The sequence below is a fragment of the Podarcis bocagei genome (genome assembly GCF_964188305.1).
Source record: "Podarcis bocagei genome assembly, chromosome: 12".
Classification (NCBI taxonomy): domain Eukaryota; kingdom Metazoa; phylum Chordata; class Lepidosauria; order Squamata; family Lacertidae; genus Podarcis; species Podarcis bocagei.
In genome coordinates, this window is record NC_138137.1 from 52,823,393 (window position 1) to 53,109,467 (window position 286,075).

Here is a 286,075-nt window from a genome sequence, read left to right on the forward strand (position 1 = left end):
TTACTTACTGTCGGGGAACTGCCATCAGTGCCGGAGGGAGAGAGCAAAAGCCAGAGGGATTCCAGAGAGCGCCCAGGGATTGGGAGAGGCAGCCCATCTTCTGGGGAAGAGAATCAGCGTAGCACCAGTGGAGAAGGGGGACAGATGGGGGAAGCGGCGAGGCGGTCCCATGACTCCTTGCCTGGGACCAGCGGGGAGAGTAGGGGCCCTCCGTTGCCCACGCCCTCCTTGCGCAGAAGGCTTCCACGCAGGGAGAGTAGGAGGAGACTGGGCGTCAAAGAGCTTCTTTGCTGGAAGAAGTTTAAGAAACGCCCACTGACGGATTCTGCCAGTGATTGAGTCAGCCACGGGTGAGTGGCTGTCCGGACAGAAAAGGTTCACTTAGGCAACCCAGCCAGGTGTTTGCACCCAGCCGGGGAGATAAGCACCGGCTTATGCACGAGCAACCCCTAGAACCATTACACTTACTAATGGTGATCTTTTCTATGTTTTTAGCAGTTTGTATTTTATCTGTGTTGCTTTAATCTGTGTATGGACACTGTGCCCGAAAAACTGCTTTTTCAGGTCCACAATCTCACCATGACCCCCCCCCCAAGTGCTTTTTTTCTGGGTCCGCAATCTCATGTGGGTCATGCGATTTGCGGAGGATTTCGATCCCAGAAGATGGTGTCCCATATTTGGGCCATATCCCTTCGGAGGGTATGAGATCACCAGTCTTGACATACTCAGAGGCACCTTGCCCATGCCCGTCTTAAAGCCTATATTAGTTCGAGGGACCCTTGAAATGAGGGTCCAGAAATGAGACACAGACCCTCCATGGCCTGGGCTAAAGGTAAAGGTAAAGGTACCCCTGACCATAAGGTCCAGTCGCAGACTACTCTGGGGTTGCAGCGCTCATCTCGCTCTATAGGCTGAGGGAGCTGGAGTTTGTCCGCAGACAGCTTCTGGGTCATGTGGCCAGCATGACTGAGCCACTTCTGGTGAAACCAGAGCAGGACACGGAAACACTGTTTACCTTCCCGCCGGAGCAGTACCTATTTATCTACTTGCACTTTGACATGCTTTCGAACTGCTAGGTGGGCAGGAGCAGGGACCGAGCAATGAGAGCTCACCCCGTCGCAGGGATTTGAACCGCCAACCTTGTGATCAGCAAGCTCTAGGCTCTGTGGTTTACACCACAGCGCCACCAGCGTCCCAATGGCCTGGGCTGGACGGGGGCAAAAAACAAACAAACAAACAAACAAACAAAATCACTGCAGGCCAAGACCTTGGGCTTAACTGGGCTTTAGACTGGGCTAATGGTCTGAAATTAGTTTCTGATCTCACGAGGTGCGTTTGACGTGGTGCCGTCATTGTCATGACACGACACCTCAGAGCATGACACAGCAAAGCGTCCCTAGTCCCCAATGTGCTTCTTCCCTTACCGAATTACGATTTACCGAGGGTGGAGGCGGCAGTGGGGGCTTCACGGACTGAGTCAGCCCTCTTGGCACCGCGAATTTTGTAGGACGTGCTGAGGCTCCTTCTACTGCTCCCATACTGGCGTACAAGAAATCGTGATTGACTCAGCCTGATGGAATAGCAGCGCCTGCCCCCTAAAAATAGACCAGCCTTTTCACCCTCCCAACATAGCTCAGGATTCCAAGATATAATCAGCTGTGAGGGGCCGGCTGGAGACACTCAGAGCCAGGATCGGAGCGTGGAGCAGGTCTCTCCTCCCTAGGATATTCCAACAGCCGGGCCTTTCCAAGACGCCAAACCAGGACTTGCCATTGCAGATTGCTAGGAACTCTCAGTAAGTCATTTCTTGAGATATTGCAAAGGGAAGGGGAAGTTAACGGAAGCTAAATCTGTGGATTTAGGTGGGAGTTAGGGATTGTCAAATATCTCGTTGAGCGAAGCCAGATTAAAGTACCTGGTTTTTCTACGTTGAGCCAAAACTTCTGCCGGATGGTGGTCATTGTTATTTTTCTGTAGTCAGGCATGTGTTCCTTTGGCCTGGTGAACAGTCATATCCAGATTGTGGCCTGACGCTTTTGGAAGCTGGTCTGTCTTTTGATGTGGGCATAACTGGTCCCAGATGCGAAGGGTGGACCTAGATTCAGGTCTCGGGCAAATCCACTGAAAAATGGATAAAGAGAGTATTTCCACAAACGTCCCACCCCACCCTCCAGACACACATTTTGACTCTTCCTGAGATCTTGGAGGGGTTTCTGCCATTCAGAGCCTGAATCTACAGGTCTTTCTGACATACACCTTTCCCGCCTGCCTCCATTGTGTTTTATCTCATATTGTGGTTTTAGGGTGTTATTTTAATTGTCATTGTTGTGATTTAATTACCTGGGTAATGGTGGCGTGGAATTTTAGAGTTGGGAATGGGGGATCTTGGAAGGCGCCTAGTCGAAACCTCTTGTGTGATGGAGTGATCAGACCGAAGAACTATAGACTGGGAAGGGACCACAAGGGTCATCTAGTCCAACCCCTACAATCAGCTAGAGAATCCAAAGGGCAGCTCTGTATACCCTAGACCAGGATTCCCAAGATTTAGGTCTCCAGCTGTTGTTGGACTACAACTCCCATCATCCCTAGCTAGCACGGCCAGTGGTCAGGGATGATGGGAACTGTAGTTCAAAAACAGCTGGAGACCCAGGTTTGAGGAACCCTGCCTTAGACCACTCTTCCCCAACCAGAGAGTCTCCAGAGACTATAACTCCCATCAGTCTCAGCTGAAACAGCTACACATGGAGACTCCCTGCAAATATTTGGTCTAGTCTAGAGAGTGGATAAGGGACACGGGTGGCACTGTGGGTTAAACCACAGAGCCTAGGGCTTGTCGATCGGAAGGTCGGCTGTTCGAATCCCCACGACGGGGTGAGCTCCCATTGCTCGGTCCCTGCTCCTGCCAACCTAGCACAGTGGTACCTCGCAAGACGAATGCCTCGCAAGACAAAAAACTCGCTAGACGAAAGGGTTTTTTGTTTTTTGAGCTGCTTCGCAAGACGATTTTCCCTATGGGCTTGCTTCGCAAGGCGGAAACGTCTTGCAAGTTTGTTTCCTTTTTCTTAACACTGTTAATACAGTTGCGACTTGACTTCGAGGAGCAACTCATAGAACGCGGTGTGGTAGCCTTTTTTGAGGTTTTTTAAGACTTTGGTGATTTTTGAAGCTTTTCCAAAACTTTCCCGACACCGTGCTTCGCAAGACGAAAAAAATCGCAAGACGACAAAACTTGCGGAACGAATTAATTTCGTCTTGCGAGGCACCACTGCAGTTCGAAAGCACAGCAAAGTGCAAGTAGATAAATAGGTACCAATCCAGCGGGAAGGTAAACGGCATTTTCGCGCACTGCTCTGGTTCATCAGAAGCAGATTAGTCATGCTGGCCACATGACCTGGAAGCTGTACGCCGGCTCCCGCGGCCAATAAAGCGAGCTGAGCACCGCAACCCCAGAGTCGTCCGCGACTGGACCTAATGGTCAGGGGTCCCTTTACCTTTAGAGAGTGGATGGTTTTGCATCAAATGGGTGGAAACCTGATCTGGCAGTTGGGTGATTTCAGGTGCTGATCATCATGACTTCAAAGCACCGCCCAGGGCTTGGAAAGACCCTGTATGGTGCTTTGAAGTGCCATGGTTCAGCCATCTTGAAGGCATCACCTTGAAGGCGCTTCAAGCCTGCATGTTGCAGGGATTGGCCTTGCAATCAAGTTTTGGGGGAAACGGCTTCATGGGTCAAAGTAGAACTCAACCCGGGCCAAACTGAACTATCTACAGACAAGAGAGGAAGGTGTGGAGAGACTTTCTACTCTTGGGGCATCGCACAGTCTTTTCGTTGCTGGCTTCAGAAATATATTACATAGCAAGATGAAAGAGTTGGTGCCCAGCGACATGGGGGTGCTTATTATGGAACGGACCCCCTATTCCCCTCATATAATCACAATTCCCAGAGCTCCCTGAGAAGAGAGACTGACAGACCCTCCAAGTGTCCCTATGTTCCAGGGACTGTCGCAGATTTACAGAAGCTGTCCTGGTTTCTGATATGATCCCGCCATGTCCCGCTTTTCCTTAAGACGTCCCTATTTTCATCAGATAACAGTTGGTGGGGATGTCTCTATATTCATGGGAGGAATGTTGGAGGGTATGGACTGAGTGTTAAACCACTCTGATAATTTCAGTTCTGTGAGGGGAATAGGGGCTTCGTAAGAACTTTCAGCACCCTTGGCAAACTACACCTCCCAGAATTCTGGGGGGGGGGGGGGCATGGCTTTTTAAAGCAATAGGGTAGTGCTTTAAATGCATGGTGCGGCCTGCGTAAAACAAAAGTGAAGAACGAAAGGGAAATGGATCCGCAGTTGCTTTTCACGTTTGTTTTGATTCCTCCTTGCCCCCTGCAGCTACCAATTCATTTCAGCATCCAAAACAAATCTGGGTGCATTACAATTCATTTTCCATTCATTTTTAGTTAAAAAAATGCACAGCCTTAAAATACCACCCTCTGCCTGTCTGGGCAACTACACTCCGTTCAGCGCCAGCAATGCGACGATAATTCCAAACAATACCACCGGCTCACGCATTGTATTTCTGAAAGCTCTTTAACATTCCAAAGGATCCCTCCTGCAACCCCCTGGCCTTTTGCACAGGAATGAAACTGGGCTTCTCTCACCAGCTGCCCGCTGGAAGGCAAACCTCCTCTCGCCCCCACATCCCAAAATGCCACCGGCAGTTGTCACTCGCCTTTGCATTTTTGAACCAGGAATAGCAGCTCAGCATTCTTTCAAGCATGGTTATCTCCCCTGCCTGCCTGACCACCCCCCTCCACCCCCAATCCTGGTTTCTCTCTCTCCGGCCAAATGTAACAAGCACAATGACTTTTGCCTCAAACAAGGGGCCATTTGCAAGGAATGTGTGCGAAAGAGGGTGGGGGGGGGGCGAGAGACTGCCCCTTCCGAGGTGTCAAAACTCGGGGGTTCAGCAGAAGGAACGTGTTAATTCTGCACCATCAGCTATTCAGTGGACAATCGTATTTGCCTGCTCAAAAGTAAGCCCCACAGAGCTCAGTGAGGGATAGGACTGCAGCCTAAATGGGCTTGTATGTGTCACGGAATTACGGTGCAAGCCCAGAGGGTAGGACTCGAACCCATGGCTTCAAGAAAGGAGATTCCAACTAAACATCAGGAAGAACTTTGTGACAGTAAGAGCTGTTTGTCAGCAGAACTGTTTCCCTCGGGAGGTTGTAGACCAGGCATAGGCAAACTCAGCCCTCCAGATGTTTTGGGACTACAACTCCCATCATTCCAGACCACTGGTCCTCCTGTTAGCTAGGGATGATGGGAGCTGTAGTCTGAAAACATCTGGAGGGCCGAGTTTGCCTGTGCCTGTTGTAGACTCTCCTTCCTTGGAGGTTTTTGAGCAGATGTTGAATGGCCACCTGTCACGTATGATCTCGCTGAGATTCCTGCATTGCAGGGGGTTAGACTATAGGACCTTTGGCGTCCCTTCCAACTCTACAATTCTGTGATTCTACTATTCCAAAGACCATGCGGTTGAGGTGAGGGCGGGGCATGATTTCCAGCAGCTGTGCTAGATCTTTGAAGCTGCCCCTTCCGTTTCCATCCAGTGTGAGAGCCAGCGTGGTGTAGTGGTTAAGAGCGGTGGACTCGTAATCTGGGGAACCAGGTTCGCGTCTCCGCTCCTCCACATGCAGCTGCTGGGTGACCTTGGGCCAGTCACACTTCTCTGAAGTCTCTCAGCCCCACTCACCTCACAGAGTGTTTGTTGTGGGGGAGGAAGGGAAAGGAGAATGTTAGCCGTTTTGAGACTCCTGGACCAGAAAAAGCCTTGCAGAGAGAGAGAGAGAGAGAGAGAGAGAGAGAGAGAGAGAGAGAGAGAGAGAGAGAACTAGAGAGCTGGGATGGTGTTGCTCCATCAGGAATGCAGACAGGATCAGGGTCCTGGCAGCAGGACAATGGCCTGCCAGCACAAAGACGAAAAGGGGGCGGAGCAGGGCGGTGCCAGGGGGCTGAGCGTTACCCATTGCCTGAATGGGGCTTGCAGGCTTGCATATATAGCTGGACCCATCACCCTCCGGTTAAAAGGATGCTTTGGCTCCCACCCCCCACCCCTGGGGCTATTATTGCTGCTTATCCATCTATGAGAATCCCCCGAGGCCGGGGGCACGAGCGGCGCCGGCGCTTAGCAAGCCTTTTGTCAAGGCCCGAATTATCTTGCAGCGGAGCAAAAGGGAGGGATTAGGGGAGAGGCCACGCGAGTGAATTCCTTAACTTCCAGCCACAGATACGCGGGCCGTTGGAAGGCAGGGCTGGGATGTTTGACGTCCTTCGTCCAGGCCAAGATACCTCTCCATAGAAGCTCAGGCAGGGCAAAGACATATGGAGTGCAAGTGGAAGGAAAAGATGGCGGGCTGTTCTAGCATTCTGGCAAATTTATTCAGTCTTAACAAATAGGTTTTTGGGTGTGAGGAATTCAGATCTGCTTTTATTTTGCGACTGGGCAACACTGGGAAAATCCCCTTGGAATGGCACTCCATCAAAAGGTCATGAATTCATGGAGATGGGGAGAAAATGGCACTCAGGGCCTTTTTGCAACGAGAAAGGTCTCTGGGATCATCACTGCTGCCCCACAGAACCAGAGGGTTGCAGGGGACCGTGAGGGTCACCTGGTCCAACTCCCTGCCATTGCAGGAAACTTTTACCCAACAGGGGTCTTGAACCCACAACCCTGAGAATAAGAGTCTCATACTCTACCGGCCAAGCTATCCGAGCTGATGTGGCAGTGAGAATGTTGGTTTTTTATTCTTCTTTTAAAAAGGAACTTACAAGGAACTTAATTTTATTATTTATACCCTGACCATCTGGCTGGGTTTCCCCAGCCACTCTGGGCGGTTTCCAACCAAATATTAAAAACAATACAGCGTCAGACATTAAAAACTTCCCTAAACAGGGCCGCCTTCAGTTGTCTTTTAAAAGTAAAATAGTTGTTTATTGCCTTGACATCTGATGGGAGGGCCTTCCACAGGGCAGGCGCCACTACCGAGAAGGCCCTCTGCCTGGTTACCTGTAACCTCACTTCTTGCAGCGAGGGAACCACCAGAAGCCCCTCGGAGCTGGACCTCAGTGTCCGGCTTCTCCTTGCTTCCTCCCATTGGCTTTTCCCTTGCAAGGACGGTTTAGGATTCCTAAGATTCCATGACATTCAGTGAAGAGTGTCACACACAAATCACATCAATGAGAGCTTGGGGTATATCGCAGGCGAACTTTTCTACTATGGCATGACTGCATGGTGGGTTTGAATGCAATAGCAGGGGCGGACTTTGGTAATCCTTCATAATATGGCGCCCCGTGCGAGGCCATATTTTTGCGCCCCAAAATTGATCTTCTCAATTACAGTAGTACCTCTGGTTAAGAACGTAATTCGTTCCGGAGGTCCATTCTTAACCTGAAACTGTTCTTAACCTGAAGCACCACTTTAGGTAATGGGGCCTCCAGCTGCCGCTGCCCCGCTGCTGCGCGATTTCTGTTCTCATCCTGAACCAAAGTTCTTAACCCGAGGTCCTATTTCTGGGTTAGCGGAGTCTGTAACCTGAAGCGTATGTAACCTGAGGTACCACTGCATGGGGCTTCTAAATTTGCACCCCCTCGGCTCAGCACCCAGCGCAGGGGAACTGCCCATACCACCCTAAATCTGGCGCTGACAACAGAAGCTAGTCTTAAAATCGACTCTTATCATGGTTGTTGGTCTGTACAGGCCCTTCTCATTAGAGATGGGGGCTATGTGGCAAGAAAGAAAGAAAAAAGTCTGTTTTTTCCCTAGTACCTGCTTTGCCTCACTCCCAGTATCTCCAGTACTGTGCAGGATGGAAAGCAGGGAGTGGGGGCAGGAAGGCTTAGCCTTAGGCTGGAGACAGACAAACAGACAGACAGACAGACAGGCTGAAGCAGGGGAGTGGCTGTGAGGGGGCATGGTTCTCTTCTACTCAGAAGTAAACCTAGGATGCTGGGGAATGTAGAGGCCACCAGCACAAGGTGAGGCAAAGTATTTGCAAGCTGAAGAAGTAGTATTCTTAAATGACGCTTGAGATAATCATCATCATCATCATCATCATCATCATCATCATCATCATCATCATTTATTATTTGTACCCCGCCCATCTGGCTGGATTTCCCCAGCCACTCTGGGCGGCTTCCAACAAAGATGAAAAATACTCTAATACATCAAACATTAAAAACTTCCCTGAACAGGGCTGCCTTCAGAAGTCTTCTGAATGTCAGGTAGTTGTTTTTCTCTTTGACATCTGATGGGAGGGCGTTCCACAGGGCGGGCGCCACTACCGAGAAGGCCCTCTGCCTGGTGCCCTGTAACTTGGCCTCTCGCAGTGAGGGAACCGCCAGAAGGCCCTCGGAGCTGGACCTCAGTGTCCGGGCTGAACGATGGAGGTGGAGACACTCCTTCAGGTATACTGGACCGAGGCCGTTTAGGGCTTTAAAGGTCAGCACCAACACTTCGAATTGTGCTCGGAAACGTACTGGGAGCTAATGTAGGTCTTTCAAGACCGGTGTTATATGGTCTCGGCGGCCGCTCCCAGTCACCAGTCTAGCTGCCACATTCTGGATTAGTTGTAGTTTCCGGGTCACCTTCAAAGGTAGCCCCACATAGAGCGCATTGCAGTAGTCCAAGCGGGAGATAATCAGAGCATCCCTCCCAACTCGACAATTCCATGGTTCCACGACTTTGGAGGACTGGAAATGGCCAGCAGGCAGCAAAGGGGGAAAGGAGGCAGGAAGGGGCAAGTATTAGTGGTGTGGTCCAAGGAGATACGGTGTGAAAGCTGGGAATCCCAATATAACCCCAAAACTGAAGTATGCCAGACTTCCTCATTGTGGGGTGGCACGCTGTTAAGGCAGCAATGCTGATGAAAATAATCAAGCCTTGGCGCGATCAGTGCATGGATCACTCTTCTCCCAAGGAAGAAAAGCAGGCTGCGATGAAACACAGCTCACGCCAGGCTAGACTGGGTGCTGTGCCTCTCTGCTCCTGCAGAGAGAGAAATCCTGCTGGCATTTGGGGCAGCCACAGCAGGGCTTATGCCGCGACACACAATAGGGTTTTTTCGCTTAGCAGGCCTCTTTGTCCGGGGCAGATGGATTCAGCAGCAAAGCTGACGACACGCTCTTGGCCACCTCCGGCGGAGAGGCTGGGCGCTGAGCTTGCAGCTTTGCCTTTTTTTTAATAGGCGGTTGCGTCCGTCGGCAAGCCAGGGGTGGATGGTGGCACTCAGCCGGTCTGGAGAAGGAAGCCATCGATGCTAACAGGTGGGTGGCATCGCTGGGCGACACGCTCGCCGTGGTTTTAGCGTAGCGGCAAAATGGGGCAGGGCAGGAAGTGGGAGAGGACAAGGAGTTGTCTATTTGACTATAGATTCTGGGTCTTGGAGCAAATCTGGGTATTGCATGAGCATTTTTAGTACAGTGGTACCTCGGGTTAAGTACTTAATTCGTTCCAGAGGTCCGGTCTTAACCTGAAGCACCACTTTAGCTAATGGGGCCTCCAGCTGCCGCTGTGCCGCCAGAGCACGGTTTCTGTTCTCATCCTGAAGCAAAGTTCTTAACCTGAGGTAATATTTCTGGGTTAGTGGAGGCTGTAACCTGAAGCGCATGTAACCTGAAACATATGTAACCCGAGGTACCACTGTAATGATGGCTACAGTGGAGAGAAAAACGAGTCAAGTGTTAAACAGCTTCTGTCGACCTCATGGCCTCCAGATCTTTTGGACTACCTGCTGATGATGGGAGTTGTAGTCCACAACATCTGGAAGGCAACCAGTTCAGCAGAGATTGATGTAGCGGATGCCACAGGTTGAGTTTTTTTGACTACTCGAGAGTTTGAGCTATTTGTAGCAAGGAAGGAAAAAGGCAACCCGGCCAAAGTAGCCGATTTCACCCACAGAGAGGTTGCCAGCTTTCAACTGTTGGGTGTGAGGCTGTGCTCATACCGTACATCTTAACATTTAGACATTAACTATGTTTTTTGGCACCAGTGATAAGCTTTCCTCCAGATGCAATAGCAGTTACAGGGTGTGTGTGTGTGTGTGTGTGTGTGTGTGTGTGTGTGCGCGTGAGAGAGAGAGAGAGAGAGAGAGAGAGAGAGAGAGAGATTGGAACAGAGGTGGAAGCAAAGGGTTAAAGCCCTCCCCCAACCATGATCCCAATTTGGATCAGTGCTGCTCCCATACGGCTGCTATTTACAAAACACCAGGCAGCCACTTGCATGATTATCGCCAAGTCATATCATGGGCGTAGCCAGGATTTATTTGGGGGGGCAGGGTTTATGTTGGGGGGGCAGAACCGAGTTGTCTGCGACACAACTGGTCAGTAAGTTAAGTATTTTCATTTATTTACTTGATTTGGGGAAGGGGCAGCTTCCCCCCTCCTTGCCCCCTGGCAACGCCTATGGGTTATATAGGATGTCGTGAGTTGGGAGGGTGGGCGTGGCTTGAGAGAAATGGCCTTGCAGACCAAATTGGAAACACTACTGGGTCAAATTAGGTCTGCGGGGCTAGAGTTACCCTGCTCCTCTTTTGAAGAAAGGGAAAGTCTGCCTGTTTTTCATTTTCCGCCAGAAGTGTATGGAGTTTGCAGGCCTGGTCACCCCTTCTGACTGCCGCTGTACTGAAGACATGCATCTGGTCTGATCTAGCTGGTTCCTCTTATGTTCTTATATGCGATCAAAATATTATTATTTCTTCTTCAAAAAGACCCATCGTTGGCATTTCCAGGCTGAGAACCAGCCATACCGGTGGCCACCATGCTTTGCTTTGCTTTCTCACAGAGGAACTGGAGACTCCTGAACATACCTGTCAACGTTTCCCTCTTTTTAAGGGAAAGTCCCTTATTCCGAATAGGATTCCTCGCAAGAAAAGGGAAACGTTGACAGCTATGCTCCTGAACGCTTTCTAAATTACCTTCTGTTGCGTTTCATCCACCTCACTCTCCTATGATCTGTGGCTTCCTGACTCTGTTCTATAGTCATAACTCTCGGTTCTCGCTGCTGACAATCTCTCCCTGCTCTCAAGTTGCAGGCTTACCCAAAAAGTTTGCTCTCACCTGCTTGGTTTTACACTTCAGTAGACCCATACCTCACAAGCGTCCTGGGAAAAAACAGAACACCCTGCTTTCTCCTGGAAGAGCACTGGTCACTGTGATTTTGCACTGTGGTTTTGCACTGAGATCTCACCTTGAAAAAGCACTTACCGTATTTTTCGCTCTATAAGACGCACCAGACCACAAGACACACCTAGTTTTTGGAGGAGGAAAACAAGAAAAAAAATATTCTGAATCTCAGAAGCCAGAACAGCAAGAGGGATCGCTGCGCAGTGAAAGCAGCAATCCCTCTTGCTGTTCTGGCTTCTGGGATAACTGCGCAGCCTGCATTCGCTCCATAAGACGCACACACAATTCCCCTTACTTTTTAGGAGAGAAAAAGTGAGTCTTATAGAGCAAAAAATACCGTATTTTGGAGCCGCAATCTTGTGCAGCACTCCAAAATGTGCACTTTTCGGTGAGAGCAAGCCCCCCCCCATGTGTGTCTTTTGGGCTCTGTGATCTCGTGCAGGTCACATGACTTGCAGGGAGCACAGACAGGAAGTTCCACGTCGCTGTTTCGGGACTCTGTATGTTGGTGGGTATGGGGACCTTGCCTTGTCCAGGACAGAGCTTGATTCTGCTACAACTTCCCATTATCCCTCCCAAGAAACACATTTCTCCACTTGGAACTCAGGGCTGGGGGAATTTCAGGGACGCACCCAGAACATCTGAAACAATGTTTGATTCTGAGTCTGGATTGACTACTAATTTGGATGCCACATATCGCAGAGGAGCATTAATTCAGTTGCCAAGCCACAGCAGAAATTGGTTGCTTGCTACTAATAATGTGTCCACACCTGGACACTCAAGTTTAAGGACAGACCACATGATAAACACGAGTCTGCATTGTGATGCAGCAGCAAAAATGCCGAATGCAATTCTAGGCTGCCTCAACAGAAGCATAGCATCCTGTGGTATTGTTGCGTTCTGCTTTGGTCGGACTGTTATGTGCTGAAGTTCTCACCCTGGGCCAGCAAGGGGATACTGTAGATAGTTTTCACTCAGGTCCACATATGCAAATAAGGGATATGAACTCCTGAACAGTTCAGTGATTGGATAGTTACAGAAAGTCTTACAGTTGTGTTGTAGTTGAGCTCTATATAAGCAGGCTGGCTGAACCCTAAAGCTCAGTTCTGTTATGGCCTGTGAATAAACAAGAGCTGTTTGAAGAATTGCTGTGTCGCCTGATATCTTCACCCATGACTTAACACAGACTTTGGCGGGGATGCTGTACATACTTCTGGGCACTGCGGTTTAGAAAGGATATCCTTGAATCAAAGACCTGAAGAGCTGGAAGGGACCGCAAGGATCATCTAGTCCAGCCCCCTGCAGTGCAGGAATCTTTCAGCCACCATAGGGCATTGAACCCGTGCCCTGAGATTAAGACCAGAGGAGGGTGGGAAAGACGAAGAGGGGAGATTGAAGCAGTTGGGAATCTTTAGCATGGGGAAGAGATAAAATGCAGTTTGAAAGGATACATCCAAAACTAATGCCAATTTTCAACGTGGTTTTTAAAAGACGGATGAGGGGATGAGAAGGTGCTTGCGAATGAACATATGTGAATCTGACGCAGGGCGGAAATAGACTGATACGTCCTACATAAGCGTGGCCTTGGGATGTGAAGTGGAGGTTATAAAAATAGACCCTCTCAAAGAAGCATGTTTCTCAGTAAAAGATGCGAACTCTGTATTGTGGGCACCTGCACAGCGAGAGTCAAATGCCTAGACTGGCTGGGGCCGCCATGCCTGGCCGGCCTGTTGCATCAGTTGTGTGCATGATAGATGTGTCACGCACTGGAATAATAAGTGCAAGGCATCCCCGTGGTTCAGCATGGCATTTTCAGCTGTTTGAGATGTTTAAATGTCAAGGCCCATCATAAATTGGTCTCTGGAGCAGCCTCTCACCCGACGCTGTACTCTGGGGGAAGGGCACCTTGCATGAAGAAAGCCGCAGGTTCAAAGCCCAGTGTTAAGTTGTGGGTGAACATATCAGACGACACAGCGATTCTTCAAACAGCTCTTGTTTATTCACAGGCCAGAACAGAACTGAACGGAAGGGTTCAGCCAGCCTGCTTATATAGAGCTCCACTACAACGCAACTGTAATCACTTTCTGTAACTATCCAATCACTGAACGTCACTTTCAATCCCTTATTTGCATATGTGGACCTGAGTGAAAACTATCTACAGTATCCCCCTGCTAGCCCAGGGTGAGAACTTCAGTACATAACACCCAGCACCTCCAGGTAGGGCTGGGAGAAATCCTGCCTAAAACCCTGGATAGCCACTGCCAGTCAGTGCAGACAATACTAAGTCAGATGGACCAATGATCTGACTCAGTTTAAGGCAGATCCCTATGTTCCTGGTGCAAGAGGGCCCACAGGTGTATTCTTCACAACTTCTCTTCAAAACACACAAAAATGGGCACTGGGCATGTGCTGGTCCCCCCTTTCCAAGTATTTCAAAAGTGGTGAAGAATACACCATTCCTGACCAGTCCTGCATGTGTATAGTCTGCCCTATTCAAATATCCACTTTTATTGATTTGGAGCTTGAGTTTGCGTCTCTTCCTCTTCCCTCCGCCTCCTCTTTTCCTTTTGTGTTGTGTGTTTTGCCATCTACCCTGCACGGAGCTGCTATCCCAGTGCCTTTAACAAACCACAGTTCCCAGGATTCTTTGGGGGGGAGCCATGTGCATTAAATGTGCTTTAAATGTATGGGGTGAATGTCACCAAGGCACGTGACTCAGGCTGCTGTCTGTAACTCCTTTTCTCAGAAATGTTGCTTTATAAGAGCTGATAAGCCAACAGTGGGCTGAGAAGTATCAAGCGCAATGAAAGCAAGGGGAGTTGAGCATTGCAGTAGATTAACCTACACAGAAAACCTTTCACCTTTAAATTGCATCTCAGTTTGGCAACCCCAGAGGACAGGGAGCTAGAGGCATCAAAATGGCGCACAGTTGCACTCATAAAATTGGGTTTTAAGTGACTTGCTCTAAAACAGATCCTATGAAGCCTTTTTTTAAAAAAGTGACAATGATAATATCAGGCAACATACCTGAGATTTTATGAGTACCAAAGTTCATCTCAGAAAAGGTGTTTTGAGAAGAAATCTGCCCTTTAGTCTCACTGTTATAGATCTGCAACAAATAACAGCATTGTGATTATTTGTGAAAGGTATCACAGTGTCCCCCACCCCTTTCTGTTTTCTTTGGGGATTTGGGACTGGGTTTAGCAATCCCTAATTGCTGGAAGCCTCTCTCCCGTCTTTGGAATGCCATATCCATCAGAGTTGGGGAGATGGTCAGAGAGACTGCTTGAAGCAACTTTGAATTTAGGCAGAGCGGAGCTGGGCGTTTAGCTGAGCAGGAAGCAATGGGGCTGTGAGGGGTCCAAAATAGGAGATCAACAGTGAAATCTTATATCTGTCTAGGGAAAAAAATAAGCCCTGTTGAGTTCAACAAGACTTCTTTGCAAGGGCTCACCCTCACTGTTCCTTTGCTCTCGGGGTTAACAACCGCAACGCTTGTTTTTAGTACCGTGCGCAGGTGGAGCTGTGGGTTAAACCACAGAGCCTAGGACTTGCCGATCAGAAGGTCGGAGGTTCGAATCCCCGTGACGGGGTGAGCTCCCTTTGTTCGGTACCAGCTTCTGCCAACCTAGCAGTTCAAAAGTACGTCAAAGTGCAAGTAGATAAATAGGTACCACTCTGGTGGGAAGGTAAACGACGTTTCCGTGCTTCTCTGGTTTGCCAGAAGCGGCTTAGTCCTGCTGGCCACATGACCTGGAGGCTGTACGCCGGCTCCCTCGGCCAATAAAGCGAGATGAGTGCCGCAACCCCAGGGTCAGCAACGACTGGACCTAATGGTCAGGGGTCCCTTTACCTTTACCTTTAGGCCAGATTTAGCGGTGTGGCCATCAGTTGCTAACCAGGATCATACATTATCTGGACCCTGAAGCAGTAAGCTTCCTAGCAGGAGGGTAAGGCTTCATTCCACAAATGGGCAAATGCTGGGATAGCTCAGCTGGTAAAACACAAGCCTCTTAATCTCAGGTTCGCAAGTTCGAGCCCCTCGTTGGGCAAAAGATTCCTGCAATTCAGGGGGTTGGACTAGATGACCCTCTGGGTCCCATCCGACACTACAGTTCTGTGATTCTGTGAAGTAGCATTTCTACTGGTGCTGGAACTCTGGCACACATCTTAGCGTATCTATCTTTGTCCCTGTTGCAGATGAGAAGACCCTGGGAGTTTTAAACAGCTCGGGCCACAAAAGCCACATACTTTGTCAAGGACACAGGACGGCCTCGTTCCCCTCTGTGAAGGAGCGGTCCGTTCTCTATCTATCTCAGGCAGCAGCTGCCGCTGCGGATCTCTCCGGTGGTCTGACAGAACCCGTAAGTTTCTCAGCCTTGACATTCCTCCCATTTTTCTGAGCTAAAAGAAGTATTTGAGCCATGCCTTCCTCCGGCAAATGGTCATACTGGGATAGAGGAGAACTGGGGCACAGGGTGGGAGGGTGAATGCTATTATGGGAGTGTGTTTTTGTGGTCATCTTCCACTGTCCAAGTAGCTAATATAAAATGCATAGATCTGAAAAGGCTGTAGGGCAATTTTAAATGTTCAAATAATTGCAAACACAGTATTCAGATTGGCATCAGCTTGTTTCAGGGCATATCCATGTGATAGCTTAGTTGGTTAGAGCATGGCGCTGATAATGCTAAGGTTGTAGGTTCAATCCCCGTATGGGATTGAATATTTCTGCATTTCTGGGGGTTGGACTAGATCAGTGTTTCCCAACCTTTTTTGGGCAAAGGCACACTTGTTTGATGAAAAAAATCTCGAGGCACACCACCATTACAGCCCCGTGACATCAGCGCGCAGCGTCACGCCGGGAGGGACGCACGAAAGTGTAAGTTTCAATTTTTTCCCCTCCCCCTTGCCGGGGAACCTCCAAGCTTTGGGGGTGGGAGGAGGCAGCAAAGCGAGGCAGGAAGGAGAGCGCAGCTTGGCTGGGTGAGCTTTGGCGGGGCGGGCGCTGCGGACGGAGGCGCTGCCCGCCGAGCTCGCAGGCAGCCAGGCAGGCAGACGGCGAGAGCCCCGCGCTGGGCGGCCTCTCCTCGCCGCCGCCGCCCCACCTCTCGCCGCCCGACTCGCCCGCCTCCCGCCAGGCAACATCTCGCGGCACACCAGGCAACATCTCGCGGCACACTAGTGTGCCGCGGAACAGTGGTTGGGAAACACTGGACTAGATGACCCTAGCTCTACAATTCTATGATAACTAGCATGAATTAGGAATGGTGGAGAAATCCAATCTGGTTCACATTTCTGCATTAACCATCCTAATTTGAACTTCCGACACAATATGTTGACCGAAGCACAGCTCTCCTTCAAAATTGGTTCTTCTAATTTTGCAATGCAGGTCTCCAACCAAATAATGTGTGCAAAATTAATATATTAGGGGGGTGGCTCTTTAGAAATGGATATATTAGTGAAAACAACAAAAGCAAAAAATGGACTTTATTAAGGGAAATTTGCTTGCAATACAAAAATGTATATATTAGGAGAAATTTGCACTAAAACACTGGTGATTTTTTTTAATGACTTTTTTAAAAATGCCTACTGACGAACTGAACTTACTACTGGAAAAATGAGGAGACAGAAATTGAAAATGATAAAATACAGCCAACCCAACATGAATCCAGAGTGCTCTTGATGCAAAACGGACCAGGGCTCCTGCACATTTAACAGTTGTATAGAAGAGGACCCTTCTAGGGGTTCAGCAATAAAACCGCTAGCACATTTGAAAAAGCTAAGCAGGGTTCAGTGTGGCTTCAAATTGGATGGGGGACCGCGTGTTGAGATTCACGCATTGCATAGGGTTGGACTAGATGACCACCGTGGTTCTCTTCCAACGCTACATTTCTATGATTTTATGAAAGAGCCTGGTTGCTAGAGGAGGCTAAATGGACAAGTAGCATCATTTTCTCACAGGGTCCAACCAGGTGTTCCACAGGGATAACAACAACAACAACAACAACAACAACAACAACAACAACAACAACAACAACTTATTTATTACTTATACCCCGCCCATCTGGCTGGGCCTCCCCAGCCACTCTGGGCAGCTAAAAACACGATAAAATATCAAACATTAAAAACTTCCATAAACAGGATTGCCTTCAGATGTCTTCTCAAAGTCAGATACAGTGGTACCTTGGGTTACACACGCTTCAGGTTACATACGCTTCAGGTTACAGACTCCGCTAACCCAGAAATAGTACCTCGGGTTAAGAACTTTGCTTCAGGATGAGAACAGAAATCGTGCAGCAGTGGCGCGGCAGCAGGGGAGGCCTCATTAGCTAAAGTGGTGCTTCAGGTTAAGAACAGTTTCAGGTTAAGAATGGACCTCCAGAACAATTTAAGTTCTTAACCCGAGGTACCACTGTAGTTGTTTATTTCCTTGACATCTGATGGGAGGGAACGCAATGAGGGAACTGCCAGAAGGGCCTTGGTGCTGGACCTCAGTGTTCAGGTTGTATGATGGGGATGGAGACGCTCCTTCAGGTATACTGACCGAGGCCGTTTAGGGCTTTAAAGGTCAGCACCAACACTTTGAATTGTGCTCGGAAACGTATTGGGAGCCAATGCAGGTCTTTTAGGGAAACCCTCCAGGAAGGCCTGAGCACATCAGTATTCTGACCACCTGTGATTCCGAGCAACTGGTACACAGAGGCGAGCCTTCCCTGACACTGGAAGCAGTTGTAGAACCATCGTGGCTAGTAGAGATTGATTGCCTTACCCTCTAATTCGTGTTAAAGCCATCGAAGTGCGTGTCCAGCACTGCATACTGCCTGAATTTTAACAGCTGGAATTCCCTCTTCTACACAGCTGTGAAAAGTGCAGGACCCCTGCTCTCTTTTTCATGTGCCCACCCTGCCAAAAAACCTGGGGGGTAACAGTTGGTGAGAGCGCAGAGGATTCTCTTTTGGGAACCCCCATCTCCCCGATCCCATCCTATGCTGCTGCCACAGTGAACTACAACTCCCAGAATTCCATGGCCAATGGCAGAGGTGGGTTTGGGGCAGTGCGATTGGTTCCTCTGCAGGGCCCAAGGGGACGTCTTCTCATCTCCTTCCCAAAGCCTAGTTAGCTCTTGCCCAGCTTTGGGAAGGAGGAGGAGGGCTCTAGGACCCTGCCAGAGCCACATGCCTCCTCCCCAAAGCCTGCTCCTCCCTTACCTGGCTTTGGGCAGGTGGCCCTGGGCTGGGGGGGGGGGTTGTGTGTCAAATCTTGGCCCCACACAGGGTTCCGGATTACCAAGGTCCACCCCTGGCTCGTCAAACCAGTCTATGCATGTAGAGCAGGACAAATACGCCTCCACTATGGTGAAACTGAAAGATCAGAATATTAAGATAAAATAGCTTTAGAGAAATGTGCCTATACACTGACATTGAATGTGGTATTTCCGTATTTGTAGCTTACAGGCCTACCAATATGTATTTAGTGATGTGTGTGTGTATATATATATGTATGTATATATATGTATAAATCTACTTTCTGTGTTTCGTTCAGAATTTCATACACAAGATCCCTTTCTAATTCTCCGCATAACCAGAAAGCAAATAAGGTAGGAAATCCTACAAACATAGGTGTGGTTGCCTAATCCAGTATCTGTAGGCGGTTGTGCGGTTTATGCTAACAATGAATGCAGGCTTTGTGTCTCACGCTGAGCTTCAACATCACCTTGTGTTTTAAACCTCACTAATGTAGAATTGGCGGAAAGCACTAAACGGCAATTGAAACTGGAGTGATTTGCAGTTTGGTTTGCAGTGTATGGATTTCTGTTGTTGTTGCTGTTGTTTACTAATACTCTGTCCAGACTTTTGTTTACTGGAAATGCTTGTGCATCCGACTGAGGGACTCATCCTGTACAAAAAGCAGGTGGGACTCACCTGTTTAAATTCTGAGCTACCCATTGCATTCTCTGCGATGTCGGATTCCTCTCAATGGCACCCTCTGTGCATCAGGTTCAAACACGGAAGGGGCAATATACCAAAATCCACACTCTCCATATTAAAATTCAGCTCTTCTTCAGGAGGGGAACTCCTCTGAATTTTGCAATGCGGTTCCCCAACCAATGAATGCATACGAAACATGTATATTAGCAAAAGCTGCATGCATTAAAAGAATGCATTTTTTTAAATGTACAAAAGTGCATTGAATTGAGGGGAATTGGTTGCCAAATTTAATTAACTGTGTGCCAAGAAAAAGTGTCTATTAGGAGCAACGTGCATGGAAAGGCGTATGAATTCTCATGCAAACATTATTTATTTATTGCATTGCTATGTTTCCTTTTCCTCCAAGGAGCTCAGAGTGGGGTACATGGTCCTCCCTCTCCTCATTTAATCACAACAACAACCCTGTGAGGTAGTGAGAGGCAGTGACTCCATGGCCATGTTAGGATTTGAACCCTGGTCTCCTAGGTCCTAGTCCCAAACTGTAGCATACTGGTTCAAAAATTCACAAATGTATGTGAAAATGGGGCAAACCGAATTCAAGACTGGGAAAACGTGTTGTTCTCTAACCACGTGGTGCTCTCGGGTGCAATGGTACCCTCAAGGTCTTCCTTTGCTACCCATGAAGCCTTTGAACCACCACTCATTTCCCCCTCGGTCATGAGGTGGTGAGGTTCTCTTTTCCTGTCACAAAAAGGACATAGAGTTGAAGAAGGAAGTGGGAAGACTGACACTCCTTCCCACTTCCTCTTTGAGCTCTATGCACTTTCCAAGGCTCAGATTCATCTACAAGATTCAGCCTTTACTCAGATCTCTTGGAAAAGCAAAGCACGAATACGTCCCTTTCTCTCTTTCTGCCTCTTTGGCAGGGTATTGCATATATTAATATTGCGTAGCTTCAAGCGGTTGGGTGCATAAAAACAGACTCATTTTGGAAATAGCACATTACCAAGGCCCATAAGATGAATTAAAAACTTTACTTGCAGAACTTTGTTCAAAGCATAACAAAAACATCAGATGATACATCCAAACAGTTCTATAAGACATATTTCAGTCCAAAGCATAGGCTCAGCATCTTACAAAATATGAAATAATTCCAGCAGAGGTCTGTCTCTTCCCACATCCTGCATTCCTGCTTGGGGCTGTGTGCTCCTGGAGAACTTCATTTACATCCTCACTCTCACAGAGCCTGAGAACAAAAAGCTCCAGCCACCACCCTTCCAAGATGGTGAATTTGCAGTTCAATGTCTCTCATATGATCTAAAGTTAAACACTCATGTGTTAGCTAGCAGAAAACATCAATAGTTAACTGTCAACTGAGTTAAAGCTCAGTCTCTTAGAATGCTGCAGTGGAATTTTCCAATGTTAAACCTTTCAGCAATACGCAGGCATTCCCATACCAGTGTGAATTAAACAATTATACTTAACACAGGGGGGCTGGTCTTGGAAAGGGAGGAGAGAAGTGACCAGAGGTCATGGCACCTGCACTCGCTCAAAAATCGAAATGCACCCACGGACTTGAAAAGGTTGGCAACCCCTCTTCTAGCTAAATAGAAACATAGGACTTAAAAACTGAAGAAACAAGCACCTGGGAAGAGTTTGTGTTGTAGCGTCTCACTGGAGTTACGGGTGTCTTTAGCACCACTAACCGGAAACCAGTCGTGGTTGTTCGAGTTTGCAGTGGTGTGACGCTTGTTGTGCTTTGCAGGTATGGAATGAACACGCAGCTAGGCATATAAACCCAAGTTGCTGCATGGATTTGACCTTTCTCACTAACAAACTGACGAAGGGATTATGCTGACTTAAAAAAAAAAAAAATTGTTTCCTTAAGGATGGCAGAAGCTCAGAACGAAAAGTCTTCCAAGGCAAACATCAAGTTGGATGAGGATTTGCTCCCACCTCCTCCTCCCCAGGATTCTGCCTCAGCCGCATCTTCCGCTCCCGCGACTCAGGATACTAACCCTCTGCCTCCACCTCCTCCCAAGGAGTCCTTCTCCAGGTTCTACCAGCAGCGCCAGGTGAATGAGCTGAAGAGACTTTACCGCCATATGCACCCAGAGCTGAGGAAAAACCTGGAAGAGGCTGTGTCAGAGGACCTGGCAGAGATGCTGAGCACCGACGACCCTGGCGCACAGGCCATAGTGAATCTAGATGCGGTCCTTCCAGGAGAGGTACAATCCATGCGCTGGATCTTTGAGAACTGGACGCTGGACTCCATTGGAGAACGTCAAGCCGCCAAGAAGGTGACCGAGGAGGAAGGCATCCCGAGCGGAGACGTGAAGAACAGGTCCATGAGGTTTGAAAGCCAGCCGTTCAACGGAGACAACCTGGTCTCTTCGGCCCAGGCATCTGAGAAGGAACAAGCCAAGGGGGATGTACACACGGCTCGGTGGTTGTTTGAAACCCAGCCGCTAGACTCCTTGAACAAAATGTATTTGGATGAGACCGACTTGCAAGAGGCAGTCCTCAAAGAGCCCGTGCAGAGAGGGGATGTGAAGGGGGCTGCCCGGCTCTTTGAAACCCATTCCTTAGACGCCTTGGGCCGCTGCAGTTCGGTGGAGGAGCAGAACATCTTGCAGCTGAAGTCGGAGATTCAAGAGCTCAAAGGCGACGTCCAGAAAACCGTCAAGCTCTTCCAAACCGAGCCCCTCTGCGCCATCAGGGACAAAACAGGAAACATGCACGAGATCAAATCTGTCTGCAGAGAGGAAATACAGAGCAATGCCGTGAAGACGGCCCGCTGGCTCTTTGAGACCCAGCCTCTGGACACGATCAACAAGGACACCTCCAAAGTGCAAGTCATCCGAGGGATATCGCTGGAGGAGGTGGCCCCGGGGAACGTCAGCGGAGCAAAATGGATGTTCGAGACGCAGCCCCTGGATGCCATAAGGGAATTTACCGTGGAAGAAGCAGACTTCAAGGCTTCTCCAGACCTTATCCAGGGGACCGATGTGAGTAAGCAGTGTCTCCTTTTTGAGACACAGCCTCTTGACGCCCTGAAAGGAGAAGCCTCCGACAGCATCCCAGCCAAGGAGGAAGTTATCAAAGGCGACGTGAAGTCAACCCTTTGGCTGTTTGAAACCCAGCCGATGGAGACGCTGAAGGATGACTTTGAAGTGGGTCATTTGAAGAAAGTAGAGCTTTCAGAGGAGGAGAAAGGAGCAGTGAGGCAAACAAAGCATGTCTTCGAGACCTGTCCTTTGGGCAGCATCTCCAAATCTCCACCTGAGGACTCCTCGGCCACCAGCGTACAAGAGGTGGAGAAAGGCGACGTGCAGGCCTTCAAGAGCCTCTTTGAGACCCTCCCCTTAGATAGCATCAGGCAAGCGAGCACCGAGGAGCCTATCAAGGAAGGAGAGGAAATCGTTCCAGGGAACGTCAAAGCCAATCAGCTGCTGTTCGAGACGACGCCTCTGTACGCCATCAAGGACAGCTTTGGGAACTTCCACAAAGTCACCTCTGTGAGCAGAGAAGAGGAAGTTGTGGGCGGAGATGTCAAGAACTACAAGTGGATGTTTGAGACCAAGCCCTTGGACCAGTTTGACGACAGCATCCAAAAAGTGGACCTTATCAAGGGCATCACTAAGCAGGAGGTGGTTGCCGGGAACGTGGAGACAGCCAAGTGGCTCTTTGAGACGCAGACCATCGACGTCATCCACAGTCAGATGAACCAGGCAGAGCAGAAGGTCTCCGAGAAAGGAGACTCTTCCCAAGGGGGTGACGTGAAGACCTGTAGGTGGTTGTTTGAGACACGCCCAATGGACACCCTGTATGAGAAAGGGGAGAAGAAGAAGCAGGATGGAGAAGAGCCTGTGCCACGAGCAGGTGTCAAGTCTTGCACGTGGATGTTTGAAACACAGCCTTTGGATTCCCTGAAAGGCCAAGAGGAACAATATCTGCAGGTCAGCAAGACCTATTGCCAGGACGAATTGCAAGGGGTGGACGTGAAAACGGCCAGGCACCTGTTTGAGACGGAACCCTTAATCAATAACGTCACTAGTGACGCAGATTCAAAGAAAATAATCCGGTACTCCAGCCGTGTGGAGATCCAGTCCGGCGAAGTGTCCAGGGTGAAGGAGTTTTTTGAAGCGAAGCCCTTAGATTCAGCTGGTAAGTCCAGCCCATCCATGAAGGCCATCGATATCCCAGCAGATGGGAACATCGAGGCAGGGGCAGTGCACAAGTTCACCTGGCTCTTTGAAAACTGCCCCATGGATACCTTGAAAAGCAGCACAGAGGGCATTCAAGAGGTGCCCCCCGAAAAGGACATCCGAGGTGGAGATGTCGGAGGCAAGAGATTCGTCTTCGAAACCTACTCCCTGGATCAGATCCACGACAAAGAGAACGAGATGCAAATCAAGAAAATCCAGGAAGAGACCATGAACAAAGACAGCGTCAAGTCCTGCACGATGCTGTTTGAAACACAGCCTCTTTACGCCATCCAGGACAGAGACGGAGGATACCATGAAGTCACATCTGTGAAGAAGGAAGAAATCATGAAAGGGGATGTAAAAGGTGCCCGGTGGCAGTTTGAGACCAAACCCTTGGACCAGATCAAGAAAGACGAAGAGGTGTTTGTGATCAGGGCTGTTACCCAAGAGGACGTCAAGAAGGGAGATGTCCAAACAGCCAGGTGGAGGTTTGAAACAGAGCCTCTGGATTCCATCGCTGATGAGAAGAGGCCTGTCTTGAAAACTGTTGACGACGTGCCAAAGGGGGACGTCCAGTCCAACAAGCAACTCTTTGAATCAGAGCAAGTGAGTCAAAAGAAGTACGTGAGGATGGTCAGTGTCAGTGATGTCCAGCAAGGAGATGTGAGGACATCTACCTGGCTTTTTGAAAACCAGCCTATTGACTCCCTTAGAGGAGAATCTGAAAGCACCTCCGGCCTGAACACGGTACAGAGGGAGGACATTGCCAAAGGGGATGTGAAACGCTGCACGTGGCTGTTTGAGACTCAGCCCATGGACAGCCTGAAAGACACAGAGGCTTCTGCGAGTGCTGAGCCCCAAGAGCTGGTCCCCCAGGCCGACGTGAAGAGCACCACGTGGTTGTTTGAAAGCACGCCTCTGGACAAGCTCAGCGCTTCTCAACACTGCACAGAAACAGAAGTTAGGGAGAGAACCATAAAGGACACTTTGGAAGTTCTCTTCTCCTACCAAGTGATCCAACACGACGGCATCCTTATCGAAGCCAACGACATTGAGAGCGTCAAGATGGCCAAGTATCAACTCGGCAGCCAAGGAGCCCCCGAAATCCAGAAGGAAGAGGTCATGGGAGGCAACCTGCAAAGGATCTTGATGCGGCTGCTTCAGAGGCCCAACGTGGAGAGCCAGGGAGTTTTGGTGCAGGAAAAAGAGAGTGGGGATATCAAAATCAGTGCAGTGCAGCTCTTGGGGTCTGGCAAGGCTGAAAAGAGCCTAGAGGAGTTGAGCAGCAATGCTGCAAAGGCTCTCCAAGAAGTTCTTAGCCAAGACGCCTCAAGCAAGAAAGGGATCGTTATGCAGGAGACACAAATGGGGTCAGCAAACTTGACCATCTACTCTCTCCTCCACCGCGTTGCTCAACAGCAGCAGTTTGTCAAGGGGGATGTCAAGTCGACGATTGGGAATCTGTTGGCTTCTGCCCAGGAGCAGAGGGCCACGGCGACCGTCCGGCGAGAGAACAATGAGAGAGGCAATGTCCAGCTGTACACCAGCTGCATCGAAAAGGGAGACCTGGATTACTTAAAGAACCTCCAAAGGGATTCTGAGATAGAGGGCCTGGTTTCCTCGCAAGCAAAAGAGGAGTCCCTGAAAACGGTGGAAGAGGTCAGAGTATCTCCTGCCCAGCTGCAGGAGGGAAAAACTGTGACAGAAGCAGCAGACATTGTGCTGGGGAATAGCAGTGGGGCTAAGCGAGTGGTCTTATGTGAGAGCAAAGAAGGTACATTAGAAAGGAAAGCGATGCATGCAAGTGACCTAGGTTCCGCTGCGCATTGCCCTGCGCAAACCCTGCCCCCTGTGATAGTCAAAGAAGGTCTTGTTTCTGGGGGTGTTAATTTGCCCATGGAGTCAGTGCAAAAGGCACAGAACGGTAGCCACAAGGTAGCCAGAGAAGAACAAATTATCTTGGGCAACAGGAGAGAGGGCACAGCCGTCATCACCACCACCACCAAGGTGGCAGATCAGAAGGATAATACAGCTGGGGTGACCCAGTGTTCCACGGTCGGGGAAGCCAGCCAGATGTCAGCACAGCCCAAAACACAGGTTCTGGGGAGTGACCTTCAAGCAGCGATGCAAAGCCTACGGCTAGCCACAGCAGAGGCCCAAAGCCTCCAGCACCAAGTCCAGAGCAAGCTGCAGAAGACGACCGAAGAGATTCACTTGAGCCCCGCGCAACCCCAGGCTGCCGTGCAATCCATTGCAGCAAACACAGAGGGCTGCGTGGCCACCAAGCAGCAGCAGCAGCAGCAAGCGAGCAACGTCACCTTCCTCCGCGTGCAGGAGGCCTCCAGGTCCCATGCAAGCGTGTCTCAGAAGACCATGGTGTCCCACGCAAAGGTCAGTGCTTCTGAGGAAGTCCAGGGAGGTGCGCTGCCCGTTGCAGCCTGCCCGGACAGCCGAGCTGCGCCTAGTGCAGGTCTTAGTATTAAGGACGGCCTGTATACTGCCACGCCAGTGAAGTCCTATGTAAACCCATTTGTCGAGTCTGATTACAAAGAGCACTCTTCCGTTCCAGAAGAACGAGAGCAAGAGGCGATAATCAGAGGGGATGTAAAGACCGCTATCCGGGCCCTCCAGAGTGCCGCCACAGAACAAAGAGACAAAGTAGACAAAGAGGACGTTGTCCGTGGCAACTTAAAAGCCGCGCTCAAGTCCCTGGAGAAGTCTAACGTTAATGTCTCCAAAGGAGATTTTAAAGCGGCCATGATATACAGGAATGCAGGGCTGTCCCATTCCACTTGTAAAAAGAAACATGAGTCTCAGTCTGTTAGTAGTCAGGCAGCTGCTGTAGCGGCTTCAGGCTCGCAAGCTCTTAATGACTTTCCTCCTCCTCCTCCAGCTTCAGCTTCAGTGATGGCCGAAGGCAGCTCGCCACCCCCAAGCAAACTGAGAGAAGCAGAGGCTGTAGAGCATTGCCTGCCCACCCCACCCCATGTTCCTCAGACTCTCCCTCCTCCATCTGCCAAGCCCAGCAACCAGCGTCCTTTAGAGAAGCCGCAACTTCCCCCCAAGCCCGACGTTCTCGCCCCACCAAGGAAGAAACCTGTCCCACCTCCGAAACCAGACTTCCTTTTGAAGGAAGCGCCGCCCCACCCTCCCTGCTGCAGGAAAGGGCAGTCGGGAAAAGCGGTGCCTCCCCTTTCCCCACCCAAACCTCCAGCCACAACTGAGCAGGACACGCCTATGGCTTCCCCCACGAACCAAGCCAGGGCACCTGGGGAGGCTGACGCAGGGAAGAAATCTGCATGCGGAGACGATTCGACAGGTTGCCCCGTGCCGACTGTCATCACGGACGTCGCTTTTGAGAAGAGGGCCACGAAAAGTACCGTCAAGACCCCTCTGCAAGTAGCGGAAGAAAAATATAAGGCAAAGAAGGAAGAGCAGAGCAAAGTGGAAGCATCTTCATCAGAGGAGATTAAAAATGGGTCGGTTGCCTGCAGAGGAGGGAACTGCCACCCTGCTACCCAAATCCAAGGATCTCCGGAGTTGTGCCAGCAAGAAAAGAGTTGTTTGCTGCCTGGCAAGCAAGATTCTCTCTCACCTCTTGGATGCCAAATGGGTCTTCCTAATTTGGAGGGTTGGAGGAAGCCATATCTCTCTGCAACATGCGAGGCCAATATTCTGAGAAAAGGAACCGTCACAGCCCACGTCTCCTCATCGAAGGTAGAAAAGGCAACCGTCATTGGAGCCTCTGCTACAAAGAGAACAAGTCCAAGAGCACAAGAAGAGACACCAGGAACTTCTGGTTCAATGTCTTCACAATCAAAGCAGTTCTTTAAAGGGCACCAGTCTGTGAGCAGCAGGGGGTTAGGAGAACCGGAAGCGAAGGCTGAACAAGAGACGGAAAAGGAAAAGCCAGTTGTGGTCATGCGGGAGAAAGCATGCAGAGAAACCGAAGACGAACGTCGCAAGAGGCTGTCTGTCCACAAGGAGGAGATCATGAAAGGGAACGTCAAGGAAGCCATGGAGATATTTGAGAACCTGCGAAGGCAAGAGGAGCTCCAGGAAATCCTAACCCGGGTGAAGGAGTTTGAGGAGGAAACCTCCAAGGTGGATGTGAAAGCCTTGAGAAGTCTCTTCGAGAACGTCCCTGAGTGGGTGGTGTATCACAAAGCTCACCTGGCGAAGCAGCCCAAGGCGGAGAAGGCTGGGCAGATGAAGGAAGCACGCGAAGATGCCGACAGCGTTTCGTCGGTGGAGTTAGCCTTTGAAGATCTGGAGAGAGCCAGTGCTGAGATCATTCATCTAAAGGAGCAGACCCTGAGCAGGCTGCTAGACATTGAAGAGACCATCAGGAAAGCCCTGTATTCTATTTCCAGTCTGAAATCCGAATCAGACATAGCTGGGCTCTCCGGACTTCTCAAGGAGTCTCTTGGGAGTTCCCAGGGCCTTGCAGCTGGCAACAACATCCGCAAGATCAGCATTGTCTCCAGCAAAGCCAAACAAGAGAGAGGGGCGCAGAACTGTGAAGAGGAAAGGAGGCACGAGGTGCCCAAAGTGGAGCTAGGGGTCCCCTGCATTGTTCAGCCTCGAGCCACTTCTCCTTCCTCCCCTTCCTACATCTCCATTCAGTCAGCTGCACGGAAGACCGCAGAATCCCCCAAAACGGCGCGTTCCTCTTCCTCAGACTACTTGGACAGGGCAGCAGAAAGGGACACGTTTGCTCAGGATATTTTTAGCTCCTTACCACGTCACTCGGTGAGGTCTGACGGCTGCAACTTGACCTTCAGTGAAGGTGAGCAGGAGCTCATCAAGATGAAAAAAGGAGGGAGCTTAATTAAGCAGCAATATCTCCGTAGTCCCGACCATCTCCACCTTAGCAGCAATGGTGATCAGGAACGGGAGACATCCCAAAGCTTGACCCAAGGAGGAGTAGCTCCCCTGAGCTCTTTAAGCCCATCAAATCCACGAAGGCAGAAAAGCATACTAGAACTTCAGACAAGTTCCGATGGATCCAAGCTCTATGGGGCTACTCGAACCGTAACGGAACAGTATGAGGAGGTGGACCAGTTTGGAAACAAAATCATCACTTCTTCCACCACCGTCACCAAACAGTCAGAGACTCAGACCTCCTCCACATGCGACATGGTCTCCTGCCCTACTAGATATGAAGTGACGGCCTCTCCAATCCTTCGTAGGTACCTGAACAGCCCAGCAGAAGACTTCCACTCAAACGGAGGCAACCAGGAAACAGGGGTGGTCTATGTCACTTTCAGCAACTCCAAGTCTGCCAAAAAATGAATCAGATAACAGTGATGGCGGGTGGTCTACCAGCTAGCTAACCTCACCCCAGGGCTGAAGATTAAGCCGGCTGGTTTTAATAAGACCCAAATGTCTTTAATCCAGTACGTTCAAGATAAAGGAACTGTAAATTACGGAAATTGCATGACAGGAGGAGCTCTTCAGCTTCGCCAAACTTTTGCAGAACAGTCTTAGGGTTTGTGTAAGACTGGGACTGATGAACTCCAAACCGGTTCTGGAAGAAGATGGCTTCCTGCCATCACAGTACAGACCTGGATTTAAAGCTGAAGGGAAAGAGATTGGGGCAACTGCTTTTAAGAGTGGGCCCTGTGTTTAAGACTTCTTCTAAGGCTTGCTCTACTGTCCTAGGCCAATGGTCCAACAGTCTTTCCCCCAAAAAATAGACAATCAGATGTTCAAAGCAGAGGTCAAAGAGACAGACACTGGACACAACTAAAGAACCAGGGAGCCAATATTTTTGGGGAGATCACCAGTGTTGAAGCAACGATTCTTCAACATCAACTTCTTTGGACTGGTCATGTTGTGTGGATCCCTGATGATTGTCTTCCAAAGCAGCTACTCTATTCTGAACTTAAAAATGGAAAGCGTAATGCCGGTGGTCAACAAAAGAGGTTTAAAGACTGTCTCAAGGCAAATCTTTTAAAAATGTTGTATAAACACCAACAATTGGGAAACACTTGCCTGTGAGCACTCCAGTTGGAGAACAGCCTTGGAGAACAAAGGTGTCATGGGCTTTGAAGACGCTCAAACTCAGGACTCAAGGGAGAAATGTGCTAAGAGGGAGGCACACTTGGCAAATCCACACCGTGATCAACTCCTGCCTGGAAACCTATGTCCCCACCATGGAAGGATGTGTGGTTCCAGAATTGGTCTCCACAGTCACTTACGGACTCATTGTTAAAACCGTGTTTTATGGAAGACAATCTGACTCGGCTACGAGGGATCGCCAAAAGAAGAAGATACTCAACCTGCGGTGCCCTTCCCCCACCTCTTATTTCGATTGACGGAAGCCCCCCAACCTATTTGCTCCCCTTACTCTCATTTCCCACCATGCCATTTGCCTACAGACACACCCATGACTTCTCTATAGCTAGAAATTGAAACAGTTTTTATCACAGCTGTCAATAGCTTTGGCGTTATTACATTTCCAACAGGATATTTAGAGCTATCCATATGTAGCAAGAGATCCGTATCAGGATGAAATACATAAACCCATATTTAAGAATTCCTATCGTTGTCTTTCCCTCTTAATGAGAAAATGGGGGGAGGGATTCTAGAAAATACCAGGGTGTTTTTTTTGCATATTGATGGTTATTGCTTTCCTCTCTTTTTTAAAAAAAAAATTAGAACTGTAATTTATTATTCGTTGTTAACATGTCTTTTATTCTTAGACTCCTCGCTTTCTTACCTGTTCAATATTTAAATCAATTGTGAAACCATGTAAGAGCAATTTTATTACAATGTTTTGTATATTCTCAAGTGAAGATTTTAGGTATTTTGTGGTTGTTTTTTTAAAATTTGCATTCTGAAGGTAAATTTGACTTTCTGAAAAATAACTTGAGTCAGTTTGTTTGTCTGCATGGGCGTGCTTAGTCAAAAGAGTTAATTCCTTTGAAATCACCCATCAGATCACTTCTCTTCATGAAGTAGTTAAATCTGTCTATTAAAAGAACCAGGTGGGTTTTAAATGACCATGAAACAACAATGAAAATTCCTGAACATTTTTACAATGTGGTGTGATAGGGGTGTTTTTCATTAATTGTCTAGATTGGCCAAAGACCTGTTTGTTATTTTATTTAAACTGACCATTTCAACACCAGTCAGACATTCTTCATTTCCATGTTTCTCTCCCAATTACAGCAGTCTGGTGTACAGAAGTTAAGAAAGTAAAGAGAATCACTTTTACTAGGCTGAGTGATGGGGGAAACTTCCACATTCTTAATTCCTGTTCAAGGTTGCCTGCATTTCTTTATATCAGACTGCTATTAAAGAAAAGAGGATTAAGATAATACACATCTTTTTATGTATGAATCAAATTTATAGACTTCTGCATGGCATAAAGCCTTCAAAATGGTATGCAAGGTGAAAACAGAATAAAACAGAAACACAAGCTCTAAGGACATCAAAATCGAATCATTGAACTTGAAAATATATATAAACCATCCATACAAACCTTAAAAAGGAGATTCATTATAAAGGAGATTCTGACCAAACACCAGGAATAACTTTCTGACAGCAAGAGCTGTACAACAATGGAATGGACTCCCTCAGAATGTGATGGACTCTTCTTCCAATGGAGGTTTCTAAGCAGAGGTCGGGTGGCCATCTCTCATGGGTGCCTTAGCTGAGATTCCTGGACTAGATGACCCTTGGGGTCCCTTCCAACTCTTAAGATTCTATGATTCTATGACTTCCAGCTCCCTGTCCTGCAGCTACATATAATATTCATTCCTTAAAACCCAACCATTCTGTCTTCTATAACCCTGCATTATTCCAATATTCAAACCCCGATATTACCAGTTCATTTTCTGTTTCACTCAAAAAGTCCATAAGAAATGTCCATTCCTTAACAAATGTAATGATCCCCCCCCCCCCGTCTCTAATCAAGCTTTGCCATCTCAGCCAGATCCAATCATTTCATCAGTCATTCTTCTATAGCAGGGGTCAGCAACCTTTTTCAGCAGAGAGCCGGCCCACCGTCCCTCAGACCATGTGGGGGGCCGGACTATATTTTGGAGGGGGGGAATGAACGAATTCCTATGCCACACATATAGCCCAGAGATGCATTTTAAATAAAAGGAAACGTTCTACTCATGTAAAAATACACTGATTCCTGGACCGTCCGCAGGCAGGATTGAGAAGGCAATTGGGCCGGATCTGCTCCCCAGTCCTTAGGTTGCCTACCCCTGTTCTATAAAAGGTAAAGGTAAAGGGACCCCTGACCATTAGGTCCAGTCGTGACCGACTCTGGGGTTGCGGCGCTCATCTCGCTTTATTGGCCGAGGGAGCCAGCGTACAGCTTCTGGGTCATGTGCCCTGCATGACTAAGCTGCTTCTGGCAAACCAGAGCAGCGCACGGAAACGCCGTTTACCTTCCCACCAGAGTGGTACCTATTTATCTACTTGCACTTTGATGTGCTTTCGAACTGCTAGGTTGGCCGGAGCAGGGACCGAGCAATGGGAGCTCACCCCGTCGCAAGGATTCAAACTACCGACCTTCTGATCGGCAAGTCCTAGGCTCTGTGGTTTAACCAACAGCGCCACCCGCGTCCCTCCCTGTTCTATAGCTATGATGAAGTTCTTACGACTTTCTGGGCATAAGCAAAACCACCTTCTTCCTCCTTTTCAAGGGTTCCTGCCAGATTTCCAGAGTCAGTGGCGGATGATGGTGAGAAGGTCAAACTAGACCAGGGTTCAAATCACCACTCATCCATGGAAGGCCTTAGGCTAGTCACTCTCACTCTCATCCTGGCCTACCTCACAGGGTTAGCGTGAAGATAAGAAATGGGGAGGGGGAGAAATTGAAACACAGAACATCAGAAAATAAGAACTTTATTTAACATATATATATATATATTTCTTTCGCCTTCTAAATTCAAGCAATTACTCGATGAAAAGTGCACATCATGGAGTGTTTATTTGTGCAGAGAGCTTCCAAGGTGTTCTGGGCCAGCAGATTGTTCTGGCTGCTGCGGATTAAAATTCTGGACCCAAAGGAAACTTTGCTGACTCTTCATCTCTCCTGAACGCTGCCAACAATGACCTCATCGTTTGTGTCACAGGCATGTCCTAAGGCCCCGGGGAAGCTGTTTATAGCAGGTGAAATAATAGCAGATGTGTGATCCTTTTCGCGAAGTCGGTCTCATCCAGGGAACTGATGCACCTCGTCTCAGATTACTCCAGCTCCACAACATGCCTCCAGTTTGTGGCTCTTGTGGAGCAAGAAATTAAATTGCTCGAAATGCAAATCCAGACCAAAGAAAGGGCAGAAAAAACACTCTTGTCATCTCCCTTTTCAGCAAGCTTTCTCACTGTGGAATTTAAGCGTTGCGTTGCAAAATTTGGAGGATATAAATTCAATTGCCGGCTCGCCAAATACTCATTGTGGAAGTGTTGCCTTTCTCCAACCATTCTAGAATATTGTATCAAAAAGCAAATCATATTATGGGGTGTTTGTGTTAATCCTCTAAAGTGGGGGTGGGGGGAATCGCTCTAAATAGCCAGATTAGGGAGTCCAGCTCTGCGTGGCACTCTCAGTTTTGCCAACTCTACAAATCTGTGGTCAGAAACCTGCTCATCGCACATTCGTCCTGGTTTGTTTGCTGTGAGGTTAGACAACTCTCAGCGCCCTTAACAAAATACAGTCCCAGGACTCTGTGAGAGGAGCTGTGACTGTTTAAAATTGTTTGATACTGCTTTAGGTGTTTATTGCAGATAGGCCCATAATATTACGTCAAGCAAACGTTATCCCACACTTCCCAGTGGATTTTCTATTTACAGTTGTACATTGGAAGTCGAACAGAATCCATTCCAGAAGTCTGTTTGACTTCCAAAATGTTCGGAAACCAAAGCGCAGCTTCTGATTGGCTGCAGGAAGCTCTTGCAGCCAATCGGAAGCTGCGCCGGACGTTTGGCTTCCGAAAATTCTCCAAAAACCGCAACACTCACTTCCAGGTTTTGATCGCTCAGGAGCTGATTTGTTCAGGAGCCAAAGTGTTCGAGATCCAAGGGACGACTGTATTGCAAAAAGTCAAATTTGGAGGGAGAAGGGAGAAGGAATGTTCCGCAAGAGCTCCAAATCGGTTTCAATTGCTCAGCTTGAATTTGCCTGTATGCAAATGCATCTCTCCTGAAAACAATAAAAGCTTGGCGCTTTGCCTTTGGGGAAGGGCCATAGTTCAGTGGTGGAACATCTGCATTGCATGATGCAGAAGGTCTCGGGTTCAAATCCTGCAGGCAGCACTGTTCTAGATGGACAAAAGGTCTGACTCAGTATAAAGCAGATCTCTATGTTCCTATGGCAGCACTCCTTGCCTGCTGCAGCTGCTGCTACAGCCTCCCAGACTACCCAAGATAATTCCCCAGCAAGAGAGATGATGGGGCATCGTAAGCATCAGTTCTCATGGACATTAAAGCAGTTTGGTCCAGCCTTCCTCAACCCGGTGCCCTTCGAATATTCCTGGGCTCCAGCCTCCCATCATACTTGGCTGTGTGGGGTAGGAGAATCCATCAATTTCCATTTTTCTTAGCTTGTCGTTTTTCCAAGTACAAATGCTTACGATTGCAGTGTAAGACTGCACAGCCTTGACCCAGTTAGCTGGGAGTAGGCTCCATTGAACACAGTGGGACTTACTTCTGAGTAGACAAGTGTGAAGCTCCATTTACAATAAAGGAATGAACACTCCACACATTTCCTAAGAAATGGCTGGCTGCGGAAACGTTGCAATGAACGAATTTGAAGTGGATTGGTGACATTTTCCTTCAAAATTATAGGAAGGCCTTTGTGTGCCAGCTTTACCATTTCCTACATATATTATTATTTTATTTATTTATTATTAATATTAATATTATTAATATACTGCCCTATACCCGGAGATTTCAGGGTGCTTCACATAACAAAATCAAACCACAGAACCACAAAATACACAATCAAAATAAAAACAACTCAGTAACACACACACACCCCGGGGGAAAAATGTACAACGGCATAAGTGAAAGTATTTTATTTTCAGTATAAACAGGACTCTGTTTTTGCACCTACACATGCGCACACGCACACACACCACTTTTAAATTGCTCTCTGAGACGTGGAGGAAAAAGGAGAATGGGGACATTCCAGGATCAAAACAGAAACCAGGATGGCTTCTGTAATTCTCAGACAGTCCCCGGAAAAACGTTTCACTTGGAGAACATGTTGTAGCTGCTGTCTCTGGCTTGGTCATCAACCTGCAGGCCTGCAGTGCCTAAGAAAGTCTTATCCCATGAGTGCTGCCTCATTGAGAGCAAGCCATGGCCAAACTAGTTATTTAGACAGGGCCAGTTTTCTCGGGAGGAGGGTGGGTGGGTTGGTTGCCATAATCTTTGTTCCCACCCTGACCCCACCCTCAACCACACTGCATCGCACATCAGAAGTGTGTTACATTAAGCACACACCCAGAAAATTTCGACGGATGCCATTAGTGCACACCCACCCATTTTGAACAGAGAGGTGCAAAGAGCTTCTGTCTGTAAGCAAGTAGCTAATGTAGGTGCCTTTCCCCCCATTGGATGGGATGAGTTGATCATTTGGGGTGCTCAAACCACAGTGTGATTCTGTCTCTTTTTCTGCCCTTTGAGATGTGTAAGCCTTATATACCTGAAGGAGTGTCTCCACCCCCATCGTTCTGCCCGGACACTGAGGTCCAGTGCTGAGGGCTTTCTGGCGGTTCCCTCACTGCGAGAAGCGAGGTTGCAGGAAACCAGGCAGAGGGCCTTCTCAGTGGTGGCCCCCGCCCTGTGGAACGCCCTCCCATCATATGTCAAGGAAATAAACAACTATCTGACTTTTAGAAGACATCTGAAGGCAGCCCTGTTTAGGGAATTTTTTAATGTTTGATGTTTTATTGTGTTTTTCATATTCTGTTGGGAGCCACCCAGAGTGGCTGGGGAAATCCAGCCAGATGGATGGGGTATAAATTGTCGGACCTTGCGTTCGACCGAGCTCCTCAAGTCCTCTGACGTGATTAACGACCTGAGCCATTGATGAGGCTCCAGGCATGTTCCCTCATTATGCAGAGTATCCAGCACGCAGGGAAGGACGAGAAATATGTGCTACATGGCAAAGAGTTTTATTTCTAACTACGCAGACAGAAAAGAAACATCCTCTCTCTGCGAAAGCAGAGAGACAACAGAAAAACAAAGGAACAGGAAACCAGTAACATCACATCCGTCTCCTGTCTTCCGTGAGACTTCCAACAGCCTGGAATCTCTGGAATGCAAAACAGAGTCTCGTGACTCCAAGCACTGCACAGTGGCATAAACAGAAACCAACATAAATAAATATATTATTATTAAGCATTATGCTACTCCCATTGCAGCCATTTTGTGACAGGCGCCCACGGCACTTTGTCCCCTCTGGACCCAAGAGGTTGGAGACCTCTGCAATGTAAGAAAGAAGCTCTCTCACTCTTCAAAACACACAGAGAGAAAGAGTGTGAACAGGAATGGGAGGGGGAAACCACAGGCAGGAATAAAAGGCAAAGCAACGCCCCCATTGCAGCTGCAGACGCCAGCCTGAGAGTTGGGGCAGAGGAAATCCCAGGAGCCCATTGCTACCAGTCAGAAGAGGAAAGCGATATTTGCAGTTTACGGGTGACTTCTGCAAAGCGAGTGCGTCGGTGTGGGTGTATTATAGAAGCAGTCTATCTACTGCAGATGAAACCATCATCTAAAATGCAGTAGCGCATTGAAAAGTCACTACTACAGCCTGACAGACCTAGACCCTGCCTTCCGGAGGCCCCAGGAGGCCCCAAGGAGAGGAGAGGCGCTTGTGGGATTTCCCTGCCTCAGCTGCTAAAATAAATGGGATGGACATAGGGATGGGTGAACCAGTCTGTTTTGGTTTCTCTCCGTTTCTCATTTTTCCAACCTTAAGTTCAATTTTCCACGGCAGTTCATGATTGCTATTATTTTTATATCCTCACGAAAATCCATCAGCCTTTTAGCGCATGTAATCCTAATACACACATTTATTTATTTATTGGCAAAGCACGTTTTACCGAACACAATGCAGTTTTCTTTAGTACGCTCACTGATATATGCATTTTTCTGCACGCTTTACCTCAGCGTGTGCATTTTTGCACACGTTACGTGGCTGGAGAACTGCGCTGCAAAAACCAGGGAAGGGCAGATTTCGAAGGACGACTGTGTTTTGGTTCACATAATGTTCTCAAAGTGAGAATGTGGGAATGGGAACTGAATTTAATTTCTCCCCTGCCCCAGCTGGATAGAGGGGGACTGCCCTGTCCCTGGTTTAGAGCCTTCTTGGGAGTGTGGGAGTTCCTGCTAAGGCAGAACTGCTCAACATCCTCCACTCTTGCCTTCAGGAGAGGAGAAGAGAAGCCTTCCCATTTGGGGCAGACGTTCTGGTTTTAAGCTGAGAATTGCTCATTTAATGCAAATATTTAATACGTGTGAAGCGCCCAAATAATTTTTTGTTACAGAACAAATCCAAAGAGTTGTTTCACACCACCAGAATCACCTTTTCTGTCCCATTCCTCCCCATAAGAACCACCTTGTTGGACGGACATCACAGGCCAACAAAAGCAAGACAAACAGATTGAATGCCCTAGCTAGCTGATGCTTTGTAATTTCAGGCTGGAGTGAAGGAAGTGTGCGCATCATGTTCCAAGCCTGTCTACACAGCGGAGCGCATGGCAATCCAGAACGTTCCTCTGCACCACGCATGTTTCTGCTGTAAGCACTGCGGAAGGAAGCTGAGGTGAGACATGAGAATCCAGTGAGAAAACCACGGGGTAACAGGTCACGCTCAAAGAATGCAAAGATGTATCAGGGCAAAGACCCATCTAGTCCAACTTCCTGTTCCAACCCGATGCCCATTATGGGAAGCCTAGAACCTGAGTCCAACCCGATGCCCATTATGGGAAGCCTAGAACCTGAGTCCAACCCGATGCCCATTATGGGAAGCCTAGAACCTGAGTCCAACCCGATGCCCATTATGGGAAGCCTAGAACCTGAGTCTAACCAGATGCCCATTATGGGAAGCCTAGAACCTGAGTCCAACCAGATGCCCATTATGGGAAGCCTAGAACCTGAGTCCAACCCATTATGGGAAGCCCAGAACCTGAGTCCAACCAGATGCCCATTATGGGAAGCCTAGAACCTGAGTCCAACCCATTATGGGAAGCCCAGAACCTGAGTCCAACCAGATGCCCATTATGGGAAACCTAGAACCTGAATCCAACCAGATGCCCATTATGGGAAGCCTAGAACCTGAGTGCCACTTGTGATTCTCAGCAACTGGCATCCAGATATGGGGTGTTAGGAGAGGGGTAGTACCTCTGGTGGGGTCATGTCATGTTCCTTCTGGGGTAGCTTGTCCACCTTTGGTCCCCACTCAGATCTCACCATGTGGCTCCTAGAAGCTGTCAGCACGAGAAAGCAGCCGTACCCTGGGAATGGCTTTGACTGGCCAACTAGACCAGATGAGGGGAGCCAGTGGTTCTCAAAGCCTCAGTGAGTTAGGGTCTTCCCCTGTATGCGAATAAAGGCTCTGGTGAGCTGAGCAGATGAGACCAACAGTGGGTCCAACAGTCAAGAAGGCGGTTTCTGCACGTGCAGAAGGGAAGGTAGAGAAGGAAAACTCTGACCCTAAACCTCCACTGCCTTGAGGGATATCTTTGGGAGAAGAAAAGGCTAAGGAGTAAACTCTACATAAATCCAGAATGGAGTCCCTTAGGCAGTTGGATGGTGTGCTGACCTTTAAAGCCCTAAACAGCCTCAGTCCTGTATACCTGAAGGAGCGTCTCCACCCCCATCGTCCAGCCCAGACACTGAGATCCAGCTCTGAGGGCCTTCTGGCAGTTCCCTCACTGCGAGAAGTGAGGTTACAGGGAACCAGGCAGAGGGCCTTCTCGGTAGTGGCGCCCTCCCTGTGGAACACCCTCCCTTCAGGTGTGAAGGAAATAAGCAGCTATCCTATCTTTAAGACATCTTGAGGCAGCCCTGTTCAGGGAAGTTTTTAATATGTAACGCTGTACTGTTTTTAACACTTGATTGGGAGCCGCCCAGAGTGGCTGGGGAAACTCAGCCAGATGGGTGGGGTATAAATAATAAATTGTTGTTGTTGCTGTTGTTGTTATTTTGCCCTACTGAACTAAATGGGGGCTATTGATAATTCAGGCAGCTCTTATCTACACAGCTGCACCCCTTCATCTGCATGGCCCCACCCCTTCATCTGCATATCACCACTTGGCTTGTTCTTGCATGATGCAGTGGAACTCTGGGAAATGATGAGTGTTCCTGCATACGCAACAACCGTAACCATTTCCCTTTTGTATGTCTTGCAGCTTAGCCAACTATGCCACCTTCCAGGGCACATTTTATTGCAAATCTCATCACCAGCTGCTTGCTGGGGTTAAAAAAAGGAGCCAAGAGGAAAACGCCGGCGTCCGTCAAAGAGATCAGCAGCTGCAGATAGCCGTGCAGCCAAGTCCAGGACTGGGGACCAAGAATAGAAATAATCGCCCAGGAAAGCTCCTCGCCAGAGAGAAAATGCAACCGCCGTTTTCTGGTTTGTACTCTCAGGCTAAGCTGAGACCACCTAGGCAAGCCAGGCAAGACAACAAGCCCAGAACTAGCTGGCCCCCTTTAAAGGAAGCGTCTGGAAAAGAAATAGGTCGAAAATATGGCAGCCCTGGACCACTGCAAGATGCCGTATTGATTCTGCCATGCCGGAGTGGAGCAGATGGGAGCCTCCGTGAGGCCCCGGGAGGCAAATCGATAGCAGAAAGTGCTCGGGTGGAAAAGAGGCAAAGCCAATTACCCAGAGTCCCATTTCCAAAGCACGGTTCGCACTGGATTAAAACAGCAGGTGGGAGCGGAGACTTGAGAGTATCGGGGAAGAGACAGTTGTTCACGGGTGAAAGCATCCCAGGAGCTCAGGGAAGGAAGAATGGACTCAGCATAGCAGAAAGGGCTGTGATGTTCCAAGGCAACCCGCTCAACATGAAGAGGAGCGTTCCTGTAGTCTCACCTTTAACATCAACCCCTCTGGAGTCTCCTTCTTTTGGTTCACTGCCCTCCCATTCAGAAGCACTCAGAACTAGTAAAGCAACTTGTTTTGCCGCTTCAGGAGTTACTGTAGCTGATGCTTCTAGTCTTGCAAAAGGTTCTCTCGGGGGCAAGAGGCTTAGTAGTGGGTCTTCTTCCAATACAGGTGCATCCGATGAAAGGTGTGCAGATCAGATTTTGCTAAGAGCTGAGCTTCTTCCTAAAGCCAGGGTTCCACTGCCTGCTTTGGCACCAGCAGACAGCAGACAGAAGCTTCCAGAAGCAAACAAAGGTAACATGTCACTCACTCTGGCATGCGAAGAGGCTGGACAACTGAGTCACATCAGTGCTAAACCAACAGAGGTCCACAAGCCCTCCCAGGCAAAGGCTGAATCCTCAGTATATCTACCTGAGCACAAAGGTGAGCAAAGCAATGATGAGGAGACGTTGGGTTCTTCTCTTGATTCAGTGGAGACATACCTGGCAGCTGACCAGGTAAGTGAGCATTCATGGGAAGTCAGGATTGAGTTCCCCGAAAGAGAAATGCAAGCGGTGATAGACCCAGCAAGCTTGCAAAGGCCAGAAAACCAACTTTATCCTGAAACCCACAACAGTAAGGAGGCAGAGAATAGAAGGGAGAAAGGAATGCAGGCAGGAGGAGATTTAGACAGCACTGTGACACAAAATGGCATTCTTCAAGAGGTCTCCCAAAATAGCAAACCTGAGGAAAAAGCCACCACTTCAGACGAGGAAGCAGAAATAGAAGGTCATTCAGCGTCCAGCTCACAAGCAGAAGACGCTAAAAAAATGAGTATTCCGCAAAGAAATAACCCACAAGACTCCACTTTGACTTCCAACACAGCACCATTCACTCGTGAAAACCTGGAACCAAGTGACCTACTTGCAGAAATAGCCAGCACAAATGAAGAGATACTAGGGAAGGCTAGCAGTGACAATAATATCCAGCTTGAGGAAGAAACTTTCAGAAGGACCATCCTTCAGGATTCTAAGCTTCAGGTCAAAGACCAAGAAACATTCAGCTCCTGTGAGGTCCCACATTTGACTGAAAAGCAAGAGATGGAAAGTATAAAGGTGGTTATGAAACCTCAGAGCGAAGATGGCTCAGGTGTGCAGTCCATCTGCAGTAAGGAGACCACCAAGGAGTCTGCTAGAAAGCAAAAGGAAAGGAACCCTTTGGCTCGACTTTTTGCTTCCAAAATGCAAGGCAGAGCATGCAAGCAGGAAGAACCAGCAGTGACTAAGAAAGCACTTAAGACTCAATCTGCCTTGGCCACACTGTTCGGATATTCTTTGGAGAAAGACAAGATCCCAAAGGCTAAACCCACAATGAAAACCAGCAGTGAAGAAGGATTATCACTTGTGTGTTTCTCAAACTTACCAAAGCTTGGCACCTGCAAGGAAAGTGAGACCTCAGATCTTATTCAAGCAAAAGGTTCAGAAGCAGGCCTTCAGGGTCCAGAGGAGAATTGTGGAAGCCACACAAGGGATGGGCAGAGAGAAAGTTCTCCATCCTTGGACAGCGCCAAAGCCTTCAGTGGTGACGCGCTTCCTATAGAACTGAGCACAGATATTTCAAGTAGCATTGAAGTGGTGTCTGGAATGAAGGGTCTTGAAGTTCCCAAACAATCCAATTTGCAAATGGAAACAGTGCTCTTGGACCACAACAAGTCCTCACTATTTTCCAGCTTTCAGGATTCTCTGGCAACTCCTACAGAGAACCCGTTGCAATGTTCTACAAGCTCCTTGATGGAAACAAAGACAGAAATCACCTCTAGAGGTGATCCCTATGATCAAGATCTACAAAACTTCCCTGACCAAGCTGCCATGGATGCTCAGTGTTTAGAAATAAAGGCTGAAAATGTTTCTTTATTGGGCCCTTCAAGAGAAGACAAGGCTCAGTGTGACTATCAAGTTCCTGACATGCTTCTATTTTCTATGGGGGTAGACCGATCAGCAAGCATGGATGGATGTGGCCTGCAGTCCAGCTCTCTTGATCTGGACACAGGAAGCATGAAAGTCAAAAATGAAGCTTGCTCCGGTTTAAGCGCTTCAGAAAACATCTCAGAGGTGAACAACCTGCACCAGTTTTCAGAATCTGAGCCCATTAGAGCAATCACTCTTAATAACAACGACACTCCAGGAACTGGAAATTCTGAGATGTTTCAGAACCCACAATCCTGCCTTGAGCTGAGTGAAGATGTTCTCCTTGGACTCCATGTTGAAAAAGCCACTGCTGATGGTTACTCCACTGGAAAAGTGGACATCCCTTCATTGCTTGGATCTCTCCAGCATATTCCAGAGCTCCTTAGAGATACCATTCAGCGTAACACTGAGGGAACTACAGCTGCAATAGAACAATCCCTGGAAGAGATGATGTCAGCAGAGAAGAGTGATGGGTCTTCAGGAAGCCTTCTGTAATGCAACTTGAAATGCAGTGTGTTCTACTCACAAGGCAAGGTTATGAGTGTGGCATTTGTACGGGCCCCCCAGTTGTCTCACAGACTATTGACCCGTACAGCACTAATCCGCTGCCACCAACCAGGTCCTCCCTTGTAAAATCACTTCAGTCTCAGTCAGCTTTTGAATTAATAGAGAAGAGTGTATTTTATTTCAGACACAAACCAAACTTTTACAGCATTCCAAACATTGTTGCTCTTTACTTTCTTAGTCTTATTTTCCTCTCTCTATCTCTTCTACCTCCCCACACTCAAGAACCCACTGCCCTAACTGTCTCTCTATTACCAACTGCCTTTCCCAACCAGCCAACCCACGAAATCCAACCAACTCCCCACCCACAACTCCCAACAAACTCCTCCCAGAACTCCTCCCAGAACTAGTTTTATAGACCCACTGACTCTACCCCCCCTGGGTCCTGTCTGTGCAACCTATTTAACTATTTCCCCTCCAGCACTCTCTCATATATGGGGGCAAAGTCCTAGCAGAGGTGAGTCTGTGGCTAAGAGCAGCAACCAGCAAAGTCCACTCTCTAGGGTGCTAACTGGCTTGACTGCCTATAATTTCCCAGGTTAGGGACTGGCAACCCAAGAGAGCCCCCCCCCAAGGTCAAAGGTGCAATCCAATTACCTTTGGCCTACAACTTCCATCAGCCCCTGCCAGCCTTACCAAAGGTGAGAAAATATGGGAGTCGGGAGTTCAACGGGTGGAAGAAGGCTGGGTTTTTTTACACTTCACGGCTCTGTGACTCTAGGAAACCGTTAAAGAACACATTATCTGATTCACTCCACGTTCTCCTTCCCCTCTACTCCACCACCTTCGTTCAATCAGCCCCAAACTCACAAACAACCAATTTAGTGCATTCCCAATTGTCTCCCCTCCTGCTCTGGAAAGAAAAAAAACCCTTAATGAGCATCACTCTGTGAAAAGGAAATTGCTCTCTCCAACCCCGGAGGGAGGTGAAAAATTCGTTTCCTCCTCTTTCCCTGTTCCTAAAATAACTCATTGCAAGATAGGAGGTCTGAGGATTAGATTTCCCTTTGCCTGGGATTGAATCCCAAGGAATTAGTAACAACACCAGGCAGTCGAAAACATGCTTAGCATTTGTTTTTGGGTACCACGTTAGCCGTCCGTTTTTTTCAAAGTAAAGGAATAGCATTTTCTGCTCCCTTTTCCTTAAGACTGAGGAAGTTTCATTTGGGGGGACCACACTTGGAATCTCGTTGTGTCAGCAAAGCAACGACCTATTTTTTCCTTACAAAGGAAATGCTTCGCCAGTGCATGGAGTATGGCTTGCTTAAGGATTTGTGGATGTTTGGAATATCATTCGGTCTGATGTTGCATTGACTGAGAAAATTTGTATCTCCCTGACCTCCCTGCTTGATGGCAATAAAGACAAGAAATACGTAAAAATGTGTTTGATGTTAGAGGAAAAACCCACACAAGTTAAATGCTTGCGCAGCGTTAAAGGAGTACATGCGCTATCCCGCAGGCAGACAGAGTTCAGCATTCTACCTTCCCATTCACTTCAATGGAGGGGCTCCATTCAAGACTCTTGAACTGGAAAGGCTCCAACTTGGCTATCACTTTGCAGGCAACGGTTCCAGGAGAGCAGAATCGGAACCGCACATTTTAACTGAGAAGCACCTTTTGCATCATCTTTCCCATTCAGTGGGATGAACATTGCTGCTGCTTCGCCTCCTCTAGATCAGGGGTCAGCAACCTTTTTCAGCCATGGGCCGGTCCACCGTCCCTCAGACCATGGGGTGGGCTGGACTATATTTTGGGGGGAAATAAAATGAACGAATTCCTATGCCCCACAAATAACCCAGAGATGCATTTAAAATAAAAGGACACATGTAAAAACACGCTGATTCCATATAGAAGGCAATTGGGCCGCATCCGGTCCCCGGGCCTTAGGTTGCCTACCCCTGTTCTATAGCAATGATGAATTTCTTCCGACTTTCTGGGCATAAGAAAAACCACCTTGTTCCTCCTTTTCAAGGGTTCCTGCCAGATTTCCAGAGTCAGTGGCGGGTGATGGTTAGAAGGTCAGACTAGACCAGGGTTCAAATCACCACTCATCCATGGAAGGCCTTAGGCTAGTCACTCTCTCTCTCTCAGCCTGGCGTACCTCACAGGGTTAGCGTGAAGATAAGAAATGGGGAGGAGGGAGAAATTGAAACACAGAACATCAGAAAATAAGAACTTTATTTAACATATTCTTTCACCTTCTAAATTCAAGCAATCCCTTGATGAAAAGTGCACATCATGGAGTGTTTATTTGTGCAGAGAGCTTCCAAGGTGTTCTGGGCCAGCCGATTGTTCTGGCTGTTGGGGATTAAAATTCTGGATCCAAAGGAAACTTTGCTGACTCTTCATCTCTCCTGAACGCCACCAACAATGACCTCATCGTTTGTGTCATAGGCATGTCCTAAAGCCCCGGGCCTTAGCTTGCCTACCCCTGCACTAGAACATCCACATCTTCGGCCTCATGGTTGATTGTTCTTATTTGAAATAGATGACCACCTAAGGTTGCCACTGTCTTTTACTGGCCCTGCTCCTGCGCCTTTATCCGAAGTCTGGGGCAGAGAAATGGAGCAAGCTACTCTTTCAGGGGACGCGGGTGGCGCTGTGGGTTAAACCACAGAGCCTCGGACTTGCCGATCAAAAGGTTGGCGGTTCAAATCCCCGCGACGGGGTGAGCTCCTGTTGCTCTGTCCCTGCTCCTGCCAACCTAGCAATTCGAAAGCCCGTCAAAGTGCAAGTAGATAAATAGGTACTGCTCCAGCGGGAAGGTAAACGGCGTTTCTCTGTGCTGCTCTGGTTCGCCAGAAGCAGCTTAGTCATGCTGGCCACATGACCCAGAAGCTGTATGCCGGCTCCCTCAGCCAATAAGCGAGATGAGTGCCGCAACCCCAGAGTCGGTCACGACTGGACCTAATGGTCAGGGTTCCCTTTCCCTTTACCTTTACCTTTACCGTACTCTTTCAGGAGTAGAGATAAGTCTCAGGGAAAGCTTCCCCTGATAAATTTCTGTGCGCTAAGTTGAAGCTGCATGCGGTTAAAGTCACAGGAGCAAAGCCAGCCCACCTATGATCAGCCATTAAGCCCCTTCACAGTAAAATCAACAGGATTGTGGGTGGAATTGTTGTTTTGTTCTTAAATCGCCTCTCTTGGCATAAAGCCCATCAGCAATTTGATTGCCCCTTTGGACTCCGAAGTTTATCGTTCCTCTGTTAGCAAGTTGTGCATTAACTTCAGAGCCATGGGCATAAATAAGGACACAGAGAGTGTCAGTGCAATTGCCTGTGCAGCAAGTGAAGGCAGCATGACGACCATCCATATTGCTTTTGCCACATTTATGTCATAAAGGTAAGGTAAAGGTAAAGGGACCTCTGACCATTATGTCCAGTCGTGACTGACTCTGGGGTTGCGACGTTCATCTCGCTTTATTGGCCGAGGGAGCCGGCGTACAGCTTCCGGGTCATGTGGCCAGCAGGACTAAGCCGCTTCTGGTGAACCAGAGCAGCACACAGAAACGCCGTTTTCCTTCCCGCTGGAGTGGTACCTATTTATCTACTTGCACTTTGATGTGCTTTTGAACTGCTAGGTTGGCAGGAGCAGGGACCGAGCAATGGGAGCTCACCCCATCACAGGGATTTGAACCGCCGACCTTCTGATCGGCAAACCCTAGGCTCTGTGGTTTAACCCACAGTGCCACCCACGTCCCTTTTACGAATGCACAAAGCTGCCTTATCGCTGCTTCCGTGCCAGATGATGGGCACGTCTACCAGCCCAGTAATGTCTATAGAATCTGACAAACCACACCTCTCTAGAGTTTCAGGGGCATTCTCCCAGAAATGCAGCAAAACTTTATTTTTTTTTAATAACCTGAAGGTTGAAAAAGGGACTTGGCGTATGTACAGAACACATGTCACCCAAAGAGCTTTCTAGCTGCAAAACCTGGTAACTGGGCCTGGAACTTGAAGCATTACAAACAAAATGTGTGTTTCTCCACTACTGAGATTATTTGGGGAGTTGATCTGGTGGGAACGTATTTGCACGTGCTTCAACACTAGACGTGAGGGGGAAATGCAATTCAGTTCACATTCGAAGTGAATATTGCGCTTTCTGAAACATTCAAACCAAGACACATTCGTTCTTCCAACATTTGCACTTCTCCAAATTCTAATGTGTGTATATATTAGTGAGAACAACATGCAAAAATGAATTGTGCTGGAGAATGCTGCATACAAAATGATAATAATAATTGCGTATATTAGGAGAAATTCACACTAAAATGCTGGTGAATGTTCACGAGGACTTAAAAAGCAGAATTGCAAATTGGTGTGAAAAGGTAGAGAACTGATCCTGGAAAAATGAGAAATGGAGGGAAATCAAAACTGACCACGTTACCTGTCCTTACCTAACCCGAAACTCTGTGGCACTTCTCCATCTTGTCACCTGCCTCTACCATGTCTGAAACTGCTTTCTCATCACCAGTTTGTGGCTAATTTATTTTTAAAAATGGTGGAAAGCACTAATAGTAGTGGGTCAAACTTGCCTGGAAGCTCCCACCCTCTATGTACCCCTATAATCAACAGTACCGTTCACAAGGTCCATTCTGTCAGGGGTCCTTTCAAATATTTGCCAGCGTCTTCACCTATCCTTCACTTATTTTTATTTACAATATTTTTAGACTAGTCTTCAGCAGACGTGTCTCAAAGGAGTGTACAAAAAAGAGAGAGAGAGAGATCATAATATGTTAAAATTAATTAAAAACCAGGGACACAGATAAAGAAGAGCAGCCCCAAAATGAAAACAGTGAAGCTGGAAAAAGCTACCATTTTACCAAAAATGCCGTGTAACATAAAGGTCTTAATTTGCATTCAAGAGGACCAGATGGATAGAAACTGTGTGAGCAATCTGAGGGAGAACATTCCATAGTTCTGGGGCTACAACAGATAAGCCCCTGTTCTTTGGGGGGGGGGTGTATTCAACCTCACCTTGATACAAGATGGAATTTCAAGTAGGGTAGATATTAAAGGTTGGACTGTGTCTTTTGGATCTCCTTGAGATGGTCACCCTTTGGGCTGCTTATGGCTTTATTGGTCCAAAACAGCTGATGAATTGGGCAACTGGATAGCCACACACAGGTGTTTCAAGACACATGAAATATACCAGCCTGAACCAGTCAGAAAAAGAGACTTTATTTAACAGGGATGGGGAACCTGTGGCTCTCCAGAGATTGCTGGACTTCATTTCCCATCAGCCTCAGCCAGTATGACCCTTGGCAGGGATGATGGGAATCGAAGTCCAATAATATCCAGAGGGCGACTGGTTCCTCATCCCTGCTGGATGAAAAGGAATGGCAATCCTGACTGGTGTGACTGGGAGGCCGTTTTAAAGGGGCACGGCACCTGCCTTCCCTAGGTACACATCTGGATCACTGGGACTTGCAGGGCTGCATGTTTTCCTAGGCAACCTGAGCACGGCGGGTGAACAATCGAGAGGTACATCCACATCATCTGCCTGCTAAAATCTTCCGCAGATGTCCCGCCATTCCTTTGGATTGCAAAGAGATGTGATGTTTCTGCTAGAGGTATGTGCTGTTGGTATGTTCTTTCGTTTCGCCAGGTTCTTTCTGCGCGGGTTTTTCCCCAAGAGCGTTTTTGGACCTAAGGGAAAGGAACACAAATAAACATCATGTACAGCAGCCCCCAATTGCCCCCCTATCCTCATCCCCACCCATTGCCATCTCTTCCGTGGAGACTTCCAAGCTGTCACTCTTCTGTGGTCACCTGGGGTGAGCAGAAATGATCACCAAGCAATATTCGAAAGCCAAAATAAACTTGCCTCTTTCGCCTTTCCTTTTCTTGTTTACAGTTTGGTAAGCTGGTTCCTCTCACTGGAAGTGAGAGCTGGACCATAAAGAAGGCTGATCGCCGAAGAATTTATGCTTTTGAATTATGGTGCTGGAGGAGACTCTTGAGAGTCCCATGGACTGCAAGAAGATCAAACCTATCCATTCTGAAGGAAATCAGCCCTGAGTGCTCACTGGAAGGACAGATCCTGAAGTTGAGGCTCCAATACTTTGGCCACCTCATGAGAAGAGAAGACTCCCTGGAAAAGACCCTGATGTTGGGAAAGATGGAGGGCACAAGGAGAAGGGGACGACAGAGGACAAGATGGTTGGACAGTCTTCTCGAAGCTACCAGCATGAGTTTAGCCAAACTGCGGGAGGCAGTGGAAGACAGGAGTGCCTGGCGTGCTCTGGTCCAGGGGGTCATGAAGAGTTGGACACGACTAAACGACTAAACAACAAGCTGCTTCCTAGCCTAACAGCAATTTCATTCATTCAAGTCCTACCCATCACTCATAGGCATGCTTAGGGCTTAGTTACAGGCAATTAACAGCATAATTAGTAATCACATTGGGTGTTGTTGTTTTTTAAATTACCTATTGCACAGGGGTGGGGATTGTTATCAAGATCACAGTGCAATAATAATAATAATTTTATTATTTATACCCCACCCCTCTGGCTGGGTTTCCCCAGCCACCGGTTTCCCCAGCGTGTAGAGGGGATTTCAAACTTTCTCTTCTGCCACAATCTCCATGAAATTCTTCGTCCATTCCACTCGCCCCCCTGCATGTTAATACAAACTTAAGCATAGGTGCTGATGCCTAGAAGCCAAGGGGTCTTCATCCCCCTCCCCAATACAATATTTGAGGGACCCAAGTTGATGGGCACACTACATCATGTGATTGATTATACATGGAGGAGCTTTCCTCCCCCACTAATACAGTGGTGCCTCACAAGACGAAAAGAATCCGTTCTGTGATTCTCTTCGTCTAGCGGTTTTTTCGTCTTGCGAAGCAAGCCCATTGACGGATTAGCGGATTAGCGCTATTAGCGCTATTAGCGCTATTAGCGGCTTTTATCGGCTTATCGGATCAGCTGATAAGCGGCATAGCGGCTTAGAAAAAGGGGGAGGGGGAAAAACCCGCAGGAACTCGCAAAACATTGTCGTCTTGCGAAGCAAGCCCATAGGAGATTTGTTTTGCGAAGCACCTCCAAAATGGAAAACTCTTTCGTTATTCAAGTTGGCCCTCCTGAATTTAAGCTTTCCTAGCATTTTTTAAAATGTTATGTGTGGGGTATGCGTGGCAAATTTCACAAACATTGCTGGTCAGGAAGAAAAGCTTAAACTGCAATTTCAATAACAATGATATTAGGGAGGGGGAACCACCTAATATTTTATTTCTTAAAACACTGAACTCATCCACCATTAACCCTGTCACATGGACTCAGGTCTTGGGAGAAAAACCCATTTTACTCAGTGGACTTAACCAAAAAAAGAGACAGCACGCTTAACTGTTAAGCATGTAAGGACAAAAGAAGTAATTATAATTTATTAGTTTTCATGTTATTTTATTCTGTTAAAGCAACTAGGAAAAAAATTATGTTGGGAAGATCTCACAGAGATGAAAGGAAGCCGTGGGGAGGAGGGGAGGGTTAGGTTGAATTTGGGAAATAAAATAATATATGGGACAGCAAAGGATATAATAGATTCTTATAGAATTGTAATATATTGTAACAAGAATAGAAGTTCAAAAGGGGAAGTAACTGTATTTTTAGTATTTTCATTATTGTAATAGTTATTATTATTTCTTATTGGTAGAAGGCAATGTTAACTTAGATGTCTTCGTTTTGCTGTCTGTATAATTTTCTTAAGTCAATTAAAAAAAGAGAGAGAGAGCACAGAGGCAGGGGTGGAGGAGGCGAGAATGGAGCAGACTTAGTGTATGCAATGTGCAAAAAATGTCAACCTCTTAAATTCTTACGCAGAGCTGTTCTAGAATCCCATGCAACTCACCTCTGAGTGGCTGGGGATTTGCCAGTGTCATCCTGGAGATCTTGGTTCCGTGTCTCAGGAAGGAAGAAGCAGAGGATTCCCGCGGCCAGTGCTATGCCCCCAAAGATCACCATGGGAATCGCAGGGTGGAACTTGTCCAGGAGACCCACAAGTGGGGCAAGGATGCCCCCTATTCTGGCAGCCATGGAGCACAAGCCTAAACTGCTTTGCCTGGTGGAAGTAGCAAAACACAGAGAGCGATGCCTGAGAGGAGGCACAGAGAGGTGCGCCCGGCCAGGGGCAGGTTTCCAGAAGTAAAGAAACTGCCCCATGCATAAGGATCAACAAACATATCTGTTTTGGTATCTCTGACCTTCTCATTTTCTTCCATCTCAAATTCACTTCACCGCAATGCTGCACCAGTTTACGATTTTGTCATTTTTGTGCACTTTTTCACTTCATTGCATGCAATTTTGCCCAGCATACAATGTTTCGCCGGCTATTTTATCAGTCGCGATGCATTTTTTTAAATAAACAAAAATCCTTCCAGTAGCACCTTAAGGTAAAGGTAAAGGGACCCCTGACCGTTAGGTCCAGTCGTGGCCGACTCTGGGGTTGCGGCGCTCATCTCGCTTTATTGGCCGAGGGAGCCGATGTACAGCTTCTGGGTCATGTGGCCAGCATGACTAAGCCGCTTCTGGAGAACTAGAGCAGTGCACGGAAACACCATTTACATTCCCGCCGGAGTGGTACCTATTTATCTACTTGCACTTTGACGTGCTTTCAAACTGCCAGGTTGGCAGAAGCAGGAACCGAGCAACAGGAGCTCACCCTGTCGCGGGGATTCGAACCACCGACCTTCTGATCGGCAAGTCCTAGGTTCTGTGGTTTAACCCACAGCGCCACCCGCGCCCCTAGTAGCACCTTAGAGACCAACAAAGTTTGTTATTGGTATGAGTTTTCGTGTGCATGTACACTTCTTCAGATGCACACGAAAGCTCATATCAATAACGCACTTAGTTGGTCTCTAAGGTGCTGCAGGAAGGAATTTTTTAATTTTGTTTTCAACTATGGCAGACCAACATGGCTACCTACCTGTATTTTTAAAAATGTTATCTTCACCGTCGGGGTCACGTCCAACCCAAACGCTGGCGAGATGCACCGCCACTGTCTTCACCTTATTTGAGCAAAATATGTAGAGGATGTTTTTTAGAATACAGTGTGCTTTGTGTAGTAGATCCTCACCTGACAACAGTGGGAAAGACTTCTGCAGAAAACACATAGGTGGTTGAAAAGGAGGCAGCCAACGCAGACTTGCCAATAACAGCCAGGACCGTCACGATCACAGGGAAGTCTGGGCAAAGACAGGCAGGGAGGTTAGAAACTAAATAACAAAAAATGAAGATAAGGCATTGTTGAAAGACCACAGGCCTAGGAAAATGTCTAATCCAGTTCTGAAATGTCGCCTGTTGTCCTAGGGATATCCAGAGCTACTCTAACCCAGGAATGCATGGGTAGTTGAAAGGTTTTCTGGTGCCCATTTGCAGAAAGACTCTGGTTCAGTGGTAGAGCAGACACTTTGCTTGTAGAAGATCCTGGGTTCAACCTCTCCATTTAGGAGAATCTCATGGTGTAGGAAATGGCGCTCTACCCAAGCCCCTGGAGAAATGCCATCAAATTTCTAAGGGACGCGGGTGGTGCATTGGTCTAAACCACTGAGCCTCTTGGGCTTGCCGATCAGAAGGTCAGTGGTTCGAATCCCCGTGACGGAATGAGCTCCCATTGCTCGGTCCCAGCTGCTGCCAACCTAGCAGTATGAAAGCACGCCAGTGCAAGTAGATAAATGGGTACCGCTCCGGCAGGAAGGTAAACGGCATTTCTGTGCACTGCTCTGGTTTGCCAGAAGCTGCTTAGTCATGCTGGCCACATGACCCGGAAGCTGTCTACGGACAAATGCCGGCTCCCTCGGCTTGAAATAGTTAAATAGATACCGCTCCGGCGGGAAGGTAAACGGTGTTTCTGTGCGCTGTTCTGGTTCACCAGAAGCGGCTTAGTCCTGCTGGCCACATGACCAGGGAGCTGTACGCTGGCTCCCTCGGCCAATAAAGCAAGATGAGTGCCGCAACCCCAGAGTCGTCCGTGACTAGACATAACAGTCAGGGGTCCCTTTACCTTTAACTGCTTCTAAAATTTGCATCTTTATGTATAAACTAGCACACGTAATTGTCATGCAAACCAGTGTACCCTGTTTTGTTTTTTTCAGAAGTTAATCCCTTGAGAGTCTTGGTTCAAAGAAAGGAATGGGAGGGAAGAAACAAGGAAAGGAGGAAATGGATGGAAGTGTAAGAAAGCAAAGTTGAAGAGAGAAGCAGCTGATTACTCAAGCTATGACTGCAAGGGCATTGCTAGCTACTTAAAAGTCCTGGCGTTCAGGCTCCAGATTTGCCTGTGGCAAATAACAGGGTGGGTGGGTGCACTGTATAGAGCGTCCAGCCTCCTTGTAAGCAACCCTTTAAAAAATTTAGGAGGCATGGGGCAGAAGATCAGGTCCCCAGTGCAATAGACCCAGAGCCTTGTGGCACCCCATATTAACTCCACCAGTGCCTGGCTGCTGTGTTCTCTTCGCATACCTCAGGGGATTCCTGAACACACAGAGACACTTCTGAAACAGTCGAAGGCCTGTGGTTCAGACCTTACAATGAGGGATGTTGAACTCCAGCTCCCATCATCCCCCAGCCAAGATGGCCAATGCACAGGGATCATGGGTGTTGAAGTCGGGAACATCTTGGCAGCTGCAGGTTCCCCTTGCCTGCCTTGCAGTTTGCCTTCTAGGTTTTCTCTCTCAAGCGGCTTTTTGTACCTTTTGGAATAGCAGGGATGAGCAAACACACGACTCCGCTCAGGAGAAGCCAAGCGGCCTGGCATTTCTTCCTCCCCATCCACTGGAGGAGGAAGATACAGGAGGCTCGAGATGGTATTTCCACAGCTCCAAACACAAGCTGGGTCAAGTAGATGTCCAAGCCAAAATCCCCAACATGAAGGCTCACTCCATAATACACAAGACTGTCTGCAAACCTGGGAACCAAGCAAGAAATTACTGTTCATTCTGCATTTATGACTATTGTTCATTTTAATATCTGGCTCACACAAGCCCACCACTAAACTTCAGTGCTGGTTAGAATAAGGGCACAGCATTGGGATGCAGTTCCACAAAAGAATGCAATAACGCAGGCTTGGGTGAAGAATTCAGTTTCTTCAGACTCTAATTTTTCATTTTCAATGGGAGAACTCGTTCCTAGCCCTCCAGGCTATGACAGGCAGTGTTTAGAACTGTTGAAACCAACTCTATTTTTGCTGCCTGAGACTAGCCCTGCTGCCCTTCTGGAAACTATAATAAAACAACAACAAACCAAAAGGTCTCATTCAAGATCGATAAAAACAGCCTAAAAACTCTGCCTGTAGCATATGCCGTTATTTTGTTTTTACATCTGGGACACAGCATACACATTTCACCCATTCCCAAAAACATTCCTTTGCATATCCTCCCACATGGTTAGGCAACCTAAGGCCCGTGGGCCAGATGCGGCCCATTCGCCTTCTAAATCCGGCCTGCGGACGGTCCAGGAAACAGCGTGTTTTTACATGAGTAGAATGTGTCCTTTTATTTAAAATGCATCTCTGGGTTATTTGTGGGGCATAGGAATTTGTTCATTCCCCCCCCAAAAAAAACATAGTCCGACCCCCCACAAGATCTGAGGGACAGTGGACCGGCCCCCTGCTGAAAACGTTTGCTGACCCTTGCCCTCCAACATTCCTCAGGTGAAAATAAGGACATTTCTGACTCCCCCAAAACTGACCCTCCTCAACCTCCCCTATTTTTTTTGTCTCCCGACCCCCAAGCATTTCCACCACCACCAATGGGACACAAAACACACACACCCTCCACCATCATGAGAAGACCCCTTAATCCCGGTTTTGTTTTGTTTTATTCTTTGGTAGATTTACAAAAAGAAAAGCACACGCCAATGAACAAATTTTAGAAAGGGGCAAGATTAGACGCATCCACACAAAGCATTGAAATAGAAAGAAAATCGGGACTCTTTGTGCTCCACTCTGCTCCCTGTTTCTTCCGTGCCCTCTACCTTTTGTAATTCCAGGACTGTCCCTGGAAAATCGGGACAATTGGAGGGTATGCGTTTGTTGTATTTGATGGAGATATATGCATGCAAATTCCAATGGCTGCTTTCTATCACATGGTTCTCCCTGAACTTTGCAGACACTGCCAAAGGCCTTCTCCCATCCTTTCCCCATCCAAAGTAAGGTGAGCCGTGAGTTGAAAGAGGACCACCTTAGGGATACCCTCTTTGCAGAACACGCTCTCCAAGGAGGCCTGCTTGGCACCAACCCTACTGACATATTTGACACGACTTTTTGTCTGTAAAGTTGGGCAAAGTTTTCGTTCCGCACATTCCACTGATTTTCATGCTTCCTTTACAGCTTGCTGCCCTTTCGTTTATTCGACTGTACTTGATATTTAAGAATCGTTTTCTGGAGTGCGTGAACTACGCTTTCATTGCCACCCACCCTACAGGTTTTACTAAGAGTGGCCTTGAAATATTTCAACCAACGAATGTTAATTCTCAGTAAAGCAGCCAAGCCATTCACGGGGCAAGAGAAAACTCTGGCCTTAGACCAAACAGAGCCTCATCGGATAGAAGTCAAAGGTTTTTCTATAAGCCACTGATTATTGTATACCTAGAGAACGACAGCATCCTAAAAAGCAGAGACATCACCTTGCCAACAAAGGCCTGTATAGTCAAAGCTATGGTTTTCCCAGTAGTGATGTATGGAAGTGAGAGCTGGACCATAAAGAAGGCTGATCGCTGAAGAATTGATGCTTTTGAATTATGGTGCTGGAGGAGACTCTTGAGAGTCCCATGGACTGCAAGAAGATCAAACATATCCATTAAGGAAATCAGCCCTGAGTGCTCACTGGAAGGACAGACCGTGAAGCTGAGGCTCCAATACTTTGGCCACCTCATGAGAAGAGAAGACTCCCTGGAAAAGACCCTGATGTTGGGAAAGATGGAGGGCACAAGGAGAAGGGGACGACAGAGGACAAGATGGTTGGACAGTGTTCTTGAAGGTACCAACATGAGTTTGACCAAACTGCGGGAGGCAGTGGAAGACAGGAGTGCCTGGCGCGCTCTGGTCCAGGGGGTCACGAAGAGTCAGACACGACTAAACAACAACAGAGAACGAATAGCAAGGAAGCTTCAGCTGGTGATGCCTTTCCATGTAGACATTGGATTTTTAAAATAAAATAAAATACTGTACTGAATTGATATAGTTTGGAATACTTACCAGACTATGACCATGATTAAAGTCAAAATCCTTAGATGCGGCTTCTTGAAAATATCCAGGATATTCCCAGATTTCACCTTCTCTTCTGGAGTGAGCTTCAAAATGTGCAAGACAAGACAGACACAGAACATCAGCCAGAATCAAGGATGACTGTTCCCAAACTGGTTGGACTACAATTCCCATCAGACCCATCTGCCAGGGCAGCTGTTCTGGCTTGGGCCAATGGGAATTTCAGTCCAAAACAGCTGGAGTGCCAGGTGGGTTAGCAAGTTGAGCCGAGACTGGAGAGATTCCACTCAGCCACAAAATTGACAGGATGTACTTGGACTCGTCTCCCACCCCCAGCCCAAATCTCACAGGCCTATGAGGAATTAGGGAACCATGTAAGCCCGATCGGGGGGACCATTGGCCCTCCAGGTGTTGTTGAAATACAACTCCCATCATCACCAACCATGCTGAGGCTGATGGGAGTTGTAGTTTCACAACATCTCATGGATGTTCCCCAGACTTAATGTAAGCTGTCCTCCATACCTCATAATAATAATAATAATAATAATAATAATAATAATAATAATAATAATAATTTATTATTTGTACCCCGCCCATCTGGCTGGGTTTCCCCAGCCACTCTGGGCGGCTTCCAACAAAGATGAAAAATACACTAAAATGTCACATATTAAAAACTTCCCTGAACAGGGCTGCCTTCAGATGTCTTCTGAATGTCAGGTAGTTGTTTATCACTTTGACATCTGATGGGAGGGCATTCCGCAGGGCGGGCACCACTACCGAGAAGGCCCTCTACCTGGTTCCCTGTAACTTGGCCTCTCGCAGTGAGGGAAACACCAGAAGGCCCTCGGAGCTGGACCTCAGTGTCCTTGGAGAATGGGTGGTATATATACATTTTGTAGTAAATTAAATAAAATGAGAAGGCAGCGGTGGTTTGGAGGGGCAGGTAGACAGCTAAATAGTAGATACTCAAAGTGGATAAACATTTATTTATTTTTAAGTCAAATGTGTTAGGATATAGTTCCGTTCCACCTTAAAAGGGAACAGGCTGTTGTGTGTCACATGCTGGGAACTTCCGTTTGTATATAGCTTTTGCATCTCTGCTGTTTTACTGGAGACGAAGGGAAGCAGACATGTTTTCCTTTGTTCCTGAACTATGCTGAATAAAATGTTGTACATTATGCTTGCACATCTCTCTGTCCGCCTCTTCTATGAGATGATTTACACACTCTGCTGACAGAGCGTGCACGGGTCTCTAAACGTATCTGAGGCTCATGTCGCTGTTTGATGCTGCTCCAAGGGAGACTGGCTGCCGGCTGGAGCCACCTGGGGGCCTGCCTGATGCCTGCCTGATGCCCCCGTCTTCCTGGCAGTATCCCAACAACATGCAGTTTGATGAGGGACTCAAATATCGCAGGGCAGGAATCTCTCTTTTTTCAGTGGTCTTGTTTTCCCTTTTCCCCATTGCACCGCTCACTTTTTCCATATCCTCCCCAGACATTTTCAGAAAAGGAGCGATAGAAATCCTTGGCTTTGCTACCTGGTTGAGTAGTTCTTCTGAGACGGTTCGTTTGTTAATGGAAGCGGCTTTTCGAAGCTCTTTTTTGGCTTCCTCGACCTTCCCTTTTGTCGCAAGCCATCGCGCAGACTTGGGAAGAACCCTGAAGAAGACAAGAGTTTGTGAAGCACGGCCAGTGCATTAACCTGGAAAGGAGCTGAGGTGGGTAGTGGTCTGCTGTGCTCTGGTCTGGTCTGGTGAAAACGGGGGCAGACTTTGGTTATACGGCACCCTCAGCGAGGCCAAAACTTGGCGCCTCCAAATGGACCTTCTCAATTATGGATCTTCTCCATTTTGCACTCCCTCGGTGGCCTGTGCAGGGGAAATGCCTGCACCACCCTAAATCTGGTGCTAGGAGAGCACAGAAGGCAGCCTTCCTCAAACTGTGCCCTCCAGGTGTTGCTTGATGTTGCTCCTTTCATCCCTGGCCATTGGCCCTGATGGATGGGGCTGATGGGAGCTGATGGACACCAGGTTGGGGCAAGGCTGCATCAGAACCCTTGGGGCTCCATAGCACTGCAAAGAGAACTTCAGTAAACATTAACAGGCCAGAACAAAATCGCAGTTATAATGATGCGATCAGGTGCCAAAATTAGATTTCGGCCATTAAAAGAGACCAAAAAGCCTTTGAAGAATAGAATCATAGAATCATAGAGTTGGAAGAGACCACAAGGGCCGTCGAGTCCAACCCCCTGCCAAGCAGGAAACACCACCAGAGCACTCCTGACATATGGTTGTCAAGCCTCTGCTTAAAGACCTCCAAAGTAGGAGACTCCACCACACTCCTTGGCAGCAAATTCCACTGTCAAACAGCTCTTACTGTCAGGAAGTTCTTCCTAATGTTTAGGTGGAATCTTCTTTCTTGTAGTTTGGAGCCATTGCTCCGTGTCCGCTTCTCTGGAGCAGCAGAAAACAACCTTTCTCCCTCCTCTATATGACATCCTTTTATATATTTGAACATGGCTATCATATCACCCCTTAACCTCCTCTTCTCCAGGCTAAACATGCCCAGCTCCCTTAGCCGTTCCTCATAAGGCATCGTTTCCAGGCCTTTGACCATTTTGGTTGCCCTCCTCTGGAGGGCATGAAGAAGGCTGTTTATTTTATCTAGGTCCCTAAAAGGTAAAGGTAAAGGGACCCCTGACCATCAGGTCCAGTCGTGGCCGACTCTGGGGCTGCGGCGCTCACCTCGCTTTATTGGCCGAGGGAGCCAGTACAGCTTCCGGGTCATGTGGCCAGCAGGACTAAGCCGCTTCTGGCGAACCAGAGCAGCGCACGGAAACGCTGTTTACCTTCCCACCAGAGCAGTACCTATTTATCTACTTGCACTTTGACGTGCTTTCAAACTGCTGGGTTAGCAGGAGCAGGGACCGAGCAACGGGAGCTCACCCCGTCACGGGGATTCGAACCGCCGACCTTCTCATTGGCAAGCCCTAGGCTCTGTGGTTTAACCCACAGCGCCACCCGCGTCCCTATCTAGGTCCCTAATAGATCTTAAAACACAAGGTAGATAGGAGTTGATGCCACCATTTCACTTAATCGTTGCACGCTGTATATTTTTACATGCAGTCCAACTGTCGTGGCATGGTTGGAAGCAGTGTGCGAAACTCCCATTTTTCTAGGCGCATTTTGCAAGAAGGAATTTCATTAGCACAAGCAGTTTCTGAGCTCTGGATGCAATACTCTGCCTAAGATTTCAGATTAAAACTGCAGAGTGGAAGGAAAGGAGGACCTTTTTCTGCCTCCACACTTCCAGCTACTTTCTGGAGAAGTGTCCCTCTTAAGAATATTAGGGGGGAGGGCAGGGGAAGGACTAGACCATGTGAAAAATGAACATAATATTTTAGCTGCACGCCTAGACATTCCGTTGTTGCGCCCAGAACCTAGATTTAAGGTGCCACTTAACTGCTAGCTTTCACATTTCAGTTTCTAACACTAGTTAGACGCGGAAGAATGTTGGGAGGAACCAGCTCAAAGCCCAGGGGTTGGTGATGGGACAATGATGAGTGGTTAGAGGGAGAAGAGGGAGGAAACTGGGAGGTGGAGATTTCGGAAGCTGAAAAAGTAGCTGGGTTTAGTGAGCAGGAAGAGACTGTGACAGAGAACAGACCAGAAGCAGAGGCTGGAGAGGAGGGGGGGCCAAGAGGCAGAGGTGAGTCTGGCTGGTGAAGAGACATGGGGATCTCCCCCTCCTGTTGTGACAAGATCTCCTCCCCCATAGTCTCCAAGAACCAGGAGAGGCATTGAAAGGGTGGAGAAAAGGTTGGCTGCACATGGGCACAGTCTCTGATTGCTTGGGGAAAGCCCTGGAGAGGGATAATTATTATTATTATTATTATTATTATTATTATTATTATTATTATTTATATCCTGCCCTCCCCAGCCAAAGCCAGGCTCAGAGCAACTAACAACAGTAAAATAATACAGTGGTACCTCGGGTTAAGTACTTAATTCGTTCCAGAGGTCCGTACTTAACCTGAAACTGTTCTTAACCTGAAGCACCACTTTAGCTAATGGGGCCTCCCACTGCCGCCATGCCGCCGGAGCACGATTTCTGTTCTCATCCTGAAGCAAAGTTCTTAACCTGAAGCACTATTTCTGTGTTAGTGGAGTCTGTAACCTGAAGCGCACAACATTCTAAAATCAATTCATTATAAAAGGGCCTTAAGCAGCTGTGGGAAGGTGGGGACCTTCAGTCTCCACTGCTTCATAGGGGCAAAGCCTACTGGAGACGAGTCACTGTGCTCAGTAGACCCGACACTCCTGTGCAGATCTTGTTTTTGCTAATAAAGAGTTAATTCCAACTTGCACAGTGCGATTTACAGCCGGCTCGCTCCTGTCTCATTTCTGGTCCTTCTGTACACTCACCATATGTAAAAAAAGAGGGCGAATGCTGGCGCAGAGCCAGCAATCTGGTAGAGTCTCCAGTCACGTATGGCGTACGCCAAGCCAGCCAAGGCCATCTGCCCAAGAGCGTTGCTGCAGTGGCTGATGATCATCGCAAGCGGGCGATAGGAAGGCCCGACCCACTCTGAAGCTAAAAGGGTTCAAGTTACAGTCAGTATTTGGAAATTAAAGGACCCTGCCATTGACAATCGCTTGCATTTTTTAAAAACAACCCTGACTTTATTATTGGCTGCTTTTAAATAAGCACGTAAATTACAAGAGCAAAGTCTATTTCTAGGTGGATAAGAAAGAAAAATAACCACAGATGACAGTTCAGAAATGTGGGGGGAACTCCATGTTTGCCCCGCCTTGTCCCCCCAGCGCCATTCATGCAGCCACACAGAAGTGGCTACATTGGTAGCAAGCAGAGGAGCATTTTGACCCATGCAAATCAGGACTGAGTTTTGCATTTCTTTCAGAAACACATCAACTGTGTGGCCATAACTCCTGCAGCATGGACTTGTAAGGTAAAGGTAAAGGGACCCCTGACCATTAGGTCCAGTCGTGGCCGACTCTGGGGTTGTGGCGCTCATCTTGCTTTACTGACCAAGGGAGCCGGCGTACAGGTCATGTGGCCAGCATGACTAAGCTGCTTCTGGCGAACCAGAGCAGCGCACGGAAATGCCGTTTACCTTCCCGCCAGAGCGGTACCTATTTATCTACTTGCACTTCATGCTTTCGAACTGCTAGGTTGGCAGGAGCAGGGACCGAGCAACGGGAGCTCATCCCGTTGTGGGGATTCAAACCGCCGACCTTCTGATCGGCAAGTCCTAGGCTCTGTGGTTTAACCCACAGCACCACCCACGTCCCAACATGGACTTGTACTCTGAGGTTATTTCTTCCCTAGCTGAGAGAGCCAGGGTTAGCATGTTGGACTGGGAACTTGGAGACCAGGGTTCAAATTCCCACGCGGCCTTGAAACTCACTCAGGGCTTATGCACACATTTGTCAGCTGGCGCGATGGGTCAGTGCGTCCAGCTGTTAACCAGAAGTTTGGTGGTTTGAGTCCAGCCAAGGACTGCGGTGGGCAAGATTCCTGCATTACAGGGGGTTGGATTAGATGAATTGGCATTTGCTATCCAGATGTTTTAAGGGACGCAGGTGGCACTGTGGGTTAAACCACAGAGTCTAGGACTTGCCAATCAGAAGGTCGGCGGTTCGAATCCCCGCAACGGGGTGAGCTCCCCTTGCTCGGTCCCTGCTCCTGCCAACCTAGCAGTTCAAAAGCACGTCAAAGTGCAAGTAGATAAATAGGTACCGCTCCGGCGGGAAGGTAAACGGCGTTTCCGTGCGCTGCTCTGGTTCGCCAGAAGCGGCTTAGTCATGCTGGCCACATGACCCAGAAGCTGTACGCCGGCTCCCTCAGCCAGTAAAGCAAGATGAGTGCCACAACCCCAGAGTTGGCCACGACTGGACCTAATGGTCAGGGGTCCCTTTACGTTTACCTTTATCCAGATGTTTTGGACTTCGGCTCACATCACTGTTGTAGTCTGAAGCACCTGGAAGACCCCAATTGGAGAAGGCTGATTTTTTTATTTTTGGATGACAGGGCCTGAACTTCCCCAGAGAAGTGTCTTACTTAATGCTGTCATGCTGATACTGATCCCGGCAAAAGCAGCACCCACGATGAATCTCAAGGCGATGTAGAGGTAGAAATTTGGCGCAAAGCCTGCCCCAACACCAAAGGCGCCCATGAGGAGGAGGGTGAGCAGGATCATCCGTTGGCTTCCAATCCTGGAGGAGGGAAATGAAATGCGTGAGGGAGCTCAGAACTTGCACCTCGCAGGAACATAAGAATTTGTCTTATACTGAATCAGACCCCTGGGCCATGTAGCTCAGTGCTGTCAACGCTGACTGCAAGTGGCTCTCCACAGATTTAAAACAGGGGTCTCATCCTGCCCTCCTGTGTTGCTGCACATGAAAAGCTTTCCTACCTGCTAGGCAAGAAACCCATAAGGTATTTTCATTCAAAAGGTATTTTGTATCCATAGTGGCTTATTGCAAGATAGATGCCTTTGCTCGTTTTTAGTCGCATCCTCACCTATGATTCGGTACATAGCTGTCAGAGCTGCTTCCAGATCCTAGCTCACAGAGGATCACGCTAGCCAGCGTTCACTTTATAAAAGTCTTTATTGAGTTACAGTTTCCATTCTCAAGCTGCTGCGCGCAGCTCTACGTCTTATGGGTTAGACCGGCGAAGCTCCGTCTGAGTCTCCGCCCCCTGTGCACCAGCTTACTAACCTAGCCTTACTCCACCTCTTCCGCCTGACCGTTCTTCTCTGGGTCCCTCTGCCCCCCGTGGTCTCTTCCTTCCGGGACTCTTCTGACGCGGACCCCCCGGACCCCCCTGTCTCCTTGCGCCGGGCTTTAGGACCTGGCTCCCTTTCCGGGCTGCTTACTGCGCCACCTTCCTGTGCATTTGAACTTGGCGCGCGCGCCCAACCTTCCACTTTCCTCCTGACCGTTTCTTCGCTCTCCGATGGAGGTGTGGCCACTCCTGACTCGTGCCCTCCCTCCTGTTGCGAGCTGCCAGCGCTTGATACCTGGCGCCCTTCTTCTCCCCTGCTCTCTGTTGGTGACGCTGGTCCCGATTTCCAACTGCTCCCCTCTGAGCCCCCTCTGGACCCTTCTTCCTGGGGTGTCCCCCTAGGCTCCCCCCTTGCTCTGGCCACTGGTGCTCCTTTCTGTGAATCTTCTGATTCACTGGAAAGACTCGGAGATCTCGGGTCGTCGTCATCACTCATCTTTTCTTCTGCCTCCTCCCCCTCGCTCTCTGTTTCCTCCCTTGCCCTCGCCTCTGCTCCTGAACCCCTGACATCCATCCCCCCTCGAAGCCCCCCCTTCCCCCCTCCCCTCCTTCCGGTGCAGGAGCTGGGTGCTGCCGTGTCATGGGGACGAATGTCGGATACAGTTCGCTTCCCGTGGCGGGCCTCCAACTGAAGGCTTCCGGTTCTTCCTCCCTGCTCTCGTCGACAACGGTCACCTCCGCTTCCATCTCTGTGCCGCCGTGCTCGAAACCCGGGTCGTCCCCGAACACGTCCATGTCCGCCTCTTCATCGGTCCCTCCTGGAGGCGTTGCTCGCCCGGGACCCTCCAGCCACTTCCTGCGCCACTGCTCCTCTGGTCTATCGTCCCACCAATACGAGGGTTCTGAGGCAGATCCCGAGGGTGACCCCCCCGGGGAACGGGCGTCTCGTGTCGGTTCCTCGTCCGAGTCGAACCCCTGGAACGTGCTGGCTGAAAGCGTGGGTGTGAAAAGCCAGTCGTCGAAAAAGTCTGCTGGCATGGGTCTATGTGGGAAGAGGGCATGAAACTCGTCTTTGAGCAGAGGTTCCTCCAAAGCGTAGCCCAGCACCCAGCTGTTGGCACTGGCCGGGGTGCCCTCCTTGGCGAGAAGGTATTCTACCCCCTCTTCTCCCCATCTGGAGTCCAAAATCTCTGTGACTTCGTTGATGGGCTCCTCCTGTGGCGCTCCCCCTTGCTCGGTTCCCTCTCGGAGCGGACTCGGTGCCGTTCCTGGTTCCTGAAATCTGTGAGGTGCCTTGTAGGGAGTGAGCACCGATCTGTGGAACACCGGATGCATCCTGGAGCCCTCCGGAAGCGCCAGCCTGAAAGCCACCGGGTTGACCTGCTCTTCGACTTGGTAGGGCCCCAGCTGTTTATGCCCCAGTTTCTTCTTCGCTAACGACCTGGCCGGCACTGCGTGGGCCGCTAACCAGACCCAGTCTCCCACATGGATCTCTTCGCCAACCCTCCTGTGTCTGTCCGCTTGTACCTTGTATGCGTGTTTAGCCAGCTCCAGGTGCCGCCGAAGCTGATCGTGGACCTCCTGCAACTCCGACGCGAACGCATCCGCTGTCTGCTGCTCCCCCTCCCCCATTCTTTCCAGTCCCGGGAAAGTTCTGGGGTGCCTTCCGTTGTTGGCGAAGAACGGCGTTACCCCCGTGGACACGTGCTTCGTGTTGTTGTAGGCGAACTCGGCGAGAGGCAGGTAATCCACCCACGTCGCAGGCTGTTGATTAGCATAACATATCAGGTACTGCTGCATGATGGCATTGACCCGCTCCGCTTGCCCGTTGGTCTGCGGGTGTCTAGCCGAAGCCAGGTTGATCTTGACGTTCAGGAAGCCCATCAGCTTCTGCCAGAAGTTCGAGATGAACTGCCGCCCCCGGTCGGACAGTATAGACCGCGGCAGACCATGAACCTTGAACACGTGATCTATGAACAGTTTGGCAGTTTGTTCCGCCGTGGCCACCTTCGCACACGGGATGAAATGTGCCATCTTGGAGAACAAGTCCACCACCACCAGCACTGCCGTCTTGCCCCTCGAGCTGGGCAGATCCGTGACAAAGTCCAGGGCCACTCTCTCCCACGGTTCGAACGGGGTTTGCAGCGGTTCCAGCAGTCCCGCCAGCGGTCTGTGTACTGGTTTGGCCCTCTGGCAGGTGTCGCACCTCGCCACATAGTCCGCGACCTCCCCTCGCATTCTGGGCCACCAGAAGTCCCTGGCGACTAATTCCATCGTCTTCTCCGTGCCAAAGTGCCCGGCAGTGGGTGCGTCGTGCAACTGCTGCAGTACCTTGGCGCGAAGATCGTCCCCCGGCACGTAGATGGCCCCTTTACGGAGGAGTAATCCATCGCGAACCTGGAACTCGCCGGTCGCCGCCGTGCCCCTTTGCGCCTCTGCCATCTTGGCTCGCGCGAAGGAGTCGTCCTGCAACGCTCTCCTCACCGCATCCAGGTCAACTGTAGCCGAAGCGCACGCCCACACCGTCGGTGCGAAGATGTGCATGGCAGCGGCTGGCGTCGCCTCCTCCAGATACTGTGGTTTACGGGATAGGGCATCCGCCATGATGTTGGTGTCCCCCGGGACATACTCTATTCGGAAGTCGAAGTTTGCAAAGAATTCGGCCCAACGTATCTGCCTCTGGTTCAGGAACTGCGCCGTGCGCCAGTGCTCCAGATTCTTGTGGTCCGTGCAGACCTGCACCGTGTGCTTGGCGCCGATCAGGAAGTGCCTCCACGCCTTGAATGCTGCATGAATGGCAAGCAACTCCCTGTCCCAGATGGTGTAGTTCTGTTCAGACTTGCTGAGCTTCCTGGAGTAAAACGCTCCCGGCCTCCAAGCCCCCTGCGGGTCTTGCTGCAACAGGACTGCTCCCACGGCTCTGTCTGATGCGTCCGTCTCCACCCTCATTGGCCGGCTGGGGTTGACATGCAACAGCTGCTCTTCCGACGCGAAGAGACGCTTGAGTGCCTGAAAGGACTGCTCCGCCTGTTCCGTCCAGATGAACTTCTTTTTCTTGGAACTGAGCGTGTCCGTGATGGCCGCTGTTTGCATAGCGAACCCCTTGATAAACTTGCGATAGAAGTTCGCAAAGCCAACAAACCGCTGGACCTCCTTCCGGTTGCGCGGGCTCTTCCAGTCCAACACTGCACGAACCTTGGCGCTGTCCATGGCGAGCCCCTTGTCTGACAACCTGTAGCCGAGGAAATCCACCTCCGTCACGTCGAACTGGCATTTTTCCAGCTTGGCATAAAGCCTATGCTGCTGTAGTCTGCTCAGCACTTCCTTGACGTGTCGGTCGTGATCCTGCTGCGATTCAGAAAATATCAGGATGTCATCCAAGAAGCAGACACACGTCTTGTAGAGGAGCCCCGCCAGCACGTGATGCATGAAAGCTTGAAAACAGTGGGAGCCATTTTGCAATCCAAAAGGCATAACTCTGTATTCATAGGTGCCCAGGGGCGTGAACATGGCTGTCTTCCACTCATCACCCTCCCGCATGCGAATGAGGTTGTACGCCCCACGCAGGTCCAACTTGGTGAACACGCGGCCCTTGCGTACTGTCGCGAGGAGGTCGTCGATCCTGGGCATGGGGAAGTCCGATGGTTTGGTCACACTGTTCAAGATGCGATAGTCCACTACAAGTCTTTTTTGGGGCGTGTCCTTCTTCTTAACAAAGAATACAGGACTGCCCCCCACTGCCTTGGACTCTCGGATGAAACCGCGCTTCAAATTATGATCTATGAACTCTTTGAGTTCCTGTAGTTCGTCCTCAGACATGGAATACAGCTTCCCTTTGGGCAGCGCCGCCCCTGGCAGTAGTTCAATTTTGCAGTCATATGATCTGTGGGGGGGGGGTAGCTTGTCCGCCTCCTTCTCGCAGAAGACCTCTAAAAATCCCGCGTATTTGTGGGGGATTGCTTGCAGCGTCCCCAGCTGCAGCTGCGCTTCCTCCTCCTCTCCCTCCTGCCAGGGCAGAATGCAGTGTTCAGCGCAGTATGAGGAGCCAAAGACTAGCTGCCGCTGGTACCAAGCCAGCATCGGGCTGTGCCTGTCCAGCCAACTCATGCCCAAGACAATAGGCGTGTCCGACAGTCTGGTGACATTAAAACTGATGATTTCCCTGTGATTTCCAAGTCGCATCACCATTGGTGGCGTTTGCTTCACCACCTGCCCCCCTAGCAGCTCCCTGCCATCCACCGTGACGACCTGCAGGGGCAGCGTGGCAGGCAACAGCTGTATAGCGTGTTTATCGACAAAGTCCTGCCCTATAAAGTCCGCATTGCTTCCTGAGTCAACGGTGATTGGCACGTCTAGAGTGAGGCCATTGGGTAGCTGAAGCGATGCAGTGAGCTGCACTACTGGTTTGGGCGGGAGGGGGTCTGTGGGCTGCAAAATCTCTGGGGACTGCTTCACTGACTCGTCTGGCTGGGCCCCAGTGCCTCTGTCTCCAGCCAGACTCCGTCGTTTCCCTGCTGTGTGTCTCCGTGCTGAGTAGCTGCAGTCACCGTCGCAGAAGCTGCATTGAGCTTGTGGATCCTCTGGGGACACTCTTATGCCATGTGCTGCGGACTTTCGCAGATGTAACACTTCCTGTTCCCTCTAGGAGGCTTCGCTTTGACCGCTCCCGGTGCTGTGGCTCTGGTTGCTGACTGAGCCCTGGCACCTCCAACCTCCATCGGTTCCGCTCCCCCTCCTGGCGGAGGCGTGGATTGCGCACGCGCGGCTTCCCTGGGAACGAAGGAGAACCCTCTCGCTGGTTCGCGTCCTCCACGCCCTTCGTCCCTGCTCCATGGACGTTCCTCCAGCCGCACCCCCACCGCCAGCGCCCTCTGAACGACCTCCTGCGTGGTCCTGGGTCTCTCCCCCCTTGCAATTTCGTCTTTAATCGCACTGTTCAATCCTTCCCAAAATAGGTCTCTGACCGGAGCTGAATCTCTGTCCCATTCCAGGGCACTGACCAATGCAAAAAAGCGGGCATGGTACTGCCTTACGCTGGCCCTCCCTTGCTTCAGTCCATGTATCTGCTTCCGGGCAAGATCCACGTCTATGCTAGATAAAAAGCAGCCATCCATCGCTTTAATAAAGGCATCTGCGGTTTGGAGTGCCGGATCCTTATCTCTCCACAAATTGCGCAGCCATGCTTTAGCATCTCCATGCAAATGGGACATGATGAATCCCACCTTCTCTTGCTCATCTCTATTTTTTTTTTTATAAAATTTTTTATTGCGTTTCTTTCCATAGGTTAACAGATTTGTTTACATAGCAACATGCAAGAAACATTTTTTATATATGAAGAAAGATAAAAAAAAAAAGAAGAAAAAGTTAAGAAACTTTCACAACGTCCTTCCACAGTTCGCTTTCTTTTTGGACCTCCTCTCATCCTCTCAGCATTGCATTCATTATTCTAGCCAGTTCAGCAATTTGTTATCTTGTTTCCCATCTTATTATACCTTTGAATTTATTATGTTACCAATTTCGAAAATTTGTAATTTAGTTTTAACACTCTTAATAAACATAATATTTTGTTTCTAATTTGTCTCGTTTTTTTCCATCAATACTTACTTTATCATTTACTTAGATAAATTGCAGAAGCATAACGTTTCTTAATCGTGCACAATCTTAACATTCAAACAACTTATAATATTTTTGCAAATAGTCCTTAAATTTTTTCCAGTCCTCCTCCATTGTTTCTTCGCTCAGATCTCGAATTCTGCCAGTCATTTCTGCCAACTCCATATAGTCCATCAGCTGCGTCTGCCAGTCCTCCAGTGTAGGTAAATCTGGTGTCTTCCAGAACTTTGCAATAAGAATCCTAGCTGCTGTGGTTGCATACATAAACAAAGTTCTATCCTTCTTTGGCACCTTCCGGTCCACCATGCCCAGGAGAAAGGCCTCTGGTTTCTTAGAAAAGGTATATCTAAATACCTTTTTCAGCTCATTATGTATCATTTCCCAAAAGGCCTTTACTTTCGGGCAGGTCCACCAGAGGTGAAAGAATGTCCCTTCTGCCTCCTTGCATTTCCAACACTTATTATCAGAAAGATGATATATTTTAGCCAACTTGACTGGGGTCATGTACCACCGGTATACCATTTTCATAATGTTCTCTTTCAAGGCACTACATGCCGTGAATTTCATACCGGTGTTCCATAACCTTTCCCAGTCCTCAGACATAATGTTGTGTCCTACATCCTGTGCCCATTTTATCATAGCAGATTTAACTGTCTCATCCTGTGTGTTCCATTTAAGCAGCAAGTTATACATCCTCGAAAGTACCTTAGTCTTTGGTTCTAGTAACTCCGTCTCCAGTTTCGATTTCTCCAACTGAAAACCCGCTTTTTTATCCATTTTGAATACCTCTTGAATTTGAGCATAATGTAACCAATCTCGCACCTTACCTTTTAGTTTGTCCTGGCTTTGGAGCTTCCAATTATCTCCAACTCTTTCAATCAATTCCCAATATTTTGGCCAGTAGGCCTCCATATTGGGCCTTTTTTTAGAAATCTTGGCTTCCACAGGTGATAACCACCTCGGGGTCTTACTTTCTAATAAATCCTTGTACTTCATCCAGACGGCAAAAATTGATTTTCTGACAATATGGTTTTTAAACAGTTTGTGAACCTTCGCCTTGTCATACCACAAGTATGCATGCCAACCATACACATTATCAAACCCTTCCAGATCTAGGACATCGGTGTTTTCCAACAGAAACCAATCCTTCAACCAGCAGAAGGCTGCAGCTTCGTAGTACAACCTTAAATCCGGCAGGGCAAACCCCCCTCTTTCTTTTGAGTCAGTTAGTATTTTAAATTTTATTCGGGGCTTTTTGCCCTGCCAGACAAACTTAGAGATATCCTTCTGCCATTTTCCAAAACATTCCATTCTGTCCACGACCTGAAGGGTTTGAAATAAAAATAACATTTTTGGCAAAACACACATCATTATAGCTGCGATTCGGCCTGACAAGGTAAGTTTCAATCTTGACCAAATATCCAAGTCTTTTTTAATTTCCAGCCAACATTTTTCATAGTTATCTTTGAAAAGGTTTAAATTTTTAGTGGACAAGGATACCCCCAGGTATTTCACTTTTTTAACCACACTTAGCTCTGTCTCTTTCTGGTACCCCTCTATCTCTGTAGGTGTCAGATTTTTGACCAAAACCTTAGTTTTTTGTTTGTTTAGCTTAAATCCCGCCACCCGACCAAACTCCAAGATAAGTTCCAAAACTCTTTTTGTACTAGATTCTGGCTCCTGTACTGTCAAGACTAAGTCATCTGCGAAAGCTTTCAGTTTGTATTGTTTCGCTCCGACCACTATACCTTGCACCAACTGGTCCTCCCTGATCATATTCAGCAATACCTCCAGAACAGAAATAAATAGTAGAGGGGATAGAGGGCACCCCTGTCGTGTCCCTTTTTCAATTTGAAGTTCCTCCGATACCACATTGTTCACTATCAACTTAGCTTTTTGCTCTGAATAAATTGCTTCTAGTCCATTTTCAAACCCCCGTCCCACTCCCATCCCTTTCAAGTTTTTCTTCATAAACATCCAAGAAATGTTGTCAAATGCTTTCTCCGCATCAATAAAGATTAAAGCAGCCCTTGTGTTTCTAATTCGCAACAGCTCCAATATATCAATAATGTTCCTGGTGTTGTCAGACATGTGTCTACCAGGGAGAAAGCCTGCTTGGTCCTTGTGAATTACTTCATTTAGTACATTTTTAAGTCTATTTGCTAAAATGTCTGCAAATATTTTGTAATCCACATTCAGGAGTGAGATGGGACGGTAGTTCTTAAGCTGAGTCTTTTCCCTTTCTGACTTGGGAATCAATGTGATGAATGCTTCTTTCCACGTTTCCGGTGCCTTCCTCCCCTCCATGATCTGGTTACAAACCTCCAGCAACGGTTGTATCAAGAAGTCCTTCAAAGTCTTATAATATTTGGAGGTGAGTCCATCCGGGCCTGGAGATTTGCCCAACTGCATATTTTGGATGGCACCTTCAATTTCCTGTTGAGTTATTTTGCTGTTAAGAATTGATCTTTTATCTTGACTTATTTTAGGTAATCCATTTGTCCTCAAAAATTGATCTATTTCCGATTCTTTCTGAGGCCCCTGTGCGTAAAGCTCTTTGAAGTATCTGTGGAAGCACTTTCTTATTTCTTCTGGTTTCTGAACTATTTTTCCTTGAATCTCCAAGTTTGTAACCGTATTTAACTTTTGTCTTTTTTTCAACTGCCAAGCTAGCAACTTTCCACATTTATTTGCTGATTCAAACGATCTCTGCTTCATTTGTTTGATTTTCCACTCAATCTCTTGATTGATCAATTTCGAATATTGTGCTTGATGGAATTTGATCTCTCTTAGCACCTCTTTTGACTTCGGTTTGGTTCTCAACTTTTTCTCTCCTTCACTTATTTTCTCTAAAATTTTTTCCTTTTTTCCATTCCAAAATTTTCTCTTTATTGTATTCTGTTGTATCAGAAACCCTCTCATTACAGCTTTACTTGCATCCCAGATTGTTCTTTTCTCCACCGTAGTGTTCAAGTTTATTTCAAAGTAGTCCTTTAGCGTTTTTTGGGCCTTCTTAACAATCTCTTGATCTCTTAGCAAGGTGTCATTCATTCTCCATCTGAAGGATCCAGTTGGGAAAAGTCTCAATTCCATTTTTAAGGCATTATGGTCGGAGCAGGTTTTTGGGCAGATTTCCACTTTTCTTGTTTTCGGGGCCAGCCCTCTAGATATCCAAATTTGGTCAATTCGTGTCCATGACAAGTGGGCCTCAGAGAAGAAGGTTCCTTCTTTACCCAAGGGGTTCCTTGTCCTCCAAATGTCAATCAAGTCCATATTGTCTGTCATTTCAAAGAAGGTTTTAGGGAGTCTGCCGTCTGTTGTTAAGTTTTGATTTTGGGATTTGTCCATATTTGTAGACACCACCCCATTCATATCTCCCATCACAATAATGTTAGAATAGTCCAAATAGTCCATCATTGTCTCATGCAGCTTCTTATAGAATTCTGATTTTCCATCATTTGGCGCATAAACTCCTAATATCAAAATCTTTTCCCCTTGTGTTTGGATTTCGATTGCGAGAATTCTTCCATGATCATCTTTGAATAAAAATTTTGGTGACAGGTTCTCCTTTGCATAAATTACAACGCCTCTTTTTTTAACTTTGTCTGATGAGATAAATTCTTGGCCAAGTCTTTTATTGATTAATACTTTCCTGTGGAGCCTAGTCACATGTGTTTCTTGAAGGCATATTACATCCAATTGTTCTTTTTTTAGGATATGAAATATCCTCCTTCTTTTTTCCGGAGAATTCCCGCCATTTATGTTCCAACTAAGTAGCTGCAGAGACATCCTGTTCTATTTAAGATGTTCTTAGGATGGGGTGCCTTCCTTTTGCTCAGGTCCCGAGGGTGCAGGCGTTGGCCCGCTTCCAGGCAGTATTGGTGCTGGTAAAACTGGAAGCCAGTCCACTCCTTTTTGGAGATCTTCTCCGTGGTCGTGAAGGAACTTTTGGTTATCTTCAGGTGTTCTAATTTTAACCTTCCTTTCTTTGTAGGTGAAGGATAATCCTTGTGGAAACTCCCACCTATAGGGAATTGCGTTGTGTCTCAGCAATTTTGCTAGTTCTGTATAGGTGGCTCTGAGGTCCAGCAACTGTCTCAGAATATCTCTATAAATTTCCACCCTTTTGTCTTGTATTTCAATTGCTTTTTTGAAGTGAAGACCTAGGATCTTGTCTCTCTCTTCCTTTGATCTTAAAATTATCAAACAGTCTCTGGATCTGTCTTTCCTTACCAATCTTCCCAGTCTATATGCCGAGACAATCCTGAAATCTGTATCTTCCTTTAAACCCCAGAACTTCGAGAATTCCTGTGTCAAGTATCCAATCAAGTCTCCTTGCTCGAGTTCCGGGATGCCTCTCAATTTGATGTTACTCTCGCGATTTTTCAGTTCCACCATTGACAGATAAACTTGTTGTTCACCCACCTGTTTGTGCAGGGGCTTAACTTCTCCTTTTATTTCTTCAACTTCTTTTTGTAAAGCTCCCACTTTCTGGATTGCTTCTCCAGCTAATTCCCGATTTTCCGCTGTTGCTCCTTGCAAATTCTCTATGGCTTGCGTGTGCTGGGAAACTTGATCAGTCAATTTTTGAATCGAGGAAGTTGCTTTATCTATCTTCAAAGACTGGTCGTCCACCTTCTGGTTTAAACTTGATAATTGCTCCAATATTTGTTTTAATAGTGTATCTGACCCACCTGCTGCCATATCTTCCTCAGTGGACTTCTCAGTTGTTTCCCCTTGTTCCCTTTGGGTCACCAGTACAGCTGGAACCGACGATCGGCGTCCTTGGGTCAGTGTTGTTTGTACAAATTGTGCTGGTTTTCTTTCCTTTTCTTTTTCCTTGGCCTCTTTAGATTCCTTAGCTTTAGATGCTCTTGTTCTCCCTGCACCACTCATTACACATCTGTCAATGTTCAAGGTCAGATTGTCTATTATTCCATGGGAGAGACAAATTCAGAAGTAAACAACCAGTGAAGTGGAATTCAAAACAAGAGTCAGTTCCCAGGATTTTATAATCCGAAAGCCCTGTAGGGGGAGTGCCACCAGGTTTCAAAAACAAAGAAGGAAGTAATCCGCCATTAAAGTTCCAAATTATTTCAAATCAGTAAATCCAATAGTCCAAGAGTCCCTTCAAAAACTCAAAGTTTCCCAAAGCACCTTTTATAGTTCAACAAAGTTTCACAAGAGGTGCTTGCAACAGTATCCCATCCAATCTTTTCTGCTCAAATGTAACAGTTACGTTCCAGCAAAGTTTTTACAACTGTTTCCGCAGTTTGACACAGTCTCCCTCTCTGGCAGCCCGACGATCTGGCTCCTTAAAAATACAGCCCGAAGAAGAAAAAAGATAGGAGGAAAGTCCCCATTTACTACTTCTTTTAGTCAATGTCCATTTCCACCTTCAGTTTAAAAGAACAAGCAGATCTGATAGCACGAAAAAGTTAAAGCTTCCCACAGTCCCGTTTCAAGCGCTTTCCGCTTTTTAAAGCTTTGCTTTGATCTTGTCAGCAATGTCGGAAGACGGACTTCCCTTTTCTCGTCTCCCGCTTTCAGCCGAATTTAGGAAATTCTTTGCCAAATTTTAAACCCCTTTACTCACGGGTATGTTACTTGCAGTTTGGTGTTGATTTTAGGAAGAAGGATCAGCGCTCATCTGTAACAGCCGCGCGGCTTCACTTCCGTGGAAAGAGCGATGAACTCACAGCACCGCTACCCCTCCTTCACTCCGGGTCTCCTTACGGGGTCCCTTCTGTGTTTTCAGAGCAGCTTCTGGTGCCCGCCGAGTCCCACGGCCACGGGCTCACTCTACCCGTGGTTTATCTTGATGGGTCGTCGCTTTGCCGCAGCGAACGACCCTTTTCCACGGAGCCCCTCTTCAGAGAACGAAGAGGACCGCCATTACAGTTTCGCGCCGCCCCCGGAAGTCTCTCTTGCTCATCTCTAAAGTCTTTGTCCAGCAGTTGCAGTGCACACTGTACATCTGCTCTAAAGTTGGGGTACTGTTGTAAATTCCCATCGAAGTGAGAGACTAGACCGCCTGTTCTTCTCCCCAACCCAATCCCCTCCGATTTGGGTGTCAGTTGCCCTTGCTTCGTAAGCACTTCCAACCTGACCTGGAGATCCCTGTAGGCGGCAGCTGCGTCCTCCTCTCTCTTCCTGGATGCAAGTATCTCGGCATTCAGTCGTGTTACTGCTTCTCTGAGTTCTCCTATCTGCTGTTCGGCCGTCATATTGTCTGTCGTTCGTGAGCTGGTTCGTAGGCACCCGCCTTCTCTCCTGTCCGCGAGGCTGTAGATGCCCACAATTGGGGACGGAGCTTACTGTCAGAGCTGCTTCCAGATCCTAGCTCACAGAGGATCACGCTAGCCAGCGTTCACTTTATAAAAGTCTTTATTGAGTTACAGTTTCCATTCTCAAGCTGCTGCGTGCAGCTCTACGTCTTATGGGTTAGACCGGCGAAGCTCCGTCTGAGTCTCCGCCCCCTGTGACCAGCTTACTAACCTAGCCTTACTCCACCTCTTCCGCCTGACCGTTCTTCTCTGGGTCCCTCTGCCCCCCGTGGTCTCTTCCTTCCGGGATTCTTCTGACGCGGACCCCCCGGACCCTCCTGTCTCCTTGCGCCGGGCTTTAGGACCTGGCTCCCTTTCCGGGCTGCTTACTGCGCCACCTTCCTGTGCAAAAAAAAAAAAAAATCCTTCCAGTAGCACCTTAAAGACCAACTAAGTTAGTTCTTGGTATGAGCTTTCGTGTGCATGCACACTTCTTCAGATACACACTTCTGAAGTGTATCTGAAGTGTGTATCTGAAGAAGTGTGCATGCACACGAAAGCTCATACCAAGAACTAACTTAGTTGGTCTTTAAGGTGCTACTGGAAGGAATTTTTTTATTTTGACTATGGCAGACCAACACGGCTACCTATCTACTACTGGAACCTTCCTGTGCATTTGAACTTGGCGCGCGCACCCAACCTTCCACTTTCCTCCTGACCGTTTCTTCGCTCTCCGATGGAGGTGTGGCCACTCCTGACTTGTGCCCTCCCTCCTGTTGCGAGCTGCCAGCGCTTGATACCTGGCGCCCTTCTTCTCCCCTGCTCTCTGTTGGTGACGCTGGTCCCAATTTCCAACTGCTCCCCTCTGAGCCCCCTCTGGACCCTTCTTCCTGGGGTGTCCCCCTAGGCTCCCCCCTTGCTCTGGCCACTGGTGCTCCTTTCTGTGAATCTTCTGATTCACTGGAAAGACTCGGAGATCTCGGGTCGTCGTCATCACTCATCTTTTCTTCTGCCTCCTCCCCCTCGCTCTCTGTTTCCTCCCTTGCCCTCGCCTCTGCTCCTGAACCCCTGACAATAGCACAAATTAAAAAGTTTTAATATGTCTAGAGACAATGGGTAAAACAGACACCATTAGCTGTACTGCTGGGTAAGTGTTAAATGCTGATTGTATTTGTATTTGTTTAAAAACCGATGAAAATTTGTTGTTGTTTTTTTAAAAAAAAGAAGTTTTATTAATTTTGTTGTCCTTTCTGTTCTTATACACATTAAAAATATATATTTTTTGAAGGCTTTGAGGCCATTTGAACCTGACATAGCTGGGGTGGGGAGCTCAGCACATCTCAATCCAGCTCTGCAAACTCTACCTCATTTAAGGTATGCCACAAGACCCCCTGAGAGCCTTTCAGATTCAAGGCATATAAATGTGTCATGCAATTGCTTCTTGTGTTAAGATTCTGGGAGAAAACAACAGATAACCCAGCTGTAATGGGAATTGGGGTTGCTTGTGCGTAAACTGCAAACCGCTCCAAGCTGGTCGTATAGCTAAACCTTTCCCTGGTTTGACAGCCCTTACAACGCAACTGTCTTAGTCACTGGCAGAATCCGTGAGTGGGCGTCTCCTAAACTTCCTCCAACATAGAAATTCTTTGACGCCAAGTCTCCTCCTAGATTCTCTGCGCGGAAGCCTTCTGCGCAGCGTGGGCGTGCCAAGCGGAGGTCCTGTGCTCTCTCCGCTGATTTCACTGGAAGAGTCTCGGAGCCTCCCCTCCGCAGTACTCTCAGCCTCCCCTTTCTCCCTGGTGTCCCCTGGATTTCCTTCCCCAGCGGAAGCTCTCTCTCTCTCTCTCCTTGCTAGTTCCCTCCCCGGCATCATTGGAGCGTCTTACCTCTCCTCTCGCCTCTGATGGCAGTTCCCTGACAGCAGCCTTCAAACACAACCTGATTTTAGTGCAGCATAACTAAACAGCGTGAGAAGCTCCATGCAGCAGCTCAAGCTGGAAGGAGCAGGCATGCGAGTTTTGGGTACTTCTACATTCAGGTGGCCTTGGTGTTGCAAAGTGCCTTCCTTCAGCTTCGGCTCGTGGGCCAGCTGCGCCCCTATCTGGACAGGGATAGGTTAACTTCTGTCGCCCATGCTCTGGTAACCTCTGGGTTAGATTACCACAACACATTATATGTGGGACTGCCTCTGAAGATGGTTTGGAAGCTTCACCTGGTGTTGAATTTGGTGGCCAGGTTGCTCACTGGGGTAAGATGGCTTGAAACTATAACGCCAATCTTGGCCCAACTGCACGGGCCGCCAATTAGTTTCTGTAATGTGTATGAGTTACTCGTGCGTAAACTGCCGCCTTTCTATGCTTAATTGCCTTGGTTAAACCGTTCTGACTGCACAGCCCATCTCCGCGTGGCTGCCTCAGTCGCTAGCAGAATCTGTCTGTGGGCGTTTCTTAAACCTTTTCCAGCATAGAAGCTGTCTGACTCCTAGCCGCCTCCTCCTCTCACTGCGCGGGAGTCTTCTGCGCAGGGAGGGCGTGGGTAGTGGAGGACCTGTGCTCTCCTCACTGATGTCCAGAGAAGAATCCCAGAGCTCTCCCTCCGCTTCCCCCATTTGCCCCCCTTTATCCCTGGTGTTGCGCTGATTTCCTTCCTCCTCTACTGAACTGCTTCTCCCCCTGCTGCTGGGTCCTTCGCCTGCAGAATCTGGGAGCCTCCCCTTCGCCTCTCGCTCTGATGTCAGTTCCCTGACAGTTTCCAACTCAAAGTGCTTGTTTTGACCTATAAAGCCTTAAATGGCTCAGGAACGCAACACCTGAAGGACTCCCTCTTTGTATATAACCCCCCCCCCCTTATCCTGGGATCATCATCTGAGGCCCTTCTTCAGGTGCCTCCTTCACAAGAGGTCTGGAGGGCGGCAACACAAGAACAGGACCTTTTCTGTGGTGGCTCCCCATTTGCAGAATGCTCTCCCCAGAGAGGCCCGCCTGGCGCCTTCATTATACACCTTTAGGCACCAGGTGAAAACGTTCCTCTGCAACCAGGCCTTGGGCTAATTGAACCATCTTATTAACTATGGGGGTTATTGTTCTTTGTTTGTTACTGTGTTTCATATTTTTGTGTTTTTATATTGTACACTGCCCTGTGATCCTCAGACAAAGGGTGGTATATAAATTTTAACAACAACAACAGGAGCCTGATCAGGTGAAACCCACCAGCACAAAAACATAACCTTTACTATATTTTGAAGTGCAGTGCACTTAGCTGATGGTGCTACCCTGATTGTTGTCCAAAGCTACCTGAGGCAATCTAAGCTAAACTGACGGGCCAGTTCACTAAGGTCATAGTGGATCCATTTCTCCATAAAGTATCAGCATTGGGTTCTGTCTTGCCCTTGCTTCTTCTAGAAATATGTTTTGCCTCTCAGGCACACCCTGAGAATCGCTGCCCACACTCCTCTGACTGGGCGTTCCAGTGTACAACTGGAAGAACAGGAAATGTTTTTTTTTCTCGCAAAGGCACATAGAAAGTGCAAGGAGCTAAGCAGGGCACTGAAACGCCTTCTCTGCCATCTTTTCTTAAAATTAAATTGGTACACCGCCCTATAGTCCCAGGCCTCAGGGTGGTTACAACACAAAAAACACAAAATACATAACAAAAACAAAAACAACCCAATCTTCCACCAGGCAATGCCCATACATTTGAAAAGCCTTGAGGACCAGAAACTTGGTTGTTGTCATTAAACGGAAAAGTGGAAGATGGGAAACTGCATTGTCAGCAACCAGCTGGAGATGTCTGGATCTGGGACCTCCTGCATCCAAAACAATTGTTCAATAAATATAATAGGTAAACAGCCTCAAAGTTGTGGGCAAATCCCCTCCCCTCTAAATGACTGAAATACCTCCCCTGTTCACCAACTGCAGGTGGAGCGGCCATTTTCTCTCAGCCGCAACATGGAATCTCAAAAGTTATGCTTACCAGTCGCTCAGTGGGCCGAAGACCAAGGCTCCCGCAAGAAGACCTGACATGTAAATGGATTGAGAGATGTCTTTTAAGTCCTTTCGGTCGCAAACCAAGTTGAACTAAAGGAAAAGAAGAAGAAAGAGCCTTTTCCTTCCATCTCCCAGCACTGCATGGTGTATATTATACGTCCCCTTTTCTTAATTTGACTGACTTTATGATTCATGAATTACAAGCCGCGCTCCTCAAAATTTGGCCTGTTTTCCTTAAGTCACCTAGATCAGCCAAGCTCAGGAGAAAAATAATACTGGATAGCTCTGTTGGTTAGAGCGAGGTGCTGATAAAACCAAGGTTGTAGGTTCGAGGCCTGTATGGGACAACTGCATATTCCTGGATTGTAGGGAATTGGACTAGGTTAGGGCTGCCAAATGTCCAGATTTTCCCAGACACGACCGGGATTCAGGCAGCTCTCGTTATCTCCCGCTTGGACTACTGCAATGTGCTCTATGTGGGGCTACCTTTGAAGGTGACTAGGAAACTGCAAATAATCCAGAATGCGGCAGCTAGACTGGTGACTGGGAGAGGCCGCCGATACCATATAACACCAGTCCTGAAAGTTCTTCATTGGCTCCCAGTACGTTTCCGAGCACAATTCAAAGTGTTGGTGCTGACCTTTAAAGCCCTAAACGGCCTCGTTCCAGTATACCTGAAGGAGCGTCTCCACCCCCATCGTTCTGCCCAGACACTGAGGTCCAGCTCCGAGGGCCTTCTGGCGGTTCCCTCACTGCGAGAAGTGAGGTTACAGGGAACCAGACAGAGGGCCTTCTTGGTAGTGGTGCCTCCCAGCAGATGTCAAGGCAATAAGCAACTATTTTACTTTTAAAAGACAACTGAAGGCAGCCCTGTTTAGGGAAGTTTTTAATGTCTGATGCTGTGTTGTTTTTAATATTCGGTTGGAAGCTGCCCAGAGTGGCTGGGGAAACCCAGCCAGATGGGCGGGGTATAAATAATAATAAATTAGTAGTAGCAGCAGCAGCAGCAGAATGGCATTCGGGCGGATTTTGGCCGATTTGGCAAAATGTCCTGGAAAACCCGGATGTATGGCAAGGGGGGTGCGCATTGGGATTTCTGAGTGAGTGCTGTGAGCATCACTCCCTCTGGTCACTTCTCTTCCCCAGATCACACCCCCCACTCTGAAAGACAGAAGGCGAGAAAGCATGCAAACACACATTTTGCATTTCCAGAGGAGGAAGGAAAAAAAACTCCACTCTTCCTAATTCAGATTTACGTACTTTTCAAGGGAGGAAAAAGTAACACACACACACCCCTCACCATCTCATGTGCAAGGGGGAGGGGCTTACACAGGCTTAATGGGTGCCAAGGGGAGATCTGAAGGATTTCATTATGCCCACGGGCACAATGTGGGTGACTCTTGCTTCAAGGAATTCTGGGCATGTTGTGTGACCCTGAAAATGCACCCTAGAAGTCACCCTACAATTCTGCCATACCCCAAGTGTCCTGTTTTAAGTGGGGCATTCCAGGTCACAGAAACCAATCCCGGCTTCTCTCTGGTCCTGTTTTTTGGTCCAGCGCTCTGGCACGACCCTGATGATGATGGCCAGAGTGCATTCTGCCTGATATCCCAGTTTGGGGGGAGGAAAATACTGGAGGGTGGGTGTTTCGAAAGGACCATGGGAGACACGTCAGTGTAGAAAAGATCTCCAAAGGGAAGGAAGTTTGAAAACCATGGATATCTCTCTCTCTCTCTCTCTCTCTCTCTCTCTCTCTCTCTCTCTCTCTCTCTCTCTGTGTGTGTGTGTGTGTGTGTGTGATGTGTGTGAGAGAGGCTGGGGGAGAGCCACTTCACTCCTCAATTTCTTAGGGTCCTGGAGCTCTGACATTTAATCGCTCCATAGTCCAAGACACTCCAGTCCTCAGAAAAATCTGAATACAGACATCCCTAAGGACCCTCTCAGGTGTTGAGCATCAGAGGGAGTTCTCTTGGAGTCTCGTAAAGGTAAAGGGACCCCTGACCATTAGGTCCAGTCGTGACCGACTCTGGGGTTGTGGTGCTCATCTCGCTTTACTGGCCGAGGGAGCCGGCATACAGCTTCCGGGTCATGTGGCCAGCATGACTAAGCCGCTTCTGGCGAACCAGAGCAGCGCACGGAAATGCTGTTTACCTTCCCGCCGGAGGGGTACCTATTTATCTACTTGCACTTTGACATGCTTACTGCCGACCTTCTGATCGGCAAGTCCTAGGCTCTGTGGTTTAACCCACAGCACCATGTCTCTACCATCCCCCAAAAGCAAGGGAGCCACAGCCTGGAAGAGGTCATTCTAGGTGACAGAACTGGGGAACTCCCTCCTCACAGAAGGTGTGTCTCCCATCTTCCCTGTACAGTTCACCTGGCCTTCGACAGCTCAGGTGTTTTGCCTCGTGAGATCTGTCTCTACTCCACTATACAGTGGTACCTCGGGTTAAGAACTTAATTCGTTCCGGAGGTCTGTACTTAACCTGAAACTGTTCTTAACCTGAAGCACCACTTTAGCTAATGGGGCCTCCTGCTGCCGCCGCGCCGCCAGAGTACGATTTCTGTTCTCATCCTGAAGCAAAGTTCTTAACCAGAGGTACTATTTCTGGGTTAGCGGAGTCTGTAACCTGAAGCGTATGTAACCTGAAGCGTATGTAACCTGAAGCATATGTAACCTGAAGCATATGTAACCCGAGGTACCACTGTACACTGTTTTATTCTGAATGGTTCCAAGCTGTGTTTTTAAAATCATTTTTAACTGTTTCACTTTAAAAATAAAGAAATCAAGTGTACAATGTTATTGTTATAACCTACCCTGGGAACTCCTGGTTAGGAATCGACACAAATCATAGCCCAGTTAATTAGCCAGGGCTTTATATACCACATTATTATCAAAACCTCTAAGCAGTTTCCATCACATGTAAGTTATATATTAAAATTGCCGATAAAAATGAGATGTTAAAAAGAAGTTAGCCTATTCCCCCCCCCCCAAACAAAATCAGCGGTTTAAAAAATTTACCTCTTGAGATAAAGTTGCATGTCAAAATGCATGTCAAAACAATTATCCCCTTGGCTGGCCACTCATTGCAATAATTATTTTGTATTGTTCTTATGTTTTGTAGTGCTTATATGTACATTGTGGTACACCACCTTGATCTTTTATACAATCTGGCAGCTAAAAGACTTAAAGAAGGCGATTACCACTAGTCTATCCACAAGTCATTTCCTGTCCTGTCAGTTTCACTATCCAGATCTTTAACGGTAGGGATAGCAGGTGAATACCAATGTTGAAATCACTTTAAAGCTGTCTCGTACAAATCGCATGTGACACACACACAAACGCATCTACCTCAGAAGAGACAGAACCATGTTTTGTTAACAAGGAATGTTCTATACTCACGTCGGTGAGCAACGACGGCTTTGGATCTGTGGGATACACCCAACCATCTTGGCAGCCTTCTGTAGAATTTTGTCTGTCTTTTATGATTGAATCAATATCGCCTTCCACAGGAGTAAACATGGAGCATTCCTCAAAAGAGCCATCTGGTTTCCTGGGAATGGTCAAGTTCAGCTGCTGCTCTTGGGTCAGGTTTTGGGTAATATTAAGGATCCAGTTCGTGTTGCAGTGGTGAGGCACGTCCATGACAATGAAGACTTGTCCGAACATGTGAAAGGGAGTCAGGAAATTTGGGATGCAGATCAGCAGCACCAGCCATTTCTGAAACCTGCCGAATTCTCCGATCACCTTCAAGATGTCTCCAAATCTGATCATTCTGGGATCTTTGGCAGCAGGTCTGTATCGTTCTCACATCTGGGGACTGAAATTAATCTTTAAACTTAATTGTGGCTATGGATAAGGTGAATAATTAATCAGGCTTTGGCTTCTGATAAACTTGAGGAATCTATCCTATCACAGCAAGCGCCAAGATTAAAAACATACTTTCCTGCAAACGCTTCCTTATTGTTGCCTTTTTCTGATTCAGTGTTGATATTGTTTCGATTTCAGTATAGATTTCATCTAACCAAAAAGGAATTGAGCTTCAATGTGTGATCCTAAGTGTACACCGTACCTTTAAAGGACATTTAGAGCATACTCCCCTCTCTCACAAAGAACTTGGGAACCTTAGTTTACCCGACAAATCTACAATTCCCAGCACCCTTTTGTTAACTAGAATTCCCAGAATTCTTGTGGGGTGGGGGTGTTGGACTGGTCATGTTGTTTGGATGCCTGATCATTGTCTTACAAAGCAACTTCTCTGTTCCAAAGTTAAGAATGGAAAGCGTAATGCCTGTGGACAACAAAAGAAGTTTAAAGATGCCCTCAAGGTAAATCTTTAAAAATGTAGTATAAACACCAACAACTGGGAGACACTGGCCTGCGAGTGCTCCAATTGGAGAACAGCCTTTACCAAAGGCATCATGGACTTTGAAGACACTCAAACTCAGGACAAAAGGGAGAAATGAGCTAAGAAGAAGGCATGTTTGGCAAACCCTCACCGTGATCAACTCCTGCCTGGAAACTAATGTCCCCACTGTGGAAGGATGTGTGGATCCAGTCACTTATGGACTCTCTGTTAAGACCATTTTCATGGAAGACAATCTTACTCAGCTACGAGTGATCGCTAAAGAAGCAGAATAGTGATAATTGCAAATTATTGCAGAAATGAAAAACCAGAAAAATGAGAAACTGCAAGAACCAAAATTATCAGAAGAAGAAGAAGAGTTTGGATTTAATATCCCGCCTTTCACTCCCTTTAAGGAGTCTCAAAGCGGCTAACATTCTCCTTCCCCTTCCTCCCCCACAACAAACACTCTGTGAGGTGAGTGAGGCTGAGAGACTTCAAAGAAGTGTGACTGGCCCAAGGTCACCCAGCAGCTGCATGTGGAGGAGCGGAGACGCGAACCCGGTTCCCCAGATTACGAGACTACCGCTCTTAACCACTACACCACACTGGCTCATCCCTGCTCTGGAATAAAAGTCTTCACTGCCCAGAGTCAGGCAACTTTTCTATGAGGATGCTTTACCACTGAATCTAGGCACCAGCACTATTCCTGAGCTTTGGATGCAGGAAAAAAGCACCCTGTTTCACACCTTTATCTCTACACACACACACACACACACATAAACCTTTGCCAATGCTACTTACTTCTTAACAGCCATACCTCCTTCCCTTGCACATCATAGCAGGAAAAAAAGAAAAGGAAGTCTAAGGGAAAAAATGTTCCGTGAAGGAAAGCCAGCAACACTGAGGCGGTTGAGACATCAATGGGAGGTCAACACACCCTGAATTGGGCACCTCCAAGAGAGATTACCATCTTCGCCGGTTAATGTAAACTTGTGCAATATATTGTTGCATTCAAAGCAACATATAGAGGAAGAGGCGAGGCAAACCTGTTTGAATCGCAGAATTCCAGGTGATCTGAAAAGTCAACCAGTGGCGGCTGGTGCTCACTGGAAGCTGATGCCCAGGGCAACCCAATCGGATGAGTGGCAGTGATATTTTTCTAGAAGCAGAGTGCCGGAACTCAGCCTTGTTCTCTTCGAATGGCAATGGCACCCAACGAGTTCCAACAAGTTCCGGCTGAAAAGAAAGCCCTGACAAATAATAAAGTTATTCTTATTATTAGCCACATAAGCAGAATTCATCATGCGAAAGGCTGGGCTGGATGAATCCCAAGCCAGAATTAAGATTGCCGGAAGAAATATCAACAACCTCAGATATGCAGATGACACAACCTTGATGGCAGAAAGTGAGGAGGAATTAAAGAACCTTTTAATGAAGGTGAAAGAGGAGAGCGCAAAATATGGTCTGAAGCTCAACATCAAAAAACAAAGATCATGGCCACTGGTCCCATCACCTCCTGGCAAATAGAAGGGGAAGAAATGGAGGCAGTGAGAGATTTTACTTTCTTGGGCTCCATGATCACTGCAGATGGTGACAGCAGCCACGAAATTAAAAGACGCCTGCTTCTTGGGAGAAAAGCAATGACAAACCTAGACAGCATCTTAAAAAGCAGAGACATCACCTTGCCAACAAAGGGCTGTATAGTTAAAACTATGGTTTTCCCAGTAGTGATGTATGGAAGTGAGAGCTGGACCATAAAGAAGGCTGATCGACGAAGAATTGATGCTTTTGAATTATGGTGCTGGAGGAGACTCTTGAGAGTCCCATGGACTGCCAGAAGATCAAACGCATCCATTCTTAAGGAAATCAGCCCTGAGTGCTCAATGGAAGGACAGATCCTGAAGCCGAGGCTCCAGGACTTTGGCCACCTCATGAGAAGAGAAGACTCCCTGGAAAAGACCCTGATGTTGGGAAAGATGGAGGGCACAAGGAGAAGGGGAATACAGAGGACGAGATGGTTGGACAGTGTTCTCGAAGCTACCAGCATGAGTTTGACCAAACTGCAGGAGGCAGTGGAAGACAGGAGTGCCTGGTGTGCTCTGGTCCATGGGGTCACGAAGAGTTGGACACGACTAAATGACTAAACAACAACAAAGCATTTTGGTGGCTGAAGTTTATGCTGACTAAAAGTTCCCAATGGTTTTTTTAACGGTGGCCCTACAGAAAACACATTACAGTGGTACTTTGGTTGTCAAACTTAATCCGTTCCGGGAGTCCATTCGACTCCTCAAATGGTTCAAAGACCAAGGTGCGTCTTCTGATTGGCTGCAGCAGCTTCCTGCACCCAATCAGAAGCCGTATAAGCCGCGTCGGATGTTTGGCTTCCAAAAAACTTCCGCAAACCGCAACACTCACTTCCAGGTTTGTGGCATTTGAGAGCCAAGCCGTTCGACAACCAAGGTACCAGTTTACAGCCATCTAGCCTGGATGTGAATAGGGCCTTATGCAACTTGAAGCTGCTGGGCAGAGGGAGGAAGATGCCTTGGGCGGAGGACATTGGTTGTAAAGAAATGGCAAAAATGGCTAGTTAATTATTTTTGCATCGTTAGCACCAGAGAAGAGGATAGGTGCTTGTGGGATTTTCTGCATCACAGACCAGAAATAACTTGGCATTGGGTCTTGCGCATTTTCGCTTGGGGCGAGGGGTGTGGCAGCAAAAGGTCTCGAAGTAGCTCTGCTTTCCAAGGTTAGTGGGAGGCCAAAAAAAAAAGCTTTTATTGAAAGATTCCCATGGATGACAAAGGTAGATATAACGTCTCTGTTTTCAGTTCGTAAGAGTCTTATCTGCAGGTCAGTTACATCTGGTGTGAGACATTGCTATCAAAGCCATTGTGAGGTCGCCAGGGGTGGGGAGAAAGGTGAGAGAGAGAAGAGGTGCAATCATTTCCCTTCTTTTGCATGGTGTATGGGTGGCGTTTTGTGTCAGCATCATATGGGTAAGTTCTTCATCTGTTCATTTATTAATTTTCATTGGCTCTGAGATTGAGGAGCCCGGGGCATGATTGGTTGCATTCGGTTGATTGCAATGAGTTTTGTATGTGTGGGAGAATGGACTTTTGGGCAAAACCAGTGAGCCTAGGGCTTGCCGATCAGAAGGTCGGCAGTTCCAATTCCCGCGATGGGGTGAGCTCCCGTTGCTCTGTCCCAGCTCCCGCCAACCTAGCAGTTCAAACGCACGTCAAAGTGCAAGTAGATAAATAGGTACCGCTCCAGCGGGAAGGTAAACGGCGTTTCCGTGCACTGCTCTGGTTTCACCAGAAGCGGCTTAGTCATGCTGGCCACATGACCCAGAAGCTGTACTCTGGCTCCCTCAGCCAATAAAGCAAGATGAGCGCCGCAACCCTAGAGTCGGCCACGACTGGACTTAACCGTCAGGGGTCCTTTACCTTTACCTTTTTATGCAGGGCTTTTATTCAGCTGGAACTCAGTTCTGGCACCTCTCGGGTGGGTGCTATTGGCATTCTAAGAGAATGAGGGAGGTGTTTGTGGTGAGTTCCGGCACCTCTTTTTCTAGAAAAAGCACTGTAATAAAGGGAGCTCCACTAGGGTGAAGGCATCCTCTGTTATTTGTCCCCATGCCAGTTTCAATTTGTTGGCTAGCTTTTTTAGTTAGGGGTGTTTCAGTGGCATGCGGTCATTGGACTAAGGGGACTAGGCTAGCCCCTAAATGTTCCCCTGCTGCTTCCTTCCCAAAGCAAGGGAAGCTTCTGCCTGGCTCAGGGAGGAAGGTGCAAGGCTCCAATGGGTCGTGGATACGTCCTGCCATCTTCCCAAAGCCCATCCAACTTTTGGAAGGAGGCAGGACTCCTGCCCTGGCACCTCCTTCACATAGCCTGAGAAGCTTCTACCTGGCTTAGGGAGGGAGGCGCGATGCTCACACATACAATGTCAGGGTGTCACAATGTCACATGCATAACACACACACCCCGTTCCCTTGCAAGCTGGCGCCTCTGGCCCTAACTGTTCCCCTATGAAAAAAATACACTGCATGCCCCTGTTAGGATATAGTTCCATTCCACCTTTAGGACAGGCATGTGGAGCTGTTGTATGTCACATGTCTGTTTACATTCCAGCACAGCTTGCTGGGAACTTCCATTGTATATAGCTTTTGCTATACTGCTGTTTGCTTGGACACGAAGGGAAGCAGACATGTTTTTCCTTTGTTCCTGATGCTGAATAAAGTAAAGGGACCCCTGACCATTAGGTCCAGTCGTGACCGACTCTGGGGTTGTGGCATTCATCTTGTTTTATTGGCGAAGGGAGCCAGCATACAGCTTCCGGGTCATGTGGCCAGCATGACTAAGCCGCTTCTGGTTAACCAGAGCAGTGCACGGAAACGCCATTTACCTTCCCACCGGAGCAGTACCTATTTATCTACTTGCACTTTGACGTGCCTTCGAACTGCTAGGTTGGCAGGAGCAGGGACCAAACAATGGGAGCTCACCCCATATCGGGGATTTGAACCACCGACCTTCTGATCAGCAAGTCCTAGGCTCTGTGGTTTAACCCACAGCACCACCCGCGTCCCGATGCTGAATAAACGCCTGTAAATATACTTACATATGCCTCTGTCCGCCACTTCCATTGTGAAAAGTTATTCACTGCTGATTAATGCGTGCTCAGTCTCTGAAGGCTTCTGAGGCTTGAGTCGCTGATTGATGCTGTTCCAAGGGGGAACCAGAGTTTGCCCGGCTGCCGGCCGGTGGCTGGAGCCAGCTGGGGGCCTGCCAAATGCCCCCGTCTCCCCGGACGCATCCCAACAGCCCCTGGGCTCTTTCCCATGTGGTTTGGGACCAGTGGTCCACGTTCACTCCTGACAGGTCCCTCCAGTGTCTAGTTATGATGCTCCTAGCTGCTGAGAATGGGTGGCTTACGAATTCTTTGTAGTGTGACTGTGGCAAAGGCATTTGTTCTTCTTTTAAAAAAGTATGTTTGGAACTACCGCTGCTAGGATTTGCCTCTGGCTGCCTGCAACGTCATCCCCACGATCTGGAAGTTCCTTGCTGGAAGGGAGGGAGGGAGGGAGGGAAAGGATTCCACCAACCACTGCTGTGCTGCCAAATATCACCACGGAAACGGGGGCCGATACTTGTCAAAGAGGCCAATCGGGGACCAGATGAGGTTGGTCAACCTAACTGTCATCTGGACACACCCATTCCAGAAGGAGGAGAGACACAGAAGGCACATTTGACAAGTCTTTCCCACAATGCTCTGGAGTGACACTGCAGTGGGGGCATTGTGCCAACCGGGTAAGCCAGAGGAGGCACACCAATGTAAGAAGGGGGCCCAGACAAATGGCACTTTTCCTAGAGATTCCTGAAACCGGCATAAAGCCGAGTGGCTGTGTGATTGTCGCAAGGGATAGCCAACAAGCATTTTGCACAGCCTGGAAACCAACACACTGGCCCATCTAGCCAACTCAGGTGGAGAGTTTTTCCCACCCCGTTCCCTGAGATCTTCGGAAACTGCCTGATACCAAGCCAGATCATCTAATTCAATATTATCTACAATGACTGAAATATACTTGGAGTCCTGTAGTGATTTCATGCTCTTTATCGCAGCTTGTAAAACAGTGATTGAATTGCCCCCCAAACCTCAGGCTTTTATATGCTTTACACAATGAGTAAGGTCTGATTGGCTGATTCTGCTTCCCTCCTGGAGCCTGATTGGTCTTTTCCTGCAGGCCAATCAGTTGTTGCATTCTAGGATCCTACTTGCCTATTGTTCTAGGATCCAAGCTTAGTAGATAACAATGACCCTCAAGAGATCCTCCAGGGACTGCCTAGGGATCCTGGCAGGGGACATTCCTAGCCATACTTGGAGTTGCTGGCGATTGAGCCTTCAAAACAGGTATTCTGCCATTGCTAATAAAGTAGCAGTAGACAACAGGCTTCTTCTCCTTCTTCTTTGGCGATCCCTCGTAGCCGAGTAAGATTGTCTTCCTTGAACACGGTTTTAACAATGAGTCTGTAAATGACTGTGGAGGCCAATTCTGGATCCACACGTCCTTCCACAGTGGGGACGTTGGTTTCCGGGCAGGAGCTGATCACAGTGTGGATTTGCCAAGCGTGCCTTCCTCTTAGGCTGTTTCTCCCTTTCGTCCTGAGTTCAAGTGTCTTCAAAGCCCATGACACCTTTGGTAAAAGCTGTTCTCCAACTGGAGCGCTCGCTGATGACGTAAGAGAAGTCACCTCACTCAAGTGGGTTTTTCTGAAAAGTTCCAAAATGTTTGTAAAAGTGGTTTTTTTTTTCAGGTTTCAGCATTTACAAGACATGAAAGTGTAAACACAGACAGAAAGGGTAGAGCGGGGAAACCTAGATAAATTTATTTGTAATCTCTTGCTTTCTGTACATCTCAATCCATCATGTTTTTGTTTCTGCACCCAAAGCAATCTACACTATTTGCCCATCATGGACCAGAACAGAACAGCCTTGGCCAGATGTATATATCCCTGTTGGACTCTGCCACCTGCTGGTGGGAAGGAAGAAGTGCAGTTCCTGCCCAGCTCATCCACAGTTCCTGTCTGTATCATTGGAGCACACTTACCTTCTAAACAAGACCAAATCTCGTTGAAGTTAGCGGTAAGCATTGTTTGAGCAATGGAGACAGGAGGAGTTGCTAAAGTCTTGTGCAAGCTGGCAGACCAGGCAGGCTTTGGTTTACTTGGTTGGGGCAAATGGAGTCTGCTAAAATTGGTTTGTTTTACTCTTGAATCAGTTGCTGGAAAAGCATGGGGAAGGTGTTATCGTTTTTCTTTTCCATTGTTTAAGTACAGGTTAGGGCATGAATGGGGAACCTGCGGCCCTCATTAGCCCCTTCTTGCATGGCTAATGATCATGGATGATCGAAGATGTTGCCCAGTCAACATCTGGAAAACCACAGAGCCCCATACTTGGGTTTTGTGAATGAACAGGGTTTGCACTGATTCCAGGGCACTAAATACCACTTAACTACCCTGCCTCTGACTTCATTTTTTATTTTTATTTTTACATTTTTACATTTCACAATATTTCAACAACAAAAATTCAATCTAAACAAATTCAACCTACATTTTCTTCAACTTCCCTCCCCGCCATCACTGCAGTTCCTTATTTTATATCGTAACCTTACTATTGAAAACCTATTTACAATTTTAAACCTTTTAACTCCCTTTAAGTTATTTCTTACTGTTCGTGTTTATGTCAATCCTGCGAACGTTTTTAATCGTTTACAATTTGTCTTCATATATTCAACAACTTTTCCCCATTCTATTTTTTAAAAAGTCTCTCATCTTGATCTCTTATTGTTCTGGTGAGTTCCGCCATATCTGTGCATTCCAGCAATTTTAATTGCCAATCGTCTCAATCGTTGGAACTGCTTCTTCTTTCCATCTTTGGGCATATTCCATTCAGGCAGCCATGGTTATATATATAAATAGGTTTTTTTTCCTGATCTTTGGGTACCTCTTCCCCAGTTATACCTAAAAGAAAAGTTTCTGGTTTTTAAACTAAAGTTATTTTCAACATCCCCCCCCCCAAATTATAAATCATTTCCCAGAAGTCAAAAGCAGGGGTCAAAGGCAATAAAACAATAGCCCCAGCCTTTGACGTCAACCCATTGCCAGAAAGTGTCTCAAGCCATGCCTGAGTAGCAATACAATAGGCAACAGGCTTACCAAACTGGTGACATAATCCCAAACTGAGATTAGGCTGGGTCTGAGAATGGAAAACACAAAAGCTGCACATCTGAAAAGATGGTCCCTATCTCTGGCGCTGTTATGTACTAAGCTTGGATCCTAGAACAATAGGCAGGAAAGATCCTAGAATGCAACAACCTGATTGGCTTGCAGGAGCAGCCCAATCAGGCCTCAGGAGGAAGTTAATCAGCCTATTAGGCTGATAGGATCCTGGAATGCAACAACTGATTGGCTTCCAGTAGCAGCCCAATCAGGCTCCAGGAGGGAAGCAGAATCAGCCAATCAGACGGAGCGTATTGTGTAAATAATGTATATAAAGCCTGAGGTTTGGGAGGAAATCCATTCACTGTTTTATGAGCTGCATTAAAGAGCATGAAATCACGACATGACTTAGAGTATGTTTCAGGCACCCTCCTAGCCAATGGTACTGCCGCAAGAAAAAACATCTTAAGTGTCAAAGATTTACAAAGCAAGTGGCCATTGGTTCAAATGGATGTCCCATCAGAACAGTGAGGGCCCAATTCAAGCTCCGTGTGGGAAACTAATGCAGCATCGGGAATGTAAATAGAGGTTGCTGAAGGGGCTGGGAGTGAGAACCACAACCAGCAGAACAGGGTATCACCCAACACCATCAGGACGTGTGCAGATAAGAAGAGGAAGAGCTTGCCTGATGGAAACCAGAGCATCTAGTTAACAGTACTCCTGAATGTTTAATAATAATAATAATAATAATAATAATAATAATAATAATAATAATTTATTATTTATACCCCGCCCATCTGGCTGGGCTTCCCCAGCCACTCTGGGCGGCTTCCAAGAAAATATTAAAATACTGTAATACATCAAACATTAAAAGCTTCCCTAAACAGGGCTGCCTTCAGATGTCTTCTAAAAGACATTTTGCCTTCCAGAGTTCTGTAACCTGAGAAAACCATAATATATTATCTGATACCCTCTGCACCCGGCTTCCCTTTGCCTCCACCACTTCCTCATTACAACGACCCCAAAGCCTGCTAACAAATTGGAGGGAACAACCAATTTGGGACACTCCCAATTGTCTTACTCTGAGAAGAAAAATCCTTAATGGGCATTGCTCTGCGAAGAGGAAATTGCTCTCTCTAACCCCCGGTGGGAGGAGGCAGAAAATTCGTTTCCTCCTCTCTCTCTCTGCCTAAAATGAAACATCGCAAGGTGGGAGGGGGTGAAGATTAATTATATTTCCCTTGCCCAGGATTGCATCTCAAGGAACCAGTAACAACAAAAGGCAGCCTGGGCTCAGAGAACATGTTTTTGGTACCGTGTTAGCCATCCTTTTTGTATGCAAAGGATTAGCATTTTCTGCTCGTGTTTCCTCAAGACTGGGGAAGTTTCGTTTGGGGAGACCACACTTGCGGAGCCTTGTTGTGTCAGCAAAGCAACGACATGTTTCCTTAGAAATGAAACACTTCGTGAAGTTTGGCTTCCCTAAAGATTCGCGAATCTTCGTTTTAATTTTGCACTGAGTGAGAAAATTTGTATGTCGTCCCTGTGCTCCCAGGCTGGGTTGTACTGTACTGTATGATAACTCAATAAACAAATGATGTTGGTTGAATTTGCCTCCAGACAAATTGGGCCTTTCTGGAGGTTTAGCCTTTCTCGTGGCAAATGTCACAACTTTTGGCGGATAAAGCATTGGGTGGGCTCCTTAGTCCAATACTGGGATTGGGCTGAATTGGTGCATCATCCCAAACTCAAGAAGGTGCAATCTCAGGACACGCTGTTAGAGGGGTCTAAGTGCCCAGAAGCCAAGCGTAGGGCATATGGACCACACAGCTACCAGCAGCGGCCAGGGAAGGCCAACTCAGTTGACTTGCATCTTGGCGTGGTCCATACCCCAGGCATGACCTTTATGCTTCTGCCTGTTAGAATATTCCATTCCACCTTAAGAACAGATGTGTGGGTTGTTGTATGTCATATGTCTGTTTACACTCCAGCACAGCACAGCTTGCTGGGAACTTCCGTCTGTGTATAGCTTTTGCTTAAGCTGCTTGCTTGGACATGAAAGGGAGAAGACATGTCAGGAGTGCTCTGATGGTGTTTCCTGCTTGGCAGGGGGTTGGACTCGATGGCCCTTGTGGTCTCTTCCAACTCTATGATTCTATGATTCTATGTTCTTCCTTCCGTCCTGATGTACGCTGAATAAACTGCTTGTAAATATGCTTTACACAGCCTCTCCCTGCCACTTCTGTTGTGCGTTTACTCTGCTGAGTTGCGTGCCCAGCTTCTGAAGCTCAGGGTCGCAGATTCATGCTGCACCAAGGACTGGAGTTCGATCAGCACGTCAGCCGGTGGGCTGGAGCCAGCTGGGGGCTTGCCAATTGCCCCCAATTCCTTAGCAGCATCCCAACACTGCCCCCCATCAGGAGGCTGATAGTGGCTATACACCTGTTGCCAGAGCAAAGGACTGTCTGTATGTGCAATCAATAAAAATGCAGCCAATTTTTAATCCCAGATTGTCGTCTTGTCAAGTTTGCTCCATCTCACCATTGCAATTGTTTTCGCCCACTGCTAGCAGTTCCGCACTACACCCGCAATCAAGCACAAATCTGGAAGCAGTCACAGATTTACTCCTTCTCTGGCTGCATTCAGACAGCCCTTATTCCTGTGTTTTTCATGGATCATTCCACCACCATTCATGTGATGAAATCTGGGGCAGTATTCCACTATATGCAGTTCTTCCCTTGGAGGTTTTTAAGCAGAGGTTGGATGACTATCTGTCGTGGATGGTTTAGCAGAGATTGCTGCATTGCAGGGGGTTGGAATGGATTACCCCCTTGGATCCCTTCCATCGCTACAATTCTATTATTTTCATGGGGGAATCATGGGGAAACAGGGGCACACATGCCTATAGTGGGTGGCAGCATGTCCGATGGCATCCGCCGTTGTGCCACACCATGCCCACTGTGTGACATGGCTGTATAAACAATCCAAAAGGTCACAGTTGCTTAATACAACAGTGGGTGGCGCTGTGGGTTAAACCGCAGAGCCTAGGGCTTGCCGATCAGGTCGGCGGTTCGAATCCCCGCGACAGGGTGAGCTCCCATTGCGATGTCCCTGCTCCTGCGAACCTAGCAGTTTGAAAGCACGTCAAAGTGCAAGTAGATAAATAGGTAACGCTCCGGCAGGAAGGTAAACGGTGTTTCTGTGCGCTGCTCTGGTTCGCTAGAAGTGGCTTAGTCATGCTGGCCACATGACCTGGAAGCTGTACGCCGGTTCCCTCGGCCAATAAAGTGAGATGAGCGCCGCAACCCCAGAGTCATCCGCGACGGGACCTAATCGTCAGGGGTCCCTTTACCTTTAATTACCTTTACCTTTAATGCAGTGTAAAAAGTAAGTTAGAAACATAGCTGCCAACCGTCCCTTATTTGGCAGGAAACTCCCTTATCCCAGCGCCGTGTCCTGCTGCTGTCCCGGAATGATGATGTCCCTTAAATTTCCTAGGTTTCATGCTTGCCCGGCTCGGGAGGGAAGCAGCAGCTCGGGGTCCTCCGCCTCGAGAGAGCGAGAGAGAGTGCGTGCACGAGCTGCTGCGTCTCCCCCTTTTCCCCCTCAGGGGCACGTCATGAGGGGACGGGTGGCGGCGGGCGGGCAGGCAGGCCCTCTCTTGCGAGACCTCCACCACGGTGCCAGGGGAAGCCAGAGGCGGTGGCGGCAATGGCGGCGGCAGTGGCTGAGGAGGTGGCCTGAGGGAAGAGGAAGAGGAGGGGATGGGGAGGGATGCAGAAGGGTAGCACTTCAGCGGCCGCCATGGCGCCGCAACCGCCTCATGCCAGGCTCGTGGGCGAGAGTCTCCCTCCCTCGCGGGCAAGGAAAGGCCGATGGAACTCATAAGCTAAGCAAAATCCCTTTTTTTGGCTGCTGATCCCTTATTTTTGAGGCTGCTGGTCCCTTATTTTCAAATCTGTAAGTTGACAGCTATGGTTAGAAATCGAGCATTACGAATGAAATAACCCCCACATCTGAATGCGCCTGCTGCCTCTCTTTCCTCTCTAGAAAGAGAGACTGTATTTTAAAAAGGAATCAATCATTACTGATTACCCCAAAAGAACAGGTTGAACACTCTATTTTATCAACATGAAATGCTTTTCCATAAATTTTAAGAAAAGCTGATGAGTCAGACGAAACCGAATCCTTCAAAATTCAACTGCTCTTGTTTACTTTAAGATGACTCTCAAAGATAGAAAACGCCTATCCTTACACGGGGATGTGTACAGATTTCAGAATTTGGAGCAATGTCTCCCATTAGGTGTCTGCCATCTTGGCTACTGTTTGGAACAGAATGTGGAAGGAGGTGAACTCAGGAGGTCTTATTCCGAAAGACCCTTAGATGTGGCTCCAAAGGAGTGAAATCTAAATCAGAACCACCCATTTTAACCTGGGAACCCATCTTGCATTAACTTTCCCATTATGTGGGATCCACACTGCTGCTCACTTCATCACCCCCTAGAACATCCAGATGCATTCTGAGTATCATAGTTGCTTGGTTTTATTTGAAACGACTGTCACCAAAGACTGCCACCTTCTTTTACTGGCCCTGCTCCTCTGCCTTTAACAGACGCCTGGTACAGAATAGAGAGAATAGATGGGAGAATCTTCCCCTGCTAAATTCCTGCTTGCCAGGCTGAAGTCACATACCATTAAGATAACACTCTTATGATCGGCAGTTAACCCCTTCACAGTAAAATCAACACGATGGTGGATGGAATGGTTATTTTCTTCTTAAATCGCCTCTCCTGGCAGAAAGCCCATCAGCAGCTGATTGCCCTTCTGGACTCCTGAGTTTATAAAGTCCACTCCTAGCAAGTTATGCATTAAATTCTGAGCCATGGGTAGGAATATGAACCTGGGGGATATAGGTGCCAAAGGCTTTATCGCATGGGAAGCTGATGTGGCAAAAAGAAAAAGACCGCTTACCGCTGCATGGCGGTTGCAGCCCAGCACAGCCACGATGGTGCCAGGGAAACCTCTGGCACCAGAGCAGGCATAGCTCTTGGAGAAGACCAGAAGGGGAACTTCTTCCCTCTGGTCTGCTCCCTGGCTATATAAACAGCGGCGAACTTTAGGCTTTCGCGTTTCAGCACGCCCTATGCAATGCCAAACACTGGCGCCACCTCTCTGTTCTAAGTCACTGTTGTGGTGCCCTCTTGGCTCAGTGCCCAGTGCGGGCAAACCGGTCGCACTCCCCTAAACCTGCCATTAATAAAAGCCAGCTGCACCTTGCTCTCTGCCTTAGCTAGTGCTGGATTTCCCAGCCCTCCCACCCTAAGTGTTATACTGCAGGTCGGCTGGCAGACAACCGGGCAGGCCGTGCATGAGAGCTTGCTGTGGAAATTTTCAGTCGCCATATTCAGGGCCAGGGAGGAATTTGCCTTCACATGATATTGGGCCTGTCTTGGGGTTTGGCCACCTCATAGGAATTGTCACAACTTGATGGCAGCTAAGGCATTGGGTTGGATCCTTTGTCAACGGGGGTGTTGGGAGCCCCACGCTGGTCCAAGGAATCAGCTATGCCAGTGGTTTTCAGCCAGTGTGCCATGGCAACCAGAGGTGCCTTGAATGGTGGTCAGGGGTGCTACGGGCAACACGGGCCTCTGTCCCTCTTTCCTTCCCTCTCTCCTCTGATGTCCTCCTGCATCTCTGCCTCCCAAAGGCTTGCACAGCTGCTTGTTGCAGCAGCCCTGGATGCAAGCTCCCAAGGCGAATGGTGCCTCTGGGACTGGTCAGGGGGTGCTGGTTGCCAGTAGTTGAGGCAGCCTTGGAGTAAGCAAGCAAGTGGGTGAGTAAGCAAGCAACCAGCCCTTGCTGTTGGGAATGGGCAGACAAATGGGAGTCTGGGCAGGCCTTTCTTGCACTGACCTTTCTTGTGCTTGCTGTGTGCAATGCCTGCCTGGGAGCTGAGTGCCTGGGGCTGAAGGGGGACCTTTCTGCTAAGCAGACCCAGCTGCACCCACTGCTGCCTCCCATGGTAAAGTGCTGGCCTCATGTTTGGCCAGTCTCTGTTGGGCCACTAAGGCTGGGGGCATCCTCTTTCCAGCCCCCTGTGGGGCAATGTGAGGAGACACCTCTCTCTGGGGCAAGTGAGGGGCAGCTTAGAGACTAGGGGAGGCAGGAGCAGCTGCCCAAAGGAATCCCAAGGAAAGGGGAGAGGAGAGGAGGCTGAGGAAAGGTGTTCAAAAAAGGGTAAGAGGCTGCTAGCTCTGCAGGCAAGCGGTGACATAACTGGGCACCGGAGCCCCACAAGGCTGCTGCAGAAAGAATGCAGGTGGTCAAGGGAGCTATGGATTCAAAAAGGTTGAAAACTATGCTATGCTGTTAAGGAGATCCAGGGGTGATGCTTCTGTCTGAATGCCCAGACAGGGGCTGGTGGGCCAAGATGGTGCTCACAGAGAGTCACCCCAATTTGATGTATAGGTAAAGGTAAAGGACCCCTGACCATTAGGTCCAGTCGTGACCGACTCTGGGGTTGCCGTTCTCATCTCGCTTTATTGGCCGTGGGAGCCTGCGTACAGCTTCCGGGTCATGTGGCCAGCAGGACTAAGCCGCTTCTGGCGAACCAGAGCAGCGCATGGAAACACCGTTTACCTTCCCGCCGGAGCAGTACCTATTTATCTACTTGCACTTCGACGTGCTTTCGAACTGCTAGGTTGGCAGGAGCAGGGACCGAGCAATGGGAACTCACCCTGTCGTGGGGATTCGAACCACCAACCTTCTGATCAGCAAATCCTAGGCTCTGTGCTTTAACCCACAGCGCCACCCGCATCCCTAATTTGATGTATGCCATGGGGCAATTCTTCATCTTGGTGAACCAGCAGCTGCTGAACACACACCCAACGCCTGTGCCAAAACCTGCTAGCAACTGTAATAAAGAAAGTTGTAGCCCTTTTTATCGCCAAATGCTTGCAGCTTCACCATGCCTTAGCCCCAACTTCCTGCGGTTTCACTGCACCTGGGTCAGCAAATCCATATTGCTTATGCCACGTTTGTGTCTTATGAGCACACAAAGCTGCCTTATTGCTGCTTCATGGGCCCATCCATGAACCCATTAATGTCTAATCACATCTCTCCAGAGTTTCGAATTGGTGACTTGGTGCACGCATAGAACATGCCTCATCCAGGGAACTTCCTAATAGGAGAACCTGGTGATTGGACCTGGAACCCTGAGCATGAAAAAAAAGGCATGTTTTCCTCCACCACTGAGGTTATTTAGGGAGTTGAACTGAGTGCTCTAATGTGAGCAGAGGAATGCAATTCAGTCTGCACTGAAAGACAAACCAGCAGAGTTTGCTCTTTTTGAAACAATATGCTGTCCTTTGGAACTCGCACTTCCCCAAATATTGAAATGCTGCTCTCCAGCCAAGCGGAGATTGAACATGCATATATTGAAGTGTGGAAAGAAATGCATATATTAGTGAAAACAACATACCAAAATGCATTGTATCAGAGAAAGGTGTGTACAAAAATGTGCGTATTAGGAGAAATTCGCACTAAAGTGCTGGTAAATCTTCACGAGGACTGAAGAAACCGGTGAGGGAATGTGAAGAACTAGAGTTTCAAGAGATGAGAAACGGGGAGAAATCAAAACGACCAATTCACTCATCCCTGAAATCTTCGCTAAATGTCCTTTGGATCCAAGTGTTATTTCTGCTAGAAGCGTGTAGTGATGGCGGCTTCTTTCAGTTGGCCATCTTCTGTCTGCACAGGTCCATTTTCAAAGCTACCGTTGACAGCCTTGTTGGACCTAATGAAAGGGAATATAAATAAACATGACATAAAGTAGCCCTCTATCGCCCACTAGCCTCATCACCACCACTGTCATCTCTTCCTTGGAGACTTCCAAGCTGTCATCCATCTGTGGTTACAGGGGGTGAGCAGAAACCATCCTGGCTTCTGATTGGAACCCAAAATGTCCTTTTTTTGGCCCTGTGCTCTTGCACAAATTAGCAGTCTCGTGCTAGAGGGCCAGACCAAAAGGCACTCGGTTTTTGCTCTGGATCAAGACCAAAAAGATAAGCATCCCAATTTTGATCAGCAGGATGTTGGAGGGGATGGCATAGCTAAGCCTGGCAGGACAGCTTACTCTATGGTGTTAACCCCTTCACACATTAACTAGACTTAAGCATGTTGGTTACATGAAACTGGTCACCCCACAATTAGCAATCACATTTGTGTGTGTTTTTAAACTAAGTATGAGACACAGAAGGGGATTGTTATCAAGATCAGAGTGCATGGAGTGAGGAATGCTTTTTCTCCTCTGCCTCCATGAAATGTCCCCCTCTATGGCAACCAAATCTTCCCTACCCACAAACCCCTGAACACTATTGCTAACTTAAGCCACCCTAGCATTTTCTGAAAGCTAATTTGCTTTCAGTGGGAGGCAAATTTCACAAAGATTGTGGCTTGGGAAGAGAAGCTTAAGCTGCAATCCCAGCAACAACTATGGCAGGAACCTGGTGCTAAATTTTTCAAAACATGAAACTCATTCATCATTAATGTTGTCATATGTAGTTAAACCTTTATATTCTGGAGAAAAGCCCATAGTCCTCAGTGGACTTACTTCTCCCCAAAAGAGGGGCAGTGTTTTACCAGGACTTAACACAATGGGGTGGGGGCAGAATGGAGCAGCTTGAGGGCATGCAATGTACAAAATGTGAACTTATATACTTCCTATATTTCTAGAATTCCATGCGACTCACCTCTGGCTTGCTGGGGAGTCTCTGATGTCGTCCTGAAGATCCTGGTTCTGTGTCTCAGGAAGAAAAAAGCAGAGGATTCCCGCAGACAGAGCTGTGCCTCCAAGTATCACCATGGGAATAGCAGGGTGGTATTTGCTTAGGAGAACAATCAGCGGGGCAAGGATGCCCCCTACTCTGCCAACCATGGAGCACAAGCCTAAACTGCTTTGCCTGGTGGAAGTAGCAAAACACAGAGAGCGATGCCTGAGAGGAGGCACAGACAGATGTGCCCTGCCAGGGGCAAGTTTCCAGAAGCAAATCAGCCACACCATGCAGTAAACAATTACACAACAGGAAGGAAAGGACAAATATCTCGGTTTTGGTATCTCTAATGTTCTCGGGGTTTTTTTCAGTCTTAAATGCAGTTCACCACATTTCTGCAGCAGTTTATGATTTCGTCACTTTAGTGCACTATCACACACATTAGAAGTATGCTATTTTGCCTATTGCACCCATCTTTGCAATCAATTTTGCCAAACGCAATGCATTTAAAATATGTTGTTTTCATGAATATATGTAGCTGTGTACATTGGATGGTGTTCAGCTATGCTTTACTCAGAACAGACTCACTGAAATCAATGAACATGTCTAAAATTGGGCTCACTCATTTCATTGCTAACTGCTCTCTTGGGCAAGCAATCTGGTAAAAGGGTTTACCTTCCTTGGGCTGAGCCCCCTAACCTGAGGGCATATCTTGGGGCACAACACAATGCTCCCCTTTATTTTGCTTCGGAAGAGCATTGTGGTCAGGTCCAACATAAAATTGACAAGATATACTGTCAATGTCCTGCACTTATTTATAGCACAATATGTGGAGGATTCATATCTCAGAATTTTCAGAATATGCTTTGTACACTGAAGACCTCAAAGTACAGGCACTTGAATCTTTTGCGTATACCTCCAGTTAAATGATACCATTTTCATAAACTTTATTGCACAAGCCATAAGGCCATGGGCATCATCCAAAAACACCAAGAACCACTACATATACAGTAAAAGCACAGTCAAATCTACTAGAATTCTTTGTTACATAGAATAAAAGATAGTTCTCATGCAAGATTTAAAGCCCCCTTTGTTGTCATTATGCCTGTGGACAAAACTGCCCAGGTAAAGCTGAAAGTTGAAATTCATTTTCTAAGCGCCTATACCCAAGATATCCTCACCTGATAACTGTGGGAAAGATTTCAGCAGAAAACACATAGGTGGTTGAAAAGGAGGCAGCCAACGCAGACTTGCCAATAACAGCCAGCACCGTCACAATCACAGGGAAGTCTGGGCAAAGACAGGCAGGGAGGTTAGAAACTAGACCACAAAAAATCAAGGTAAGGCATTGTTGAAAGACCACAGGCCTAGCAAAATGTCTAATCCAGTTCTGAAATGTTACCTGTGGTCCTACAGAAATCTGGAAATATTGTCACCACAAATCTATGGGTAGCTAGAATGGTTTCTGGGGCTCATTTGGGGAGAAGACTGGCAGTATTAGAGCACTTGCTTTGGTTGCAGAAGCTCTCAGGTTCAATTTCTCCATTTTGGAGAATCTAGTGGTGTAGGAAGTGATGCAGAAGAACCTCTTCTGTGACCTAGAGAGATGCCATCAGTCACTAATACTGGGCTAGAGATTGCTGTGTCACCACATAATACTAAACCATCATTTACTTTTATTTATTTTTATTTCTGTATATAGTCCACATTTCAGGCCACTTTCTCACAGTCTTCCCCTGTTAAGATTTCCAGACCCTCCAAATGTCGCTATTTTCCAGGGACAGTCCCAGATTTACAGAAGCCGTCGCAGTTTCTGTTTTGATCCCGGAATGTCATGCTTTTCCTTGGAACATTCCCAGTGCTTTTCTTCTCGGGGCATGCAAGGGGATGCATACCCCTACATATTTTGTGAATCTAACTTTGGCCTCATTGAGGGGCAGTATTTCAATATGAGTTGGAAAATAAGAGCACCCCTAAACATTATTATTTTTTAAGAAAAAAAGGCACTGGGTGTTCCTATTTTCATTTGAGAAATATTGGAAGGCATGGGTTTCTATTTAAATTTTAGTAACTGCTTCTAGATTTGCAAACATACCTATATACTGGCTAATGTAACTATGCAAACCTGTGGCCTGTTTGTTTCTCAGAATTTAGTCCCTTGAGGATCTCAGTGGAAAGGAGGAAGTGGGAGGACAGAAACGGGGAAAGGAACATGTTTTTTCCCCTTATTATTAAAAAATGGTTCAAAAAAGCAGCAAGGGGCAGAAGATCAGGTCCCCAGTGCAAAAGACCCAGGGCTCAGGCCTTATAGCTCCCTTTAACTCCAACCGTGCTTGCCTGTTGTGTCCTGTCTATGAAGAAAGAGACAAAAGGGGGAACACTCTGCACAAACACAAGACAAGTTCTGAGAATATACAGGCACATCTGTGTCCTTCTGAAGCAGTTCTGTATAGCCAGGGGTCTGTGGGTCACTTCTTACATTAGGGATGGGGAACCTTTGGCCTGCCAGATGTTGAACTTCAACTCCCATCATCCCCCAGCCAAGGTGGCCAATGCTCAGGGATGATCGGAATTGAAATTCAGCAACATCTGGAGGGCTGCAGGTTCCCCTTGCCTGCCTTGCAGTTTGCCTTCCAGTTTTTCTCCCTCAAGTGGCTTTTTTACCTGTTGGAATAGCAGGGATGATCAAGCACATGACTCCGCCTAGGAAAAGCCAAGCAGCCTGGCATTTCTTCCTCCCCATCCACTGGAGGAGGAAGATACAGGAGGCTCGAGATGGTATTTCCACAGCTCCAAACACAAGCTGGGTCATGTAGATGTCCAAGCCAAAATCCCCAACCTGGTGGCTCACTCCGTAATACACAAGACTGTCTGCAAACCTGAGAACCAAGCAAGAAATTACTGTTCATTCTGCATTTATTGCTATTGTTCATTTTAATTCCCGGCTCACACAAGCCCACCACTAAACTTCAGTGCTGGTTAGAACCAGGGTGCTGCATGTGATACAGTTCTACAATGCCCTAGAACTGAACGCAGAATTCAGCTTCCTCAGAGTCTAAATCATCATTTTAAATCCTAGTCCTCATGACTGTGAAACTTTATAGGCAGCGTTTGAAGTCTCTGAAGAAACCAACTCTTCTCTTTTTTGCTGCCTCGGACCAACACAGCTGCCTCTTGGAAACTATAGCGAAACAACAGCAAAACAGGTGGTGTCAATGTGTGTCATGAAGAAGGATAAAAACAGCCTAAAAACTATCCATCTGGGGCACAGCAAAAGCATTTTGCCCATTGCCCCAAACATTCCTTTGTTCTATTTGACCGGTAGCTGTGTGTGCAGCTACCTAGATGTAGATCTCAATGGCTGCATTCTGTCAGACAGCCCTGCCTGAACCTTGCAGTCATTTGCCAAGGTGCTTCTTCCTGGACCACCAGCACCCAAAGATGGTGACTTGAAAAAGGATCACATCAGAGGCATCGTATTTGCAGAACACGCGCTCCAGAAGCAGGCCTGCACATCAGCAACTCTGATGTCATTTTGGCACCTGGCAAAGACCTTTGTTTGACAAGTGGGTATGGTTTTCATTCCACCCATCCCACTGATTTTTGTGTTTTCCTTGCTGCTTACCGCTCTTTTGTTTATTTGACAATTCTTGATATTTGCAGCGTGTGTGTTATGCTTTCATTGTCAGCCACCCTGGAAGTGTGACATTAAAATATTTTAATTAATAAAAATTAATTCTCAGTGTAGCAACCAAGGGTAAGAGAAAAGTCCTGCCTTGGACCATACAAAGGTTTAGCCGTAAGTTGCTGGTTGTGCTCATTTTATACATGAAGAAACAATAACAAGGAAGTTTAAACAACACACACAAAACTGAAGCCACTTGCATATTATATATTGGCTGCTGAATTAATGTACTTCAGAATTCTTACCAGACTACGACCATGATTAAAGTCAAAATCCTTAGACGTGGATTCTTGCAAAGATCCAGAATATTCCCAGATTTCACCTTCTCTTCTGGAGCCAGCTTCAAAATGTGCAAGACAAGAGAGACACAGAACATCAAAGGACAGTTTTCCCCAACCTGGTGCCCTCCAGTGGCTTTGAACTACAACTCCCATCAGACCCATCTGCCAGGGCAGCTGTGCTGGCTTGGCCTGATGTGAGTTTTAGTTCCAAACAGCCAGGGTGCCAGGTGGGTTAGCAAGTTGAACTAAGACTGGAGAGATTCCACTCAGCCACAAAACTCACTGGGTGTACTTCGACTCATCTCTCCCCCTGCCCAAATCTCACAGGCCTGTAAGGAGGCTAAAGCAGGGAATGGGGAACGATGTAAGCCAAATGTAGGGGACCTGTGGTCCTCCAGGTGTTTTTGAACTGTAACTCATGGGATTCCCCAGCCTTGGTTATGTTCACTGAGGGTGATGGAAGCTGCAGTTGCACAACATCTGGAGAATGTTTCACACCCGGTGTAAGCTGTCCTCCTTACCTCCTTGGAGGAAGGGTGGGAATGGGTATACATTTTGTTGTAAATAAAACAAAATGAGTTTGGAGGGACAGGCTAACAGCTTAATAAGGAATGCTTGAGGTGGATACGCAACAGATTAAAAAAAAAATTCTAATGCAGCATGAGAGACTGGATTGATTGGATTGATATGATCTATTGTGTTTCTGGGGACGCGGGTGGCGCTGTGGGTTAAACCACAGAGCCTGGGACTTGCCGATCAGAAGGTCGGCCGTTCGAATTCCCATGACGGGGTAAGCTCCCGTTGCTCGGTCCCTGCTCCTGCCAACCTAGCAGTTCAAAAGCACGTCAAAGTGCAAGTAGATAAATAGGTACTGCTCTGGTGGGAAGGTAAACAGCGTTTCTGTGCGCTGCTCTGGTTCGCCAGAAGCGGCTTAGTCATGCTGGCCACATGACCCGGAAGCTGTACGCCGGCTCCCTCGGCCAATAAAGCGAGATGAGCACCGCAACCCCAGAGTCAGCCACAACTGGACATAATGGTCAGGGACCCCTTTACCTTTATTGTGTTTCTATGCCGCTTTCCCTCAATATCCTCCCCAGACATTTCCAGAAAAGGAGCAATAGAAATCCCAGGCTTTGCTACCTGGTTGAGTAGCTCTTCTGAGACGGTTCGTTTGTTAACGGAAGCAGCCTTTCGAAGCACCTTTTTGGCTTCCTCGACCTTCCCTTTTGTCAGAAGCCATCGCGCAGACTTGGGAAGAACCCTGAAGAAGACAAGAGTTTGTGAAGCATGGCTGGGAGTCAATGAAACCAGCAGTAGGTGCAGCAAGAGCCAATGGCAGGGCAGGGCCAACTAATTCTAGTTGTGGGCTTCTCCACACTTCTGCTTGTCTGCTGCTTCCTGTTTGTCCCATGCCTTCCAGGCAGCTTTGCCCTTGTCCGGCTATTTCCCCATGGAAAATCCACTCTTTAGGAATAAATCGGAGCAAACGTCAATCAGGAGAAAAGTCCCTTGATGTTTGCTTTGATTCAGTGGTAAAAAATAGAGTTTCCCAGGGGGGAAACAGCAGCGCAAGGGCAAATCTGGGTGAGCCCTGTAACCTCATTCTCCTCCTTGCTGAGTTATACAAGGGATAACGCTGAGACTAAGAAGCTGGCAGGCAGTGTCTTTTTGTAAGTAAAAAGGCCTTAGGTGGGAGCCATCTGAGGGCAGATTGAGATTGCTGGGGATGTGCCCCATTCGCCCTAATGAACTAGTCTCCTGGGCACAACAGTTCTCATTCAGCTGCAGTACAACCAAAAGGCATTCCCGCAATAAACCTGTGGGAGATCACAGTCAACCCTAACTGCTAGTTAGTACATGAAGGGGTTAAGGACCATAGAGCTGTATTCCTAGACAGACTCAGGTCTCAGTCCAAAGAGGAAGTGATGCCTCTGCATCATATAACCAATGAAAGAGGATATGTGTGGAAGCTCGCTCCCAATCTTACAGCATGTGTTTGGAACTATATTCTTTATTTTCTACCTAAGAGCATTTTGCCTGTATTATCCTTGCTGCTGTATGGAACAACGCACGACTGAGACCTTGAATCCGTAAGTAAATATTTTAAAACTTACTTAACAGTGTGTGACCTGCTCATTGCAAGAGGGGTAGGAAGAGGTCAACTGTTGTGTACAACTGAAAGGCATAAAAAACGGCATAACAACCTTTATTCCTAATGCGAGTTCAGTCTCTGCTGCTGCTGCTCTCTCCCTGCAGGAGAGTGTACAAAGCCCCATGTTTTGAATATAAGCATCCAGCCAATTGTTTTGTTGATCACCCACACTAGTGGGTCCACAGGCATTCATATCTTTTCTCTCAGATCTTAACTCAGGGGCAGCTTGGGTGAGAGGTACTCCTTCAAGTATTTTTGTCCCAAGCTAAATAGAGCTTTCTCTTGGTCCCTGGCAGATCATAAAATATGACAGATCTTAAACACAGGGTGGTTATGAGCCTATGCTACTGTTACTCTTAATGATATATAGTATGCTGTATTGTTTTACACACAGCCCCATTATGCTCATTTCTTGTTCGTGTGCACACTCACCATATGTAAAAAAAGAGGGCGAATGCTGGAGCTGAGCCAGCAAACTGGTAGTTCCTCCAGTCACGGACCGAGTATGCCAAACCAGCCAAAGCCATCTGCCCAACGCCTTGGAAGCAGTAGCTGATGATCATCGCAAGTGGGCGATAGGAAGGCCCAACCCACTCCGAAGCTAAAAGGGTTCAAGTTACAATCAGTATCAGGAAAAGACCTTGCCATTGTCAACCACTCACTTAAAAAAAAAAAAAATCATTTAACCGCCCGGCTTTATTATTAGGTTATTGTATTTTAGTGTTTTGTTGGAAGCCACCCAGAGTGCCTGGGGAAACCCAGCCAAATGGGCGGGGTATAAATAATAAATTATTAATTATTATTATTATTATTATTATTATTATTATTATTAAATAACAGTGGATTAATGTGATGATGTCAAGGAGGAGGCTGGAACGCTTGCAGCAGTTACTGATTATTTGGATTGGGTCCCCAGGTTGAGACACACATTTACACAAACACAAATCATGTCCATCAGAGTTCACCTGACGTGCCTGGCACAGCCTGGCTCTTTCCTTAACTAGGCAGGTGTTGTGCTTTCCACCCACCAGACACACTAGGCTCCATCTGTCCCCCAAGCAGTCTTTACCCTACCTCAGTCCCCTTGCAAATTGGCTCCTAAAGTGTCTCAAACAAGTGGGCCGTCTCTGCATCTCATTTCATGGTTGGGATGCTTCTGTACAGAACAATGACACTGTACCTCAACAGGGCCAGATTTAGGTTTGAGGAGGCCCTAAGCTACTGAAGATAATGGGGCCCTTTATATGTCCAGCTGTCCTTTGTCAACAACAAATTGTAGCTGTTTTTTGTGTTGAATATATGCTAAATGGTAATTTATGAACCTAACAGTTATCTAAAGCCATTTGCACATGCAGAATGTAGGCACCCTATATATAGAAATGAGCAAACCAGTGATATTTTAGGGAGCAGGCTAGCAGGCGGGGCCCATGACTTACATCATAGGAGCCTACACAACACAAAACACTGTTGCTGTATGTAGGTTTTATTTTGTTTTTTATCTTATATTTTGGAACTGTACATCCAGGTTTTTTTCCTTTAATTTTTTTTGGGGCTCCCAAGAGAGTGGGGCCCTAGGCTATAGCTTGTTTACCTTATACATAAATCCGGCACTGTACCTCAACATTCACCTTTAAGCAATGTTACCTTGAGAGAAAATATATCGACAGTCATATCTCGGGTTACAGACGCTTCAGGTTGCGTGTTTTCAGGTTGTGCACCGCGCCAAACCCGGAAATACCGGAACGGGTTACTTCCGGGTTTTGGGGCTCGCGCATGCTCAGGACCACTAAATCACGCTTTGTGCATGCGCAGGAGCGCCGAATTGCGACCCGCGCAGGCTCAGCGCTGCAGGTTGCGAACATGCCTCCCGCACGGATCACGTTCGCAACCTGAGCATCCACTGTATTTGGGGAGGGCAATATATTCATAAAAAGCAAGTTGTGCAGGTTGGATAGAGTAAGGCAGTGCCCCCAACCAGATGCCCTACAGATGTTTTGGGCTATAACTTGCTCTGCCCCCCAACCAGCAAAACTGTGTTTAGTGCAAAACATCTGGAGGATACCAAAGATGGAGTGTGATTCTTTTGATAGCAAGGCCTAAACCTCCCCAGAGAAGCGGAAGTGTCTCACTTAAAGCTGACATGCTGATGCTGATCCCAGCAAAAGCGGCGCCCACGATGAATCTCAGGGCGATGTAGACGTAGAAATTTGGAGAAAATCCTGCCCCAACACCAAAGGAGCCCATGAGGAGGAGGCTGAGCAGAATCATCATGTGACTTCCAGTGCTGGAGGAGGGAAATGCAATACAAGATGGGTCAATCTGCAAAAGGAAGCCTACTAAATTTATTATTTATTATTTTTTATTATTACCTCACAGAGGGCTTATCCTTACTTCTGCCTATACCGTGCCTAGAAAGCACAGGTCTGAGTGGTTTCCCCCTTGTCCTGCTCCTTTCCAAGGGGAAAAACCGCTCTTTAGTGACAGATTGGAACAAATGGTGCTTCAGGGGAAACCCAAATTGCCGTTTGCTCCAACTGAGTGCTACAAAAAGCAGGGGGACAAGAGGAAGTGAGGATAAGCCCAGAGTTATTGTGGGGATGATGATGATTTACAGTGGTACCTCGGGTTAAGTACTTAATTCGTTCCTGAGGTCCGTGCTTAACCTGAAACTGTTTTTAACCTGAAGTACCACTTTAGCTAATGGGGCCTCCTGCTGCTGCCACGCCACCGGAACACGATTTCTGTTCTTATCCTGGGTTAGCGGAGTGTGTAACCTGAAGCGTATGTAACCCGAGGTACCACTGTATATCGTAAGATCTCAGGGCAGTTCACAGCATAAAATACAGGATAAAAAACAAATGATTAAAAACAAATTACTTGGCTCTTGTAAAAATGTTTAAAGAACTAGGCAAAAAGGTAATGGTTATGAGAAGTTAGTAAAAATAAGATTTAAGGTTTAAGCTTTAAGGTTGTTTTTATAAGACAAGATGATAATAGAGTAAGGTAACGTAATGACAGAATATTATGAATTATGGAAAGGATTTGCTGTCCCAACTATTAATCAAGATACAAGAGATGGGAGGAGGAGGAGGTTATGGAAAGAAGGTAATGAAAATGGAAAATTTGAAAGTGATGGGTTTTTTTGGGTTCTGTTTCTGGGTTTTTTTTGGTAATTTTGTCTTTTTTCTGTGTAATTTTAAAAATTGTTTGTTTCAATAAATATCATTATAAAAAAAATAAAAACAAAACATCAAAACCATGACCCACCCTTCCCAACGGCCTGGTTCAAGAGGAATGTTTTCTCCTTGCACCTAAAAATATATAATGAAGGCACCAGGTGAGCCTCCCTGGGGAGCACTTTCCACAAACAGGGAGCCACCACAGAAAAGGCCCCGTTCTCGTGTTGCCACCCTCCGGGCTTCTCAATGAGGAGGCACACGAAGAAAGGCTTCCGATGAGGATTGCAGAAAAGCCTCTGCCCTTCGCCTCCTGAAAATGGAGTGGCCATTTTCTCTCAGCTTCTCCATGACATCTCAAAGTTATACTTACCAGTCGCTCAGCGGGCCAAGGACCAGGGCTCCCACAAGGCCACCCGCCATGTAAATAGACTGAGCGACATCTTTTAAGTTATTTCGGTCACAGACCAAGTTGAACTAAAGAAAAAGAAGAAAAATCCTTGTACTTCCCTCTCCTGACACTGCATTGTGTACAGTATATCACAAATCTACACTGTTTCTGGTTTTGTTTGAATAGTATTAGCCTGCTCTTTTTAAAAATTTAACTGTTTCACTTGCTTTCATAATGTATACCATTTTATTGCTTTAACGCGCCCTGGGCCTTCTGCTGAAGGGTGGACTCAAATTTTACCCCACCTTGGTCAAGTCCCCTCACTTACAAGAATACCTTCTCCTCACCCTCATTATTAGTGCTGAGGCAGAATTATTGTTTTTTTTCAAAAGAAATGTATTAGTTTTCCAAATTTATAACAGACATATCCACAAACATAAAAATAAGACATTAAAAAACAAACAAACATATATCCTAACTGTAGCAATTCCACTTTTGTTATCATTGTTGGGTGACTTCCTCGAATCCCCTTGGCTGAGTTTCCATATAAATCATTGTAGCAGTTTTCCAAGACTACTTTCACATAAAATTTACTTAGTCCAATTAACCTCTTTCTTTCTTTCTTTTCATTTTGACTTATATCCATAGTATTCTACATTATCACATATTTATATCCTAGGCCAATCTGATACTCACAAGTAGTTCTATTTAATTTATCTTAACATATTTAACCAAATAATCTTAGAATTTCTTCCATGAGGCAGAATTTTAAAACATTCCTGTTAGCTCCAGGCATTTAGTGGTGGAAAGAAATTGTTTTTCACAACTTTGAGAAGGTATTTGGTGTGGGGGGTTTTTTTCCCCCCTTTTAAAAAAGATTATTGAGTTGTTATTTGCCATCCTGGGCTCCTTTGGGAAGTAGGGCAAGATAATCATCATCATCATCATCATCCCCTCTTTGGGGGAAATTCCAGAATGCTCAAAAAGAATTGTCCCCTGTGAAGAAGAGAGACAGGAGAGCCGCCATCTTGTTCCAGCTCAGGTGTTCTCTCCCTCCCCTAACTGCCACCAAATCTGAAAACTGAAACATCCTCCTCCCTGAGGGAAGGCGATTTCTAGTTTTTAAAAAGTCTCCCTTTTTTAACAGAGTGCTAATGTATGCATATTCCTATATAAACTGCCTTGCAAGGCTCACTTGAAAAGTGACATGGACAATAACGGATTGGCATAACAAGCTACAAGAATTTTTTGAAACGGCACAGTTGACAAATGGCCTGAGAGGCAACTCAAAACAAACATTTATGGAAAAGTGGGATAGATATAAGATATATGTTCAAAAATACAGTAAAGGTTCACTATCTATGCTAGCATTCGATTGACGCTGGAGAGAGCTGGGTTGAGAAATAAGACCAAGGGTACATATTGATATAGGAATGTATTAGATAAAATGTAAATACAAATAAAATGTAAATACAATAATAAGAGTACATTCATTTGTAAAAAAAAGGAATATACAACGGGATAGACAGGAAGTCCAAAGTGTGGTACATATATGATTTTTGAATAGTTTTTTGTCCTTTTTTCTTTTTCTTTCTTTTAGCATATACACTTTGTATACATGTTGAAAAATATAGTATAATAAGCCTTGCGATATAATATGATAATGTTTACTGATGTAACATAAGAGCTTTAATAAATAAATAAAATGCTGGGGGGGGGAGAAAAAAAATGAAAAGTGACATGGAAATATCTTCATAAACAAACAGATGAACATTTGCTAGTAGCTTTCAGGAGAGCCTCTGAAAACGGGACATTTCTGCCTCTAATATTCCAAATTTATCTCACGTGAGAATTAGAGAAAAATTAATAAAACTTTCTCATTACCTCACGGAGGTGTCAAAATGGTTAGAGGACTTCCTCATGACCTACAAGGCCCAAAATTTGGTAAATGTGCGATCTGGCATAATCTCCTTATTAAAAGTAATCCTTATTACCATGGTATAAAAATTGTATCCCAGCCAAAAAAGATCACACAGCGGTTTAAATGTTCGCGCCTTGTTATTTTTTTTACCTCATTAATGCTGAGTTTCCCTCACAAAATGGAAACCAGGGAAACCGGAAGAAGGGAGAATTCCTACAACTGCAAAATATACTTGAGGAATACAGGCTGAAGCCATTAATTTCTTTAAAAGTTATCAACTGAGACCTAGACAATTGACAAGCAATTGTCTTTAAGAAACATGGACTATTGACATCCATTGCTGTAAAGTTCTGGAATGACGATATGACGTCTTTTCCTCTCTCTCTGGACTGCTTGAATTGTCTCCCTGCTTCAAAATCTGGTTAATAATAATAATAATAATTTATTATCTCCCAGACAGTGGAGTTTCATACTTGCAGCAATCAGATTCAGAAAGTAAGAATGGGGATTAAATAAGAACATCATCCAATAAGGCTTCAACATCAAAGAGCTTCAGGATAACTATCCCATGATATGTAACATCTGGATTAAAAGAAGAGGAATGCCACTAATCTATCCACATTTTGGTACTTTATCATAGGCTCACTGGTTTTTGTTTTCTTTTCATTCATTCGTTTGTTTGTTTGTTTGTTTGTTTGTTTGCTTGCTTGCTTGTTTGCTCAACACACAACAAAAAGGACAAAATGAACCATAGTGAAAGTACCATCAGTCACGCCTTACATAGAGAATTAATATAAATTTCATAATCCTTAAAACTGTAATGGTCTCTTCTTTTTAAACCCGACTTCACTGGCTTTTTTCCCAAAAGCATTCCCTGACCTGTCCGTTCCCCTATCCAGGTTTTTAGTTGTAGGGACAGCACCAATGAAATCACTTTAGAGTTGTCTAGTATGGTTAGCAATTGATGTGCGCGCATGCACACACCCTTCAGGAGAGACAGAGTCAAATTATTTAACAAGGGCTGTAAAATACCTCTGTCAGCAACGATGGCTTTGGATCTGTGGGGTACACCCAACCATCTCGGCAGGCTTCCGTGGAATTTTGTCCGTCTTTTATGATTGAATCGATATCGCCTTCCACAGGAGTAAACATGGAGCATTCCTCAAAAGAGCCATCTGGTTTCCTGGGAATGGTCAAGTTCAGCTGCTGCTCTTGGGTCAGGTTTTGGGTAATATTAAGGATCCAGTTCGTGTTGCAGTAGTGAGGCACGTCCATGACAATGAAGACTTGTCCGAACACGTGAAAGGGAATTAGGAAATTGGGGATGCAGTTCAGCACCACCAGCCATTTCTGAAACCTGCCAAATTCTCCGATCACCTTCAAGATGTCTCCAAATCTGATCATTCTGGGATCTTTGGCAGCCGGTCTGCATGGTTCTCACACCTGGGGACTGAAATTAATGTTTAAACACAATCATGGCTATGGATTAAGTGAATAATTAATCAGGCTTTGGCATCGGATAAACTTAAGGAATATATGCTATCACAGCTACTGCCAAGGCTATACTTTCTTTCTGATTGTTCTCTTCTTATTCAGTCCTGGTGTTCCTTTGACTTTAGTATTTCCTCCAATTAAAAAGAAAGTGAGCCTCGAGGCTATTAACATGTACGGCTGCATCTACACCAAACATTTAGAACACTGCAAAGGATTGTGGGAACTGTAGTTTACCCCCAATAATGCTAAAATCCCCAGCACATTTAACAAACAACATTACCCAGGGTTCTTGGGGTGATGAGAGAGACTGTGCTTTAAATGTACAGTGTGCAGGTATGCAACCTTAGATGAAATAAAAAAAATCCTTCCTGTAGCACCTTAAAGACCAACTAAGTTAGTTCTTGGTATAAGCTTTCGTGTGCATGCACACTTCTTCAGATACCTGAAGAAGTATCTGAAGAAGTGTGCATGCACACGAAAGCTTATACCAAGAACTAACTTAGTTGGTCTTTAAGGTGCTACAGGAAGGATTTTTTTTATTTTGACTATGGCAGACCAACACGGCTACCTATCTGTAACTGGAACCTTAGATGAGTTATAGCAACAAGAGGGGGCCATTTAAATATTGTTTGTTGCAGGACAAAAATGAGCGAGGGGTGTTGGCCTCAAGTCTTTTTTGCTGGGTTTTATTTGGTCCAGCGTCCAGTCTGTTTGGCCTAGCAGCTGACAGCCTGGAGTCTATCTGAGCTTGCTATAAAAGGAGAGGAAGATTGGGAGAAGGAAGGACAAGAAACCTAAAGACCCTGAGGAAAGAGTCAGGGACTTGTTCCTTTATATTTTTCTAAACTGACACAGAAGTAGTTGGGAATCATCAGCGTAAGAGCTTAGCAGAACCCGGGCTGAGCAAGAAGAATAAACGCTCAAGGGCTGAGAACTGCTGCTGTTTGAGAGTTATTGCTGGCAGGCACAAACCAAGGTCTGCATCTGACACGGAACACGAATGCTTTTACAGTGGTACCTTGGGTTACAGATGCTTCAGATTACAGATGCTTCAGGTTACAGACTCCGCTAACCCAGAAATAGTACCTCGGGTTAAGAACTTTGCTTCAGGATAAGAACAGAAATCGCGCGGCGGCATCAGGAGGCCCCATTAGCTAAAGTGGTGCTTCAGGTTAAGAACAGTTTCAGGTTAAGAACAGACCTCCAGAACGAATTAAGTTCTTAACCAGAATTACCACTGTAGTTCCTTTTTTAATAAATTCCATATGTATTCTCCTGAGTCCATAAACACTCCCAAAAGAATGCCATGCGGCCAGGAGTTGTCCCGTTTCCCCTGTGAGCTAACAGCAGTCCATACTGACTGAATGTCTGCACTGCAGGAGGAGGAGGAGTTTGGATTTGATATCCCGCTTTATCACTACCCGAAGGAGTCTCAAAGCGGCTAACATTCTCCTTTCCCTTCCTCCCCCACAACAAACACTTTGTTAGGTGAGTGAGGCTGAGAGACTTCAGAGACGTGTGACTGGCCCAAGGTCACCCAGCAGCTGCATGTGGAGGAGCGGAGACGCGAACCCGGTTCACCAGATTACGAGTCCACCGCTCTTAACCACTACACCACACTGGCTCTCACTGCAGGCCCTGTTTTGTAAAATGGACCAGCTAAGTTGTGCTTACCAGGCAATCTTGTTGAAAACTGGAAAAACCCAGTGTTAGAGAGGTACCAGTTTTGGCAGCACAAGTTTGACAAGGCAGCTGAAATAAATAGATTACTTTAAGGATCATATGTGGTGGAACCGCACCATAACATATCAGTTCCAGCAAACACCATTTGAAGAGACTAGTAACATAGTACGGTGCAAGCTTCAGAGTACGCCTCAACTAGCGCCGTTGCTCCTATTTTATAATCAAAAATGCTGATGTTCCTTACAAGGACTGTTAAGTTGTGGGCGAACATAGCAGATGACACAGTGATTTCTCCAGAGAAGCTCTTTATTGAAGCTGGACAGAACTGAACAGCAAACAGCTCAGCCGGCCTGCTTTTATAGGCAGCCGGCTATCAACATTGTAGCAACAACAACCCAGGGTTTCCCACCTAAAATAACTGATGTGGACCTGAGTGAAAACTATCTACACTATCCCCCTGCTGGCTCAGGGTGAGAACTTTAGTACATAACAAGGACTTAAGTAGATTTTTGATGGTGGCGGCTCATTAGCTGATAAGTGAGCACTTGAAAACTGGTCTCAGGTTAACATTATCCAGGTGGCACACAAACATTTGGCAAATTGATTTAGCTGAAAAATTAACAGGAATGTAAAAACAGATGGCTCTGACACCTTTTTGTTTTTAGTTATTTCGTATGTTAACAGGTGTAGTCACACCATAAGTACCCCCATCAACCCATGAAGACCTATGGCTTAATCTACTGGATTTCACAGTGAACAGCAAAAGTACTATGATTCTGTCTTATGTTGATATTTGTTATTTGTGTGTTCAGAAAACCCTTCTATAAAAATATTTACACTTAGGTACCTTTCAGGGACATCCAAGTATCACTTAGTTGGAAAGTTACATTGGATTGTCCTGTTGGTTACGGAATGAATGGCTGACTCTCATGGAGAAACCACCACTCATATATAGTATGTAAGGAAGGGGCAAATCATGCTTTGTGTTCATATTGGGTTTTAAAGGGGTATCTGCCTTTTAAAAACCCTGTATTCCACCAGTATGTATTCACAATGCCAATGGCTCAAACTATTATCCATTTAATTATTTGATTCATTCAGATACTGCCTTTCATACAAACATCATAGGCTGGTTTATAGCATAAAAATACAAAATAGAAACACAAAATACATAACATAACAACAGCAGCAAACAAATACCCCCCCTCCTTCTACAAACACCATTAGAAGGACATCGATGGTTTAATCAGCCAAAAGTTTCGTTATAGAGGAACTTTTTTTGCCTGGAGTATACCTGAATATTTCTCAGGACAGACATGTTATATTGGTGTGTCTTGAATATGTAACAGTTAAAAGTTATGGCCTGTGTTTCTTAGGTTTCAGAAAGTTGCCGTCTTCCCCCATTATAGCTAAAGCTTGTTCAGACCTTTAGCTATGGAAACTGTACAAAACAAACGCGTACGTGCAAACCTGTTTTCCTCAGGTACGCTGGAACTTTCAAGTACAAGGATAAAGCTGAGACCAGCAGATTACTTCCCACAGACTTGCAAAGCTACAGAGGTCTCCTGATAAGAGAAATGCTCAACTATTTCACATATTCGTTTCACAAGAGTATTTACAACCCTAAAACATTCCATCCCAGCAAACTCTCATGCTGGAGAGAACATCGGACACTACAAGTACAGCATTTTGAAACAATAAAACAATTTAAAGCTAATAATCCACCAGCTGTAAAAAAGAAAAAGAGAGAGTGCAATGGTTTTTAAGGAGAGCTTAGATAGCCCTCTGTCATGAATGCTGTAGCTGAGATTGCAGCTTTGCAGGGGGTTGGACTAGATGACCCGTGGGACCCTTCTACAATTCTATGATTCTGTGTATGCAGAAGGTGTCAGGTTCAGTCCCTAGCATCTCCAGGTCTGGCTTGATACAATGCTGATTCTGATGTTTTCTAGACTTCCTACATTGAGTCCAAAGGGATTTACTCCCATATATGTGTGCGCATAGAACTGCACCCTAAATTTGCACTGCAGCTATTCTGTAAGAAGCACAACCAGATCTATCCTAAGATTATCAATGTTCTTTTAAACATGAGTGTATGCTTTTAATCTGCTCATATTACATTCAGATCTTTCAAACCAAGTTATTTTAAGGGGCACGTAATAGAACTGATTTTTTATTTTAATTTTCATTTAAAAACCATTTTTAAAAACAAAATATTTAAACCAATTATTTTTATCTGCTGGGCTCAGAGTGGAAGGGGAGGAAATTCACACATTCTTCTTGGCCGCTTGGAGCAATCCACACAGTGGGTTAAAGGCGAGTTATTGCTATCCGTTCAGTAATCTCTTCATTCGGTTTTAAACATGCATTTCCCAAACTACCGTTGATTCTTTTGCTGGGCCTATGGAGGGGAAAGAAGGTTAAAAGGAGATGATTAAATTCATGCATACGTTTTCTGCTCCAAATGATTCTGAATGGCAGGTGCATCAAGCAAACCTAGGAATTGGTTCACAGAAGCTGCCTCACACAGAGTCATGAAGAAGAAGAGTTTGGATTTGATATCCCACTTTATCACTACCCTAAGGAGTCTTAAAAGCAGCTAACATTCTCCTTTAGCTTCCTCCCCCACAACAAACACTCTGTGAGGTGAGTGAGGCTGAGAGACTTCAGAGAAGTGTGACTAGCCCAAGGTCACCCAGCAGCTGCATGTGGAGGAGCGGAGACGCAAACCCGGTTCCCCAGATTACGAGACTACCACTCTTAACCACTACACCACACTGGCTCTCATCATGGTTTTGGGTCCATGTAGGTTAATATTGTCTGTTCTGACTTGCAGCAGTTTTCCGGGGTTTCAGACACAGCCTTTCCCAGCCCATTCAGGTGACGCCACATTAGCACTGATGATTGCAATGTCAGATGATGCCTAACATGTGCGATTCAGCCAGTTATTGAAGATCAAGGCACACATTCATGTAAGTTAATAGAAGGCAAACAAGTGGACCTTCTGCCCTGGAAACTGCATGATCGGCTGAGACACGAGATCTGCTTGTGGCATTAGGTCTGTGACAGCTCATCTGCACATGCAAGCAAACCCTCAATATTGTGGACCTCGAGGAACAGCAATGCACGTGTGAAGCAGCCCAAGAGGCAGAGTAATCAAGCGATCCATAGCCCTGAGATTCCCAAGTGACAGTAAAAACCTCAAAAGTCAACCTTCTCTTCTGATAACCAGTTCAATTAACCATATGTATGTACAGGGGTAAAGGGACCCCTGACCATGAGGTCCAGTTGTGACCGACTCTGGGGTTGCGGCGCTCATCTTGCTTTACTGGCCGAGGGAGCCGCCGTACAGCTTCCAGGTCATGTGGCCAGCATCACTAAGCTGCTTCTGGCGAACCAGAGCAGCGCACGGAAACGGCGTTTACCTTCCCGCCGGAGCGGTACCTATTTATCTACTTGCACTTTGACATGCTTTCGAACTGCTAGGTTGGCAGGAGCTGGGACCGAGCAACGGGAACTCACCCCGTCACGGGGATTTGAACCGCCAACCTTCTGATCGGCAAGTCCTAGGCTCTGTGGTTTAACCCACAGCGCCATCCGCGTCCCCTAACCATATGTAGAAATGACTGTAAACAATTGCTTGGCCCTTGGCAGGCGCAAAACAGTGTTTTAAAATCACCCAACACAGTTGCTTTAGCATTGCATTGTTTTAATGGAAGCGGTTAGCTGCCTTGCGGACTCCACACAGCCAGGAAGCACAACCAGGTCAACAGCTCAAGCACAAACACATGGATGTAAAAAAAGGGCAAGGGAATAAATAAATGCACAAGTCTTCCGAACCACCCCAAGACTTGCCTCTGATAGTGTGCAATGTCATCCATGCAATCCGGGAGTTCCTTGCCGCACGTCTCCGGAAGCAAGCAAGCAAGGAGTCCACCAGCCACGGCTGCACTGCCAAATATCACCACGGGGATAGAGGGGTGGTACTTGTCCAAGAGACCAATCAGAGGCGAGATGATGCCTGCCAATCTGGCTGCCGTCTGGCACCACCCCACTCCAGTCTGCCTGAGAAGGAAGGAAGACACGTGTGGCGAGTCTTTCCCACAATCCTCTGGAGGGGAGCCGCATTGGGGGCATTGCAGGAAATCAAAATGGTAGTTCCCAGGCTCAGGAGCTGGCACTGCTTCCATGTGAGCCACAGGGAGCCCATGGATGTAAAAAGGCAACCCACACAAATGGCACTCTCCCTAGAGATTCCTGAAACCTGGACATAGGCGGCTTTTGGATTGCCACAAGGCACAGCCAATAAGCACTATGAACCGCCAGCTCCCCTTGGAAGCAGTAATAAGCATTGGCTTAAAACTCTTAAAGGTAAAGGTCCCCCTGCCCGTACGGGCCAGTCTTGCCAGACTCTAGGGTTGTGCGCTCATCTCACTCTATAGGCCGGGAGCCAGCGCTGTCCGCAGACACTTCCGGGTCACATGGCCAGCGTGACAAGCTGCATCTGGCAAGCCAGCGCAGCACACGGAACGCCGTTTACCTTCCCGCTGGTAAGCAGTCCCTATTTATCTACTTGCACCCGGGGGTGCTTTCGAACTGCTAGGTTGGCAGGCGCTGGGACCGAACGACGGGAGCTCACCCCGCCGCGGGGATTCGGACCGCCGACCATGCGATCGGCAAGTCCTAGGCGCTGAGGTTTTACCCACAGCGCCACCCGCGTCCCACTAAAAAACTCTTAGGCCCCCTCAATGTTCAGAGGGCATTCAGCCTTACCCCTGGCTCTTTGTGACATTGGGCACTGGCAATCGTCTTTAGAAGTTGGCACCTCTGTAGGAAAGTGAGTGGAGGGTGGAGATTTCACTTGTTTCTGTTAGTCTTTTCCATTCACCTAGTCTACGAGTTTAAACTTACAATCGTTTGTTGATTGTATGGTTGGTTTATAAACACAACATGCAGTGCTATTTTTCTAGAAAAAGAGGTCATCATGAACATTTTCCTTGTTCTTTTAGAATGGCAGTGATGTCTACCTGAGAAGTGCTGGAGCTGAGCTCTGGTGAGCTCCGGCTGAAAAAAAGCCCTGATGGTGTGTGACGTTTCTCAAATTTTGCTAGAGAGCCTGGTTCTCCAGACCTAGCATTCCCCCCCCCCTCTTTCCGCCATTTTGTCATCAAAGCCCATTGCAGTCTACAAGAGCTTGAATTACACAGAGCAGCAGGCTAACTTAAAAGAGCAGACAGGGTGGTGCTATGGCTATGGCTGCTCATATGGGCAACTTACATTACGTAACACTGCAAAAGGTCGTGAATTATCCAATTTAAAAACTGGAAATGCAACCTTTACATCTGATATAACTCTTTATTTTAAAAATGCTCTATTTCAGGCCGTCTGCATAAATACACCCCGTTTTTGAGACACAGTATTTTTAAAAGTACATAGCAAGCCTCACCGGACAATAGTTGGGAACAGCTCTGCAGAATACACATATGATATAGATAAGGAACCAGACATGATAAACTTCCCCGTGGTGGCAAACAGCGTTACTAGTATAGGCAGATCTGGGGGAAGAAAGATTGTATGTCAAAGAAAACCCAAAAACAAAAGCAGTGTGTGTGTGTGTGTGTGTGTGTGTGTGTGTGTGTGTGTGTGTGTGTGTTGTCATGTGACCCAGGGCTTCAACAACCCATGCTCAGGGGAAGAAGCCATGGGTATGAGAAGCGCCATCTGTATGGGCACACCACCAGCCTCAGAAGATGTATCTGTTGCCACGGGCATTGCCTTGATCTCTCAATTCAATCTTCTGCTTAAATTGCTGTGTGGTTTCTAATGGGATTGTTTTCTTGCATATTTTAGTCTGGGATATTTATATTTTAACATGTTGTGTTTTTATAGTTTGTAAACCCCCTTCATGGATCACTGCCTTGCCGTGGCGAAGGGGCTTGAATAACTCAGAGAAGCTATGAGCTATGCCGTGCAGGGCCACCCAAGATGGACAGGCTGATTTCCTTAAGAATGGATGCGTTTGATCTTCTTGCAGTCCTTGAGAGTCCCACGGACTGCAAGAAAATCAAACGCATCCATTCTGAAGGAAATCAGCCCTGAGTGCTCACTGGAAGGACAGATCCTGAAGCTGAGGCTCCAATACTTTGGCCACTTCATGAGAAGAGAAGACTCCCTGTAAAAGACCCTGATGTTGGGAAAGATGGAGGGCACAAGGAGAAGGGGACGACAGAGGATGAGATGGTTGGACAGTGTTCTCGAAGCTACAAACATGAGTCTGACCAAACTGCGGGAGGCAGTGGAAGACAGGAGTGCCTGGCGTGCTCTGGTCCAGGGGGTCACGAAGAGTCGGACGCGACTAAACGACTAAACAACAACAAGTTTGTAAACAGCTCATTTTGGCATTAAGAGGTACCGGTATATGCATTGAATTAAATTATTATTATAATAATAATAAGAAGAAGAAGAAGAATGATAAGCCCCTATAAGAGTAGAGATGTCACTCACCAAAGACAGCACTGCTGCTTAGAGGAAACTGGAGCACTATTGAATGGTCAGCCTGAATCGGCTGCTTGCTGGAGCAAGCCTAGATTCCAATCAGAGCATCGCCTGGCTTCACTTATCTGAACCTTTTTTGAAGACTGGTTTAAAACAGAGCCCATTTGGCAAGTGTTAGCCCGGGGGATGTTAGCCCTTCAGGGATTGATATGCACCTTTTGGGATGACTGCAATGAGAAGGCAACAGGCTCCCCCCAGGAGCAAGGCAGAAGATTGGCATTTCTTTCTCCCCAGCCACTGCACCAGGAAGATGCAGGAGAGACGACCTGGAATTTCAACAGCCCCAAAGATAGCCTGCGTCAGGTAGATATCGAAACCGAAACCGCCCACGTTCAAGCTCAACCCGTAGTACGCCAAACTGCTGACAAACCTAAAGACGAACAGACCATATCCATGATTAAAAGTAAGGCAAGTTTTAAACTGGAAGGACACACAGCACTTCCCAAAACACACCTTTGCGATTCCTCACAGTACCCCGTTTTAACTTCTTTAAAAGGTTCTGTGATAGGAATTTTGAGGTCTTAGATATATGGTAACAGGAACAGGAAGACCGACCTGAAGCCATTTTGATTCCTAAACTGAGCAAATGTTTTCTCTGCAAGGTCAAAGTAGAAAAGCCTCCCCATTGTCTTTTCCTTCACAAATCCTGTCTTAAGGGTATGTCTGTGTTTGAATAGGGTGTGAGCCTGTGACCTGGCCCAGGAACTAAGTATTTATCATTACAAAAGACTGGCCAGGCTCCCCAGGCAATCCAATCAAGTAACCTGACAGGCAGGAGATAAACAAAGACAGGAGAAAAACAACATTCAAATTTCTGTTTAGACCGCCTTTTTGTGATGTAGGTATGATGTATCTGAGGGGTGGTCTTAGGTTACAACCCTTCTGTGATGTATGTATGATGTTTCTGGGGGTGGTCTTGATCTACAGGGTGGCAATTTCAAAAGTCTTTATAAGGCCTTGCACACCATTTTTCTGGGTCCCTCCTCTCTCCTGCGGGTGAGGGAAGCACCCTGTTGCAACAGATCAATAAAGGCCAAACCTACAGGCTGCTGTTTTGTTCCAAGTTATCCTGGTTGGTGTCTTTGTTTTTGTCTAAGGGAGCCCTTGGATTTTTCCGTTAACATTTTCTAACCCACATGGATGGGAGTGCAGATCGTTTTGGAAATGCGACTTGGAAAAGGGCATGTATTTTGGGCAAATTACAGACGCTGATCTTTCAGTGTGGGCCGATGTATGAATAGGATAATATAAAAGGAGACAAAATGTATGAAGATGCTTTCTGCGTAATCAAATCATTGGCCCTTTTGCCCATCATGGGTAAGTAGTCTTCCCAATCCCATTCTCAGATCTAGGAAATACGCCAAGTTGGATATCTGGTCCATCTGACTCAGTATTGTCCACACAATGGCTGTGACACTCTGGGGTTTCAGGTAGCGTCCTTGCCAGCCACACCTGGAGATAGGGGAGTTTGAAAAGGGAACCTTCTGCATACAGAGCAGAGGCCAGGAACTTTGCACCTTTGGCCTGCAAATGTACTACTGCAAATAAAGTAACAATAGATAACAGGCTTACCAGACTGCTGATAGGACGAAAGTCACCTTCCCCATGTGGGGGTTTCTAAACAGTTCCCAAATGCCTGCAGACACGGTTTTTTCAGGTTTCAGCTTTTGCAAGACATGAAAGTGAAAACAAAGAGAGAAAGGACGGAGTGGGGAAACCACGTTAACTTCATTTGTAATCTCTTGCTTTCTGGAAAGCCCATCTCAGGTCACTTTTTGTTGTTGTTGTTGTTGTTTCTGCATCAAAACCAAACTATAGTTATGGACCACCCAAACAGTGTTGGCCATAATAAAAAAAATTCCTTCCAGTAGCACCTTAAAGACCAACTAAGTTAGTTCTTGGTATGAGCTTTCGTGTGCATGCACACTTCTTCAGATACACTGAAACAGAAGTTGCCAGATCCTTCTATATAGTGAGAAGGTGGGGAGGGGTATTACTCAGAAGGGTGGTGGGAATGGGAGATTGGCAGATAGCTGAGATGAGCCTGTTGACGACTCTTAACGACTGCAATAGGTCTTACAGGAAAAGGCAAGGGGTGAGAAGGTGAAAAATGGCTTAGTCATGTATAATGAGATAAGAATTCAATGTCTTTGTTCAGACCAGGTCTCTCCATGGTTTTAAGTTTGGTAATGAGTTGCAATTCAACTCATTGAATTGAGTGTTGAGTGTTGAGTGTTGGCCATATCTGTGTCCCTTTAGCACACTGCCCAACTTCTGGAGACACATTCCTTGCCTTTGCCCCCCCCAAAAAGCGCTTTTGGGGGTGAAAACACAGTGTGAGAGCACGTGACACCGAAAATGGCCACCGCAATCTCTCACAGAAAACCCCAGATGTCCCATTTTTCCCAGGGCACTTGGCAGGTATTCTGTTGGGCTTTGCGGCGACCAAAAAGAAGCGCAGTTCCTGCCCAGCTCATCCATGGTTCCTGTCCGCTCACCTTCTCAGCTGGACAAGGTTTTGTGGGAGTTAGGGGGTAAACATGATTTGCGCAATGGAGATGCGAGGAGTTGCTAAATGGAGGCTGCTAAGGAGTCGGGATGGCTTGGCTAGATTCATTTGCTTGTAGCACGGGGAAAGTGTTATCCACAATCGTACCTTGGTTTTCAAACAGAATGCGTTGCGGCAGTCCGTTCGACTTCTGAAACGTTTGGAAACCAAGGCACAGCTTCTGATTGGTGCAGGACACTCCTGCATCCAATCAGAAGCTGCGGAAGCCGTGCCGGACGTTCTGCTTCCGAGGCAAAGTTTGCAAACCGGAACACCTACTTCTGGGTTTGCGGCGTTCGAGTTCCAAGTTGTTCATGAACTAAGCTGTTCGAAAACCAAGGTACAGTGGTGCCCCGCAAGACGAATGCCTCGCAAGAAGGAAAACTCGCTAGACGAAAGAGTTTTCCGTTTTGGAGGTGCTTCGCAAAACGAATTTCCTATGGGCTTGCTTCACAAGACGACAATGTCTTGCGAGTTCCTGCTGGTTTTTTCCCTCCCCCCTTTTCCTAAGCCACTTATCAGCTGATCCGATCAGCAGATAAGCCGCTAAAAGCCGCTAATAGCGATAATAGCGCTAATCCGCTAATCCTTCAATAGCGCTAGACGAAGAGAATCACAGAACGGATTCTTTTCGTCTTGCGAGGCACCACTGTACGACTGCATTTCTTTTATCTTGAGCTTAAGTACACGGTAAGACAGGAATAGTGATTCTGCGGCCCTCTGCTAGCCCCAGGCTGCAAGGCTAGCAGTCAAGGACAATGGGAGATGTTGCCCAACCAATATCTAGCCACAAATTCCCAGCCACTGGATTAGATGAAAAGACACTGGATTAGATTAAAAAACAGTCTAGGCTGTATGGCAAATACTACTGAGCTACATTTCCCTCTTTGACTTCATCAAAGGTTGTGGGGGAGGAAGGGAAAGGAGAATGTTAGCCGCTTTGAGACTCCTTCGGGTAGTGATAAAGCGGGATATCAAATCCAAACTCTTCTTCTTCTTCTTCTTCATCCTAGAGCCATAGAGCTCCACTCCCCAGGCCATGCCTAAGGATCCAATTTCCTGATGCTACAAGTAGGCGACTTCAGCAATTTAAAATACATTTATTAGTTTCAAGTTTTGTGCTTTTCATTTTTCCTACAAGACATCTGCTTTTGAAAATTTAAGCTAGCTATTTTTGTGGGGGGAGGGGTGCAAATAATTAGCCCCAAGATATGCTGTGGCACCCCTCTCACCGTTCTGAGATTGGGGTGCACAAAACAATATGGACTAGGTGAAATAAATGATATTTTTGGAAAGAATAGCTGGCTACAACGCCCGGCTTCTCTTACCTCATCTAACAGCTTCAGTGGGATGGCTCGCTTGTTGACAGAAGATGCCTTCTGGAGAAGCTTCTTGGCTTCTTCTGTTTTTCCTTTGGTCACCAGCCACCGAGCAGATTCAGGAAGGATCCTGAGAATAATAATAATAATAATAATAATAATAATAATAATAATAATAATAATAATAAATTTTATTTATATCCCGCCCTCCCCAGCCAAAGCTGGGCTCAGGGCGGCTAACAACAATCAAAATAACCCAACATTCTAAAAACATTCATTATAAAATTAATTAAAATCAAATTGATGGCAACCATTAAGCAAAATTCTGTGCAGATTGCCAGAGGAGGGGGTCAGGCTGTGCCTTGGTCAAAGGCCTGGTGGGACTGCTCTGTCTTGCAGGCCCTGCGGAAAGATGTCAGGTCCTGCAGGGCCCTAGTCTCTTGTGATAGAGCGTTCCACCAGATTGGAGCCGCGGCCGAGAAAGCCCTGGCTCTAGTTGAGGCCAGCCTAACCTCTCTGTGGCCTGGGATCTTCAGGATGTTTTTATTTGTAGGCATCTTCAGGATGGTTTTATTCCAACAGGGAAGCAAATTCAGGGCAGTCCATTACATCCCTACTAAAAACAAAACAAAACAAACAAAACAAAACAAAACAAAACAAAACAAAACAAAACAAAACAAAACAAAACAAAAACAGAATGGTACAGTGACCTGGCAGACAGCATAGCAGGCTGGAACCCTTGATATACTGCTGCAAGTCCGGACTATGCAGAATTAGATAAATTAACAGGAAGGATTCGAAACCTGCGGGATCAGAGATTCTTAGAGGACTGGAGTAAATATATGAACAATTCGAAAAGTAATTGTGATGAACAGATTACGCTAGTAGGTTTGCAAGAAGTTTTTTTAAGGTGGATTATTTGAAATATTACAAGAAAGACTATGAAAAGAATTAGTAGTTAAGGACAATTAAATGCAATATAGAAATTAAAAAATGCAGAATAAGTGATAAAGAACGGAAAATCATCAGAGGTGTTGACGGAAGTCTAATATATTGTATAAGATGAGAAGATATGTTGTATGACTGTTGGAACTGATATGTTAAAAAATCAATAAAAATGTGTGTGTGTGTGTGTGTGTGTGTGTGTGTGTGTCTGTCTGTCTGTCTGTCTGTCTGTCTGTCTGTCTGTCTGTCTATCTATCTATCTATCTATCTATCTATCTATCTATCTATGATATACTGCTGTAAGTCCAACTCATAGAACAGTAGAGTTGGAAGAGACACCATGAGTCATCTAGTCTAACCCTCTGCAATGCACCTGTTTTCAATGTAAGCCACCTTGGGGCTCTTGCAGAAGGCAAAGTAAAAACAAAACAGAACACCACTTCAAATAAAAAAATAGGTGGCTGGGTGGCTGAGGGCCTGGCTCTGGGACTTGTCACATTCTCATCCAGTACTCACCACAGGTAGAAGAAGAGGGCAAAAACTGGGGCAGATCCAGCAAGCTGCAGCGTCCTCCAGTCGCGAAAGGCATAAGCCAGCCCAGCCAGCATCATCTGCCCCACAGAAAAGGCTGCATGGCTGATAATCACCGTATGTGGACGGTAGACAATTCCAACCCATTCTGTAGCTACAGGTGGTTAGCAGAAATTGATTTCAAAGCAAATCAAAATAACAAAAAACCAATCATATGAATAAAGCTTTAATTATTATTTTTTAATAGCTTTTGACAGGGCAGTCTCACAAGTTTTGGCTTCAAGTTGCATTCAGTTCCACAAAACCCTCTCTTGGTTTTTCCTGCTGGTAGTGCAAAGAGAATTTGCAGCTATTATGTAGGGCATTTGTCTTGGATGTTCAGCAACACACACACACACACACACACACACACACACACACACGGTTGTGACTTACTAAAATATTGTTCCAGATGGAAAGCCATTTAAAAACCTATTCCTAGGGCAGCAATATAGTGGGTAATAAACCTTGCCCTAGGTCGGTGATGGCCAAACTTGGCTCTCCATCTGTTTTGGGACTACAACTCCCATCATCCCTAGCTAACAGGACCAGTGGTCAGGGATGATGGGAATTGTAGTCCCAAAACAGCTGGAGGGCCAAGATTGGCCATCACTGCCCTAGGTCAACTGAACTTGGACGGGTTCTTATCTCCCCAATGGGACAAGGTTGACAAGTGGCTGGCCAGCTGTCAGTCTGGGGTTTATTTTGCATAGCTCTGTGCGAAGCAGCCTCAACTATTGGAAGATCACCAGGGCTTACAAAGAACCTAGGTCAAGGGTGAACAACATGGTGCCCTCCAGACATTGATGGACTCCAACTCCCATGAACCCCAGCAAGAATGGCCAGTGATGGGAGCTGTAGTCCAACAACCCTGGATGGGCCCAGGGCCCAGGTCTTATGTTCTGGCAAGTGCATATCACAAATGGAACAAATGAAGCTGCTTGATGAAAGATCACATTATTGGTCCTTCTGGAGGGCTTCGGACTTCCAAAAGGCAGCAGATCCCAGGGGCCTCAGGTAGAGAAGGATCTTCCCTTTCACCTGCTTTTTGGTCCTTTTGTCTGAAGATGTCAGGAACTGAACCCTGGGATCTTCTACATGCAAAGCACAAGGCTTGACCATTGAGCTATTGCTTCTGCTTATATGAGAGTCTGGTATATCTGTCTTCAAAAGCCATACTTAAGACTCAGAATGCTGTGCTCTCAGAAATGTGAAGCTATTCGGAGCATAAACACCACCCTTGATCTTTTAAAAAATGCAGTCAGAGAGCGAGAAAAAGGCCTCGCTGATGTGATCCAAAAGAAAGCAGAGCCATACATTTGGCACCAGCTTCGCTGCAGAAGTTGCCACCCAACTGTCTTAGGGACTGCACTCCAGATTTGTTTAGGGTTTACTCCTTAGCCTTTTCATCCCCTGAGGATGTCTCGCAAGGCGGCGAGTAACGAATATTCATAATAAACATAATAAAAATAAGCACACACCGCACAAAGAACAGCCAGCGAGTGCGGTGGCATGGAGATATTTCCGAGGGCCGGGTAGAATGGTATTGAGGGCCGCATTTGCCCAAAGAGCAACCCAGAGACTAGGCTTCCCTTTCTATTTTGTAAAGCCGTTTCTGTACATCTTACCTAAAGCTAAACTGCTTATCACGACTCCGGAAACAGAAGCACCCACAAGAAATCGGAACGCAATGTAGAGGTAGAAATTGGGAGCAAAGGCCGTAGCAACCCCAAACACGCCTTCGATGAGCATGGACAACAGAAGACTTGGCCGCCGACCAAACCTGGGAGAGGAGGAAATGCATTTTGCCATCGCGTTGCTTTGGGGGGGCCTTCCCTCTCCTAAGACAGTAGCAGAAAACAGGAGGCACGCACAAAAATCCCTGGGCAGAAGGACATTGGTCTCCAGCTGCGCTCTTTAGTAGAGGGATGAAAGGGGAGATGTTTCTGGGAGCCCATTAGCCCCAGCCAGCAGGACCGACAATTAGGGATGATGGGAGCACCACATTGGCAGAGGCTGGTGTAACTTACATACTCCCAACCTCCCCCAAGTGCTACTCCTGATTTCCAGATGTTTGCCTTGTATACTGGTGTGATAGGAATTTTGAGGTCTTAAAGGTAAAGGGACCCCTGACCATTAGGTCCAGTTGTGGCTGACTCTGGGGTTGCGGCGCTCATCTTGCTTTATTGGCCGAGTACAGCTTCCAGGTCATGTGGCCAGCATGACTAAGCCGCTTCTGGCGAACCAGAGCAGCGCACGGAAACACCGTTTACCTTCCCGCTGGAGTGGTACCTATTTATCTACTTGCACTTTGACGTGCTTTCGAACTGCTAAGTTGGCAGGAGCAGGGATCGAGCAACGGGAGCTCACCTCATCACGGGGATTCGAACCGCTGACCTTCTGATCGGCAAGTCCTAGGCTCTGTGGTTTAACCCACAGAGCCACCCGCGTCCCTTAAATTCTACCTGCGACTCCGCCAGATATATGTTAAATGTTCATAAGTGTGCCTACCAAGCACTTACATAGATCAGCACAGGAAGACCAACCTGAAATCATTTTTGATTCCCAAATGTTTTCTCTGCAAGGAGGGGGGGGGGGTCAGGGAGCCTTCCCATTGTTTCAGGAACTGAGTAACCAGCATTTTAATGGGTGACAGACTATCAGGAAAGGCAATCAGATAACCTGACAGACAGGAAAACAACAACACCTTTTCTGTGATGTAGATATGATGTATGGAGCATTGGTCTTGAGCTCCAGGGCAGGTAATTTAAAATGTCTATATAAGGGCAGACACACCTTTGTTCTGGGTTCCTCCTCCTTTCCTGCGTGTGAGGGGAGCACCCTGTTGCAACAGATCAATAAAGATCAGGCTTACTAGCTGCTTTGCTTCTCAATATTCTCTGGTTGGCCTCTGTTATTTTCTCCTACCAATAGGGAACCCACTTAAGGACTCTATATGGACTCTTGGATACTCCATAAGGGGAAAAGGGCAGATTTTGTTTACAACACTGGGTTTTGCAAAACGTGGGACCTGCAAACAGACGTCACTGGTGTTTCGGGTACCAGCCAGTCATACCTTCCCCAAGATACTCCATTCCCTCTTCCCAGTCTTCCCCATCATACAACATTGCATGGCCACTATGAAAGCTCAGTCCACACTGGAATTTTTTGTGGGGGTGCCCCACTTAGGTTCCCCCATGTCCCCCACCCCTGCTTCTACGAACCTTACGGTCTCCCTGCATCTTCCTTTTTCTCCTCAGTAGCTACATAGCAGCCACGACTCTGCTCCTGAGTCTCTTATTATATGCATGACAACAATGACAATATGCCATTGCTAAAAGCCAGAGGGAGCTTGCTCATCTACGTAACATCCTGTTATGTCTGCTGCGGCAGAAAGGATCAGAGTATCGTGGTATCTTAAAAAACTAGCATTTATTGTGGTATCGTCATTTCACTTCTTCTACTGGCTTGTAAGCTGTTGTTTTGTTGCTGTTGAAGTACAGTGGTACCTCAGGTTAAGTACTTAATTCGTTCTGGAGGTCCGTACTTAACCTGAAACTGTTCTTAACCTGAAGCACCACTTTAGCTAATGGGGCCTCCCGCTGCGCCACCAGAGCACGATTTCTGTTCTCATCCTGAAGCAAAGTTCTTAACCTGAAGCACTATTTCTGGGTTAGCGGAGTCTGTAACTTGAAGCGTATGTAACCTGAAGCGTATGTAACCCAAGGTACCACTGTATATACACAAAGTACCAAATGTGGTGACAGTAATAATAATGCAACAAAACAACAGCACTGTAAACTGGCTTATAAGTATAAAACTAAATTTACTAGAATAATAACTAGAATAGAGATAGACTTGTAACCATTCAAGCAACAAACATACTAAGGTGCCATGTGCAAAACAAAGCCTGGAGATAACATAAACATGGAGTGGATAAATGTGCAACTGTATCTTAACAAGTTACATGTGCAATAAACGTTGTACAGACTGGATAAATGAACTGTTCAACAAGTAGCGTAAGTCCAATCACAGAACGGCAACCCTGTGCCGCCACAATGGCAAGGGTAGCACACTGGAGAATATGAAAAAGTTTTTCAAAGATTGAACTGGATGAGATGTTCTTCAATAGGTCTTGAGTTGGAAACAGAAAGCCGTATGCATGGATCAATCACAGGAAGGCAAATCATTGAACGGTTCATGTTTGTTGTAGTATGTTTGTTGCTTGAATAGTTACAAGTCTATCTCTATTCTAGTTAATATTCTAGTAAATTTGGTTTTATACTTATAAGCCAGTTTGTGGTGTTGTTGTTTTGTTGCATTGTTGCTGTTGAAGACACGCCCCAAACCCCATCATGAAACTACAGATGTAACAATTTGTGATAAAATTTGACTCTGCCCATTGAGGTCTTAACTGAGACTAGAGGGACATGTCTCCCACTACATGTGTTAAACCTTCCTAGCCTTGCAATGATGGCCGTGTTATCACAAATTCTACTGCTGAGAATAGTTTATCTCACGTGCTTTAAACTTTGCAGATAAATGTCATAAACCCAATGAACCTCTTGAGTTTCATGGCCACACCTCTCCGCTGTCTCTAGTTTTGTGCTTGTGGTAGACTTTATGAGTCTGGTGACACAGGCAGCAGTGCCACAATCACTTTTACCCATTTTTAAGACACCACGGCGCTCTAAGGACCAAGCTACATGCAAAGTTAAATGCATTTATTTATTTTGCATTTAAGATGCAGGTTTCTAAAAAATGCAAGTTGCGTTAGCTTGGGGAATCTAATAATTACAAGCAGGGAGGTAAGCAGCGGGGAATTTAACCCATTCTTCCCCTGCTACTGCCCTGGGTAAAATCCTTCTGAAGCTGGTTTTTGGGGACGGGCAGCAATCTCCTGCTGACTGACCACATTTCTAAATGGCAACATTTCCCCAGCCTGCTGCCCCTTTTATTTTCTCTCTTACCGGTCGCTTAACAGACCAGACACCAGCGCTCCAGCGAGAAGGCCCAGCATGTAAATAGATTGTGAGATGTCGTTTAAATCTTCCCAGTCACATACCAGGTCAAACTTAAGGAAAGAAAAGGAAAGCCACTTTACTTGAAAGGAATCAGAAGAGGGAAAGAATTAAACTTGTACCTTGACAATGGGCACATCTTTTCAGTAGCCAAGGCTTGTTCATAGGAAACTGTTTTCAACCATAGGGTTAGCATACTAGGTCTTCCTAACCCTCTGTTCCCTGCACTAACTGGCAACAGCTGTCCAAGAATACAGACCTGCTACTTTTAATTGGAAGGACCAGAACTCATTGGTAGAACAGCTGCTTTGTATGCAGAAAGACCTAGGTTCAATCCATAACATCTCCAGATAGTAAACCCGGAAAACCAGGGGAGCTGTCAGTGGAGAACAGGGCTCTTCAACCAAGGTCCATTCAGATCTTGCAATGAACTAATTCAGGTTAACTAATTCACTGAATTAAATCAAACATCTCTGAATTGCACCTATAATTTCCAAGTGAATTGAATGTGAATTAAGTTCCTTTTGTGGTGTAACTTTGGGTGATTTTTTAAATTCAATTTGCTTTTAATTTTAATTGGGTGTGCGCGCGCATATGCACACACAAATATTTTTTGATAGCGGCCATTGCATTTACCGTTTTTACTTGCCTGAAAAATGATGCTGCTGTTTAAGTTTAAAGTTCATAATTTGGTGGGAGGGAGCTGGAAATAGACAGGAAGACAAAGAAATGAATGCAAAGCAATACAGTTTCCCTGGCTTGCAAAAACACTTAGGGTTGCCAAATTGTGATTTAGCATCATCCGTGGGGCAGGCACTGGGGTTGGGAGTTGTTGTTGTTAATTAAATTTATATATTGCCTGTTGTCCGAATATCTCAGGGCGGTTCATAAGATGTTTAACAGGAGTCGGCGCCTATGGCTGCAGGTGTGAAAGTGAAATGGCTCTGAATTGCGAGGTTGTGAAATGCAACAGGCACCACCTCCTGAAACTTCACTGTGCTTAAAATGAGGTACCTGGTACCATACACAATGCTTGCATGGCTAAACTGTGGAAAAGGGGATTAGACAAACTAATGGAGAATAGGACAACCATGGACTACTAATCATGATGGCAAAAGATTGCCTCCAGTGGTTAGCCACTGTAAGAACAGACTTTATTTCGCCTGATTCTAAAGCGCTCTTCCTATATTCCTAGGAACAGGGATTTGGTAGCGCTGGCATCAAAAGGCCAGAGGTGGACGTGCAAGGAAGTCTCAAAAGCTGTGAAGTCCACTCCACTTCACTGTGGGGAGGAGTTGCAGTGGACCACGTGGCCACCCACTCTCCTCCGGGGGCGGGGGACGAAGTCCCGTGTTGCCTGGGGAATCCCGGCCACGTCATCGTCCAGCTGGCCAATCTGGTGGCTTGGGGGCGTGGCCGGGACCATTTAAGCTGGGGCGTGAGCTGGAGGGCTTCCTCTTGGCTCGCTTCTTCAAACTCCCTCCCTCCCTATTTTACAGGTTTTCTGCACTGGCCTTGCTATGGACCTCGGTTGGTCGCTGTTGAGGGGCCTGGTAGGAATTTTTCCACTTGGCAAAACTGGCAAGGGGCCATTTGGTTTTCGCCTACCTCGTAGCAATCGTCACAACTTTGTAAGGTTTTGCGGTTAGGCATTGTCTGACCTTATGAGGGAGGTGTGGCCATCGCCTGCCCCTCCAAGCTTAAGGGTATTCCGTTAAAGGAATCCGGGGGTGCGGATCTTGTCCGAAGCCCAGGGCGGGGCTAGGGCCATGACACGACCCTGACGGGAACATCTGGGGGAGCTCGAGTTGTTCTGCATCAACGGGGCTCCCCTTTCTGGTGGTTTACCCTTACCAGACTCCCTACGCAACGGGCAGGAGTCAGATATAGTCAGGTTCATTCAATGCCTAAGCCAATACCGCTCACAGTCTGTAATGAATAAAGTTGTGGCCAAAATTTGCCCAATAACATTAACATAATATCTGTGTCCTGGTGTCTTAATTCTTTACGAGGGGGGGAATGCGGGGTCTAGACACACAATTAGGGACTCTTCCCAGAAGGAGCTAGAGGAATAGGACGAGAGTGATGTTTTACACACCGAAGGAAACTATCGACCAGGACGTGTGGCTGTCAACTCTCTAGCTGCCATTAATATACTGCTTTATGTCTAAATAGGCTTCTCTGAAGCATGACGTATGCTGGGACAATCTTATATAAAGAAATAACCAAAATCAGTGGCTGCTGCCGTCACTTCTAACGGTTCAAAAAATCACCTTCAGAAATGTGCAATTTGTAATGTCTGCTTCCTTGCATTTCTTGCAAAGAGACATTGCAAGGCGCTGTCTGCGCAGAATAAAAGTGCTGGACTGCGGTCCTGCCATACGGTCTGAAGAACCACGAGGCCACCACCTTGTCGAAGCTAAGCAGCTCCAGGCCTGCCGAGTGCCTGGGAGACCACATAACAGCGGGACAGAAATGTAGATTGCCTTGGGATCCACGCAGGGAAGGACACAGGGGTATATAGACTGCTTAGAAGCCATTTTGGCACATAATTGGTATATAAATTAATAAATAACTTAGGGGGAAAGCAAGCAAATGATTCAAAGGGTAAAATACAATTTCCAAACCTGTGTAAGCAAGGAAGGCTCTTGGTTTGAAGGATAAACCCACCCACGCCGACACTTTTCGGTAGAATTAAGGCCATATTGCACGATGGCATCGAGATCCCAGTCCACTGGAGTGTACATGAGACATTCTTCAAATGTCCCATCGGGCTTTTTCGGAAGGGTCAAGTTCAGCCGTTCCTCTTCAGTCAGGTTCAAGCCGATGGTGTTGAACCAGCTTGTGTTGCAATGATGGGGCTCTTCCAGGACCATGAATAACTGGGAAAACATATGGAAGGCGAGGCTTGGCGAAGCTAGAGTCACGAGCATCAACAACCGCCATTGGAAACGCCCAAAGTCTCCAAGTGTTTTGATGATTTCCCCAGTGTCAGACATTGCTAGCTTCTTTCTACCCTTCCCTTCTGCGACTGCAATCTCCCCCAAAGACCTTTTTCACCTAGCCTCTGGAATTAATGTTTAAACCCAAAATAAATGTTTAGATGGGATTTGGCAACAAGGATGGGTATCCACTGTGATCTTTTGTGCCTCACATTTCTGCAACACTACTCTGTAACCCATTAACCCGGCTGCCAACAATAAATGGCAATATCACAGGAAAATGCCATATTGAAAAAGGACAAGACAAAGTTGTCCCATGTCGCCACTGTTATTTATTCTAATGTTGGAAATGCCAACTAAGGAAATATTAAAAAAATAATGGGGGGATGGGAACAAAGAGCCAAGAATTAAAGTTGGGCAGAGAGATTACAAATGTGGTCCAGAACTTCTCTTGAGTAAGGCTGGTGTGTTGTGTGGATATTCTCTTGTATGTAAGCATACATGTGATAGGAATTTTGAGGTCTTAGATATATGTTAAATGTTCATAAGTGTACCAAACAAGCATATACATAGATCAGCACAGGAAGACCGACCTGGAACCATTTTGATTCCTAAACTGAGCAAATGTTTTCTCTGCAAGGTCAAAGTGGAAAAGCCTCCCCATTGTCTTTTCCTTCACAAATCCTGTCTTAAGGGTATGTCTGTGTTTGAATAGGGTGTGAGCCTGTGACCTGGCCCAGGAACTAAGTATTTATCATTACAAAAGACTGGCCAGGCTACCCAGGCAATCCAATCAAGTAACCTGCCAGACAGGAGATAAACAAAGACAGGAGAAAAACAACATTCAAATTTCTGTTTTAAGACCGCCTTTTCTGTGATGTACCGTATTTTTCGCACTATAGGACGCACCGGACAATAGGACGCACTTTGTTTTAGAGGGGGGAGAACAAGAAAAAAAAAATTCTCCCCCTCTCTGCCCAGCGCCCCTTCAGTGAAGCGGCAGGAGGCGCTGCACAGAGAGGGGGAGAACTTTCCCCCTCTTGTTTTCCCGCTCTAAAACAAGGTGCCGTTTAAGGTGCGTTCAGGCGGCTACCTTGGAAGCCTGGAGAGCGAGAGGGGTCGGTGTGCACTGACCCCTCTCGCTCTCCAGGCTTCAGGTTCCTTTCGACCTGTTCTTTGGGGCTGGCGGGGGGGGGGGGAAGCCCACCACCAGCCCCAAAGAGCAGGTCAGGGAGCAGCGGAAAGGCGCAGCGGAGAGGCTCCTGCCATAGCTGCGTGTCACCTCTCCAGCCGGGAGAGGGTCGCGGGAGGCTGCTTTAGCCCCGCGCGCGCTCTCCTGGCTGGGGAGGTGACGCGCTGCTATAGAGGCTCCTGCCATAGCTGCGTGTCACCTCTCCAGCTGGGAGAGGGTCGCGGGAGGCTGCTTTAGCCCCGCGCGCGCTCTCCCGGCTGGGGAGGTGACGCGCTGCTATAGAGGCTCCTGCCATAGCTGCGTGTCACCTCTCCAGCTGGGAGAGGGTCGCGGGAGGCTGCTTTAGCCCCGCGCGCGCTCTCCCGGCTGGGGAGGTGACGCGCTGCTATAGAGGCTCCTGCCATAGCTGCGTGTCACCTCTCCAGCTGGGAGAGGGTCACGGGAGGCTGCTTTAGCCCCGCGCGCGCTCTCCCGGCTGGGGAGGTGACGCGCAGCTACGGCAGGAGCCTCTATAGCCGCGCGTCACCTCCCCAGCCAGGAGAGGGTCGCGGGGTGCTTCTTTAGCCCCGCGTGCGCTCTCCCGGCTGGAGAGGTGACACGGGGCTGTAGAGGTTCCTGCCATAGCTGCGCATCACCTCTCCAGCTGGGAGAGGGTCGCGGGGCTATGGTGTCTTCGCTCCATAGGACGCACACACATTTCCCCTTCAAATACGGTAGGTATGATGTATCTGAGGGGTGGTCTTAGGTTACACCCCTTCTGTGATGTCTGTATGATGTTTCTGGGGGTGGTCTTGATCTATAGGGTGGCAATTTCAAAAGTCTTTATAAGGCCTTGCGCACCATTTTTTCTGGGTTCCTCCTCTCTCCTGCGCGTGAGGGGAGCACCCTGTTGCAACAGTTCAATAAAGATCAAGCTTACTAGCTGCTTTGCTTCTCAATATTCTCTGGTTGGCCTCTGTTATTCTCTCCTACCAATAGGGAACCTATGTAAGGTCTCTATATGGGCTCTTGGATACCCCATAAAGGAAAAGGGCAATTTTTGTTTACAACATACGACATAACCGTGATGAGGTATTGGGGATATTTGCAAGGAGAGGCAGAGAGAGAATGAGAGCAGCATCATAAGAATACAAACCGACTCCAAAAAGCAATGGACATTTTTTTTATTGATTAAAAATTAGAGAAGTACATGCAGTAAAATACAAAGTCAAAGGGGGAAGGGAAAAGGCTGAATATTTTACATCTTTCATTAAAATCTACAGTACACCAAAATCGTGTAGAGGTTCCTGTTATATTAATACACCATCATCATCCTTAAGAGTATCAACTAAATTTTTAAAAAAATACCAACTGATTTCTAGGTTCAAGTTCAGAATTTATCCAAAATAAAAATTTAAAAAAACCCCTCTGATCCGTTAAGGGTAAAAAGGTTAGAAAGAATTCCTTACCCCCCCCCCCAAAAAAATTAAAATATAAAATAATAAAATCATTGGCACTTTGAACCTCGAGAACAAAACAGTCGTCTAGCACGTTTTAGTATCCCAGGCAAAAAAAAACAAAAGGGAAAAAAGGAAACTATTACCAAGAGACACGTGCCTAGAAATTTCTAATAGCAAGGGGAGTGAAGGCTCATTAAGACAGAATAAAATAAAATTACAAGGAGAACGGCCAGCATGGATACTCTTGTCCGCTAGACTTGGGTTAGACAGAGGTGGGAGCAAATAAATAGATACTGTATCATTGCACTGGATTAGGCTGGACTCCCGTCCCAGTGTAGAGTACAACAAGGTTCGCACGGCATGCAGGCAAAAGTGAAGTAATACTGTACCAGAATAATTTGGTCTTCATAGCTGAAGACAGGGTGGGAAGAGTGGGTGGGGGGTGCCTTCCACCTGCCCTCCAAGCTTCGCCCGCCTGGCTCCTCACCTGAGGCCCATTTCAGCCACAAGCTCCACCCACCTTTTTGAATCATCATCATCATCCTACAAGGGGGTGGGGCTTGAGGCAAGCCCCGCCCACTTTAGTGGCATGACATCACAGGCTCCAAAGGGACGCACCGCCAGCCAAAGGCAGGCAATGGATTCAGGGAATCGAGACTGCGGCGGAGCCTCCGCCACTCCCATCAATCAAGTGGGGACCCCCACACCCTGGTCAGAGACACACACCCCCTCGGAAACAATAGTCCCGGGACTGCTTAGTGTTACACCCCACCCATGCAGTTTTAAAAGAAAGTAAGAGATTGGGGGGGGTGAATGTGGTGCTCTCAGAGGGGGCGAGGCGGACAGAACTAGATCTTCTAACACAGACTCAGAATTCGAATGGGGCTCTTTTGTTTCACACTCTGCATCTTTGACACCACTGCGATGTGGCCCTTTCCTATCCTTTCTTCGTTTTGCCTCCACGCTTGTAGCAGTTTTTGCGCGTGACCTACCGGTAGAGCGAATAAACTACAGGGGTTTTTTTTTGGGGGGGGGTTGTTTTGTTTTTAGGAATTGTTATTTTCTCTTTAAAAGCAAACATGGCAAAAACTTGTGTGTGAGGGAGTGAAGGAAGCTTCTGTCACTGCCGATAGAGTGAAAAATATATAAATATAATTGGTTAAATGGGGGGAAACCCGAGAGATTCCTAACTGAATTGAAACCCACCCCCCAACCAGAGTGCGCCAGTGCACACGTCTCTTCTATCAGTTCCCCCCCACCCTGGCGCCCTCAAGTGTTTTGGATCACAACTGGGCAGATGGAAATTGTGGTCCAAAACCCCTGAAGGCACCAGGTTGTGTGTGTGTGCCTTAAATCCCAGTTAAGAGGTTAGATGTGAGGTGCAAAACTTGCAAGCTCCATCCTCTCTTTCCCCAGCTTCCTTCTCGGTCGTAGCCATGGTTTTGCAGAAACGTTAACCAGGATCTGCCCTAACCCAAGTTAACAGAGCAGATTCGGATGCATGCTTGGAAAGTTAATTCCGGTTAAAGCTGGAGCAGAACCACGGATAAAGCCAAAGAAACAAGGAGGGCTGGAATTTGCCCTGGAAAGAGAGTCAACGAGAAGGAAGGAAGGAATCCGTAAGCCAGCTCCAGAGAGTTTAACTCTGGTTAAGAGGTTGGCATTGCAATGTGCCGACTGGGCCAATTCCAAGTACATTGGAAGGCTGTAGGGCGAGAAACGAGAACTCAATTCCTTTATCTGGGATTTAAATTCACCCATCACAGACTGCCTACAATTTCTCTACGCTTCAAAAGCAGAGCGGGGATACACGAAAGGCCCAACTGGACTGTGTTTGAAGTGGGGGGGGGGGGAGAGACCTGTGGGAGAGGAAAGAATCTACACCATTTTATTATTCACATATTGCATTACAAGTGTTGCTTTTTTTCCAAACTAAAAAGTATAATTTATATGTAGAAATTAAAAAAAAAACCATACACATACACACGCACGCACACACCCCACCAGATACTCATTTCTTTAAAAAATACTAAACGCAAGCTATATTGGTTTCAGTTATATCATCTTGATCAAACTCTGATGCTCACACTGGAGAGTATAAAAAAAATCAATTTTGCAAATTCCAAGCAATTAGTGCAGCAAGAGAGACAAAATTGTCCAGAGCTTAATCTTGCCATGTATGAATCTACCGGCAATCTATTTATTTATCTTATTGCTGTAAAAACAGAATAGGGGTGGTTCCATATGTACCAGTCTGTGCAGGAGGGGGGAAAGGAAAGAGGATGAATGCATTTTCTATCTTGAACACACCAAAGGAAAATTCTGAGAACAAGAACAGGAAAGATTTGCTTCGGCTGAAACACACACACACACACACACACACACACACGTACAGACACAAATACAGAGCTTCCAACTGCCAGAAGGCATGGTCAACTTTTGTTCTTAGCAACCATGTACAGAGAACATCTGGTTTTATGAATGCGTCAAACCACACATCTACGACTTTGCACAGTTAAACCACCCCAGCCAAACTTTGCGCAATTACAACCTCCAGCAACGTTAGTCTACTTACAAAGGGCTCCCTTCTCAAAAACGGTTGCAGAGAAAATCCCACAGTGAGGGGAAATGTGTATCGTTTGAAGAAGCAACCCAAGTTTTGCAAAAGAGTTCTGGGACTTGCAGCCAGTTTAGCAAGCTGAGATTTCCCTTGCCTTCCTTTTTTTTTTGGCAACATGCTCATCTCCAGAGAGACCAAGATGCTCACCTCCAGGGAATATTGGACTCCCAACTCCCTTCAGCCCCGGACAGCGATCAAGGATAATGGGAGTTGTGGTTTAGCAACAACTGGAGGCTTAACAAATTAGAAGAGGCCAGCCTATGCATTGCTAACCACACAACTACAATTCCCAGGATTACGAAGTCAGGAGGTTTGAAACTCACCCAATGCTGCCACCCAATGACTGTGGGGATTTGTGGGGATGTAGCAAGCCTGATAACAGCATGGCAAAATTCCTGGGGGGTTGGGGAACTTCTTCTTTTTACAAAGCAGCCCAATATTTAGGGCTCTCCAGTCCCACTGCTCCACCCAATCTCCTTTCAGCAAGGGACGCCCATCACAAACGTTGTTACGGAAACCACCCCCCCGATGGGAAAACAGGGATTGCAAAGGCCAGCCTTCCCAAACTTCCCAGCAGCCAACGCTTTTCAAACAACGGTGATTTGGGCATGGCGGCAACAGCAGCAGAAGTATGCAGAGGTTCTGGCTTGCCGCTTTAGAGCAAGGATGGGAAGCCCGCAACTCGCCTCTGGGTGCTTTTGGACCACAGCTTCCATCCCCCCTGATTGTTGCTCATGCTGGATAGGACAGATGGGACGTGTGGGGGGGGGGGCAACAACAGGTCCACCACCCCTCCGCTAGAGACAAAAACGTTGGAAAGTGGCCTGACAAGATTGCAGATGGTGAAAAGTAACGAAAAAAGCAGCAGCAACAAAATGATACCCTGATAGTTCCCCTTCCCAAATGCTATATTTTGCATTAATGTGAAGGGGGCGAGGAGGAATTAAGGCTAATCCATTTCTTTCATGCCGTAGACCCATTAAATAAGATCCCTTAATGGTTTATTGCTAAGCCTAAGGCTTAAGACTCTCTCTTAAGACTTTGTTGGGTTTGCAAGAGCCCATCCGGATTTCTGACATGCTAGAATAGCTTGCCATTCCTGTAGTTTTTAAAGTATTCCCCCCCCCCCAATGCCTGGTAAAGTGGACCCAAAAGTGAAGCAACCCCTCCTTCTGCAATGGAGCAACAACCACACAGCCACACCGGGGGGGGGGGATAAAAACCTGATTCGACAGAGAATCAAGAAACGGACAGGCACATGAATCGCGCCGGGGTAGTTGTTAAGAGTAGTGGAAGCCCCGTGTCGTACTCTCAGTAGTATTTCTGGCTCCTCCTTCTCTTTTTTTCTTTTTTGTACTTTAAATAGTTAAGGCAATAATAATAATCATCATCATCATCATCATATAAAAACTACAAACATGCAGGCAATGGAAGGCTGAGTCTGCACATCTGGGATGAAGGAAACGTGGCCGAGAAGCCAGCTGTCTGCAATGGTGGTGTCGGTGGGGAGGCGCCGCGATGCGACTCGGGAAACAAACGAGGTTAAAGCTTCTAAGAAAGGGAGCTGTAGTTTGGTTCTTTGGCAGTAGTGGTTTTGCTTTTCAGGCTGACAGAAGCGTTCAAGGCTGCACCCGTTGGGGGGGGGGGAACCATCGTCTGGGAGTGTAGTTTTAGTTAATGCTGAGCTGGGCAAACCCAATCAGCTTGCTGTCGTCGGGGATATCGGAGCCTTCGACGCCAGATGCCTGGAGAACAGAGGGGGCGGGGAAGTCCAACAGCGGTAAGCATCACGGAGGAGAGAAGCTTTCCACAAACCATTTTCAAAAATCGCAAACCATTAACAACAACAACAACAACAACAAATACCCAACACCCTGGAATTCTACGTGAAGAAGAATGCCTGGATTTCGCAGTGCTGAGGCAGAGTTGCCACCCGGGCCAGAGAGTCGTGGGTCATAGAATCATAGAAGTGCCCAGCTAGAAGGGACCCAAAGGTCTAGTCCAACCCCCTGCAATACAGTTTGCTGTCGATTAAACAAGAATAGCAACCCTCGCCAAAATAAGAAAAGAGCCACGGGAAAGAGAAAATTAAGAATCAGTGGAAACAGTCAAATATAAGTAACCCAGCCCTGCAGTAGCTTTGTGAAAAGTGTGGCCTGTAAATATTTTCATATAAATAGTAGCAAAATGATAAATATATCAGAAAATGGTTCAAAAAGAGCAGCAGTAGCCGGTCAACAAATCTTTACAGAAAGGTAGCGAAGGCAACCTGAACACAGTCTTTGAGTCCCAGGGAATCAAAGGTGAGTTTCTAACGGAAGCAAATCAAGCTTCCATATAAGATGGAAGTTGAACCAGGCGCTCCTCTGAAGATACTATTGCAAAAACTGAACTTGCAAAAACATTTGGCAAAGTTAGGTGACCAGTGTTCCTATGCCTTCCAATATAGGCCACTTGCGGGGCAGAGTTTTGGACAAGAGTGACCTGGGACCACAAAGAATAAGGAAAAAAGAGGGGGGGAAGTCCCGCTACCTTGAGCAAACATGAGGTCTGCAACCTTGCTTTTAAACAAAACAAAGCAAAAAGAGAACAGCTGGAATATGTGAGAGTGATGCCGTGTGGGGAGCATGAATGGGGAGACTGTCACGAGTGCAAACCCTGGTGCATATGGACAAGGAAGCAATTCGCTAAAACAGCAAGCGAGACTCTAGTCACAGCAGACCACACTTATACTTTTTTTTATGTTCTCTGCAGACCAAAATTAAAACTCACATCCTTCTGCATTCCGATGCAGCTTTAAGAGAACATATGAGACACAGAGAAAAGGGCTAGATGGTGGGGGCAAGTATTTCGAAGTTATCAAATCCTCCTTTATCAGAAATGCACACCACTAAGCATGTCTAAAGCCACCACATTACATTAAACTGTGCCGTTGTGCAGAATGTAGTTCAATTTGGCATTTGCAATATTTTGTCCCGGGTCCCGGTTGAATTTTCAAAGGCGTTTTTCCAAAGCAGCATGGAACGCTCCTGTTCAGAATTCCTGCCAGCCAGCCAGCCATGCCCTCTTCCAGAAACTCCATTTCATTACCCCCCCTCCCCCAGATTTTCATCTCAAGAGACACTTGGCATTCCAAGCCCTCATTGGCAAGCTGATCTTTCCACCTTGGAGTAAGATGATGCCAATCTTACTACAAAAAGACTGGCCCATGTCCCCCAGCATCATTCACAGAGGAAACGATATTTTCACCCCACTTTTTGATCCGGGTGTATCTAAATTATGAAGATTAATCGCAACTCAACTGATCCCCAAAGCCCCTGAAAATAAAGACCCTGCCTTATTTCTGCTGTGACTGTGTGGGTCCCCCACTAGATACCCATCGTCCAGGGATTACTGTTGAAGAATCAGCACCCCAAAGAAGCCTAGAGCAGACACACCCTTTTAACACAGACCAGGTTAATAAGGGGGGGAAATAGTAAATATACCAGTTTGAAAGTGACAGATCGATTCGTCTGGGGCTCTTCCACAATTTTTTGTAAGTTGGCAGCAACTGAAACGACAGAGGGTGGACACACTCAAAGACGGAGTATTTAAGCATTTTCATTCTGAACAAGCTTCCCTAAAATATTGGGAAGAGACGACCTAGTTAACAATGAAGGAGTTTCCCCCTCCCTGTCCTGGGAAGAAATACAGCAACTTGTATCCACAAATCCAGTATGGGATTAAGGTGAACATGAAATGCGCACTATTACCTATTACTAAGTCTCTGCCATCGACAAGCCCAGCCGAGATGAGTTCTTGGGAAACCCCATCCGCAGTATCTGGAAAGATCGTAATTAAGAGACCATCACATCTGCACACAAGTGGTCTAAAACAAATTCAGAGATCACAATTTGCAGGCATTTACCTTTTTCTTCTTCTTTTTAGATTGGTTTTATATTATGCATCGTTCTGCATTATATTTTACTTAAAATGCCTCGAATGGATTGTATGCAGAGAGGTGGAAAAGAATAATTTCTTTAATTGAAAACAGAGCTTCTAAGGATCCAGCCCTACCTCCTAATCCCAGACTAATAGGATCGAGCTGGGATTTCTCATTTGGGAAGAAAAAGCGCTCTGTGTGTGCTGAGAGGAGTCTGAACCCCAACTCTGATTAAGCCCAACCACTGAGCCTAGGAAGGTTGGCGGTTTGAATCCCCACGACTAAGCCGCTTCTGGCGAACCAGAGCAGCGCATGGAAAGGCCGTTTACCTTCCCACCGGAGCGGTACCTATTTATCTACTTGCACTTTGAAGTGCTTTCGAACTGCTAGGTTGGCAGGAGCAGGGACTGAACAATGGGAGCTCACCCCGTCACAGGGATTCGAACCGCTGACCTTCTGATCGGCAAGTCCTAGGCTCTGTGGTTTAACCCACAGCGCCACCAGCGTCCCTCTGAGCAACTACCATAAGGTTAAACACAAAACATGCAGGTGGAACATCCGCAGCATGTCTGCAGCCGCAACAAAGGAAGTCGCCTTATACCAAGGGAGGCCGCGTCTAGCTCAGATGGGCTATTCTTGCTGCCACTGGATCTCTGTGGTTCCAGAGTGAGGGATCTTTTCTGCTTGGCGATGCTGGAGATTCAACCCAGAACATTCTGCACCCAAGTTACTCAATAACTTCCAGCACGTTTCTCTTTCCCGTACCCATATCTCACCTCTCCCAGGGGTGAACTCGAATCGAATGTCGTTGAGTTCTTTCTTTGAATTCCTGTTGAGAAGAGAGATGAAACACAAAGCCATTTTTTTTTTTTTTACTCTGTAGACGAAAGCAAGGACGGTGAACGAAAAGCCTGGGTTGCAGATCCCAAGCACATTTTATCTGGCCCTAGCAACGCTATGCCAAATTATAGCCAAGCACGATAAAAAGGAGGTCTGCCCACAGTTTTATTTGTGTAGAAGGATGTTTTTACATCCTGTATGGATGACCCACAATTCAGCTTTACATCTCTTTCGGATTTTTCATGTCACACGTAAATGCAAATATTTGTTGGCGAATCATACACCTGAGTGCATATGCTCTTTAGATGAAGTCCTTAACGTAAGAGCAAATACATTATGGGGCATGAGCACTTTTCATTAATGTGTTCAGCGCATGGATGGAATGGGCCTGGGCGCAGGCATGCACAAGAAGCAGAAACCTATTCTAGATAGTATTACCTATTTCAGTATGAAATGTTCTAAGGGTTACTTTTGAGCGGTCTGAACAATGAACATATTTTCATACATTTTTTAAGCACTACAAACATTACAAGGATTTATACTCTTTGGGCTGCGGGTGTGGCTATGCATGGACCGTCTGTTTGCAGCCCATGTCAATTCTCCATGTGTTCTTTCAGAAGTCTGTTCCATCCCATTTCTACATTAATTTGATTTTTTTAAAAACAAAGAAACAAAACTGTAAGATATTTCCTTAATAAACACATTTGTAACAGTATTTAGTCTAGAATACGTGTTTTGTATTTTGGTACACATTTCGGTACAGTTTTTGAGCAGAGGGCTGTTATTGCAAAATTTGAAGAAGCACAGAATCCAAAAGGATATTTACGTTCCAATCTTGTGTATTAGTCTGGGTGGTGCAAATCCGGTCACAGCTGGCTTAAAAATGCAAAACTGAATCGACTTTTCCACCATTCCCACGGTGTGGTTTTGTTTTTAAATCGCATCGTTTCCCACAGAAGTCGTGAGGTTGAAATACATTCAACCCTTCGACACATCTTTAAGTACGTGACCACGTTGTTCTATTATTGGGTTCATCAGTTGGCACTGCCTGTTGACAGGCACCTTGGTTCTCTGTGTATAGTTACTTTAATGAACTGTGTGCTTTTCCAATGCAAAAATTAAGCCTCAGCCAAAGAGTCTTGCCAAATTACCGTATTTTTCACTCTATAGGACGCACCCGACCATAGGACGCACCTTGTTTTAGAGGGGGAGAACAAGGGAAAAAAATTCTCCCCCTCTCTGCTCAGCGCCCCTTCAGCAGAGCGGCAGGAGAAACGGAGCCCCTTCCATTTCGCCTCCCGCTTGGCTGAAGGGGCGCTGCGCAGCTCTCCCTCTCGGCTGAAGCCAGGAGAGTCTTGCTCTCCTGGCTTCAGCAAAAGGAACCTGAAGCCTCCGGAACACAGTGGGAACTCACGCTGCGCTCCAAAGGCTTCAAGTGGCTATCCCTGAAGCCTGGAGAGCGAGAGGGGTCGGTGCACACTGACTCCTCTCGCTCTCCAGGCTTCAGCGAAAGCAACGCAAAGCCTCTTGAGCGTGGAGGGAGCGCTCCCTCTGCACTTCGGCGGCTTCGCATTGCTCTCGCTGAAGCCAAGGAGCCTGCATTCGCTCCATAGGACGCACACACATTTCCCCTAATTTTTGGAGGGGAAAAAGTGTGTCCTATAGAGCGAAAAATACAGTAATTGGATTTTCTTCGTGTGAAATCTCGAAAAAGAAATATTGTGCTCCAACAAAGAGGTCCCAGGTATTAAGGCTGTTTCCTAGAGTGGGGTGCTGAAAAGCTCCCAAGATTGAAAATATTAACAGCAATGATATACTTACAGGCGAGGAGAATTTAGGGCATACATGGCCATGGAAAGTTCATGAGATCTGAACCCACCTCTCCTTGGGGCCAAGTCAAGCCCCACCCAGTGGACCACAGAGAGAGCAAGGGTGGATGTCATGGTGCCTTTGAAAGATGCTGATGAACTCTAATTCCCCATCAAACCTAAACCAGCAGCAATGCTAGTTGGGACTGATGGGAGTTGCAGTGCAACAACATTTGCAGGCTGCCATCTTGGAAACCCCACCCAAAAAGCCTCTCCTGTCAAGGGTGGGAGTTGAACAACAGCCGGGTGATTTAAGCCTTGGAGACGTTTGCAAGAACATGCTTACCTTAACCTTAGAACGAGGCTGATGGGGACTTTCATTTCCTCTTGCACTGGGGCTGTTGCAGGAGGTGCCTTTTGTGGGAAAAAGAGGAAGGGCCAACTTTTTAAAAAAATAAATAAATTTGTGGTTTTTTTTAAAAAAAATCAATGTGTGTCTTGTGTTTTAAAAACACACACAAAAGCATTGTAAGATGATCAGGCAGCAAATGAGACTATTTTGGACAGGCAGAAAGCAAACAAATGTGGTGACACAGAGATGGAACCGATTAAAAAAACTCCCTTGGGACGACTCGCTGGATAAATTTTCTTCAGTATTTCACGATTGGCAGTATCTCAAGCAATATTCCATAGGGCAGATCTCTCTCCCTGCCCCCTCCCAAAACACAGGCCTCTTGTGCCCTGAGTCAAACTGGCTACTGATCCGATGGGGTTAATTTATGACTACTTATTATTTTGGCATCTTATTGCAGTACATGGCTTCACTTGTTTGTTTTAATCATTTGCTCCGAAGGAACTTGTTTTTATTTTATTTTTAATGTTTCTTCCTTTATTAAACCATTTTCCCACACATTGGTTTGCAGCTCTCTCAGGAACTAAAGCACAGAGAAATCTGGCACAACATTGATCCAACCCAGAGCAAGACAGTCTTCTTAAAAAGAAGCAGCAGCACAAAAAGCCTTTGCCCCACCAAGGAAATTAAAATCACAATGATTAAACAAGACTTTCCGCAGAGCACATACTTAGTGCAGGTGCTATATTCTAATATGGATTGAGTATGTTCAGCTTTGTACACTGGGGCAGGGGCTGATGGGTGGCTGCCCCTGTTTGCAAGGAGATGTGGGTATTCAGACTTTCAGGCACCTGCCAACTCTATTCATTTCAACATAGGTTTGAAGCGCTTCTTATTGCATCAGCACCCTCTTCACTTAACAGCTGATTTCGTTCAGGGATGGAGAACAAATGGCCTTCCAGATGTTGTTGGCTCCAACTGCCACCCAGCACAGCCAACGTTCAGGGACAAAGGGAGTCAGAACCGAGCAGCACCTAGAGGGTCACGGTCTCCCCATCGCTGTCCTTAAGGGGAAGAGGCTGCAGGCCAGTGGCAGGATACATGCTCTGCGTTCAGGAGGCTCCAGGTGCAATATCTGGTGCCTCCAGTCTATGGATCTCAGGGAGCAGCTGATAGAGAACACCTCTGCCTAAGACCCAGAAAATTGGAGAATTGTAGAGTTAAAAGGGACTCTGAGGGACATCTAGAGTGAAGCACAGCCTGGGGAGACTTCCCAAGGGCCAGATTGAGGGGATGGAGGGCCACATGCAGACTCCAGGTCTAGAGGCTCCTCAGAGCGGCTAAGATCATACAAATAAGACAATGCATAAAACAAGTGATCAATAAATTAAGATACATCCCACAATTAATTCAAACAAATTAAAATTAAAATTGGGTAAGTGGCAATCTTCAGGTTAAAATTGAAGGCGGTTACCAACTGTTTCGATTGATATTATAAGCACCTGTGAGAGGGGCCATTCACCACTCTAAGAGATACTACTGACAGAAACTTAGCCACCCTTGCAGTTACTTCCAGGTTAATGTCTGACAGACAGAATCTGTTATTTTCATTGTGTCGTGATGTTAGACTACCCAAAAAGGGGGATAGCATGTGTTTGCGTAACTAGTTGTACAATGGACAGTATAAAAGGATTTAAAGAACACCCACCATGTCTATCATTTCTGAGGATGTTTAAATAGGAAAGTTGAGGAAAGTTGAGGGGAAAATGTTCAGTAGGGCTAACATAAAGGCCCTGTGTTGGGCTCATGTGACAGCCCTTTAGAGATCTGAAGATGGCTACCATAACTCCTCTCAGTCTCCTCTTTTCCAGGCTAAACATACCCAGCTCCTTCAACCGTTCCTCATAAGGCCAGTCAGAGCAGATAAATACGCAGGCCAAGGGGACAAATACTTTGAGCTGGTATAAAGCAACTTCCTATGCCTCAAGATCTCCCAGGGTGGTCCCACAACCACTGGCCCAGCCTAGTTCCACAAGAGGAGAGGTGCCTACAAGCTTAGAAGTGGTTCCTTGATATACAGGAGCCATAAATAGAGCTGGGGGGGGCAGAAGAAGATAGGACACGGATCAGACGCAGCCCACAAATGGCCGCCTAGGTCACAAGGGGGATGAGATTAAGAGATTCCCTGAAATTCTGCGCTGGGGAGCCACATCGCGCTCCCTTGACGTCAGCGAAGCCACAGCTGCCGTACCTTCCAGCTGCTGGGAAGTGGCAGAGAAGCAAAACCACGCACATTGAGGGATTGTTTCAAAGCGGAGGCCGGGGGCTCCCTCAAGCGTTTAATTGCTGGGCCTGCTCACACAGAGAACATCTGCAGACCCTAAGCCAAGTCCGTCCTATTTAATTTCAGCCAGCTGGAATCCAGGAACGCAGGGCGCCAAGGTTTGTCTCCCCAAGATTAATGGGCTGTCAGGGAGAGAACAGGAGCCCTGTGAGCGCAGAGGGGTTTATATATAGCCTCCTTCCCAAAAACCCATGAAAACGCTTCTAGGAAAAACGCTGAAGCCCTCGAGTGTTGCTCTGGCCACAAATCACCGCCGGACCATTCCCAGCAGGCCTATTAGGATCACGGGGTGAGGAAGCTTCCCCCGCCCCTCCAGCCTTGCAGGCCTCACCCCGGCTCCAAGGACAGCTATTTGCTATAATACATGAGCAATCGCCATCCGACTGCCTCCAGAGCACCCACAAGTAGTGGGACACGCTCCAGAACGGGCTGGTTTTGGCAGGAGTTCGCCCTGGGTGAGGAAAGCCATCTCATTGGCTGCTCCTCCGCTGAGTTCCACGCCCTCTGCAAAAGGCAGGGCTTGCATTAAAACACTCTGTCGCCCGAAAAGCAGAGGACATTGGGGTGGTGATGGTTTTTGCGCAGAAAGGTCCTAAGGTCTCTCCAAGCAGCCCTATAGGGTAGGTCAGCTACTCTCGATCCTGTCTCACAGACCAGGAGACTGGAAAAAAAGAGGGACGGCTAGACTGCCTACTTTGCTCGTGGCTAAAGGGACATTTCGGCCAGGAACTTTGCAATTCACGGCCTCTTCGCCAGAAGGAATGCATGTACTTGTTTTATAGCCAAAGCAGTATGGGGAAGGCTGCATGGACAGCAGCTGCTTAACCCTTTCCCCCGCTGGTCTTATGGTGTGGTTTAGTGAATCAGGGGTCAGCAAACTTTTTCAGCAGGGGGCCGGTCTACTGTCCCTCAGACCTTGTGGGGAGCCAGACTATATTTGGGGGAGGGGGAATAATTAACGCCCTCACAATAGGGACGCGGGTGGCGCTGTGGGTTAAACCACTGAGCCTAGGGCTTGCCGATCAGAAGGTCGGTGGTTCGAATCCCCACGACGGGGTGAGCTCCCATTGCTCGGTCCCTGCTCCTGCCAACCTAGCAGTTCGAAAGCACGTCAAAGTGCAAATAGATAAATAGGTACCACTCCAGCGGGAAGGTAAATGGCGTTTCCGTGCGCTGCTCTGGTTCGCCAGAAGCGCCTTAGTCTTGCTGGCCACATGACCCAGAAGCTGTACACCAGCTCCCTCAGCCAATAAAGCGAGATGAGCGCTGCAACCCCAGAGTCGGTCACGACAGGACCCAATGGTCAGGGGTCCCTTTACCTTTACCTTTACCTTTTTATGCCTCACAAATAACCCAGAGATGCATTTTAAATAAAAGGACACATTCTACTCATGTAAAAGCATGCTGATTCCTGGACCGTCCATGGGCCGGATTTAGAAGGCGATTGGGCCAGATCTGGCCCCCGGGCCTTAGTTTGCCTACCCATGGGTTAGAGTGCCAAAGTAGGACCTGGGAGACAAGGGTTAAAATTTCCACTTGCCCAGGAAGCTCCCTGGGCCAGTGACCTTGGGCCAGCCACCACTGGCTCTCAGCATTGCTGTGGGGATACACTGCAAAGGAAGAGAGCTCTGTGTGTTGCCTCAAGTTCCTTAGAGGAAAAAGTGGGATATAAATGCAAAAGCAAACTGTTTCCGCTTCTGGTGGGCCTTACCTGCGCAGGTGGAGGAGCTCCTGCTGCAGGTGCCTGAGAAGCTGGAGCAGGGACAGCGGGAGAAGTTTGTGCGGGTGCTTGTCCTGCAGGCTGAGGTAGTTGAGGCGGCTGGGCCGGGACGTTGAGCAAAGGGCTTGCCGGCTGCTCCGCTGGCGGAAAGAGCTGCAAACCAGAAAGGAGAGGAGATGGGTATGGGAGAATGAGGGGGACCCACCTGCCAGAAATATCAACGATGAGCTGCTTGTTTGTTGACTTATTCAGGCAAATTCTTTTACCGCCTAATTACAATTGTCCCTAAGTGGTGAACAAGTAACTAAGAGCATTGTGTAAGTAAGTATGTAAGTAAGTAAGAGCCAGTGGTGGTGTAGTGGTTAGAGTGCCGGACTAGGACCTGGGAGACCAGGGTTCGAGTCCCCACTTGGCCATGAGGCTCACTGGGCCACTGCCTGTCAGCCTAGCCTACCTCACAAGGTTGTTGTTGTGGGGATTGAATGAGGAAAACCCCGTATGCTGCCTTTGAGTTCTTTGGAGAGAAAGGTGGGGTATAAATTCAATAAATAAATAAAATTAAATAAATTCAACACAATAACAAATAAAACAAAACAAATCCAACACACTGAAGGTAAAAACCAGCTACGAATTTGTGACCGAATGAAGCAAAGATAACTCAATTATTATTCCAAAACGCTTGAACACTGCCAGCCCAAGGAACAAGTGATTTAAAGTTTCTTTACGAGTCCTTGCTGTTTATGTATCAACTCCTTGCTGCTTATAGCAATTCCTACATTCCTACATTTAATGCATTAGTATGCAATACTGGCCAACTCCACAGCCCTCTTGGGCTTATGCCTACAAGGCAGAAGACGCTTCCATCTTCCTCGTCTCCCTTTTTGGATTTGGATTTGAAGAGTTTGGATTTGATATCCCGCTTTATCATTACCTGAAGGAGTCTCAAAGCGGCTAACATTCTCCTTTCCCTTCCTCCCCCACAACAAACACTCTGTGAGGTGAGTGGGGCTGAGAAACTTCAGAGAAGTGTGACTGGCCCAAGGTCAGCCAGCAGCTGCATGTGGAGGAGCAGGGAATCGAACCCAGTTCACCAGATTACGAATCTACCGCTCTTAACCACTACGCCACACTGGCTCTCAGGAGCCTTCCCCCTTTTTTTCAGAAGGGATTTCCGTCCTCCCATTGGAAGGGAAAAATACATTCGCCAGCCCATTGTGCCACACTCCCCCACCCTGAGCACTTGCCAGTAGGATTAAGTGCCACAATTTATTACTGTCTTACATTCACACCCCACCATTCCTCTGTCACGGGACGCAAGGCGGTGTGGTTCACTGGCACTCACACATCCAGGCACCTACACCCAGACCTGCTTCAGCTTCCACAAGCTGGTGGCTTTCCACGAACCTTCAGAACATGCTCTGGATTTTGTTACAAATCATAATTTAAAAATGCCAATATTTTAACTGGCTTCAGCAGTTATCGTTCCATTACTTAAAAGTCGAGATTTGTTTGCAAAAATCACACGCTGCGTGTATCTTTGTATATAAAATGCTGCCTGGCAATTGCTTCAAGCTAGCAACACTTATTTTATTGTCCTGAAGCGCGGCCGCCCCATTTTTTAAGCCAGCATAAGTCAGTCTGTAGGTCAGCGCTCTCTTAACAGAGAGCTAAAACATTACCGTAATTGTTACTATTATTTGTGTGCGTATAATGAACCTGGCACTTCTCAAAACAGAAGACAGGCCGGTGCTTCAAGATGCATGACTGGTTAATAACTCACCTCGGAATTTTGTGATGATTCTTTCACTCTGGGCGACTAAAAGGGGAAGAAGCAGACAAGTGCAATTAGCATGCAACGCCACAACGGATGTCGTGCCCTTGAAACACGGTGAAAACGGCAGCTTTTGGCACAATTTCATTTTAATGTGTTCCAAGTCTAACTGCGGGCAGTAATTCTTAGATCCCAGAAGATCTTTGAAGCAGAGGAGCTCAGAGGTCTTAAGGTGGTGAGGCTGTTGCAGCAGGGGTGTCAAAATGGTTTACCATTTGTTTTTAATAAATAACAGGAGTTCATTCTGTTTGGAAAGCTTACTCAACAGCCTTTCTCCTGCAAAGCATTGGCAATGGCTATGAAGACTTAAATGGGAGAGAAGCGCTCTTTCGAAGAGAGAGATTCTCCTGTCCTTAGAGAAGGGGCACGCATCTCCCCATATGTTGCCCGAGTTGATCTTCTGATAGCCACAGTCAGTGTGCAGAACAGTCAGGACTGATGGGAAATATGGAGATTCCTTGTTTTTTTATGATTTATGTAAGATATACCTCTGTAAAATTTTAAATTGAAAAACCAAATAAATAAATCATTTTTATTTGCCGTATTTTTTGCTCTATAAGACTCACTTTTTCCCTCCTAAAAAGTAAGGGGAAATGTGTGTGCGTCTTATGGAGCAAATGCAGGCTGCGCAGCTATCACAGAAGGCAGAACAGCAAGAGGGTTCTCTGCTTTCACTGCGCAGGGATCCCTCTTGCTGTTCTGGCTTCTGAGATTCAGAATATTTTTTTTCTTGTTCTCCTTCTCCAAAAACTAGGTGCAGCTTGTGGTCTGGTGCGTCTTATAGAGCGAAAGATACGGTATTTGTATTTTTTACTGAGAAACCCTCTTGCAATCCCATCAATGCATTAGCTGCACCCTTAAAACAGCTTTCGCAACAGAGACTGTCTTTCAATTCCGGGGCTAATTTTAAGAGGCAAACGGTGACTCTTGGTGCCCACCCTGAGCTGTGAAATTGCCGCTTTGCCTTCTTCGCTCTCTTCGTCGAGTTCATCGTCACTCCACTCCCAGTCGCCATCTTCCGTCTTATGAAGGCGCCCACTGGAGCCAGGGACTCTTCGGACCTGTATTTCAACAAAGCCACCATTAAAGTCACCGACAGAATTTCATACAGAGAATTCTAGCGTGGCCTTTCTAGTGCAACCAGAGAGCTGGTCAATGGAAAATTTAAGAAGTGCAGTGTGCAGGTTCCCACTTCAAACTGTTTTAACTTGTACCTTTTTGGCTCTTTCCGTGATGGTTGGGGCTCTCTGCAGCATTTTTTCTTGCAAAAATTCTTTATTCTGGAAAAGAAATGGAGGGGAATAAAATCGACACTTTGCGACTCCTGTTCCTCAAAGGCCACCGTTTGGCTCAAGCTTCACTGCTTATGTGTGTGAGAGAGAGATAAGCTCTCGAGTTACTTGAAAGGGAACGAGAAGGTCCTTTGATACAAGTGTTGGAAAGCCAACACGTTAGATTCTTCCTAAGAGTAGTCCGTGCCACACTCCTTAGAAATTATCCTGAGGCGGTAGCAGAGGGGAGTGTGCGTCAAGGTTTCAACTTCACCACAAGAGTTTTCAAAATCCATGCGCAGCTGCCAGGAGACTGCAGGCCTCTCCCTGCCTTAAAATGGCTGAACTCATTGTGTCTTGTCTGCAGGAACATTTGTTCTGACATGAACCTCCTAGCTCAGGGGTAGGCAAACTAAGGCCCGGGGGCCGGATGCGGCCCAATCGCCTCCTCAATCCGGCCCGTGGACGGTCCAAGAATCAGCATGTTTTTACATGAGTAGAATGTGTCCATTTAATATGCATCTCTGGGTTATTTGTGGGGCCTGCCTGGTGTTTTTACATGAGTATCATGTGTGCTTTTATTTAAAATGCACCTCTGGGATATTTGTGGGGCATAGGAATTCGTTCATTTCCCCCTCCCCCCACAAAAAAATATAGTCCAGCCCACCACATGGTCTGAGGGACGGTGGACTAGCCCACGGCTGAAAAAGGTTGCTGGCCCCTGTCCTAGCTCTTCGCAAACTGTGGGAGAATGCTTGCTTCTGTATGTGAAGCAAAACCTCGTGAGGCCTGGGGCAAGGTCTATCTCTGCCCCGATACCACAATTTCCAAGGTAGCCCATTCTGCCTCACAACATTACTAGCCTTCAGGTGAAAATACTTCCCCCATTTCTAAATTCTGCACTGTTGACTTCTGACATTTTTCTGTGTTGTACAGGAAACAGATCTGGTAACTGTTTTGATATTCCTATTTGGGTTACTTCATTTTGAATAACTGTAAATTGCCTTGAATGTTAAGTCTCAATCAAAGCCAAAAGAAAGCCAGATTTGCCAACAGATTCCAGCTCAGTAGTTTCATAATCAAGTCATTCTAACTTCTGCACCAGGAAAGGCCTAATGCAGAAGTCTTCAACATTTCAAATTTATCTTAAACATTTGGGGTCCCATTCCCCCCCCCCCATTTATTTTTATGGTGCTAGTGGTGCTGGTGTGACCCACTTTAGATCAGGCCACAAGATCTTAAGTCCTGGAAGATCTTAAGGAAGACGAAATTTCACTGGTGAATAAAACCTTGGAGAAATCTCTGCTGCAATGAGCTCTTATTACCTGCACACCAGTAAACTGCTCCTCTCTTCAAATATATTATTTATTGATCATTTGTTCATTTACTTAAAAGGTCAAGCTAAGTTCCTACCTTTGCTTTCTGGAAAAATTTGTGCCTTAGAAGTTCAGCAGCTGTTGGTCTATTAAAAAGAAAAGAAAAGGAGGGTGTCATTAGAAGACGTCACAAGAGTTGCTTTTTCTTGCTACGCCAAAACAAGATTGTAGGAATCTTTAAAAAGCTGGGCACCATCTCTGATAGAAGAGGCCAAGTTGGATTCTGGCAGAGACTGCTGTTTCCTTCTGATGTGTACATCTTAGTTCAGATTTTGACAATATTAACAGGAGCTCCTAAGATCTGGACTCAATGAGCTTTGCTAAGGGGATGGGCATGTAACTGGAACCCACTGACCACAAACAAGTCTGCAGTGGCCGAATTAAAAGTAAGAAGAAAAATGTGCATTAAAAATTATAAGTACTGTAGAAAATTGCTTTTCTGCATTCTTTGCATTACAGTGGTACCTCGGGTTACATACGCTTCAGGTTACATACACTTCAGGTTACAGACTTCGCTAACCCAGAAATAGTACCTCGGGTTAAGAACTTTGCTTCAGGATGAGAACAGAAATCGGGCACCGGCGGCACGGCAGCAGCAGGAGGCCCCATTAGCTAAAGTAGTGCTTCAGGTTAAGAACAGTTTCAGGTTAAGAACGGACGTCCGGAACGAATTAAGTACTTAACCCGAGGTACCACTGTACTGTGTCTCCCACTCTCACAATAAGCTTTCATCAAGCAACGCTGGTTCACAATGGGTGGAAACAAGACGGTTTGCTGCGTACCTTTTCTCGGGGTCTTTCTGCAAGCACAGTGAAATCATCTTCCTAAAAGACTTTCCATACTTCTTCAGCATCTCCTTATCCTGCACACCTGTCTCCAGCGAGGGCGGATCGTTCTGTAGCGTCAACATTAAGACCTGAAACAATTGCACCCGTTAGAAGCACCAAGACAACCCTCAAGTTCATTAAGCAGGCGCTGTCACTTTGAAAAAGATGCCATGGCCTCTTTGAGCAAAAGGAAGGGGGCAAGTAGCTTATAGCCTTCAGCAGACAAACAAGGTAAGCGAAAGGTTGTGGAAGAACAATAGGTACATTATAAAATAAAAAAAGACTTGCTGGATTCTACTGGGGTGATGTCTAGTTCAGCATCCTAATTCCCAAACCACTGAGAGGTTATTTTGGAAAATCTCCAGGGAGGCTTGAAAGCAACTGCCCTCCTCAACTCCACCATCTGACTCTGAACACTGGAGTGAGTAGCAGGAATGACTTCCTTAATTTACAATTTAGCACCCAAAACGTCTATCCGGTAGTTTCCAAAAAGAGAAGGTCCCAGCTCAAAATGCCCAGCAACTTAAAAATAAGATGCAATTAGAGGAACAAATGTTTGGGATTAAAGCCCCCCTCCCCCGCTTTTTTATAGGAATTATGCTTTTGGAAAGAAAAAAAAGACATAGGGGAAAAACACACAAAGTGTTAAGGATGGGGAAAATGGGGGAAACCAGTTCAGCCAGGAGAAACCACAACATCAGACATCAGTGATGGAATTAGGGGGTGCTCCTGCTAACATTACTGTAGTCCACTTTGTTTTGCCTTCTTAGTTTGGTCAAAAGCCTCAGTTGGTCGAGGGTTTGAGGACTACTGCAAGCTTTTGGCGTAAAAGCTAGGTCACCTCCTGCTTTTAAATTGTTTGATTTTATAGTTTTCTCTTAATTGTGAATAGGGCTGTATCGTTCCTCAAGCTCGCTGCTTTAAGGGTTTCCTGAAGGTCAAAAAGCAGCGTATAAATTGAAATATTAATGATTGCATTAATTATTGAGGCAAGAATTCTAGATGCAGCCTGGGAGGGACCATTTGGAGACGCTGGATAAAAGAAGGAAGGTTTCAAGAAAAGGAAAGAGGGAGGGGTTGCGGAAAAGTCTACACGGGAATCCAGTGAGAAATCAAGGGCTTGCTTGGCATGGGGAGTAGATTCAGAAGGGTTGAGCTGCTGTCTCAAAAGCAAGTGATAATGATAATAATGATAATAATGATAATAATGATAATAATTTATTTATACCCGGCCCATCTGGCTGGGTTTCCCCAGCCACTCTGGGCGGCTCCCAACAAAGTATTAAAATACAGTGCTCTGTTCCCTAAAGCAGTGTTTCCCAAACGTTTTTGGGCAACGGCACACCTGTTTACTGAAAAAAAATCTCGCGGCACACCACCATTAAAGCCCCGCCCCGTGACGTCAGCGCGCAGCGTCACGCCGGGAGGGACGCACAAAAGTGAAAGTTTTTCCCCTCCCCCTTGCCGGGGAACCTCCAAGCTTTGGGCAGGCAGGCAGGCAGAGCTGGGAAGGGGGTTTCCAGGGGACACGGCAGCTCCTCGAAAGGCTTCTCTCAGCTGCGCTCAATCCTCCTCGGAGAGGATTTCCCCTCCGGTCCCATGCCTTCGTTTGGGGCATCGCTCCGGCTGCTCCCTCTCCCGCCGCGCAGGAGCGATGCCTCTCTCTGGCTCTCCCTCCGCGCAGGCTGAGGGAGGGAGGGAGGTGCGCGTGTGACCCGTCTCTGCTGGGAGACCAAACCCAGCGAGGCAGAGTCGCACGGAGGCGCCCAGGCAGCGCTGCCGGCTGCGAGGAGGAGCGCCAGGCAGCAGCAGGAGGCGCGGCCTCTCCTCGCCGCCGCCGCCCCGCCTCTCGCCGCCCGACTCGCCCGCCTCCCTCCAGGCATCTCGCGGCACACCAGCCGATGTCTCACGGCACACTCGTGTGCCGCGGAACACCGGTTGGGAAACACTGCCCTAAAGAGGGCTGCCTTCAGATGTCTTCTAAAAGTCAGATAGTTGATTAATTCCTTGACATCTGGTGGGAGGGCATTCCACAGGGCAGGCGCCACCACCGAGAAGGCCCTCTGCCTGGTTCCCTGTAACCTGGCTTCTCGCAGTGAGGGAACCGCCAGAAGGCCCTCAGCGCTGGACCTCAATGTCCGGGCAGAACGATGGGGGTGGAGACGCTCCTTCAGGTATACTGCGCCGAGGCCGTTTAGGGCTTTAAAGGTCAACACCAACACTTTGAATTGTGCTCGGAAACGTACTGGGAGCCAATGTAGATCTTTCAAGAAGAGATCAGCAGCAGGCAGGCAATTTTTTCAGGAATTTGACCCACCATCACAAATCTTCTCATTGAGGGACTCCAGATTAGTTTCTGGGAAACCTCGGGGCTATCTCTTGGTAAAGCACAGTTCCAAGGTATGTATGCAGTGACGCTGGCTCTGCATTCTGATAATACAGCGTTGCTTTGTGCTTGCCAACTTCCTTCCACATTGACAAAACTCAGGCTTCCAAAGCTCTCCCCACTGCTACCCCTTCAGGTTATCACTTACTTCCAGAAGCAGCACGTTCTAGGATGCTGGGTTTTTTGGGGGGTGGGGAACACAGGTGATTCCTAGGAACCAACACAGTTATCTGAACTAGTCAATCAGTGACTCACCTTCATGGGTGGGTATTTGTGGTAAGGAGCTGCCCCTGTCGCGAACTCGATTGCCGTGATTCCAAAACTCCAGATGTCCGCCTTGAAATCATAACCTCTCACCTAGAAAGTGAAGAGACGGTTAACAAGGCATTTCTTTCCAGTTAACCTACATAGGCCTCCAGGCTTTTCCTGCATTCTTGGTCACAAAACTGATCCAACTCCATGCTAACGGTAGATTGGAATCATACCTAGAAGCTCTGCTCTGCTCTGCTATCACCAAGCAGAGATAATCCATATCCCAAGAAAGCCGTTTCTTTTCTGGCAATGAGTTATTGCCAGGCATCTTATCCAGAACACTGAGTTTCTCTCCCAATGGCAGAGAAAAGGCACTGCGTATTCTCTATACTTCAAGAGTTTTGGCCAAACGGGAGGAATTAACTGCCCCTGGACTCGTTGAAAAATTGACATCTTTGCAGGAGTGTGTCGCTTCACTAACTCAGCATTGCTCTGGAAGGAAAAAGCTATTTCTTCCACTAAAAGAGTGGTGGCTTCATATTGTACTATGCAGCTGGAACGGGCAGGCGGGGAGAGGGGAGGGGAGAGAACTGTCCCAAATATAGGGAAACGATCCCAGATTCTTCTAAAGAAATATTAACACAGCACCTTCAATGGGCTTCGTATAATAATAATAATAATAATAATAATAATAATAATAATAATAATAAATTATTATTATTTATACCCCGCCCACCTGTCTGGGTTTTCACAGCCACTCTGGGCAGCTTCCAACAAAACACTAAAATACAATAATTCATCAGATATTAAAAACTTCCCTAAACAGGGCTGCCTTCTAAAAGTCAGATAGTTGTTAATTTCTTTGACATCTGATGGGAGGGTGTTCTACAGGGCAGGTGCTACTACCAAGAAGGCCCTCTGCCTGTAACTTTGCTTCTCGCAGAGAGGGAACTGCCAGAAGGCCCTCGGAGCTGGACCTCAGTGTCTGGGCAGAACGATGGAGGTTGAGACGCTTCTTCAGGTATACTGGGCTGAAGCCATTTAGGGCTTTAAAGGTCAGCACCGACACTTTGAACTGTGCTTGGAAACATACTGTATGCACTTTATCATCTTTATTTCCTTTATTCTCCTAGCTAGCAAGACCAGTGGTCAGGGATGATGGGAATTGTAGTCCAAAAGCATCTGGAGACCCAAGTTTGGGAAACACTGATCTCGTTCGACCCCCTACAATGCAGGAACATACAGTTGCCCCATATGGGGACCGAACCTGCAACCTTGGCGTTTTCAGCACCACGCTCCAGCCAACTGAGCTATACACTTGTCTGCCAAAAGTCCTTAAGCAGAAGTTGCAGATCAATCATTCTGAACAAGGCTTTTCCCTTTTCTTCCCTACCTGCTCCATGACTTCAGGTGCCATCCAGCAAGGGGTGCCCACGAAGGTTTTCCTCACTTTGTTGCGGGTGATGTCGCCACCAGTGGCTAAAAAAGCACTCACACCAAAATCTGAAATGTTGAAAAAGAATTAAGTTTTAAGGAGCAGTTTCTGAATGACACACGGCACCCCTTGGCCATTTGCACTACGTGCTTCCCAGCCGTTGCTCTGCTTGATCTGTGAACGGGGCAGGAGAAAATCACAAGTGCTGAGAGGTTACCCAGTTGTTAAGTTTGTCAAGCCAAGCGTGGCTGGACCAGGGAACAAATTCATGTCTTTGCTTTAGCCGCATAGTATTGCTATCTGCTCTCAGGCAGTAGTCTGGTCTGAAGTGAAACATGGCGACTTGCACACCTATGATAAAGACGTAGGAAGCCAAAACAAACAGACAAACAAACAAACAACCTCTTTCAATGCACTGGCACCCAGCTAAAGAAGTACCATAGCATGAACAAGCCACCAACAGATTTAGGAGACAGACAGGATGCACTTTTACAAATTTTAAGGTGGCCAAGATTTGTGATTCAAGCAAGCATTTTAAAACGTATCAGATGTCAAGAACTTAAGAAGAACCCTTACTGGATCAGGCCATGCAAATCATTATCAGTTGCAAGAAAAAACACAAGAGTGGCAAATCATTAAACTGTGTGTCAGTGTGAGATGGAGGGAAACCCACCATTTGTGAGTTCAGGAGAATTCAGTTTTGTCAACAATGGGTTTGTTTTTAAAAAGAAGAAGAAGAAAAGGTTTCCATACCTTATGATTCTGGAGACAGGATTGGAAATATACTGACAATGCCTGAATGAATTATCAAGAGCTGAAGGGCTTGCTGTAAATGCTTTCCAGTGGACAGGGACTGGATTTCAGAACCCAGCACAGCTACTTGCCTCACCCAATGAACAATTATAATTCAAGTATGCCAGAGCATTCCCACTGATTCTGATAAGTTGCTGAGTGAACTCTCCTTCACTGGAGGTGTTTAAGCAGAGGTTGGATGGTCATCTGTCATGGATGCTTTAGTTGAGATTCCTGCATTTCAGGGGGTTGGACTGGATGACCCCTGGGGGTCCCTTCCAATGCTACAATTCCATACGTGCCGCTGCTTATGTAATAGTGTGCGCACACAAACACTCACCACATACTCATCCACACAAAGGAGGCATCAACAGGCTGGGGGGGGGGGGAGCCAAGATCTTCAGAAGTACAAAAACATACTTGGAGCTCCACAAAGCAGCCTAATGAGAACTGGCCGTGCTCAGCGGCCACAGTATGATATAATAATAATAAATAAAATAATAAAATAACAATAACAATAATAATAATAATAATAATAATAATTTATTTATACCCCGCCCATCTGGCTGGGCTTCCCCAGCCACTCTGGGCGGCTCCCAATCAACCCCCCCCCCAATCATTCAGTTTGTACAAACTTCACACACACTCACACTCACACACTACATACACTACGCTTCTGTTATGAATTTATAGAAAAATCAACCATACACCGGATTTGCACTGTTCCACTTTTATTTTACTCCATATGACAAGGACTATCAAAGGGGGGTGGCTTGGTTCTGGTCAGCCATAATCCCTTAAACGTGAGAGCATGTACTCAGGAGCCCTGCCCAGTTGCTATGCCAACCCTGATGGTCTCAGACAGAAGACCATCAACAACACAACGGACTGCATACATGTGTGGATTCAACACGGACTATAACAAAAGAACAGTGACTGGATTCCCTCTCAGGAGGCAGGAAACTGCGACTACCTTTTGTCTTCTGAAAATGACTCATGGGGAGGGGGAGAAGGAAACCAGCCAGGTGACAGGACACTCAGGTTACCACCACAACTCCTCCCTCAACCCCTCCTTTCTGTAATGTATGCATGATGTTTCTGGGGGTGGTCTTGATCTACAGGGTGGGAATTTCAAAAGTTTTTATAAGGCCTTGCACACCATTTTTCCTCTGTCTTTCCTCTCTCTGCAAGTGAGGGGAGCACCCTGTTGCAACAGTTCAATAAAGGCCAAGCCTGCAAGCTGCTGTTTTGCTCCAAGTTATCCTGGTTGGTGTCTTTGTTTTTGTCCAAGGGAGCCCTCGGATTTTTCCGGTAACAACAGCATTAGATATTAAAAACTTCCCTGAACAGGGCTGCTTTCAGATGCCTTTTAAAGAGAAGATATTTCCTTCACATCTGAAGGAAGCGTGTTCCACGGGATGGGCGCCACTACCGAGAAGGCCCTCTGTCTGGTTCCCTGTAACCTCACTTCTCGCAATGAGGGAACCACCAGAAGGCCCTCGGCGCTGGATCTCAGTGTCCAGACTGAATGATGTGGGTGGAGACGCTCCTTCAGGTATACAGGACTGAGGCCATTTAGGGCTTTAATGGTCAGCACCAACACTTTGAATTGTGCTCGGAAACATACTTGGAGCCAATGCAGATCTCTCAGGACCGGTGTTATGTGGTCCTGACGGCCACTCCCAGTCACCAGTCTAGCTGCCGCATTCTGGATTAATTGCAGTTTCCGGGTCACCTACAAAGGTAGCCCCACATAGAGCGCATTGCAGTAGTCCAAGCAGGAGATAACTAGAGCATGCACCACTATGGAAAGACAGTCCGCGGGCAGGTAGGGTGTTAGCCTGCGTACCAGGTGGAGCTGGTAGACAGCCACCCTGGACACAGAATTGACCTGCGCCTCCATGGACAGCTGTGAGTCCAAAATGACTCCCAGGCTGCGCACCTGGTCCTTCAGGGCACAGTTACCCCATTCAGGTAATGATGACTGAATGGTTGGGGTGAGGGGGGCAGAAATCAGAACAGAGCAGCTGGAATCCTGAACCGGGAGCACTTCGCACTGCAACATTTTGTTGCAGCCCCCATCTCATAATTCCAAAATCCCTATCAGAAGCAGTAGGGGGAAGTTTGCAAGCTTGCATGTTTGCAGAGGTGGCAAAAATCCAAAGCTTTTACTCGGTGAAAGCAGGATGTTGAAACTGAGTTTGGGGCACATGGTACTAACAGCCCTGGCAATAATGCCAGGACCCTACAGACCCTCAGATCCCACCCCATAGTGTCACCCCAGGAACCCCACATCATCCGGTCACAAGATTTTAGCACTGTTGCTCCTCTGATTACGCACAGATTTATGAATCTTCTATTGTTCCTAAGAACAAAGAGAGGGGGAGGAGTCAGATATCTTGTTCCGAGACAAATCTGCCTTGCATGGAATGCATGCATTTTAATCAGCCACACATCACAACTGCAGCATACTAATTATCCTGTCATAATTTCTTTACAGCCAGTTGCAGGATGAAAGAGAGGGCAAGTTTTACAAAGTATTTCCAAACCAAGGGGAAATGCGGCAGAATACTGCGGTGTCACCTTCAGCCGCAAAGGAGAGGGTGTAACCCAGGAAGTGGGACCTCTCAGCCCTGGCTAGCGATGTGGGGACTTCCTGCATGCGTGGAAAAGCAGGTGGCCAGAGTCAGGCCTTTCCCCTTGACCTTGCTAGGCAGATTCTCTCTCTGGTTTACATTATGAACCCCTAATTGGGGTTCCACATTTCTGTTCACTCCCCCAGGAGAACTACAGCCTTCCGTTCATGGAGCTACAATGGTAAATGTCATAAAATCAGCCATGAGAAGCCCATCTTTGTAATGTTAAAAGAAAAAGGAAACCGCCAGAGGTTCACCAGCGACATTTGCAGCTACTCAGCTCTCTAGATGCCCACTCCCAAATCTACCATACAAAGTTCTCGTCTTTTAGCAGACGTCTCACTACAATGAATGGATTTGCTGTTGTGGATGCTACAAGCAAAACTGTTAAGGTGAGAAGTCGATGCTTTGCAGAGAATCCCCCCTCAATTAAGTATTATGCAAGAAGTCTTTTTATAGGAAATAATTCACTCACTTCTCCCTGAAGTGTGGACTTGCATTTACAGGGATGCCTTCAATGCAGAAGAGTTTCCTAATATTTGCACATTTGAACTGTCTAAACGTAAGATCACTTTGACAGCACAAGTAATCAACTTTTATTCCAGAGGGAGGAAACATACAATTTAAAACTGTTCGTCTCGAATGCCTGAGACAGCTTGTCAATCCAGTAACTCACAGGAACAAAGAAAGCTAACTTACACAGAGTCAGACTATTGGCCCATCCAGATCAGGGCCATCTACACTGACAGGCTATACCTCTCCAGGGTTTCAGGAAGCAGACATCCCCACCCTTACCTGGGGTATACTGGCTTTTGAATTGCCACCGAGAAGGAAAATCTGTTGCAAAAGCAATATATCCTTGGAAAAGAGCTGAAGAAACTCAATCTGTAGAAGATTGGGCAGTTCCAAGAGTAGAAGTCATAATTTACATTGTCGGATGCTTTTTTTCTGTTGAAGTTGCCTGGTGCCGTCTTTGCACGAGGCAGCTTTCTACATTTCTGTAGCCCCTCTCGGAGGGCCTGCCAGTAGTGGAATCTTGTACATTCTTTATTTCTGGGGATCCACAGATGTCTTTCAACCATGATGGTCAATGGGAATTCACAGGCTGTGGGTCTTGAAGGCAGTAGCAAGATACCAGCATCTTATGATCTGTGTCCTAAGCATTTTGCCAAGGGGTGGGAAATCAAGTCGCAGACCAGAGTCCATTGCCCCATCAAGGAGAGCTTAGCTTATGTTCTACAGCTAACCTATCTTCGGCCTACCACTCCTTTAGACCCCTAGGTATGTAGCCAAGAGGCTTCGCTCTGAATTAAAATGTCCCATCACAAACAGTAACTTTGGAAAACCCAAAGGTTGTGTTCAAATCCTCTGCAGAAACACATGCAATATGATGCCTGCCATACTGACATCTTTAAACTGAAGGATGCTCTAAAATAGGAATGGGGAGCTCTGGCCCTCCAGAGGTTGCCTCATCACCCCTGTTTATTGGCTATGTTTGCTGGGATGATGGGAGTTGGAGCCCTAACAACCTCTGGAGGTCTGCAGAGGTTGGGTGGCCATCTGTCACTGATGCTTCAGCTGAGATTCCTCCATTGCAGGGGGTCAGACTAGATGACCCTTGGGATCCCTTCCAATTCTACAGTTCTATGATTCCATAATCCTACACTAGCCCCCTCACCTGCTCTTTGTGTGAACAAGCCTATAACTATACTTAGTTCCATAGTTTTGTGTATTCAGACAGAAACACAATTCATGCTAAATGAATTTTGCAACCAGTATGAACAAATGTCCATACTCTTTACTCTCTTTTTTTTTCTTACTGCTGACATACATTATCTTTGCAGCCATGAAATGCAAATAAATAAATAATTGAAAAATGGGGGAGAAAAGGAGAAAAATAATCAGGACTGAATTCTGTGGCTTTTCTGAGCTTAGGCTCGATTGTGGCACTCGCACAGCTGTTTAATCCAACACAAACAGACCCTTCAGTAGGTTCCGCCTTTATCCAAATACAAGATGAATGGGGCACATGACTGTTTTAGATAAGATTATCAAAGGACGCAGGTAAGGACAGGGTTATTAACTCTCAACACAAAGACCCTTCTAGGGCATAGGCAATAGATTTCCGGTCAAAGCATCATTAAGGATTCAGGAGGTTGCTTAAAAGGCAAATCTAGTTGCTTGTACAATCATTTTGATATTGAGATGATCTCACACGGCTAAGTGATTCTGGAAGAGGATGAAACAAAGAGGCAGGCAGCCTTAATTTATACTGCAGCCAGTGCCCACTGAGTGTAAATTGATAAACCTCTGCAGATAAAAGGCGGGGGAAGCAAAACGCCCCCATTCAGAAGAATCCTTGAAAGAGCTCTGTTGTAATAAACCACAGAAGGTCCATAGATTGGGGGATCAAAGAGGTGCAAGACAAAGCCTTGGTTCATACGCACCCCCAAAAATCCCTGCAATGACAGGAGCCTTCCTTTCCTATACTGAAATTCTATGGAGAGGAGGACCTCCCACCCAAATCTTTCAACACTGGAAACCAGGCAATGCAAGAATGTTTTTGGGACCAGCTCTTTTTCATTTCTCTTCTCCTTGCCTCCCAAGCCAATGTTTACTGGCAAGAACTGGAAAAAAAAACTCTTGCCAGACAAGGTGAGCAAAGGGGGACCCGAGGAGGGGGATTCTGACACAGGCAGCGTAGACAGAGCAAGGGAAGGCTGGCAGCAAGGGTCTTCGCCTGACAAAACTGGACGGACCCAAACTGCTCTCGACAAGGCTTCCTAGACAAGAGCAGAATCGGACAGCAAGCAAGCCACTTCAGATTTTGCAGTTCGAGGGTGTGACGGCAAAGCAAGAGTGGGAAAATGTTTTCGGTCCAAGGGCCACATTCCCTTCCAGGGAGCCTTCCGGGGGCCACATCCCAGTGGTGGGGAGGGCTATGGGAAAAGTGGGCACAGCAGCAAATTTTCATTGTTACCCTAACATGGTAGGCTAGTTTCTACATACAATCAACACACCTCTCCGTACCCTTCATCCAGGAGAGCAAGGGGCAGTACTGAAGTTCAAGGACACATTCCAGTCAGGGGAAAATATTTGAGGTGTGAAGGACAGCTTGTGGGGGGCACAGCCTGGGGAGACTTCCCAAGGGCCAGATAGAGGCAATGGAGGGCCACATTCAGACTTCAGGTCGAGAGGCTCCCCACTCCTGGTTCACCCTAACAAAGCTGTCAGGGAACTGACATTGGAGCGAGAGGCGAAGGGGAGGCTCCCAGATGATGCTGGCGAAGGACCCAGCAGCAGGGGGAGAAACAGCTCAGTAGAGGGGGAAGCCAATCAGCGCAACACCAGGGATAAAGGGGGGCAGACGGGGGAATTGGAGGGAGGGCTCCAGGACTCTTCACTGGACATCAGTGAGGAGAGCCCAGGTCCTCCGCTACCCACGCCTTCCCTGCGCAGAAGACTCCCGCGCAGTGAGAGGAGGAGGAGACTGGGTGTCAAACAACTTTTATGTTGGAAGAGATTCAAGAAACGCCCACTGACGGATTCTGCCAGTGACTGAGGCAGCCACGATGAGATGGGGCTGTGCAGTCAGAAAGGTTTAACAAGGCAAATTAACCGAGAAAGGCACCAGTTTACGCACGAGTAACTCATACCTATTACAAAAGCTGCTCCACGCCCACCTTTGACAACCAACTCTTGGGGTGGGAGGGGCTTATGCAATGCCCTTAAGGGTTGGGCATGATGTGTCCACACACCCACCCACACCCCACTGAGTCCCCGTGTTGGAGGGGGAACCAGACACCTATGGCACATTGTTTCCCCCTTCCCCCCCATGCCACCGTCTTCAGGGTCATAGAATCATAGAGCTGGAAGGGACAGTTTTTAAGCTGTTTTTATTATATTTTGTACATCACCTTAGGACATAATGTGGAAGGCGATTAACAACCAATTAATTATAGTGGAGCTACAAGTTAAGAGTTGGAAGGGACCCTGAGAGTCATCTAGTCCAACCCCCTGCAATGCAGGAATCTCAGCTAAAGCATCCATGACAGATGGCCACCCAACCTCTGCTTGAAAACCTCCAAGGAAGGAGAGTCCACAACTTCCCAGGGGAGTCCATTCCACTGTCAAACTGCTCTTACTGTCAGAAAGTTATTCCTGATGTTTAGTTGGAATCTCCTTTTTTGTAACTTGAAGCTGTTGGTTTGTGTCCTACCCTCCAGAGCAGGAGAAAACAAGCTTGTTCCCTCTTCCATGTGATGTTGAAAGATGGTTGTCCTCAGGGTCCTCTCTCTGGCATGGAAGCAGAGAGCAAACCACATGGCAAATAATAACAATTATCATAATCATAATCATAAAAAGGTTCACCTGCAATCTGGACCGAGCCATCTTCTCCTAGAAGGATGTTTCCAGCTTTCACATCCCTTTTGAGAAGAGGAAGAGACAAAACAAAAAGATATACACTGTGAGTAGAAGCGGTGAAGTGCCCCTCCATTCTCTCCTGCCACACTCTGCTTCATGATCCAAACATTATCTTCTCAATGCAAAAGGCCATTGCTGAGGCTGTAAATACTCAAATTAAAGTTCCACCCAGAGAGAGAGAGAGAGAGAGAGAGAGAGAGAGAGAGAGAGAGAGAGAGAGAGAGAGACCTAAATTTGGCAAACCTGCGAAAATTATGGAAAGCACATGCAACAAGTTTAAGTATCTGATAAGGTCTGTTCTGCTTATAGCTCAGCAAATACAGTGGTACCTCGGGTTAAGAACTTAATTCGTTCTGAAGGTCCGTTCTTAACCTGAAACTGTTCTTAACCTGAGGTACCACTTTAGCTAATGGGGCCTCCCACTGCCGCTGTGCCGCCGCCACGCAATTTCTGTTCTCATCCTGAAGCAAAGTTCTTAACCCAAGGTACTATTTCTGGGTTAGCAGAGTCTGTAACCTGAAGCGTCTGTAACCTGATGCGTCTGTAACCCGAGGTACCACTGTACTGCTCACCTGATTTATATGAAATAAGGTTGCCCCCCTGCCCTATAGGCATAAAACCACTGAGCCCCATTTCCCCAGCCCCCTGTAGCTCTGCAGCCCCTTCGGGGGCAAGGAAAAATGCCTCCTTCCAAACTTTCACCACCTTCCAAACCTTTCACCACCTGGATATCTGCATCAGAAGCCCTCAGTTGAAAACCGTGCTCTAGAGGCCAGCCTATCTCAACTTTGGGTCCCTGGAGGTTGTTGGTCTACAACTCTCATCAGCCCCAGACAGCATAGCCCAATGGTCAGAGGTGACGGGGCATCTGAGGTCCAACCTTTGGGAAAGACTGATCTAGGTCAAGGGCTACCCAATACAGTGGTACCTCAGGTTACAGACGCTTCAGGTTACAGACTCTCCTAACCCAGAAATAGTACCTCGGGTTAAGAACTTTGCTTCGGGATGAGAACAGAAATTGCACTGCGGCAGCGCTGGGCCCCATTAGCTAAAGTGGTACCTCAGGTTAAGAACAGTTTCAGGTTAAGAACAGACCTCCGGAACAAATTACGTTCTTAACCCGAGGTAACACTGTATAGCGTCATCTAGTTGCTGATAGACTCCAGCTCCCATCGTTTGTCTCTCCTAACTGGGGTGTTTTTTCTTCTGAGATCAAGCAGGTATGGCCGTTGGAGCAGAAACCTGTCTTCATGCGTGCCTGATGATCATGTATCCATTCGTTCACACTCACAAAAGTTTAATTAATTTTCATGAATACTTTTGCCCCACCTTTAAAAAGAAAAAAACCCATAGGAAAACAAGCAAATGGAAAGTGCATAAAATGTACCCCACCAGTCAAACACACTTTACGATTAAATATACAAGCAACCATGACATTCATTTGATTTTGATCTGGAATTATGCTGCAAAGCTCAAGAAGCTGGTTTCTTGCAGAACTCTAACTGCTGAATGCTCCTTTTGTGAGCTCAGCAAAGCCGTCTTACGCAGAGAGAAACAGCTGGTCCAACTTTAGCAACCTGGCAACCTCCAGATGTTTCCAGCTACAACTCCCATCAACTTGCTGGTGGGAAGCATCGCTCGAAACATCTGCAGGGCCCCGGGAAGGTGGGGGCTGTGGTAGTTCTGCGCCATCTCCTGTGACTTCTCCTCTACCAATCCTGTGCAGTGTTCAAAATTCACCAGGCGCATTTTGCACCTGGCTATTGGTGGCGCTGTGGGTTAAACCACATAACCTAGGACTTGCCGATCAGAAGGTCGGCGGTTCGAATCCCCGTGACGGGGTGAGCTCCCGTTGCTCGGTCCCAGCTCCTGCCAACCTAGCAGTTCCTGGACTAAATCCTAGCAGGATCCTGGACTAAATTGCCTGCTGGCCTGATCCAGCACACTCTTCTTATGTTGAAATATATTAAAAAAAATAAAAATTGTCCAGTAGCACCTTAGAGACCAACTAAGTTTGTTCTGGGTATAAGCTTTTTTTATGGGACGTGGGTGGCGCTGTGGGTTAAACCACAGAGCCTAGGACTTGCCGATCAGAAGGTCGGCCGTTCAAATCCCCGCGACGGGGTGAGCTCCTGTTGCTCGGTCCCTGCTCCTGCCAACCTAGCAGTTTGAAAGCACGTCAAAGTGCAAGTAGATAAATAGGTACCGCTCTGGCAGGAAGGTAAATGGCGTTTCCGTGCGCTGCTCTGGTTCGCCAGAAGCGGCTCAGTCTTGCTGGTCACATGACCTGGAAGCTGTACGCCGGCTCCCTCAGCCAATAAAGCGAGATGAGCGCCGCAACCCCAGAGTCGGTCACTAATGGATCTAATGGTCAGGGGTCCCTTTACCTTTAACCTTTTAATGGCCACTTGCGGCCATGTGAAGATGCCTGGGCACCTGGATGGTGCCGGATGTCTCCACCAGGGGTCAGCAAACTTTTTCAGCAGGGGGCCGATCCAATGTCCCTCAGACCTTGTGGGGGGCCTGGACTTTTTATTTTATTTTTTTAAATGAACGAATTCCTATGCCCCACAAATAACCCAGAGATGCATTTTAAATAAAAGCACACATTCTACTCATGTAAAAACACACAGATTTCCTGACCATCAGCGGGCCGGATTTAGAAGGCGATTGGGCTGGATCTGGCTCCCGGGCCTTAGTTTGCCTACCCATAGTCTCCACCATCTGGAGATGCCTGCCTGGGACTTATTGGATCTTGAAAAGCAACACATGCTGGTCATTATATTTAATCTATGCAATCATAATGAATTGCAGGAGTAAAAAGTCATATTGAAAAATACAGCTTCCAAGCCACCTGGCCCCAAAATCGCAACTAGCCATTCCGTTTTAGTGACTGTAACCCTGGTTTAAGGAGCCATTTGGCACCAAGCTTATATATCTGAGTTTCTAACACTGATCCCGGAATCCCAAAATGCCTTCTTGCTCATTTGGATGCAAAGCCGATGAAATGTCCAGCCTTCCCACCATGGGTTTAAAGACGCATTTATGGCCAACGTAATGCCAAAAGAGCTTCCAGAACTTGCAGCAAAACTGTGTACAAATTAAACGACGCAAACCACACTCCAACGAGCTTTTTTTAAATAAAAAACACATGAACCAGCTTGCTTAATATTACACAGAAGGAAACTTCATTGTATCTCTTTGTCCGCGGCCCATCTATTTACTTCCAGCAAGTGCCAAAGAGTAGCAAAAGCTTTTGTCCTCAGAATAATGGCTCTATTATTTGTTTTCATTTTGTTTCATAACCCAGGGAGAGGGGGAGAGCTTGGTTCCTCTCCAGAACAAAAGGGAATTTCCATTGAACGCTTCAGAATTCTTGAGGGAGCCCCAGTGATGTCCCAGCTCACCACAAATCTTCCCTAAGAGGTGAAGACACCCATCTTCAAAACTTTGGAACCACTATTCGCTTTTCCCCCATCATGGCATACTGGCTGCAGGGGTTGTTTTTAATTACTGGTACAATTTATCAGAACCAATTTTGAATGTTACTTAATGGTGTGTTGACTTTTATCATCTTCTCTGCTGTTTTACTTTATTATTATTATTATTATTATTATTATTATTATTATTATTATTATTATTATTATTATTATTTCTAAGTTTGTTTCGTGTTTCCCTGCATTGTAACAAACAACTTTTGGTGCTTCTTATTGCAGATGGATTTTGTTTTGCTTTTCGTGATGTGTAAACGACGCTTACAGTGTGCAAATATTTTAATGAGGAAATCGAGCCGGACCCTAACTAATGGCTTTGTTTGAGCTCCAGAATATGAGACCAGAAGTCACAAAGCACCGTCTCTCTCTCTCTCCTTAAGCATTTCCCTAAGACATAAGAAGAGTAAGGTAGGTAGCCGTGTTGGTCTGACACAGTCTCTCTCTCTCTCTCTCTCTCTCTCTCTCTCTCTCTCTCTCTCTAATGTCCAGTAGCACCTTAAAAAGGTAAATGGACCCCTGACCATTAGGTCCAGTCGTGACCGACTCTTGGGTTGTGGCGCTCATCTCGCTTTACTGGCCAAGGGAGCTGGCGTACAGCTTCCGGGTCATGTGGCCAGCAAGACTAAGCCGCTTCTGGCGAACCAGAGCAGGGCACGGAAACGCCATTTACCTTCCTGCCAGAGCGGTACCTATTTATCTACTTGCACTCTGATGTGCTTTCGAACTGCTAGGTTGGCAGGAGCAGGGACCGAGCAACGGGCGCTCACCCCGTCACGGGGATTTAAACTGCTGACCTTCTGATCGGCAAGTCCTAGGCTCTGTGGTTTAACCCACAGCGCCACCCGCGTCCCATAAAAAAAGCTTATACCCAGAACAAACTTAGTTGGTCTCTAAGGTGCTACTGGACAAATTTTAATTTTTTTATATATATTTCGACATAAGAAGAGTGTGCTGGATCAGGCCAGCAGGCAATTTAGTCCAGGATCCTGTTCTCACAGTGGTCAATTGGATGTCTAAGTGAAGATGTCCACAAGCAGGGCCTAAGCACTCCCCTTCTGCTTTTTCTGGCAACTGGTGTTCAATAAAAACCCATGTATTCAGCTATAGCCATACCCAAATCAGACTGCAACCAGCCCACTCCACACTTCCAATAAAACCCATTTACTTATTTTCTCCTCTAATCTTGGGGGGAAACAGGGAGAGTGCACTTAGATTCACCAAAAGCACAACACAAATGCAGGACGTCAGTTTTCTTTTTCTTTTTTAATGCTATTTATAGACCAAGGAGAGATAATATGTTCCGCTGCATTCTTAATGGCTGAGTAATTGGCCCCCTCCAACTCCAAACATTACTGCCAAAGTAGCAAAAGCTTGTTAGGCTCTTTCCAATTACAGTAAACCTAGACCTACGCCATCCATCTTTCCTGTGCATTGTCTGAGCGCTTAGTACAAATGCACGGCTGTCAAAGTGGGCTAGAGTCATCTGGGCATAATGGCTAATGTATCTGAACTGTAAACTATAAATTTCCAATGGCCTAGCTTTTAATTTGGCCAGAGGAAACGATGCCAAGAATCTATACACAGAAACACACGTTAATTACCATTGTGTGTGAGAGAGAGCATGCTAAAACCAGCTCCTAACATGCTGGGCTGACTATCAGAATATCCGGTTGCACTTCTCTGTGACCACGAGACAGAACTCTGGATGGACATTGGAGCAGACTTGATATATTTTTAATATAAATTTTATTAGAGTTTATAAAGAAAAATGCAAAAGATTACTGTCAAATATTTGTTGTTGTTGTTCAAACTAAAACAATCCAGAGGCAAAACAGAGAGAGGGGGAAAACAAAAAAGAAAGAAAGAGGAAGAGATTAAAAAAAAGGAATTGCAAAGGAATTAAAAGAAAGTGGAAAAGAGAGAAAAAGAGAGAAAAATGAGAGATAAGTATAGAACTTCCGATTCTTCATCTGTCCACTATATATAAACAGTATTCACTTCATCCACTCCAGTATGACATCTAATAAAGCCACTTTCTATAAACAATTATCTGCAATTCTCAAATCCAAATGTCACTATTTCTTTTTCAGTCTATGAGAGGTTTCTAACCTTTAGCAAATGTTAACAATGACTTTTCTCTTATTAAGCATGTCAATTTCGCCACCCCAGAAGCAGATGTGCTTCTCGACAGCTGGGGTCACTAGTGGCAGGAGCAGCCCTGCCACCCCCCATCACCCCAATGGCGCCTGCATGAACACCCTTTCCCTTCCCCCCACGTAAATGAATGGCAGCCATTTATTCCCATGAGCAACAGGAAAGAGCTACACCTGGGGCAGTGTTACAGTGGAGCCAACCATCCAACTGAACGTTGGCTTCCATGCCGGACATCCTTTGCACCTGCGCATATCCAGCCCAAGAGCAACTAACTCTCCACCACACTGATGGGAGACGGAGTCCAGAGTGGCTGGGGAAACCCAATCAGGTGGGCAGGGTACAAATAATAAAACTAATAATAAAAATGTTATTATATCTAGAGCAGGCATGTCCAAAGTCCATTTTGGGGGGCTGATCCGCCCCGCTGGTCAATTTAATCTGGCCCCTGCGGCAGTTTATTTCCTGGGATAAAATACTAAAAAACCCTCAACAACTTCAACCCTAAAAAAAAAAGCTCAACAACTTTGGGGTAAAATCATAAAAAAGCTGAACAATTTCAATCCTAAAAAAAAGGTTAACAACTTTGGTTGGCCCTTTGGTCAGCTCCCACAGCCCTCTTTGAAAAATCTGGCCCTCTTTGAAAAAATCTTGGACACCACTGATCTAGAGGAAACCACATGAGCGAGCCTTGCGTTGAGGGTCTCAGCAGATGGCTTTCACATCACCTGCCATTGCAACTGGAAGTGCCAGGGATTGAACCTGCGACCTTCTGAATGAACTTCTCTGACTCTGAGCCATAGCTGTCAACTTTCAGATTTGAAAATAAGGGATCAGCAGCCTCACCTGTCCCGGGGACAGTCTATGGGATATCTAACAATCCGGGATAGCAGTGGGAAGCAGCGGGAAACGGCGCTGGAATAAGGGAATTTCCCGCAAAAAAAGGGAAGGTTGACAGCTATGCTCTTTCCACAGTCGAAGAGCAAACTTGGTTAGCCTTATCCATAGTTAAGGTTGGTGCCAACGCAGCCCTTATCTGTGAGGTTAAGGCCAAGGGGAGGGTGGAAGTCCACTCCCCAAGACAAGAGGGGGCTAGAATCAAGTAACCCCATGAACCCTTAAATCCCTTCATCGTGGTTAACAGTGTGTGCTTGCAGCAGCCCCTACATTTCACAAGGGCAAGTGTAAGGCTGTTAACCGGCAACAAGTTTCAATCAATTTTAAGCTGTGGAGGCCTTGAAGCAACACTAATAATAATAATAATAATAATAACAACAACAACAACAACAATAATAAATTTTATTTATACCCTGCCCTCCCCAGCCAAAACCGGGCTCAGAGCGGCTAACATCAACTATATAACATATTACCATAAAATCAAGTAACCAATTAAAATACATCTTAAAATCAAATCGGAATCAAAGTGAAATCCAATCAGATGGCAACCCGCAAATTAGGGATGGGGACCTTAAATGCTCACCAGGCCTAACTGTTTATACTGATCTTATATGAGCCTGTGAGAAAAGTTGGGGGGCCACTTTCATGCAAGTTCTTATAAGGAGAGGGGGGGAGTCAGACTGGGCCCCAGCCAAAGGCCTGGCAGAACAGCTCCATCTTGCAGGCCGTGTGGAGAGATGTCAAGCCCCACAGGGCCCTGGTCTCTTGCGACAGAGCATTCCACCAGGCCGGGGCCACAGCAGAAAAGGCCCTGGCCCTGGTCAAAGCCAGTCTAATCTCCTTGATGCCCAGGAGACCAAGAGGAGAGGAGAGACCGGGCTCCACATCCTTATGCCAACCTCCCCACTAATCTTTTTTTCCTGACCTCCTTGTTCCCACTGGATTTCTCCACTTACAACTCCCCTGAAGCAAAAACCATCTGATGTCGGAAAGAGGATGGGGAAAAGAAAAGAATCGCACAGGATACAATGGTTAACACAAGAGTTGCAGTCTTTGATAGTCTCCATAGCAATTCTGCGGAGAATGGATTTTCCTCTTCTTCAAAATTAAAAACACACACACTCCCAACTGCAGCATCTGTGAGCAATCTTGTCAAAGCATTACTCAGGACCCCAGAAATATGAGTCGGCATCCAACAGGGGAAAAGCCACGTTCTGTTCCTACGCTTCCGGGGGCCTTGACCAATCTTTTGAGGAATCAAATATTACAGCTGACATTTTTCCAATTTTGCGCAGCTCGGATTTGGAATTTCTGACATGCAAGGAGGAGAGATTGGAGAAAGGAGCGCATTTAAGCAGTGGGAAAATATATATCCCTGCAGGGCTCTTTGGGGGAAAGGGAAGGGGTTTTTTTTTATAAAAAACCCCCCCAAACAATTAAAATAGTATGCATAAATGTCAACACTTTACGACGACAGGAAACTTCATAGAGCAGAATGGAGCGAGAATCGCGATGTCTTGAATTACCCAGATTCTGAAAACAATGTTCTCAGGAGGTGTATGTGTGAAGTCAGGAAAAGTTTTCCTCTGTCTTCCCTGGGATCACCAGGGATAGCCAGACTTAGAGAAAATATAAAACAGAAAAGCAGCCCTGTGGGATCAGAACACAGGCAAGCACACAGGGCTGGGAGCGCTCCCTGCCCCAAAACCTGCAAAGCCGCTGAGCTGGCTGGGCCAACTGGTCTGACTCTGTGGAAGGCAACATCCTTTGTGCCACTCTGGGAATCTTCAAAGCAGAGCAAGGTGGAAGCAGCCATCCCTAGTGGTCTTCAGCACCCATTAGGCAGAAATATGCTGCCTCTGTCCAAACAGGGCACAAAGCAACCGTACCTAATCCCAATCCTTTCCAACGAAGCATATGAGCTGGTGAAGAACACAAAAGCAAGAAAAACACAAGCTTGCAGATGTGTGTCTCCTACAGTCATGGATGTTGATGATGGGCTACATCTCCCATTGCCAGGGCTGGGTGTGCCCAGTGTTAGAAACTCTTGATATATAAGCTGGGCACCAAATGGCTCATTATACCAGGGTTACAGTCACCAAGGGACGTGGGTGGCGCTGTGGTCTAAACCACAAAGCCTAGGGCTTGCCGATCAGAAGGTCAGTGGTTCGAATCCCTGCAACAGGGTGAGATCCTGTTGCTCGGTCCCAGCTCCTGCACACCTAGTAGTTCGAAAGCACGTCAAAGTGCAAGTAGATAAATACGTACTGCTCCGGTGGAAAGGTAAACAGCGTTTCCGTGCGCTGCTCTGGTTCGCCAGAAGCTGATTAGTCATGCTGGCCACCTAACCCAGAAGCTGTCTGCGGACAAACGTCAGCTCCCTTGGCCTATAGAGTGAGATAAGCGCACAACCCCAGAGTCATCCATGACCGAACCGAACAGTCAGGGGTACCTTTACCTTTACCTTTTACAGTCACCAAAATGGAATGCCTAGTTGCCATTTTGGGGCCAGGAGGCTTGAAAGTCATATCTTTCAGTACAAATTTTTGGTTCTTGAGATTTGTTCTGATTGTGCAGATAAAATACCACAGATAGAATTCTACAGGGTGTGTTGCTGGTGTGTGAAAACAGGCAAGATCCAAGGATCCCCAGACGCGCACCTCCAGGTGACAGAGACATGTTCACTTGGTCACACGTGGCCGATAGCCAGGTGCAAAATGCGCAAAATTTCAAACACTGGGTGCGCCACTAAGGAATGTGTGAAACTGTCCCTCTGTGTGAGCAATTTCTAGAGCGGAGAGGCTGTTTCACCGCCAAGCACAGGTGGACCCAAGCTACCAAAACACAGTTGTAGGACAAGGTGGGGGAGCTGTGGCTGTGTTGTTGGGCTACAGCTTCTGCCGTGCCTGGACATTGGCCATGCTGCATGGAACTGATGGGAGCCAGAGTCCAACCGCAGCAGGAGTCCAATGACATCTGGAGCAGCCACAGGATCGCCCTCCTCTGCTGCAATAGATTTAGGCCCTGAGTCTATGTTTGCTCACTTTCAATGGTACCCGGGTCAGCTTTCTGAATGTCCCAAGCAAACCTTTATATTTCAGCCATGTCGACCGACTTTAGAGAGCACCTGTATGCAGCCCCAACAATCCGGCATACCAAAAAGGAAAACCTCCCGAAGCTAAGATGCATTTTTTGAAAAACAAAAACAACAACACACATAGTATTATTGCTTCCTCTCCAAGCTTGTCAAAATATTCAGTTACACAAGAGCTGATCATAAGCTCAAAGGCATCCAAGAGAGAGAGAGAGAGAGAGAGAGAGAGAGAGAGAGAGAGAATGAACAAGAACTTCCATCCAGTTAAGCTAACCATGACTGGCTTGTCAGAAAGCTATTTAAAAAAAGAAAAAGCAGCACCACCTGAAAGGGCTTAAGTTTCAAACTCTGCCCAGTAACTTCCCAGCAGCTCTCCCATTTGCTTTGGTTACAGATTATAGAGGATCATCCATCAAGCAACTGGACACATGATAATCCATGAACAAATGCAAAGGCAAGTCAAATGTCCAGAATTGGGAGTGGTGCAAAATATTTAACACATCAACTGCCTCTTGTCACTCAGGCCTGGGAGTGGTCTCCTTTTCCCCCTCCTTAGTCACAGAACACACTCCATGGCCTTCAAAGCCTCTAGGATTAACCGCAGTGCAACACACCTCTGGCACACCAGGGCAACCTTTGAAGACCGTGGAGGAGTTTGCAGGTGGTACAGAGTGCATTACCTGGATGCTCAACAGGGATTGCTCACCTGCAGCACTTTACACAGGAATATAGGGTGCTGCCTTCATCTGAGTCAAACCTTTGGACCAACTAGGTCAGGACTGCTTACACTGGCTGGCAGCAGCTCTTTGGGGTTTCAAGGAGTGAGTTTTTCCCAGTCCTACCCGGAAATCTGGGGGATTGAACCTAGAACTTCCTGCATGAATGGCAGCTTCCCAACTGGGCTTTCTTCCACAGCAAACAAAAGTTCCCAAGCCAAATCTCCCCTAAACCCTTGCCAAAGAAGCTTGGGGGAAATGTTGCTCATGGCAAGAAGCCCAGTGTTAAGGAAGAGAGAAGTCACTTGCATGGTGGGTAATTCTCCCTTATCCTGTTTAGGGCTCGGCAATATATCAATATATCATCTAAAACCGGTTTGAAGTCCACATTGTGATTGATTTCATAGTTTTTGACCTGGCAATATATCATGAATCATGATGTGTTTGGGGCTGGGCGATATATCGTCCAAAAACCAGTTTCAAGTCCATATCATGATATTGGTTTCATAATTTTTGACTGGACAATATAGTGTGAATTATGGTGTGTGGGTGTGGGTGCTCTGCAAAAATCACAATGTGGGGGAAACTGTGAAGCCAGCCAATGCCTTTACATAGCTCAAAGTGGCACTTGCTGACAGCGCCAATCAGCTGGCTGCAATTGACAGCGAGCTTGCAAAGGAATGATCGGGTGCTCCTAGTCGTTCCTTTGTAGCCACGTCCTTGCCTACTCAGAATCTGTTGATGGGTTAGGGGCAGGTGGCCACGGTTTGGGGAAAACAACCTGGTGGACCAGTTGGACCCAGACTAGGCCTAATTAAACCCACAGGCCCAGCAAGATTTAACTGATTAAATTTGAGGCCGCTCTGAACTTTTACGCATTATTTCATTTGCTGCTGCAGTTTTTGTTGTTGTTCTCTTTTAAATTGAATTACTTTTATTGTGAAAGTCATATGCTATTCTTTGTGACGTGAACCGCCTTGAGAAGGCCAAATAGCCCTCAAAGACAGCAAACAAATACCCAAATCCCCCCCCCTTTTTTTAATACCCTGTAGGAGGCCCAGCAAGTAACTAGCTAATGCAAGATGCTATAAAGTGTACTGGGTCCTACACACCTACACCTTTAGGCTTGTAGTAGGTAAAACTTATACTTCTCCTGCCCTTGAAGGCTTGAGGGAGGGTAGTGAAACGAGTACATTTTTTAAGGGTAAAAAAAAAAGCAAATGTGGTTTAATCTTTGAAAATGTTAAGACAAGAAAGCCACATGTAGCCATTTACTCCATAAACTTATATTTTAAAAGAGAGTGTTTAAATTAACACTCATCTGCAGGGTCTAATGTCTCTCTCTGTCCCTCCCTCTCACACACAAACATGTCAGGTCCCTGCCAATGCACTACTTTAACAGCTTGACCTGTTCTTCCCACCGTCTCCTCTCAAAACATACGATAACTAAGGGGGAAGGCAGGCTCCACTCCAGAAAGACACTCCCTTCTCACTCCGCCAATAAGCTGGGTGCCAAATTTGGTCAGATGTACTAAAGGCATTCATCCTGCCTCCACGCCATGGCTCTGATGGTACTGGGCTGCTTTTCTGCTAAAGGTGTGAGCTATGACTCAGGCCTTCCGCTGCACAGGCCCCGAACAATCGTTTTATTGTGCTAACTTGGATAAGCTGCTTGGAGCTTATTTCTTCCACAAAGTCTTGAAACTCCTCTTCCAGTTCAGCTCCACTTCTAAGCAGGCAAGCAGATGCACCCCAAGAACAACGTCTGTTTGGAGCTGGTCCGCAAGGGGGAAAAAGTCTCTATACGGTGACAGCTGTCTTTGGAGGCACCCGTGCAGTGAAAACGTAACACATAAACCTGGCAATCGTGAATGCAATTGGCAGTACTTCTCAGCAAGCAAAAAGCTGGGAGAGGGGGAATCCAGAAATGATCAAAAAGAATGGCCTGACCAGTGGAAAATGAGAGGGTGGAAACATCTTCGAGTTTCAGAAATGCATTATTTCATAGAATTACCGGTATTTTGCAATGCAGGCTGTAGTCAATGGCGGAAAAGGCTGTTGCAAAGTGGGGAGCCACTGCCAGCCAGTGTAGACAGTGCTGAGCTTGATGGACCAGTTCAGCATCTTATTGTATTTTTTAAAAGCAGAGACAATATTAATAAAAATAAGCCTTCAAACTTCATGAGGGAAGTGTATGAGTGCAGTAAATGGCTGGGTATTAATTCCAGACCAACAACAAGCAAATGCAAAATGTGTCAGAAGAGCTAAAGTGGGCGCAATCCACAGGAGCACTCCCAAACATTGGGTCCTGTATTCAAATTGTGACTCAGGCTTGCAAGGCAGTTCTGGAGAAAGTGTGTCAAGTTTGCCTCTGCCACAGCTCTTAACATGTCAGATGAAAACAAATGTGACCTGCCTCACACACAAACAGAACAGACTGGGAGGCACGTTGATCCCACAAGAAGCATGATATAAGACAGCAAGTTATAAATGCAGTAAGAGATCCACCTGTGGATTTGTCCGTTTTTATGCAGGTATTCCAGTCCTTCCAGCACCTCCTTCAGGATCGTGGCTATCACAGGTTCATCCAGCACTCCGCTCTTGTGTTCTCCTTTTGACACAATGTGCTTAATAACATCCAGAACAGACCCTATATGGAAGGGAAGAAACGAGTTAGTAAAATTGGGGGCAGCGCTTGATTACACCACCAGTTATCTCAAGATATTCATCCTCTCATTTGCGTCCAGCTTCATGCGGTTGATAGGGAATGGGTGACTCGTAAGCCACCTAATGATTTTTGCTCTTGAACGCCTTTCGATGGCCTTACCTCTTTGTCCCCAGCACTCAGAGACAGAAAGCCCCCACAGAACATAGTTCCTGCACAGCTGCCAGTTTGCACTGGCAAGTCCTGATAAGTTACTTGTCTCATGGCTCAGTTCTAGAACATCAGTGAAACCATAGTTCAAGGAAGCTTTACCTGCAGTTTGGTGTAATTTCTGAACAGATGAACAGCTTGCAGTTAGCTGGGAAGCCAGATTCAGAAACCATGTACGCTGGCAAACTGTGGCCTGTGCCAAGAGTGGTTTGTTCTGTTCAAACATTCTGCCAAGCTCTGCCTCCCAGTTATTGAATGCAGAAATGGCTGAGAAGAAAGGCAAACTAGCAGCTCCAAACCATGATCTGCCTGTTATATGTGCTCAAACCATGGTTTGGGTGCTGAACGATGGGAGTATACAAACTACTGCTTGCTATATTTTTGCCTGCATTTGGACATTTGAGTTTAACTATGGTTTAGCCTTGTAAGCATGATCCCAGCACAGGTGTGCGCACACACCCAAGTGTGAGAGCAAGGATATTAAACTATGGTTTGGACATAATGCTAAACCATAGCTTAGCTTTCCCTTGGACTGTAGTGGCTGGACCACAATGTCGAAAGAGGAAAAGGAGCAAGGAAAGGCTGTTAGAAAGGAAAGCAGGGGTGGGAAACTTGTGGCTCTCCAGCTATTATGGGATTCTCAGCTCCCATCAGCTGAACCTAGCACAGCTCATGGGCAGGTATTTTTGGAACTGGGTATCCCACAATACCTGCAGAAGCACCAGTTATGCAGCCCTTGAAATAAAGTATCTTGTGTGAAACATTTAAGCAGGTAGAATTAGGGCTGAGCTACCAGTTCTGCCCAGCACCTCCCATCTCTCTTTCTTTCTCTCTCTCTTTCACTTGAATGCAACTTATGTGATGATGCTACTAAATCAAAGTGTCGGCAACAGTAATTTGTGGAAAGGATTTAGGAAATCCAGGCACCATCCGCAGAGTGTGCCAAGAGCTGGTCCTAATCTAGCTTTTAAAATATATATCTTTAAAAAGGTCAAGCACCTTAGGGTGCTTATAGGCCTCAGATATTGCAGCAGCAATTTAATTTGGAATCAAAGTTACAGAGAGTTCATTGTGCTTAGCCTGGGGATTAACATTTCACGGTGGGGGAGACTGCCTGCCCAGGCTTGTTTCGGGGAGTTTCAAAAGCCTAGAATCCTTAAGACTTACCCCCATTGAAAATTAAGTTTAAACAGTATTTATTTTGGATTGCCGATTAATCCAGAATGACAGTTAGCACCACTAAGACCCGATAAACGTGTATGCAGGAAGTGGAGGTGGCTCAGTCTGGAACCAACCTGGCCTCCTCCTAAACTTTCTACCTTGAGGTGATTTTTTCCTACCTCCTTTTGACTGCTGAGGATTTCCTGCATATCCTCAATCAAAACCTAGAACACCACATAGCATTACAGTGGTACCTCTGGTTGCAAACGGGATCTGTTCCGGAGCCCCGTTCGCAACCTGAAAGGAGTGCAACCTGCATCTGTGCACATGCGGGTCATGATTCGCTGCTTCTGCACATGACGTCATTTTGCATGTCTGCGCATGCGGCGAAACTCGGAAGTAACCCTTTCTGGTACTTCCGGGTCGCTGCGGGACGCAACCTGAAAAGATGTAACCTGAAGCAAACATAACAAGAGGTATGACTGTATAGGCCTTGCACTGAGGTTGCGTACACATACACACACTACTTTTAAAACACATCTGAAGCACATTATTTCCCTCCCAGAATTCTGGGCACTGTAGTTTGCCCCTCACAGCAACTATAATTCCCAGCAACTCTTAACAAACTACAGTGCCCCAAATTATTTGGGTGTGAGGAAATGTGTGTCAAAGGTATGGCATAGACAAGACTGCCTTAGTGCTTTCACATAAGCACCCACACACCCCTTGACTCCGCCCCCCCAGCGTTCATCAGTGGCTCAGGACTGTGGCAAGACTACCACATGGTGCCGCCAACTGACCCAAGAAAACTGCCTGACTTGCTCCTGTGCTTTTCACTTTGTGGAATGTTTTAAAATCAGTGAGCTGAAACAGCAGGAAACCACCTTTAAAAAAAAACCAAAAAACACAACTAGGGGTGTTTGTTTCTGCCAACTGTCCTGACCTATTTTATTCCTTAATTTTATTTGCAATATTTATGTGTTAATCCAACAACCAGTTTCTGGGCTGATTACTGTATTCTTAGACATAACTAGTAGTAACACATCAAACCATATCCTCTCCCTTCCTACACTTTCTTCTTGGAAAAGATATTCCCTTCCTCCAGCCGGGGGAACAGGGATATATGGGAGCACATTGTATTTAAGCAGGAAAACTCCAGCTAATGCCTTGCTTGGGAGAAGGCTCTGAAATCACCCCATATTTAGAATGACCAACAGCTCCTCAGGTTGGTGAGCTAGGAGCAAGCCTGGTATAATGAACTATGCTGGGTTTGGAGCAGCAAGATCTGGGTACAAATTCTTGCCCAGTCATGAAGGTCAGCAGGGGCACTGAGTTAAGTCACTACTTCTAAGTCCAACCTGCCTCCCAGGACTGTCGAGATGAATATGGGATAATCCCCACGTGTGCCACACTGAACTTCCTGAAGGAGGAAGAGCGTTCAAGTGCACCACTATCCACTGAACTAGTTGTCCCCAATCCAATGCCCTCCAGGTGCTGTAGGACTACAACTCCCATCAGCCTCGTTGGCCATGCTCTTGATTGTTTTGGCTGCGCTTTTTCTGAATCTTTAGCAACTCTACAAAATGTCTTACACCGCTCTGAGTGTGTAGATCAAGGGCAGCCAACAAATGTAGGACTACAACTCCCATAAGCACCAGCCAGCACTGCCCAATGGTCAAGGATAATGGGAGTTGTAGTCCTACATCATCTAGAGGGCACTATGTACATAATTCTTAGATGGAAGTAACAATAGATAATCCGCTACAAGGCAGCCTCTTGTGTTCCTGGTTTGAAATAAACCTTGTGGAACTCCTCAACCCTTCCACCCTTCAAAAATAATAGCTTCCAAAGAGGTTAATGCCTCAACCGTGCAAGAAGCAAATAAAGCAGGCATCATTAAAAGCATTTTAAAGGGAAGATACAAATATAGACTGAAGGGGAAGATAACCAAGGCATCCAAGGAAAATAATAGGCCATGAGATGCAGTGCTGGTATCAAACCCAGCCTCTCCTAGGTGTTTGGAAGCATCCAGGTTCAAGGTTAAGATGCTTAAGAAGTAATGGAAGCATCGGCAAGAGTGCTCCTTAGAAAAAAAGATTCAAAGGCACAAGCAAAAGCCCATGACATGTTCTTCACTGTTTTGGGGAAGCTGACAAGATAATGGAATTTCAAAAAAGCCACCTCCTTGCCATGGCAAATGCCATGTGAATCACCAAGAGATAAATGTTTATGCCTCCAGGACCCACAATAACATCTGAAAAGGCGTATTTATGCTGCCTCATGCATCACTGAAATTGCTAGTTAGCCTCCGGTTGCAGACATATGTTGGAAATAAAAATAGGGCAAGAGGCAGTGAGAAGGGGGAGGGCATGTGTGTAGACCTAAGTGGGTATTCATGGGCCACTCAGCAGGAAAGCAAGTCATGAGCAGAATGAGAAATGGGAGAGGCTGGAGACTCCCAGCTCCTCCCCCCCCCCCCGGCAAAAAAAAGAAAAGAAAAAAAGAACTATTTGGATTAGGATGTGCAAATGTTGAGACACAGCCATAGATGCAACAGGCACTGGATGAATGAATGGTCAATCAGGATCCTGGCTTCCATACCTGCTTTTCACTAAGGCAACCTGCCCAGTTTAATATGCAAAAAGCCTTGCAAAGGTGCGTCTAGACATTATGTAGCTGCACTAATAAATAATAATAATAATAATAATAATAATAATAATAATAATAATAATAATAATAATAATAATAATAATTTATTATTTATACCCCGCCCATCTGGCTGGGCCTCCCCAGCCACTCTGGGCGGCTTCCAAAAGAATATTAAAATACTATAATACATCAAACATTAAAAGCTTCCCGAAACAGAGCTGCCTTCAGATGTCTTCTAAAAGCCTAGTAGTTGGTTGTTCTCTTTGACATCTGGTGGGAGGGTGTTCCACAGGGAAGGCGCCACTACCGAGAAGGCCCTCTGCCTGGTTCCCTGTAACTTGGCTTCTCGCAGTGAGGGAACTGCCAGAAGGCCCTCGGAGCTGGATCTCAGTGTCCGGGTAGAACGATGGGGGTGGAGACGCTCCTTCAGATATACTGGACCAAGGCTGTTTAGGGCTTTAAAGGTCAGCACCAACACTTTGAATTGTGCTCGGAAACGTACTGGGAGCCAATGTAGGTCTTTCAAGACCGGTGTTATGTGGTCTCTGCGGCCGCTCCCAGTCACCAGTCTAGCTGCCGCGTTCTGGATTAGTTGTAGTTTCCGGGTCACCTTCAAAGGTAGCCCCACGTAGAGCGCATTGCAGTAATCCAAGCGGGAGATAACCAGAGCATGCACCATTCTGGCGAGGCAGTCCGCAGGCAGATAGGGTCTCAGCCTGCGTACCAGGTGGAGTTGGTAAACAGCTGCCCTGGATACAGATTTGACCTGTGCCTCCATGGACAGCTGTGAGTCCAAAATGACTCCCAGGCTGCGCACCTGGTCCTTCAGGGGCACAGTTACCCCATTCAGGACCAGGGAATCCTCCACACCTGCCCGCCTCCTGTCCCCCAAAAACAGTACTTCTGTCTTGTCAGGATTCAACCTCAATCTGTTAGCCGCCATCCAACCATCCAACCAAGACTCACTCTCAAAAGCTCTTCTCATCTTCTCTCAATGAACTTCATCAAGCCCCCTTCAGCCCCCTTAATAATGCTCCCTGAAGCATTATTCTGAAAATGCTTCCTTTTCACTGAAAATGCTTCATTTTCAGTGGTCCAATTATAGGCATTTCAATGCTATTAATCTGTGCAAAGCTGTGCTTGAAATGGGTTTCTCCCTTCTAAAGCCAACCAACAGCAATGACATCAAGTTTCTGGTCCTTATGAATCACGATTATTTATTTATTTGTTAACTCTTCTTCCAGAACAGAATGGAGTGGCATTTCCAAAAAATGAAAATGTAATGGGGATATAAGTACAAATTAAGCTATGAGGCTCAAAGAACAGTCCTATCCAGCAAGTTTATCATAAAGCAGAACCTATCGCACCCCAGCTCAAGACATACTTCAACTTAATTTTGTTGAGCCATTCTTTAACTTCTCCATATATTAATCCAGAGAGGCTTCACTTTTCCTTCCCTAGAGAGAGGGAGTTTTACGGAGTAGTTAAAATTCTTTTCCAAGGAGAGGAAGTGACACACCCTGAACTCCCTTGTGGGAAAGAGATGATCGCAGTTAACAAGACACACGGGGAAAGAAATGTGATTTAGAGAAAGTTATTAGACTGAGAGCGAAGCACTGCTTTGGCCTTCAGTGACTTCCTCCTTGGTTATGAAGTCATCCACTGACTTGGAAGTTTCATAGAATCATAGACTTGTAGAAGCTTTCCTCAATTGGCAGAAGAATCTCTTTCGTGAAAGCTATTCTGGAAAACTAACCTGCTTATAAAACTCAAGAGGGATTCAGCTCCAAAGCTTTGGAAACCCCAAGACAACTCCCTTCCTCAAGGGAAGGCTGCAAAAATCCTACACAGAAGGCACTTTGATGTAGGGAAATATGTAGTATGAAACTTATGTGTAGACCACTCCACTTCAACCTGCACACCAGCTACACACTATTTCCTAAACACAGATCACTTTTAAACCAGGAAATGTGCCGAGTTTAAAGTAGCTGATCTGAAGGAACTAATATTCAGCGATATCTGGGTTAGAATCTGAGTTGAGGGGATGGCTTGCAAGCCACATTCCCCAACCCCTTTGCTCGATGCAGGAGGTCCACAGCTTGAGTATCTCCAACAGCTGGCTGTCTAGCCTTTGCTTGAAGACCACCAGGGAGGGAAAGCCTACCGACCCCATCAGGTTAATCAGTCCATTGTCAGACTGCCCTACCATCAAGAAGTTGTCTGTCATGGACAAAGGTTCCTCATCAGACAAGTCAATGCAAAGTAGGGTGAGATGGAAATGACCGGCTTGAACACAAATTCTAAAGGAATCAATTGGTGTTCCTCATTGCTAGGCATTAGAGTTTTGCAGCAGGAGGGAGAAACAGAGAGAGAGAGAGAGAGAGAGAGAGAGAGAGAGAGAGAGATGAAAGACGCACAGTCATCACTCAAGAACCTTTCCCTTCCCTTCTTTTACCCCTCCCTCTTCAAATGCCAGGTAAAAGAGACTTAACGAGATAATTAAGGGAGAGGAAAAGGTCAATAAAGAGCTGATTTATGACACATGCTGGAAGAGCCTTGCGTGCATAACTAAGAACTACACTCTCTCCAAAGACAGGCAGCAACGTTCCTCAGAAAAGGGAGATAGAATCTGAAGTTGCTGCTTGCCAGCTCAACCTCATGGGAATCCTGACAAATTGCAGCTACACCGAGGATCCCAAGCAACAGGTCTGAACACCAAAGCAGCAACAAAAGAAATAAAGAGGGTCCAAGACAAGGGCTGCCAACTGATTGAGGCCGTTTTCGCCAACTAAACTTGTGCCTTTTAACAACTCAAGTTTAAATGCATACCAAGAAACAGGTAGTCTACCAAAAATAAAAAGTGGTTCTTGAAATATCCTACTCTGCTTTCTTCATCCTTTAAAGATGTGAAGAAAAGTCAGGTCTGAAAGAGTATCAGGTCCCCTCATCCCAACCAGGTGAAACAGATTCTCCCTCCTCAGTCACCTTCCCTCAAGCTTTTCTGGATTATCAAGTAATTTATTAATATTCCTGCTATTTTCACAAGATGTCTCTGGCAGGGTTGAGTGGGTAGGTTTAGCTAGGGTATTATTAATGTCTGCAAGTGAACACAAGCCATCCTTTTAATTTCTACCAAAAAAATAAAGGTAATTGGCCTAGATCCAAAGAGCATCTGGAGAAGTTGTGTTCAAACAGGGCTTTGCAACCTCTCTATTTCCCTGCTAAAACCAACTGCTCCCTCCTCTGCCAAGAGCCATTCCTGAGGGTTACAGGACTGCTAGTGTCAGGGGTGGATGGGAGGAGCAAGAACAGAAGTTCTGCTCAAATAAGGGGTCCTCGTACCATGTAGCTGTGGCCATTCACTGCATTCACACATTTTCAAATCACTTCCTGGTTAAGGTAAACCATACTTTATGACATCCAATTAGGTCAAACTTTGGCACAACCCATAGTTTGTTTCTAAGTCTAGTTAATAGGCAAGCTACAATTTGTCCATTATGGATGCCAAAACAAACTATAGTGTGCCAAACCAGGAAGTGAGGGAATCTTCAAGTCTCATGGGAAGTTTGCAGGCATCAGGCATAATAATCATGATCTTTCTTCTTCTTTGGCAATCACTCCTAGCCAAGTAAGATTGTCTTCCATAAACACGGTTTTAACAATGAGTCTGTAAGTGACTGTGGAGGCCAATTCTGGAGCCACACGTCCTTCCACAGTGGGGGCATTGGTTTCTGGGTGGGAGTTGATCACGGTGTGGAGTTGCCAAGCATGCCTCCCTCTTATCACGTTTCTCCCTTGCATCCCAAGTTCGAGGGTCTCCAAAGCCCATGACACCTTTGGTAAAGGCTGTTCTCCAACTGGAGCGCTCGCAGGCCAGTGTTTCCCAGTTGGCGGTGTTTATACTACTTTTTTTTAAGATTTGCCTTGAGAGAGTCTTTAAACCTTTTTTTGTTGACCACCAGCATTACGCTTTCCATTTTTAAGTTCGGAAGAGAGTAGTTGCTTTGGAAGATGATCATCAGGCATCCGCACAACGTGACCAGTCCAACAAAGTTGATGTTGAAGAATCATTGCTTCAATACTGATGATCTTTGCTTCTTCCAGTACACTGATATTAGTTTGTCTGTCTTCCCAAGTGATGTGTAAAATTTTTCAGAGACACCATTGATGGAATCTTTCGAGGATACCCAAGTTATGACTAGGGCTGAGTGTTATGTCGATATATCGTCCAAAGCCGGTTTGAAGTCCATCTTGTGATATCAGTTTCATAACTTTTGACCTGGCAATATGTTGTGAATCATGATGTGTTTGTGTGCTATGCAAAAATGACAAAGCAGGAAAAACCGTGAAGCCAGCCAATGCCTCTACATAGCTCCATCCTGTCTGAAATATCAGTATAACACAATGTTTAGCTAGTGATATATCACAATGTTGAAAACCAGGTATCGTCCAACCCTAGCTATGGCTTTGCCATTATATGTGAGCCAAGCAACTGTATTTGGGAATCATTCAGGTTAAAATAAATAAAATCTGACAAATAAAATTATCAGATTATTTTTTTAAAGCTCTATTTAGATGCCTTTTTGAAATGGGGTAGGACATGCTTTATTTTTAAAAAGTCAAAATTGCTACTCAAGTGTTAGAAACAAAAATACCTCTTTGAATGTTTTAAAAGTCCCTTTTACTAGACTAGAACCAAAACAACCTGAGAGCAGACACAGACACACCTAATAACCTTATACTTACCTCCACTGAGAAGCTTCATCACTAACCAGAGTTCATCTTTCACTACGAAGGAAGTATAGTAAGATACGATGTTCGGATGATGGCACTGACTCATGGCTTGTATTTCTTTCTAAAGAAGGGGGTGGGGGAGAAAGAGAAAACTGCTGTTACTATTATTATTATTTTTCAAAAACCATGTGCTGAGTGCTCTATGAAGAAGTAGTGGAGTGCCCAGTTTGGGGGCAGAGTGCTCAAGACATGTGTAAGATGAACCCAGTCATGGCAAGCAAGTGAAGGGGTCAGGAACTGGCCGTAAGAGCTGAGTTGCAGAGTCAGCACAAAACACAAGACACAGCCCTTGCTACACTCCAGTGAAGGGTTGTCTCCAGACTTGGACTACAACTCCCAGCATCCCTAGCTAGCAGAACCAGTCGTCAGGGATGATGGGAACTGTAGCCGCAAAACAGCTGGGAGACCCAAGTTTGGGAAAGCCTGCTCCAGTGCTCCAAGTTGCAGGTAGGCTGCTGCATGTCTGAAGGCTCAACAGTGTTTTAAAAAAGGATCCCTGGATGTAGAAAAACTAGTATATTAAGAAGCATAGGAGCCAACTCCTAGGGTAGGGTTGCCATATTTCAAAAGCGAAAATCCAGACAGAAAAGTTGTTGAGCCTTTTTGGGGCAAAGCTGTTCAGCTTCTTGGCAAAATCGCAAGAAATGCCATACACCTGGACACTGGTGGTCGAATTGCAGCTGTGTCTGGGAAATTCCAGATGTATGGCAACCCTATTATATAAACTGAGGGAGAAAATTCACCTGAGTCTTTGAAGGTGGAGAAATCTGGATGAAGAATGCAAGTTGAGAGGAAAAGAGACAGAATCCTTTCAGATTTAGCCTGATGCTATGCACAATCTGTAAGGATGGTATTTTAAGTCACTGAGAGGAACAACACCACAAGGCCCACCTGCTTGAATGAGCTTGTCCTCAGAATTCTAGAAATATTTAAATTCTGCTCATTTGGAAATGTTTTCTGCAGGGTGTGTGTGGCTGCAACAAAGTGTTGCAGTGTCCAGTGCTGCTGTGCAAGAGGCCGGCCCAATACCCAAATACTCCATTGCATTTCCCCATCTCCCCCTTCCAGTTTCCCATTTCATTCATATCCCAGTATGAGCACAACTATTTCCCACTCCCCCCACATTAGATTCCCCCCTCATATACTTCTGCAAATCTTGCCTTCCCATCTCCTTACATGCCAACACCTCCTTCATGTCAAGAGTGGTGCCATTTTGGCTCCGTAAGGAGAAGCGCCTGCCAAGAACTAAGGTTGCTATTAACATACACGATGTATGGTGCTTGGTTTCGTTGCGATATTGTTCTCTTCTATTGGTTTTCTTTTTACTGTTTCCATTCAATCTTCCTTTGAGGTGCAAAGAACTTAGAAGAAGCGGAATTTAAAACAAAACAAGCAAGGTTGTTTACAAAACAAAACCAATACGATAAAATAATGATAAAAATAATAATATACACAGACAGATTTCCCACCAATGATTTATGGTAAGGGTCAAGTGCCTGGGAACACCCATGTGAACAGGTGAGTTTTTAACCAGCCAGTGAGACATCTGCTCTACAAGCACCAACACTATCTCCTTTCAGAGAAGTTGGTGATGTGCTGCAACCAAGCCCCATCTGGCCTGTACCTTTAAAGCAGTATAACACAACTTAAAACACTAATTGCTTCACCCAAAGGATTCTGGGAAGCGTAGTTTGCTCAAGGTACTGAGAGTTGGGGAGTTAACTCCCCCATTCCCCTCACAGGACTACAGTTCCCAGAATTCCCTGGGAACAATTCTCAGACACTTAAACCACTCTGATAATAGTAGCTCTGTGAGAGGATTAGGGGAATCTAATAATAATAATAATAATAATAATAATAATAATAATAATAAATATTTATATCCCGCCCATCTGGCTGGGTTTCCCCAGCCACTCTGGGCAGCTTCCAATAGAACATTAAAATACAATAATCTATTAAACATTAAAAGCTTCCCTAAACAGGGCTGCCTTCAGATGCACAAATCTCTTCAACTTTAACAAACTACACTTCCCATGATCCCATGGTCACCAACATTTTTGGGCCCATGGACGTGTTTGTAAACCAGAGGCGCTGTTGTGGGTGCCATGCATGCGCCCCTCAACCAAGCACACACCACAACCTATTTGCTCCTTTCAGGCCTGATTTCTTCTACGGTGGGAGGGATGACCACATACTCCGGCACGAGCTTCTCGAAAGAAAGGCAAGAGATGCATGAAACAACCTTGAATAATTGACAGTCTTCTCTAGATTTCAAGATCACAGCTAGGTTGACAGAAGAAGTGGGGGAAGTACTGTGGCTATTAGGAAGGAAGAGGCACTTAGCCATCTGCAATAAGGCTGATTCAATAATGGAAGGCAGAGGATTAAAAAAAAAATCTGTAAAATGGAGAAGTAAAGATATGAATTATTAATGGAAAGGCTGCTGCCTTCCTTTATTTCTGCAAGACTGACAGAGCTGAACACATGGGGCAAAGCTTTCACAACTCTCAATTCCTTCGGTCTCCCCTCATGAAAGTTACAAATCTTGCAAGGGTCCCGAGGATCACATAAAGCAGGCTTCCTCAACCTTAGGTCCCCAGATGTTGCTGGATGACAATTCCCATCATCTATTAGCAGAAGGGCAGCAGTCAGGGGGAGAAATGGTTGGCTCTGGAGCTAACCAATTCTTCTGACCCCCTCAAACAACGAGAATTAGAAAAGCGTGCGAATGCCGCCTCATCTATTTCAGGCTGTAACTTATCACAGCCAACCTAGCGAGGCGAGAGTCTCCAAAAACAACTTTCCTCAAACAACCAACTCTTGAAGGCAGATAGGGTTCCTGCTCCTAGAATTGCCCTAGCTCACAGCTACCACAAACACTAGTGAGTTACACTGCACCATGGGTTATATTCACTCTTCTTAACTAGCCAGAATGATGCTTCAGATAATCAAAATCTCAAGCTTACTTCTTAATGCCTAGAGGATTGCATCTTTTAAAAAACAATCGGATAGCTTATTAATTTTTTTTTAAAAAACCACCTAAAACTTTTAACATACAGTGGTACCTCAGGATGCGAACGGGAACCCGTGTCCACGCGTCTGCGCATGCGTGGATCACGTTTTGTCGCTTCTGCGCATGATATCATTTTGATGGTCTGCGCATGCGCACGCGGCGAAACCCAAAAGTAACACGCTCCGTTACTTCCGGGTCACCGCTGAGCGCAACCCGAATTTGCCTAACCCAAAGCGTATTCATTCTGAGGTATGACTGTACTGGAATAAGGTGTCCTGGTTAAATGAACATTAGCTTTCTTTAAAATAAAAATCTGCACAATTAAAAGGCTTCGGATTGCAAGGGCTATCTTGGAAGAGACATCACCTCGTGCATGAGAAAGGACGACGAGAAGGCCTCTCAGGAGTGTGCCTTTTACACCACACCTATACCACAAAAGCTTATTGTTTTTACTGGCACAAAAATTTGCTATCAGTCCATCAGCTAATATAATTGCTGTCATCGGCTGACTAATCTGAAGGACTGCAGCTCAGAAGTAGAGAATCTGATTTGCACACAGAAGGTTCCGGGTTCAATCCCCATCGTCTCCAAGCAGGGCTGAGAATGGCCCCTGCCTGGAATGCTGGAAAGACGCCATCAATAAAAACAATACGGATTTAGGTGGCTTGATATACTGATTCATATATGGCAGCTTCCTGGGTGCTACTGCCTGCCTCCCAGGCAACCTGGCAGGACCTGCTCCTTTTGGACAGAAGGAAGAGGCAAATGTAGAATGCCGCTTCCTTGCAGCGGTCGGGGCTTTTCCTCCAGCCCAGATGTCGAGGCTGAGCTATAATGAGAGCAGACATCAACCCGCAGAGTAATTAAGACTGCTCAGCCATAAGCTTCGGCAGACTCGAATCCCGAGGAATCTCTCTGCACGCAAGGGATCTCGGGGTTTCTACCTTTCCATCTCCAAAAGGCCCAGATGTAACAGCTCCTCCGAAATGAAAAAGCAACATGGAATCTACTGTTGTGCTCAGGGATGCACAAGTCAACCATGTCTGCCGGATAAGGACGAGAAACGCTTTCTAGGAATTTCAGCTCTTTCGCAGGAAAGGCTGTGCAATCCAAAAGCATTTGCTGAACACTCCCCCACACACACCGCCCCAAAGAGACCAACAGTCCGACCACTATTTATACGCATTAGTACATAATCTCAGCTGTCCTTACAAAGATCCAATCTTCTGCTTCAGGTACACCCTAGAGCATGGGAATAATCGAACAGGGTTTTTTCCGCTTTGAATATCAGACCCCAATGCCACATCAAACACTGCATTTTAAAAGCCCTTTCACTGCTATATGGTAATGGTTCCCAACTGGGGGTCTAATACTCATTAACTGCCCAGGACGTCCCATTTTGGGGGGCCACGACTCATGCAAGGGCGCAGCCTGAAAGGTGCACGTCCCAGATTTGCACTGGGCCTTGATGGAGGGTATGGTGGCACCATTCACCCAACAAAAACTACCACAGAGAGACTAACCTTTTTCAAAAGTAGGTGGTCCATGGCTTGGATTTTTTGGGAACCATCGCTATATAGCAGGCATCAGCAAACTTTTTCAGCAGGGGGTCAGTCCACTGTCTCTCAAACCTTGTGCGAGGCCAGATTATATTTTTTGGGGGGGGAAATGAACGAATTCCTATGCCCCACATATAACCCAGAGATGCATTTTAAATAAAAGGACACATTCTACTCATGTAAAAACACACTGATTCCCGGACCATCCGTGGGCCGGATTGAGAAGGCAATTGGGCCACATCCGGCCCCCGAGCCTTCATTTGCCTACCCATGCTATATAGCATGAGACATCAGGATGGAGGAGCTGCTGCTCTAGAAATACAAGTCAAAAGCTCCCTTTTCCAATGCTCTTCTTTGGACACTGGACACGATCCAGCCTGAAACCCTGGAGAGCCGCTGTCAGTCAGTGTTGACAATATTGAACTAGATGGATCAACAGTCTTGATTCAGTATAAGGAAGCTTCCTGTGTTCTGGCTCCCAAGAATCATGCACATTCCCAACATCAGCCTGAATGCCACTCTTGCGAGAGGGGTGCACTCAACTATCCTGCCCACCTGCAATGCCTAGCTTCACATCCAGTCTATTATATTCCACAAGTGTCTGCCACGATTCCCTCCACCCCTGCCATTTTGTGGAAGATCGTGCCTACACCTCAATGATCCTTTCTTCTTCTTCTTCCCTTTTTTCCTTTGCTCTGCCTAACAGCCAAGGTGTCCTTGAGTTACTGCGTGCATATTTCCATACTAAATCCCCCACGCTAATCCCTGGTGTGGGCAAGCCCTGGCTTTCTAAATTTAAAACACTGTCACTGTGTATGAAGATGGCATTCATCTAGAAATGCACGCCTGTTAATTATAAACACGTCGCCGTTGCAAACCGCCACATGACAACAAGGTGTGAGGGTCACAGGAGGCCGCGCAGCCCCTCGAGTATATTTTGAGACTTTTAACGGCAAGTTAAGTGCTTCCCAAAATGCCCAGCAAGCTCTTTTCTGAGTGGGGGGAATTATCATTCCAAGGCAGGCTTTTACAACCTGGTGCCCCCACAGGGATTATGGGCTGAAACTCCTCTATCAGACCAAGCCACCGTGGCCAATGGTCAGTGATGATGGGGAATTTGGAGTCCAGCAACATCTGAAGTGCCCTGTGATGAATCTGAGAACTGTAGAGTTGGAAGGGACCCTGAGTGTCATCTAGTCCAATCCTCTGCAATGCAGGAATCACAGCTAAATAATCCTGGACAGAAGGCCAACCAAACTGTTTTGGAAGTCCACTGCCTTCCAAAGGAGCCTGTCCCACTGTCAAACAACTCGTGCTGACATATAGGTCTTCTAAGGAAGGCTGTTCCAAGCAATCTGAAGGAGGATGCCTTTTCAAACTCAGTTTCTATCTAACGTTACCCCACCCCTCAAAAAAAGACCCCTATTCCGCATCATACTTGCAGCACGGTCAACACCCCCAAGGCCTAACCCATCAGTTAATTTGGTTATAATCAAGTTTTTTTTAATAGTTTCAAATCTATGCCTCCCTTGCAACAGTGGTGAGAAACTGCAGCTATCTACCTATCCTTCCTTGCACCCCACAAGTTCTGGATGGAAGTGCAGCCCAAACAAACCCAGTTAAGGGGGCAGAGTTCTCAAGAACGTTAGGGGGAAATGTACAAAGTGCCAGAAGATCAAGGAAAGGCAAAACTGAAGGGAGCCCTGCCTGCTGGGGCAGCCAGCAATAGTAATGGAGCCCTAGCTGCTCAGTTGACTGGGGAGGGAGATGGAGGGGATCAAAACTTTTGCGCCTCCACCCACACAACAAGACTTAACGCACCCCAACACAAAATCTGCATATGGTTTCCCCCCACACACAATTCTTTTGGTCTATTTGACCTCCCCAATACATTATTTTCTGCTCCACCCCCACCCCACCCCCCAGCACCACCAAGGTGGAAAGGCCAGGGCTTTTGATGTGGCACAAAAGCTAGGATTGTGTTGCCTAGAAACTGGATGGAATGTGTTGCAAGCTGGCAACTGGGCTTGGATTCCCCCCTCGATCAGCAGAATAAGCAAGGAGAGCAGCACTCAGAGTGCGCAATGGCTGGGCTGTGGAAGAGGCACCAATTCGACCCCTCTCAATTCATCTCTCTCTCTCTTTCTCTCTCTTTCCAGAGTTAACTGAATTGCTCTATTAAGCTGGTGTTTCTTCAAGGCAATGATTCCCCCCAAAAAAGTCTTTAGAATGCATTAGGGCAGTCGCTTGATTAAAGAAACCTTGGGTGACGAAGTGAGTCACCTGCTTAAATCTGAACACAAGTTAAATTGAAGTCCGCACCACGTTAGAAGAATCATTCCTGCTTGTGTGTTTAATCAAGAGCACTGACCAACTGTAGTAGTTATGTAGTACCTGCGTGCGTGTTTTTAAAAAAAATTTAAGATCCATTGCTCAATCAATTATGCAAACGTTTCCAAGCAAACTATTTTTAATCCGTGTAACCAGGCAATTAAATGCTGCAGTGGAAAATTTTCCAGCACTTTATTTTACCATGGAAAATGTTCCACTCCATAAATTCATTAATAATTATGAAAGGATGTCAGCTGCAAGTAAAAATTAGGCAAGCAAGGCAGTCTCAAAGTTTTAAGCATTGTTTACTAAACACAGGGCATCAGAATGTTGTTGTTGTTTTTAATTAAAACTCAAAATTTCCAATGCAAATTATGCTAATATAATAAGGAAAGTTTCCTGGAAACCCCACAGCACTGGAGGCTAATTAACCATTCCATCATGCAGGGCAGTTTCTCTGGCCCAGCTGGCAAGAGCGGTGTGTTTAGAAGAGATATGTTTAAATACACCCACAGCAAACCAAGTGGCTTTGGGGGAGGCTGTTAAATGGGAACACTAAAAAGCAGGAGCAGTTAAGTAGTAGTGTGGAAACTTTGTCCATTCTTTGCCAAACACATCACAGCTGTCTGGTTGCTCAACAATAAAAATACTCTGCACATGCTCAAGATGGTGGCACCAATTTTTGTTCACATGTGCTGGGGATCAGGCTTAGCCCCAGCTCAAGCTAAGTCCTGCAACAAGCATTCTGCACCATCACGATTGCCAGATCTGGATATCTTGGAGGCATCTATCCAGCCACTGCTGGAGAAAGAAAACTGGGCAGATCTTTTTTAAAATCTGCGTTTGCCTTGATTATTTCACCACCACCATCTATTATCAGAAGGAGGACTAGCTGGCTGAGAGAAGAGACCCAAGAAACTATTGAAGGTGGAAAATCCCCATCTTCCTGATCCTGACAGGGCGCAGCTCGGATGCAATATTAAAAGTTTGTTTGTTATGTTTAAGTCACTAGGGGAAGAAAAGCACGAGGCTCCTTCCCCCAACGAAAAGCCCGGTAAACAAAGCGCGACTGCCCATCAGGTCACCTAATTGGGACCTCTTGAGAAGAAAATGAAGCAATTCATTGCTGCCCCATTCATTAGCCAATGAAATAGGGGGCTGTTGTGGAGGACTGGGTCAGCTGGAGATTAAATTATTTAATTAGGAGTTTTATCTGTGTTTTCTGCTGCAGAGCTTTCTGAATGGTTCTTTGAGCCCTGAGCTGGCAAGTGCCCAAGTTCCAACAGTATGTGTGACTACTTTAGCAGGAAGGGACTAAAGAGAGGAGGGGATGGGGCCGAATGGTACAACGGATGCAAAAGGCAATCAGACACACAGGCTCAGCCTCTAGGTTTTGGGTGGCTGGGTGGGGGCGGCGTGGCTCTGGGCAAGCTGCTCTCAGCAGCCTCTCCATCGGTGGCATCGTGCCCCCCCCCCTTACAGGCACCGCAAACATGATTCATCTTTAAGGGATCGAATCACTTCCCAAACCTGTATACACCTGAACCAGATCTGACCCGTAACAACTTACTTCACAGCTGCAGTGGAACTAAAGCCCACAAAACTGAGTGGTCTGACTCCCCAAGAGCAAGAGGCAGCGCAGGAAACACTTCACAGTCTGGGGGAAGGAATGTGTGCCTCCAGGCCCCTCCATTTGGTCTTGCAACCTTTCACAGGCCCTGCTCCACACTCTCAAGTGCTTTTTCCTGGCTGCAATGTGTCCTTAAAGGGTAATGGGGACCCCTGACCATTAGGTCCAGTCGTGACCAACTCTGGGGTTGTGGCGCTCATCTCGCTTTATTGGCCGAGGGAGCCAGCGTACAGCTTCCAGGTCATGTGGCCAGCATGACTAAGCCGCTTCTGGTGAAACCAGAGCAGCGCACGGAAATGCCGTTTAGCTTCCCACCGGAGCGGCACCTATTTATCTACTTGTACTCTGACGTGCTTTTGAACTGCTAGGTTGGCAGGAGCAGTGACTGAGCAACGGGAGCTCACCCCATCACGGGGATTTGAACCTCCGACCTTCTGATCGGCAAGTCCTAGGCTCTGTGGTTTAACCCACAGCGCCACCCGCGTCCCTTGAATTATGATAATATTCCTTACTTGCTAAGATAGGGTAGGGGTGCAGAACTCTTTTCTGTGGCTAGGATTAAGGTTGGGCAGCATATCTATATATTGTCCGAAACCGGTTTGAAGTCCATATCATGATAGCAGTTTCATAATTTTTTGTCCGGGAAATATATGGCAAAACATGGTTTGCGTGTGTGTGCTATGCAAAAATCACAATGTGGGGAAAACTGTAAAGCCGGCCAACACTTCTACATAGCTTCATCCTTATTTCAGACATTGTGACAGATCAGTATATTCTAATGTTTAGCTGGTGATATATCACAATGTTGAAAACCAGATATCGCGCAGCGCTCCTGTTCACCTCTGTATAGTTTCATTTTTATTTCAGACTTTGTGATATATCAGTATAATGCGATGTTTAGCTGATGATATACAGTCGTACCTTGGTTCCCAGAGGCCTTGGTACTCATACATTTTGGCTCCCGAATGCCGAAAACCGGGAAGTGTTCCGGTTTTCGAATGCTTTTCGGAAGCCAAACGCCGATGTGGCTGTCGGCTATTGGTTCCGGGTTGCCTGCGCCAATCGGAAGCCACGCCTTGGTTTTCAAATGTTTCAGAAGTCGAACAGACTTCTGGAACAGATTACGTTCGAGAACCAAGGTATGACTCTATTTTGATGCTGAAAACCTGGTATCGCCCAGAGCTAGTTTGGATGTAAGAGCCACATCCACTGCCATAATAATAATAATAATTTATTATTTATACCCCGCCCATCTGGCTGGGTTTCCCCAGCCACTCTGGGCAGCTTCCAACAAAACACTAAAATACAATAACCTATTAAACATTAAAAGCTTCCCTAAACAGGGCTGCCTTTAGATGTCTTCTAAAAGTTTGGTAGTTATTTTTCTCTTTGACATCTGGTGGGAGGGCGTTCCACAGGACGGGCGCCACTACCGAGAAGGCCCTCTGCCTGGTTCCCTGTAACTTGGCTTCTCGCAGCGAGGGAACCGCCAGAAGGCCCTCGGCGCTGGCCCTCAGTGTTTGGGCAGAACGATGGGGGTGGAGACGCTCCTTCAGGTAAGGCCATGCGAGTGTTTGCCTCTGGCCACTCACCCCATGCCACAGAGCCAACATAAGGCTGCTCATGATGGAAAGCAGCCCTCAATGTGAAAATGGTTTCCTACCACTGATCGTCCAGTCCCCCCCCCCATTTTTTTGTTTCCCGTAATTGTACAGCTTTCTCCTATGCATTCCAAGGGTGAAATCCTACCCACAAATCCAGGAAACCTACACACACACACACACACACACACACAGAGAGAGAGAGAGAGAGAGAGAGAGAGACAGCAACCACAAGATTTTAACACTTTTTCAAATGTTGCTTACAGTCATGAGGTCTTCAACTTTTTCCTTAAAACAAAAAACAACCACAAAAACCCAGCACAGTCACAGAAAGTCTAACAAATTGCCTGTACAGGGGGGGAACTCCTCCGCCAACATAGAGCAACGGTGATTTATAGACCCTAAAATGAATTGTGGAAGAAGATGGATGGGATTTTTGTACCAGAAGCTCATCCATGCTGGTCTGGCATTTCTCAAGGTTGATCCGCTTGATTGCCACCTTTTCTTTCTTCGGACTACAATAGGCTGCTTGCACCACGGCTGTTGCTCCACTGCCTGGCAGAGAAAACACAGAAAAATACAAAGTTAGGAAGAAGCTGCTAAGGATGCTGCCGAGTAGCATCTCTTTGCGAGGAGAGGTCTGAAATATTGACAACTACATTTTTGAATTCTATTATTTCATTTATGGGCCCTTCTTTCTTCCAAGGAGCTCAAGGTGGTGCATGTGCTTCTCCCTCCCTGCAATTTACCCTCACAACATCCCTGTGAGGCAGGTCAGGCTGAGGTCTTCATGAGGAAGCGGTGATTAGAACCCTGCCCTTCCAGGTATTGGTTCAACACTCTTAAGCCAATCAGCCACACTGGTTTTCTTTGCATAAATACACTGATAAATAGTGCTGCTTCTGAACACTGTTGGCATACTCAAATTGCATATTCTGCCCACAAACTTACAGAAATCCTATAGTCCTGCCTTAAAAATAAAAAGAAAGATAAATTACTAGCCTGCCAGTAACTCCACGCCTCTTGTAGAAGCCAGTTGCACTTCTCTGATGGGCACTCCATTTCTCCTCCAGTGGCCAGCTCAAATGTCAGCATGCAATTGCTTTTTCAGCTATGGCTACCAGGCCAGAATTTAAATCAGGCATGGGCAAACTCGGCCCTCCAGATGTTTTGGGACTACAATTCCCATCATCCCTGACCACTGGTCCTGTTACCTAGAGATGATGGGAGTTGTAGTCCCAAAACATCTGGAGGGCCGAATTTGCCCATGCCTGATTTAAATGCAAGGCTCCGTATCTCACTTGCTCCCCACTACATCCATTCATATCCCCCCCTCCAACTATTAGGTTGCAGAGCAAACAAAGAGACTTCCTAGGGATGACTTTCTCCAAAGTATATATATTTAAAAAAGCAACAAGACACACATGTGAATTCTCACTTTGGCAGCAACTGTGGCACACCATGGATTTTCCAGACCAAACTTAAGGCGGATCGCCAGGCTGCCTTAAGAAAAACGTTAATAAAGGCATAGCTGCAATTCCTGGGATGGCTGAGCTGCTATGGAATTTAAATTGTAACATTCCTCAAGAGAGGCAGAACAAGTTTGAAGGTATCACTACAGACACAGCATACCAAAACCACAAAGCTAATAGCAAGAAGAGTGAAAGGTGACAATGAGGAAGCTGTTGTGAAGCAAGGAACAGTTTTTTGAAAGGGGATAGCAAAGCTTCCCAAAGTCTTCTCTCTCACCCTTTACAAGGCCAAGCTGACTTGACAACAGTTTTGCTGCTGAAGCTAACCAGTCCTGACTTTTATATACTTTCCAGATGCGCACTTTAGCAAAGGAGACCAACACTGAGGAAATGCAATACGCAAATCTCCCAATGCAAACTAACATAAGATTTGGCGTCCTCAGCACCTGAGTGGGGTTCCTAGCTCTCAGGACTGAAGAAAACACAAAGTCCAGAAACTTAAGTCAGAAAACCCCTAGCAACAGTCCTTCGTGTTCCTCACCCCAACCGTCAAAATATTTCTCTCCCTCTTGAACTTTCTGCAGATGTAATTCCCCTATCCACCCCAAAACACTTCCAGCTCACCTTTATATCATTTGCACAACCTCAGGTCTTGAAAACTATTCAGTTATTTTGCTCATTTTTATTCTGGACACAGGACTGAGAGTGGTTGCACTGGCTTTAAAGCTGTTTTTATCCATGCCTATTAAGAAGTCTAGTATCTGAGAGATGACCTAGGTACACATACACACCCCACAACATAACCCTCTACATGTGCCCCCTTGCTACTGACAGCTCTGGAAAGCAGCGAGTGAGAGAGTGAACAAGAGCCGTATGCAGTTTGCCACGTGTGTTTATTTACTCGGAGCACTATTAACATGTTCAAATTAGATTTGCCATTTGAAAACGAGCAATTATATTCCTTCCTTTCCCTTCGGCCAGGCTCCCTCCTGGGCCAATTTAAAGGGCACCCAAACTATTCAGCGTTAATTCCCTGGGATGGAGGGAAAGCAATTCTGCAGTACCCATTTCCAGCACACAGCGACCAGATCAGAATGGTACACCATTCCTCCTTAATCGCCTGCAGCTGTCTTGATGGAAGATGCCATAATAAACGCTACGATCACTGTATCCACTTCTCATCTTACTGTGGCTCAATGCTTTTTTATTATTTTTATTATTAAACAGGAACCGCTGTAGTCAAAATGGTATCCCCATTCCTCCTTTGCCTCTGAACTGCCCCTTCTCCAAACATTGGTGGCCAGTTATAAATAATATTTTAATTGGCTAGTGGGCCACTACCCCAGCAGTTTTCAAAACAGTGTCACCTGAAGACACTTCTCTATTGCCAAGAGCTGTCCAGGCAAAGGGCTGACAAACCTGCACCAGAGTAAAGCTACATTTTTAGTGGTCAGGACTGGATGAACACCTCTGGATGGAGATTAGAAAACAGGAATTTGTGACCATATCTCATTGGGCTAAGAGAGAAAAATAATAGAGTACTTTGCCTTCTAAAAAATGCTATTAAAACAATAAATGCTGTTCCTTGCAGTGTAGCAGGTGGGCAGACGGGTTGTTGTTGTTTAGTCGTGTCCGACTCTTGGTGACCCCATGGACCAGAGCATGCCAGGCACTCCTGTCTTCCACTGCCTCCCGCAGTTTGGTCAAACTCATGCTGGTAGCTTCAAGAACACTGTCCAACCATCTCGTCCTCTGTCGTCCCCTTCTCCTTGTGCCCTCCATCTTTCCCAACATCAGGGTCTTTTCCAGGGAGTCTTCTCTTCTCATGAGGTGGCCAAAGTACTGGACCCTCAGCTTCAGGATCTGTCCTTCCAGTGAGCACTCAGGGCTGATTTCCTTCAGAATGGAAAGGTTTGATCTTCTTGCAGTCCATGGGACTCTCAAGAGTCTCCTCCAGCACCATAATTTAAAAGCATCAATTCTTCGGCGATCAGCCTTCTTGATGGTCCAGCTCTCACTTCCATACATCACTACTGGGAAAACCATGGCTTTAACTATATGGACCTTTGTTGGCAAGGTGATGTCTCTGCATCAGATGGCAGACGGGTTAGTCAAAAGCAATGGTTTAAGAGCCAATGTCTCTTTTCAGTAAAGAGATTTAAGCAGCTGGGAGTCATTCAACCTACTTTTTCGGAGGGTTACGATATAAAATCATAAACCTGCAACTTCAGGGCAAACCATGAGATAAAGCTAATTCCCAAATAACTTTGTAGAAGACTTCCTTCCACGTACAGTGGTACCTCGCAAGACGAATGCCTTGCAAGACGAAAAACGCGCAAGACGAAAGAGTTTTCCGTTTTTTGAGTCGTTCCGCAAGACGAATTTCCCTATGGGCTTGCTTCTCAAGATGAAACGTCTTGCGAGTTCTTGCGAGTTTGTTTCCTTTTTCTTAAAGCCGCTAAGCCGTTAATAGCCGCTAAGCCGTTAATAGCCGCTAAGCCGCTAATAGCCGCTAAGCCGCTAATAGCCGTGCTTCGCAAGACGGAAAAACCGCAAGACGAAGAGACTCGCGGAATGGATTAATTTCGTCTTGCGAGGCACCACTGTACTTGTACTGTGGCTATATATATCCAATAGGGCTGGGTGATATATCGTCCAAAACTGGTTTGAAGTCCGTGACCATTTCATCATTTTTGACCATGACAACATATCAAGACGTATCACCAAGAAAATATCTTTCTAATGACGGACCTCGTACAGATTCTGATATGTTAACATACACAGAAACCCAGCATATCCTTCAGGGATTTCAAGTTTTATGTCATTCTGAAGATACAGGAGCAGGTTAATCAGATTTGCGCCATTTTGCCAAGGCTCTCCAATCTCTCACACATTTCCTTAGATGTAAGATAAAATCCTTCCAAAACTCCCCCCCCCCCAAAAAGCAACAATTATCACTAAAGGTATTACGCATTTGACTCAAGGAGTCAAATGACACTGGGGTGTTATTTTATGTCAATTTCTCCTCAACTTTGGTCCCCAAAACTGCAAGCCTCTTGTAGAATTTCAATATTTCAGCTGACAGTGACACAAATCTCTCCCTCTGTCTTGTCACAACATATGTGTCATTGTGCCACACTGTTAAGAAATAATATGAGTCGCATTATTTCTTAACAGTATGTGACTGGAAGAATCGCACACTGATTTGTGTTGGGGGCGGGAAGGAATTCCTGAAGAAATTTCTGAGCCCTTCGTTCTCTAAATGAGTCGCTTTCCGTATGAGCAGAAGAGAAAAAGCTTCTCTGTAAATGTTTTCCAGGACTGGCCCTCAACTCACTCCCCGCTTCTCTACAATCCTCATCTAGCCCTCTGCCCTTAATTTTTGAATTAATTTCATCTCTTGGGCTGAAGGCCCTTCTGCCCCATCCAAGATGGCTGCCACCATTTTATAGCCGTGACTTCAGAGAAACAGGACAATAAAACGCCACATGACCTCTCTCTTTCCCTAGCTTTGCTGTCGGTATTACTCAAATTCCTGTCCATGATCCTAGGCCAGCCTTCCCCAACATGACACCCTTCAGATGTTGTCGAACTATAATTCCCATGCTGGCTGGGACTGAGGGGGGTTGGAGTCCAACAACGTCCAAACGGCGCCATGTTGAGGAAGGCTCTCTTCTAGAAGTTTCCCTTCGTATTTCCTCCTATGCTCACCCACTTCCATTAAGTGGAGTTTCAAAATACCACACACACACTTCATGGTGACCATAGTTTAAACCATCAGGGCTAGAAGCCTTGAAGTATTTTTAATACAAAATTGCTTTATTTTTGCTGAATGGATTCCATGAGCTCTTCAACAGTCCACTCTTAATTATGGGTTATTTAAGCCATGTTATTTAATATGTTTAAACACGATAAATGTCTTTACAGCCCTCCTCAAAGGATCTTGGGAACCCCTCACAGATCTACAATTCCCAGCACCCCCTAAACTACAGTTTCCAGGGATCTTTGAGGGGGTTGTGCTTTAACTGTGCCTTAAATGTATGGTGTGTAGGCAGCCTAAGAAACTATTAATATGGCTGCTTTTTAAAATAGAAATCACCTCGCCCTGAGGAGCACAGAGAAAAAACAGAAGCCTCCTGGTGAGCAGCCATCATTCAGCTCCCAAGAGTAGCTCCTGCCTTCCCCAATTTCCACCACAGAAGCTTTTGAAGAGCTCTTTTTGCCCTGAGGGAATAGAAGAAACAGATACCGGCTTCGTTTAAAAACAAAAACATTTGTCTTTTCTATTTGACATCCTTGTAACAATGACCATCAATAAACCTCTTTGTAAGGTCCACGTGAAAAGCAGAATAAAGAGCTTATGAAATAATATGGCTATTCTAATGGCAACTTTGTGGGGTGTTATTAATATGCCAGCATATATTGCGCAGTTTTCTTTATTGCTCATAGCCAGTGCGTTATGTACTTTTCTTGACGGGGGGAACTGACTCTTTCCAAAAGCAATTTGCCAGCATATGAGCTAATAATTTTCCTGGCCTGTCACAAGCTGCAAAATGTTTGGGTTTAGTACACAAGTATTTCAAAATATGATGCAAGAGTTCTAGTGCCTAATTTCCTTTACTAGATTCAGCTGTTATACATCAATCCTGTTATTTTTTTCATTAGCAATTCTTCTCTTCCAAACAATGCTAGTTTTCCCGGTTCTTCCGACTAGTCAAATACATTGCTGTAGGAAAATAGGAGCAACTTTGTTAGATTCAACTTCGCTGAATGCCCTGAATTCTAGTAGTATAAGAGGAAGAGAAAAATTATACCCTATCTGCTTTCTCTACACCCATGCATCATTTTTTACACCTCTATCATGTCCCCCGCTTTACTTGTCTTCTTTCCAAACTCCAAACTTTCCTCAGCACTGCCTCCCTAGTAGTACCTTGCTTCCATCCTATTTCGTTTTTTTGAAAAACAAAACCACATGCCTGATAACATTTTTTTAAAAAAATGCAATTACACCTAATGATTATGGTCATTAAACCACCAGTTGAAGTATTAATAACCTAGCAGGTTAAGGAAGGGGAGAGATTAAATAAACCCACCAGATATAATAACTATTTCCTGAATGGACAACGTATTGCATATAGAAACATATAAGCAAAGGCTTGCATGGACGGAAGGCAACTCATAGAATTGTCTCCACAAGTCTCCAAAGGTTGCAAACCCTTACACTGCATAGCAGATATTAAATATATTAATATAGATTTCACTTTACATCAAATAAGAACAAGCAGAAGAAAAGGGGTAATATATTAGTTCAAGCTTACTCACTAACTCCAGCCTCTAATGTGCAGGTTTCTGAAGTATCAGTCAATGAAGTTCTTCTCTGTATTCCCTTGTGCAATAGCCTCAATTTGATTAATTGATCAGAGAGCTGAACCATTTCCTCTTCACATCTACCGATTGCTACTTTAATTCCAGAGAGATAGCTGTGCTAGTCTGCAGCAATTTAGGCCCAATTCAAATGATGCTCTTACCCGATGGCTCCCCCACAGCAAGAGAAAATGAATAATAGAATAACAGAATTGTAGAGTCGGAAGAGACCCAAAGATCCACCCCCCTCCAGTGAAGGAATCACAGCTAAATAATGGCTGACAGATGGCAATCAAACCCATGGCCTTCTGAGGGAGTATGTTCCACCGTCAAGCAGCTCCTACCATCAGAAAGTTCTGTACAGTGGTACCTTGGTTCTCAAACTTAATCCGTTCCAGAAGTCCATTCCAAAACCAAAGCATTCCAAAACCAAGACATGCTTTCCCATAGAAAGTAATGCAAAATGGATTAATCCGTTCCAGACTTTTAAAAACAACCCCTAAAAAAAGCAATTGAACATGAATTTTACAATCTAACGAGACCATTGGTCCATCAAATGAAAGCAATAAACAATGTACTGCAGTCACACAATCAATCAATTAGTAGCTGAACTGGGTTCCACACAGTCACAAAAACAAAAGAGCTGCAAAAACAAAAATGCAAAATAAATGCAAAAAATAGACAGACCTCAGTGTAACACCCAAAACAGAAGTGTGGCACTCAGATCAGAAGTGTAACACTCAAAACGGAGCATGTTCGGCTTCCAAAAAACGTTCACAAAACGGAACACTCACTTCTGGGTTTGCAGGGTTCCAAGTTGTTTGAGTACCAAGGCGTTTGAGAACCGAGGTACCACCCCCTTTCTTGTAATTTGAATCCATTGTTTCAGGTCCTACCTCTGGAGCAGCAGAAAACAAACTTGCTCCATTTTCCATGCGACAGCCCTTTAGACATTTGAAGGTGGCTACGATATCACCTTTCAGTCTTCTCTTCTCCAGGCTAAACATACCCACCTCCCTTCTCCACATGCCTAGGACTTATGTACCCTCCCTCTGCTTCCCAACTACGCAACATGCCGCTCCACCACGATGCTACAGTCTTAATGTATCAATAGGACACACAAAATCCACCATGCGCAGGCCCGGGATGATTCCCAGATATCAATCTACTGTTCAGGCCCACGTACATTAGGTTTTCACACTATGCTCTACACAAAAGTGGACAGGACCACTGGGGCAAAAAAGATCATTTTGTGGGAGTGAGCAACAAGAGTACCATTGCATTTTGGCCAAAAGCAAGGCCCTGTGGCACCTTAAAGGCTAACAAATGTGTATTTAGCTCGTGGGCATCCCATAGGCCACTGTAAGGACAGGATATTGGACTAAATCAACCTCTAGACTAGTCTAGCAGGGTTCTCCTTAGGTTCTAGGTCAGTCTAAGGGTAGAGTCTAAAGGAACATGAAGCAACGGCCACACTAAAGCTAAGCAAGCCTGTGTTTTGCCAGCACCTTAAAAAGGTAAAGGTCCCCCTGCCCGTACGGGCCAGTCGTGACCGACTCTAGGGTTGCGCGCTCATCTTGCTCAAGAGGCCGGGAGCCGGCGCCGTCCGAATACACTTCCGGGTCACATGGCCAGCGTGACGAAGCTGCAGCTGGCGAGCCAGCACCAGTGCCGCACACGGAAACGCCGTTTACCTTCCCGCTATAAAGCGGTCCCTATTTATCTACTTGCACTTAGGGGTGCTTTCGAACTGCTAGGTGGGCAGGAGCTGGGACCGAACGATGGCAGCTCACCCCGCCGCGGGGATTCGAACCGCCGACCTTATGATCAGCAAGTCCTAGGCACTGAGGTTTTACCACTAGCGCCACCCGCGTCGCCAGCACCTTGTTGAGTGACTAACTGGGAACCCCATGTCGTATTTGGTTCCATGGCAAAAGGGAGACAGTATATAAATGTAAGCAATTATAATGGAATCTTGGACATGAAAGCATAAGCCTGCTGGCTTTAGCTATAGAGTACGGCTTCTTATATTTTTGGCATAAGCTGATGAGTGAGAATCTCAACTAAACATGGCGGCCAATTCGATATGCTGTACAAAACGTGAATGAGTGTGCCTCGATTCTTGGTAGAGACCATGCATGCCAACCGCACAAACTCAATTCAAAGTCCATTAATACAAAGGCAGCAACAGTATGACAAGGAAGAATTCTGTGAGAGTGTGAAATACGTAGGCAGGAGCAATCTGGTAAGCATCATCCACGTGGGGCTGCGTCCAACAGTGTCACTCAGCAGACAGTGCGGCTTCTGTTAGCATATAGGGAGGAAAACCTTCTCAACTATGTGGTGATAAGAGTTTATTGGTTTATTTGTTTCCGTCTTTACTTTTATTATCATTTCCCTTTGTAATTGCAGCCTGTATAGCGGTAACACAATATTTGAGATTAGTAACAGCAAATTTGATACAGGAGTGGTATTCTCATATTTGGTTGGTGGCCCTTATGTAAAAACTTGTCAATTGAGGGAAAGGAAGAGTCCATTGAGGGGAAAAATCTTATGTGAAATAGTTTTGTTTTATTTTTATTTATTTATTTACATTTTTTATTATTATTAAAGATTTTCTTGATTTACAGAAATATGTGTAATGTCCCTCGTATTTTTTCCATGTAACATTTTTACAAATCAGTTTCATTTGTTGAGACATTCGGAAGAAAGGGAATGGTTTTGTTTTATTAAATATTTTTCGGTCAAAGAGAGTGATTGGCTTCCTCCATCAACTCGTACTGCTTTATTATTACAGGCTGGCTGAGTTAATTATTTTCCCTTCTTGCTATGCTTGGCTAGTTAATTACATAAAAGACAGCTCCTTTTATTGCTTCACTGAGTGTTTATTTGTTCATGTGTTTACGTATTGTATATTTGCAGGAGATTTTCTGCTGTCTGCTTGTTTTGGTCTTACGTTTGCTGCAACCAAGTGTATAGGTGTATATGCTCCGGGTTTTTGTTGTCTGTATTTCTTTGATATGGCAAGCCTTAACAAACTGTTCCTAAAAAACAAAACAAAAAAGGTACTTTGTGGCGAGAAAAGAAGATGACGAAAACATACATGGGAGCACAGTAGCTACTGTCCATGATGATTAAGCAAAACCTCCTGGCTCAAAAGCAGTGTATCTCTTAAATACTGGGACTTCCGGAGGTTATTGCTTTCATATCCTGGTTGTGGACTTCTCAGATGCACCCGGCCGGCCACCGTGAGGAACAGAAGGCTGGTGCAAATTGACATTCTTGTGTCCATTTACAGCAGAGATTTGCTGTAAGGACATTGAAAGAAGGGAAATGACTACATGGAGAATGCTGAAATGCATATGCACAGATCATCCAGTTAGAGATGCAGAACACAGAACGCACACATCTGGTATTTAAGCTGCTACATCAAGAGGCAATGCTTACTCGTTGAGTAACTAAAGGAAACAAGCCTTGATCAGAAGAAGAAGAAGAAGAAGAGTTTGGATTTGATATCCCGCCTTTCACTCCCCTTCAGGAGTCTCAAAGCGGCTAACAATCTCCTTTCCCTTCCTCCCCCACAACAAACACTCTGTGAGGTGAGTGGGGCTGAGAGACTTCAAAGAAGTGTGACTGGCCCAAGGTCACCCAGCAGCTGCATGTGGAGGAGCGGAGACGCGAACCCGGTTACCCAGATTACGTGACTACCGCTCTTAACCACTACACCACACTGGCTCTCAAATAAGATTAAGCAACAAAAAGCCACAAATCTCATGACAGTAGCTGAAGATTGTTAAAATAAAAAAAATTCCTTCCAGTAGCACCTTAAAGACCAACTAAATTAGTTCTTGGTATGAGCTTTCGTGTGCATGCACACTTCTTCAGATACACAAGTGTGCATGCACACGAAAGCTCATACCAAGAACTAACTTAGTTGGTCTTTAAGGTGCTACTGGAAGGAAATTTTTTTATTTTGACTATGGCAGACCAACACGGCTACCTATCTACTACTGAAGATTGTTAGTCACTGAATTTAAAAAAAAAATAATGTTAATGCTTTATGTCCTTTTTATTGGCACGAATAGCTGTCTTGATTTCAAGAAAGCAAACAAAAGAATGCCAGATCATAAAATCCTTGCAATTTTCTTGGGGCTAAAGCATGGAAAGTCTCTGCTGCTCCAGCAACTGGAATCCTTTGTTGCTCGACTGCAAGGCACTCCATAGGCAAAGCATCAATAATGCTGAGGTGGTGCACTAGCTATAAAGGTCCCCCCCAGCTCCACTCACAGGCAAAACAGTTCCACCTCAGGCTGAAGCTGCTCTGTCTATTCTGGCTTGCACCAGAGCAGCTCAGGCACTTTGCTCCCCTCCCTTGCAATGCTTCATTCAGCCCTGATTCTGGAAACCTTAAAGCAAAGCAGCCCTAACTTCACCACAAAGGAGAAATATGAACCCAACTAAAATGCAGTGTTACATATCCAGAGCTGTGCTCACAAGTTTCAAGTGCCAAAGCAAAATAATAATTCTACCTGTGATGTAAACTTAAATTCTGCAAATTTATTATAATGTATTCTACACTTTCAATTATTTTGTGCATTTCTGCCTAGCTATTTCTTTGCAAAGGTCAAGGAAATATGCAGAATTTTAACAAGTTCTTGCTGCTATTATTTTTTAAGGAAGTTAAAAATTCAGGTCTTCGATCTGCACAAACAATAACTTTCTAAAGTCGTCAAAGCTGGTATCACTCCGTGCTGCTACTCAAGTGCAACAGCCAGGCCATTCAGTAAAGGGTTAAGCAGTTCTGAAGGAACCTGACCTAAGAAAGGCAAAATTATTTTCTCCCCACATCAGACACTGTCCTTGCTCATTTTGTTACCACGAAAGTAGTACGTATGGGAGGGATCAAGATTTGAATCCTGCCTCAACTGCAAAGATTCATTGGGTGACCTTAGGCCAATGAACCTAATCTACCCCACAGGGCTACGGTAAAGGTAAAATGGGCTGTAGGCAGTGTTCAAAATTACCCGGGCGTATTTTGCACCTGACTATCATCCACTTGCAACTTGACATCTCCGCCATCTGGCGGTGCGTGCCTGGCAATCATTGGATCTTGACTGTTTTCACACACTAATATCACATCCTGCAGAATTCTATCAGCTATACTGTATCTGTACATGTGGAATGAATTTTAGGGATCAAAATGCTTTTTCTGTGCGGCCTGAGCAGGAGCAGTGAACAACGTTATAGTTAATTGTTGTAGCTTGTCTCCACTTACCCCACTGCCCTGCTCATATTCTCCAATGTATTGTGAAGAATATTCTTATGTTATGAATGGTCTGTGTCACCATTAAGAAAAGCAGGTCAGAATAGGCAAATATATATGCAGACTGTCCCTGGATCAAGTGACTTTTCTTTTGAAGTTCTCAAAGTTGTCCTCTGAACTAGCCAGATGTTAAACTGATCATCAATCACAGTCAGCGCACCATTTGAAAAGTAAGACTTGTCCAAGAGCTGCCTTGTCCAAAATGGCAACTAGACATTCCGTTCTGGCAACTGCAACCTTGCTTTAAGGAGCCATTTGGAGCCTAACTTATATATTTGAGTTTCTAACACTGGTTGAACGAAATTGTGTATGTTTCCACCTGGTCAACAGTAAAAATCATCATCATCATCATAATCTTTTGAGTCCAATATTACATTCTGCACTCACTGACTCGTGTGTGTGTGTGTGTGTGTGTGTGTTGCACACTGCCCAAATGCATTCACTAAACCATGGCTGGCAAATTAAGGCATGGGGGCTGGATCCGGCCCAATCGTCTTCTAAATCTGGCCGGCGGACGGTCCGGGAATCAGTGTGTTTTTACATGACACCGGCCTTGAAAGACCTACATTGGCTCCCAGTACGTTTCCGAGCACAATTCAAAGTGTTGGTGTTGACCTTTAAAGCCCTAAACAGCCTTGGTCCAGTATATCTGAAGGAGCATCTCCACCCCCATCGTTCTGCCCGGACACTGAGGTCCAGTGCCGAGGGCCTTCTGGCGGTTCCCTCACTGCGAGAAGTGAAGCTACAGGGAACCAGGCAGAGGGCCTTCTCGGTAGTGGCGCCCGCCCTGTGGAACACCCTCCCGTCAGATGTCAAAGAGATAAACAACTACCTGACATTCAGAAGACATCTGAAGACAGCCCTGTTCAGGGAAGTTTTTAATGTGTGACATCTTAGTGTATTTTTTCTCTTTGTGGAAGCCGCCCAGAGTGGCTGGGGAAACCCAGCCAGATGGGTGGGGTACAAATAATAAATTAGTAATAGTAGTAGTAGTAGTAGTAGTAGTAGTAGTAGTAGTAGAATGTGCCCTTTTATTTAAAATGCATTTCTGGGTTAACTGTGGGGCATAGGAATTCATTCCCCCCCCCCAAAAAAAAATATATAGTCCGGCCCCCCACAAGGTCTGAGGGACAGTGGACCGGCCCCCTGCTGAAAAGGTTTGCTGACCCCCTGCACTAAACCATACAGGGAAAGGAATAGACGCAACCCAGGCTATAATCTTTGCCTCCACCAACAGCTGCTGTCTTCACATGCAGAGGATCTCCGGTCTAAGTCCACAGAGACGCTGCAGCTGTTAGTCACTCCAGGCTAATCCCAGATCATGACACAGATATAATGCATACCTTGTAAATGGAATGAATCAGACCCGTGCTGAGTAATAGATTTTTTCCTCTTTTGGGCCCTAGATAAAGCAAGGACATTTCACAAGGGGATTTCCTCTCTCTCTCTCTTTATAGCATTCAGCAAACAGCGGTGGCAGGATGGCACAATGCCCACTAGAGTAACTCAAGAGATTTTCGTGGGTGGTTTTCAGGCAAAGAATCAGCATGAGGAAGTGTTTTTTTAACCCAAAAAAAGGAGGGGAGGGGAGAAACCACAAAGTAGTTTCCTAGTAATAGTGTTTTGTATCAGTGTGATTCGGAGCAGCAACATTAGCAGTTTGCCAACTTAAAGATAGCCGTTTCTCCATTCGCATACTGGTGCAAGGTTTAAGGCCTTGCACCAAGAACTCCAATATGAGACACCCCCCCCCCCAAAGAAACTATTGGCGGTTAGATATACTGTACAAGCTACAGGACATGGATGGGAAGGGGGCGGGAAGTGGTGAGTGGGTAGAGTGAAAGTGGTTTCCCCCCCCCAAAAAAAAACAACTGAGCATAACAAAAAGACAGTGGAGGGGGAAATAAACACAACACCCAGGAATGCGGGTTTCCTAGAAAATTCTGAACGGCAAAACTGGTAATTTCTAGAACTGTGGTTCTCAAGCCATTGAGCTTCAGAACAAAAGATTTCTTGTGCCACACTGAGTTTTTTATTGATAAGAAATACATTGGAAAACAAAAAATCTGAGTTTCTAACACTGTCTCCTACCACACCCTTTGAGAACCACTTACCTTAGAGTGTTATCCAATTCAGCCAGGTTATTTTACTTGTCAAAGCAAAACCATTTGGAACTGCCAAGCTTGCGTAATATTTCCAATTAGCATCCACTCATTGTTACTAACAAATTTACAAAATGGAAAAAGACCTGGGAATTTTTCTGCCCTATCTCACCCGCAAGATCCATGACCTCTCACCTTTCCTCCTATGAATTACATGAGTTCTTTGCAGAGCTTTTAGTCACAGCCTGCAACGGTTGAGTATTTCAGTGCTTTCAGGAATTTGAGGGTCAAGAGGGGAGGGGGGAGAAGGTAAGAAGGACGAAAATAAGAACAAGCCCATTCTTCTCGACCAATTGTCAACATGTGTTTTAACACGCAGTCCAAAATCCTGAAGCAATCTTTGAAGACCAGCAGCCAGTTGCAAGGGAGATAGTCTACAGGAAAAATAAATTAATATGATTCTTCCCCTACTAATTATTTCATTACCCTTCATCACATAAAAAAGAGCAAACACACACCAAAATAATCGGTCCCGATTCAGACTCCTTATCCCTACTATGTAACAAACATGACAAATGTTTAAATGGAGAAACGTTTCTACATCTCTGCGATTCCAACCCAGGCACTTTGCTATAGCTGAAGGACGCCATCGCTTGATTCTGTATGGGGACAGAGCTTGTCCATGGGGGGCAGGGAAAATATGCCTGAAAATTTACCTAGCTACATATTTGTCTGACCCATTTACGAGGACCTAAGAGTAGCCTTGTCCAAAGATTTAAATCTATCAGCTGAAAGACCTACGGGGCACTTGATTAACTTTTCTTAGGGGGGACATTTCTGAAAAGGCGATTTGCTTAGCCTTTAGAGCAGCATTTTTAAGGAGGGAAGTTTGTGGGGACGACAAGTCAAATTCTTCAGTGGAACAATTTTCTATTTGACAGAATGCCCAGTTTTAATCACAGTTTTAACTGGGTAATAGTACATTTTGCTTTGTTTCATGCATCTTGTTTTGTAATGGCTTCAGCTTCACAAATAAAATTAAAGGAAACTAAAGCAGTTGATTCCTTATTGTATGCCATTCCCAGGCACCACCTGGATATCGGGAGAATGTGGTCCATGCATTTTAAAATAAATGAATGGTCTTCAAAGCCCAGTGGTGTTTAAGATAGAGACAGCCAGAGGGAGCAGCTTTTCCTAAGATTGTGTAACAGTAAGCCGGAGATTTGGGATCCATATCTACCTCTGTAACTGGTCCCATCACCTCCTGGCAAATAGAAGGGGAAGAAATGGAGGCAGTGAGAGGTTTTACTTTCTTGGGCTCCATGATCACTGCAGATGGTGACAGCAGCCACGAAATTAAAAGACGCCTGCTTCTTGGGAGAAAAGCAATGACAAACCTAGACAGCATCTTAAAAAGTAGAGACATCACCTTGCCAACAAAGGTCCGTATAGTTAAAGCCATGGTTTTCCCACTAGTGATGTATGGAAGTGAAAGCTGGACCATCAAGAAGGCTGATCGCCAAAGAATTGATGCTTTTGAATTATGGTGCTGGAGGAGACTCTTGAGAGTCCCATGGACTGCAAGAAGATCAAACCTCTCCATTCTTAAGGAAATCAGCCCTGAGTGCTCACTGGAAGGACAGATCCTGAAGCTGAGGCTCCAGTACTTTGGCCACCTCATGAGAAGAGAAGAGTCCCTGGAAAAGACCCTGATGTTGGGAAAGATGGAGGGCACAAGGAGAAGGGGATGACAGAGGACAAGATGGTTGGACAGTGTTCTCAAAGCTACCAGCATGAGTTTGACCAAACTGCAAGAGGCAGTGGAAGACAGGAGTGCCTGGCGTGCTCTGGTCCATGGGGTCATGAAGAGTCAGACACGACTAAATGACTAAACAACAGCAACAACAACAACAAAGGAAATAGGACCCAACTTAGCAGCAACCACTTACGACCAAACTGCACATTACATGGGACATGCAAGCTACCACCAGCCGAGGCATCTTCAGTAGTACTTAGCTGAAGCAGCCAAGCCATCCAATCCCGATCAGGGTTTCCCTGCCTCCCGCTCCACTTCATTTGACCCCCCTTGCAGGCAGCGGAGAAGCAGAGCATTGGCATCACACTGTACGCCTTTCCTAACCAATGATGGCATCATAAAGCTCAGCATCTTTGCATCAGACACTGGCTCCAGGGGACTTGGTCCCTTTTCATACTGTGAAGCTGTCTGTGCAAGCCTGCAACATTCATGCCAGAGACCAACTATGCTTAAACAGAAGCAGATCTCTTTAGCAGGTTTGTGCTCCTACTTCCCTATTACAGTATGGACAGCATTTGATCAAAAGCAATTTCCAGAAGAGCAGTATCTTGTCATGTCTGGCTCCAAGTTTTCTCAACCTAACTCATAGACATGGTGCAGCTGTCCAACGCGGATCTGGGAATGAAGGCGTTTCAAAGCTGCTGGAAAAAGAACATTTAAGTGCTCTTTTCCCCTTCTTCTAAAATTTGAACCTATGGGTTCTTTTTCCTCTTCCTCCCCCCACCCCACCCCGCCTCTTAAATGAGTCATGTTACTTGTGATTGCTGCAGAAGCCAGACAAAGGGCACCAGCCCTATTCACCTGCTGCTGCCTCCACTAAAAATAAACAGCATGGATTGGACAGCAGGCACACACATGCAAACTCCAGACCATCACCTGAGGAACAGGACAGACAGATAGCAGAGCAACGGTCTCAGTGGTGGAGTTTGACCTTTAAGTGACTCATTTGCTTATGAGAGTCTGCTAGGGCTGACACCCCAACGCTCAGCCACGATGCGCATGGGAGCTTTTTCTGAATGATGAAAACGGGACAGTTAACTTGTCAAACTACTAGCCCAACTGAATGTGACACAATTCCTTATCTCTAAGGTACTGATCACATAAACATGGCAGCCAGGAGAGAGTTTGCAGTCACTCACTATTTTGCAGGGGAAAGAGACAAAGGGGGTGCCATGGGACAGCCTACTGAGGAACCAACCAACAATATTGGTTCAGAATTCAGAAGTCTTCAAAGGAGAGGCCGTGTCACCAGTATTTTCCAAGAGGCAATTCTTCCACAGCTCTGATGCATAACAGCAGCTACCATAGTCCAACAAACCAATAGGTGGGCTTGGAATGCCCCATCTGTCCTCAAGATACCTCCAAGAAATGTAAAGGCCTCCAACACTACCATGGATGAAGACTCTCGCAACGAGGGTGGTTCCATCCCTGGCCTTTCCTGGAAAGCCATCTTCTAGGACAAGGATAGTCAACAGAATATTCCCCAGATGTTGAAAGATTCCAACTCCCATCAACCTCAGCCAGCAATGGCCAGGAATTATAAGAGTTGCAGTCCAACAATATCTGGAGAGCACTATGTTGGCTACCAATGCTCACGAGCCTAATGCGCTTGCTACACACTGCTCTCGTGGGCCTTTCATTGTCTTCACTTCCCACATTCTACTGGATTTTTGCATGCACCCTCTTGCAGCACCATTCATCACCATCACCCTGTCTATTCCCTTCTGGCCCTGTAATCAGCTACCATCCCCATACTTCACCCTGCTGCATCTTTCCCAGAGATCTCACCAAAGTGCCTGTTGATTCTCTTGGACCTCTCAGTGGCTTTTGATACCATCAATCACAGTATCTGTCTGGTTACTTGTTGCCTGGTTTGGGGCCCAGAGGCCCTACATGGCAATGATGGTGCTCTCACCTGGATGGTTGACTCAAGGAATTATTACTCTGGGGGATTATTGCCCTGACCTATCTCAGTTATGCCATGGGGTTCAACAGGGCTCCATTTTATCCCCCGGGCTATCTAACACCTACATGAAACCACTGGGAGAGGTCACCGAGGGGTGGGGGCTGGTGTGTCACCAATATGCGGGTGACACCCAGCTCTTTATCTCCTTTTCATCTAATCCAGGTAACTCAGTGGGTGTTCTGAACCACAGCTTTGGCATGGAAATGGAATGAATGACAGCCAGTGAATGGAGCCTCAATCCCGGCAAGGCAGAGGAGCTGTTAGCGCAGCCTTTGCCAAGTTGATCTCAAGAAGCGGAACTAGTGGGTGGTTCATCTGCTCATTTAATGGTTCGCATTCTGCTCCATCCATCCAAAGAGGGGGTTTGACAACTGGGGGTGCTATTCGATTCAGCACAGTCACTTTCATCAGCTTTGGCAGACAGGCCAACTGCAACTTTAGTTGGGCAGAGATAGCCTTACAACGGTTAATGAGGTTCTGGTAACCTCCTAGTGGGGTTATTACAGCAGCACAGTGATATGCATGGGGCTGCCTTTGAAAATGGGTCTGGAAACTTCAACAGGCCTAGAGTGTGGGGCACCAGGGTTATCGTAACTGGGGCTGGCAGCTATGATCACATCACACCAGGCTCGGTGACCTGCACTGGTTTCCAGTCAGGGATATGGGACGGAAAAATCTCAGGGGGGAAATTCCTTCTTATATGTTCGTTTGTAACAAAGAAGAGATGCCAACTGCAAATAAAAAAATTAGGCAAGCAGGGCAGTTTCAGAAAAGTTCAGCTTTTTAAAACAATGCGAGTGGAACGAAAACGCTGAATCAGATCACTCCTGTGGGAGTGATCTGCATTTTCCAATGCAAACTGAAAACATTGATAAAAATTCACAGGAGAAATTTACAATTCACAGCTTTCTGGAAAACCCACACCCCTGATTTCCAAGTCCAATCCAAAGCACCCTTAAAGCCCTCAACAGCTTGTGACTAGCTTGGATCACTTCCAGTCAGGTATCCCTCTCTGGCCCTTAAGAATAGATCTTCAGCAGAGGTGCTTCTCCAGGTTTCCATCCTAATGAGTCAAGGTGAGAGGTCACCACGAGGAGGGCCTTTTGCAGTGTTGGCACCCCAGTTGCATATTATTTTTCTTAGAGAGGCTCATCCGATACTTCTGTTATGGTCTTTCCAGTGCCAACTAAACATCTCTTTTTTGTTTTTTTAAAAAAATCCCATAACTTTTAATTATATAGTTTTGAGGAGGGGACATTTCAGATCATTGGGACTAATCCATGCTGGGCTTCAGGATGCTTTTATAAATTTTTTTAGATTGCTTTGTGCCCAATCACTTTTTTAGACTGACTTTGCTGATTATGATAAAACCAGAGAACTTGGTTGATGAGCAGTACAGAGGTGTCACAAATACATAGCAAACTTCTTTGGACTTGGGACTGGGGCTTCCTTTAGCTTTCGGCACCAACTCTATGGACCCACCATCCATTCCAAGGTCACAAACACTGATTTCCTCCCAATGAACTCACACCCCAAGGCGGGGAAGAAGAGTCACCACACAAGAGTAGGTGTCAGGATGAAGGGCGACAAACACTGTTTCAGCAATACGTTATAAATTTGCAAGGCTGCACCAACACTAAAATGCTTACTTTGCAAGCCCACAATGACTTCCACAATGCAACAGACCCCCAAATCTCCGAGCAGCTAACACCTCCTCAAGAGTTTTGACCTCTTCCCGAGCTTTACAGATGCACCTCTGAGCGCTGAAATGCGAGAGTGTCTGTTACAGCAAACTAAAGAGGCAAAGAGGAAATATAAGAATTGAAAATTCTATTGTGCACCCTGTATCTCCACAGCTCTAGCAAGAGAAAGTTTGACGGAGAGCAAGGATCCAGTTACAAAAACCTTAAATGATAGCAGAGCCACACCCCCAGAGCTTTCAAACCACAGGTATTCAAACCACCTCATCCGTGGAGCATCATTAACAGGGAGAGTAGCTGCAGGCCTGCAGATACCTACAACCCAGCACAAAGTCGCAACACACCATTCCCCTGGGAGAAGACAGAGATCCCACGAAAGCCTACAGCGCTAACGCCAACAGATATCATCTGTAGAGCTTTGTACAGGAATACACACATGCAGGAGTAGGCGTACTGAACTGGTAGCATGTAACTATAGCTGTGTGCCTACAAAATAAGATCCAGGTATTTTAATTGTGTACAAAATGGGGTGCATACAATGGTATTATGCATGAGAACACTCGACTCAAGTGCTCCTTCACCTCCAAATCAGGCACAGATTTATTACGTTTATATCCCACCTTTCCACCAAAGAGCCCAAGGAGTCATATGTAGTTCTGCTCTCCCCCTTTTATATTCACAACAACCCCGTGAGGTGGGTTAGGCTAAGAGATGGTGACTGGCCCAGGGTTAGCCAGTGAGCTTCAAGGCTGAGTAGGAATTTAAGCCCTGATCTCTCAGGTCCACCGTAATCACTTCAGCACACTCCAAATTCCACAAAATCTCATACATCTACCACAGCCAAGCAGCTCAGGGCACACATGTTCACGCGTGCACAAACACCTTAGCCCCAACTTCGCATGAGAAAGCGTGACTCTCCCACCTAGCTAAGAAGCAGCAAGCTCTACAATATTTTGAAAAGCAAGAATGCCAATACAAGAGATTTCCCCAAACGCAGCTGACATACACCATGAGCTCCCGGGAGACACACATGGTCCTCCAGATGAATGAAAAAAAGGCATCCTGAAAACTATTATTTCCGGAACTGGGTCACCCGCCAGCACCAAAGCACACGTGCGGCAGGCGCAACACATGCAAGGCCCCCACCTCCAAAGCACCACCACCCACCCAGCTCCAAGAAGGAGGCTTGCCTGTCACCACTAAGAGCTGCCGGACACACATCCTCACATATATACACAACCTGCACACGCCCGTAAGCACACAATGCCCACTCTGTCCTTTTCGCTGCATGAACATGACACATGCAATTCCCTACATTAATTTGGTTCTTTCCGGGCTGCAATCCAGAGCACTATTCACAACCCCTTTGACCTCAGCAAGACTTGCAGCCAGAAAAGGACATTTAAGATAGGGGTCATGGTATGCCATACATATATTTAAACACACACACACGTGTGTGTGTGTGTGTGTGTGTGTACATATACAGACAGACAGATAGACAGACACATCACAGATATAATTTCCACTCCGCAAGCACGACATATAAGGTGCCCACAATGCTTGGCTCAGAAGTGTTTCCTCCCCAGGGGCAGAGGACTCCGTTTCACAAGGGAGGCCACCCTGTCGACACAAAACAGCCACTGTAAACCCATCTGGGCCCTTTGGTCCAAGATTTCAGGGAAAAGAGCGGAGCAGAGAAAGTGTCAGATGCCCTGACACAGACCTGGAGAGGCCAGCCCTTCGCAGACCTACGCACTCCCAAGTGCACACGCGAAAATGCCAGGCAGAGGCACACCCCCTTGTGCTCCTCTCCTCCAGCTGAAAGGCAGGATTATATGCTGCACACTGGAGTCCCAACACACACACAGAGAGAGGGAGGAGAGCAACTCCTAGGCTCACGCACACACGGTGCAAAAGTGCAGCCCCCCCTAGAAAATGCAAGATCCACCCTCCTCTTCCTTGCATTTTGGACACGCCAGGCCTAGCTGGAGAGATCTGGGGAGGGAACAGCACCCCCCCCCGGCCTCCTCGCCCTTCCCACCCCCCAAGTGCCCGGCCCCACTCACCAATCACCTCCTGCAGCTCGTAATCATCCTTGTTGATGGACCAGGGCAGCGAGCTGGAGTCTTCAGCAGCCATGGCACCAGCAGCTGCCTTCCCCCAGCACAGGCAAAAAGGAAAAAAAGGGAAGGCTGGCAGGCCTGGCCCCCAAAAGGCAGGGAAGTGGGGAGAGAAGGGGGGAGGGAGAAGAAGGAGACCGGAGCCTGCCTTGAGTTTTCCCACGCACAGCAGCCTGCCTCCTGCTCCCGCTTCCCTCCTCCTAACAGGGGCCAAACTTAGCCTGCTCTTCCCACCTGCCCATGCCCAGAAGCGCGCGGTGACGTCACCCCGCACGGCGCGCGTCTCCCGCACGAGGTGGGGAGGACGCCGACGCCATCTTGAGCGTGGCGTCCGCTTGAGTTGTCGCTTACAGTATATTATGAAACAAGGGCCTGATTTCGGGTTGTGTGGAGATTTTTTTCCAATATATATAAATATATGTATATACTCCACCAACGGGCCCATCGACTCCCGCCCGGCGCTGGGTTGTACCACGAGTGCGGAAAGGAGGCTGAGGCGATGGGCGCCGCACCCAAGATGGCGGAAGGCGCATTCTTCGTCTTCGCTCGTCTCGAACGAGCCGGGAAGGAACCCCGCCCCTGCGGGGCTGGGCGGCGCTGATTGGTGAGTGGGCGAGGTGGGGATGGCTATCTTGCCGGGCATTGGCTTGCTTGGGTGTCCGTCACGCTTCGTTCCCGCCTTTGTCCCTTGGCAGGACTTGGTTGCTGGGGAGGAGGACTGAGATGAGCAGGGGAGGGTTTGGCTTCATGTTGCATTTTGCTGGGAAGGAGGAAGAGTTGAGCTGGGTTGGGTAGGAATGCAAAGCATCTGCCAAGCTAGGAACCGTAGCTCGGAAGTTCGCAGTTTTTTGCTCAGTATTTCAAATGCTGCCACTTGGGCAAAGGTGTCTCTGAGCATGCACAGAGTGCTTTTCTCCTTTTTAAAAAAATCTCTTTAAAAGGGAAGCCTGTTGAATGTGCATAGCTTCTCCCTGTTGTATTGTAACCCTGTTTTCTGTCTCCTTTTCTCCATGCAAACTTCATGGTGTGCAGAAAATAATTTGCAAAGCTTTGAACAACATCTGCCAAGACTTCCATTAAAAGCCTGGCGTTTGGCACAAGCCTAGTTTTCAGGTGTGTCTTCATGCCAAGAGACCTGTTCAGATGAGCCAGCCGTTTAAAAAATGATTATTATTGTATCGTTTTTCTGACACGTTATTATTTTCACTCGCAATATTTTGTTGTACGCTACTTTGGTATTTTATATCGGCTGTTTATAAATATTTGTTTAAATTAAAATAGAAATAAACAAGGCCCTAATAGGGCTTGTGGCATTTCTCAAAAAGACCAGTCTTAAAGCAGTCTCATTGCACTTTACACAGTCATGACTTCCCCCCCCCCCAAAGACTGCTGGTAGGTGTAGTTTGTTAAGGGTGCCGAGAAATTTTAGGAGAGCCTTGTTCCCCTCAAAGAACTACATTTCCCAGGATCCTTTGGGGGAAGCCAGGACTGTACAAGGTGATAGGATACAGCTTTAAATGTACAGTGTAAATTAGGCCTAAGGGAGTGATGAAAACCTCCACTGTCCGTATGTATGATCTGGCCAGATTGTGATGTTTAGCGTGCTGGTATTCCTATTTATTTTTGTACTTACTATAGTTATTTAGATGAATGTATAGACTGCTTGGGACGCGGGTGGCGCTGTGGGTAAAAGCCTCAGCGCCTAGGGCTTGCCGATCGAAAGGTCGGCGGTTCGAATCCCCGCGGCGAGGTGCGCTCCCGTCGTTCGGTCCCAGCGCCTGCCAACCTAGCAGTTCGAAAGCACCTCCGGATGCAAGTAGATAAATAGGGACCGCTTACCAGCGGGAAGGTAAACGGCGTTCCGTGTGCTGCGCTGGCTCGCCAGATGCAGCTTTGTCACGCTGGCCACGTGACCCGGAAGTGTTTGCGGACAGCGCTGGCTCCCGGCCTATAGAGTGAGATGAGCGCACAACCCTAGAGTCTGGCAAGACTGGCCCATACGGGCAGGGGTACCTCTACCTTTACCTTTACAGGCTGCTTAGTCAGAAAACTCTCTTAAGTGTTGTACATAATAACATTATTCATGTCACAGCTCAGGACCCAAATATCTGCAAGATAACCTTTAAACCTTATGCTTTAAATTCAGCATAAGAGGCTTTCCTGGTGATCCCTAGGTAGGATGAGGTACATGATCCCATTTGAGGAAGGTGTAGGGACAAGATCAGGCCTTCTCGGTGGTGGCTTCCCAATTATGGAATGCTCTCCCCAGTGAGATGTGCCTGGCACCATCACAGTCAACCTCTAGATGCTGGGTGAATATGTTTTTATTTATCCATTTATCCTTTTTATGTTATTGCAGGATGAGCTCTTATAATCAATAATGTATTTTGAGATTTTGGTGTTTTTTAATTATTATAAGTCACTTCGAAACTATTTTTTTGTAGTAAGCAAACAAATATATGTAACCAATAATGGTGATGATATGAGTGCCCAGAGAAGGGCCTTTTCAGTGGTGGCTCCTGGCATATGGAAATCTCTCCCTTCTGAGGTGTGTCTGGCTTCATCTCTTTATCGCTTCATGTGGTTGGTCAAGAGATGCTTATGGGGGAGGAGCAACTGCTGCTACTAGAAACTATCATTCAGTGAATAGTTGTGCATTTCTTAATGGGCTGTGCTATGCTTGCGGATTTTATGTATTCTTGCCTGCTTGTTTTTCTTGCAAAGCACCCTGTGGCCAGTACAAATGGTAGCATATAAATCATCTAAATAAATAAATCACTCTGTACCTGGGCAGACAGGAAGTAGATCTGGATCTACTGGTATGTTTGGGTGATCCGCAGTAGGTAGGCAAGGATTTTTGACTCACGATAGTTTAACAATAGCACAAAAAACCCCAACACATTCTCTGACTCGGCTTGCCTTGCGGTAATGTCACACTTATGCCTCACTTTTTCCTCACCTGTAAAATATTTGTATTGTCTTTGCGCACGTATTTTGGGCAGCTTCCTGGCCAACTTTAGGGTTTTATATTAGGATCCTTAAATTGTAGTATCGCCAATGTGTGCGTTTATACTGTAAGTGTATACAAATATATTGATATATTGCAGTACTCACCCTTTTCATAAAACAATCTAAAACTATTACAAAAAAAACCCCAGCAGTTTAAAAAGATCATTAAGGTATTGCCTGCCTCATAAACTAAAAGCCTTCTGGATTGAAAAGGTATTTAACAATGTCTCAACAAATGAAACTGATTTGTAAAAATGTTACATGGAGGGGGGGAAATACGAGAGAGAGAGAGACATTGCACACACTTATGTAAATCAAGAAAATCTTTAATTTAAAAAAGCCAAAAATGAATAATAATGTGAGGAACCGTGAGGAAGGTGGCACATTTCATGGGGCAAGGTATACCTGCATAGGTAGCGTATTCCAATGTATTTTTTAAAAATACACATATGATGCCTACTAACCCCAGTCTTGATATAAGAGGAGCCCTGTTGGATTAGCATCCTGTTCTCACAACCAGATCCCTACAGGTGTAGAAGAGTGTAAACGACGGCAGTTGTAAAATCCCCACACCAAATAAACAGATAAAAATAATAAACAAAACGGATAGCCCAGTCCATCCATTGAGCCATCGTTTTTTGTATCTTGCTCTGCCTCCCCACCCTAAGTGACCATTTTCTGTCTGGTTCAACTTGGGGAGGACTTCATAAAATTCAGAGCAGACCCAGCTAGACTAAGGTGTGCTTGCTCCTGCTAGGCTAGCTATCAAGGCAACGTAAAGGTAAAGGGACTGCTGACCATTAGGTCCAGTCGTGGCCGACTCTGGGGTTGCGGTGCTCATCTCGCTTTATTGGCCGAGGGGGCCAGCGTACAGCTTCCGGGTCCTGTGGCCAGCATGACTAAGCCGCTTCTGGCGAACCAGAGCAGCACACGGAAATGCCGTTTACCTTCCCGCCGGAGCGGTACCTATTTATCTACGTACTTGCACTTTGACGTGCTTTCGAACTGCTAGGTTGGCAGGAGCAGGGACCGAGCAACGGGAGCTCACCACCTTGGCGGGGATTCGAACTGCTGACCTTCTGATTGGCAAGTCCTAGGCTCTGTGGTTTAACCCACAGCGCCACCACAAGGCAACCTGCTCTGCCTTAAATACCTCTGTTCTTGCAAATGTTCTTGCAAATAGCCCTAAATTGTTTCTTAATGGGCCTAGATTGGCCAGGTCAGGGTTTTGTGGGGTTTTTGTTTTTGTTGTTGTTGTTGTTGTTGTAGTTGTTGTTGTTGTAGTATTGGCTCTGCAGCTTGTATTTCTCCCTTCACATCCCAAATAATCAAAATCCTACCATTTATTAATTTCTAGGATTTAGGGGAGTCTCCCCCCCAAAAAAACCCTATAACAATACAAACACAATAGAAGTATGAACGTTCCTTTAAGAAAGAGCCTAGTAATCATTGCTGGGCTACAAGAGTCCCAGGTAACCAAACCTGATCTGTCCTGCTTTCATTTGTTTCAAGACTTGTGATTGTTTATGTCACACCAGCATAGCTGGAAAGACCAGCTAGTCTGGCAGAGAGGACCAGTTACCACTGGTATTGAGTTATCATTGGCTGGAAAACAAATACTGTTTTCTTGGTTCTTTCTCCCTGTTTCCCTCAGTCTCAAATGTTTTTCCCCTCTCTATTAGTTATAGAAATAGTTGGATTCACCTTCAGGTAGTCGGAGAGTCTTTGGGGGCCTCCAGACTGCATTTTTCAAGAGGGAGTCGAGCACGTATTGAATTTTAGGTATGCATAGTTAAAGCTCTCTCTCTCTCATCCTAGCACAGCAGATTCACATTTTTAAAAACCAACAACATTTTGAGGTTTGGAAAATAACAGGAAAACACATTGAAAAGTGTAGGGTGGGTGGAAAATAGCAAGACGTGTAAAACAGCCTACAGACAAATCCAGATGAAGGCTCGTCGTCACATAACCTTCCTGCAAACAAATCAGGACAAATGCTAAAAACAACAACCCACCGGACATAGCTGAACTGTCTCTTGGTGGAAACAAATCAGGAAAAATGCTGAATAAATAGGTTATCTGGGGGAGATCGGAACGGCAATCCACTGAGAGCATGCTGCAGAATACACCTGCAGAAATAACTTGCCTCACCACATTTTCTTGAGGATAAAAATGGGGAGATAACATGGGACCCTGAACTCTAGAGGACAGGTGCAATTCACCAGTGGCATACCGTGGGGGGTGCAGGGGGGCCCGGCCGCACCGGGCACAACATCTGGAGGTTAGGGTTAGGGGGCGCAAATCCATGGTTTAGGGGGCGCAAATTACTTGCCTTGCCCCGGGTGCTGACAACCCACACTACGCCACTGCAATTCACCGTAATAAAATAAATAGCAGACCTCGGATTCAAGAACCTTCAGTGTGGAAAAGGAGAAGTAGAAAGAAACCACCATATGTACGTGTAGTCGCACCCTGGCATGCATGTTGCATAATCTGCTCGCATGATTGTTTGAGTGTGGCATGCTAGTTCTGCTTGCTTCCCAACCGGAAATGTGCTGGATTGTCCACAATTTTATCCTTTGGGCCAGTTGCCAAAACTAGAAGGTGAAACGGTTTGAGAAATGCCAACACAGCGGAGCGGATCTTGCAAGTTGTGTGCATGTTTGCTTTTTACTCGTCGGCTGACTGGGCCACCGTATTTTTCGCTCTATAAGACGCACCAGACCACAAGATGCCCCTACTTTTTGGAGGAGGAAAACAAGAAAAAAAATATTCTGCATCTCAGAAGCCAGAACAGCAAGAGGGATTGCTGCGCAGTGAAAGCAGCAATCCCTCTTGCTGTTCTGGCTTCTGGGATAGCTGCGCAGCCTGCATTCGCTCCATAAGACGCACACACATTTCCCCTTACTTTTTAGGAGGGAGAAAGTGAGTCTTATAGATCGAAAAATACGGTATTTTGAATTGTTTGTATTTTGCTCGCACACCGATATGTTTAATGTTTGTTTTATAGTGTATCATCCATCACCAAGAGCAGTGATGGAGGAGCCTGTGGCTCTCCCGGACGACACCCCCATCAGCATGGTTGGTGACCAGAGATGATGGGAATTGTAGTCCAGGAATGAAGGCCTGCAGGTTCCCCACCACGTCACATGAGGCAACTGCCCCAATAGAACTACTAAGTAAAATATGAAGCAGTGGCTGGTACCATTTTCCAGGGCGCATTATTCTGAGACACTGCCTGTGTGCGCATCAGTCTCCATGCTGGAGTGTGCAAGTGAACAGGACCAGATTGCTCTTTTCCCCTGTGCCCCGTGCTCCTAGGATCACGGACCACATGAAGAAGAAGAAGCTGCTCTAGATGGTATTTCCCCTCCTCCGATAACCCTTAAAGTTTCTGGAACACGCTCAGGATTTGAACTTAGCAACCTTCAGTTTGTGGGCTTAAGGCGCTGGCTGTGGCAGCCACTCTTTCCCCAGTGAACAATGCCTGCCCTGTTATTCCGCTCACACAAAAAGAGCAAGCGGCTTTTGGCAAGCGGGACGCCTGACCTTGTCGCTGGGCCTCCTGGTTTCCATTGAAGGGGACATTTACAGGCTTGTTAAACAAGAGAGCTCCATCTCCATTCGCAGCCCAATGAATCCTGCAAGGAGCTGGTGGACTCTGATGGTTTTTGTTTTTCTTCCCACCCCGCTCTGTGCTTAATGAAACAGTAAAACACTCTCTATAAAGCCCCACCTTAGTGTTCGGAGCAGAGCCTTTGAGTTCCCCCTTGACTCTCGATGGGGTTTTGCTCAGCCATCGGCTCGCCGGGCAAGGCTTCCAAAACGGGAGCCAACGCTGAGCATAATCTCTGCCAAGGAGGTTTCCTGCACCAATTATTCTCTGTAATGCCGAGCCCTTCAGGCCGACTGCTCTGTTAGCCTGCCAGGTTATTTTCCCATTCATTTCTCGCAGGCCTTTCCTAACACCACCTAACCCCACAGCCCCCAAATGCATAAAGCACACCGGCTGTTATCCATGAAGACTGTATTTTATTTGTGTGTGCTTTTGTCCTGAACGTTGGCACTTTTTTATTTTCAAGGAAGAGAGCAGCAGCAGCAGCAACTCTGCCAATGTCCATGCCTGAGTAAAGGTCCGGCGCCAATTGTAACCCTGGCACATCTTTTACTTATAGAAGCATAGAATTTTAGAATAGGAAGGGATCCTAAGGATTGTCGTCTAGTCTTTTCCCTTGCAAGGCAGGAAAATGCAACTGTCCTGCGCAGGGATCGAACCTGCAACCTTGGTGTTGTCGGCACCATACTCTAACCAACTGCACGATCTCCTGGTTGCCACTGTTTGGTGGTAAAGTATCTGTTTGCAGGCAGGATGTTCTGTTCAGTCCCCAGGATGCCGAAAATACTGAGCTGGAGGGACCCAAGTGTGTGTGTGTGGGGGGGGGGCAGCTGTAGTGGACTAGCTGGACACAGAGGAATGGTAGGAGGCAACTGGGGAACCCCCAAGGGAAGAAGGCTCAGAGCCCAGGGAGTGGTGGTGGGACAACGAGAGGTCATCGAGAGCAGACTGGGAGGAGGTGGTGCCAGAAGATGAAGAGGTAACAGGGCTTAGTGAGCGGGGAGAGTCTGTGGCAGAGAGAAGTTTGGAATCAGACGCAGGAGAGGAGGGAGGCCAAGAGGCAGAGATGATTCAGGCTGCAGAAGAGGCAAGGGTGTCTCCCCCTTCTGCTGCAACGAAATCCCTTCCCTCCTCATCTCCGAGGACCAGGAGAGGTATGAAGTGGTAGGAACAAAGGCAGACATAGTCTCAGATTGCTCGGAAAAGACTCACAAGACAAGGAGACTTAGGAAAGTTGGGGACCTTCAGTCTCCACAACTTCTTCATGGGGCACGATCTACCAAGAAGAGTTGCTGTGCTCATTAGACCTGGCACACCTGTGTAGAGATCCTGTTTCTTCTAATAAAGAGTTCGCTTCGCTCATTCTGTGGTTTGTTGCTGGCTTGCTCCCAACAGAAACCTCCAATGCCAAAGAGAAAGGAGTCTCTGTCTTGACTTCTTCATTGGTTCTGTCCACAGACCAGATATTTTTTAAGCCACAGACTGACAACTCTGAAGCTAGGGGAGCTTTGAAACCTAAATCCAGATGGCTAACCTGTGAGGGCCCCCCCCAAACTCCCATTAGCCCCAGCCAGCATCACCAATGGTCAGCGATGACGGTGCTTGCAGTTCCAGCTGCACCTGGAAGGTTATATAGTAACACCCCCCCAACTCCCCGGATCTAAATAAAGGAGACTATTTTCTGGATGATGGGACAATATCCCTGAGAGATTGGTAAAAAAAACCTCCGAGCTTCTCCTTGACCTCTGGTTGATCTTCAGTCTTCCCCACGGGAGTAGCGATCTCGCTTTCATCTCATCAATTCATATGGGTTTGTTGGAGGGTCTCCTCTCTTAGTGCCTTCTCAGCAAATTTGCACACTGCAAAAAGCTTTTCCCCCCCCTCCCCTCCTTATGATGTGGCTGTTGCTTAAAGGCCAAGGACAATGTCACTGAGCTGAGTGACGGCTGCTAAAAATAGGCACATTTCTGTGTATAGAAAAACCGAGGAAGGATCAGAATCGAACACATGGGGGGGAGGGGGGGAGGGAGGGAGAGAGACCCGGTATGCAGGAGAGAAGCAGGAAATAAGGGCCAATAATGAAATTTGGGAGCATTGCCAAAAAAGCAAAACAAGGACAACCCACCTATTAGAAGACTTTCTACTGCAGTGTGGGGTGGGGTGGAGGAAAGAAAAAAGAAACCCACCCATTTAAAAATTACTTATTTTTAAAAAGTTGCGCCTGAAAGGTGAGCGGTAGGATGGAGACTGTAGAACGTGTACAGTGGTACCTCTGGTTAAGAACTTAATTCGTTCCGGAGGTCCGTTCTTAGCCTGAAACTGTTCTTAACCTGAGGTACCACATTAGCTAATGGGGCCCCCCATTGCTGCCACACAATTTCTGTGCTCATCCTGAAGCAAAGTTCTTAACCTGAGGTACTATTTCTGGATTAGCAGAGTTTGTAACCTGAAGCGTCTGTAACCCGAGGTGCCACTGTATTTCATTAACGCCAATAAGGGAATTCTGACTGCATGGCCCTAGTGCCTTATTTCCCCCTCCAAAAGCCTTTATCATATAATAAAATATGGCAGCTTTATTGATTTATTTATTTTAAAAAAACTTTGCCTGAAAATTCCTCACCCTTTAACTTCACATTTCTCCTAACATGCATGTATGCAGGTTTGCCTAATATATACAATTCTGCAACTTCCCCTGCTATAATGCATTTTTGTATATCGCTACTAATACCTGCATTTTATGCATGCTTTATTCTTTAGCATACACATTTTTCTACGCACTGCTCAGCTGGAGAACTGCGCTGCCAGATTTTGGATAAATCTCGAAAGATGGCTGTCTTTTCTCTTTGCATGCCGTTTTGGAAAGCACACATTAAATCTGTTTGCCTTTAAACGCAAACTGAATTTATTCCCCCCCCCCTTCCATCCCCACACTGCAGCCCCCCTTTCAGGGCTGGGTGCAAAACCTACTCCCCCAGGCTGAGGATGGAAGCAACCTCTGGATAGTTATGGAAGAGCTTCACAGCAGCTGAGGTTTCAAAACGAATGACTATATTAGGAAGAAAGGGATCTCGTCCTCCAATAAGGTCGGGGCTGCTCCTGATACATCCAAGAATGCGTACCTCTCGGCTATTGCAGTCAACGTTTATGCCTTTCTGAGCATGTTGTATGAGCATAGCCCTGGCTTTACCCCAAGAGAAGCAAGACGAAACAGCCAAATGATTAAGTCCCGTGTAATAATAGATCAGCCAACATTTGCTTTTATATATATATATATATATAATATTTATTCAAAGTTTAAGGTTTCAAAAAGAGAAAAGAACAATACAAAATATAAAAAAGAATACAACAGTAACAGAAAAAAGAAAAAGAAGGTATAAAAATACATTCAATTAAAAAAAATTAAATAAAAAAAGAACAGATTAAACCTTTACATAGCTTTCTTCCTTTACTTATTTCCTTGACCTCCTCACACCTCCCAATTTTGTATTCTAATTCAAATCGTTTTTTCAGCAAATCCTTCCAACCTTATTTTCATTTAAGTAATTTAATTTAAAATAATATAGTTTAACGTCCTCTCTTTCATCACTTTCATCAACTCATTTTTACTTAATCCTTTATCTCATATCTACCAAAACTACCCAATTTTCTTTTTCCAACACCTTTCTAACAGTCCTTAATTTTCGGCCAACATTTGCTATATGACAAAATGTTAAGCTTCTTATAAGAACAGCCCTGCAAGATCAGGCCAGTGGGCCATCTAGTCCAAGCATCCTGTTCTCAGAGTGGCCAGTCAGATGCCTGTAAGCAGGATTCGAAAACGAGCCACTCTCCCCACCTGTTATTGCTAGCAAAAGGTGGTTTCAGAAGCATTCTGTCTCAGTCCCTCATACCTACGGGACCGGCTCTCCCGGTATGCCCCACAGAGGACCTTAAGGTCCATAAATAGCAACACCCTAGTGGTCCCGGGCCCTAAGGAAGTCAGATTAGCCTCAACCAGAGCCAGGGCCTTTTCAACACTGGCTCCAGCCTGGTGGAACGCTCTGTCTCATGAGACCAGGGCCCTGCAGGATCTGATTTCTTTCCGCAGGGCCTGTAAGACAGTTGTTCCACCAGGCCTTTGGCTTGGAATCAGTTTGATTCCCTCCCCCTCTTTCTTCTTTCTTTTTTTCCTTTCTCCTGTGTTGGAACTCCTATTTGGGGACTTCCCTGGCTTTTTTCTGGCCCATGTAGGACCAGTCTGGATAGTTGGCCTTGGTGAAGACTTGACATTTTTATCCCCAAAAAAGTTTTTGATTGAGTTTCCACTTGAATGAGGCTGCATTTTCATGTTATATTTTAATCTTGTTTTTTAAGCTGTATTTCAATCGTTTTTATATTTGGTTTTAGCCACCCTCAGCCCGGTCTTGGCTGGGGAGGGCAGGGTATACATAAAAGTTGTTGTTATTGTTGTTGTTATTATTATTATTATTATTATTATTGGAGGAAACAGAACATAGCCATCATGACTAGTAGCCATGGATAGCATTATCCTCAGCCTTATCCTCTGTGGAGGTGTCCACTTCTTTTGAAACCACCCAAGCTGTGAGCCAACACTGCCTCCTATGGGAGCAAAGTTCTCAGTGAATCAAGTAGGTACTTTATTTTTCGCTCTATAAGACGCACCAGACCACAAGACGCACCTAGTTTTTGGAGGAGGAAAACAAGAAAAAAAATATTCTGAATCTCAGAAGCCAGAACAGCAAGAGGGATCGCTGCACAGTGAAAGCAGCAATCCCTCTTGCTGTTCTGGCTTCTGGGATAGCTGCGCAGCCTGCATTCGCTCCATAAGACATACACACATTTCCCCTTACTTTTTAGGAGGGAAAAAGTGAGTCTTATAGAGCAAAAAATACGGTACTTTATTTTATCCGTCCTGAGTCACCCAGTATTCCGCTTCACTGGGTGTCCATGAGTCCCAAAAAGGGAGGAAAACATTTTTGCATCCATTTCCCCCATGGCATACATAATTTTATAAACTTAAGGTAAAGGGATCCCTGACCATTAGGTCCAGTGGTGGCCGACTCTGGGGTTGCGATGCTCATCTTGCTTTATTGGCCGAGAGAGCCGGTGTACAGCTTCCGGGTCATGTGGCCAGCATGACTAAGCCACTTCTGGCGAACCAGAGCAGCTCACGGAAATGCCGTTTACCTTCACGCCAGAGTGGTACCTATTTATCTACTTGCACTTTGACGTGCTTTCGACCTGCTAGGTTGGCAGGAGCAGGGACCGAGCAATGGGAGCTCACCCCATCGCGGGGATTCGAACCACCGACCTTCTGATCAGCAAGTTTATAAACTTGCCTTCACTCTAAACCAGGGTTTCCCAAACTTTGGTCTCCAGCTGTTTTGGGGCTACAACTCCCATCATCTCTAGATAACAGGACAAATGATCAGGGATAATGGGAATTGTAGTCCCAAAACAGCTGGAGACCAAAGTTTCGGAAACCCTGCTCTAAGAAGTCCTAAATGCTGCAACCTTTTGTTACCAGGGAATCGCTGCATTCCCTTTATCATTCCGATCCCTTTCCAACTCTAGTGTGTTCTTTTTGAGGACATGTTTTGGTAACCTCTTGTTTGAGCTACTGCATTGAATTATATACGGGGCTGTCCTGTACTAGAAACAGATGAGGCTGTTGAATTTTGCAGCTAGATTGCTGGGTACGGAGATTTACCTTGCCCATTTTAAAACAGCCACGCTGGCTTCTGGTTCATTTCGGAGCACAATTCAAACATTGGTTTTTCATTTCTGCGTCCTCTAGATGCTCTGGATTACAACTTCCATCATCAGCAGCCAGCACGAGCCATTGTATTCCCCCCAAAATATGGCTACCGAGAGCTGCTATAAAGTATGTGCAACTCTGCACCCATCATTACAATTGCTAGTAAGCATTTTCTAAATCACAAGCAGTTTCCCCCCCAAAGGCAAACAACTAAACCAAACCAGTTTATTACCAGTGTTTTCGAAGTGGCTAAACCAAGGTTTTAATACAAAGCATTCTCCTTGACCTTAATGTTAAAAATACATTTACAGTGGTACCTCGGGTTACATACGCTTCAGGTTACATACACTTCAGGTTACAGACTCTGCTAACCCAGAAATAGTACCTCGGGTTTAGAACTTTGCTTCAGGATGAGAACAGAAATTGTGCGGCGGCAGCATAAGACCCCAATAGCTAAAGTGGTGCTTCAGGTTAAGAACAGTTTCAGGTTAAAAACGGACCCCCGGAACGAATTAAGTACTTAACCCGAGGTACCACTGTACATCAATCTCTTTTTTCTTAAAAGAGCTCAGAATAGTATTGGGTCCTCACATTGCAAACCTGTGTGGTTGGTTTAAGCCGAGATAAACACAAGAGCAAGCAGCTTGCCCAGGGCCACCCTAGACCTACATTTGAAGCTGAATTCCTCAAAGGCAGCACTCTGCCAACGATAGGTCAACCCAGGGCTGGATTATTTAAATGTATGCACAAAGGTAAATATACAAGAAAGTGCCTCAACATTCAGAAATTCAGCAGTGATTTAGGAACAAGAGTCAGACCAAAGGCTCATCTCCTCCAACGTCCTGTTCTTCCAGTTGCTTTAGGGCAGCGGTCAGCAAACTTTTTCAGCAGGGGGCTGGTCCACTGTCCCTCAGACATTGTGGTGGGCCGGACTATATTTTGAAAAATAATATGAACGAATTCCTATGCCCCACAAATAACCCAGAGATGCATTTTAAATACAGTGGTACCTCAGGTTACATACGCTTCAGGTTACAGACTTCACTAACCCAGAAATAGTGCTTCAGGTTAAGAACTTTGCTTCAGGATTAGAACAGAAATTGTGCTCCGGCGGCGCAGTGGCAGCAGGAGGCCCCAGTAACTAAAGTGGTGCTTCAGGTTAAGAACAGTTTAAGGTTAAGAACGGACCTCTGGAACAAATTAAGTACTTAACCCGAGGTACCACTGTAAAAGCACACATTCTACTCATGTAAAAACACGCTGATTCCCAGACCGTCCACGGGCCGGATTGAGAAGGCGATTGGGCCGGATCCGGCCCCCGGGCCTTAGTTTGCCTACCCATGCTTTAGGGGAAGCTCGCAAGGTGATGAATGCAAAATATTTTGCCCACCTGCGATTCCCAGCACATGGTTTCCAAGAACACAGCCATCATGGTGGGCAGCCATTCATAGCCTTGTCCTCCATGTATTTTTAGTGGCCATCCTTACACCTTGTAAGATCCACAGTTCAACATGTGAAGAAGTGGGGGAAAGAGTATAAACCATTTTCGGATTGCAGAACTGAACCATGCAATCATGAGGGGAGGGGATGACTGTGCAGTGCTATTACTGAGAAGTTAGTTCCACTGAGTTAAGTGGTTTAAGTGCATACCCAGCTGCAGTTTTCAGTCATTATTTTCTTTGAAAACACAGTTCCCTGTTTTCTAAGAAGCTGTCGCAGTCTCTCTCGTTCATATATAATGATAGGAACTATTTCAAAGTGCATGGGATCTGAAGGAAGGTCTCTGCAACACTCAGGAATGTAATACAACACAAGGACAACAGACAATGCACCAATTTAGTTTTACAGACATCACATAGGGTATTATTCCCTGCCTAGGAATAATTGTGCTGCAGCCCACTTCCTCGGAATGCTGAGAACCGCCATTTTGTAAACAGCTTGCATTTATGTTAAGATTCACCTTTCCCTGGAAGGTATACAAGTGGTGGAGCTGGACACGGAGGTCCAGCGCTGAGGGCCTCCTGGTGGTTCCCTCACTGCGAGAAGTGAAGCTACAGGGAACCAGGCAGAGGGCCTCCCCAGTAGTGGCACCCGCTCTATGGAATGCCCTCCCATCAGATGTGAAGGAAATAAACAACTACAGTCATACCTCGGGTTACAGATGCTTCAGGTTGTGTTTTTTCGGGTTACAGACCCACCGAAACCCGGAAGTACCGGAACGGGTTACTTCCGGGTTTTGGTGGTAGCGCATGCGCAGAAGCGCTAAATCGCGCTTTACGCAGAAGCACCAAATTGCAACCCGCGTGCGTGAAGACGCACCACTGTGGGTTGCGAACGTGCATCCCGCACGGATCACCTTTGCAACCCGAGCGTCCACTGTATCTGAATTTTAGAAGACATCTGAAAGCAGCCTTGTTTAGAGAAGTTTTTAATGTTCGATGTTTTACCATGTTTTTAATATTCTGTTGAGAGCTGCCCTGAGTGGCTGGGGAAACCCAGCCAGATGGACGGGGGTATATTATTATTATTATTATTGGGAAACCACCACAGAGAGCCTGAATACCACAAGCAACTCCAGGGCCAGCCTGCCATTCTTGTTTGCCCACAGTATTTGTTAAGCAGAGGTACACTGCCCCCTCTATGGAGGTTCCATTCAGCTATCGTGGCTTATAGTTATAGTGGTACCTCAGGTTAAGTACTTAATTCATTCCGGAGGTCCGTTCTTAACCTGAAACTGTTCTTAACCTGAAGCACCACTTTAGCTAATGGGGCCTCCCGCTGCTGCCGTGCCGCCACCATGCGGTTTCCGTTCTCATCCTGAAGCAAAGTTCTTAACCCGAGGTAGTATTTCTGGGTTAGCGGAGTCTGTAACTTGAAGTGTCTGTAACCCGAGGTACCACTGCATTCTGTTTGGGCACATTATATTTCCTCATCCTCGGACATGTCTCCATACATAGATGGATACGGAATGCACACCGAGAGAGAAATCCAAGGATTAACCGAGCACCCATTCCTCCCCACCTTTCATTTCTGGAGGTCACAGGGAAAACATTTCCGGGGTGGCAGGGTTGAGTGGAGTTCAGAAAATTTGAAAGCAAGCACGCAGTGGGCTGAGTTGAACTGGAACCGGTGAGCAACAGGGTGCGGTTAGAATACCCTGCCAAATCCAGCCTGTGTAAACACACACAAGGAGAGGTAGATCAATCAGGATTTTTTTTTTAATAAAAGAGCCTCAATGAACTCTGATCATTGAAGAGAAGAGTGGATTTGATATCCCGCTTTATCACTACCCGAAGGAGTTTCAAAGCGGCTAAGATTCTCCTTTCCCTTCCTCCCCCACAACAAACACTCTGTGAGGTGAGTGGGGCTGAGAGACTTCAGAGAAGTGTGACTAGCCCAAGGTCACCCAGCAGCTGCGTGTGGAGGAGCGGGGAAGCGAACCCGGTTCCCCAGATTACGAGTCCACAGCTCTTAACCACTACACCACACTGGCTCTCCTATTGTCTCCCGAGGGCATCCTCTCAGATGCAAACTCGAGACACGTCAACTAGGAAATGCAGCAGAACTGTTCTCTAACTCAATTTGCCCCAACGATACTAAGGCACTTTTATTTTGACTTGCCACATTATTTGGAGAGAATCGTTCCCCCTGTTGGTGATATTCAGCCTGTGTCTACCTAAGCATGTGTGCCAAAATGGCATCGCACGCACAAGGAAGGCAGGCTTGTGGGGACCCCCAAGTTTGCAGAAGTACCAAAGAGAGGACTACCCTTAAAAACAAAAGGCCTGATGGGGCTAAGCATATTCCATCACAACAAAATGCTGGTTGTTAGACAGAGGGAGAAGAAACAGAGCAATCCTGAACAGCAGCATTCCAGAATGTGCCTTTTTGTTGTACAACTCACTTGTTTCCCTTATAATATCCACAATCTATCTTCTCTGAAAATGCCCTTATTCCTATCGAGCTATTGTCAATATTGATATCTGGGCTAGAACTCATGGAAATGTTTGGCACAGCATGGGACACATCTGTGAGATCTCTTTTTGTGCTTTTGTAATAGTAGAAGACTGGCTAACCCCTGGTCCTCAACTCAGCGCTCGTACACTCATTCCTCCCCTCGCAAGATCCAGTTAGTCAGTTACTTCCTGGCTTGCAGCAAACCTGGATGGCCATCCGTCAGGCATGCTTCAGTTGAGATTCCTACATTGCAGGGGGTTGGACCAGATCACCCTCTTGCTTCCCTTCAACTCTATGATTCCATAAACTATGGCTTGTGCTTCCCCTGCAAACCATTGCTTGAGCGCTAGTTTTGCAGAACAAGCACAAGCCAGAGTTTGCTGGTTCAGATGGAATGGCGAATTATGGTTTGTTGCAAACCAGGAATTAACCAATTAAGCAGAGTATGTGGGGGGAGCATGGAGAGCCAAGACTCAAACATGTAACACCAAACCATGGTGTGCCGTTAATTCTGATTGACTGTTGTTGTTTAGTCGTGTCCGACTCTTCGTGACCCCATGGACCAGAGCACGCCAGGCACCCCTGTCCTCCACTGCCTCCCACAGCTTGGCCAAACTCATGCTGGTAGCTTCGGGAATACTGTCCAACCATCTCATCCTCTGTCGTCCCCTTCTCCTTGTGCCCTCCATCTTTCCCAACATCAGGGTCTTTTCCAGGGAGTCTTCTCTTCTCATGAGGTGGCCAAAGTATTGGAGCCTCAGCTTCACAATCTGTCCTTCCAGTGAGCACTCAGGGCTGATTGACTGTACCATCTACCAATGAAGCACTAAGGAGTATGCAATATATGTAGCATTCATCCCACCCACTACTTGGCCTATGGGGAAGAAGTCCTCACCACTGCTGGTAGATTAATGGATCTAGAGAAGACCTAAAGGTCTCACTTCTGCCATGGACTCATTCGGTGAGCTCGGGGGTGGGGCAGCTTCCTGAAAGTCTCAACACCCCCATGTGTACAATGGAAGCAATTGCAACTTACTTCTCAGAATTCTGGCAAGGAATTCTTAAGCTGTGGCACAGAGTGGTCCAGATTGCAAACATGGATGGGGTGGAAGGAACAAATTATGGATGGATGAGCCAGTTCTAGGTCTGTGCCAATTTCACACGCACTGTCCTACATCTCTCCTGTCCTATGGGCTTGCATTTTGGCTGTATGCTTTCCTCACAAAATACACATTTTGCGCTTCCCTCCAAATTATGTACGTTAACGCTTTTCCACGCAGCTCCCCACCTCCTTTAAAATAAAATGTCTGAAAATGCATTTTTTAAAAAAACAACTGAAACCACATTGCAAACTTCAGATAAGTGAGCAATCTGACTGATAACTGCATTATAGTCCACATCGGTCAGGGACTGTGAAATCAGGCCATGTCGCTTTAAAACGTGGCCTGAGCCACATTCTCTTCTGCCACCAGACAGGATGAGTGCATTTGTGAGCATGGAGAATAGGTTGTGTCAGATAACCGCTAGTCTTTCTGCCTTTCCATGAGGATAGCAAAACACGCTGTAAAACAAAGTGTGATATCTAAAAAGGACAAGTGCCCCTGTGCTAATTAGCACCATCAGACAGCAATTCCTCAAATTAAGGCCTGCTATGCAAAGAATGCAAATGACCATTGCAAACATATTGCAGTGCAAACATATTGTTTGAATTGTAGGGGTTCCTCTCTATCCACAGCTTCGCAGGCAGGCAGATTCTTAGGAAACTCGACGGACCCAAAGAGCAGAAAATCCCAACGTGCTTTTAAAAGTGCTAGGGCAAGCTTTAGGAAGCAGAAAGCTTGAAAGAAAACAGAGGCCACAGTTTCAACCTACTTCCCCCACTGGCCATTATAAAATGTTGAGAAGTGATGTGGCACCCAGATTCAGGAAGTGCTTTGATTAAAGAGAGAATGGATTGGATTGGCAGGCTGTTGGTCCAATCCTAGGCATGCAGTTGGGGTGAGGGTGGGATCAAACACACCTTGGCAGCTGCCCAAGATCCTCCAGGAAGGCCCACCTCAAACTTAAACCCCTCCTTAGGAATGCCCACCACATACACTTAAAATAATTCTCCACCCCACAGCAAATGGCAGGCAGTGACAGTTGCGGAATCTGATTCTCCTTCTGTACAATAGAAGGTTTAAGTTGTGGATCTTGGGAGACCAGTGATCCATCTCTATTTTTTAAGGCACTAGGAACTCAGGCTTGTCAGAAACAGGATACTGGGGAAGGGGACGTTAGTCCATTTGTTGGTTTGTGCTAGTAAAAAGAAAGGTTGCTGTTGAGTTGTCAGAAAGAGAGGGCGCTGAACACTTTGCAGAAGATCACCGCCATTTTGTGCGCCTCAGCTGTTGAAAGCTTTCTCCCTCTCATGTTCATTCTTTCTCAATTCCCCTGTTTCGCAAGGAGGAAATCAGCTGAAATCAGGAAACGCCGGCCCAAAACCTCAGGAGCAGCTGCAGTTCTCAGTACTTTCTAGCCCTCCTTTTTAAAACGGACTGGCTTCCGAGGAACGGGGTTGTTTCGGAGACTCGGTGAGGCAAGGGTTTAGCGCAAGTTGGTTTCATGGCAAGGGCTAAGAAAGACTTAGGCCCACCCCCCCAAACTTCCCTTCCTCAAGACGCAGTTCAAGTCACGACGCAAGACACTCAGCCTCCCGGCTTTGCATCATGGCACCAACAGGGACTTGGCCAGCCGCATCCAGAACCATTTCTTGGTGCAGGGGTTGGTGTAGTCGCAAACCGTGATGAACCTGAGGATGCTTGGGAACTCCTTCTTCATGCTTTTGCACTTAACTGGAATGAGGCACTTGCGGCGAGCTCCTGAAAGAGGAAGCCGACATGGGAATGTGACATAACAAGAGATGGCCTGAGGACCTTCTTCCTCGCTCTTTCGCAGAGAGGCAGGAAACAGCTGCCCCCACTTTCCTTTCCGAGCTCCAACGAGGCTCTGCGTCAGAGCCAAGTCAAAATTTCTCAGAAAACCTTTTTCTGAGAATTTCCCTTTTACCCCTTCCTCTACATCCCCCCATAAGGGCTGCACGTGGCGCTGTGGGTTAAGCCACAGAGTCTAGGACTTGCTGATCAGAAGATCGGCGGTTTGAATCCCCTCGACGGGTTGCTCAGTCCCTGCTCCGGCCAACTTAGCAGTTTGAAAGCACGTCAAAGTGCAAGTAGATAAATAGGTACCGCTCCGGCGGGAAGGGAACCGGTGTTTCCGTGCGCTGCTCTGGTTCGCCAGAAGCGGCTTAGTCATGCCGGCCACATGACCCGGAAGCTGTATGCCGGCTCCCTCGGCCAATAAAGCGAGATGAGCGCGCAACCCCAGAGTCGGTCACGACTGGACCTAATGGTCAGGGGTCCCTTTACCTTTACTCCATCCCCCATACACACACACACAGGCTCCAGGGTGCCTCACAGGAAGCACATCATAAATTTAACAAATAAGTAGCAACAATATGGATCAGGTAGGCTATGCAGGTGTTTACCTGGGGAGAGGCTGAGGGCAAACTTGGTCTGGAAGTCGCAGGCTTCACTATCAAGGTAGTCATCCGAAATCACTACCACCATTTTCCGGCACCTGAAGTTTTTTAAAAAAACACAGAACAGAGAAAACACGTTTGTGAAAAGTGAGCGGACAACCGAGAGGATGAAGCCTAGGCAACTGGAAGTGTTCTGACCAACAGGGAACGGGGCGTTTTCAGAGCTCTAGATATGGCCTAGTGCAGTGGTCCTCAAAGGAGAGAATGGCAAGAACGGCAGGAAGATTCAAGGACAATCAATACTCTATTTTGAGAATGACTCCTGTTCTTCTGTAGCTGTGTTGTTTTATACTTCCTGGATGTCCCGTGATCACATTATAAAGCAGTTGTGTTGTATGTTTTAAATCAAGTTGTTTCTTTTTGTTTCCCAGTGTACAGTGGTACCTCAGGTTACATACGCTTCAGGTTACAGACTCCGCTACCCCAGAAATAGTGCTTCAGGTTAAGAACTTTGCTTCAGGATGAGAACAGAAATCGTGCTCCGGTGGCGTGGCAACAGCAGGAAGCCCCATTAGCTAAAGTGGTGCTTCAGGTTAAGAACAGTTTCTGGTTAAGAACGGACCTCCGGAACGAATTAAGTACTTAACCTGAGGTACCACTGTATTTCTTGTTGACAAAATATTTGGTGCGGCGCCAGCAAACTTTTATTCTGAAAGTGTGGCCCAGAGAAAAAAATTAAGGACCTCTGGCCTAGTGGGTAACGGGGAGCCTGAAAGATGTGTGGGTCATAGGCCACAAGGCACTGCATTTCCTCCCCACCATAAGCACATCTTCTCTTAAGTGCCCGCACATCTGCCTTCCCTTTCTGCATCTGCCTAGTCCCAATACTTTAAAGTGGCAATAAACATCTTAATATAGCCCCAAAACTGCATATAGACCCAAACTTTAAAGCAGAGCCTGACTATACGAATACGGACTGTAAAGTATTTGTCAGCCTCTCCTCCTCTTCTTCTCTGTGACCATATGCAAAGGTAGATGTTGTTGTTGTTTAGTCGTTTAGTCGTGTCCGACTCTTCATGACCCCATGGACCAGAGCACACCAGGCACTCCTGTCTTCCACTGCTTCCCGCAGTTTGGTCAAACGCATGCTGGTAGCTTCGAGAACACTGTCCAACCATCTCGTCCTCTGTCGTCCCCTTCTCCTTGTGCCCTCCATCTTTCCCAACATCAGGGTCTTTTCCAGGGAATCGTCTCTTCTCATGAGGTGGCCAAAGTATTGGAGCCTCAGCTTCACGATCTGTCCTTCCAGTGAGCACTCAGGGCTGATTTCCTTCAGAATGGAGAGGTTTGATCTTCTTGCAGTCCATGGGACTCTCAAGAGTCTCCTCCAGCACCATAATTCAAAAGCATCAATTCTTTGGCAATCAGCCTTCTTTATGGTCCAGCTCTCACTACCATACATCACAACTGGGAAAACCATAGCTTTAACTATACGGACCTTTGTTGGCAAGGTGATGTCTCTACTTTTTAAGATGCTGTCTAGGTTTGTCATTGCTATTCTCCCAAGAAGGAGGCATCTTTTAATTTCGTGGCTGCTGTCACCATCTGCAGTGATCATGGAGTCCAAGAAAGTAAAATCTCTCACTGCCTCCATTTCTTCCCCTTCTATTTGCCAGGAGGTGATGGGACCAGTTGCAGAGGTAGATATGGATCCCAAATCTCCGGCTTACTGTTACACAATCTTAGGAAAAGCTGCTCCCTCTGGCTGTCTCTATCTTAAACACCACTGGGCTTTGAAGACCATTCATTTATTTAAAAATGCATGGACCACATTCTCCCGATATCCAGGTGGCGCCTGGGAATGGCATAAAATAAGGAATCACCTGCCGCAAATTGCAGGTGTGTGTGTGTGTGTTTGTGTGTCAGGGAGTGCTGTTGTGCTCAGGTCCTGCTTGTGAGCTTGCCATAGGAAGACTTCTAAATGGAAATCTTCATTCCACTTGGTATTTCTATTGGATTCCGCCCGCACTGCTGGCTGACTTGCCTGCCTGCCGTTCTGTCGTCATGCTGGAGTTGCTACAGCCACCAACAGGCAGCCATGTGAACTGCAGCATGACAACAGCCTTACAATTTATTTTATATATGACACATGCAGGTGGGTTTTTTTTTAATAAAAAATGTAACTGTTTTATTTAATTTATATCCTAAATTGCTTTGGGATGCCTCACTGGAAGCAATTCATAAACAAAATAAATAAATATCAAGCATCCGCTTGGCCGCTGTGAGAATAGTATGCTGGACTGAATAGATAATGATAAAATCCATTAAATTACAACCTTTTCAGCACCGATTTCATTCTCAGTTTTTTCTGGGCTGTTCTATGCTGCCAATTCCTTTTTTTATCACTACTATTTTTACTGTGTAGTTTTTTGAGGGGTAGTGTTTTATTTATTTTTATTCAACAAAACTTGATCAAAAAGAAATGAAAATCCTAGTGATTTACATAAAATAGCACAAAATATTATTTAAAACACCATTAAAAATCAAACTTTAGAAACAAGTAGATGTAATAAAAATACATTGTGAAGAGGCCCTCGGCAGCCAGTGTGGTGTGGTGTAGTGGTTACAGTGTCAGTCTAGGACCTGCGAGACCATAGTTCGAATCCCCACTCTGTCATGAAACATACTGGGTAACCTTGGGCTACTCACTGCCCTTCAGCCTAACCTAACTCACAGCAATAGATTGTCTTTTCTGCTACTTATGGGGATTAACTGAGGGAGAGAAACATGTGAGGGAGAGAAACTTGTGGGGATTAACTGAGGGAGAGAAACAGCAATAGATTGTCTTTTCTGCTACTTGTGGGGATTAACTGAGGGAGAGAAACATGTGAGCCACTTTGAGCTCCTTGGAGGAAAAGGTGGGCTATAAATTCAATTATGAATGAATGAATGAATGAATGAATGAATAAAGTGTTGATGGGCAGCATAAAAGTTCCTAAAGCAAATAAATATTACAGCCACTTTCCCCCAGCCTTAAAATAATACAAAAGGAATGCAATACGTTTTTAAAAACTAGGCTTGTTAACTAGTTCCTAATTATTCTAGATTGCTTAGAATAAAGGTATTTACCAGCTGATTGTTGATCAATGTTCCAACAGGTTACTGGAAAAACGCAGCAAGTTTTGTAAGGTCTCAGTTGTTTCAGAATGAATTGAACAAGCAGTTGTATTGGGCGTTGCATTCTTTTAAGTAATTTTATTTAATGGGGGGGCGTGTTTGGGGGCAGAAGGCTGAACCCACTGTTAGAGCAGATCCACTGAAATCCAGTGAACTTCTACTGATTTCACTGTCTACTCTGGGTTTTTTATGCTTTATTGGTTAAAAACTTTATAACAGAAATGTTCAATAGATGTTGAAAACAAAATAGAAAAACAAAAATAAACAATAATTCCTTCGTTAACTGATACTCGCTTTGTACATCCATTTGTAATTAAATTTAACATGACCTCCGATCTTCCCATTGTGTTCCCGGATTAAATTCCTTAAATACGCACTCTAACTTTGTTTCCTCCATGTTATTTAACTTAGTATAAATTTTGTTTTATGAAATTATCCTATTTGCACACAGAAATTCAATCAAAACCTGCCAACAGATTAGTATTTTTGACAATGTTCTTTTTCGTATGTCCCACTCTGATAAATTTTTCGTTAGTGACGTCTTGTAACCTTGCTGATAGTCTCGCCAGTTTGACGTACTCTCTCATTTTATTTTGTCAGTCTGATTTAGATGGGATATCCTCTCCCTTCCAGCCTTTGGCGATTAGAATCCTGGCAGCAACTATACACATAGATAAAGACTCTTCTGAACTTTTTTGGGATTTCGTGACCTATAATTCCTAGCAGGAAGGCTTCAGGTTTTTTTTTTAGGGAAAGAGCATTTGAACATTTTCTTAAGCTCGTTATAAATTAAGAGTCTACTCCTGAGTAGAACTTACCGTATTTTTTGCTCTATAGGACGCACCCGACCATAGGACACACCTTGTTTTAGAGGGGGAGAACAAGAAAATAAAATTCTCCCCCTCTCTGCCCAGCGCCCCTTCAGTGAAGCAGCAGGAGAAACGGAGCCCCTTCCATTTCTCCTCCCGCTTCGCTGAAGGGGCGCTGCACAGAGAGGGGGAGAATTTTTTTCCCTTGTTCTCCCCCTTTAAAACAAGGTGCCTTCAAGGTGCGTTCACCCAAAGCCTCCAGAGCGCAGTGAAAGTTCACGCTGCGCTCTGGAGGCTTCAGGCGGCTACCTTGGAAGCCTGGAGAGCAAGAGGGGTCGGTGCGCATTGACCCCTCTCGCTCTCCAGGCTTCAGTGAAGGCAACCCGAAGCCTCTGGAGCACGGCGGGAGTTCCTTTCAACCTGCTCTTTGGGGCTGGCGGTGGGGGGAAGCGCTGCTTTCCCCCACCGCCAGCCTCAAAGATCCCAGAAGCCTTTGGAGCGCAGCGCAAGTTCCCACTGCGCTCCACAGGCTTCCGGTTCCTTTTGCTGAAGCTGGGAGTGCAAGACTCTCCCGGCTTCAGCGAAAGGAACCTGAAGCCTCCGGAGCGCAGAGGGAGCACTCCCTCTGCGCTTCAGAGGCTTCGCATTGCTATCGCTGAAGCCAAGAAGCCTGCATTCGCTCCATAGGACGCACACACATTTCTCCTAATTTTTGGAGGGGGAAAAGTGTGTCCTATAGAGCGAAAAATATGGTAACTGGGAACAAACCAAGAGAGCTGTGGGAAGCATGGTGGATATTTCCATTGCTGCCCACCTGGGTGTATATTCCTCAACTCACCGCGTCTCTATAAGCTCACTGGTGATGGTCCAGACACACGTTCCAGGGAGGACATCCCGGTCAAACACACAGAGCTTCAGCTTGTGCTCTGTCTGTTCCAGCTCTTGGATCATCTCTTGCACAAAGTGAAGGTCGTTCGGGCAGTAACAGATGAAGGCATCAAACATCTCTACCGTTTGTCCTGAATTAAAACAACGACGAAAACAACACTAGATGAGATTATGCGTTCATTTATGCCAACTCTCAAGAGACTGCTATCTACCGTATTTTTCACTCTATATTACACACCAGACCACAAGACGCACCTAGTTTTTGGAGGAGGAAAACAAGAAAAAAAATATTCTGAATCTCAGAAGCCAGGACAGCAAGAGGGATCGCTGCGCAGTGAAAGCAGCAATCCCTCTTGCTGTTCTGGCTTCTGGGATAGCTGCGCAGCCTGCATTCGCTCCATAAGACGCACAGACATTTCCCCTTCCTTTTTAGGAGGGAAAAAGTGAGTCTTATAGAGCAAAAAATTCGGTACTTTTAGAATTAAAAACTGTCCCCTTTTGGGGGGTTCAGCTCAAAATAATTGTTGAGTTTGTTTTTTTTAGGGAGGAGGAAAGCCCCATTTTGGGGGGAGTTCCTTTTTTGGGGGGGGGGTTAATGGGCAGGGCAAAGGGGTGGGGCAGGAGGAAAGGGAGCCAGAGATCGACCGCGATCTAACAAAACCTTGTGGGAACTACTAGTAGATCACAATCGACCTGTTGGACTTCCCTGATTTAGGCCTTCATTGCATTAATACGCCCCCTTTTTCTCAAGGTGGCAAACATGGACCACCCCCCTCCTCCTTTAAACCCCACAACAATCCTGTGAGTTAGGTGAGGCTGAGAAGCAGAGACTGGCCCAAGGCCACCCAGAGAATTTCATGGCAGAGTGGGGATTCGAACCCTGGTCTCTCGGGTCCTAGCCCAATGCGCTAACCACTACACCACTACACCACACTGGTGCGAATGGAGGGAGCGGGGAAGTGTTACCCGTCTGAGCCAGCCTTGCACACAAGTTCTCAAAAATTACCGTCCCCCGGCTCACATAGAGCTGTGAAACGTCCTCAGACCTAAAAGAAAATTGCTGTAAACCTTCCCTGCTAGTCACCTGGAGGATGTAACCACTCGCCGCAGGAGAGCAGGAAACTAGCTGCTTGCAAACTGGATGTAAACTATCCCAGTTGTAACAGATGCTTGGCAATTACCATATTTTTCGCTATATAAGACACACTTTTTTCCTCCTAAAAGTAAGGGGCTGCGCGGCTAAGCCAGAAGCCAGAACAGGGAGAGGGAGCGCTGTGCAGCGCTCCATCTCGCTGTTCTAGCTTCGGGCTTAGCTGCGCAAAGCCTCCGCAGGGCAGCGGGATGAAGGCACCCCGCTGCCCTGCGGAGGCTACGCGGGCTGTCCCAGAAGCCTCCGCAGGACACGGGGATGAAGGCTCCCCGTGCCCGGCGGAGGCTTCGCACGAAGCTAGAACAGCTAGAGGGAGCACTGCGCAGTGCTCCCTCTAGCTATTCTGGCTTTTGGATAGCCCCCGCGAAGCCTCCGTAGGGCAGCGGGACGAAGGCTCCCCGCTGTCCTGCGGAGGCTTTGCGTGGCTCTTGGGGGAAGGGACAGAGCGCGCAACTCTGTCCCTTCCCCCACTTCCCAGAAAAGCCCCCAAGTACCGTGCTCCCTTTAAAGAGCACGCAGTTCTTGCGGGAGATGGGGGAAGGTACAGAGGACAGCTTTCCTGCGCACAGCCTCTTCCTGGCAGGGGGAGCCTTCATCCCACTGCCCAGGAGACACTTCAGTGGCTATCCCAGAAGCCAGATCCCTCTTGCTGTTCTGGCTTCTGAGATTCAGAAAAAAAAAATTCTTGTTTCCTCCCCCCCAAACTAGGTGCGTCTTATCGTCTGCTGCGTCCTAGAGTGAAAAATACGGTGCACGTAGCTCAAAATCCATTTAACACATTGCTCTACAGAGCACCCTCCTCCAGGAAGAATTCTAGACAGGCCGATGAGCTATGCAGGCGCCTCCATGGGCGGTAACGCCGAGGTCAAAGAAAAACTTGCTTGCACATGTCTTCCCTTTTGGTTTAGCTGCACGTTTATCACCGTGTTGCTGTGCTCAAGGGTTACACTGGTTTCCCAAAACGCAGCATTTTAATTCTTTCTTTTTTCAAGAGTGTTATTAATTTCCCAATCATAATCATTAGCTACCATGATATATATATATATATATATATTTAAAAAGAGTGTGATAGATTGTGCTCATTTTACCTGGTGCTTTTCTCTTTGTTTCTTTTTAAAATAATTTTTATTAAAGATTTTCTCTGTTTGCAAAAGTATGCACATCCGTCTCTTTTTTTCAGGTTATAAAGTCTTTTCTGCAGGTCAGTTACGTTTAATACGAGGCGTTAGCGTTGTATACGGCGTTTTACCTGGTGCTTTTGAACAGCTGCACAGCAAGCAAATTCAACAGGTGCGCTTCAAAGAGGTGCAATCTGTGCGAGGCCATGAGCTTTACCTGTTGAATTTCTGCCTGTGCTGCAAAACCGTTAAAGGTTCAGGAGCCCTGCCAGAAAATTAGGCACCCATCAACCCTAGCCACAAAAGGTGGGTAAGCCATCTCATTTCCTCTTCCTTTCAGTGGCTGCATAAACACTGTTCTCTCTCTCACACCCAGACCATCTTTTCTGAATCAAAAAATCTTATTTGGTCCCTTATCTTTCCCGCCCCGACCTGGCCACAGTGATCCATGCAACGGTCCCCTCCAGGCTTGACTACTGTAATTCGCGGGGCTGCCCTTGAAGCTGTCCCAGAAACTCCAGCAGGTGCATAATGCTGCAGCAAGGCTCCTCACGGGGTCTCTGCCATGGGAGCATATTCACCCAGTGCTTTTCCAGCTGCACTGGCTCCCGGTGGAGTACAGGGTCAGATTTAAGGTGCTGGTTTTGACCTTTAAAGCCCTTCACGGCCTAGGACGCTCGTACCTACAGGACCGCCTCTCCCGGTATGCCTCACAGAGAGCCTCAAGGTCCATAAATAGCAACACCCTAGAGGTCCCGGGCCCTAAGGAAGTTAGATTAGCTTCAACCAGAGCCAGGGCCTTTTCAACTCTGGCTCCGGTCTGGTGGAACGCTCTGCCTCATGAGACCAGGGCCCTGGAGGATCTGATCTCTTTCCGCGGGGCCTGTAAGACAGAGTTGTTCCGCCTGGCCTTTGGCTTGGAGCCAATTTGTTTCCTTCCCCCCCCTTTCTTTTTCCTTTCTCCTCCTGTGATGAGGCTGCATTTTAATATCTTAACATTTTAATGTTGTATTTTAATCTTGTTTTTAAGTTGTAATCATTCAACTTGTTTTTATTGTTGCTTGTAAGCCGCCCTGAGCCTGGCCTTGGCTGAGGAGGGCGGGGTATAAATAAATATTATTATTATTATTATGGTCTTTTCCTTTTCTTTTACCAAGGGGGTCATCTCGCGTAGTGATGCCCTGCAGTTCCGATGACCTTGCGATACTGCTGTCCACCGCCGGGACCTGAACGGGCCTCTCCGCCTCTTCCTGCTGTTTCCTCCGCAGGTACTTCTTGCAATCTTCTTCTGCAAAGAGTCATAGAACAATAATAATAAGGCATGTTTCTGGGTATGCTTCGTTTGCGGTTCAGGGCCCGTCCGCACGACAGCCTCCTCTGCTCAGTGCTAAACCACAAACACAGGAAACATGAGCTAGAGGGAGCAGGAGGAGGTTAAATCTCTCTTCCTGGGCCAATACCCTAAAGCCAATGATGGGGACTCACAAGCCCAAAGTGACCCTGAATCAGCTCAATCTCTACACCCGTTAAATTGGCAAAAATGTATAAGGTAAACAATAAATGCTGGAAATGTAAAGAAAAATAAGGAACATTTCACCATATGTGGTGGGAATGTAAAAAGGTGAAAAACTTCTGGGAAATGATATACAATGAGATGAAAAAAAATGTTGAAATATACATTTATTAAAAAACCAGAAGCTTTTTTATTGGGCATTGTAGGGGATGATATAAATAGAAATGATTGTAAGCTGTTTTTATACGCAATGACGGCAGCAAGAATATTACTGGCACAAAAATGGAAGCAAGAAGAATTACCGACGAAAGAAGATTGGAGGATGAAATTGATGGACTATGCAGAATTAGATAAACTAACGGGAAGAATTTGAAACCGGCGGGACCAGAGATTCACAGAAGATTGGCGTAAATTTACGGACTATCTGAAAAGTAATTGTGATGATCAGATTACATTTGTAGGTTTGCAGGAAGTTTTGTGAGGTGAATAATTTGAATTATTGCATAATTGGATGAAAAGGACGATGTTAGTTAAGATAATTAAAGGCAATATGAATTTAAGAAATGCAGAAGAAATCATAAAAATGGGGGATCATCAGAGGTGCTGATGGAAGTCCAAAAAATTGTATGAGATGTGAAATTTTGTGGTATGTATGACAATTAATATGTTTTAAAATGAATAAAAAATATTTTTTTAAAAAAAGAATCAGCTCAACCTCATGCAACTAGCATGCAGAGGTCAGGTGAGTATTGTATGATAGTGGAGCCTCCATGTTCTGGGGCAGTATATCTCAGATTTGCAAGATCTTGGGGGACAGCAATGGAGAGGGTGCAGATCTCCACCTGCTCTGGTTGGGAACTTTCTTGTAGCAAACACTAGGCTGCCACTGGGGACAGACAGAGGGGCTTGGATTTGTTAGGCGCTGGGGAACACTCTGGGGCAAGGATAAGGAGCCTGGGCTGCCCAGGTGTTATTGAACTGCATCTTCCACTATCCCTGAGCATTGGCCATGCTGGTTGGGAAACCAGGGTGGATAAAAAACAATGATTTTTAAAAAATAATAATAATATTATTTTTTATTTAAATCAGATTTTTTAAAATTTTAAATTGGATTTTTAAAATAAAATGCTTTTGGAGGAAAAAGTCTTTCTATTGAAGTTACATTATAGTCCAAAGACTATTCATTAGGAAATAAAGATTTGTTTTAATTTTCTCATGTGTGCTAAAACTCAGTCTAAGTTGTTGGTTTATTTAACTGTTTAACCACATCAGTTAACAAACATGGATACATATGCTATGTTATTGTCTTAGTTAAATAAATTGTTTTTTTAAAAAAAATATTTTTCTCCTTCCAATAAAGTACAGCGGAAAAGTTGTCCAAATATAAACAGTTAACTTATTAAACCTCACAATAATTTCATAATTATTTGTAAAAACTACTCTATTTAATATTCCAAAAATGAAACCTTCATTTGGTTGTAAAAATTAAGATTATACCAACAAGAATGAGTCTTTCTGTTAAAAAAATGATTTAAATCAAGTCTTACTGACTAGTGATTTAAATTGATTCATTTTAAATCAACTGTGGGAAACAGTGCAACAGCATCTAAAAATGCAGTCTGAGGATTGCAGGAGCAAGCAATGCAAGAGAGGCAGTGTGGTGCAGTGGTTAGAGTGCCGGATTAGGACCCTGGAGACCCGGGTTCAAATTCCCACCCAGGAATGAAGTTCGCTGGGTGACCTTGGGCCAGTCACCCTTCAGCCTAACCTACCCCACAGGGTTGCTGTTGGGACTGAAAGAGGAGGGGCAGAGCCCAGAAGGCGCAGAATCGTGTATGCCAGCTTGAGGTCCCTGAGAGGAAAAGGCAGGATATAAATGCAGCAAACAAAACACAAAATGACGCCAAGCTTTAGATTTTGTTGCTGCTTCAAATATCAGTCTCTAGTTTGGGCTCTCATTCCTTGGTGCTGCTGTTGTGTTTTTTGTAAGGATGGACAAAGGGTACGCCATAGCCGGGTAGAGGCACTCGGGAATGCAGCTGTAAAAAGGTAAAGGGACCCCTGACCGTTAAGTCCAGTCGCAAACGACTCTGGGGTTGCGACGCTCATCTAGCTTTACTGGCCGAGGGAGCCGGAGTTTGTTCGCAGACAGTTTTTCTGGGTCATGTGGCCAGCATGACTAAGCCGCTTCTGGCGAACCAGAGCAGCGCACGGAAACGCCGTTTACCTTCCCGCCAGAGCGGTACCTATTTATCTACTTGCACTTTGACGTGCTTTCAAACTGCCAGGTTGGCAGGCGCAGGGACCCCTCAGCTGTACAGCTCCCTAAAAACTCTTCAGCTACAGAAAGAAAGAAAGAAAGAAAGAAAGAAAGAAAGAAAGAAAGAAAGAAAGAAAGAAAGAAAGAAAGACTTGTTTTCTCTTGTTGGAGCAAGCTTGTTTTCTTGGGTTAAGAACTTAATTCGTTCCGGAGGTCCGTTCTTAACCTGAAACTGTTCTTAACCTGAGGTACCACTTTAGCTAATGGGGCCTCCTGCTGCCGCCACGCAATTTCTGTTCTCATCCTGAAGCAAAGGTCTTAACCCGAGGTACTATTTCTGGATTAGCGGAGTCTGTAACCTGAAGCGTCTGTAACCCGAGGTACCACTGCTGTACAGTGGTACCTCGGGTTAAGTATTTAATTCATTCTGGAGGTCCGTTCTTAACCTGAAACTGTTCTTAACTTGAAGCACCACTTTAGCTAATGGGGCCTCCCGCTGCCGCCGCACTGCGATTTCTGTTCTCATCCTGAAGCAAAATTCTTAACCCGAGGTACTATTCCTGGGTTAGCGGAGTCTGTAACCTGAAGCGTCTGTAACCTGAGGTGCCACTGTACAAGAAAAGAGATTCTGGCTAAAAGCACAAGGAACTTTCTGATGCTAAGAGCAGAGAGCTCAAACACCCACTGAAAGGTGTGGACTCTCCTTTAATGGAGGTTTAGAACCAGAGGCTGCATGGCCATCTGTCAATAGTTGGGATTCCTGAACTGCAGTGGGTTGGACTAGATGACCCCGGGTGCCCCTTCCAACCTTATTATTCTATGATCCTATGAAATGTTTTTAAGTTCAAGCAAACAAACAAAAGCAACAGCATTGCAGTAACACACCCGGAACCAAAACAGCTTCAAACAGGAGTGCTAAACAACGAGGAAGCGTCAAGAAGGAAACAAAACCAAGACGTTAGGAAGAGGGAGGAAGAATATCAGTGGCCATTTCCTCTCTCTCTCCGGGAAACTGCTCCCTTACAGGCAGAAATCCAACCGGCGACGCCCCGGCGGCTCCGAGGATGGGCGCAAAGCCTCCTCTGTTGGGAACTGGGTATTGGGGCGCAACAGAAAGGAGAGGCCGTGCGTAAAACAGGGCGCTCATTCTGGAGAGGCCGTGCGTAAAACAGGGCGCGGGGAGAGAGAGGTGTCCCCCCTTGGACTGGGACAGAGGGGGCATCGACGGGACGGGGGGAGGGCGAGAATCAGGGGCGTCCCCGGGCCCTATTTGCTCACCGATGCTGGTCCCCAGGTCGGCCAGGACGTCTCGGCGGCCGAGGTGGCGCAGCAGCCCCAGGAGGCGGCCCACGGTGGCGCCGCCGGGGCAGCGCTTCTGCCAGTCGGCCAAGAGGCTCTCGGTGGGGTCGGCCTTGCCTTCGAAGTGCTTGATCTCCAGGTAGTCGTAGCCCAGCTCCTCGGCCAGCGCCGTCCAGTCGGAGGCCACCGGGGCGCGCGGGTTGAGGAACAGCCCCAGGCGGCGGCGCACCGAGTAGTTGAGCGCCACCAGCGGCACCGAGTCTTCTTCCGACGGGGAGGACGGAGACGCGCCAGCGGCGCCAACAGCAGCGACCTCCGCCATCGCGCGCCTGGCTCTCTCTCGCCTCGCCGCCTTCCCTTTCCTGTCCCCGCGGCCGCTTTCGCAACTTCCCCGACGGGGCGGAGCAGGAGGAGGAGATGATGAGCCTCCAAACCGGTTTCGCTTTTGGTGCCGGCTCAGCTGCGGGACGCATCCGTCCAGCAAATTGGAAGATTCAGAATAGATGCGCCTAGTGGTTAAAGCTATGGGACGCGCGCTCCCACAAGAGGCAGGGATGTCCACGCCAAGCTAGACGGCTCTAAAATTGTTGTTATTAGTTATTAAAATTTGAGTATTGTCCTTAGCCCAGAGCTTTCCAAACTGTGTCGTTACAGCTGCAGTGTGTAGGTTTGTCGCGCGAACGCTCCCCACGCTCCTCCCGGGGATTAGAAAGGGGTTAGTTTAACCGACAATTTGCAAGTAAAACTGAATTACTGTGTTGTGAAATGATGCGTGCAAAAAAAGCATGTCACCATCAGGAAAAGTTTGGAAAGCTCTGCCTTAGTCCAAAGATTGCAACAAGGAAATAGAACACAAAGTACAAAACAAAGATAAACCAATAACCCCCTTCTCTCCAACACACAGTTATTATTTATTAAATTTATTGATAGAGGAGAGGGCAATCCATGGTTACTGAAAAAACTTCCCCACCCCATTGAACTCTGGGGCTGACTGCCCTGCCAGCAAGCTTCATTGCTTAGTTTGCAAAATAAAAAAATTCCTTCCAGTAGCACCTTAAAGACCAACTAGGTTAGTTCTTGGTATGAGCTTTCGTGTGCATGCACACTTCTTCAGATACACTGAAACAGAAGTTGCCAGATCCTTCTATATAGTGAGAAGGTGGGGAGGGGTGTTACTCAGAAGGGTGGTGGGAATGGGAGATAGGCAGATAGCTGAGAGAGCCTCTTGACGACTCTTAACGACTGTAATAGGTCTTACAGGAAAAGGCAAGGGGTGGGAAGGTGAGAAATGGTTTAGTCATGTATAGTGAGATAAGAATCCAATGTCTTTGTTCAGCCCAGGTCTTTTCATGGTTTTAAGTTTGGTAATGAGTTGTAATTCAGCAGCTTCTCTTTCCAGTCTATTTCTGAAATAGACTCCTGGACAATGACAATGAAATAGACTCTCTCCTGGACAATGACAGTTCTCTTTCTCAAGCTCTGGGAGGAAGACCTTTCATTGCCTACAGACAGCCACCCAATCTTAAACAACTCCTAACCCACAATAATACTACAACCAGACTTAACACAGACACTGGCACCAGAGCCTGCAATAAACCCAGATGCCAACTTTGCTGCCACATACACCCGGACAACACCATTACTGGCCCCAACAACATCACACATACCATCTCGGGACTATTTAATTGCTCATCGTCTAACATTGTGTATGCCATCAAATGCCAACAGTGTCCTTCAGCTCAAACAGGCCAAACCTTACGCCAAAGAATAAACGGACATAAATCTGACATCAAGAATCACAGAACAGAGAAACCAGTAGGAGAACACTTCAATCTCCCAGGACATTCTATACAAGATCTCAAAGTAGCTGTTTTACTACAAAGGAATTTCAGAAATAGACTGGAAAGAGAAGCTGCTGAATTACAACTCATTACCAAACTTAAAACCATGAAAAGACCTGGGCTGAACAAAGACATTGGATTCTTATCTCACTATACATGACTAAACCATTTCTCACCTTCCCACCCCTTGCCTTTTCCTGTCGTCAAGAGGCTCTCTCAGCTATCTGCCTATCTCCCATTCCCACCACCCTTCTGAGTAACACCCCTCCCCACCTTCTCACTATATAGAAGGATCTGGCAACTTCTGTTTCAGTGTATCTGAAGAAGTGTGCATGCACACGAAAGCTCATACCAAGAACTAACCTAGTTGGTCTTTAAGGTGCTACTGGAAGGATTTTTTTTATTTTGACTATGGCAGACCAACACGGCTACCTATCTACTACTAGTTTGCAAAATGTTTATCAATGGATGGTAAAAGAAAACGGAAAGAAACTCAGGAAAATCTTGATGCCGAAAGCAAGTTTATTTGTCATGATCATTTTTTAATAGCCCAGACCATTTTTGCGGTAGAAAATAAAGCCCATGCTAATATCAAAAACTATTTTCTGCACCCCACGCTTCCCCCCAAAGGTAGAACACCTAGTTAAAAATAAGACTGCATAGCATAGCATTTAGCACAACTGATTTGTAACTCCTATTAGACTCTTCCAAACAACTTGTTTCTTCCATTATTCATACTGATTCGCTTGCACGACGTTTATGCAGGGGTTATATCCAGGCTTTGTTGAGCAGTTGTTCTGATTTGCTTGCAGGCTGTTAGTACATCTTCCTGCTAATCCTTTTTCTCTCCACATTTTTCAATGCATTTCCCTATCACTTTCCTAACTGCAAAAGTCTGTTTCTTTCTTAAAGCTGCTTTGTGGCACAAGGACAACAGAGCACTTTGATCTGCTTTAATTGTGCAACCCTAAATTTCCCCAGAGTGCAGTGGAACCCCTCCCCCGAATCAGTCGGAGGGACACCCTCGGTTAAGTTTGTCAGAATAGCAAGATTCCAGGGGAGGCCATATTTTCAGTTTGAGTAGCTTTTGCCTCTACAAGCCTTCAAGTTACACACAAAGCTTTGCCCAAAAAACGTCGCCTACCACACCACAGGTTTCCCAGCCCCTGAAGGGCCAAAAAGGGCTACCAGCTATACCCAGTAGCAGAGGCCCATTGGGACCCTTCGCCTCTGGGTCATTTCCCCAGGGAACCACAGCCACTCTCCTCAGGACAAATCTTTGTTCCGAGAAAAATAAAAATCCACTCCTCTATCTTTGTGCTGCTTTGGGGTGTACGAAGGACCTTTCTTCCCCTTCAGAGCGGGACCTTGGCTGTTCTGCAAGAAAGAGGGAAATGGTCAGGAATTCTTATATTTATTACCATTATTATTACTATTTAATTTGGTTTCTTACCCGCCCTGCACCAGAAAGTCCCAGAGCATGTTACAGCAATGTAAAATGGTTAAGAGTACTAGACTAGGAGCTGGGAGATCAGGGTTCGAATCCCCACTCAGCCACAAAGCTCACTGGATGAGAGCTTGGGCCATTCCCTGCCTCTCCGCCTAACCTACCCCCACAGGACCGTTGTCAATAAAAGGGCAGAACCGTGTATACGATACGATAATCTTTATTGTCATTGTCCCATACAGAACAACGAAATGGAAAAAAACTACCTCAGACATTCAAAAACCAACAAGCCTGCTATCCCAGCCTGGTTAGCCCCCTAAAAACTCTGATACCCCATAATTAAATACAATATACTCCCATAGAGACTACCTTAAAGGTAAAGGGACCCCTGACCATTAAGTTCAGTTGTAGCCGACTCGGGTTGCAGCGCTCATCTCGCTTTATTGGCCGAGGGAGCCGGCGTACAGCTTCCGGGTCATGTGGCCAGCATGACTAAGCCGCTTCTGGCGAACCAGAGCAGCACACGGAAACGCCGTTTACCTTCCCGCCGGAGTGGTACCTATTTATCTACTTTGATGTGCTTTTGAACTGCTAAGTTGGCAGGAGCAGGGACCGAGCAGCAGGAGCTCACCCCGTTGCAGGGATGCAAACCGCCGACCTTCTGATCGGCAAGTCCTAGGCTCTGTGGTTTCACCCACAGTGCCACCCGCGTCCCAGAGACTACCTTACACTGCATTTAAAACCAAAATCGCATTTGGATAGAAACTGTACACCACTTGGTGCTCCTTGGAGGAAAAGGCGATATACAAGTGTGTGAAATATTAAAAAATCAGGTAAAACAAATTGCAGTCCCTAGAATAGGGTGGGTCCCCAAAAGGTATTAAACCTCTTAAAATGTTTATAGACTGCCCTTCATCAGAAGATCATAGGGCGGTTTTTAGTGGTGCACAGGGCAAGGCAAGTAAGATTGACTGACTTAGCACATACTGGTTTCTGGTTGATGTGCCTGCTCCACTCCCGGGCCATGACGACTGGCAGAGGATAGGTGGCCCCGAGGCTCACGCCAGCCTGAGAAAGGGCAGCGGTGCTCAGGGCCCATGGGGTGTGTACATCTCCTCCTTTTATGCCCTGCAATTCCGGAACCCACAGTCGGACATAGTCTCCCTGCAGAGGCAAACAATTGGGTGAGGCAAGGCTTGCAGCTCAGTGACAGAACACCTGCTTGGAAAGCAGAAGATCCCCGGTTCAATCTCTGGCGCCTGTCTTTCTTTTTTTTTAATTAATACTTTAAATTTTATTAGTATTTTCCACACAACAACACAAAAAATATCGAAAAATAACAATACACAACAACCAACATACAAAAAAACCCCAAATCCATATCTTACAAGTATGTACAGTATGTTAGCTCCTTATAAAGCCAGCAAGGCTATCCGCCCCCAGTACGTTGGCAGCTATCAGAGATGCTCTATTTTATGCTCCTCTGTACTTACCACCAGAGAGCAGCCATACAGAGAAAAATATTCAGTATAAACTTTCCTGGATTGTTTATACTGTGCCGGAGTGCAAACTGGCTAGGAAAGTGGAATCACATATCTGAGTACTCTGCCCATTAAGTAGAACAAAGTACTTCCTTGCAAATGGAAAGCTAGCCTTCCAGGGTTTTAATCTAGCCTTCTTCCTGAGATGCTGGCTTTATCGCTGTCAGTCTTACTTAGAGATGTGAGGGGTTGGACTTGAGGCCTTTACGCACTTCCAAAAAGATGTTCTGCCACGGAGGTCTTCCTGCTCTTTTTAACTGCCTCTCCCCAGTCTTGCTGGGCCGTTTAAGAGAACACACCTCTCACACACTTTAATCAAGAAAAACGGTTGACCATACCAAATTCCCCCTATTACACCTGGTGGTATCCCATAAAACCAGGCTTCGGCCTAATGCAACAACGGAAGCAGGATACCGTGTGGTGTTCAGTGTCAGGGTTTCCCAGCAAGAACCTACGTTGCTGTCGTAATCCAAGCCTTGTTTAATCATGTTGAATTTCCGGTTCTCCCTCGGATCGTTGCCGACTCCAGCGCTGTACAACCAGTTGCCATAGTTGCTGCAGACATCATAATCCACCTTGAATTTAGGAAACACATATATGTATATGTATATATATATCACAATGACTTGTTAAAAAGGGCTTGATCAGATATTCAATGCAATCCTCTTCCTTTTCTGAGATGGCTCCCAATTTGCTAAAGTTGCATTGACAATTCCAAAGGATTTCAGGAAGGTATCTTGACCTCTCAGCTGTGCATGACATGAGGTGCTCAGCCGAAGATACATTTTATCTTTAGGGAAGCTTTTAATGTTTGATGTATTACAGTATTTTAATATTTTTTGGGAAGCCACCCAGAGTGGCTGGGGAAGCCCAGGCAGATGGGCGGGGTATAAATAATATATTATTGTTGTTGTTGTTGTTGTTGTTGTTGTTGTTGTTGTTGTTGTTGTTGTTGTTGTTGTTGTTGTTGTTGTTGTTGTTACTATGCGGTTCTTTGAAGAAAACATCCTCTGCCCCTGGCTTAACCCCCAGTTGGGTGGCCGCCGCTAGAGATTATTACCTTTATTAAGCCGTTTATAATATTCTAATAGATAAATAATAAAATACACCACGCACCTATATCTCCACAGTGCCTGTGAGGCTGTGCAGACTCTACAATACTTCCTCCAAAGACTCACACATTGCATTATTCCTGCCTTGCAGGGGGTTGGACTAGATGACCGTCAGGCTCCCTTTTCCAACTCTACCATTCTACGACTCCTGGGAACTTATTCCAATCCCGCATAAGTCTCAAAACCCAGGGCGAATTCCAGCAACCAGCTGGCCTTAAGATATAAAGGAAGTTGCTCCCATCTTACCAGCAGGGACTCAAACCATTCGGCTCCCATCCTCCAGTCCAAACCCAAATCCTTGGTCAAGAAACTGGCCACGTTCTGGCGCCCTCTGTTCGACATGAAGCCCGTGGCAGCCAGCTCACGCATGTTGGCGTCGACAAAGGGAACCCCTGTTTTTCCTTCTGCGGGAGCAAGAAGTCACACAGACACACACACCTTTGTACAGTGGCACCTTGGGTTACAGACGCTTCAGGTTACAGACTGCGCTAACCCAGAAATAGTACCTCGAGTTGAGAACATTGCTTCAGGATGAGAACAGAAATCATGCGCTGGTGGTGTGGCAGCAGTGGGAGGCCCCATTAGCTAAAGTGGTACCTCAGGTTAAGAACAGTTTCAGGTTAAGAACAAACCTCCAGAATGAATTAAGTACTTAACCCCAGGTAAAGGTAAAGGTAAAGGGACCCCTGACCATTAGGTCCAGTCGTGGCTGACTCTGGGGTTGCAGTGCTCATCTCGCTTTATTGGCTGAGGGAGCCGGTGTACAGCTTCCGGGTCATGTGGCCAGCATGACTAAGCCGCTTCTGGTGAACCAGAGCAGCACACGGAAACAGCGTTTTACCTTCCCGCCAGAGCGGTACCTATTTATCTACTTGCACTTTGACGTGCTTTCGAACTGCTAGGTTGGCAGGAGCAGGGACCGAGCAACGGGAGCTCACCCCGGTGGGGATTTGAACCACCGACCTTCTGATCGGCAAGTCCTAGGCTCTGCGGTTTAACCAACAGCGCCACCCGTGTCCCTGTATAAATACTGAGATGCTGCTTCATTCTGCAAACAGAGAGGTGGGTAAGAGGGCTTCTGTGCTATAGTCTGGGCCTTAACATTTTGGTTTCCCCACCTACATAATCTGAACGAATCAGCACTTCAAATCTTACTTGAAAGATGGTGATGGACTAGTCACCTGAGGATAGCAGGCTAGCTCGAGAGATGGAGGGTAGCCTAGCTTAAGGGACTCAGGAGAAATGGGGGCATGAACGCCACCCGCCTGCTGTTCTGCAGTCCAAGGCAGTTGTCTCACTCTGTGGTGGCTGGTGCTAATAGGGTCTGGTAGGGCCGGAGATAAGGAGGCCAATGGTGGGCGGAGCCACAGCCAACGGTGGGCGGAGCCAACTCAGGCTACAATAAACACTAGGCATATTGCCTCAATTTTACTGGTAATAACACTGTTTTCTAACATTCTGTTTATACTGCAGTACCTGTTGCGCTATGGAAATGCAGCCTTTTGATCGATATACCACCACGTCGTGTTAAATTGTAAATTGCAGTAAATAACCGTATGACGGGAGGCTGCCTCAGATTCCATCATGTGGAATCGCAACGCAAACGTCCTGAATTAACGGGGTTGCAAACAGGCTTTTCAATGGAGGCATAGGCAAACCCAGGCCTCCAGATGTTTTGGGACTATAACTCCCATCATCCCTAGCAAACAGGCCCAGCGGTCAGGGATGATGGGAGTTGTAGTCCCAAAACATCTGGAGGGCCGAGTTTGCCTGTGCCTGTTTTAATGGAATCAAATCAACAAGGAAATGAACGCCAAGCTTCCTCTGCGTTCCCAGAAGTGGATTTTCCCATCTTCCTCCCTTCCTTTCTTCCTACATGGAATAAGGGGGGGGGGCTGAGGGTCTGTGGCCTAAGAAGCCAGGCAGGTGCGGGGAGAGATGCTGGAGGTCAGGCAGAGGACCAGCCTCCACTGGTCTCACTCTGACCAACTCTAATGGTCCTCTATGGACCAACCTCTACTGGTTTCATTCTGCCTAATGGTAGGGCTGGCCAGGGCCGGCCCAAGACATTTTGGCACCCGAGGCGAACCACAAAATGGCACCTCCCCCTGCCAGTTGAGATGAGAGAGGGGAGTGAAAATCGGAATTAAAGGTGGAAGTGATTATCAGCATTGGAATGAGCAGGTTAGGCGACTGTGGAGGAGAAGCTGGCGATGGCAGAGGTGGCAGCAGGCAGATCTCTCGCCCCTCATTGGTTTACTGACCTTTCCAAGAATCAAACAGTTTGGGGTCCTTCTTCCAGGGAACATCTTTATCCTGGAGCCCTATGTGGGGAGACAGGATTGAATGGGGATTAGGGGGCATTGACTGATGGCAAGGGGTTTCTATTCCAGAAGCGGCAGCTGGGGTTTTCCACACAAGACTGCGGGTCTTCAAAGAATCCTGTTCAGCCACAGCACTGAGACTTAGGCTGCCATCCAAAACCAAGAGGTTCAAAGTATGCAGATGTACATTTTTCTCCTGCATATATTTTGGGAACGTTTATCCGTTCTTTTATTTTATTTTTCCTTTCTGGTGGCAGGGTCTTGAATAATTGCTGTTTAAAATGTGACCCAGCTTCCTCCAAGCCCTACAAAAACACATTTCTCTTCAAGTTGCACCCAGGCTGGATTTTATTGCCCAAGCTCAATAAAAAAAAGTGAAGAGGAACATCTCCAGCGCTAAGGACCCAGTGCAGATAATAAACTACCGTATTTTTCGCTCTATAGGACCATAGGATGCACGGGACCATAGGAGGGGGAGAACAGGGCAAAAAAATTCTCCCCCTCTCTGCTCAGCGCCCCTTCAGCGAAGCGGCAGGAGAAACGGAGCCCCTTCCATTTCTCCTCCCGCTTGGCTGAAGGGGCGCTGCGCAGCTCTCCCTCTCGGCTGAAGCCAGGAGAGTCTTGCTCTTCCGGCTTCAGCAAAAGGAACCCGAAGCCTTTGGAGCGCAGCGCGAGTTCCCGCTGCGCTCCAAAGGCTTCAGGCGGCTATCCCTGAAGCCTGGAGAGCGAGAGGGGTCGGTGCGCACCAACCCCTCTCGCTCTCCAGGCTTCAGCAAAAGCAACGCGAAGCCTTCGGAGCGCGGAAGGAGCGCTCCCTTTGCGCTTCGGAGGCTTCGCGTTGCAATCGCTGAAGCCAAGGAGCCTGCACTCGCTCCATAGGACGCACACACATTTCCCCTTCATTTTTGGAGGGGGAAAAGTGCATCCTATAGAGCGAAAAATACGGTACATCTTTGGCTACACATAACTGATATTGTTGAGTCAACAGCAGAGTGGTAAAACCCAAGAGGAGGGCCCGATGGAGACAAATGCATAGGCAGCTGTAATGGTTCTAGGGGTTGCTCGTGCGTAAGCCGGTGCCAACAGCTGGCTGGGTTGCCTGAGTGAACCTTTCCTGTCCGGACAGCCACTCACCCGTGGCTGTCTCAGTCGCTGGCAGAATCCGTCAGTGGGCGCTTCTTAAACTTCTTCCAACATAGAAGTTCTTTCACACCCAGTCTCCTCCTACTCTCCCTGCGCGGAAGCCTTCTGCGCAAGGAGGGCGTAGGCAGCGGAGGACCCTTCCTCCCCCCACTGGATCCCGGCAAGGAGTCATGTGACTCCCTCTCAGATTCCCCCATCTGCCCCCCTTCTCCACTGGAGATGAGCTGATTCCCTTCCCCAGAAGATGGGCTGCCTCTCCCAATCCCGGGACGCTCTCTGGGATCCCTCTGGAGCTCTCTCTCTCCCTCCGGCACTGATGGCAGTTCCCTGACAGCAGCCATGGGACTGAACTGCGAACCTTGCATTTTCTTGGGGGATTAAAAACATGGGGGTTTTAATTGCTCTCTTAACTGATAAGATCTGAACGAAGTTGCCTAGGAATAAACGGGAAGGATTCTTTCCTTGTGTTTGGACCAGGGATAAGGAACCTTTTCCATCCAGAGGGTAGCCTTCCATCTTGGCCAACCTTCTGAGAGGCCACATGCCCCTGGTGGGAGGGGCCAGTCGCAGCAAGTGGGCGTGGCACAAGCAAAAGTGGGCGTGGCCACAGATGTGGCAGGCGTCAGCCATTTGCGAGTCAGAGGTTTTTGTTTTTCATCCACACAAGAAAGAAGCCTGGCTCCTTCCCACCATCTTGAACGGAAAGGGCAATTCACTCGCTTACCTCTCACAAAGAAAATCCTCCTGCCGTATTTCAGGGCCACAAACCGGAAGTAATCCCTCCACGCCAGTTCAAAAAGCACCCTGGTAGAGTAAATACACACAAACACACACACACAGGTATTACAATCTCAGCTAAATAATTCCTGGCAGACAGCTACCCAACCTATAATAATAATAATAATAATAATAATAATAATAATAATAATAATAATAATAATAATTTTTTATTTATATGCTGTCCATCTGAGTGTGTTGCCCAGCCACTATGAGCGGCTTCCAACAAATTATAAACATTATTTTTTTTTAACCTTTGTTTTAAAACCTCTAATGCATCTGGGGGGCATTTTGTGTGAGGTTTTTCTTTAAAACTGATTTTTCACTTCCCTCTCAGAACCTGTGCTATCCACATTCCGCACTGTCAGAATGTCAGTTATCTCATTCCGTGACATCACAGAAACTCAGCCAATGGCTGCAGAGTGTCTAAGAAAGAGAGGGAGGGGGAGAGGCAGGCAGAACATGAACAAGAGGATAATTTTCTCTCTCCCGTGTTAATGTTTCCAAAGCAGGCAATGTCGTTCATATCCTACCAATAGGTACTCTGATTTGCTGTCCTCTCTTTTTCATATTTCTGGATCTGCTCGTAAATATACCGGGGCGAGATGCAGCCCAGAGCCAGCCTAGAAGACAAATCAAGGATGTCATGAGGGAACGTGATCTCTGAGGGTGGAATGCCATCATTTAGGTAGTGGACCTGAACTCAGAACATCCCCTGTTTGTTTAATTTGAGGCATAGCCCATCTTAAGTGCATAACAACATGCTCAATTACTACCACCCACTCACACTGATTAAATCCCAGTTCATATTTAATTAAATCAACTGAAAACCACAATTGGAATTCTATTACTTGCATATCACGTGGCTCAGAGCTGTGAGGTTATGCAAAGTGGACCTTCCTGTGGGCTTACGTACAACATTGACTTGGATGCGTGCAAAAAAATGCATATAAATAGGCAATTGGGCTGCTCTTTGTATAAAGCCACCTTGGGGTGCACGTTGAGTGACGCCCACTGAGAAGGCGGATGTCGCTGAAACAGGATTACCCGATCCTAAGCGCATGAAGACATTTACCAGGGTGCAAACTTGGTCGAATAATCCACTCCTATCAATCCGTTCCGTGTCTCCTTGTACGAAGCGACTAGGTTCTAGGCAAAAGGACGTACAGGTCAGGCATTTCAAAGGAAGCATAAAAGTGCTTTAAAAACAACAACACTTTTTCTATAAATGCAAGAGATCGCAAAATGAACAGCGTAGAACAAATCGAACCTATGAACATAACATCTGAGACAGAGATTTCCACATCTAAGAGAGCCCTCTAGTGGCCAGGATCAGGCCGCCGTGAAATGAATGAAGTGGGCAACTTGGAGGAGTCCATTATTTATATGGGAGTGGGCAGGCAGGTTTGTGTAAATGAGATCGGCAGATAAAGAACCCTTAGCAAGCCATAAGGTCTTCAGTTAGCTAACTAATTAACCGAATAAATCTGCAGAAATGTGCAAGTGAATTAGCAACACTTCAATTTCAGGGAAAGCCTTCCCTGTTTGATTTGTCCAGGCCAGACCATCTTAGGAGAGGTATTCCTGCCTGCCTTGAGAAAGAAGAGGGAGATACCTTTTCTAAGGAAGCCCTTTCATATTGCCTTTATTAAATAAAATTCATTTTTAACACATACACAATTTGCAGCCTGATTAAATAGGGGGTGGGTGGGTGTTGCGTGACTTTCAATCAATGCAAAGATCTCAACGATAGTTAAACAGGTAATCTCTGGGCCATTTTTCATTTTAAAAATAAATGCCAAGTGAATTTGCAACAGTAAAATGACAAGAAGACTAAAACAAATAAAACAATTGCAGAACAAGGGTCCCTAAAAGCTGTCAGTAAACAACACCGCAATTCACTAAATCAGAGGTGAAGAACGTCAGGCCTGGGGGGAGGGGGGGATAGAGAGGCCCTGAGGGCCACCATCTGGCCCTCAAAACTCTCCCTTGACCACTACCTTTCACTGCCCTGACTCATGCCTCAAGAGTTTTAGCCCTGCCGAAATGCGTCCACGAATTCGGATCGTGCCTCTTGCTTGCCTACATGAAGGACAGAGAGGTGCGCATAGAAACTAGCTTTCTTTTCAAGCTAGCCTTCCTCTGTTGCCTTTGGCCCTCAGAAGATCGCCCAGAAGGGAATGCAGCCCTTGAGCTGAACGGGGTACCGCAATCCCCGACTAAAGGTTACGCTCCATGTGTGCATGTGTACACACAAACCCTGGCGGTGGAGAGACCAGACGGACGGATGAGCAGGTAAAGCTCTCTTGCACCGAGTCAGAACATCGTTCCATCTAGCCCAGGATTGTCTGCACGGGCCGGCAGCCTCTTTCCAGGGCTCTAGATCAGGACTGTTCTGCAACCTTGTTAACACAGACTTTTTAGCTAGAGATATTGGAGGCTAGGGACACAGGTGGCACTGTGATCTAAACCACAGAGCCTAGGACTTGCCAATCAGAAGGTTGGCGGTTCGAATCCCCGCGATGGGGTGAGCTCCCGTTGCTCGGTCCCTGCTCCTGCCAACCTAGCAGTTCAAAAGCATATCAAAGTGCAAGTAGATAAATAGGTACCACTCTGGTGGGAAGGGAAACGGCGTTTCCATGCGCTGCTCTGGTTCGCCAGAAGCGGCTTAGTCATGCTGGCCACATGACCCAGAAGCTGCACGCCTGCTCCCTCGGCCAATAAAGCGAGATGAGCACCACAACCCCAGAGTCGGTCATGACTGGACCTAATGGTCAGGGGTCCCTTTACCTTTACCTTACGTTTATAAAATTATGTATGCCGTGGGCGAAATGGTTTGCAAAAATGTTTTCCTCCCTTTTTGGGACTCGTGGACACCCAGTGAAGGGGTCCTTTTACTTTTATTGGGGGCTAAGCCAGGCTGCCCCCCTCCCCGAACGCAAAGCACTGTCTCTCCCACTGCCCTCCTCTCAAAACCAAAATAAGCCCCCTCCCAGCTCTACAATTCTATGAATTACCGTGTCCCAGAAGTAATGCTGCAGCCTCATTAAGGCCTGTGTCTCGCCTCCGCCACAAGGGAAGGCAGTGCGGGGTTCGGCTAACGGATCTGCCGAAGAAAGGGGAAGAATCAACTTGAGCAAAAAAGGGGGGGAATTCCTGCCCTGAAAACACCCTCCAAATCCTGCGGTTAGGGGTGCGGTTGGCTATCCAGTTAAACAAAGCAGGATTTGCAACAGAATGCTGCCATTCTCCTGTTTAGATGGAGATGCTGTCGAGATGCGTCCAAGGGAACGGGGGCAATTTGCAGGGCCCCAGCTGGCCCCAACCCACCGGCCGGCAGCCGGGCAAACTCTGGTCCTTTGGAACAGCATCAAACAGCGACTCACAACTTCAGAAGCCTTCAGAAACTTGAGCACGCCTTAACCAGCAGAGTGAATAACCCGCAACAGAAGTGGTGAACAGAGGCATAGGTAAAGCATATTTACAAGCAGTTTATTCAGTATGGTTCAGAACAAAAAAAAACATGTCTGCTCTCTTTCATGTCCCAAAGCAGGAAGCACTAAGCAAAAGCAATATGCAAACAGAAGTACCCAGCAAGCTGTGCTGGAATGTAAACAGACCTGTGTGATGGCCTGGGATTCAGACTCGGAGGCTGAACCTGAGGGATCCCAGCCTGCACAGGAGTCCCCGCCTCCAGAACCAGCTGAGCCTGAAGGGTCCTCACCTGTGCTGGATCCTCAGGTGCAGGCACCAGCTGAGTCTGCTCTGGCTCCTGAAGTGATGGAGGACCCATTGCCTGCAGGTGCTCCACTCTCAGCCCCATCAGGGGAAGCTGAGGTTGCCTCTGGGTCCGGTAACCCTCCAGCCTCTCCTGAGCTGCAGAGGCTCAGGACAGAGAGGCGGAGGGAACTAAGTTCCCGCAGGATGAATGCTCGCCTCCAGGCCAGGAGAGGTGAGTCACCTGTGGACCGGGGCTGCCCTATGCCTCAGGGCAGATAAAAGCCAGCCCAGTCCCAGTCCCAGGTTGCGGGAGCAACATTGTTGGTAGCCTGTTCCTGCCTGCACCCTGTCCTGCTCTTCTGCCGGAGCTCCTGACCTCACCCAACTCCCTGCCTTGGACCCAGCTTCAGCTTTGACGGACGGCCTCCATACCGCACCCTCGACCTCGGACCTCGCCGCACGGTTAACCCTCGGGACCAGCACAACATGTGACATGCAACAATTCACATATCTGTTCCTCTTAGGGTAGAACGGAACATCAATATCCTACCATCTGCTGCCAGGGTGGGTGGGGGATGGGGAGATTTAGCTGTGATTCCTGCGTTGGAGGGGGTCAGACTAGACAGGGTCATCTTTAGCATATGCGGCACCGGGGTGCAAAAAACCACCCATTGCCCCCAATGAGCTTTTTTGCAGCTCATGCCACTGCATGAGGAGAGCAATCCCCGCAGAGGCTTGGGAGGGAAGCTGCACGCCCACTAGCCACCTGGCGCCCCCCAGAATTTGGCGCTGAGGTGCCCCGCACCCCTTGAACCAAGGGAAAAGACGGCCCTGAGTCTAGAGGACCCTATGATTCTATATGATGTGCATAAGCAGTGCCTATTCCACCATAAACAAAGGTGCAGTGAAAAATGCTGGGCGGAACCATCTCTACCTTGCATCCCAAAATCTTCCAGTTTGGGGATGTTCCCTTCTTCCACCCCTGGAGGCAACGGCTTCAGCTGAGTGGCCATTTGCAGAAGAGGCCGGATCTTCACCTGGGACTCCACAGCTTTCCGGAACTGGGTGTACACATCGGGCAACCTGCAAAACAGAGTCCCACTAACGTATCAAGGGCTACAGGTTCCCAGTCACTACTGGGGGCTCAGCTCACCTGGAAATGTGCTTGAAGGGCAGGTCGTCCCGGTGATAGAGCGTCGACCCCCAGAACTTCTGGGCCACCACCCCCCGCTCAGAGCACACCTGCAGCAGCGCCTTCTCCACATCCAGCTCTTCCTTTGTCGCCTAGAGTATGCGGGAAGCAAAAGGGAGAGGCATTTTCCCATCTGTGCAACAACTGCAACAGCAAGCCAGCAATAAATCACACTGTGCATGTTGGAGGAAATAAGGATTTATTTTAGGTTTTTCATGTGTGCTAAAACTCAGTCTGGTTTTTTTCCCCCCAGTTTAACCACATCAGTTAAGAAACATGGCTACATATGCTATAATGTTATTGTTTTAGTTAAATTGTTTCAATTGTTATTAAGGAAATGCTTCTTTTTCTCCTTCCAATAAAGTACAGCAGAAAAGTTGTCCAAATATAAACGGTTAACTTACTAAACCTCATGATAATTTCATAATTATCTGTCTATGTATTTCTAATAGTATAACCAAATTGGCAATTTTTGATATAACTGTGAAAACTACTCTGAAAATTTATTATTCCAAAAAGGAAACCTTCATCTGGCTGTAAATATGAAGATCATTCCAGCAAGAATGAGCCTTTCTGTAAAAAAAAATATTTAAGTCAAGTCTTACTGATTAGTGATTTAAATCGTGATTTAAATCAAATCCACCCTGGCTGAGACTGAAGGTCCTCACAGCTGTCAAAGTCCTCTCCAGAGTTTTCCCCAAGCAATCTGAGACAGCACCTGCATGAAGCTAACTTCTCCACCCTCTTCATGCCGCTCCTGGTGCTGGGAGACCAGCAGGGAGGGGAACTTGTTGCAGCAGGAAGGTGAAACACCTATCACTCTTTACCTGCCTGACTCATCTCTGCCTCTTGGCCTCCTCTCCTGCTTCAGTTTCTGCCTCTGATTCCAAACTTCTCTCTGCCACAGACTCTCCCCGCTCACTCAGCCCTGTTACCTCTTCAGCTTCCAATGCCTCCTCCTCCCAGTCTGCTCTCTCTGACCTCTCATTGTTGTCCCACCACCAACCCCTTGGGGGGGGGGGTTCCCCAGCTGGTTTCTCTGGGAATTCCTCTGGGTCCAACCAGTCCATGACACAGAGCTCCAAAGTGGAGCTACCCATGGCTCACTGGAAAGGAGCTGCGTGAGGATCAAGCTGGCACCTGTGTCCATCATTTCTCGCTCTAATGGGCTGGCAGAGACCAGCACAAGGGATGACACAGGGATGGTGATGAAAAGGAGCCACCACAGAGCTAAGCCTGCTACCTGAGCCAAGAAGTACCACTTCACTTACTTACCTGCCACACTTATATATAGCAAGATTCTACAACTGGCCGACATGGCTACACTTCTGACATTTCGGGATGGGGAACATGTGGTTGTCGTCGTCGCACTACAGCTCCCCTCTTCCCTCACTACAGTGGTACCTCAGTTTTGGAACAGCTTAGTTCACAAACAACTTGGAACCCGAACGCTGCAAAACTGGAAGTAGGTGTTCGGTTTTCGAACCTTTTTTTGGAAGCCGAACGGGCTCCCTGTGTTTCCTGTTGCACTGTTAATTTGCATCCCCGTTTCTTGTTGTTCTGCTAATTTGCGTCCCCCTGTGTTTCCTGTTGCACTGCTAAGTTGCGTCCCCCCATTGTAATTCAAGCCTTCCGTTTCCAATTGCAGTGCTCTGAGGTGATATTTGGAGCTTATATTTGGTGCTTTTGTCTTTGCTATTTATTTTGCATTTTTGGTTTTGAGGCTTTTTCAGTTAATTTGTTTTCGTGACTGTGTGGATCCCAGTTCAGCTACTGATTGATTGTGTGACTGCGGAAATGGATAAAAGCCCCCTATCCAAACAGTGACTATCATCAGTGCAGGTAAGAATTTTTTTTTAATTTTTATCATCTACAATACTGTTTTATTTATTTCATAGTACAGTACATTGATTATTGCTTTCATTTTATGGATCAGTGGTCTCATTAGATAGTAAAATTCATGTTAAATTGCTGTTTTAGGGGTTGTTTTTTAAAAGTCTGGAACGGATTAATCCATTTTGCATTACTTTCTATGGGAAAGCGTGCCTTGGTTTTGGAACGCTTTGGTTTTGGAACGAACTTCTGGAACGGATTAAGTTTGAGGACCAAGGTACCACTGCATTGGCTATTCTGGCTGGGGGCTGATGGGAGTTGGAGTCCCAAGGATATCTGCAGGGCCAGAGATACCCCATCACTGGTTTAAGCTCTGAAAATGGCGGGAGATCTTTCCTTACCTCTTCGTGGAAGACCACGGCAGCCACGGAACCAAGCTGGGCAATAAGATCGCAGACGACATCTTCCGGCTTCCCTTTTCGCACCACCAGATTACTACGGAGGAAGAACGGCCAGCAGAAAATTAAAACAGCAGCATGATCCCACTCAAACCACGTGACCACATCTGAACTTAAGACATTGAATGCAGCACTGGACCACTTTAAACTGCCATGGCTTCCCCCAGGGAATTATGGGAACTGTAGTTTGCAAAGACTGCTAAGAGTTGTCAGAAGACCCTGATTCCTCTCACAGAGCTACAATACCCAGAGTTTCCTAGGAAGAAGGGTTGATTGTTAGACCACAGCAGCTTCACCTGCAGACATTAGCAGGAGAGAAATGCCTCCAGGCTGTGAAAAGCTTAATCAGTTAAATCCTGCAGATCAAATTACGGTTGAGAGTGCAGGAGTGGATCAGGCTGCCTATCTCTCTGGTCTGCTGGCCACTGTACTAGAAGGAGCATTTAGCGGATGAGGTGCATCTGTGTCTGGAACGGCAAACTGCATCAAACGAAGTACAGTGGTACCTCGTTTTACGAACTTAACCCGTTCCGGAGGTCTGTTTTTAAACCGAAACCGTTCTTAAGGCGGAGACCCGTAAAAATCACAGGCAGGAGAAGCCTGTGAACATGGGATTCGGTGGGCACCTTTTGCGCCTCCCCTACTCGCGGGGGAACCCGATTTCGGGGACCCGGAGCGACATGGTGTGAGTGGCGCGGTGCTTCGAATCATCTGCTTCTTCCACGGAGCGAAGCCGCATAGCTGTTGCTGGAGAGCACTGACTTTTTCCTGTGGACAATTTGACTTCAAAGTAATTACCTGTGAGTAGAGCTGATACGGGAGAATCGGATTTTAAAAGTTTAATTTGGCATCGAAACGGGGAGGTTCAAAACAGGAAGTCCGCCTTCCCTATTTGTAAATAGACTGAGGCAAGGAGTCTGTAAGCTGAAGTCTTGGAAAGCCTTTTGTAAAAGATTAAATTTCCATCGGTAAACAGTATAAAATCCCCCTTGGAGGCAGGAGAAGAGGGGGGGGGGAGCTGTGGACTGAGTATGCCTGCAGGAGAGAGTAAAGAGAGTTAAAATACTGCCGCTCTGACCCTGGAAACGGGCTGCTAGTGGACTGACGTTTTGGAATGTCCATTGACAGCACTTAGAACGTTCCTTGACAGCTAGCAGAATAAGAGAGAGATATTGTTTCTACTGTCTCCAGCTGCTTCTAAAAAGGAGTAATAAAGTAACTGAAAACTGAAACTAACTTTGGAATGTACGAGTTGCGCTTAAAGGTGACATTCTTGCTATTATAAATAGAAACTGTTTCCCCCTAGTGGAAGTTTCTGAAAATGGTTACTTTATAAGAGCTGGGCTAGGGGAGTTTCCAGCTGCAAGATAAAAACTGTGTGACTCTGGGATTGACCTTGAATCTCTTAAGTGTTATGGCAAATGGAAAGGAAAGAACAGTTGAAATGTCAACAGAAGAGGCCTTAGTGGTCGCATTATTGAAAATAAATGACTCGCTGGAACAGCTTCACAAGAAAACAGAAGTGATGAATGTGAAAGTGGACGCTGCAAATAATAAAATTGATTTAATTGTAGAAAGTTTAAATAATCTGGGACAAAAGGTGAACACCAACACAGAAACCACCCAGAAATTGACACAGGAACCTACTTTAATACGGCAAACTGCGGATGAAGTCAGGGAGAAAACCTTTGCTGCTGAATGTAAAACAACACAATTGGAGTGTGAGAGAGCCCCATACATTCAAAAGCAACTTGACGAATATAAGCTGACATTTGCTATGATGGAGTTTAAAGAAAAACAGATGAATTTGAGGATCAGAACCCCACCAGAACTGGGAAAGGAAAGTTTGACAGAGCTTCAGGAGGAGATAGGATCAACATTGGATGAGAAAGAGAGATTTTTGGGGGTCAGTAGGACCGCCAAAAATGTGAATTTTCCTTAAGGGTAACTGTGAAGGACGTTGGATTGAAGAGAAGGAGGATTGGGAAATATGGACAAATCTGAAGTTGTTATGGTTGGGCCGAGCTGTTGTGGTGGGGATGAGGGTTGCTGTGTTGCCGGGGATGTTGCTTTTGTGCCAGAAAGTGCAAGTTTTGGATGGGAGGGATTGTTTCAGGAGGTGGCAGAGGGATGTTCCTGGATTGGTTTGGCAGGGCAGGAAGCCTCGAGTAAAACTTAAGATATTGACGGATGCTAAAGAAGGAGGTGGACCTGCCCTGCCAGACACCTAAACTTTGTTGTGAATCATCTGCTTTTTGCTGGCTGAGAGAATGGCTGTTTTTTAAAAGCACTGAAGTGTTGGATAATGGCAGATGAAGTTGATGGACTAGATGGAATTGGCGGAAAAGACTGGCAAGATCCGAGACCAGGGAGAAGAGTCGGTGGAAGAAGACTGGGAAAAGTTTAAAGACTATTTATAGAAATAGTGTAAAATTAATGAATGTTAGAAGAATGTTGGAATGAAATTATATGGCTTCAGTAGAAATGTTATAAGGAATTAAGTATAAATAGATTAATAGAGTATTAAAGGAAAATAAGGTTAAAAGGTGTTAAGATAATTGTAGGATAGAAAACAGGGGAAGATGGTAAGGAATTGCTGAAATAATTAATAGAAGTGGAATACAAAAGGGAGGTGTGAGGAGGCCGTGGAAATATGGGAAAGAAAGATAAGATATTGGAAGTTTTTTCTTTTTTTTCTTCTTCTTTCTTTTGATGTGTATTTAAAGTGTTTTTGTTTTGTTTTGTTAATTTTTATGTAGTGTTTTTGTATTATAATGTATTGGGTTTTTTTCTTTTTTTCTTTTGTAAGTGTTTAAATTGTTGTAAAAGTAATAAATATTATTATAAAACAAAACAAAACAAAAAACCCGAAACCGTTCTTAAACCGATGCACGCTTTCCCTAGCAAGGCCTCCCGCCACCAGTGCCCTTCCACCATTTGGCTTCCGTTCTTAGACCAAGGTAAAGTTCGCAAACCGGGACACTACTTCCGGTTTTGCAGAGTTCGTAAACTAAATACAGTGGTACCTGGGGTTAAGTACTTAATTCGTTCCGGAGGTCCATTCTTAACCTGAGACTGCTCTTAACCTGAAGCACCACTTTAGCTAATGGGGCCTCCTGCTGCTGCCGCCGCGCCGCCGGAGCACGATTTCTGTTCTCATCCTGAAGCAAAGTTCTTAACCCAAGGTACTATTTCTGGGTTAGCGGAGTCTGTAACCTGAAGCGTACGTAACCTGAAGCATATGTAACCCGAGGTACCACTGTAGTTCGTAAACAGGGCTGTTCTTAAACCGAGGTACCACTGTAGTTCGTAAACAGGGCTGTTCTTAAACCGAGGTACCACTGTAGTTCGTAAACAGGGCTGTTCTTAAACCGAGGTACCACTGTATACAAAAACGGGTTTCGAAACTAGCACTGATGAGGCTGCACACACCTGCCCTTTTTTTTGAGCGTCTGCCTGAGATCTTCCACACTCTCCAGCAGGAACTTGAGGCGATAGGGGCCAGTCTTGGGGAATTGATAGTAATGGGTTTCTGCGTAGTGCCGGGCATCAAAGCAGTATAGAGGAATGACAAAGTCTGCGTTGCTGTGTGCCCAGTGGAGAACCTGCGGGGGCAGATGGGATTAGCGTCAAAAACACAGGAACACTCAAGCCCATTGATCCATCTAGCTCAGTACTGTCAACACAGACTGGCAGCAGCTCTCCCCTTCCTCATTTAATCCCCACAACAACCCTGTGAGGTAGGGTTAGGATGGTGGGAAAGCAGTGGCTGGCGCAAGGTTACACGGTGAGCATCATGGCCAAGTGAGGATTTGAACCCTGGTGTCCTAGGTCCAGGGCACGGGTGGCACTGTGGGTTAAACCACAGAGCCTAGGACTTGCCGATAAGAAGGTCAGCGGTTCAAACCCCCGCGACGGGATGAGCTCCCGGTGCTCAGTCCCTGCTCCTGCCCACCTAGCAGTCCGAAAGCACAAAGTGCAAGTAGATAAAAAGGTACCACTCTGGCAGGAAGGTAAATGGCGTTTCTGTGCGCTGCTCTGGTTCGCCAGAAGCGGCTTAGTCATGCTGGCCACATGACCCGGAAGCTGTACGTCGGCTCCCTTGGCCTATAAAGCGAGATGAGCGCCGCAACCCCAGAGTCGGTCACGACTGGACCTAATGGTCAGGGGTCCCTTTACCTCCTAGGTCCTATTGTGACACTCTAACCACTACACCACACTGCCCAGCTAGCTGGGACAAAGGCCCACCTTCCTATAAGGCGGCACCCTATGCTTCTGACTTCCGCAGATGAACACACCCACCCTAACCGGATCCTCTCCAAAGATGCTTTTGCTCAGTGGAAGCGCAGGGCTGCCTCCTCCTCCTTGGTCCCTGCGCTTCTTAACAAGCCCCGCCCTGTTCCCTCCCCCGCGCTGTTTGATAACTTAGCTCGTGACGTCACGGGCACTTCAAAAGCAGCACATGGGGGAGGCGGGGCTTCGAGCGCCAGCTGCAAAGTTACATAAACTTCGGAGCCGCGTTGTCCGGAGCGCAAAAGCCGGACCGGCGAGGCTCTTGGAGAGGTCCTGTTCTGGCCGGCCCCGCGGGGTGCGCTGAAGGCCGCTGAGGGCCATTCCCTCCCGGCTTCCCCCGGACCGAGGTCCCCCTCCTAGACAACCCGTGTCTCTCCCAATTCCTTTGCTCTGGCGTTGTTGAAGGGGGGGGGGGGTTCCCCGCGACCTGCCGCTTGGCTGCGCCCAGGGCGCACCGTCCGAGCCCGTACCTCGTTATCGTGGTAGCGCAGGTCGTTCCGCAAAACGCACAGCGCTGTCCTCAGCGCGGCCATGGGGGAGATCGGAGCCTGCTGTAGCAACCCGGCCTTGCACTGCGAGGGGGCGGGAGGTGCCCAAGCCCCGCCGCCCACAGGGGAGGAGCCGCACCCGGCTTCTTTCCGCGGCGCACCCTTTGCAGGACTCCCTGGAGAGGCGCGGGGTGGTGGGGTGGCGTGATTTAGCCGCGCGCCTGGCGCTTTCAGAGGCCAAAGCGGGGCTGTGTGAAGGGTCTGCTCCGGGTCAAGGTCTGCGGGGCAAAGGTCTATGACCGCCGCCCCCCCCCCCGCACCTAGCAGAATGAGCATGAGGGTCGCCAAGCGCTGCAGGGATAACTTGCCCCATTTCTTGGCATCCGTCGGGAGACAATGGAAGCGTGCGTTTTTGGGCAGTGGCGGACCGACATTTCGGTGCCCCTGAACCTTGAACTGTTATGGGGACTCCTTTTATCCTCAGTGGGGTTCCACGACAGATCACATTTTAAAAATATCTGCCGCATCTCGTAATTTGATTAGAATTGCTCTGCTGGATTTTCTCATATGTCAACAGGTGTGAATAAAAAAATCCAATGCCTTATATTTTCCAAGTTAAGGGTGGGTGAAAATTAGGGAGAATTTTATACAGTGGTAACCCGGGTTACATACGCTTCAGGTTACATACACTTCAGGTTACAGACTCCGCTAACCCAGAAATAGTGCTTCAGGTTAAGAACTTTGCTTCAGGATGAGAACAGAAATCGTGCTCCAGTGGCGCGGCAGCAGTGTGAGGCCCCATTAGCTAAAGTGGTGCTTCAGGTTAAGAACAGTTTCAGGTTAAGAATGGACCTCCGGAATGAATTAAGTTCTTAACCCGAGGGACTTCCGGGTTGGCGCGGACAGCTAATGGCGGATTCCCTCCAAGCTCCGGAGGGAATCGGCTCCGCTGGGGACGGGTCCTGCCGCGACGGCGACGCGGGGACCCTCAAAAACCTCAGGCGCGGATGCCTGAGGACCTGGTGACTCGGTGGGCACCTTAAGCGCCCTCCCCGATTCACGAAGAGCCTTTTTAAAGGCTACGGAGAGGATACGGAGAGTGGCGTGGTGCTGAGAGTAAACCGCTACCCCAGCGGAGCGAAGCCGTGTGCCATGGCTGAAGAGCGCTGACTTGCTTCCTTGAAAATCTGGACTGAAAGAATTACCCGTGAGTAAGACGGATTGGGACTTTAAAAATTTTTCCCTGAATTGGAGACGACCGGGGGGTGTGCTAAAAGGAAGTCCGCACCCCCCCCCCTGCAGACGATCTAAGCAACGACATAAGAGCTAAGCTGGAGAGCCTACCCTTGGTGGGGTGAGTTAAAAAGGACACTAACTTTCAAGATTTAGTTAAAGGAAATTTTGTGCTGGAGAGTGGAGTTTTGGAGACCCTCTTTATGTTTTGAACAACCCCCCCTCCCGGGCTCGGGAACGTCCTGCCTTTGTGCCTGTGTAAGAGCTGCGGAGTTTGACAGCTGTCAAAGCTGTCAAACGGGCAGTTTAAAGCGGAAAAATCACTATTTAAGATCCCTCTGGATTAAGACGAGTTATAATTGAGTTAAAATTGTTGGAAACAAAGTAACAATAACGAGCTAAAGGACTGTTGGAGAAAAGACTAATAAGTAACCAGATTCCCTCTAGGGGGAATTCTGTGAAACTACAATGGATACAATGGCTGTGGATGGAAAGTTACTAGTGGAAATCGAAAGGATGTTTCAATTGGTGGGAATTTTACAAGAGCAGAGCTTAGCCATGAATAAACAACTTAACATTATGACCTTGGGAACAGGCAACTCTGCTGTTTGTATTGAGGACCTGAATGAGAAAGAATCCACAGCTGAATGGGAAACAATGTCTACAGAGGTGGAAGAGACTAAACAAGAAAAAGAGAAAGTAACCTTGGGAAGCAACAACCAAAAGCTGACATCTGTGGAACACAAGCAAGGAGACTCTGGGAACACATCTACCACAAGTCTGTGAAAGATGCAGAAGAAGAAGGAGGAGGTTCTGGGACAATATGTACAGGAACTTAAAATAAAGAAATATGATTGGGGCCTCCGTTTGGACTTTGACTTTGAGGATACAGGCTTTGTGGAAATACTCCAGCAGTTGCTTTCAAATCTCCTTGTGGGAAGAGAATATGTTTTGATGGTGAAAGATCTTTTTCTAGACTCGACGACTGACATAAAGGACTACCAACGAGACCGGCGGAGAGGGACTGAAAGGGACTTGAAAGCCTCGGACGTGAGGAACCCAGGCTGAGAATCTTGACTTTGGATTTTTATTGGGAAGGGACAAAAACCGGGGATGGGAGGGAGGGAAGAGGAGATTCTTAAAAACTCTTAAGACTTTCATGTTTGGTTAATATGACTTTTATTCAAGACAAAATGAAAAATCGATGGAAGAGAACTTAAGTCCAACTTAGGAAAATCAAATTTTTTTATTAGAAAAGAGGCATCAAAATGAATAAGATGGTTAAGAGGAGAAATACCAACTTGCTGATATAATCTTGGGAATTGGGATGCACGAGGGGTGGGGTGGGGGGAAGTCAGGGAACAAGGTTATGAGAAGAGGATCTGCTGAATTTATACATGTTTGTGTCTTGTGTTATTGTTGTGTTTGTACTGTCTTTATAAAAGCGGAAAACCCAATAAAAATTTTATATATATAAAAAAATAAGTTCTTAACCCGAGGTACCACTGTACATGCATGATGCATCATAGAATGATGAAATTGGGCCTACCAGACCCAAAAATGTTAAGCAAAGTGGAGTAAAGTCACTTCTGGGGTCCCTCTGGCCCCTCATTTATTTAGTGCATTACCATCTGAAGACTTGAAGACTCTCACATTTGGCCAGTGTGGGAGATAAGGGGTAAAGGTAAAGGGACCCTTGACCATTAGGTCCAGTCGCGACCGACTCTGGGGTTGCGGCACTCATCTCGCTTTATTGGCCGAGGGAGCCGGCGTACAGCTTCCAGGTCATGTGGCCAGCATGACTAAGCCGCTTCTGGCGAACCAGAGCAGCACATGGAAACGCCGTTTACCTTCCCGCTGGAGTGGTACCTATTTATCTACTTGTGCTTTTGAACTGCTAGGTTGGCAGGAGCAGGGATCGAGCAACGGGAGCTCACCCCGTTGCGGGGATTCAAACCGCCAACCTTCTGATTGGCAAGTCCTAGGCTCTGTGGTTTAACCCACAGCGTCACGCCTAGATAAGGGTTAGGGCCAGCCAGATCTAGCTCCCCATCCCTGGATTAAAGGTTTCCAGGGATTGTGTTTGCAGAACCAGAGTGTAAACACAGAGGAGAGGGGTAGCTTATTCTGCCTTCACTGGTATGCAGACTGATGCTGGTGACTGCAGCTGGGTTGCTTAAATAAGTTACGGAACCATTTCCTCAAATTGTGTGCTGTCACCGGAAATAAATTGCCATTAGGGAAAGACTTCTGTGAGCTGAGATTACTCATCCGGCAGGGGCAGGTGCCTGCTGCAACTCTGTATGATTCCCTGAAACACAGAGAACAGCCTCCAGCAAGGCAGATAATTCACTCACACACGTTCCCCAAATAAACCTTTTTGAGGGGCTAAAGAGAGCTGTGGCTCAGCTGTCCAAAGCATGGCAGTTCAAAGAGCCTTTGGGAGTCGAGAGCTTCCTTGATTTCCATTCTATTGTTCCTATAATTAAAATGCGCAGAGCAACTGGGTGACTCACCAGCTAGTCAGACGCTGATTTGATTCATTCAAGCCGGCCTCGAGAGTCTATGGTTGCACAATGAAGTTTTATATTTAGTCATGTTTGGACATGGGAAACAATGTCCCATGCGGATACTTTCACATGCACGTTGGCATTTACCATCAAGCGACAGCTGTCCCTTTTATCCTACAGCAATGGACAATGTTACAGAGTTGGTTGCGCTGCGGAGCTAAACTAATGCAGTCTGACAGCTGTATGAAACTTTTGTGTAACTCAGCCCTCCAGTTAAGTAACTGGGCCTTCCCTATATTTACCATACCTGTTTGAAAAAGCTTACCTGGGCCTTCCTATACTTAGCTGCTTGAATAAGCTCACCTGATGTACCAATAGGAAGAAGATGGCAAGGACTGTCCCTCTCTAAAAAGTATATTTGGGAAATAAAGAATGCAGAGTATTTTCCAAACTGGAAAAATGCAGTACTGTATACGTTTACTAGCAGGATACTGAGTATCCAGTACTCAGTATCCTGCCAACCTAGCAGTTCGAAAGCACGTCAAAGTGCAAGTAGATAAATAGGTACCGCTCGGGCGGGAAGGTAAACAGCATTTCTGTGCGCTGCTCTGGTTCGCCAGAAGTGGCTTAGTCATGCTGGCCACTTGACCCGGAAGCTGTACGCCGGCTCCCTTGGCCAATAAAGCAAGATGAGCGCCGCAACCCCAGAGTCAGCCATGACTGGACCTAATGGTCAGGGGTCCCTTTACCTTTACTTTATCCAGTACTCACATATGTGTGTGTGTGTGTGTGTGTGTGTGTGTACACTGCACACTCAAGAGTGCATACAGACATTGGGATTATTGTTTTGCTGGTTATACCGCTAGCAATTCTGCTGCAGTTTCTCATATTTCTTTTGTACTGCGTTACTTGTGTTTGGGTACGTGGCTTTTTGATCAACATGCCACCAAGTTGCGCCAAGTTCGCAGCAGTGTTTGTGGTGTGACGCAACAGCAGACCATTGTTGGGCATGTCACCACCCTTCAAGTACATGCATGCTTCTTCTGTTCCCCCAGGAAGAAGGCAGGAAAGGGCTGCATTCTGGAATCCTGCCCCCAATTCCATCCCACAATTTTCCAGGTTAATGGGGTTTTTTCGGGAAGCAGTTAACCCAGAAATGTGCACTAGATTCTGCTAGATTCCAGAATGGGCTTTCTGCCATGTGAAAGATCACATAAAATGTGAAAATTATTTGCGGTGGAAGAAGATTGGAAGAAATTTAAAGACTATCTTCAGAAATATTGTAAAATTAATGAATGTTAGAATGACGTTGGATAGAAACTAAGTGGTCTTTAGCAGTAATGCTATAAGAGAATACGAGAAGATGGTTATTAATAGGTAAAAACTTAATGTTATAATATTTTAAAATTGAAGATTAAGATGATTGAAGAGGGGAGGGATTTGCTGAATTAAAAATTTGAATTTGAATACAGAAAAGGGAGGCATGAGGAGGTCCGGGAAATAAGCAAATGAAAATATGTGATGGAAAGACTGAATTGTTTTTAACTATTTTTATTTTGTATTTTTCTTTTTTTCTCTTTTTTGTATTTTTTTGAAAATCTCAATAAATATTTATTTTTTAAAAATGTGAAAATTATTTGAGGAAGGAGATGTCATGAAAATGGAATAAAGTACTGCCTCATACCCCTGTCTACTCATGGTAACATTCAATGATTACATGGAAAGCTTATGCCATAATAAAAGGTGTCAATCTGTTGCAGCAAAAACAAGGAACAGTCTCGTGGCACCTTAAAGACTATCACAACTGCCTTGCTGGAAACTGGTGTAAGCTCACCGTAAATCTCTTGCCATGAATGGATATGTCAAATGCCAAATCATTAACCAAATTTTTGGTATTGTTTAAATCCTAGATATTGTCCTCATTCTTCTGTGGGTCTGAACATCCACCCTCTTGCAAAATAAGTTTAAGCATTCTTTTTTTAAAAAACCAAAAATTATTCATGTTTCCTCTATCGCTGTTGATTTATTAGACTTCCTATTTGCAATGGAGCTATATTTAACACTTCTAACATATTTGTATTGTTCACTAGGGAGGTAATCGTCTCATCTTAAAAGTCTGCCTTTGTTCACTCGCTTTTCAGGTCTGACGTAAAGTGGCTTGAGTAATGACTTACCATAAAACAGCCTGATTTGGGCAATGTAACTTTGTGTGTGAGTGTGGGAAGGCTAGGACGGTTCATTTGGACAACAATCACAGGGGAAATTAAGGCCATTACCTATGACATTGAACTAACGATTTGGGAACTTTAGCCCGAGGAGGCTCAGAAATGCTCCTCTCTGCTGAGATTGTGCTGATGATGCCAAGGTTGCAGGTTTGATCACCATATGGGACAACTGCGTATTCCTCAGGGTCGCTTAAAACTCTACAATTCTATAATTATGGTTCCCCCCCCCCAAAAAAAATTATTCATTTTATAACACAAATAAACAACACAAACAGAAAAACAAACAATACAAACAAATTCTTGCCTTATCCTTATTTTTTCTTAGCATTGTTAGGTGAGCTTTCCCAAGTCCCCCCTATCTGATTTTCATTTTACCTCATCTTTAGCTGTTTACATATATCATAATTTTTAACCAATTTTTTATCACACTTAATTTTACCATAACAATCTTCACATTTTATCCTTTACAAATAATACTGTTTTAAAATACAGTATCTTCTACTTCTAACCCTACAGTTTGTATCCACTTCCAAAGCTATTCTAAGATTTAAATATTAACATACTTTTTTCAAATATTCTTTAAACTTCTTCCAATCTTCTTCCACCGTCTCTTCTCTCTGGTCTTGAAGTCTCCCAGTCAGTTCGGCAAGTTCCATATAGTCCATCATCTTCATCTGCCATTCTATGATTCTGAGATCGCATAAGAGCAGAAATCTTTTGCCCAATGTGGGGCTTGAACCCACAGCCCTGAGATGAAGAGAATCATGCTCTTTAAGAGTCATTGGTGGGCGGAGCCATAGCGAAAAGTGGGTGGGGTCTTAAAGGTAAACTTTGCCATTGGATAGTAAGCTATTTTTCTGCACTGACACCTTCCTTCCGCACAGACTAGCAAGAGGCATCACCATTGGAGTTCAAGGACAAATTCAACCCACTTGGGGCGCGAAGCAGGAGAGGCAGTCTGGGGTTGAGTGAGGTCTGGGTACAGCTTTGAGGTCCAGATAGAAAAACCATGGAGGTCTTCATTTAGACTTTGGGCCTTGGGCACTCAACAACTGGTTGGTCATTTTGGATTAGTGCGTTTGTTTTTGTTGGGTAGGGACGCGGGTGGTGCTGTGGGTTAAACCACAGAGCCTAGGACTTGCCAATCAGAAGGTCGGCGGTTCACATCCCCGCGACGGGGTGAGCTCCCGTTGCTCGGTCCCTGCTCCTGCCAACCTAGCAGTTTGAAAGTACATCAAAGTGCAAGTAGATAAATAGGTATTTGCGGCGGGAAGGTAAACGGCGTTCCGTGTGCTGCTCTGGTTCACCAGAAGCGGCTTAGTCATGCTGACCACATGACCTGGAAGCTGTACGCCGGCTCCCTCGGCCAATAAAGCAAGATGAGCGCCGCAACTCCAGAGTCAGTCATGACTGGACCTAATGGTCAGGGGTCCCTTTACCTTTACCTTTTGGTGGGTACCATTGCCTTAGTTGTTTTTGTTTCCATGTTTTGAGGAACAAAAGCAGTTCACAGATAAATTTGGTCCCATGGCCAATAACATATTCCTTTAATATTGCACTCAGAATTGCACTTTTTGTATGTCCATAGCGACTGAGTAAAGGTCAAAAGGTAAAGGACCCCTGGATGGTTAAGTCCAGTCACAGACGACTCTGGGGTTTCGGCGCTCATCTCACTTTCAGGCCAAGGGAGCCAGCATTTGTCCACAGACACTTGCTTCTAGCGCAATGGGACACCGTGACAGAAACCAGAGCACACGGGAAAGCCGTTTACCTCCCTGCCACAGTGGTACCTATTTATCTACTTGCACTTTGATGTGCTTTTGAACTGCTAGGTTGGCAGGAGCTGTGACAGAGCAATGGGAGCTCACCTCGTTGTGGGGATTCGAACCGCCGACCTTCTGATTGGCAAGCGCAAGGGTCTTGGTGGTTTAGACCACAGCACCCCTTTCTCACTCAAAATTGAACCAAACTATAACATTAAAAGGGACGAGGGTGGCACTGTGGGTTAAACCACAGAGCCTAGGACTTGCCGATTAGAAGGTCGGCGGTTCGAATCCCCGCGATGGGGTGAGCTCCCATTGTTCGGTCCCTGCTCCTGCCAACCTAGCAGTTCAAAAGCACATCAAAGTGCAAGTAGATAAATAGGTACCGCTCCGGCAGGAAGGTAAACCACGTTTCCGTGTGCTGCTCTGGTTCACCAGAAGTGGCTTAGTCATGCTGGCCACATGACCCAGAAACTGTATGCCGGCTCCCTCGGCCAGTAAAGCGAGATGAGCGCTGCAACCCCAGAGTCGGCCACGACTGGACCTAGTGGTCAGGGGTCCCTTTACCTTTATAACATAAAAAATAATAAATAATTAAAATAATGATATAAAAGGGCAAAGAGTTATGTTTTCTGTAGGTCAGAGATAGGCAAAGGTTTCCTTGCCCTCTTGGGTATCTTTGCATCCAGATAATATTTATGTGCTTCTTTCAAGGACACAAGAGACTTCTGGTTGTGTACCAGCGTGTGGAGAAGGTGAACGTGCCCATTTTAACCACAACAACACACTTCGGCAACACATTCCTCTTAGCTGCTTCCCAGTATGTCTAACTGCAGCCCAAAATGCAGAGGCAGCAAAAAACCTCATGCGTGAACTGGCTCAAAAAAGTGTTGTGGTTTACGGGTTAAGTTTTGTCAAAAGGCAATCGCCAGTAGGTGTCGCTGAAGGATGCAGTTTCATTTCTGAGTTTTAGGTCCTTTCTGTCTGCAGCCTTCGCTGTCTAGGAGGACAAGCATTACCCCCTTTTCTTTGGAGCAATGTCTTTGTTCTGCAGGATTTAAATACTAACCATCTAGAATCAAGACCGTGTGTCTTTCATTCCCCTCACCGCATCTTGAGGATCTTAGAGCTGAATTAGAGTCACAATTATTTGTGCTCAGGGTGTTTAAGTGTGATTTTCACTGCTATTTCTAGCTCCCAAACTTTCAGGGGCGGACACACTGCTTTGTTTCCAAGCAGTGCATGTCCCATATTTTCCGTTTATACCACAAATGTTCCGGGTTCTCCTGTTTTTGCTGCACTAGAATCCAAGAGTGTACTTCCAGACTTGGGGGGAGTCTTGCAGAACAGCCAACAAAGTGGAATGAGATGTAGATGGTGCACTCTTATTGCATCAGATGTTGCAGAATACATGTACAAAAAACAAACAAACCCACAGCTTAGTGGAGGCTATAGCATAAAACACATATACAAACAAATTCCTTTCCAGCTCTTGTGCCTATGGAGAGGTTTGACTGAAAATGTGTGCAGTGCTTAGTGCAGGGGTCAGCAAATGTTTTCAGCAGGGGGCTGATCCACTGTCCCTCAGACCTTGTGGGGAGCCGGACAATATTGGGGGGGGGGGAATGAACGAATTCCTATGCCCCACAAATAACCCAGAGATGCATTTTAAATAAAAGGCCACATTCTACTCATGTAAAAACACCAGGTAGGTCCCACAAATAGCCTAGCGATGCATTTTAAATAAAAGGACGCATTCTATTCATGTAGAAACACGCTGATTCCCGGACCGTCCGCGGGCTAGATTTAGAAGGTGATTGGGCCGGATCCGGCCCCCGGGCCTTAGCTTGCCTACCCATGGCCTAGTGAGATCTAAGTAGCGAGAGAGGAGCAGTACAGTGGTACCTTGGGTTACATACGCTTCAGGTTACAGACGCTTCAGGTTACAGACTCCGCTAACCCAGAAATAGTGCTTCAGGTTAAGAACTTTGCTTCAGGATGAGAACAGAAATCGTGCTCCAGCGGCATGGCAGCAGCAGGAGGCCCCATTAGCTAAAGTGGTGCTTCAGGTTAAGAACAGTTTCAGGTTAAGAATGGACCTCCGGAACGAATTAAGTACTTAACCCGAGGTACTACTGTACTCAAAAGGCAGAGTTTAAAAACCTTGTGTTAACTCCTCACCTCTTCCCACTGCCAGCAGAAGTAGCATTCACGAGCTGCACTTAACAGGAGACATGTAGATTTGCTCAAGATATTGACATTGTGGAATCCAGAATTATCTGCATTCAGAATCTGGACACAAGGGACATAGCTCACTAAAGTGCAATGTTAAAGACTGTTTATGGGGTGTCGGGAAAGGAGTTAGCGCAAGCATATTACAACCGGGATCACTGCTGTCATTCGGTTGCCCCACAGAGACCCTTATTAAAGGACCAGGATTTGCATCTATAAAACCCTAAACTTTGTAGATCCCCCCTTTTTTGCGTCCTACAACTCACTGCTTACACTTTCGACTCTGCCCTGCTGTATCAAAGCAGCACTGAGCCAGTCCTGAACTCATTATTTAAACCAAACAAGAGCTCTTTTTAACTAACCCAAGCACCCGACCGTCCCCCTCATTTGCAACAAATCCCCATTTGCTTCAAAATGATCTCCCCGCAGGAAATTTGGAGGTTTTCCCTTTGTAAATAGGATGGTGAAGGGGGGGGGTATGTGTGTTGTGGGGGGAACCGAGTCTCGGTACGGAAAAACCACAGAAAACAATCACAAGCCGATGGGCCGCTTACGCACAATTTAGTTTATAAATGGATTTGTGTGGAAAGTGGCCGCTCTGCTCCACAGACAGCACACATAAATCTCTTATCTCAGAAGCCATATGTTCCCACTTCCTCGCTGGGAGGTAAAATAAGACCCACTCTGGTTTGGAAACAAGAGGCAGAAGTAGTCAGCAGACGACAGTACTTAGAGAACACTGGTTTTAATTAAGGGGGCAAAGAGTTGGTTCCTCTATCCAACAATTTATTTATTTTTTACAAGGAGAAAGAGGACAGGGGTTTTTTGGGAGGGGGCGGGGAACAGTTGGAAAAACAGCCAGGGAAAAGCCACCCACCACTGAAACTCTGTGAGATTAAATATAGTTATCTATGAAATTTACCTAGTAACTACATACCCTCCAACATTCCTCTGATGAAAATAGTGATGGCCTATTCTATCATAATAACAATGATTTTAACATTTATAACCCTGCCCATATGACTGGGCTTCCCCCGCCCACTCTGGGCTCTTTCCAACATATATAAAAACATAATAAAACATTTATAAAACTTCCCTATATGGGACGGCCTTTGGAAGTCTTCTAAAGGTTGTATATGCATAGTTACCACTTATCTCCTCAGCTCAGGGGTCGCGTAATTCCATATCCTCCAACATTTCTACAATGCAAATAGGGACATTCCAGGCTCAAATCAGAAACTGGGACGGTTTCTGTAAATCCAGGACTGTCCCTGGAAAATAGAGGCACTTGGAGGGCCTGCAACTATGTTTTTAAAAATATTACAA

The 286,075-nt window shown here is 46.6% G+C and overlaps 7 protein-coding genes and 1 long non-coding RNA gene across 13 annotated transcripts; 2 read left to right on the forward strand and 6 right to left on the reverse strand.

Annotated features, from left to right (window-relative positions):
• The first annotated feature begins 15,461 nt into the window (after nt 1-15,461).
• XIRP1 (xin actin binding repeat containing 1) lies at nt 15,462-30,191 on the forward strand. Its single transcript, XM_081163430.1, has 3 exons — nt 15,462-15,547; nt 18,726-18,779; nt 21,000-30,191. The coding sequence occupies exon 3, from the start codon at nt 21,001-21,003 to the stop codon at nt 28,612-28,614; it is 7,614 nt and encodes a 2,537-aa protein (XP_081019556.1). The 5' UTR covers nt 15,462-15,547; nt 18,726-18,779; nt 21,000; the 3' UTR covers nt 28,615-30,191.
• Nucleotides 30,192-36,408: 6,217 nt separating this feature from the next.
• On the forward strand, nt 36,409-43,293 carry LOC308569836. The gene is made up of 2 exons (XR_014000895.1): nt 36,409-37,114; nt 38,703-43,293. It is a non-coding gene; the product is annotated as an uncharacterized lncRNA (long non-coding RNA).
• Nucleotides 43,294-44,074: 781 nt separating this feature from the next.
• On the reverse strand, nt 44,075-83,021 carry LOC308569605 (solute carrier family 22 member 13-like). Its single transcript, XM_081163727.1, has 12 exons — nt 82,877-83,021; nt 81,130-81,547; nt 77,713-77,816; nt 61,193-61,347; nt 59,536-59,704; nt 56,650-56,770; nt 55,104-55,198; nt 52,600-52,814; nt 50,985-51,093; nt 49,761-49,970; nt 45,628-47,561; nt 44,075-44,512 (listed from the first exon to the last, which is right to left on the reverse strand). The coding sequence occupies exons 2-11, from the start codon at nt 81,499-81,501 to the stop codon at nt 47,480-47,482; spliced, it is 1,632 nt and encodes a 543-aa protein (XP_081019853.1). The 5' UTR covers nt 81,502-81,547; nt 82,877-83,021; the 3' UTR covers nt 44,075-44,512; nt 45,628-47,479.
• A 14,208-nt stretch (nt 83,022-97,229) lies between these two features.
• Nucleotides 97,230-112,633, reverse strand: LOC308569601 (solute carrier family 22 member 13-like). The gene is made up of 11 exons (XM_081163721.1): nt 112,250-112,633; nt 111,203-112,006; nt 108,232-108,335; nt 106,812-106,966; nt 105,115-105,283; nt 103,671-103,791; nt 102,495-102,589; nt 101,229-101,443; nt 99,746-99,854; nt 98,544-98,753; nt 97,230-97,588 (listed from the first exon to the last, which is right to left on the reverse strand). Exons 2-11 carry the CDS (start codon nt 111,572-111,574, stop codon nt 97,495-97,497), a joined length of 1,644 nt encoding a protein of 547 aa, XP_081019847.1. The 5' UTR covers nt 111,575-112,006; nt 112,250-112,633; the 3' UTR covers nt 97,230-97,494.
• Nucleotides 112,634-114,411: 1,778 nt separating this feature from the next.
• LOC308569603 (solute carrier family 22 member 13-like) lies at nt 114,412-134,123 on the reverse strand. 3 transcript variants are annotated; one of them, XM_081163723.1, is made up of 10 exons: nt 132,933-134,123; nt 130,255-130,358; nt 126,913-127,067; nt 125,231-125,399; nt 123,779-123,899; nt 121,475-121,566; nt 120,058-120,272; nt 118,794-118,902; nt 117,203-117,412; nt 114,412-115,748 (listed from the first exon to the last, which is right to left on the reverse strand). In XM_081163723.1, exons 1-10 carry the CDS (start codon nt 133,302-133,304, stop codon nt 115,658-115,660), a joined length of 1,638 nt encoding a protein of 545 aa, XP_081019849.1. In that variant the 5' UTR covers nt 133,305-134,123; the 3' UTR covers nt 114,412-115,657. The 3 variants fall into 3 exon arrangements, with proteins under 3 accessions (XP_081019849.1, XP_081019850.1, XP_081019851.1); XM_081163724.1 differs by lacking the exon at nt 118,794-118,902 and having other exon boundaries at nt 117,203-117,408; XM_081163725.1 differs by lacking the exon at nt 114,412-115,748 and having other exon boundaries at nt 117,217-117,408.
• A 1,462-nt stretch (nt 134,124-135,585) lies between these two features.
• Nucleotides 135,586-220,797, reverse strand: OXSR1 (oxidative stress responsive kinase 1). Of its 4 annotated transcripts, none has more exons than XM_081163635.1 (18): nt 220,490-220,797; nt 199,123-199,235; nt 188,499-188,607; nt 179,576-179,717; nt 166,662-166,717; nt 158,821-158,930; nt 157,431-157,532; nt 154,745-154,878; nt 154,000-154,048; nt 152,530-152,595; nt 152,254-152,376; nt 151,265-151,300; nt 149,476-149,637; nt 145,415-145,482; nt 143,197-143,249; nt 142,251-142,319; nt 141,984-142,048; nt 135,586-140,243 (listed from the first exon to the last, which is right to left on the reverse strand). In XM_081163635.1, the coding sequence occupies exons 1-18, from the start codon at nt 220,560-220,562 to the stop codon at nt 140,169-140,171; spliced, it is 1,605 nt and encodes a 534-aa protein (XP_081019761.1). In that variant the 5' UTR covers nt 220,563-220,797; the 3' UTR covers nt 135,586-140,168. The 4 variants fall into 4 exon arrangements, with proteins under 4 accessions (XP_081019761.1, XP_081019763.1, XP_081019764.1 ...); XM_081163637.1 differs by lacking the exon at nt 220,490-220,797 and adding an exon at nt 204,252-204,366; XM_081163638.1 differs by lacking the exon at nt 220,490-220,797 and adding an exon at nt 203,646-203,868.
• A 15,329-nt stretch (nt 220,798-236,126) lies between these two features.
• Nucleotides 236,127-253,009, reverse strand: MYD88 (MYD88 innate immune signal transduction adaptor). The gene is made up of 5 exons (XM_081163909.1): nt 252,597-253,009; nt 248,699-248,833; nt 245,228-245,408; nt 240,410-240,501; nt 236,127-239,744 (listed from the first exon to the last, which is right to left on the reverse strand). The coding sequence occupies exons 1-5, from the start codon at nt 252,937-252,939 to the stop codon at nt 239,590-239,592; spliced, it is 906 nt and encodes a 301-aa protein (XP_081020035.1). The 5' UTR covers nt 252,940-253,009; the 3' UTR covers nt 236,127-239,589.
• A 1,951-nt stretch (nt 253,010-254,960) lies between these two features.
• LOC308569615 (cryptochrome DASH-like) lies at nt 254,961-274,923 on the reverse strand. Its single transcript, XM_081163754.1, has 14 exons — nt 274,769-274,923; nt 273,438-273,610; nt 269,949-270,042; nt 267,676-267,806; nt 267,457-267,605; nt 265,820-265,908; nt 263,878-263,951; nt 263,336-263,425; nt 262,750-262,829; nt 260,823-260,882; nt 258,805-258,962; nt 257,902-258,021; nt 256,893-257,069; nt 254,961-255,835 (listed from the first exon to the last, which is right to left on the reverse strand). The coding sequence occupies exons 1-14, from the start codon at nt 274,829-274,831 to the stop codon at nt 255,725-255,727; spliced, it is 1,569 nt and encodes a 522-aa protein (XP_081019880.1). The 5' UTR covers nt 274,832-274,923; the 3' UTR covers nt 254,961-255,724.
• Nucleotides 274,924-286,075: the final 11,152 nt, after the last annotated feature.

What these genes read in the sequence shown, in the direction of transcription:
- XIRP1 (XM_081163430.1), top strand. Translation starts at nt 21,001, where the DNA reads ATGGCAGAAGCTCAGAACGAAAAGTCTTCCAAGGCAAACATCAAGTTG.
- LOC308569605 (XM_081163727.1), bottom strand. Translation starts at nt 81,501, where the DNA reads ATGATCAGATTTGGAGACATCTTGAAGGTGATCGGAGAATTCGGCAGG. An exon ending in AGCCGTCGTTGCTCACCGAC is followed by an intron (nt 77,817 to 81,129) that starts GTGAGTATAGAA and finishes CTTTTCCTTTAG; the next exon opens with TTCAACTTGGTTTGCGACCG. An exon ending in TTAATCATGGTCATAGTCTG is followed by an intron (nt 52,815 to 55,103) that starts GTAAGTATTCCA and finishes CTTGGTTCCCAG; the next exon opens with GTTTGCAGACAGTCTTGTGT.
- LOC308569601 (XM_081163721.1), bottom strand. Translation starts at nt 111,574, where the DNA reads ATGATCAGATTTGGAGACATCTTGAAGGTGATCGGAGAATTTGGCAGG. An exon ending in AGCCATCGTTGCTGACAGAG is followed by an intron (nt 108,336 to 111,202) that starts GTATTTTACAGC and finishes CTTTTTCTTTAG; the next exon opens with TTCAACTTGGTCTGTGACCG. An exon ending in CAGAAGAGCTACTCAACCAG is followed by an intron (nt 102,590 to 103,670) that starts GTAGCAAAGCCT and finishes CACATTTTGAAG; the next exon opens with CTGGCTCCAGAAGAGAAGGT.
- LOC308569603 (XM_081163723.1), bottom strand. Translation starts at nt 133,304, where the DNA reads ATGTCTGACACTGGGGAAATCATCAAAACACTTGGAGACTTTGGGCGT. An exon ending in GCCCTCTTCTTCTACCTGTG is followed by an intron (nt 123,900 to 125,230) that starts GTGAGTACTGGA and finishes TATTATTCTCAG; the next exon opens with GATCCTTCCTGAATCTGCTC. An exon ending in TTCGTCCTATCAGCAGTCTG is followed by an intron (nt 120,273 to 121,474) that starts GTAAGCCTGTTA and finishes GTTCGTCTTTAG; the next exon opens with GTTTGTCAGCAGTTTGGCGT.
- OXSR1 (XM_081163636.1), bottom strand. Translation starts at nt 202,861, where the DNA reads ATGTTGTCATGGTCAAAAATGATGAAATGGTCACGGACTTCAAACCAG. An exon ending in CAGAAAGACCCCGAGAAAAG is followed by an intron (nt 154,049 to 154,744) that starts GTACGCAGCAAA and finishes TCTTTTTAATAG; the next exon opens with ACCAACAGCTGCTGAACTTC. An exon ending in TGGCAGAGACTTAGTAATAG is followed by an intron (nt 142,049 to 142,250) that starts GTAATAGTGCGC and finishes CTGTCGTTTCAG; the next exon opens with TTGCTGCCAACTTACAAAAA.
- MYD88 (XM_081163909.1), bottom strand. Translation starts at nt 252,939, where the DNA reads ATGGCGGAGGTCGCTGCTGTTGGCGCCGCTGGCGCGTCTCCGTCCTCC. An exon ending in CGACCTGGGGACCAGCATCG is followed by an intron (nt 248,834 to 252,596) that starts GTGAGCAAATAG and finishes GACTCTTTGCAG; the next exon opens with AAGAAGATTGCAAGAAGTAC. An exon ending in TACGCGAGATGACCCCCTTG is followed by an intron (nt 245,409 to 248,698) that starts GTAAAAGAAAAG and finishes GTTTTAATTCAG; the next exon opens with GACAAACGGTAGAGATGTTT.
- LOC308569615 (XM_081163754.1), bottom strand. Translation starts at nt 274,831, where the DNA reads ATGGCCGCGCTGAGGACAGCGCTGTGCGTTTTGCGGAACGACCTGCGC. An exon ending in CCGTGGTCTTCCACGAAGAG is followed by an intron (nt 267,807 to 269,948) that starts GTAAGGAAAGAT and finishes CGCATACTCTAG; the next exon opens with GCGACAAAGGAAGAGCTGGA. An exon ending in GCTTGGATTACGACAGCAAC is followed by an intron (nt 257,070 to 257,901) that starts GTAGGTTCTTGC and finishes TTGCCTCTGCAG; the next exon opens with GGAGACTATGTCCGACTGTG.